Source organism: Lacerta agilis, chromosome 8 (assembly GCF_009819535.1).
Source record: "Lacerta agilis isolate rLacAgi1 chromosome 8, rLacAgi1.pri, whole genome shotgun sequence".
NCBI lineage: Eukaryota > Metazoa > Chordata > Lepidosauria > Squamata > Lacertidae > Lacerta > Lacerta agilis.
This window is the reverse complement of record NC_046319.1, coordinates 60,889,766-61,177,258: the sequence shown is the minus strand read 5'-3', so window position 1 is coordinate 61,177,258 and position 287,493 is coordinate 60,889,766. Positions and strand designations below refer to the sequence as shown.

At 45.0% G+C, this 287,493-nt stretch overlaps 8 protein-coding genes and 1 long non-coding RNA gene across 12 annotated transcripts in view; 4 read left to right on the top strand and 5 right to left on the bottom strand.

The window, feature by feature from the left end:
* The window catches only part of ZNF683 (zinc finger protein 683), a 12,923-nt gene extending 8,425 nt beyond the window's left edge, over window positions 1-4,498 (bottom strand). Inside the window, exons 1-2 of the mRNA XM_033157840.1 lie at window positions 3,869-4,498; window positions 840-1,038 (exon numbers count right to left, since the gene is read on the bottom strand). Coding sequence (XP_033013731.1) covers window positions 840-998 — 159 coding nt within the window. The 5' untranslated portion in view covers window positions 999-1,038; window positions 3,869-4,498. The remainder of the gene's footprint in view (window positions 1-839; window positions 1,039-3,868) is intronic.
* Window positions 4,499-56,615: 52,117 nt separating this feature from the next.
* On the top strand, window positions 56,616-104,528 carry LIN28A (lin-28 homolog A). The gene is made up of 4 exons (XM_033157839.1): window positions 56,616-56,891; window positions 58,158-58,348; window positions 100,618-100,802; window positions 103,977-104,528. Exons 1-4 carry the CDS (start codon window positions 56,861-56,863, stop codon window positions 104,191-104,193), a joined length of 624 nt encoding a protein of 207 aa, XP_033013730.1. The 5' UTR covers window positions 56,616-56,860; the 3' UTR covers window positions 104,194-104,528.
* Window positions 104,529-114,867: 10,339 nt separating this feature from the next.
* Window positions 114,868-175,850, top strand: CRYBG2 (crystallin beta-gamma domain containing 2). Its single transcript, XM_033158692.1, has 21 exons — window positions 114,868-114,913; window positions 124,711-125,843; window positions 150,200-154,337; window positions 156,626-156,673; window positions 156,816-156,934; window positions 157,872-158,028; window positions 159,001-159,140; window positions 162,387-162,513; window positions 162,882-162,917; window positions 164,093-164,229; window positions 165,059-165,185; window positions 166,816-166,958; window positions 167,899-168,025; window positions 169,376-169,408; window positions 169,788-169,900; window positions 170,443-170,572; window positions 171,713-171,852; window positions 172,543-172,666; window positions 173,655-173,813; window positions 174,370-174,529; window positions 175,162-175,850. The coding sequence occupies exons 1-21, from the start codon at window positions 114,869-114,871 to the stop codon at window positions 175,248-175,250; spliced, it is 7,425 nt and encodes a 2,474-aa protein (XP_033014583.1). The 5' UTR covers window position 114,868; the 3' UTR covers window positions 175,251-175,850.
* A 4,616-nt stretch (window positions 175,851-180,466) lies between these two features.
* LOC117051446 lies at window positions 180,467-186,600 on the bottom strand. Its single transcript, XR_004427182.1, has 2 exons — window positions 186,354-186,600; window positions 180,467-181,499 (listed from the first exon to the last, which is right to left on the bottom strand). It is a non-coding gene; the product is annotated as an uncharacterized LOC117051446 (long non-coding RNA).
* Window positions 186,601-191,679: 5,079 nt separating this feature from the next.
* UBXN11 (UBX domain protein 11) lies at window positions 191,680-216,166 on the top strand. The gene is made up of 15 exons (XM_033157837.1): window positions 191,680-191,801; window positions 193,660-193,753; window positions 194,153-194,190; window positions 195,613-195,717; window positions 198,542-198,642; window positions 200,420-200,474; window positions 200,877-200,956; window positions 201,420-201,534; window positions 202,391-202,602; window positions 208,204-208,281; window positions 211,539-211,662; window positions 213,272-213,375; window positions 214,055-214,122; window positions 214,757-214,903; window positions 215,966-216,166. The coding sequence occupies exons 2-15, from the start codon at window positions 193,689-193,691 to the stop codon at window positions 216,117-216,119; spliced, it is 1,446 nt and encodes a 481-aa protein (XP_033013728.1). The 5' UTR covers window positions 191,680-191,801; window positions 193,660-193,688; the 3' UTR covers window positions 216,120-216,166.
* Window positions 216,167-218,735: 2,569 nt separating this feature from the next.
* SH3BGRL3 (SH3 domain binding glutamate rich protein like 3) lies at window positions 218,736-224,365 on the bottom strand. Its single transcript, XM_033157836.1, has 3 exons — window positions 224,211-224,365; window positions 223,183-223,350; window positions 218,736-219,649 (listed from the first exon to the last, which is right to left on the bottom strand). Exons 1-3 carry the CDS (start codon window positions 224,256-224,258, stop codon window positions 219,584-219,586), a joined length of 282 nt encoding a protein of 93 aa, XP_033013727.1. The 5' UTR covers window positions 224,259-224,365; the 3' UTR covers window positions 218,736-219,583.
* Window positions 224,366-226,706: 2,341 nt separating this feature from the next.
* On the bottom strand, window positions 226,707-244,011 carry CEP85 (centrosomal protein 85). 3 transcript variants are annotated; one of them, XM_033157833.1, is made up of 13 exons: window positions 243,865-244,011; window positions 241,782-241,868; window positions 238,214-238,893; window positions 236,847-236,980; window positions 236,275-236,392; window positions 235,798-235,983; window positions 234,610-234,762; window positions 234,201-234,355; window positions 233,400-233,517; window positions 230,065-230,115; window positions 229,870-229,977; window positions 229,123-229,348; window positions 226,707-227,846 (listed from the first exon to the last, which is right to left on the bottom strand). In XM_033157833.1, exons 2-13 carry the CDS (start codon window positions 241,834-241,836, stop codon window positions 227,683-227,685), a joined length of 2,148 nt encoding a protein of 715 aa, XP_033013724.1. In that variant the 5' UTR covers window positions 241,837-241,868; window positions 243,865-244,011; the 3' UTR covers window positions 226,707-227,682. The 3 variants fall into 3 exon arrangements, with proteins under 3 accessions (XP_033013724.1, XP_033013726.1, XP_033013725.1); XM_033157835.1 differs by lacking the exons at window positions 241,782-241,868; window positions 243,865-244,011 and adding an exon at window positions 240,427-240,547; XM_033157834.1 differs by lacking the exons at window positions 241,782-241,868; window positions 243,865-244,011 and adding an exon at window positions 239,220-239,521.
* A 472-nt stretch (window positions 244,012-244,483) lies between these two features.
* LOC117051441 (ras-related GTP-binding protein A-like) lies at window positions 244,484-245,583 on the top strand. Its single transcript, XM_033157832.1, has one exon. It carries the CDS (start codon window positions 244,536-244,538, stop codon window positions 245,475-245,477), a length of 942 nt encoding a protein of 313 aa, XP_033013723.1. The 5' UTR covers window positions 244,484-244,535; the 3' UTR covers window positions 245,478-245,583.
* Window positions 245,584-251,406: 5,823 nt separating this feature from the next.
* On the bottom strand, window positions 251,407-286,517 carry CNKSR1 (connector enhancer of kinase suppressor of Ras 1). Of its 2 annotated transcripts, XM_033157830.1 has the most exons (21): window positions 286,205-286,514; window positions 283,958-284,115; window positions 282,997-283,199; window positions 281,889-281,973; window positions 276,182-276,223; window positions 274,749-274,868; window positions 273,265-273,324; window positions 272,312-272,383; window positions 270,560-270,694; window positions 267,751-267,836; window positions 264,218-264,339; window positions 261,753-261,943; window positions 260,857-260,887; window positions 259,238-259,410; window positions 257,883-257,956; window positions 255,912-255,983; window positions 255,350-255,423; window positions 254,219-254,283; window positions 253,321-253,459; window positions 252,957-253,138; window positions 251,407-252,314 (listed from the first exon to the last, which is right to left on the bottom strand). In XM_033157830.1, exons 1-21 carry the CDS (start codon window positions 286,254-286,256, stop codon window positions 252,099-252,101), a joined length of 2,352 nt encoding a protein of 783 aa, XP_033013721.1. In that variant the 5' UTR covers window positions 286,257-286,514; the 3' UTR covers window positions 251,407-252,098. The 2 variants fall into 2 exon arrangements, with proteins under 2 accessions (XP_033013721.1, XP_033013722.1); XM_033157831.1 differs by lacking the exon at window positions 272,312-272,383 and having other exon boundaries at window positions 286,205-286,517.
* Window positions 286,518-287,493: the final 976 nt, after the last annotated feature.

The window sequence follows — 287,493 nt, the reverse complement described above, 5'->3', positions numbered from 1 at the left end:
ATCGGAAACCTAGGCGAAGGGATTTTCAGAAACGGTTCTTCTGCCAGTCCTGTGAAGACCTGCCACAGTCTGTACTGTACCCATTCAGGGCTGGGGCTGGGGAAATGGTAGAGGCTGGCAGTGGTGCAGACTAGGTCATAGAGGATGGTCAGACCAAAGCTGGCCAGGTGGCCAGGAGGGAGGCTGGGATGTAGCTGGAAGAGAATGAGGAGGGATTGCTTTGTCTCTTGCAAGGATGGGTGAATATGTCAGTTATGATTTCTCTCAGTTGCTCATGTGTGTAAGTTCAGTTCTCCAAATTTCCACATCAGTTTGTGATGTGTAAATATATATATATATATATTTTAAAGTTATTGTGAAAATTCATCAGCATTTTTTGTGTGAGTTCCCCCTATTATATGCATTTTATATGCAATTTTGCACAATACACAAATTTTTGCAAAACAAGCTCCCTTAATATGCGGCAATTGTAGGGGTGCTGTGATAGCTGCGTGCTGTATGATTTCTCACTGTATTTTTACAAAGATGCCGTGGAACTACCTGAATGAAGCAGTGGTCCATGGAACACAGTTTGGGAACCGCTACTTTGGTATTTGCATTTTTGCATACATTATTTGGCAGGAGAACTGCCCTTGCACAGTTTGAAAAAGTGTGCATTGCAAAGGATGGCAGCATTTCAATTTGCAGATAGTTTTGGAATTAGGTAGATTTGCGAACTGAATCGAATTCCTTCCCCATCCCGTGTCGCTTGGGGTGTGCGGACAGAGGAAGAGGTGCAAATCAGTCCAGGAGACCATACAATGAAAGGTCCACCCTGCTGGGCTGGCCACTGGCATTACCTCATTGTTGCTGTTGCGTTGGAAGGCCAGGTTCCGGGGCAAAGAGGCTTGCACTCGCGGAAGGTTGGTGTGTGGTTCGTACAGCTGGTCGTTCACAATGTAGGTACATTGATCCTCCAAACCCTCCCCTCTCCATGGAATGCTGGTCTCTTCCTTCATCCTTCTCCTCTCAATCCAACCACGGGATGGGGAACAGAACCTGGCACAAGAGTGAAGAGTTCTATTTGTTTGTTTGTGTAACAGGTATACATAGCTAAGTCTAGGTACCAGGGGGATCTGTGACAATTCCTGGAATCACATATTCCCAGAGGCATGCCTAGGGTCCCTTGCACCCTTGGCAAGTAGCTGTACTGGAGAAACTCCTGCCCCCCCAAAATAATCAGAGAAGCAGGCGAGGTTGTCTGGAAAGGAGGAACGTGCCTCCTTGAGGCTAGATGGGGCCACCCATGCTGCTCTCTGCCTGGAAGATGCTCCAAAGACCCCTTTCCAGCAGTAGCAGTAGCAGCAGCAGCTGGAAATCCTGGCAGATTCCTTATTCAGGCAAAGCAGGTGCTGGCCAGGTTGCTGCAAGTGTCGGGAGGACTCCAATGCCTGATAGGTGATTTTTGTGGCTCCCCCTGGGCTTGTGCCGGGGGGGGGGCAGTTTCTCCAATCCCTAAGTACACTTCTGCACATTCTGCCCACCAGTGCTTTTTCGGGGGGCATCTAAGTTTGGCCTCATTGAGGGGTAGTATTTCAATATGAGTAGGAAAATGAGAGTACCCCTAAAGATTTTTTTAATAGAAAAAAGCACTGTATATAATGACTGGAAACTGAAATGTGGATAAATGGATAAATTGACAGATCTATTTAATTTGCATCCAGGTCTGCCCGCTAATATCTCACCCCCTTCTCAAATTATTTGTTATTTAAAGTGGTGTTTTTTTAAGTAAAAATATAAAAGCCCATAAGAAATGAAAATAACATCAATGCATATTTTTATACCTAATTTGGAATTTCAGAGGTAGAAATAAAGGGAACAAGAGAAGGGGGAAACAGTTTGTTCATATTTATCGTCTGTGGGCACTTCCAGGCCGTCACTGTTTTCTGGTGGGATTCAGTCACACACCAGCAAATTCAGGTAGTGCAATTAAAGTTGGTTTGGTGCTCTTGTGCGATAAACCTGCTCTCCCCACCCACCCCCAACTTCCAAATGGAGCTTTTCGTGACCAGAAAAGTGATGAGTAAATGCACTGGGAAGTGTGGGGTAACATTTGCTTGATGTCACATCGTGAACAAGTCGGAACAAATGCTAAATAAGTGGCCAGCATTGTCTATTCTCCCTGCAACCTCTGTGCAAGCAAAATCAGGATGAATGCTCAATCAGCAGTTCGGCTTCACAAATGGATATCTGTTGCTTGCTCTCCCTTTTCCAGGTTCTGAAGGTATATCTGTCCAAATGGTGCTGAGCTACTGATCCCCCGTGTTTACATAGGAAGAGCATATGAATAGGTAAGTTGCATCCATCCTAACTGCAGGTGCACTTCTGTACTGTTGTGATAAATGCAACCCAAGAACTCGGGAACAGTGCTGCTTTATCTAATTAAATGTTGCTCTCATTCATGATTTTGGACCAGTTGCATGAGCAGTATTGGAAACTAGGGCTGGCCCGGCCCTATCATTTAGGCAGAGCAAGGCAGCTGCCTCAGGTGGCAGATGCTGGTGTATGTGGACTCTGGCAATGAGGTGCTGGAGGGGACAGAGTTTTGGGTGCTCCTCAGCCTGCTCAGCAACCCCTAGGCTAGCCTGCTAATTTCAGGTGCAGTGGAGGACATTGCGCCATTTTGGGGTCCACCTCAGGTGCCAAAATGTCTGGGGCTGGCTTTGTTTAAAGGTACAGCGTGTATAATACCCAGTTCCCACTCCTACTACACATGTGGGGAGCTCCTGCTGCTGGTGTAATTTGGGGCAGGGTGGCTGAGTGACAAACCACTGGACGGCTTCCAGTGCTGCGGCCCAGCCCCACTGATGGTCCCTGGTCCGCAGTTTGATAAACACTGTTTCAATCCATAAACCAGTAACAAACAAAAAAAATAGGTAGGAATCTTATCCTATCCTAGAGACAGCCTACAATTATACCCCTTCTGCAAGAATGTTTTTTTGTTTACCTCTAATAACTTTTTTTAAACCAACTCCTGTTCTTATGCCTTTAACAAATTGGTCTGCTGCTATTAGCAGGTAGTTATATTTATCACCATGCCCTGAAAAGTTTATCCTGCTGATTTTTCCTCCTCAGGGTTACTTTTAAAGGAACAGGAGCAGTCCATGCCATTTGTTTATTTTTTTGGTCACTTGGCAATCTTAACCTTACATCTAGTTTACATCTAGCATGTGCTTAGAGGCATGCTTGCAGTTCCCTAGTGATAAATGTAGCAGTTTTCCCCACAGTACAACAACAAAAATTTGTTAACCAGTTCATTTATTACAAAACTGGATTTTGTTTACAGTTCATTCCTTACACAAGTTACAGGTGGGTAGCTGTGTTGGTCTGCCATAGTCAAAACAAAATAGAAAATTCTTTTCAGTAGCACCTTAGAGACCAACTGTGTTTGTTCTTGGTATGAGCTTTCGTGTGCATGCACACGAAAGCTCATACCAAGAACAAACACAGTTGGTCTCTAAGGTGCTACTGAAAAGAATTTTCTATTTTGTTCCTTACACAAGGACTTCCATTTCTATAGCCCTACTATTACTAGGAAGCAGAGTGTAGCTGCATCTCATCCATTCCGACAAAAGCTCTGTGAGAGGGGCAGGCCATCTAACAATTCCCATTTCACAGATTGGAGGACTGAGGCGGAGAGACTGCGGTTTGCCCCAGGACAGTATGAGTTACACGCTAAACTGGCATATCAGCTCTGCTGTTCTACGAAGGAGGAGCCAAAATGTTGTCCACTGGGCTGCTTTGGTCCTCATTTACAATGGGAGTGCGCAGATTGCTAAACATGCACACCTCCTGCCTCCCAAGACAGAGATGAAAAATGTGCACTTACTTTGAATTGCCTTTTTCTGGTGTGGCTGCAGGGAGTCCATGGTGGCCCCGCCTGGGTTCCCGCTCTCACCATTCCATTCCCATCACTTCCCAGGACAACCATCAGCAGATGATTCTGACAGTATGTTTTTGCAAACGCACTTTGCAAGGGTATCACGTGGCAGGGGATTACAGGGGATTAGCTGGAGATGGTTCCTGTTTCGCCCAGCAGAAAAAGCGGGTCCAGATGGGGGATTTGGTAGCCCCTCTACTTAGAAGGCTAAGATAATGTTAATGGCAGGAGCCTCAGCAGGAGGGATGCCCTGACCCCGGCATGAACCAGGAGGTGGCCTGTTGAGGTTTTGTCTGACCCACTTGGTGGAAATTAGCATTGCCCATCCGCCAACTCATCCAAGAATGAAGCGTTTTCAGTTGGAATGAAATGAAACAAAATCAAGATGAAATTAAAGCTTCCTGACTGACAGAAGCTTGCTCGGAGCTACTGGTCATGGCTTTATTTTCTAACAGTAGTAAATATGCTTAGCATTTTTAGAGATCCGCAGGAAGAGGAACTGATTGTTAAATCACTGAGAATTGTAGCTCTGTGATGAGAATAGAGGCCTCCTAACAATTCTCAGCACCTTTAACAAACTAGACTTCCCAGGATTATATAGCGGAAGCAGTGACCGTTCAAAGTGGCATGATACTGCTTTAAATGCACTGTTTTCCATTTCCTCTGTCAGTGGTAGGTTCTTTTCAAAACTCAGATTACTGTATCCAACTTTTACCCAGATCCCTTGGGAGAGTGAAGGTTTTATGCAGGTCTGTTCTCTCTTTCTGTCTTTCTGTTTGGGGTGGAGTGGGAAAATGATCGGGGGTGGGGGGAAATGCCCACTCAAAATTCCAAATGTGCCCACAGGCCAACATTATTTATTTATTTATTTATTTATTTATTTATTTATTTATTTATTTATTATTATTATTAAGATTTGTATACATTTGCTGGCACTTGGGGTTGAGAGATAGGTTTCAAACATTTTCAAGCAGACATTGTCCCCCAGAGAACCTTGGGAACTGCTGTTTGTTAAGGGTGCTGGGAATTGTAGCTCTGTGAGGGCTAAACTACAGTCCCCAGGATTGTTTTGGAGGAAGTTGTGTGCTTTTAAATTTGATTTAAATGTATGCTGAGGGTGTGGCAAGAGTGACTGGCCCAAGATCCACCTGGTAGGCTCTGTGGTTAGGTAGGGATCCGCACCCAGGTCTCCCTTGTCCTAGCCTGACGCTATAACCAATATGTTTAATTCCTGGTGCAGAAGTGTGGTGTAGTGGTTTAGAGTGGCAGACTCGTAATCTGGGGAACCGGGTTCGCGTCTCCGCTCCTCCACATGCAGCTGCTGGGTGACCTTGGGCTAGTCACACTTCTTTGAAGTCTCTCAGCCCCACTCACCTCACAGAGTGTTTGTTGTGGGGGAGGAAGGAAAAGGAGAATGTTAGCCGCTTTGAGACTCCTTCGGGTAGTGATAAAGCGGGATATCAAATCCAATCTCCTCCTCCTCCTCCTCCGCCACCTCCTCCTCCTCCTCCTCCTCCTCCTCCTCCTCTTCTTCTTCTTCTTCTCTCTGTGGGTGCTGAGAAAGAGACAGAACAGTATAACCACCCTCAAAGGAATTGCTCTTTTGATGTGGGAATTGCTAGAGAACCCCACAGCAAAGAACATCTACAAACTCTGAGGCCATCAAGTGTTTCCATGCCTAAAATGTTATACAACAACAAAAAAAGAGTCCTCATCATTTCCCTCTCCCCATCTGTGGTGTCAGCTAAGAGGTCTGAGGTAGTTTCTTTTTTACTACTCAGGAGTCAGCCAATCCTCCAGCGCTTTCGTTGAAAATAGCTAAGCAGCAGTAGCAAGATTTGCATTCAACAGAAAGCATGATGAGGACTAAATAAATATGTAACATTTCCAGTAAAAGATTGGGGCGGAGGGGTGGGGGTAGAAAGCGGAGGGAAGTGTGACAGTAGCTTGCAGGTTTCTGGGCAGTGTTGAGGAAAAACTTAACAGAGAAAATAAAATAAAAAATTCCTTCCAATAGCACCTTAGAGACCAACTAAGTTTGTTCTTGGTATGAGCTTTCGTGTGCACGCACACTTCTTCAGATACCAGCAGAGAAAGTAACAGAGAAAAGCATTCCCCAGGCAACACCGTCTGGGAATGACCATCCAAGTAGGACTGGAACCACCACAAAGTGATGCCATCCACCCCTAGTTTGGACAGTCGCTCCAGAAGGAAACCATGGTTGTTGGTATCAAAAGCTGCTGAGAGGTTGAGGAGAATTAACAGCCAAGAGGGGCAAGGGTCTAGAGCGCAAGTGGTTGCCCTGACCTATCTGAGCACCTTGTTCACATCCTTGAGCCTTACCAACTGAAACTCACCCAACACCACAGGACTAGATTCATCTGCTATAACAGCAAAGTCAAGGTCTTGGTGGATGCAAGCGATTTTATCCTCAAAATGCTTCGCAAACAAGTCACAGTGAGCTACCATTGGTTCTACCGCTTCCTTTGGGCCAGCCTATAAAAGGCCCAATACAAGCCGGAAAAGCTCTACTCCATACCAATTCAAATGTCTTGGGGTGGCAAGATGACCCCAAACGAAACAACGTGCATTGTGCCATGTCAGGTAAAAGGACATTTGCCTGCTTCCCTGGGTTGCTATTTATTTGAAAAACCACATGGGGCATTTTTCCACCTAAAGAGGCTAAAACTGGCTGGGACAAGAAAACACTCCAAATGCAAAAAAATAAAATAAAAATCAATAGGTTTGGTATCCCCTCCCCACTGTACTGTATTTTTCATTTACCGAATGAAAAATTTAAGTGGTAAGTGGCTGCAGTTTGGGGATGTTGAGGAAAATGGTACAGGTAACAATAAATTAAGAGAACTATGTTGTAGGTCTACTTCTGTGTAAATTCTACAATGTGAACATTGACTCCTGAGTGAATTCCAACCCCGTTTTCTTGGAAGGTGGTTTAAGAATGATTGTAACAGGGAGCAGAGGCGAGGGAGAGATTTTTCCTATCTATTATGTTTATGGTATAGCAAATGAATTATTTTATATCAGTAGTTGAGGTAGATTTTCTTCCTAGATTCAGAAATATCATTACTCGTGTGATCATTATCGATTCCTAGAACCTCCATAATATTTACAGAACAAGATAGCCCCCACATCAGATGTCCTTCCTATTGTGCATTCATGACAATTTGTGCTTATGATGGTATCTGCTTTCAACCCTGTTTGTCCCTGCAAATGCTTTGGGGTGGGCTTACTGCTTCATGCCCCTCCTGATCATTCCTCTCTGGGGATTTTTCCACTAAAACTGCAGAAAAAACTACAAGATACTACATTTGTCAAAAAGTCTAACAATATATTGTAAAGTTAAGAGGGAACTTACACTCTTTTATATCTCTTATCATGTCAGTTGATAAATTCCATAAAGCATTCCCACCAACAACTAAAGCATTAAGAAAACTATATTCTCTGCATTATATATTTGTGTTTATTTCGCTCTATTTCTCTGGCTACCTGTGTTCTCCGCACACCAGGAACTAATAGCAACTAATAGAGGGTGAAAGAACAATTTCCGTTAGGGAAATGGGGGGGGGGAGAGAGTAGGCTACTAGGAATGCTTTTAGGTCAGGGGTGGGTGACTTGCACCCTTCCAAATGTTGCTGGACAACAGTTCCTATCAGCCCCAGTTGGCATGGCCAGTGGTCAGGGATGATGAGAGTTGTAGTCCAACAACAGTGACTAGCCACCTCTGTTTTAGGCAAAGAAAAAGATGTCAGGAGATCCATCATCACATCTCATTTTGCCCTAGTACTACTTAAAAAGTACCTAACAGAAGTGTCCATTGATGTTAGAAGCTAAACTGTGGTTAACACAAGATGCAAGCCACTAAGCACCACTAAGGTCCATGGGGCAATTGCCGGCAAATTCCATTTTTAAGGGGGGAAATCCAGTGACATTCTGTAATAATCCTTTGTATTTCATTCCCCCATGTTTCTTTTCTTTTCCCCCAGTGGATCTACCATTTGTGTTGATAAAAAGATTCCCTACATACAGCAGCAAATCTTTCCCCCACAGTTACAGTTTTGCTGTTAAGAGGCATGCTTTGCTCTCAGGCAGCGCTTTTTTTCCTGGGGGGGACACAGGGGTACGCATACCCCTAAACATTTTGTGAATCTAAGTTTGGCCTCATTGAGGGACAGTATTTCAATGTGAGTAGGAAAATGAGGGTACCCCTAAACATTTTTTTTAAATAGAAAAAAGCACTGCTCTCAGGTATGATGACATTGACTCATTGGCAAAGGAGAAGCGATGGAGGCCACCATTTGCCCTGCCAAGTTTTGTTGGACTCTAGTTCCCATCAATACCAGCCAGCACAGCCAATTATCAAGAGGAATGATGGGAACTGTAGTCCACGGACTTCAGGACTACCCCAGCTTCAGCAGATTCCCCTCATTTGTATGGCTGTGTAGATGTTCTGAGATTTTCTGCTTCAGGAGACGCAATTCTTTTATCCCACAACTGATAGTATCTTCAGAAAACTTTAGGGCTCCCAAGAGAGAATGCTTAAAAAAAAAAAAAAAACATAAATTCTGGCCAGTCTACTTGCTGGGCTTTGTCTGGAGGACCAGAACAATAAAAAAAAAAATACAGCTTGGGCAGACATACATGATTCAATGGTTATCATTGGAATAAATAAACCCACCGAAATTAATGGACATGACTAACTTCGGTCCAATAATTTTAAAAGGTCTACTCTGAGTAGAAATTGGTTGCCTACAGCCCATTATTTTTAAAATAATGTCTGCAGATCAAGCTGTTAATAAAGCCACAGGGAAACAGTTGGCAATCTATTTCTGAGCAATTAAAACAAACGATCCCAACCATTTTATTTCCACTGTCCAGTTTCCTTTACCTTCCCTCCCACCTTGCTCCTGGCTTGCAATTCCACTTTTTCTATTGTTACATGCAGTCCCCCCCCCCCTTTTAAAATTGTTTCTATTTCCTTTCTTTTCACAGTTTTGCGATCAGGGTGTTTGAACAATTTCAGTTACCCATGGCACTACTTGTTTGGAGAAGACACCTATGTATTTGGGGACAATAAAAAGTCTCAGCAACTCTCGAGGCGGACACACCATAACATCTGAGGTGCTTCCACACGGCAGTTTATTGTAGACTGGATACTGGTCATAGGATACTGGTGGACAAATATATCAGTTCTGATTCTCTGAGTTTCTCATTTTTCTGATCTTAAATGCAGTTCTCCACATTTCCCTGACAATTTGCATTAAAAAAAAAAAACCTTCATGAAGTTTCACCAGGATTTTTGCACAAGTTTCTCCTAATAAACTTATTTCCATATGCAATTTTGACTAATATACACATTTTCACATGGCTTCCCCCCTAATACCATGCATTTTATAATTTTATTTTTGCTAGTGTTTACATTTCTGTACACATTACCGGTACTTGGCTGGAGAACTGCATTGCAAAATTTGCAGAAGTGCGGATTTTGAAGCACTGCTATGTTACGGGCTGCATACTGTTTCTGAAAGCACAAATTAGGCAGGTTCACTTTTAAATGCAAAATGATGCGACCTACTCCCTCATCCCTAATTATTTGTGCATGCAAGGTTTTTGTGGCAACGTTTTCGGATTTTCCATGGAAATTGTCAACCGGGGTCAAATGGGAAAATAATGCAGGGCAGAATTTTGAAGAGCATATCATTGTGTGATCACTGCACACAACATGCATGTGTGCACAGCACCAGGTCTGTAATAAACTGCCACCTACAAGGCCCCCACGACTCTTCAAATTCCGCCCAAATAAATGGCAAAGTGTGCCTATGGTACCTTTGCCAAACGGTACCTTGCCAAAGTACCCTTGTACCACAGCTGTTGCAGTCCCGGGGCTTGTGAAGAGGTCATTCGGAAATCCAAACTTCCTATTGCTAAGAATATAAAATATGGCTATTTCTAATGGGATACCTGGATATAAAGGCAGAGCAAAGGAATGTTGCAAAATGACCCACCGAAAGAGTGAGTTAGGCACCAGAATGGAAGAGCCCCTTGCTTCCAGGGAGCTGGCAGGAGGACCAAAGATTGCCTACCTGGGTTTGGATTGCTGCTTCTTTATCTCTCAAGCCAAGAACCAGTTGTGAGAATGAAAGGGAATCCACTCTGATCTCCTTTTGGGCACGTTATGAATGATTCAGCTGAAGCAACAGGAAGTGTCCTTAATTCTTCGGTTCTTGCTATATGCTGAGAGGAAAGTCAAAGCCACTACACCACAAGGAGGAGGAAGAAGAAGAGAATATTCTCTGCAGTGCTTAGTTTCTAAGAAGAGAAGTGCCAGGGTTCAAGATAGGTTGGAAGCTACCCTGTATGACACAGACACTCAGATGAGATACAGCTGCCCCGATGATTCACTGGTCCAAAGACATTCTTGCATACTCGGGGGCACTCTTTTCTTCCTCTTCACATTTGCATCCTATGCTTCAGTTCAGCACTTGGGCAGAAAACAGCTTCCAGGGGCTGGTTTGGACCCTGCCCTGATAATAAAATGCAAAAGACCAGCTCTGCTCCCCTTAAAACAAATACAAAAAGCTGCCCACCGTCCTTGGGCATCTCACTTGCACCAAGCACCGTGCTGCTCCACATCTTTACACTTCCAATGTGCGTAATTGTATCACAAGTCAACCTGTTAAAGCATCTAATGTACTCTCGGTCACTTACAGAGCTTTGGTTAAACTTTGCCAGGGGCAAACTAAGTCTTAGGTTAATCCTCAGTTTGGGTTTGATGGGCATGGGATTGCTGCTTGTAGACATAAAATGTGATAGCCACATTTTGGTGGCAGGTAGAATTTACCCTGAGACACAGAGCAGGCTCCAGGGATGGTCTCTAGATATTTGTTGGAGATCCAAGACTTCCAAAGGGCTGTCGTCCCAGCCATGCTGTTATGTTCACTTTGAATGGAGCAGCCAAGATAATCAGGAGCAGCGTGGGAGAAATTTTAATTCATCTGTCTACTCCTGTGTGGATTTGCCTGACTCTTCAGGTCAGCACTGGAGGCCATCTGCTCTATTTCTGTGTGGTTAGGTGAGTAAGAGAGACAGGTCCTGCTTGGTGGTGGTGCCTAAATATGGAATGCCCTCTCAGTGGAGATGTGCCAGGCTCCCTCTTTGGACTCCTCCAGACAACTTGTTTATTAAGAATTCATCCTGATTTGCTTGCATAAAACTTGCATCAAGGTTATAGGATCAGGGAGCTGTTGTGGAAAGAGGGAGATGGGATGGGGAGAAAGTACCGGTAATCTAAAAGTGGGAGAGAGGTGGGTGGGGGAGATCCGAATGCCAGGCAATCCCACTTTCATACCTTCAACTTCTTATTCCATGGCTGGAAATAAAGTCTTGGGTTATTGCAGTTCCAAAAAGAGACATGCACAGCCCCATTACAGGGCATGCAAGCTTCCTTTCTCCCCCTTGAATCTCCTCTAGTTTTGTGAAATGTGATATGGGGAAGAAATGGTACACACACTTAACTCAGAGTAATTCCCACTGAACTCTGTTGCACCGTTAGGTCGCTTCCAGACAACCTGTTCAATGAACATTCAGCCTGGTTTGTTCATGGAGAGATTAGACAACATCTTGCCCAACAACTGTTACACCTTCCAGTGCCTTTTCCTATTGCTTTCTGTTACCTGAAAGTGTATTTGATTCAGAAGAGCTCCAAATCTACTTTAATGGCACAACCAGGATGTGGTGGGGGAAGTGATTGAATCCCACACAAAAATTTTTTGATAGGCTGGAAGATACCTTTAGCATGCAAAACCTTAGTGGCAGAGCCTTGCTGGTTATCTTTGGAGGAAAGCTTTTTGTCTGAGGCTCACAGGAAACCCACAAGTGAGCAAGACATCATCTAAGGATCTCTTGAGTTGAGGAACACCACAAAGAAAGTGTGGCACTGCTGAGGGGAGGGCGAGGGAGAGAAGGTATTGCGACAAGTGATCAGCTTGAACTGGGGTATCTTTTTAAGGGAAGAGAGAATTCATGGGAATGGCATCAGTAAAAGAGTCCCCAACCCCGTCCCCAAGGGAAGTCAAACCATTTACTAGTTGACTGAAAGTTAAGGGCTGATGTATAGAATCCTGGAGCTGGTTTCAAATTCCTGGAAGTCACAGATGGCACTGGGCACCTAGTGAGTTTTTCAGCCTTGATTCCAGTGCTTGCCAATAACATCTTGCTTACAGTGTGAAGCATGCACCATCATAATAATGAGTAATATTTTTTTAGTAATATTTTTTATACCCCACCCATCTGGCTGGGTTTCCCCAGCCACTCTGGGACAGTACATATAAAAACATAGGAATACAGTCTTGCTGCGTCATTCTGATGCCAATTCCTGCCTTCACCTGTCTCTTCTTTCCACCCACTTTCATGGTGCCCTCTGCAACAGGTCTTTTTGTTGTGTGTCATGGCTTGCCCCACTTGTAAAATGCTCCTCTCCTGTAAAATGGGAGGAAATGCTCATTTCTCCAGCCAGGTAGAGGTTTGTTTTCTGAGCAACCAGCAAAGTGCTGGTTTTGACCTTTATGAACCTCTCTAGACCCTTAAGTCTTCCTCTGAGGACTTCTCCATGTTCCTTTTCTGAAGGAGGGCTCAGAGGGTTGTGACAAGCGAGAGGGCCTTTTCAGTTGTGGCTCCCCACCTGTCAAAGGCTCTCCCTGGTAAGGTTTGCTTGGCACAGTCATGAACTGGCAGGACAACGGGGGGGGGGGGAGAGGATCCCAGCAAGTGGTGTAGCCAGGACTGAGATACATTGGTGCAAGCAGTGGGTGGGGAAGGAGAGGGGAAGGTTGGTGAGACAGGCAAGGGCCCACAACCCAGCTCCCTAGGTGGCCAGGTAGAGCAGGGGTAGGCAACCTAAGGCCCGGGGGCCGGATGCGGCCCAATCACCTTCTAAATCCGGCCCGCGGATGGTCCGGGAATCAGCATGTTTTTACATGAGAAGAATGTGTCCTTTTATTTAAAATGCATCTCCGGGGCATAGGAATTCGTTCACCACCACCCCCCAAATATAGTCCGGCCCACCACATGGTCTGAGGGACAGTGGACCGGCCCACGGCTTGCAACCTCTGGGAGCTTGCAACCTCTGGGAGGAGGGGTGTGATTCCTCAGATGGAGCTGGCTTAGAACAGGTGTGGGTCACCTGCTTCATCAAGCCCAGATGCTGCAATCAGTAGGCAAAGTACAAAAGGGAAGCAGAGCTGCGGTGCTATGTCTGCTCAACTGCCTACCTTGACTTAGATGTTCCTGGACCTCCACGGGACTGTGCTTCAGGGTTGACTCTGGACTGTATCCTGACTGCTGGACTTTGGACTTGACTACTTGAATTGACCTTGAACCTCATTTTCTGACCTTTGGACTTTGCTTGTGTGGATTGACCCTTAGACTTGGCCTACTGATTTGCTGCCAGGTAGGCCAGTGCTCCAGGGCAGGCACCCTCATTGACACTGCCACCTAAAGACTTACTGTGTTACGAAGGCTTTTGATAGGCTGAAATGATGTTTTCTTGTTAGCGTGCTTCCAATCTTGCTATGGTTGTTATGGGAGTTTTGTTCTGTTTTTACAATACAATGTTTTATATTGTTGCTGTGTTGTAAATCACTGGGAAACTGTCAGGTAACAAATGAATAGCAAGCCTAAATTAGGGTTACCAGATGTCCCCGTTTCCCAGGGACAGTCCCTGGATTTGCAAATAAGTCTCCAGACAAATTCCATCCCCGGAATGTCCCCAGATTTCATCTAATGTCCCCGGGAAATGCAGCAGTGGCAGTCTCAGCAGCCCGGAGCAGTTGGCTCTGGCTGGGAACAGGAGCTGCTCGGAATATGGTTGTGGTGCAGGGGCTCTAAGATGCAGCTTCCGGACTGCTTCCACCTTCCCTGACCGTAGCTGTCAACCTTTCCCTTTTTTACGGGAAATTCCCTTATTCCAGCCATAGCTGGAATAGGGGGAAGGTTGACAGCCTCCCCAGAAGGGAAGGCAAAAAAAAGGGGAGGGTTGACAGCTATGTCCCTGACCCCAGCAACTAAGCTGTGAAGGGAGGCTTCATGCTCCCTATCGGAGCAGCCTCCCAACTCCTACTTGCGTGCAAGCAGGAGGGGACAAGGGATCTCTGAGTTAGGCACCGGGAAGCATCCCTTCCCAGATGAGGGATCCCCGCCCCCTCCTGCTTGCACGCAAGTAAGAATGGGATTGGGGCTGCTCCGATGAGAAGGGAGGCATCGCACTGCCTGAGCCTCACCGCTGCTGCTCTCGGTCTTCCTTCTCTGCTTTCCATGCCTGACCGACCGCCCACCGCTTCCCCACCACCACCAAAGAACCAACAACCCAGGGGCCGCCCAGGCTCATGGAGAAAGGAGATAGAAACCTCGGAGGAAGGGGAAATGTGGCAGTTGAGGTCAAGGCAGCGGCCGCCCCTCTGCCACCGCCATTGCTGCAGCATCAATGTCCCGAACGTGTGGTGTGGTGTGGTATGTATGTGTGTGTGTGTGTGTGTGTGTTTGTTTGTTTTAAAGTGTCCCCGGATTCATTTTAAAAAAAATCTGGTAACCTCTAATTAATAATAATGGTAATAGCACTTGCGATGGTACTGGTATACCTGAAAACTACAATGCATGTATGAGTTGTGCCAATCCCAAGATTCATTTCTGCATTTAGGGGCAAAGGAGCATAGCTTGAGCTACCTCATATATTTGCCACTTCCTTGCAAGAGGCTGAAATTTTGTCTGGTTCTGCATATAATTTTACCATCTGTCAATTGCCTTTTAATCCTTCAAAATCCATAAACCAAGCCTCCCTTCTCCTCTTGAAATCCCTTTCCTTTTATGTCATTAAGCAATAACAGTACTCCTCTTACTCTCAGGTGTTGGGATCCCTCCCTTCACATCCTAGGGTTGCCATACGTCCGGAATTTCCTGGACACGTCTGGAATACTGCAGTCGGCAGCAGTTTGAAATATGGCATCTCTATCACACCCGTGCCTTTTCCTGTTCCCCTTCTGTAGAGCAAAGCATGACGCTATTCTCAGGTGACGTTCTTCGTGGGAGGTGGGTATACAAATTCATTTGATATCATGCATTTATTCCAGATGTAGGGAAGGGAGTAAAAAAACAAAGGCAGTTCACATTTAAAGCTTAACCTATCAAAGCCACACCTTCTGAAACCATATGAGAACCGAAACTCAACCACCCTCCAAAATTCACACTTCTCTGAATTTTGTGATGCAGCTCCCCAACCAGGGGAAAGTGTACATAAGGATGAATATATTAGCGAAAATAAACAAAAAATGCATCTTATTAGGAGAAATTGCTTGCAAAAATGGGTACATGAGTCAAACTCCATACCAAAAAAAAATGTGTTTATTAGGAAAAATTAGCACTAAAATGCTGGAGAATTTTCATGGGGATTTTTTTTTGTTTTTTTATTTTATTTTAAATCAGATTCCTCAAGAAATAAGGACAACCAAATTTAAGATTGGAAAAGCACAAAACAGAGATCCGATAGTGACAGATCCTAACCAGGAGTAAGCAACTTCCAGACCATTTGGCTCATAAGGCTGTTTTAGCCAAGCCACACACACCTGCCCTACCCCTGATGTCAGCTGTGGGGCAGGAAAGGACATGGTTGGACTGACGGAGGGTTTACAGGCACCACTGGTCAGCTGGTACAAATTTCATACCATGTCCTTCAATACGTTCCATTTTCAGGGTGGCTTGCTTGATTTCAATAGAACAGAAAAGTTCCAACAACAACCTAAATGAGAAACCTCAAAACCTCAATGGTGGAAACATCAAGGAGCGGAACAATTTAGGCAGCGTAAATTATAAGATGGATTAAAAAGCCTGAGAATTTCTTTTTTTAAAAGCATTGGTGCGGAAACTACCTGGGTAAGCATTCAGTAAACTATTCTATGAATTTCCGTAGAGCAAGCTTTTGGGCAGGCTGAATGTAGGTGTTCCTTTGTTTGTTTAATTGAACTGTTAAATACTGCTTAATCACTGGAATTTCTAAGCGAACTGCAGAAAAATGTCAGAAACCACCAGGGTCTCAGGTATCAGTCCTTTGAATTAGGCTCAGCTACTCGCTTGAGAATGAAGGTAATCGCAAATTGCTGCTGGTCAAGCAACTGTTGGATGAAAAGTTGGCAACCTCGTTACTATTGATTGCATTGTTTCCCTTTTTTAAATGTAACCTCTCGGTCTAAAAAAAAAAAAAAGAGTACTGGGTCCCTTTTGAATGAACTACTCTGCTCCAGGCCTAATTTGACCAAATGGGATGGTTTCTGACCAACATAGAAAGCCGGCTGGATCAAACGAAAAGCATTTCTGCGTGAGCATTTTCTTTCACACAGTGTCCAACCAGATGCCTCTGCCAAGCCCATAAGTAGGCAAGGAGGGTAATAAGCCCTGGCCCACTGGTGTGCCCTGGTGACTCAGGCATATACTGCCTGTGAGCCTGGAGGTACAGCCATAATAACTATAGAAGCTATTGCACCCTCTGTCCTCCATTAATTTGACAGCCACATCTTTTGGCAACCTATTCCATATACATTATACATTTAAAGCACCCTCTCCCTGCCCCAGCCCCCCCCCCCAAATCATGGGAACTGTAATTTGCTGCTCACCCTTTGCAAACTAGCACTCCCAGGATTCTTTGGGGTGGGGTGTGCATACATTGTAGCTCTGCAATGTGAGTAAGTGTATCCTTTTGTGTGTCCTGAATCTGTCATCATTCAGCTTCATTGGATTACTCCCCAGTTCAAGTTATTATGAAAGCAGAAGGGGAAACGGCTCTTTCTTCATTTTCTACACAACCATGTAGCATTTTATAAGCTCTTAGACCTGCAAGCGATTGCTAGAAGATGCTTACTTCATGCCAGATCATAAGAGTCAGGAGCAGACTTTTCACAGCTTTAAACCCTCTGAGTTCAAAACAACAGCTGCTGATTTCATGGGTGAGTGGGCTTCTGGGTTATCTGCCCCATCTAGACCTTCCTTGGTAGGATCCCAGTTTCATTACAGTAATAAATTAAAGAGTCGAGCTCCTTACATTGTGATTAGATCAATCATAGGACTGTGGAATTGGGTAGGGAGACCATTCCGCGACCCTTGTTTTGATTTTTTTTGGGGGGTGGGGAGAGTCTGTCACTGTAGTCCAGAAACAATGAAATCCAACAGTAGAGCAACTGAATTATGGTCCTGGCCACTTTGGGTCTCTTTTGAGCTGAAGTCTGGTGATTATGTGTGAGGCACAACCTGACACAGCAAGAGAATGTCTATAGGCTGTACTAGGCCTCATGCTGGCAAACGTCGGGACCTCTGGTTGGACAGCATACCTTCCAAATACCCTGGGGAAAATGGGACATCCCATTTTTTTCCATGCAAGATTTTGGTGGCCATGTTTTCGGGGCAAGAGTGTCACACGGGGAAGGTCACGTGAGTTGCCCAGGAATGCTTCCCAGCAGATGTGCATCCTGGTTTTAGGTTGGAGAAAGTTGGACAGTATGGGACAGAGGACTGGTGATGACCCTGAAATGCACCAGCTTTCGGGTCTGTCAGCCCTTGACGGACTCTAACAGGCTCAGTAGCAGGTGCTTTGTCAAAAGTGTAACGTTCCCAGGCAGCAATCATGGCAAGGGACAACACATTTAGTATCCCCACATTGTTGTTCAGACTTTGAAGCAATTTGTGAAGTTAGGGCTTTATAAGACCTGAGGGGAAGAGATAGGACCTTGAAAATCAGCTGACTGAGCCTATGTACACATCACTATTTACACCAGCTCGATTCCTGGTTGAGAGTTCACCAGTACTTTTCATCCTGAAATAAGCTCTGTGTGCTTAGCAGCTGCATAACAGGCAGAAATTCAACAGGGCAAGTTTCTTCAGTACCTGACATCTATACCAGGAAAGCTTGCACCAACTTTTGCTAAGGGCCGCCACTTCTTGTCAGCTGTGTGAGAGAGGGAGTGCTTCTGATAAACTGCATAGTCGATCTTTACAAGTAATAGATTTGTTTCCGTCACCCCTTGCTGCCTCTTCCCCCACAGCCCAAGTGCATTGCAGGAAAGGGAGAAGCGATAAGCTCCCAGTGGCAAGGGAAGCCATAGTGAGAAACCACAATAATTCGGAGCATTATGGGGTTGTAGTGAAAGCTCAAGCTGCAAGTAACACCTTGAGAGCAGGTGTTGGCTGTGACAGCCTGCTGTCCTCTGTCCCTTGCAAGCACAAATGCAAGGGGAGATGAGAAAGCAATTTCATACGTGCTGCTTTTCACATGTGCCTCTCCCCTAGAATATCATTGGCTATGAAAGAAGGTGCGTTCACAATTGCATTGTCAACTTTCCTTGTTGGGTCACCTTAGAATAGATGTGTTCTGTCTGAAGGTGCAAACATTTGGGCAGGGCTTCTCACACATTTTAAGCTCTCCACCCTGCACTGAAGGGTTTCTTCACATTTTAACATATATTCCGTGTACTTAGGGTGTTGTCAGCAATAAGCAGAGTCCTGGTGGTATGATGATGGATGCATCCATCCATCCATCCATCTCTCTCTCTCTCTCTCTCTCTCTCTCTCTCGCAGAGGGAATACAGAGTAAAAGAAATGAGCTTTTAGGGCTGGGGCAGCAGTGGCAGTGCCTCCTTGTGGCTGACAGAGGGATGCCCATGCATACCCTCCCCTGGGCCGGCTAAGAGGGGAGGAGTCTGTCGCAGCTGCCCACCAAGGAGGGAGGGTGGAAGAGGGAGACGGGAAAGCACTGCAGGAGCCACATGCGTTGCCCAGAGTGCCTTGCTGCAAGGACAGGAGGGCGAGGCGACACAGCAGTGTTCCTGGCTCCATGTTTCTCTGCCTTATCTCTGCTCCCAGGTTGGGGCTGATTTTCGATGAGAGACCCCCTTGATTAGACGCTGGCTGACAAAGGGATTGACCACTGCAGGGTCCACACTTGCCCTGCCCTGGGAGCCAGCAACCCACGCTACGCCCTTGGTGCTCAGGTCCTGACTGCAGGCTTCCCATGAGCATCTGGTTGGCCACTGTGAGAACAGGATGCCTGGCGAGATGCACCACTTGACTGATCCAGCAGAGCTATTCTTATGTTCTTATCAGTTCTGGCAGGGACAAAAGGAGCGAGAGTCGCACCCCATTTCCTCCCTCTCACCACTGTGGTTTCTATCTCCTCTGCCTCGGGCCCCCTTTTGTGGTGTAGGTGATATTTTTAAAGAAGCCCTGACAGCAGAGGTGAAGCTGACAAGAATCTAGAGAAGCCCCTACTCTGTTCACATGAAATTGACTAGCAACTACTCTGACAAGAAATGCAGAGCGGAGAGGAACGGAAAGGAATTGTTTGCTTAAACATTTATGATCTATGCTCTTGTAAAGTACATCAAGGCAGCTTCCAATGTGTGTGTGTGTGTGTGTGTGTGTGTGCGTGTGCGTGTGCGTGCGTGTGCGCGCACACACAAACACACACACACAATATAATCAGCCCCTAAATGTCCATAAAACAATAATTAAAAGCATCAATAGAACACCAGTGAATATTGGCTGGTCCAAAAAGAAATCCATATTGTGAAGGCCTGTCTAAGCAGTGGTTTTTCAGAAGACATCTCGGGGAAGGCAAAGATGGCTCCTGCCAAAGCTCTACTGGCAGGGAGTTCCACAGGGCAGGGCCTGCCACATTAAATGCTTGGTCCCTAGTGAAGGTCAACTGAATCGCAGGGGAATCTCCAGAAGTGCCCAGTCAGAGGACCTTAGTGCTCAAGGGGCAGTCTAAGGTATCGGACAGTCCTCATGGTACTTTGGACCCAAGTTGCTTGAAGATTTGTGAATTAACGCAAGTACCTTGACCTGCGCCAATAGCGAACTGACAAGTGCAATTCTGTCAGCAGCAGAGTAACAAGTTGCCAGTAAGCTGCCCTTGTTAGCAGTCTGGCTGTGGCATTCTGCACCAGATGCAACATCCAGGCCAGATACAACATACTCTGCGACATTCCTCAGATGAAAATAGGAACATTTCTCACCAACTGACCCTCCTCAACCCCCCATTTTTGGTTGCCCCCGGTACTGGTGGAGGAAGAGGAGTGGGGGGGAGCGCACCGCCCCCAGCAGCATGATTCCAGTAGGGTGCCATCGCGGGTGCCCCCCCGCCCACGCTGGGCACCACGTCCCTGCAGGCGGCGTGCCATGCCTCCAGGACATGTGCCATGCCCCTGCGGGCAGCATGTCATGTCCCTGGGACATGCACCAGCCCTGCCCCCTCCAGCTCTCCTTCCCCTGGTGCCGGAGCATGAAGCTCTGCCACTGGCCTCCGGCCCCCAGAGCATTTCTACCACCATTGCACTAATGGGACACAGCATACATACCAGGGACGGATTTAGGTTTGCTGATGCCCTAAGCTACTGAAGGTAATGGGGCCCTTTATATGTCCAGCTGTCCTTTGTCAGCAACAAATTGTTGCTGTTTTTTGTGTTGAATATATGCTATATGGTAATTTATGGACCTAATAGGTATCTAAAGCAAATTTGCACATAACAAAATATGTATTTTATCAAAGTAATTGTTGAACTGAAATGCAACCAGTCCATGCAGAATGTAGGCACCCTATATATAGAAATGAGCAAACTAGTGATATTTTAGGGAGCAGGCTAGCAGGTGGGGCCCATTACTTACATCATAGGAGCCTACACAGCACAAAACACTGTTGCTGTATGTAGGTTTTATTTTATTTGTTTTTTATCTTATATTTTGGAAATGTACATCCAGTTTAAACCCTCCGCTCTGGGAAAACCCCTTAAACCCAATTTTGTTTTTTATTTTATTTTATTCTTTGGTAGATTTACAAAAAGGAAAAACACACATCAATAAACAAATTTTAGAAAGGGGCAATGGGTTGTAGCTAATGCAGTGCTAATTTAAATATATTGAGTGGAGTACTTGTGCTGGCGGAACGTTGTCACACAAGGGAAAGCAGTAATAAAGAGACCCCTGCCCTTCCTTTGCAGATTCTGCCCCTCAGATCTGCTGCTGAGCGAGTGCAGCTACTGGTACCTTTGGGCGCTTTGCTCTTTCCTCTTTATTAAAGGTGTGAAGTTTCAGAATGAATGTTGTTCTTGCCTCTCACATTTTATTTTCTTATTTCCCGCCTGATTTTGCCTTTTCTGTTGACACCTCGGAGCCCAGTCTGGTCAAGAAGAGAAGATGTGGGCTCCATCTGAAAGATGAATCAGAGATCAGACCTGATGGCAGCAGAACAGAGACTGATTGTGGGGGCTGAAGAGAGGGAATATAATGCCTTGTAGCTCTACTGTAGTGAACTTTCAGCAACTCAAGTTCAGAGCTCTGTCTTCTTTGCCGCTGGTTTGCTGGGGCTGTGCACTTAGATTAGCTTGTGGCCAACAAAAAAGGTCCGTGTTCAAATCTTGCCTCAGCCACAGACAGATTAGGTGAACTGATTACAGTGGTACCTTGGTTCTCAAACTTAATCTGTTCCGAAAGTCTGTTCCAAAACCAAGGCGCGCTTTCCCATAGAAAGTAATGCAAAATGTGGTGGACATGTGACAAAATTAAACCCTATTGGGAAGCAATTTATAATGAACTAAAGAAAATCTTTAAATATACATTCCCGAAAAAACCAGAAGCCTTCTTGATTGGTTTAGTTGGAGAGGAAATTGAAAAGAAAGATCAAAGATTCTTCTTATATGCCACCACAGCAGCAAGGATATTAATAGCGCAAAATTGGAAATTAAAAGAGGTACCAACGGTAAATGAGTGGAAAAGGAAATTAATGGAATATTCTGAATTGGCGAAACTGACAGGGAAAATAAGAGAGCAAAGAGATCAAAGGTTTCAATTGGAATGGGGTAAATTTTCGGATTATATAAGAGACTGTAAAGATATGTAAGCACTTACAGGCTTGACAGATTTCTTGTAACAGGACAGAAATGTATAGTAAAAACTGATAACAATAAGATAACAAAACATGTGAGAAAGAAGAGAAAGCGAGGGAATAGTTGGAATATTAGAAAACCAGAGAAGGGAAGGAGGGAAGTCAGAAAAACTCGGCGGAGTTTGTGTAATATTGTGAAACTTTATTTGATGAACGTATTTGTATTTTGTTTGTTGATGGAAAATAAAAACATATTTGCAAAAAAAAAAAAAAAGTAATGCAAAATGGATTAATCTGTTCCAGATTTTTTTAAAAAAACAACCCCTAAAACAGCAATTTAACATGAATTCTGTTATCTAATGAGGCCATTGATGCATAAAATGAAAGCAATAAACGATGTACTGCAGTCACACAATCAATCAATCGATCAGTAGCTGAACTGGGTTCCACACACTCATAAAAACAAAACAAAAAAGCTGCGAAAACAAAAATGCAAAGTAAATAGTAGAACTCAGCATAACACTCAAAATGGAAGTGTGACACTCCAAACGGAAGTGTGGCACTCAAATCGGAAGCATAACACTCAAAACAGAGCACGTTCGGCTTCCGAAAAAAGTTTGCAAACAGGAAGACTTACTTCCGGGTTTGCAGTGTTTGGACTCCAAGGCGTTTGAGAACCAAGGTACCATTGTAGTGGACACTGTCTCAGCTTCAGCCTTCCTTCACCCATCTGTAAGATTGGGAGTCATAATATTGGCCTACCTTATAGGGCTATTGTAAGGATATCCGAGTTAATGTAAGTGAGGTGCTTTGAACGTTCTAAAATGCACTGTAAATGTAAAGCATTATGTCGTCACCTGCAAGCAGTGTAAGAATTGCCCCCTAGCAAACTCTGCCTAACAGAGTCTCTCGATGCAAGTGTGTGGCATGTACTTTGTGAGTGGTGTAGATTGGCTTCAGCAGCTGGCGCCCAGTCAGGCTGGCAGGATGAAAGGCGGGGAAGTCCGCAGTAGGCAAAGCCAATGGCAGGCCTAGTTGACTGGCTCTAGCTTTGTCCCCACCTTCCTCCTTGCGGCGTTCTGCAAGGGCAACAACTGAGGCAAGGGAAGAGGAAGTTGGCAGCCAGGGCCACCTCATTGGTGTGGTTGTAAGTAAGAAGGCAGGCAGACTGAGCTTGGTGGAGCAGCTCTGCTTTCTCCCAAATGAACCAGCCTTCATGGATTGGCTTGTTCAGGGGGTAAAGGGCCCAATCCGACATGAATTTGCATGTTTCCTGACTTTTTTATTTAATGAAAAGAAGGCTTGGAGGCTTCCACTGAGAGAAGAAGAGCAGGATAGCAGAGGGAAGGCAAGCTGCTTCAACATCTTCTAGCTGTTGCAGCACATAGTTAAAATATGCAGTGGTGTAGTGTGAGGGGTCCACAGGGGCAGTTGCCCCGGGCGCAAAATTGTTAGGGGGTGCAACATTTCACCCCCTGCCTCAATACGGCTGCACGCTTCTGTTGCTGAGCTCGGTTCAAAAGAGCTACTCCATACCTGCCACCGGGTTCTGTCTTGGGCCCAGTCTTATTCAACATCTTTATCAATGACTTGGATGATGGGCTTGAGGGCATCCTGATCAAGTTTGCAGATGACACCAAATTGGGAGGGGTGGCTAATACCCCAGAGGACAGGATCACACTTCAAAATGGGCCAAAGCAAACAAGATGAATTTTAACAGGGAGAAATGTAAAGTACTACACTTGGGCAAAAAAAGAAAAGAAAAGAAAAGAAAAGAAAGGCACAAATACAGGATGGGTGACACCTGGCTTGAGAGGAGTACATGTGAAAAGGATCTAGGAGTCTTGGTAGACCATAAACTTGACATGAGTCAACAGTGTGATGCAGCAGCTAAAAAAGCCAATGCAATTCTGGGCTGCATCAATAGGAGTATAGCATCTGGATCAAGGGAAGTAATAGTACCACTGTATTCCGCTCTGGTCAGACCTCACCTGGAATACTGTGTCCAGTTCTGGGCACCACAGTTCAAGAAGGATACTGTGATGGCCTGGGAGTCAGACTCTGATGCTGAACCTGAGGGATCCCAGCCTGCACAGGATTCCCCGCCTCCAGAACCAGCTGAGCCGGGGCCAGGGCTTGACCCTGAAGGATCCCCACCTGTGCTGGATCCCCAGGTGCAGGCATCAGCAGAGTCTGCTCTGGCTCCTGATGGGAGTGAGGACCCATTGCCTGCAGGTGCTCCACTCCCAGCCTCTTCAGAGGAAGCTGAGGCATCCCCTGGGTCCAGTAACCCACCAGCCTCTCCTGAGCTACAGAGGCTCAGGGCAGAGAGGCGAAGGGAGTTAAGTGTCTGCAGGAGGAGTGCTCGCCTCCAGGCCCGGAGGAGAGGCGGGTCTCCAGAGGATCGGGGCGGCCCTAAGCATAGGGCCAGATAAAAGCCAGCCAGACACAGCCCAAGTTGCGTGAGCAACTTAGTTGCAAGCGTGTGCTCAACCTGCAACCTTGTGCCTGAACCTGCCTTGGACCTTGACCTGCTCCCTGCCTCGCTCCCTGCCGGACTGACCTCCTTTGGACCCCTAGACCCAGGACTGGACCTGGACCTCGCTTCATGGACAAACCCTTGGGGCCAGCACAGTTTGCTCACGCCACACCCGCACTCCCCCTTCGCTGGGGTGCGTTCGGGAGGAACTAGTAGCCATGGCTGACCAGGCGGCTGCGCTGGTGGCATTGGCCCAGGAGAACCAGGCCTTGACCCACACCGTGCAGCAGCTAAGCAATGCGGTTACGGCGCTTCAGCAGCGTTTGGAGGCCTTACCGGCCCCTGGGGCCGCTGCCCCAGCTCCTGGCAAGTACCCAGTGGCCCTGCCAGAGAAATTTGATGGGTCCCCAGCCAGCTTTCCCATGTTTCTCGCCCAGGCCAAGCTGTATATTCAGGGGCGAGCTCGGGATTTCCCCGACGACCGCACCAAGGTGCACTTCCTGATCAGCTTGCTGAAGGACCAGGCGGCCAAGTGGGCGTTGCCGCTGCTCCGGCAAGACTCCCCCTTGCTGACAGACTATACGGGGTTTTGTAATCATCTGGAAACCGCATTCGCCAACCCTCAGAAGGGGAGTCAAGCCAATCGGGCAATTCGGCGGTTGAAACAGGGCAAGTCCACAGTGGCCACCTACGCCACGGAATTTCGGCTGCTGGCGCAGGACTTGACCTGGAACGACTCTGCACTGCGGGACCAGTATCTCGAGGGACTTTCAGACGAGATACTGGATCAGCTGGCCACGTTGGATCGCCCTGCCACACTGGATGCCCTCATCCAACGGAGTCTGCAGATAGATGATCGGTTGGAGGACCGTCGCCAGGCCCGGGGCCGCCGGCACTCCGGGCTCCCAGCGCCGGTGCTTCCCTGCAGTTCCGTGGCCAGAGCTGAGTCATTGGAGGAGCCGATGCAGCTCGGGGCAGCGCGGCCTCGCCTCTCCCCCTCGGAAAAGACTCGGCGTCGGGAGGGGAACCTGTGTCTCTACTGCGGTGGGAGTGGACACTACGCCCGAACCTGCCCTGAGAAACGCCAGCCGCAGGTGACACAACCAACCCCAGTAGCCGATGGCCCAGGCTACCTGGGGCCCCAAGCATCGCATTATGGGCCCTCACCAGTGGAATTGCAACACCTCATGATACCGGTGCGTCTATACCCCCCCGGTGGGCCCTGGATTCTCACCCACGCTCTGGTGGATTCGGGGGCAACCCGCTCCTATATGGACTCTGCCTTCGCCACTCAGCATCAGGTGCCGCTTCAGAACAAGCCGGAACCAGTACAGGTGGAGGCAATTGACGGACGGCTCCTACGCTCGGGCGCGGTTACTCAGGAGACCCAGCCCTTGGTCCTGTGCTACCAGCAGCACCGGGAGGTACGAACCCTGGACATTGCCACCATGCCCCGGTTTCCCCTGGTGCTTGGGATGGACTGGCTGGAGTCGCACAATGTTCAGATCGACTGGGTCAATCGGACTGTACGCTTCCCAGACCCGGGTTCCCATGCTCAGTCCGAGTTAGTAGCAGCTGCCCCCATGGGGCAGGCTGTGTCAACGCTCCCTGCCGTGTACCAGGACTATTTAGACGTGTTCGAGGAACAGGGAGCAGACCAGCTGCCGCCTCATCGGTCCTTCGACTGCGGCATAGACCTCCAGCCTGGGGCGCCCCTGCCTGTGAGCCGCCTATATTCTCTTTCAGAGCCAGAGCGTGAAGCCTTGCAGGACTTCCTTCGCAAGAACCTGGAACGCGGGTTCATTAAGCCCTCTACCTCACCCACTGCCGCTCCTGTACTCTTCGTTAAGAAGAAGTGTGGGGAGCTTCGCCTCTGCCATGACTACCGGGCCCTGAATAAGATCACCATCCCAGACCGGTACCCCTTGCCCCTTATTGGAGAATTGCTGGAGCGGGTGCAGGGGGCGCAGATGTTCACCAAACTGGACCTCCGAGGGGCCTACAACTTGATTCGGATCCGTGCCGGGGACGAGTGGAAGACGGTATTCGGGACCCGGTATGGGCAGTTTGAATACCTGGTTATGCCGTTCGGATTATGCAACGCGCCCGCCGTGTTTCAACGGTACATCAACCACGTGTTCCAGGACTTGCTGGACAAATACGTGGTGGTGTACCTAGATGATATTCTGATTTATTCCCGTGACCCAGCCCGTCACGAGAGTCATGTTCGGTCCGTGTTGCAGCGCTTGCGGGAGCACCGCCTGTATGCCAAGCTCAGCAAGTGCGAGTTCCACCAGCGGTCAGTGGACTTCCTTGGACACCGACTCTCCCCTGACGGGGTGCAGATGGACCCTGGGAAGGTGGCTGCGGTTCGAGAGTGGGCAGCGCCCCGGAACCGCAAGGACTTACAGCGGTTCCTAGGGTTCGCCAACTATTACCGGACCTTCATTGCAGATTATGCTCATCGCACCACCCCATTAACCCGACTGCTGCGCCCCAAGACGCCCTTCTCCTGGGATGAGGAGGCTGAAGTGGCATTTCAGGGGTTGAAAGCCTGTTTCCAGAGGGCGCCGATTTTACAGCATCCTGATCCCTCTCGTCCCTTCGTGGTGGAGACTGATGCCTCCAGTACGGCTCTCGGTGCCATCCTGTCTCAGCAACACGGACCCGATGCGCCGCTGTTACCCTGCGCCTACTACTCCCGGCAGCTCCTTCCGGCGGAGCGTAACTATACCGTGTGGGAGCGGGAACTACTGGCCATCAAGGTGGCCTTTGAGGTCTGGCGGCATCATCTTGAGGGGGCACGACACCCGGTGGAAGTGAGAACGGACCACCGGAATCTGGAGTACCTCCAGACCACCCGCAAGTTGAACCAAAGGCAGATCCGGTGGGCGCTGTTTTTCTCCCGGTTCCAGTTCCGGATCCGCTACATCCCTAGCTCCCAAAACCGGAAAGCGGATGCCCTGTCCCGGAAACCCGAGGACGTCGCAGACACTGTACAGCAGGCAGTACCGACGACTATCTTACCACCAGCCACATTCCTGGCCACTCAGGAGGCCAAGCCACTGCAGGCTCGGGTGCGAGAACAGCAACGGGTTGACGCTTGGGCTCAGGAACGGCTCCGGGAACTGTCTGACGGGTCATGCCCTCGATATCCGGGGCTAGCCCTGCACCAGGGCCTACTGCTGCACCAGGGTCGTCTATACATCCCACCAGGACCATTGCGGGCTGAGGTTCTCCAGATGTCCCACGATGCCCCAGCAGCAGGGCACTTTGGGCGGTACCGGACCACTCATCTGGTAAGCCGGGAGTTCTGGTGGCCCCGCCTGAAGGCTGATGTGGCACGCTATGTTGCTGGTTGCGATGTCTGCCGGCGGGCCAAGGGTCCTACTGGGCGACCCCCCGGTCTGCTCCAGCCATTACCAGTCCCACCACGTCCCTGGCACACGGTCTCGCTGGACTTTGTGGTAGACTTGCCCCCATCTCGTCACTGTACCTGCCTCCTGGTTTTCACGGACCATTTCACTAAGATGGTGCACTGTGCCCCCTGCCCGTCCATACCCACAGCTAAGGAGACGGCTCAACTGTACTTGCAGCACATCTTCCGCCTGCATGGCCTTCCCGAGCGTGTGGTTTCTGACCGCGGCGTCCAGTTCACATCCCACTTCTGGCGAGCCCTGCACCAGACCCTTGGGACGGAGGTCTGTCTATCTTCGGCCCACCACCCGCAGACCGATGGCCAGACGGAACGGGCAAATGCGGTGCTGGAGCAGTACCTCCGGTGTTACTGCAGCTTCCAGCAGGATGACTGGGTCGATCACTTGCCATTGGCGGAGTTCGCCTACAACAATGCAGTGAACGCCTCCACCCAGCAGACCCCGTTCCAGGCCTCCTACGGCTACCATCCACGTTTGTTCCCGGACGTGCTGCCAGCTTCCGCGGTCCCCGCAGTGACAGACTGGCTTCAGGAGCTTCAGTCCCAGCAACAATTATTGATGGAGCAACTGCGCCAGGCCAAGGACGCATACAAGGCCCAGGCTGACCGACATCGTCAGGAGGGGCCAGAACTCCATGTTGGTGATCGGGTGTGGCTCTCTACCCGTCACCTGCATCCTTCTCGGCCCTCACGAAAGCTGGATGCACGGTTTGCCGGCCCATTCACCATCACTGCGCAGGTGTCACCGGTGGCGTTTCGCCTCCAGTTACCTCCATCACTCAAGGTTCACCCAGTATTCCACCGGTCCCTACTTAGTCCAGTCGCCCCGCCCGACGAGTTCCACCCAGACAATCCACGACCGCAGCCAGTTTTGGTTGAGGGGGAGCCTGAGTACGAGGTGGAGCGCATTCTCGACTCACGATACCGCAGGGGGAAGCTCCAATACCTCATCGACTGGAAGGGGTATGGGCCTGAGGATCGTTCATGGGAACCGGCGGAAAACGTCCACGCACCTGCCTGCCTCCGTGATTTCCATGCAGCTTACCCCAGCAAGCCTGGTCCGGCCCCTCGGTTGAGGGGGAGGCCTGGGAGGGGGGATGGTGTGATGGCCTGGGAGTCAGACTCTGATGCTGAACCTGAGGGATCCCAGCCTGCACAGGATTCCCCGCCTCCAGAACCAGCTGAGCCGGGGCCAGGGCTTGACCCTGAAGGATCCCCACCTGTGCTGGATCCCCAGGTGCAGGCATCAGCAGAGTCTGCTCTGGCTCCTGATGGGAGGGAGGACCCATTGCCTGCAGGTGCTCCACTCCCAGCCTCTTCAGAGGAAGCTGAGGCATCCCCTGGGTCCAGTAACCCACCAGCCTCTCCTGAGCTACAGAGGCTCAGGGCAGAGAGGCGAAGGGAGTTAAGTGTCTGCAGGAGGAGTGCTCGCCTCCAGGCCCGGAGGAGAGGCGAGTCTCCAGAGGATCGGGGCGGCCCTAAGCATAGGGCCAGATAAAAGCCAGCCAGACACAGCCCAAGTTGCGTGAGCAACTTAGTTGCAAGCGTGTGCTCAACCTGCAACCTTGTGCCTGAACCTGCCTTGGACCTTGACCTGCTCCCTGCCTCGCTCCCTGCCGGACTGACCTCCTTTGGACCCCTAGACCCAGGACTGGACCTGGACCTCGCTTCATGGACAAACCCTTGGGGCCAGCACAGATACTGACAAGCTGGAACGTGTCCAGAGGAGGGCAACCAAAATGGTCAAAGGCCTGGAAACGATGCCTTATGAGGAACGGCTTAGGGAGCTGGGTATGTTTAGCCTGGAGAAGAGAAGGTTAAGGGGTGATATGATAGCCATGTTCAAATATATAAAAGGATGTCATATAGAGGAGGGAGAAAGGTTGTTTTCTGCTGCTCCAGAGAAGCAGACACGGGGCAATGGATTCAAACTACAGGAAAGAAGATTCCACCTAAACATTAGGAAGCACTTCCTGACAGTAAGAGGGGTTCGACAGTGGAATTTGCTGCCAAGGAGTGTGGTGGAGTCTCCTTCTTTGGAGGTCTTTAAGCGGAGGCTTGACAGCCATCTGTCAGGAATGCTTTGATGGTGTTTCCTGCTTGGCAGGGGGTTGGACTGGATGGCCCTTGTGGTCTCTTCCAACTCTATGATTCTATAATTCTATGATTCATACAAACCAGGAAGTGACTTCTCCAGACAATGGAATAACTTCTTTTATTATCTTTGTGGCTGCAGTCCCCTGGTTGACACACAGTGCTTTCCCGCAAGGGGGGGGGTACACAACCTCAGGGTGCTGGCAACCCACGTTACGCCACTGATACTATAGAACTCACTCCCACAGGAGGCAGTGATGGCCACCAACATGGATGGCTTTAAAGGGGCATTAGACCAATTCATGGAGGATTCGTACGTAATAATAAATGTTCCATCAAATCCATTGGGCACAGCACATTGTGTTTGCCTTGGTGGGTTGCTAGTTTTCCAGGCCTGCGGGCAATTATTTATCTTCTTAAGGCAGGGATGGGGAGACTTATGTATCTCTGCATTGTCCTCATAACTCTCACCAGGCAACATCTCTTCCTGTTGGGAATAAAGCAACAGCGCTTGCAAGAAGTTACCTGAACCGGGTGGGGGGTGGGTGGGGACCGATAGACAGAAAGGTAACCAATTCTTCCCTCACTGATTCCTTCAAGAGTAACTACCTGTAGATTTTGTTTTTGTTTTGTTTTGCTCAGGCTTTACTTCCTTCCTGCTTCTTCAGTGTTCATGTTGGGCCTTCCTTTCATTAGCATCGTAACTCCATGATGGCTGCATGGAAGCTTGTATTCAGAATGACTTTGCTTGCCAGGTGTAATAGACCTTAGCTTTCTTTGTTCTTTCAACCAACAGTCTTGCCAGGCTACATGTTTCTGCACTCTGCTGCAACATGTATATCAGATTCATTTTTATTTTTATTTTTTGCCTGGCTGAAATGTGCCCTGAAATTCTGTCTCTTGGATGCTTCAATGCAGTATACAGAGTGGTGTGTGTCGAGGTAAACTTTACATTTGTTGCTCTGCCCTGTTTTGCCTTTGGCCCCACCCACTACTGTTATGTGGCCCTTGGAAGACAAATGTGGCCCTCAGGCTGAAAAAGATCCTCCACTTCTGTCTTAAGACTTCACATCGCTGTTCACTTGCTTGGAAAAGGACGGCAATTAAACCACCACCGTCTTGCCCTAGGCAGTTACTTCAGCTGGAGAACTATCTTATAGTTAAGCTATTTCTTGCCTCCCTTCTGACTTAAATGTTAGTGTTAAATGGCTTTAATTTAAATAAGCAGCTTCTTGCCATTGTAAGCATGACTGTATTGTAATATCTGGTGCCATCTATTGGCTACAAGGGGCAGCAGTTTATGGTTAGATTTCCATGTTATTTTAATTAGGCATTCACTAGATTTACTTTCTTTTGCTGCCTGCCAGCGCAGGGACTCTGCCCAAAAACAAACCTTGCAGATCAATGACAGTGTCCCTTATCCCTGCACTGTTGGGCCCGCCAGCTGCAGGGAGCTGCAGGCAGATCAAATAGACATTTCCCCCTCAGACCAGAATTTCCCTGGTCCAGGAAACTGAGTGACACAAGCAAAGGTGTAGTTGTTTGGGGTTACAGGGAGTCAGAGACGTATTAACGCAGAGTGCTCTCAACTTACCTGGTGGTTATGTTCTGGGGATGATGCATAAAGCCAAAATCACGTATAGTTAAAACACATTCTCCGTGCACCTCCAAGCACTCTCAAGCTGAGTACAATGGAATTGCTAAATGTTTTTTCCCCCCAGGGATGCCCACACCCTTTTTAGTTTTTTGTTTTTTTTAATTACAGTATTTGTTTGCCAAACATGTAAAGCTGAACCTTCACAAGTTAAATAAGCAACAAGTTACAAGTTTTGCAGCAGGGTCCCTGTCTCCAGCATCTTACAGCCAGCCAATCAACACGGAAGGGGAGCTTTTTAGATGATGAAAAGAAGTATTCTCACACTTTGTGTTGATTGGAGTCAATCAGAGTGAACAGAGGAGGATGGCATTCCCTTCTGGGTAATCTTCGGGGGGGGGGGGCTGAATGCCAGTCCTTGGTAGGGTAAGAAGCAAAAGTGAGCAGAGCAACAAATGCACATTTTACCTGTACGTCACTAGGCTAGTACACCCCCACCCCTTTCTGTCTTCCATCCAGGCAACTGAGAGGCATTTATGAGAGTTCAAGGACTCATTCCAGGTAGGCAAAAACATGGAAGGCAGGTGCATAGCAGGGCTGGTGTGGGTTGTAGCTGAGGGGGTATGTGGTCTGGGGAAAGTCTTGAGGTCCAGCTAGAGAGGTCCCTTCCTCTCCAGCTTTTATCTGTGGGGTGGGGCAGCTAAAATTCCTATTGTTTAAAAATTGGATGTATGAAAAGAAAAACACTGTCCCCAAGTTGGTCCCCAAAGCCTGAGGTTCCTTGTGCCTGCCTTGTGTCACTTACCAGAGTGAACCACTTGTGACCCTAATTCATTGTGGGAAAGAGAGAGATAAGGAAGGAAATGAAGTGGGGGGGGGGGAGGGATGGATGGATGAGGCTGATAAATACAGGGTGGATGTTTGTGTGTGTGTGTGTGTGTGTGTGTGAAAGCAATGGCTGAATGAGGAGGGAGAATGAATGCAGAGGGGAGAATAGGGCTGGGGGAGAGAAGTGGTGCCCCACCCACCTTGTGCCTTCATGCTGCCCACCCTTACTTGTCCAAGGCCTCCAACCACTTACCCCCAAAGGAATGCTGCCATCAACCACAAATAGTTTGTCCTTCCTTGTTTGAGCCTGGTTTCTCAAAGGCAAACTATTAGCCATGAAGCCATGAATGGAACTTCCATATTCAGAGGCAGTATATCTCTGCGTACCACCCGCATCCTCTTCTGATGGCTTTTAGAAGCAGGTTACAAAATGCTGTTGCTTATATGGGACTTGGGCAGGGTTTAATATCCCCTGAGAATACCTTTTTTGCTGGTGGTTTTCAACGCCATCTGTAACCCTATACCCACTGACTTGGGAGTAATTTAACAAGACTTTCTTCTGAGAAGACACTTATGGGCTCATGTTGTCAAGTCTGCTTTTGTTGCTGCTGCTGCCGTTGTTCCTTCCTTGTTTGGATTTTTTTAAAATTGGATCATATGTGTGCTGTTGTGAGCCACCCTGAGAAAAGATTTGAAAGGCAAGGGAAAAATATTTTAAATGAGTATGTACGGGAGGGTCTGCTGTCTTCATGCCCTGGTTGTGGGTTCCTAGAGTCATCCAACTGGCTGTGCTGGATTTCCACTCTTGGACTAGATGGTTCGTTCAAACTGGATTATTCTCATAATCTTGTACAGCAGCCCTGGCCCTTAGGTCAGGGACTGGGACCCCTGGGGGATGTCAGTTGGGGGGCTGCATCCTATGGTGGGTGGCGTTTGCAGTGCTGCATAGCAAGTTCTGTCTCTCTCTATTCCACCTTCTCTTTCTCTCCCCTCTGCACCCTTCTTTTTCTCTCTGTGCCCCATCTCTCTTGCTGCACCCCTCTCTCTGCGTCCAGATTTCTTTCTGCAATTTTTCTTTCTCTCTCCTCTCCCCCTGCCTCTGTTAACACTAGCCTGAATTAACAGCAGGGTGCGTGAAATTAGGCCAAGGGCTGTAGTTTCTCCACCCCCCAGCCATATTGGTGCCCCCAAAGTCAGAACATCTTGGTGAATCCCCCCCCCCCAAAAAAACCAATAACTGAGAAGCCCTGAATGGTTTGCAGGTGATGATCAAAGTCACCTACAAAAACATCGCCAGGCTTGATGTTAAGAATAGATCCCACATGGTTAGCACTAGGTGAAAAGCACTCCTTCGTAAATGAATGTGTTTGGTTGCAATAAGCTGCTGTCCGAGTGCCATATTCAGGAGACTCATGGCAGCACACCTGTGACTCTTTTGGATCAATACATCCACTCCAAACCATTTCCCCGGTGATGGGAACAGACAGCTGCCTGACAGCTCTTCAATCACTTTTGAGATTCATTATAGATACTGACCGATGCACTGGTCACTCGGGGACCTCAGGAGCTGGGGAGTGGTGGACCCTGGCCTCAAATATTGATTTTTGCTTGTAGCCAAAGGTCACTGACATGCAAACAAAGATCAGGGCAGGCAGGGAGCATGGAGGAACTGGGCTCGAGGAGTGAGTGTCCCAGAGTTTAAACTTTCTACATTGTAAAATGGAAGATAGGTTTTTAGAGCGAAGGCGGTGAAAGTGGTGGTGTTCAGTGGCACCTAAAGAGGGCATTTGCCTGAAAGGTAGTATGCAAATATCAGGATCAGATGAATACATTGAACTAATTCAGACCTGGTTTTGAGCAGGCTTCTATAGGATTGTGCAGTTACCCTTCTCCGTGTCTTGTTTTGTTTCTAAAGAACTTTTTAAAGCCATCAAAACCAGTGGCTGTCATTGCATGTCATGGTCCTGAATTCCATAAAGCAGGACTCTGCAATGTCCTGCCCTCCAAAGGTTGCTCAGGACCGCAGGACATCAAGGACCACCTCTCCTCACATGAACCAACCTGGTCCCTGCGATCATTTCCTGAGGCCTTTCTTTGGAAGGTGCAGAGGGTTGTAACGGAAGATTAGGCCTTTTCAGTGGTGGGCCCCTGCTTGTGGAATTCTCTCCCCAGGGAGGCACGCCTGGCACAATTTCTATCTATTTTTTCCTGTACTTTTCTTTTAAACCAGGCTTTTGACCCTAAATTTGAATGGTGGCATTGTGACCTCTTGTAGTGGCATGGGATCTTTAAGTCCCGCCTTTTAGCTGTATAGCTGTATAGCTGCATTTTTAGATTTTTATTGGATGTTCTTAACTGGTTTTTATGTACGTCACTTTGGGTCACTCTGAGAAAAGTTACTAGCAAATATAACAAACAAGCAAAGATCTGAAGGACACCACATTAACTACCACTGCCTGGTGCTGGACAAGTCTATCAATTTGTGTTTCTAATTTTTCCATGTTTGTTGTCAACAGTTTGCAATCTTCCTTTAAAAAAATAATAATTTGTCATAGTGTGCATTTCCCTTAATTTGCACATATATAACTCCTATTTATACATTACTGCAAGCATTTTTCTCTAATAAAATGCTTTTTGTATGCTTTGCTTTTTGCTAATTCATGCATTTTAATGCTCATTCCTCCCTTAATATATGCATTTTCATACATACTTTTGGGGGAGCTGGGGAGCTGCATTGCAAAATTCAGAGAAGCATGAATTTCAAAGGCTTGCTGTGTGTTTGGTTCAAGCAATGTTTTTGGAACTGCAAAGTGCCATTAATAGTCTAACATAGTCTAAGACTGATCGCCGAAGAATTGATGCTTTTGAATTATGGTGCTGGAGGAGACTCTTGAGAGTCCCATGGACTGCAAAAAGATCAAACTTATCCACCCTTAAAGAAATCAGCCCTGAGTGCTCACTGGAAGGACAGATCCTGAAGTTGAGGCCACAGTACTTTGGCCACCTCATGAGAAGAGAAGACTCCTTAGAAAAGACCCTGATGTTGGGAAAGATGGAGGGGACAAAGAGAAGGGGACGGCAGAGGATGAGATGGTTGGACAGTGTTCTCGAGGCGACTGGCATGAGTTTGGCCAAACTGCGGGAGGCAGTGAAAGATAGGCGTGCCTGGCGTGCTCTGGTCCATGGGGTCACGAAGAGTCGGACACGACTGAACAACTGAACAACAACAATATGTGAACTGCACTGGATTTCTCCCCCTGCCGTAAAGTAACTTTGTGTTGTGTGAAGAAGGACCTTCTTTTTTGTGTGTCCTGAATCCCACTGCCCATTTACATTGACTGATCCTTGAGTTCTGGTATTCTAAGAGAGCGGGTGAGGGAAATGTATTCCTGTCCATTTTCTTTGCACCATTAAGGGGGAATGAACAGGAGACAGATCTGACCTATAGGCCACTATCCATCAGAACACTCTCTTTGGCGGGCGAGCAAGCAAGCAGGATCTGTACAATAAAGCCACAGAGACATACCCTTTAGTGCTAAGCTGATGCTGGAAACTGCAGTGCCCTAAGGTAGCACAGCACAGCTTTCTTCTGTGGTTATAGACTGGATGTCTGCGTGGCACTGAGCCTTGGTTGCATTGCAGCGGTTACCTGGGAGTGGGGAGTCCCGAGGCAGAAGATTTACAGGCTGTCAGCAGGAGGGCGAAAGGTCACCGAGGGTCAGGAAGTCCATTTCAAAGAGGTCACCAGCCACTTCTTTCAATCTAATGAAGCCATTATTTGAGAAAGTGACCAGTGGGGTTGGCCAACCCCTTGAAGCAAGGCAGCCCCGAGTGACCACCACCGCTGAAAGAACAGGAAGGAGCCTCCTTCCTTTTACATCGCTCGGACAAGACGGAGAAGCATCCCACCGCCCTTGGTGCCAAACTCTCTCACCCCCACATGTGGGTCCGCACTTGCGCACGGAGGAAGGTTGCGCTGGAGGAGGCGCTGGCGTTGCTATTCGTGGTAGAGCTTGGCTTGCTTGATTTGCAAAACCAGGGCGGCTTCTATGGGCAAAAAACTATAGGGCAAAGAATAAGAAGACAATAAAACAGCAAATCTCAAATCCATGAAATAGAGCCAGGGAAATGAAGGACTGTGCATAGCGCAAGGACAGCCAATGTGGTGCCCTTCAGACATAGTTGGACTACAACTCCCATCATCCTGGCTGCCCTGCTGGTTGGGACTGTTGGGGGTTGTAGTCCAACAACTTTTAGAGGGCACCAAATCAGCTACCCCCCTCACTACTTCTTCCTCTTCCTCCTCCTCCTTTTATTGTTCTTATTGTATTTAAAATTTTACTCTGCTGCTTCAGAGCCACCACTTGTCAGGAGCCTCCTGAAGACTTCTTGGCAGGCTGGAGGGGAAGGAGGAATGGGACAAGAGTCTTGAGGAGAGGCCCAGCAGTTTGGGAAGTACTGATCTGGATGTTGGGGAGGAGTCAAGTGAGTTGTTTGGAGAAAGCGCCATCTCAGTGACAACAGATGTGACAAGCGCTGAGGCAGAGGTGTCCAAATCGGCCCCTGTCCCATCTCCTGCTAGTAAAGCACTCTTCTCCCCAAGAGAGGTGCATGAGCCTAGGTTGGACAGTGTGCTGGCACCATCAAATCCCCCTCCAAGGATGCAGTGCCAATTGAGGTGGCATGAGCCTGCACACAGGAATGCCTCCTTGCTCTCTTGGTCCCAGGGTTCAGGACAAGACCCATGCAAATCTCTGTGCCCACCCTAATCATCAAAAGGAGAGTGCAGAGGGCATGTCAAGTGTTGGGACAACATCTTAGCTCATGCCATCTACCTTAAAGAACTACGTTACCCTTCCGAGTGCCCACCTTGTAACCTGTTCTATGTTTAGGCACTATAGTGAATTTCAGAACAAAGCCTTGGGTAACAATCAAGCCAAGCATCCCGAGTACTGCATCCACCAGTGGGAGTCAAGGCAGCACCCAAGTGCCTGGCTTAGTAGTACATGAGGCTGCTCAGAAGGAGGGACAGACACACAACATCACCTGCCCAGCTCAGAACCTGGAGAAAAGCCAATAAGGGGTGGAGCCTCCAGTTCTTGGAGAACTTCCCAGTCTTCCATATATACCGTACACATATACATGTTGTTGTTGTTTAGTCGTCTTAGTCGTGTTCGACTCTTTGTGAGCCCATGAACCAGAGCACACGCACACACACACACCACACACACACGGAGAGTTTTCCAATATATCCTCAATAATAGCCAAATTATAACAATAACAATTAATTCCCAAATTATACAATTATCAAAATGCCAATCAACTTGCAATTAATACACAGCTCCCCGCATGGTGGTTTGGATGCATTTCCAATCTTATATCACAGCGTTTAAACGGAGGTGATGGGAATTATTCTTTCTTTTCAACATAGTCATACTTGAGCTTCCCTTCCCCCTCCTTTATTCATTTCAGATCACACAGTTTCCATTTTTTTCTTGTTAATATCAATATTACTCCAATGTCCTGTCCCTCACTTGTAAATATATTTGTATCTTGTATTCCAGAGAGGGTTGACAAATCATAAATATGTAATTAAAAAAAAACTTAGAATAAACAAACTCTGGGCTTTCCTCTCCCCAGCCAACTCTCTCAACTTTCACATTAATGTTGCTGTCATCTGTATTCTCATTTCTGTATATATTGAATGCTGTACCTTTAAATTTCATGTTATCCCATTCACCTGCTGGTGGTCTTTATAATGCAACCATGTTTTAGCTAACAGTTTCTGCCAATTACACTGAGCAAAGGTGTATCTAAGTTCCCACCCCCACCCCATTCTCCAATGTTCTAACAAATGTTATTCTGCAACTGGAATTCCTGACTGTTGACGCAGCTAGAAATAAGTCCAACACAGGCCAGGATCTTACAAGGGGTAAGATAATCCTGATACTGATGCTATAGTTATATCTCTTCCCACTAACCCCAATTATTGGATCTCATAGCTGATGTGTTTGAATTACTCTTAAATCAGCAATGCAACATAACATCCTGCATGCACAGGCTCTTGCAGATGGGCCCCATATTGCAGCTTATGGGCTGCATCCAGTGTCCTCTGTCCTCTAGTGCAATGGCTCTTGCGCTAGCAGACAGGTGTGTTTTAATGTTGTGAAACAGAAGAATCTAATGCAACAGTCACAAAAGCAGAAATTTGTTGCGCAACAAATTGTAAAATATGCTGCACAACAGTGTTACCAGCAACCTGCTTGTGCGTTCTCTTGCGCAACCATGTTACACTTGTGCAAAACATTTAGCCAGTGGAACAAATACCCCACTTAGTGTCTCCAATTTAGCGCTACATTTGATACAACTCAATAATTCTAGGTGGCTCTAAGCAATTTGGTGATTTTTAGAAAGATTATTAATATGTTTAGTAAGTTGCTTTGAAAACTGTGTGTGCGTGTGCATTGTAAAGTGAATACTAAATTTACTGAATCTTATTCACTAATAGCATTCTTTGAGTGTGAGGCCTTAAGTAGTCAAAACTCTATTTGTTCCTCTGAAATGTCGAGGATACACAGACATCGTCCCAATAGGGTACACACAGGGGGAAGGAAGCATTTCACACTGATGCAACTTCTCTCTTATCATTCCCTCTGTATATGGTGTTCAGGCTGTGAGTGCCATTGCTTGTTTTGCCAAAACGACACCACCCATGCACAAGAGGGAGGTATCAGCAGGCTTGGAGGAATACTCTAAATGAGTGTGCAAGGATCCAAATGGCTCCAGACCGCAATACCTCAAGGACCACCTCTTCCCATATGAACCTACCCAGACCCCGAGATCATCTTCTGAGGCCCTCCTTCGTGTGCCTCCTCCTCGAGAGGTCTGGAAGGTGGCAACACAAGAACGGGCCTTCTCTGCAGTGGCTCCCCGTCTGTGGAATGCTCTCCCCAGGGAAGTTCTCCTGGCGCCTTCACCATACACCTTTAGGCGCCAGGCAAAAATGTTCCTTTTCAACCAGGCCTTTGCCTGACTTCATCTACATCCTATACCCTTTTTTAAATTGCTGGCTTTTTTGGGTTTTTTTTATTGGGTTGTTGGTTTTGTTTTGATTTTATATATTTGATATTTTATGTGAACCACCCTGAGACCTTCAGGTATAGGGTGGTATAGAAATTAAATAAATAAATAAATAATAAGCAAGCAGCAAATGAGAACTGCGGTTTGCAGGAGTATAATGAAAATAAAAACTCTAAGCAGGGTGGGGGTACAGGACTACAAAACAGCTGAGTGAGGAGTGAACATACTTGGCTGTTGTGAGTGGGTGTGGGCAGGGGAGAATGGGAATGGAATGGTGGGCCCTGAGAGAGGGCATGGCTGGTTGGCTAGGACTTCAAACAGGAGCAGGAGTCCATACTGCAACATTTTGCTGCAGGTTGCACTTGTAAACAAATCCTGCAATCTTAAATGAAGCAGTCATCAAAGGGCTTAATGAGGAAAAAAGGGAGGGAAGCATTCCCCCTTGTGTTCTGCTTGTCCATAGCTTCAGTCCCAGAACTCATTTAAAGTGAAGTAAGCCTCCATGAGGGACGTAGGTGGTGCTGTGGTCTAAACCACGGAGCTTAGGGCTTGCCGATCAGAAGGTCGATGGTTCGAATCCCCGCAACGGGGTGAGTTCCCGTTGCTCGGTCCCAGCTCCTGCCAACCTAGCAGTTCGAAAGCACGTCAAAGTGCAAGTAGATAAATAGGTACCGCTCCAGCAGGAAGGTAAACAGCGTTTCCGTGCGCTGCCCTGGTTCACCAGAAGTGGCTTTGTCATGCTGGCCACATGACCCGGAAGCTGTACGCCCGCTCCCTTGGCCAGTAAAGTGAGATGAGCGCCGCAATCCCAGAGTCATCCGCGACTGGACCTAATGGTCAGGGGTCCCTTTACCTTTAAGCCTCCATGAAATCAGTAGGAACTTCCTTTGAGCAAGCATGCATAGAACTAGGCTGTAAGATGCCAGGGTTGGAAACAAATCCTTAAGAGACTTGTAGCGTCATTGTATACATGCCACTGAGTCGCAGGAAAGTTCATAATAGAATTGCAACTGTATACTTGCAAAAGAATGAGAATGGAAAAAGGTTTTTTTTCTTCCATATGACCACAAGAGGGTGCTGTATCCAACACATTTCTCATTTTGGAATCATCCCACTGTAATGCTTAAGAACCTAGAAATTGTAATCTAGTGGATCTCTGCAGTTCATGACAAAACATCAGTTTTGTGTTTTTAAAAAGGGAAAGACCAGCTGTTGTAAAGTAGAAACAACTGACAAATAGTTGACTTCCTACACAGTTGCTACCTTGAATCCTTTAAATGCTTTACCAAAGCAAGCCCCACCCCCCCCCAAAAATCCTGTGAGTCAAATGTGGCCCTCGGCTCTCTGTTTGGCCCACTGAACTCTCCCTACTACACCATCGTTCAGTGCTTTCGCTTGGCTGGAATTGATTCTTGAAGTATGGTAATGTGGCATAATGGTAAGAGTGCTGAGAGACCAGGGTTCAAATCTCCATTTGGCCATGAAGCTCTCTGGGTGACCTTGGGCCAGTCACTGCCTCTCACCCTAACCTACCTCACTGGGTTGTTGTGGGGATTCAATGTGGAGGAGGAGAACCATTATGCCACCTCGAAAAAAAGGTGTGATATAACTTCATTTATAAATATTCCTTGCCAAGATAGAGAAGGAAAAGTGTGTGTGTGTTTTACAGGTAGGTAGCCGTGTTGGTCTGCCATAGTCAAAACAAAATAAAAAAATAAAAAAAATTCCTTCCAGCAGCACCTTAGAAACCAACTAAGTTTGTTATTGGTATGAGCTTTCGTGTGTGTGCGTGTGTGTGTGTGTGTAAAATATCTGATTTCTATGCAGCTGGAATGTGGCCTACTCCACCCATTTTTGCTTCTGGCTCTGTCAACCAATGGTATGTGGCCCTTGGAATGTTTCCCATGATGCAATGTGGCCCTCGGGCTAAAAAAAAAAAAGGCTTCCCAGCCCTATCCTAGAGCAGATTACAGAGCTTCTCATTCTGTGGTTCTGTTGTCAACACCTTCCTCCGCATATCAGCTGGGTAATACCCCTGGAGGCCTGCTAAGAAGTGGAGGCTGACACCAGGACCAAGGCATGACTAGGCACAAGAAGCTAAGAGGAAGGGCTGCAGCTCAGGCCTTGCATGCAGAAAGTCCAAGGTTTAATTCCCGGCATCTCCCAGTAGGGCTGGGAATGTCCCCTGCCATGAACATGGGAAGATGCCTTATATTGAGGAAGACCCATTGGTCCATCTAGCTCACTGTCGTCTACGTTGACTAGCAGTGGCTCTCCAGGTTTCAGATCAGGGACTCTCAGGTAGGGGACATCTCCAGCCCTACCTGGAGATGCACAGAGACCTGTTCTCTTGTACTGTCCAACATGCTGTGCTCACTTGGGAAATGGCGTGATAATACCAGCAACAACAGGAACTTGATATTGTTATCCACCTGTTGGAGATGGAAAGGAGCAAGTGGTTTTCAGACAAATTGAAGGTGTTGAAGAAGAAGAAGAGTTTGGATTTGATATCCCGCTTTTCACTACCCAAAGGAGTCTCAAAGCGGCTCACATCCTCCTTTCCCTTCCTCCCCCACAACAAATACTCAGTAAGGTGAGTGGGGCTGAGAGACTTCAGAGAAGTGTGACCAGCCCAAGGTCACCCAGCAGCTACATGTGGAGGAGCGGAGACGCGAACCCAGTTCACCAGATTACGAGTCTACCGCCAAGCACTAAATGACCTGCATCCAGAACACATAAAGGACCTTCTTATACCGCATGGCTCTACTTGTCATTTAAGTTCTTCCTCAGGTGCCCTGCTTGGGGTTTTTATTTTACTCAAATGATTGCACCTGTTGCTATTTATTAAAAGCATTTTTATCCTGATTTTCTGCCCAAAAAGGCTCCTGTAGCAAATAGCCAAATGACAGTCCCTGCCCTCGGGCTTACCACTGAAAAGACATGACACAAAAGGAAAAGGGATTGGTCAGAAAGAGGGAAAAAAGAACACACAAGCACTGTTTCTTAGTTTTAGACTTTTTGTAATGAACAGCTGGTGCATTCTATCTTAACTGAACTATTGCTGACAAAGGATGAGAGCCCATGCATTATGTGGAGAGAGAGAGAAACTAGGATTGTGTGACTCAGCTGCAAGGCACACATGGCCATTTGGCATCCGCTGCCACAGCTGAGCCAGCACCTCCCCAATGATGCTCAAGCGGTAGCCCTTGTCAAGCCACACTGACCTAAGGGTTATGCTTGTGGTCTCATTAAAGCAGTATTGAGCTGAGAGGAAAGAGGTGGTGACAGGATGCCTCCACAGGCGTTTCTGATGAATTGCACCAAACACATAATAAGCTGCAGTGAGGAGGACCACATGGGTCATGCAGTAAACCTGGGGCTGGCAACTTACAGAGAAACTGACAGCTCCCCTTAGCATGGAATGTGTGTATTTAACAGGCAGTTTTGCTGACAAGTTATTGGAATGTGATGGGAGCTGGGCAGTGGAGTGTCACCATTACAGGTGGAGGATCAGATGTCTCAGACATTCCCCTGTATTATGACAATAACAAGACTCCATGCAAATAGAAAACCATCACAGAAAGTAAAGGGCTGGCCTGGAATCTCTCTCTCTCTCTCTCTCTCTCTCTCTCTCTCTCTCTCTCTCTCTCTCTCTCTCTCTCTCTATCTCTCTCTCTCTCTCTCTGATGTGTTAATTCTCTATTTTCAGAGAGTGTTTTTGTTCTGTTTTTCTGTAGAAGAGCATTCAGAGGTATAATTTGTCACCTGTTGTCTGAAGTGTGCAGCCCATTCTACCACCTCAGCCTGTTTCCTCGGGAGACTCAGCCAGTATTGTCCAAAGACACCTCAAACACAACACTTTTCCATGGGTGTCTGTTCATATGTTCTTCAGGGACTCATCAAGTAATCAAGCAACGCCACACCTGCACAAACTGACTTCTGCTAGTGCTGAAATTATTTTGTTCTTGGGAAGCTTTCTTATAGAATCCAGATCTGCTTTAGTTCTTGCCTGCTAATCTCTGCTTTCCAAGTTGATTTACTGAAGAATCAATTGAACTGGTTCATTGTAATCACCTCATTATTATGTACTGTAAAATAATACATTTTCTATTTACCCCCTAGTGACCCATTTTTTTTGTTAGCCTTGTCATGTTTTATTATTTATGTTTGTAGAAATAATAATAATTATTATTTTGTGAATTCTTTGTTGCTGATTTTGTAACAGAAATTTAATTTAAAAATCCAGATCTGCTATTTTTAGTTTACACCAGTTGCTTCCTGACCTATCCTTAGTAGGTAAGACAACCAATAGTTCTTTCTTGCTTTTCATTTTCCCCCCATGCCCACCTTCTTCCCTTGCATCAAAAATATACCCTTTACCATGCAACATTCTGTTAAACTGCTTTTTATTTATTTTTAATTGTTTTTAACTTTTTTTGTTTTGGGGGAGGGTTATTTGACTGTTTCTGTTTATATTTTGATTGTGTATTTTGTGTTTAATGTTGCAATTTTATTGTGAACCACCCTGAGACCTGCAGGTATAGGGTGGTATATTAATCAGTCACTCCAATCAATCAATCAATCAATCAAAAATAATAACAACCCTCAGAGGGTTAGCTATGGGTTACTTGGCCCCCAAAAGTTTAGCTACCCCTGCTCCAGCTAAATGATGAATTTTGAGTTATTATTTCCCTCTTCACCTTCCAACCTTTTAAGCACATCTCTGTTCATGTTTGCCTCTGAAATCATGAGACCTAGAAACTTGTTTGCTATATAGGAATTAAGATTGTAGAGAGCACACAGGCACCTATCATTTAATGCTCACTGCAGCATTACTCTAAGGTGTAGTTGCCTTGATGATCCCACAGAGTGAAAAGAACAGGAGAAGATTATTCACTAAAGCAGGGGAGGGGAGGCCTTTTAAGTCTCAGGGCCATATTCCCTTCTTGGAAACTTTATGAGGAGATGCATGCCAGTGGTAGGCAGGTTCAGGCCAGAGGAACAAACACAAATTTTACCTTCTGCATTTCTGCACACACTTAACACTCCCTCTCTGTTCTCCGCCCCAACAAGCAATTGACATTATCAGAGTCCAAGGACACATTACAGCCAGGCAAAAAGGCTCGGGTGTGAGGCAGGGCCAGTGAGGGGTGTAGTCTGGGGAGAATTCTAAGGGCCAGGCAGAGAGGCCTAGGGGCCACATTCAGACCTTCAGCTCCCCAACCCTGCAATAAAAGCTAGTGACTTACTTGGTAACCCTTTACACCTTGTGAAGTTCTCATACAAGCTCTATTCATTAACCCGTTATTGTATTTTTTTAACACTGCTTTTCAATAATTTTTTTAAAGCAGTATTAGACACCAATAGCAAATATTAAAGGAAGATGACTTGCACATTCAAGCCTGGTGGCCACTCTGAGAGGGGGGGAGCACTTTAAAATAGACAGTAGTTCTAAACCTTTAATTAATCAGATCAGATTTATTTATCAATCTATTCTGCATAGGCCTGCAACAAGGCTGTAACCATCTATAAGCCTGTGGGGTCTGCTCCCCTTGGGACTTGGGAGTATTTTCAGGCCCCCTCTTAGAGCAGTGAGCTCTGATTGTTAAAAAGGACATCTCTAGTCCTTTTACTTGTATGAAAAAAGCACGTGTGCAGCATTCCCCCCCCCCAATAGTTCACCAAGACTGAGAATGCAACACTAATATCCATTGAATTCAGTGGGGCACATATCTGAGTAGAGATATATTGTATTTCAAACTCTACCCACAGTTGGCTACCTGTGGCTTTGCTGCAAGGATTATGTGCTCCTTTAGCCCATCACTGCCATAGGCAATTTCTGACTTGTAGCCTCACAATTTCAGCAATTAAAGGATATGGGGCATAAAAGAGACCAACTGATTTTTTTATAGACATAAAAAGGAAACAATGGAAAAGGTTCTGTTGAGTGAAATTGGCTGGACAGGCAGCACAGCCCAGTCCTAGGCAGAGTGGCAGTGGTGTCCATGCAGCTCTGCCCAGAATGTAGGCAGATCTTCATCGGCATGTCCTAAGTCGGGGGTCTGCAACCCGCGGCTCCGGAGCCGCATGCGGCTCTTTTGCATCTTTGCTGCGGCTCCGGGCAGGGCCGGTGCATTTAGCGCCGAAATGTAGGGGCCGCTGCGCCGCGCTGCTGGCCCGCCTGCGCCCACCCACTTCTCTACCTTGCCGGCGGCTGTGCTGCTCATGCGTGCCTCGTTTCGTGCCAGCGCAGGGGCAGCAGCAGACCGCAGCAGCTTCCCTCCTTGGCGCCTGTCCCGGCGCTTGTGTTTGGCTGCTGCTGGTGGAGCTGCTGGCTGCTGCGATTCGACGAGGCGCGACGACTCGACGAGATAAGGAGGCAGCTGCGGGCTGGGCGGAGGGCGGCGGGCGAGGGGGAAGCCCTCTTTTAAAAAAGTGGAAGGGCCTGGCTCCAGGACACGTGGCAGTCTGGGAAGGAAAAGGAAGCCCGGCTGTTCAGCTAAGCGTGGCGCAATGGGATGAGATGGGCGCAGGAAAAAGCTCAGGGGACGACCGGTCCCGGGCTCTGTTTCGGGGGCGCACAGGAGACTTCCCTTAAGCAGCGTGGCGAAAGGGGCCCGAGCATGGGCGTACCGACGGGGGGCAGGAGGGGCAGCGCCCCCCCGAAGCCCCCTGCCCCCTAGAAGCGGGAGTCCCATGGACTGAAAAAAGGGTTTTATCCATTCTGAAGGAATGTTTTCCCGTGCCTGCAGGGGGGACTTCAGCCCCTCTCAGCTGCCCTGCCCAGCCCCTCTGCTGGCCAATAGTGATTGGGGCAGTGTGCATGCTGTGTGCTTTTACATAAGTTTGCTAAACTTTTAGGGTTGTATTTGTGCTGTTCATGGGGCGGAAGTATTCTGGGGAGTTGGATTTCCCCTTCTAGATTTGCCCCTGCAGCGTCAGGCGTTCGGACGGTTCCTTTAATACAGTGCTTGTTGTTTGGCTGGGGGGGGGGGAGCGTTTCGTGATATTTTGCCTTCATTACCTGCTTTTCATTACCTGTCTAAATTGTGCTATGAGCTTCTGGGTGTTTATAGTGCTTGGAGCCTGTACTTGCATCCGTGTTGGGCAGTGGTTTGGGGACATATTGGAGGTCACCATTTTTGGTGGGTAAAAAACTTCGTGTTTTAAAAGTCACCCTGCTGCATTTTAGAATTGCCCTTTGACTCCCCCCCCCCCAGGCACTGTAGCTTAATCGCTGGCCTCTTTGTTATTCAGTTGCCTTGGAATTAGCTACATTGTTCTTTAATAGCTGGGCTATTACCTCACCGCAACTGGATTCCCAAATTGTTTTTTTTTTTTAAAGAATTTCTTTGTTTACAAAGTGTGTGCAATGAGAGAAGGGGGAAAGAGGTTTTTGTGCTGTTCATGGGGCGGAAGTATTCTGGGGGGTTGGATTTCCCCTTCTAGATTTGTCCCTGCAGCGTCAGGCGTTCGGACGGTTCCTTTAATACAGTGCTTGTTGTTTGGCTGGAGGGGAGCGTTTCATGATATTTTGCCATTTTGCCTTCATTACCTGCTCTTCATTACCAGTCTAAATTGTGCTATGAGCTTCTGGGTGTTTATATTTTTGTGGGCCGCAATGGTTTTGCGGCTCCCAGTTTTTTTTTCCTCTTCGAAAACGGGTCCAAGTGGCTCTTTTTGTCTTAAAGGTTGCAGACCCCTGTCCTAAGTCCTCCTCCTCTTTTAATGGCTGCAATGACAGAAAGAAACCAACAGGTGAAGATAGGCAATGCTGGGCTGTGCAGTGGCAAGAACAGCTTAGCCTGTTGATTTTGGCATGCCGTGGATCTACTTAAAGTTCCAGAACCTTTCTCCATCCAACAGGTGACAGCACTGTCAAGAATAAAGGGCATTACCGGTTACAACCCACATCATTTGGACCTGCAACAAAATGTTGCAGTATGGAATGTTGCTGTTCTGGTCTCCAGCATTCCCACAACAGTCAGCCTTGTGTGACTTAACATGCTCAGTCCCCATTGGTTGTTCTGGGGTTCCCTTGTATTACATTTTTCTCCACCTGCAGATTTGTTGTACTACTGCAGGTTCCTCTCTATCTGGCTGATGTCTCTTTCTCTTGAGCATGGGTGATGCGGTTTTGGCTACTTCAGCACTCGTTGCCTGAACACTGGCAACAGGGGGAATGATACTCTGAAAAGTCTGGACCATATTAGTTTCCCACTGGAGTAGGGGGTTGGGATGAGTCAACAGAGAGAGAGAGAAGCCCTTTAGACTCTGATCTGTGTGGAGCAATCCTGGCAGGTTTCCCCTCCAATGTAGTAAGGCAAAGGACAGGATGGAGTCTGCCCAGTGAGCTCTTCAAGCTTCATCCTACTCTGGTTTAGATGTTAGGTAGCTGGATCCCTTCTCCCTCTTCCTTCTTGCACAGAGTGACTAACCCTACCACATCCTTACGATGTTTCCAAAATAGGATCTAAGCTGGTTCGATCTTGCCAAATAATTGATTGCATTTTTCAGACATTGAGAGGTGTTAATAGCAGCCTACCTTGCAGGGCTCTTGTGACCGTTACTGGGACAACGAATATGAAGTCTGTTGGACATTCATAAAGTGGGATATGTCAATGATGAATGTGATGAGCATGCTTAGTGCCCCCCAGTCTTTGTGGGTCACATGACAGGAGTGTTCACCCCCTTATGATCCACTCACTGACCTGATCAGCAGATGGTAATAGGCAGGGCTCTGCCCCCCCCCCAGCTAGAACTCACCAGAACTCAGTTCTGGCACCTATCAAGTGGGGGCCATTGCCATCCTAAGAGAACAAGGAAGGTGATCATGGTGAGTTTGGGCACCTCTTTTTCTAGAAAAATAGCACTGGTAATAGGGTTCCTGTGGGGCTACCTTTAAGTTTGATCTGGCAGTTACAGCTACGTTGCTCTGTGGGGCAACTGTCTACATCTGACACCTTGTTTAAAAAAAAACTGCACAGGCTGTTTCTATACCAATGGGCCAAGTTTAAGGTATTTTAGTTTATAAAGCCCTAAACAACTCACAACCTTTAAACCAGGGTTGGAGAACCCTTTTCAGCCTGAGGGCTTCATTCCATTCTGGACAACCTTCCAAGGGTCACATGCCAACTATTTGCAAAACTGGGTGGAGCAGCAAATGTAAATTTGACCTTTAGTACAGTAGGTTATTTTCTATACACTCTACCCTACATCTAGGCAAGTAAGAGGCATTATCAGAGTTCAATGATACATTCCAGCCAGGGTGCAAAGCTGGGGCAGTTAGGGATGTGGGTGGCCTGAAAAGAGTTCTGAGGGCCATTTTTGAAGTTCAGGAGGGCCACTTGGCTCTTGGCCCTGAGGCCCTCCACCCCTGGTTTACTGAGACAATGTGAAGTTTGGAAGACTGCCCAAAGGCCTGTATAAGTGCTAAGCATTATTATACAAATCACAGTGGTTCCACCAAATGAGCTAGTAAAAGTAATATTGGTGTGCTGTCTTTCCATTCTGTCTTCCCTCCACCCCTGCTTGATATTACTTTTTGCCAAAGGACTCCCTGCCTCACCCTCCAGGAACTGATTTATTCCTCGATGGGGGTGTAGAATTCATTAGGAAAAGTGAGTGTCAGTCGACTGCTAATGAGAGATGGAGTGTTTCACCTCTAGGTCGCTGGTTCACACTGAGCCTAGGTCAGAAGTCGCAAGCAACCTGCTGGCCTTGGCATAACGAGTCCCGGAGCTCGCCAAGGTTCTTGATGAGCAGGGCTTCGTGTCACATGCAGAAAGCCATCATTGCAATTGTTGTTAATTGGCATCCTTGCTGGTGGCTGCAACAGTAAGGCCAATGAGTGAAATTGTTTGGAGGCAAACCTTCTCTTCCCTTCACCCACACTGTTGCATATGGTGCCTTTGTTCTTGGTCAGGATTCATCTTTCCAAATGGCATGAAAGGGGTGGGTCCTTGTAGACTGTCATGGATTAGTTGGGTGAAGAGGAGTGGTGGGAGGCACCAGCTTGTGGAACCTCCAAGGGATGAAGGCGCAGAGCCAGGGGACTGGTGGTGGGATGACAGTGAGTGGTCAGAGGGGAAAGACTGAAGAGGTAACATGGTTTAGTGAGTGGAGGTAGTTAGTGGCAGCAGTCCCAGAAATAGAGGCTGGAGAGGAGGGACACCAAGAGGCAGAGAGAGGTAGGCTCCTGAAGAAGCCAGGGGGTCTCCTCCTGCTGCTGTGACCGGCTCCCCTCCCCACTGGCCTCTCAGAACCTGCAGAGGTATGAAGAGGGCAGAGCAGAGACAAACAAGGTGACAGAATCTCAGATTGCTTGGAAGGACCCAGGAGAGGAGGAGATTTAGAAAGCTGTGGGAAAGTGGGCACCTTCAGACCTTGCAACTAATTGGGGCAAAATCTACTGGGAAGAGTTGCTGTGCTCAGTAGGCTTGAGCTGTTTTGTTTCTTTGAATAATGAGTTAATTTCACTGACACGGTGTGAGTTATTGCTGACCTGCTCCTGACATCTGTCCTGACTTTCTTTTTAAAAATCCCCAAGTCTTTTAATCTAAACTGCTTCATCTGCATTAGCCTATTACACAGCTCTTTCTTGATTTCAGATCCTGCGGCATTTAGTCTGTAGTGTTTGTGTGCTCTTAAAATACTTATTATTATTCCTTTGATTTTCTATTCTAAGCTGCCCTGGGAATTTATTGGAAGGGCAGGGCATATATGCTGATCAATTGATCAATCAATCAATAGCTCTCAAAAGGCAGCTATTGTTTTGATGGAGGATGGTGTGGTTTTAGGGAAGCAGCGGTTGTGATGGATCCTTCTCCTTTCTCCTCTCCCCAAACAGAAATGAGGCAACAGTCCTAATTCTGTGCATACATTAACTATTTGCATAGAGTAGTGGGATTTGGATTGCCCTGGTTGCTCCCACTCCATTTTAGCACCATATATAGTGTCTGCATAGCAGCTGGGTGTGTGGCCTCCAGTAATAATCATTATCATAGCAATGGCAATCTCAGTTCTCTAAGGCCACAGCCATACCATACATTTAAAGCACTATTATGCCACTGTTAGTCATGACTCCCCATAAATAGTTGTTTGTTAAGGGTGCTGAGAATTGTTAGGCAACCCCCATTCCCTTCACAAAGCTATTATTTCCAGAGTGGTTTAGTGATCAATCACTCTTCCCAGGGACCTCTGAGAATTGTAGCTCTGTGACACAAATAGGGGTCTCAGCACCCTTAACAAACAACAGTTCCCAATATATATATATTTGGGGGGGGGGGTCATGACTAATGAAAAAGAAAAAAAGTGCCCTGAAGTAAGTAAGAGAGCTTTATTCAGGCTAACATTAGTACAGACAAAGCAGTACACATAGAAGACATGATTCAGGAGTTCAGGAACAAGGCAAGAAGTTCAGAACAAAGATATCTCAACTCAACAAGTTTCCACACCCTGCCTGCCAAGCTTTTAAAGATGAGATATACCACATTCACTGACAAGACTTGCTTGCCTTATGGGAATGTTGGGATTGCAAATGTGTGATCGTATGGGGTGGGTGGCTCTGTTCTGATCTGCAAAAGCAGTGCCTATACTCTCATGTTCAGGTTCCTGTTCAGTCACTGCTGCCTCCTGCCTTGGTTGCCCTGAGCCCCTCCCCAGCTTCCATTGGGATTCTCTGCTCTGCAGGAAGGTTGGGGGGGGGAGAACTGGCACCTGCCCTCCCCTTCCAAAGTGGCTGAAGCTGGGGCAGAAGGGGGAGACCCCTGTTCAACCCAGATTCACACCATTCAGGTCCTCATCTGTTTCTTCCTCTTCTCGTGTGATGGGGCTTGCCAATCAAAACCCAATCACTACAGCACTTTGGGGCACATGACGCATTCCATTTTGAGCCCCAACTGTGTTATCTCCTGCCCTAAGATCCAATGTTCAAGGACAGACATAACATTCAACATTTGATATTCTCCTTTATGCAGCATATGAGTCGGGTACTTAGAATTTTTTTTTTTGCTGGAAGTTCATTGCATCAAAGTGTACCAGAACACTTTCAGATAATTGCTGGGAAGGCCAGGAGAGCTCCCTGAGATTGTTAATATCAGACGATTCTGGAAACGTATTTAGTTAAAGGGAGGAACAAGTCCTGCCAAATATGGTTTTACTTTAATTTATGTTTATTCTCCGCTCAGAATCCTGGACGGTGTGTAACCATGGTGTCTTTCAGCACCCTGGAGAGTTACAGAGCGGCATTGAGCGGTGCAGATCAGCACCTTGGACAGAGCGTGCAGCTCCGCGCTGTTCTTTAATATAACCTTTCTCTTCCTTCAGCGTTACTCAGAATTTGACACTGTTTACTGATACACACGCAGAAGGAGACATACACCCCACCCGATCTAGGGAAAAGGAGTATAGAGCCAGGGATGTGTCATACAAAGAGGCTGGACATTCTGGAGACAAGTGCGATTTAAATCACTTTCCAATATTAATTGACTTACTTGATTACACTCCAGTTATGTTAAATACGGCTCAGGGAGAAAATTTATTCTGTCTTTACTTTTTAAACGAATTAATAAATTCCCCCACACTTTGTCAGACTGTCTACTCTCTGGGAAATGTCGAGAAATGGATAACAAGTAATCCCGCGAAGATAACGTGGCTGCAGCCCTGAGCCACGGGCCTCTTTCAGTTTTCTCTCGCAGTGCAGCCCCATTCGTGTCTAGTCAGAAGAAAGCTCCCTTAAGTTCCATGGGACTCATGGTCGTAGCCAGGATTTTGTTGGGGGGGGGGGCAGGATTTTGGGGGGGGGGCAGAACCTCAGATCTGTATTGATTTGTATTGATGATGGGATTTACCCCAAAGTAAGTGGGTCCAGGCGCTTGCAGGAAGACAGACTATTCCTGCTGGATACTGAACTGACAAAAGACTCCACTTTGTAAGGACGGATAGGTTTCGTCTGGAGAAAACGATGGGATGGTGCTAATTTGAGTGAATACGTTATGCTGAAAACGAACCTTCCTAATTAGGGAACCTAATATCCTTCTTTTTAATCTGCCTCTGGCCGCCCCTATCCCGTGCGGTTCCTCCTGGGCTTAATCCCAAGGAAACCAGCAGAGAATTGCACCGTCGGTCTGCCTTTTACCCAGGGCTGAAAGGCAGCCAGCTCGTGCACATTTCACCAAGATGTCCACTAACACAGACAACTACTGTATAGGGAAAGCACAATAGTCCTATTTTTATATTTGATGGAAAAGCGGTGAGAATGTTGCTGCCGTTCAGCTGTACATCCCCTAAACTGCCTCGGACAGGAGGAAAACTTTGAAGTTTTGCTCCCGCATATCCACTCCTTCCACTCCTTCCCCTCCATATTAATTGCACGAGGGAGATTTTGTTCAGTTTTTTTAAAGCACCCTTTAAAAGCTCTTCAAATCACCTCTTTAAACTATGCCAATACTAAACAGTTTGATTTCCAGGTATAGCCATTCGGGATTTAATTTTTTTTTTTTATTTTTTTAAAGCCCCCCCCCGTCCCGCCACACAGAATTCTGAAAGAGTATTTGTGGGGGGACTGGGTTTGGTTTTTTTTTGTTTTTAAACAGATAACAAGAAGACGATCCGTATATTCAGGATTCCCCTGCTCCGAAGGGGAAATAGATGGGTCTTGCGTGATTGTCAGTTCCTAAATTTACCCCTTGATTTCATTTGCAGCATTTAAAGAGAGTAGGATAAGGCCAGAGACAATCAGGCTTGTCCAAAATCCGTTGCGGGGACCTAATCAGGCCCGCTGGTCGGTTTAATCCGGCCTCTGTGGCAGTTTATTTTCTGGGGTAAACCCCCCCCAAAAAAAACCTAAAATCCTAAAAAAAAGTTCAACAACTTTGGTCGGCCTTCACGTCCCTTCACTTCATCAAATCTGGCCCTCTTTGAGAAAAAAAGTTTGGACACCACTCAGCAGAACTGACAGCTGTCTCCTGGTAGACGTCGTCCCGTCCTCCGTCCCCCCAGAGATGCTCATACAGAAAAGGTTAAGATCTGTTTGCCGTTGCCAGCCCTACATTTTTTAGAGGCCTGCATCTCTTTATTATAGCGTTTGTACGGTTGCATGGTGTGTCTCTCCAATTGGGGATTGGATGACGGACACCGACCTCCACACTGGCCGCTCCTTGTGGCATCCGTCCTTGTGGCATCCGTATCAACCCCTTAATCCTTCCCCCACCTTCAGCGCCATTTCAGCCTCTCAGCATCCAGTCCTAACTCCCTTTGCCACGCACGCGTTTGCACCGACGGCTACGGGGGCGCCCTGAAACAAACACCCGAGAGGCCTGTGCTCTGAAACGTAATGTGTGAAGGGACCCATCCACTTTGGCAAACACGGATCTTACTTCTTCGTCCTGGAGGGGCCCTTGTGGCCTCGGGATTAAATCTATTCCGGAGCCCAGTGATGCGGCAAAGAGAAGGCTTGCGCGTGTGGAGAAGAGAGGAGGCAAAAGGGCTAGTGGAAGGTGCTAGTGGTCGTGTGCACGCGTGTGCTCCTTCTGGAGCTTCCACAGCCGCTGCCCCTTTAACAGGGCTCCGCTTTGCTCCAGGGGAATAGCTGGCTGGTATTGTCCAGTTTGAACTGAGCACCGGAAATGGAGGGGCTATTTGCCTCCCGAGATCGCACTGGTCATTCGGCCATTGTCCTCGGCCAGCCGTGAAATCTCTCCCCCAAAAAGGGAGGGGGAGGGGTGGCGTTGGAGAAACGGAGCGCTCGCCCTTCCTGCTCCTGCTGCCCCCCCCCCCCGATGATCAGATGCAGCATCCTGGGATCAGGCGTGACCTCCCCGCCCCACCGCCAAGCTCGTTTGCCCCGCGTAGCCGTCAAGATGGGGATGGGGAATCCTCAGCCGCCGGCACCCCCTGCCCTCCAGAGGAGCCAAATAGGCCATTTCCGCTGAAAATATGGAATTGACAAATATCAGCGAGCCGCAGGGTGGGGAAAAGGAGAGCACGAAGGCCGCGGGGGTGGGGGAGCAGAGAGCCGAGGCGGGCCAAGGCGAGGGTCCCCTTCCTCAATTAGGGATGGGAGGGAGAGAGGCAGTGCAGGGGAGGGGCTCACTAGCTCAATATAGATAAGAGGAGAGGTGGGTTTCCGCCCCCATCCGGTTTTTTCCCTGTGAACCCCCCCGCCCATTTCCAGCTCCCCCCCCATCACTATCCATCAGCACTTTGTGCGCATCGATCGCCTCTCATTTTCTCTGATTGTCTTTTAAGCAGCCTTCGGGCCCCGCCCCCGCCCCAATCAATCAACCCTTCTGTTCCCGGGGGGTAATATAGACATCATCGGGGTACATACAGAAACGGGTGTTTGTAGAGGTGTGTGTGTGTGAGGTACATTTTGTATGAAGGATGAGGAAATCTCCAGGTCGTCATAACTCTCCCCACCAGCACAACTATTGTATTAAAACCAGTTTGTGCCTTTTAAAAAAAACGTATTATTTTTGAGGTGAAGCTATTTTGTTAGCTGCATAGTATCTCATTTTTAATTTTTGGTGCGTGTAAAAGCGACCCTGAATATTTAATTTTATTTCATTTCGTTGCTGCTTTTATGAAAGTGTTCTAATGAACTGTAATGTGGAGGTAGGGGTATTCCCACTCCGTATTATTCTCTGCCTGATTTTCTTTCTTTAAAAAAGCCATCACCTTGGAATGTTGGCGATATTGCTACTTAATATCTATATATATTATTTTGTTTCCTTTATGGGGGGAAATTTCAGGAAAAAGACGAAGTTGTGTTTCACATCCCCATATCTTGCTGGATTTATTTGAGCCCCTCTCCCTCAAAATAGCCGACCTTCCCATTCCCGATGACAGAGGCTTTATTAACGCCATGTAAACAAGAATTTCTAGCTTAAAAATAAATAAATAATTGCACCTTCTGTGGTGGAATTCGATTTTGCAACCAGGGGGGGAAATCAACTTAGGGCAATTATTTTTCTTTCATTAAAGATAAGCTGGGAATCGAACTTCTCACGATAATGCTCATTTTAAAAGCAAACAAAGGCTCCGCACACTAAAAAACAAACAAACACGTTTTGTTTTGCTTGGGATTCACCCTTTCCGGCATGTTTCTTTAAAGAAACAAACAAACAAAAAAATTGGAGGAAAAATGCATTAAGTTCAATTAATTGAAAATGTATTTGTACCCCAAATAATCTGCTTTTTCTTCTGCCCCTGCCCGCTCCAAAGGCAAACGTTTATATTTTTAGAATTGCACCGGGATAAATTGGTAACCTTCTGAGCTCACCAAACTGGGGAAGATAAAGATAAAGGACTCATAAATTCCAATTTGAGATCCGATCTTTCTCTTTCTCTCTCCCTCCCACCCCCGAGTCATTGACTAGAGATGGCGGGGAAGGTAAGGAACCAACCAAACCGCCCTCTTCACCCCCCCTCGCATTCCCAAAGCTAGCCAAGGGAGATCCCAGGAGTAGCTGCGGATGGGAGCGGAAAGGGATAGTTTAGGGAAGAGGCTTAACATGCCAAAATGGAATGAGCGGGGAGAGGGAGGGAGGCATGGAGGGATGGAGGGGGCAGCTCTCCTTTTAAACAGGTCACTTCGAGTCAAGCGGGTCTTGTCGCAGGCCAACTTGCTAGGCAGGCGAACATGGGGTGGGGAGGGTCAATAATATAAACTAATTTTGTGTGTGTGTGTGCGCGCGCGCGCTGCCAGAGAGAAGTCAAGATAGGGAGATCTTGTTTCTTTCCTCTTGACAGGTAATCTTCCCATCAATGAAGTTTTACATACGCACAATCTGCTGCCTCCAGTTGGGGGGGGGGAATCTCGCTTGGAATGTACAATTACTAGTGTGGTGTTTGTGTGATTGTGTGTCACGTAGGAAAGCTGTGTGTGTGAATATGAATGAATGAATGGAGCCATGTGTGAAAACTGCATATGGCGAAAGGGATCCCAGGGACGAGATCCCTCCGGTTTCTTGAGATCTTTCCAACCAAAGAGATTTTAAAAAGCGTGGAAGGAGAAAACAGAGTTTCATAAAAGAAAGAAAAAGCATGGACACGAAACAGGATCCACTCCATAGCTTGCAGGATGGCAGGAGGTTACATTTTTTGTCTCTTAGGAAGGGAGAAGAGCTCTTATATTGCGGCGAGGTGGGCGGGGGGGAGGAGGCGGGGGGAGGGAGGGAAGGCCCGAGGGGGGAGGGGGAAAGCGCGCAAGGTTTGGTGTTAGGGGAATTCTATTGTCTCTTAGAAATTTGGGAAGCTTTAGCAGGCCCTGGGCCCTCCCACTGCTATTGTTGCAGTGAAGATGTAGCAAACCTTTCTCTCGCCTTCCCTCCGCTTGTTTTGAATCTTCCACCACCCCCTCCTCCCTTTCTCTCCCCCCCCTCTTTATTTTTGGGAGTTGCTGAGCTGCTCTGACACCCTCTCCAAAGACGGGCTGGCAGAGAGGAGGGGAGGCTGCTCCAGCCAGAGTCCACCATTTCCACCGGGGGTGCAGAATGGGGTCTGTTTCTAACCAGCAGTTTGCAGGTTAAGTGAAAATTTCATACCCAATTCTTCCCTTCCCTTCTCTCTTCCCCCCCCCACCCCCCCCCGCTCAAGGAAGACTGTTTCCTTCTTTTCCCTCTTTTTCCTCTCGTATCTCTGCCCTCCATCCCTGCTTTGAAAATCAGCGGTGTGCTCTGAAGAGCTTTCCCCTCACCTCTTCTCATTTTAGGAATAGTTTTACAGCTGTTTTCAATCAATCCTCTTCATTTTTAAAAGGAAAGATTTGTGTTGACTCTTTCAAAAATGTTACTTTTTGAGCGAGCGGTCGGTTTAGTCACTTTCTTGCTTCACCATGTGCTTTTTCTTTATAAGAATTGGGGAAGGGGAGAATTTTGGAAACTTTGGGTGTATCTAGGCAGCTACAAACTTAGGCAACGTTTTCCTGGGAGCAGCTCCCATTAAACGAGGCGAGGTTTCTTCAGAGTAGACATGCGTTGAATTGCACTAGTAGTGATTTTGTGCTTTGCTTTTAAAGAGGAACTACAGTATACAGATTAGTATATACGCTTAAAGAAGCGTACTGTATATATTTCCAAATGGTTTCGACAGACCAACACTTCGCTTCCTAAATTATTCCCCCCCCCCAGTGTATAAATATTTTGTATTTCCATATAATCAATGTCCATACATACACCTCGAATGCCTTAGAATAGTTTGAAAATGGACTAGTGGTGTCACGCTGTCCCATCCACTAGTTTACTTTTACTCCCTCCCCACATCCTGTGAAAATAGTGTGGGATCCACCCTGCAACCCGGGTTGGCATAGATTTGGAATACACTGATTTCTTCGATGTTTTGGAGCTGCGTTTTATTTTTTGGGCACCCTACGGAATTTGGAAGAGGGAGCGAGTTCTTGGTATCCCCCCCCCCCCAACTAACATGTTTTGGCTCATGGCTGGGAATCCTGCCCCTCCTAATTTTCCATGGATGAAGACTTGCGATTTAGTCCTCTTTCTCTCCCCCCCAAATAACCCCAGAGCCGAGGCTGCTTTGCATGGCTTCCTGCCTAGCCTTCTGCGCGCTCAGCAGGGCTGGAGCTCTTCGAGGACGACGATGGCGTTTCCCGCGGGGGGCTGGGGGGGCCAGCCGGGAGGTGAAGCCCCTCTCGGGCGTCCCAATCCTGGGTGGCCCCCGGAGGTCCCGCGCTCCCTCTGTTCCGCACCCGCTGGCCCTAGGGAGGAGCGGGGAGGGGGACCCCCCTCCTTTGGCTGGGCTCCGGCTGATGATCCTCGTCGCGTATGTTTCCAGGTGGCTGCGCCAAGGCGGGCGAGGAAGAGCCCACGGGGGACTCGCCACGGCCGGACGAGGAGAGCCAGCCGCTTCTGCATGGCGCCGGGATCTGTAAGTGGTTCAACGTGCGGATGGGGTTCGGCTTCCTCTCCATGACCACCAAGGAAGGCATCGCCCTCGAAAGCCCCGTGGATGTTTTCGTGCATCAGGTAAGGGGTTGGGGGGGGGGAAAGCGGGGGCTGCCTTGGTCCTGAGCGGCTCGGGGGGGGGCGAGGAGGCTTCCCCCGAGAACTGAGCCCGGGCGACCCCGGCCTGGGGCCTAGGGCGCCGCCTTGGCGTGGGCCTTAGAGGCTGGACGCAGCCGGGGTGGAGTTTGCACGCGCGCGAAGTTTGGGAATTGCGGCAGGCCTCGTGGGCTGAGCTAGTCCGGAGCAAACCGGGGTGTGTGGACGGGGAGACCTGTCCCCCCTATCTAAAAAAGAGGGGGCAGCTAGTTTATCACGTTCTCTCTACTCTTTACTGAGGAGGAAATCGCCCCCTACTCGGTTTGGTGCCTGGCTGTATACCGGATTTAAATGCAGGCCGCCTGCATGGTCCCCACTCCACCCCCGATCTTCTTTGCTTGCTGCTTCTACCTACCCAAGGCACTAGGCCTCTCTCTCTCTCTCTCTTGAGGCCAGGAGGGTCAGTTCCTGGGTTCCTTTTCTTCCCGTGATCTCAGGGTTCAAGAGTTAGGTTGCTGTAAGGTGATATCAGATTGATTTCATTCCGCCGCCCCCTCCTTTTCAAAATAGGTCGCTTGGGAATTTGCCTTGAGAAGGGTGGAAAGGGGCGAGGGAGCGCGCGCCGGGATTATTGCTGTGTTAACCAGGCGTGAGGTGGTGTTAATGTAGCTTTAAAAGAAAAAGAAAAGAAAAGGGGGGAGAGAAAAACCCAACGCCGGTAAAACACGGATCAAAATGACGGCAGGAAATTGGCAGTTGTAGAAGATGCTGAGATACAGTGTTCCACATGTTTAAAACTTTCCCTCTCCCAGCTGGAAGTGGGGGAGGCCTTTTGCTTTGATTTCCATGACTGTAATGTTGAGAAGATCATGCAGGGACACGGGGGTACAGTGTTGCAGCACAAAATCCAGATGGGACCAAACTTGAAAGTATGTTAGCCGGACATCTTAATATAAACAGCTACACAAATGATCACTTGATGCCTGAATGCATGTTGTTATAATGCAAAGGATGACCTCTTTTACATTGGGATATCATAGCTCTATAAGGTTTTGTAATGTTGATTGCAAAATGCTTTGCTTAAAAAAAAAAAAAGCCTCCCACTTTGGTGCCACACTCTTCCTGACACCTGTGCTGCCAATATTTCCCTTTAGCAAACCATCTTGTTGCTCACCTGAGTCACTTTATTGGGAATAGTTAGCTGCAGTTTCAGAAGGCCCTTTAAGGATTTGTTTTGTCCATGCCACCACTGGGATGAGGTGGTGGTACTTTTGTGGGTGTAGATGGCAAGGGTATTCAAAGGGCGGGCTTTGGGGGTTAACCTTTGATGCAATATGGCAGGCATCCCCAAACTGCGGCCCTCCAGATATTTCGGCCTACAACTCCCATGATCCCTAGCTAACAGGACCAGTGGTCAGGGATGATGGGAATTGTAGTCCAAAACATCTGGAGGTCCGAAGGTTGGGGATGCCTGCAATATGGTTTCAGTGGTTTAGAGCAGCTGACCTGAGCTGAAGTTCATCAACTTCGGAAAGGGCCACACGTTCCCCCAACTTGGTTTAAGATATAAAAAATGGTTATGTGTAATGATGATAGAGGTTTATAATATTATGAATGGGCAGAGAAAGGGGAGGGAAAGAAATTGATGGGTTTCTCCACATATTGAACTTATATAATTTGCTATTCCAATATGTGATGATGGCACTAGAGTAGGTGGCTTTTAAGGAACAGAGAAACTCATGGTGGAAAAGACTGATTAATGGCTATCAGGTATTGTAGCTAAATGGATCTTCCATGTTCTGAGAGAGCCTGCCTCTGAATTACTTGGTGGGACAAACAACAGTGATCTTCATGCCCTGCTTGCAGGCTTCATATATTTTCAGATTAGGTGGACCCTCCTATGACCCAGAAGCCAAAGCTTATGATAATGCTTAAAAAAAATTTTTTAGTTGCCTATATAAGATGCAACCACACATTTAGTAGCTTGTTTTACAGCTATATTTTGCCCTGGTATACAGGACCACTTTTAACATATGTACTGAGGATTACTTTTTGTTACTGAAGATGTCACCTGAAATGAATGTCAATTTGCTAATATGAAAACTGCTGTGATTCTCTTTTTTATGTTCTCTTTCTCGCAAGAGTCCTGTGCATTTCATTTAGGGCTGGATATAAGTAACTAGTGGATGTTGATCCTTTCAAACATGGGGATCAGCTATCATTTGTTCCTTTGGCCCACCAGGTCTCAATGCAACTTGAGATCTGCATAAGCATCTAGTAGAACCTGTTTTTATATAGGCTGGGATCCTTTATGCACTTACCTGGGAGAAAGCCCGATTGAACACAGTGAAATTTACTTCTGAGTAAGCATGCAGAGGATTACACCAAGCCTGCTATTTCACCTTACACTTCATTGTAAAACAGTGTGCTTTTATATGGGATGCGGGTGGCACTGTGGGTTAAACCACAGAGCCTAGGGCTTGCTGATCAGAAGGTCGGTGGTATGAACCCCCGCGACGGGGTGAGCTCCCTTTGCTCGGTCCCAGCTCCTGCCCACCTAGCAGTTCAAAAGCACGTCAAAGTGCAAGTAGATAACTAGGTACCGCTCCAGCGGAAAGGTAAACGGCGTTTCCGTGCGCTGCTCTGGTTCGCCAGAAGCAGCTTTGTCATGCTGGCCACATGACCCGGAAGCTGCACGCCGGCTCCCTTGGCCAGTAATGCAAGATGAGTGCCGCAACCCTAGAGTCAGACACAACTGGACCTAATGGTCAGGGGTCCCTTTACCTTACTCAGAAGTAATCCCAATTGAGTTCACTGGGATTTACTCCCAAGGTTAGTGCATCCTCAATGCAGACTTCTGTCTTGCTTTCTCTCCTCTAACTCCACTTTTGTTTAATAAGCAGCCTGATAAATAGTTCTGGAGAACTTGAAAACTTGCTCATTATTTTGTAGTGCTTTGGTTAGACCTAGTCAAGGTAGCATCAGATTGTGGGTTTTTGAATTTTTTTCAAATAGGTCAGCATAGTTTCCTGTTCTTTTTGAAGCTACCTATTAGCATTAAAGCTATGGTTTTCCCAGTAGTAATGTACGGAAGTGAGAGCTGGACCATAAAGAAGGCTGATCGCCGAAGAATTGATGCTTTTGAATTGTGCTGGAGGAGACTCTTGAGAGTCCCATGGACTGCAAGAAGATAAAACCTATCCATTCTTAAGGAAAACAGCCCTGAGTGCTCACTGGAAGGACAGATCCTGAAGCTGAGGCTCCAATACTTTGGCCACCTCATGGGAAGAGAAGACTCCCTGGAAAAGACCCTGATGTTGGGAAAGATGGATGGCACAAGGAGAAGGGGACGACAGAGGATGAGATGGTTGGACAGTGTTCTCGAAGCTACCAACATGAGTCTGACCAAACTGCGGGAGGCAGTGGAAGACAGGAGTGCCTGGCGTGCTCTGGTCCATGGGGTCACGAAGAGTCGGACACAACTAAATGACTAAACAACAACAACAACATTAGCATCCATAATGGAGTCAACAGTTGCAAAGACATTGCACAAGGTTATGCAGATAGCTAACAAAATTAGTTTTTGCTCCATAAGACACACTTTTCCTCCTAAAAAGTAAGGGGAAATATCATGGAGCGAATGGTGGTCCCTGGAGCCGAATAGCCCAGGGGCCAAAAGAGAATCATGCTTTTTATTTTACAAAGAGAAAATGGGGTGTTGAAAGGACCCCGCTCAGCAGCTGATCAGCAAGAGATCAGGAGAGAGATAAGAGTCCCTGGCTCCCTTTCAGCCTCGTCCTCTTGCCCAGGCCTCCATTGTTGAATGTGCTGTAGAGGGAGGTTGTTTGTTTCCCCAGCAACATGTGACTGGCTGATTAGATTATCTGTCTGGAAACTGTAGAAAAGGCTCCCTTTCCTTTAGAAGCTGCAGAAATGTGAGTTGAACCCCATAAAACGGGGCTTTTCCTCTTTGCTTTTCCCCCTTTGCAAAAGGAGCTTTGCTTTTCCCCCTTTGCAAAAAAGCTGCAAAACCTTTAGCTTATCCTCAAAAAAATAGGGTTTTTCCCTTTGCAAAAAAAGCTACAAAACTTTTAGCTGATCCTCAAAAAAACAGGGTTTTTCCCTTTGCAAAAAAAAGCTACAAAACTTTTAGATGATCCTCAAAAAACCCAGGGCTTTTCCCTTTGCAAAAAAGCTACAAAACTTTTAGTTGATCCTCAAAAAAACAGGGCTTTTCCCTTTGCAAAAAAAGCTGCAAAACTTTTAGCTGATCCTCAAAAAAACCCCAGGGCTCTTAGAGGAGGAAAACCAGAATTTTTTTTTCTTGTTTCCTCCTCTAAAAACGAGGTGTGCCCTATGGTCCGGAGCGAAAAATATGGTAAATAAAATTTTGTTGAGCCTCTTCTAGATCAGCCTAATTTTCTTTTGGACTCCATGGCAAATATTTTCATTTGTGTCTTTGTGGAGCCTCTTTGCAAAACTTGTAATCCGGGTTGGGGGGGGGCAAGATAAATTGTGAGTAGAGGATTTGTTTTTCCTTTTTGTGTGTAAATCTTTTTTCTTATTTCTCTGTCCCCTTTTCTAATGGCCAAGGAACTAATGGCAGAAACCATGTTGATGTTGTAGTAGAGGCTTGTGATTGGTGAGCAGATACTCCCAAAATAAAGGAAATCAAGTACACGCACAAACACGCTTCCATTTCAGATGGAAGGCTAGATGCTAAACATCTGAGCATGTGTAATCCTACTGAAATGAGGAGCACCTGTTCAGAAGAAAACCTACTCACTTTGTCAATACTGATAGTCTGGAAGAAGCTTCAAGCACATGTTTTTTTTGTGTGTGAGTTCCACTCAGTTCGGTGGCACAGATTCCCCATACAGCCCAATCCTGTGCATATTTACTCAGAAATAACTTCCACTGAGATTAGTGGTGCTTACTCTCAGGTACATTTGCAAAGAATTTCAGCCTTGCAATGCTTGTTTACTCAGAAGTAAGCTACTGTGTTAACCTGGGGTTAACCACACAAATAAGTGCATTTTGGATTGCACCCTTAATGAAAGTTTGTTGCAACAGAAGTGGACACATAAAGTTCAGAAGGTGCTTTATATAAACTCAACAGGGAATTTAGCTTGGCAGGGAGGACGGCAGGGCAAATGAACTTGTGTTGCATGTGTGTAAAAGTTTAAAGTGAATCACTGTTGATTATGGGGTGGGAATTTGGATTTTTATAAGGTCTGTTCATGAAATCCTAAAATCATTTGCTTTGTTGCCATTGCAGTGGCATTACTCTAGAGCAAGTGGGTTGAAGTGGGTGGTTTTATAGATAAAAACAGTAAATGACTTATTTTGAGAACTCTTGATTCCAACTACTCAGTTCTTCCCTAGGGTTTTGCTTTCCTACCCACCAGGCAGATGGCAAATCTGTAAAAAAGAAAAGAGAGAATGGATGTGACCCCTGATTTCTGCATTTTACTCCCCCCTCTGCCCCCCAGAGAACGGTTTCCCCAGGTCAGGGCCTGGATATATTGATGGAAAAGCCCAGAGGGAATAAACATGGAATGCTGATTTCCTTGTTCCAGAGGGATGCAGATTGCAGCATGAGGATATAAGTGAAGAGGACCAATGCTTTGTTTTAACTACACTGCCGGTCACTTTGGTATGTGGCTGAATTTTTTAGTGTTGGCTGAATTTGGGAGAATGAAGCCCAATGCAGGTCTGGGTTTTTTGGAACTGGTTCTGCATCTATGTAGAAATGTGAAATGCCTGACTCCTGTTCTAAGGAAAGTGGCCTTCCCTTTTGTGATAGAGTGTGGGTTTGTGAAATGCAGAGGCAACTTCAGGTACTGGAGGCGGGGTGGGAGTCCTCTGCTCTCCCCAGCATTTATTGCCACAGACAGTCTAGTTTTCTGATTGCAGGCACTAATAGTCTTGCACCCTCACAGAAAATTAAATGGTTGGAGCGTCTCTGGTGTCCTAACAGCTTTGCTTTGCCTCGCACCCCTCCCCCCCCATTCAAGAAAAATAACCCAAAATTCCAACTTCCTCGATTCATCCTTCATTGCAGTGCAAGTGGTGTGGGAGTCCTGAGGATGCACTTAGTACTACTACTACTACTACTACTACTACTACTACTACTACTATTACAAATCAGGTTGCCCATATTTTTAAGGGAAAAAATGTAAAGGTTAAAGATGAAACCAGGAGCAGGGAACCTAAGACTCACAACATGTTATTGGATTGCAGTTCCCATCATCCCTGACCAATGGCCGTGGTGTCTGGGGCAGAAGTGAGTTAGGGGTCTTAACGGCACCTGGTTCCCCTCCCTTGGACTAGAGAGAAGGGCAGGTCTTTCTATGCTTAAAGAGAATCTCCATGGCCAAAGGCAATATAACAATGGAAAACAAGTCAGGGGTGGGTCCAAGTATGAGCCACCCACCAACAAAATGCCATTGGTGGTCTCCTTTTGTCATCAATTTCTCATGCACCCATAAATCTATAAGCCGACTAGACAGTGTCCCCAGACCTCTGATAGCATCACACTGAATTTCCCCTGCAGTTTTTGAACAGATAAAGAGCAGCAGGAGTCCCATCTAAACAGCAGGCAGGACTCCTGCTGCTTTTTAACCTTCTCTGCACCCATGGAAATGAGTGAAGACCCTGCCTCTCTCCCAAACCATCTGGGCGTGCCAGAGGGCATGGGGACTGGATTGGTGGTGACCAGAAATGACGACTGACTCATAAGCTGAGTGTGTGTGTGTGTGTGTGTGTGTGTACCACTACAATGACCCCTCTGGTGGGCTTCCAGGAGGTGGGTATCAGCCCTGCAATCTGTGATGGGTTGCTGGGTGCCATCCACCATTTTAATTGCAATGCACCCCCACAGCACTGCTCTGGGACATGATGAGCAGCTTAAAATGGTGGCTTCGCAGCCACCCATTGCTCTTATCCTGTTGATTTGGCCCTGGAGTCGTAGCAGTTGGTAGGGCCTAAAGGAAGTATAGTTGTACCTTGGTTTTTGAACAGCTTAGTTCTCGAACGCTTTGGCTCCCGAACACTGCAAACCCGGAAGTGACTGTTCCGGTTTGCGAACTGTTTTTGGAAGCCGAACATCCAATGGGGCTTCTGCAGCTTCCGATTGGCTGCAGGAGCTTCCTGAAGCCAACCAGAAGCCATGCTTTGGTTTCCAAATGTTTTGGAGGTTGAACTGTTTAGCACAGCATGCGGGGACTTGCCAAATGGGTGGCTCAGTTCGGGGGCAGCTTGGGGGCCAGTTAAACAACCCCCGTGGGCCATTTGTGGCCCATGGGCCTTAGGTTGCCTACCCCTGGTCTAGGGCCACCATGAGACACAACAGGGGAGGCCATCACCTTCACTGTTTTGGAAACAGTGCAAAACTAGATCTTGATCCAGTATGCGGTTGTTTACACATGTGTTAGAATCAGGTAGCATATTTCCAAATGTGATAAACTGGACTGTGCTGGTTCAGGCTGCAGGTGGGGGGGTCATAGTTTTGAATGTTTCTCTATGGAACCCCTCCCTCCAAACTCCCTGCAAGTGGAACACTAAAGAAAGAGGAGATGGGATAGAAAGCTTCTTCCTGGTGTGCTACCTCTCCCCCCCACCCCTTGTAGGATGTCTTTAATTTTTCTGAATAAAATGAGGCACTCCCTTCCTCTGCAATCTGAAGCTCTGCAGACTATACCACCATTTTGTGCAACATGCAGAGCAGGACTAAATAGTGTTGGCTATGGTTGTTCTTACCATGTGGCACTTTCTAGCTGTGCAGTAGAGTGGGCTGACAGTCTGTATTCTGGGGAAACCTGGGGTTCATTGTGAGCTGATCAGTGTTTCCCCAAGAGTATCACTGGTGAAAGACAAGCATTGTCTCTATATCTACCCCTACTGGTATGTATCTTCCCCAGCAGTGTACAAATGCAGGGCAGTGCTGGCTGTGTTTTTAAGGTGTGTTCTTCTTGCTTTACATGGGGCAAATGAGAGGCCATTCTGAGCTGTGTATGCAAACTATAACAGGCCCCTCCAAACCCTCTGCAGTTTGGGGGCTCATCAGCTGATGTCCACAGCTTGAAAACCACAGGAGCAGGAGATTGTTATCAGTAAAAGGAGTTGAACAGAGGGCCACGACTCACCTTGCAATTGATGGTGAAATCAGTACAGTTCAATTTCCTGAATACTGTATTGAACTTGTCTTGTGAATATAGCGACTTGTGTATCCACATCAAGACTCCCTCTTCCTCCCCTCTCCCTTCCTCTCTCCCTCCATTCTGGTGCTAGAAAGGTGGCCATATCTGGGTTCTCTTGAGCTCTTCATCTTAGTCTTTCACACCTGCCTTGCAAACCCTATAGCCACACCTTTTCCCTCCTCTGCTGGACTGTCATGTTACAATGAATGCCCAAAACTTTGGCAAATGTCAGCATTCAAATACCAGCCAATGTCTGCATTCCAGAGCAAGATTCCGTGGCTACAACTCTGAACACTGACAGTCATAGGGATTGTCAGCATTCAGTTCTAAAGGCTGGAAAAAGCAGGAGGGAAATGGATCTCTTTGGGGCACCTGTAAAATGTATCAGGGATTATTAAGCGATTGCATTCACATGTCCTTAAGGCAGGATCTGAAGGCATATGATGTAACAGCCCTAGCAGAGGCCGGTCAGTGCCTGGATGGGGCCCTACTTTTGTGCCTTAATGAGCCCCCTTGAATTTCCCCTACTGGAAAAGTTTGCTGACCCCTAGGTTAGGCTAAGAGATAGTGACTAGACCAACCTTATCCAGTAGGTTTCATCTCCTCAGTCTTGGTCCAACACACTTCCAGCAGAAGGCAACTTGCAGTCTGATTTTATGCAGGTGGCAAAGAAGTGGGAAAGGTAACAACATCACCACCCTATATTTTCCTCTGTTTTTTAAGACCACCAGCACCCCATATTCTCCCTCCCTCCCTCCCTCCCTCAGCACCACCCCACATTTCTCTCTCCCTCAGATCATCACCTCTCTATATTATCTCTCCAAAGGAGATTACTGCCCCATATGCTCTCACCCATGTAGGGCTGGCACTCCTTCCCTCCCATCTTGACACATTCCTTTTTTTTGGGGGGGGTGCAGCCCTTGACAGGGAAAATATGCCCCTTCCTGCTCTAATCATATGTGGTGACTCTCAACAAAGTCAGTTTGCATTTAAGGGGGGCCCAAGATTCTTTGTCTTCTTTCCTGCTTGCTAGAAAACCTTTGGAAACAAATTAAAAATGTTCCAAGCTGTGAAGGGTCCCTATTTGGACACCCAAAGCCACAGTGACATGAGAGAGTGGCTGGTAGTTGGGTTAGCTGGTCCTAATGCCCAGGGCTGCCTTTTCTGGCACTCTCATCTTGGCACTTTTAATGCTAAATCGGGGATGCAGGAAGAAGTGCCCAAAATTGCCAGGAAGGATGGGATTTTTAAAAATCTATTCTAAACTAACAAATCAGCAGGGCCTCATTAAGAATTGAGGAGAGGTGTCCTTTAGCTTGCCTGATCACCATTCATTCAGGTTGAAGATTAGTTAGCACACATACACACGCAAGGCACCCTGAGAAAAAGTGACTTCCCTCATGCCTCCTGTCCTGGGCCATAGAATCTGAATAGTTTCCTAAGATCAGATCTGCCCCTGAGGCTTATTGGTTCCAGCTTTGATTATGTGTTAAGTGGTTCACTTGGTTTGAGAGTGCTGAAGAGTGAATGGGGAGCCATGCTTAGCTTCTCATGCCATAGTTGATCTAAGGTTGAACAGCTTGAAAGGTTACAGGATGATGGCAGCAAAGCCATTGATACTAAGTAGGGAGCTGCCTTCAATGGAGTCCAGGCCATTGTTCCATCTACCTCACTTTTGGCTACACAGAGCGACTGCAGCTCTCCAGAGCCAGACTGGAGGCATTCCTAGAGATGCTGGGGATTGATTCTAGGACCTTCTGTGTGCAATGCAGATGCTCTGCAGGTAGGGAATGGTCTCCCTTCAAGTAGGAAGTTAGAACATCAGGGGGAAAGTCTGAAATTCAGTGTTTGCCCTGCTGTCTTTAGGGTTTTTTTTTCCTACTTGGTTTTTAATTGTGATTTCCCACCTCCTGCAGTCTGAACTGGTACAGCCCATTCAACCTTTCCATTCTCTCTTCCCTTAACTACCTGTCCGTATCTGTAGACTGGAAAAAAGTGTTGTATGCTCCTCCAAGGAAGTTATCCCTGCCTCTTGCTGTAGAATTGCATGAGAACATCCTTTCACAAAAGGGTTGTCTCCAACTGTAGCCCTTGAGCTTCATTCTGGTGTTCCAAACTGTGCCTTTGCATTTGTGGTTGAAGATGGGAGATAGCACCCTCACCACATTAAATATATTGATTTTTTAAAATTGTATTCTGATTGCCTCTCTTATTTCCTACATAAAATACTGGAAATAAAAAGAAGCAATCAAAATACAGTTAAAAACCATGCAGCATTACAACTGCTACAACAGGCAAAATAATAAACAAACAAACAAACAATGTGATTTTCAAGTGGTCCATGGGCAGAAGAAAAAGAGGCCAAGAGTGTGAGCTGAGAAATCTCAGTTTCAAATTTGCTCATTAGTCATGAACTCACAAGGCTCAGCTGCCCTCCCGTGCAAAAAGGAGAAAACAGGTTATCAAGAACTTCTAGATATAATGTACGTGGTGACTTTTGATCACTCTAAATTGCTGTGTAAATGCTAAACTTATAGTGTACTAGGACCTCCACTTTGGCACTCCTGGCCTGTTTATATCTGGCAGGCACCTTCACTGTATGTATCAGGCATAGGCAAACTCTGGCCCTCCAGATGTTTTGGAACTACAATTCCCATCATTCCCTAGCTAACAGGACCAGTGGTCAGGGATGATGGGAATTGTAGTCTCAAAACATCTGGAGGGCCAGAGTTTGCCTATGCCTGGCATATATGCTGTCAGCGCCTGCTTAAAACTTTCTTAGGCAAGCATTTCCAGACAAGTTGGTGTGTATTTTAATATGTTAGATTACTGTTGATTTTGAAATGTTTTTCTTTGCTTTGGATTGATAATCTTAAATGTTTTATTTTACTTCCCCTCCCCCCAACCACTTAGAGGGTTGCTTTTTTCATTCAAGTGATATATAAATTTTGATAAATAAAATGACTTAAATACTACTACTACTACTACTACTGCTGCAGCTTTTGATATCATCGTCGTCATTATGATTTGATAATTTTCCAAATGGGTTGACCATTTCTCAGCCAGCAAGTCATTGGTCGACCAGAAATGAGTAGACAAAACTGGGAGAGCATCACAGAAAAAGCGTGTGTTCTTTGTCCATGGACAATGTCCTCGAACCAGACAAGGTCTGCTTTAAGTGCAGCAGAGCCCATTGATAACCCTCTCCTGGTCATTTACACATGTGAATGATAACCCACAGGAAGTAACTGTGGGAGAAAGAAGGGAACTGGCCTCTTCAGATCTATTAAATCACTTTATTACAGGAACCAGCCCTGAATAGCCCTTCCTGGCAGGGGGTTAGTCTCCCTCTCCCTCCCCTCCAACCATCTCACCCCTCCCTCCTCCTCAACTGATAACAAAGCAATCAAAATTTTGGCAACCTGGGAGGCCAAGTGGGTTACCTTCCCTCTGGCAAGTTGTGATCTGGGTAGATAATATTTGGAGCCAGTGCTCTTAGGTGTTGAGAAATGGAACATCCCTTTGTGGGCCATGAAAATTGTGGAAAGAATGGCGCATGTAGGGATAGGTTTTTTGGCTTGAAATAGGATGCAAATAATTTTGCATTGGGGAAAGCCAGACTCTGGTTTGGTGCCCCCATTAAACTAATGGGCCAAATCCATTGATCCTTCAAGCATCAACGGAGCTCCAGTGATTGCCACCCCATTAAATTACAGATATTCCACACCTGCTTAACCATGTCCCACTGAATGCCAGCCCCAAAGAGGAAAAGCCTTAAGCTCTTCTGGAACTCATTTAAGTTTGATGGACCTCTAATGGAAGGGAGTTCCACAACTGCCAAGAAATAGCCTCTGCCAATAACCTCCCCACCCCCTAAAAAGGTGTCCTGTTCAAACCCTATGCTGTGCATTTATGAAGGCATTATCTATTGGTTTTAACCATTGCGATTCCGTTACTATTAAGGTGCTCCTTGTTTGGGGAATGTGTAAATGGTGCCTTGGCCAAATTGGATTTTGCCCCTATAGAACTTTTGTGCTGAGTCCTACTTAGAGCTTTTCATGCAAGACAGGCGGAGCCAACTCTCACTAGCCCCAGTCAGCATGGCCAATGGTCAGGGATGATGGGAGTTGTAGTCCAATAACATGGGTGGGTGGTGAGTCAGTGAGTCTTCAGGTGTTGGACTCCAGAACCTGCTTAGTTTTAGCAAGGCTACTCCCTTAAACCAGGGGGCAAACTACTATCATCTTAATCCCATGTTGTTCCCATCATGCCTGACTATTTGCTGTGCTGGCCAGGACTGATGGGAATTATAGTCCAAAACATATAGAGGGTTCCTGACTGGGGAAGGCTGGTCTTTGGGAGTGTGACTGCATTCTTGTCTTGCTGTCCTGCCTTCGTCACCTTAGCTGAGTCCCTGCTATGAGCACAAGAGATTCCAGGCATCATTTTCTCACATCTGAATGATTTGAGAACACTTTGCGGTAGTAGTAGCCACAATAGCACTTTACAGTATATGAAAGTGGTGTCCCTTAGCATATCCTTTTCAAAGTTTCTGCTCTTCTGCCACTTAATTTCAGCAGCTTGCTTTCTGAGAGTTGGGGCAAGCATGCACATTCATGGTTTTTTAGTTGGATTGCCTGCCTCAGCAGTTTTGATTGACAGTGGTTTTGCAAGGGCATTGGGATTGAACCGGCATTCAGTCACTATTTTGATTCACTGATAAAATATTACCTAAGTCAGTGGTTCTCAAAGGGTGTGGTGCATGCCACAATGGTGTGGCAGGAGAGGATGGCAAGTCTGGAAGAGTCAAAAACAATCCAAGAAACATTTAAACATTTCAGTATAGAATAGTTAGGTCAAATGAAACCTAAATGAGATTCCCCGGCAGAAGAAAGCTCACACCTCTAACTCATTTTTTATACATACCTAAGGTGGGGACGCGGGTGGCAATGTGGTCTAAACCACAGAGCCTAGGGCTTGCTGATCAGAAGGTCGGCGGTTCGAATCCCCGCGATGGGGTGAGCTCCCGTTGCTCAGTCCCAGCTCCTGCCCACCTAGCAGTTCGAAAGCACGTCAAAAGTGCAAGTAGATAAATAGGTACCGCTCCGGTGGGAAGGTAAACGGCGTTTCCATGCGCTGCTCTGGTTCGCTAGAAGCGCTTAGTCATGCTGGCCACATGACCCGGAAGCTGTACGCCGGCTCCCTTGGCCAATAAAGCGAGATGAGCGCTGCAACCCCAGAGTCGGACACGACTGGACCTAATGGTCAGGGGTCCCTTTACCTTTACCTTTAAGGTGCATTTAAGAGGCTTGTTTATAATTATATTTTGGGAATGATTCATGGTCTCATGTAGCTGCATTGTTTTATTCTTTCTGAATGTCCCACGATCATATTATAAAATAGTTGTGTTCTATGTTATAAAGGAGGCCGGGAATCATGTGTGCTGCTCTTGGCTCCTTGCACGATGGGTGGCTAAGAATGTAAACCCTTCTCTAAGTGACATTTTGCTCTCCCCATATTTATTTACCTACTTTAATTTACAGTTTATAGCTGCCCCATCGCAGTATATACTGTAATGGTTAGAGTGTTGGAGATCAGGGTTCAAATTCCAGCTCAAGTCATGAAGCTCACTGGGTGACCTTGGGCCAGTCACAGCCTCTTAACCTATCTCAGGTTTGTTGTAGGGATCAGCTGAGGAAGCAGGGTGTGTGTCTGTGTGTGTGTGTGGCTGTACCATGTACTCCTTGGAGAAAAAGGAGAAAAGCAAGAAGCAAGCTCTTCTGCTTACTTGCTTTAGAAAGTTGGAGAGACTGGCCAGATAGAGATGACAGTTGCCAACGTGGCGTCCAGAGGTCTCCACATGGTCGCAATTTGACCCGCACCAGTAGTAAAAGGTACCTTGGACCTGGCGGGTTTCAATCACCGCCTTCCCTTCAAATATTGGGTTAATTGGCGTACCAATTCTAGGTTGCTTGTGTTATCACCAGCGCTACTTTGTACCACCCCTGCCATTGTTTTGTTTGTTTACTTTTTTAATTTCACAAATTTATAAACTGCTTCACAGCCTGAAGCTATCAAAATGGTGTGCCAGAAAACCAGAACAAGATACAAATTCAAGGAACAACTAAACCTATGCTTACGGGCTCTAAAAGCAATAAAACAGTTCCTAAAAATTCTAAAAACAATTTCTACAGTTGCGCAATTAATATTAACCATAAATAACTGTTGAAGAAGGTGGGTAGCCGTGTTGGTCTGCCATAGTCAAAACAAAATCGAAAATTATCTGAAGAAGTGTGCATGCACACGAAAGCTCATACCAGGAACAAACTCAGTTGGTCTCTAAGGTGCTACTAGAAAGAATTTTCGATTTTGTTTTGTTGAAGAAGGGAAAGACTTCTTAAACAAAAACATCTTCAGATATATATTATAATATAATATAATATAATATATCATATCATATCATATCATATCATATCATATCATATCATATCATATCATCTCTTCCATCTGACTGTGTTACACCAGCCACTCTGGGTGGCTTCCAATAAATTAAAACACAGTAAGACATCAAACATTAAAAACTTCCCTAGTATAGGTGCCTAAACAGTACCTGATTCTTACCCAGCCTGATATATATTTCATTTCCCTCTATCCTCACTGTTTACAATCTAACCACACAAACCTCAGTTATACTGTACTACCATTTATTTATACTTTCCAACTTAATACTTCATGCATCTAATAAGGTCAGTGCAAGTTTATGCCACAATAAACTTGTTATTTATTTAAGGTGCTGCAAGACTCATTGTATTTTTTCCTAAGGGAAGCTTTTGCCAATGGTAGAAAGAAAGTATTACAATATATTTCAATAGCTGTTGCTGAAAGAAAAACGGGGCGCTGACAACAAATTTAATTTAATTTATATTAAAAGGAAAAGGCAGGAAATTATATTATATGGAGAAAATAAGGAAGAAGGAAGGTTGTCATTGCCACATGTAACAATTCTCAAGCTGTTTGAGTCGGTTCATTTTATGGTATTTTGATCAGAAAATAAGTACTTCTGTGCAGTGTTAGAAACTATATATATATAATATATATAATATATATATAATATATAATATAATATATAATATATATAATAAAAGCTAGGCACCAAATGTCTTCTTAAACCAAGGTTACAGTTGCTGCAGCAGAATACCATATTTTTCCGTGTATAAGACTAGGGTTTTTTTTTAATTTAAAAAGCATGTTGAAAATTTGGGCTCGTCTTATACACGGGTAGTGCTGAGGGTGATGTGCGATTAGTTGAATCCCCCAAAATAGGGGGCGTCTTATACATGGGGGCATGTTATACATGGAAAATACGGTATCTAGTTGCCATTTTCAGGCAAGATGGCTCTAAAGCAGGGGTCAGCAACCTTTTTCAGCCATGGGCCAGTCCACCGTCCCTCAGACCATGTGGTGGGCCGGACTATATATATATTTTTTTCCAAATAATATTTATTGTATTTTCAAAAAAAGAAAAAGAAAAATAAACATCTGCAAATACACACTAACAACAACAAACAACTAAACACAATAGAAAAAAGAAAAACATCAAAAAATAAACACAAAAAGAAAAAAAATACATCATCATACTAAAAATAACTCCATTTTCTTATCATCTTTTACGGACTTCCTCCTGTTTCCCCTTATTTGCTTCCCTTGAGAATATTACACGTAACTTCCAATTTTAATTTCTCCCACATTTGTAAATGCTAACAATCTTAAAATTCAAAACTATTTAAATTTATAACTATTAACTGTTAACTATTAGCTATTAACCACTAACATATATTCAAAATCTATTTGTAAAACTTATAATTTCCTAGAATTCTTATTATTTACTTCAACCTATACATTGACAGCCTATCCTTCTTTTACCAATAAAAATAAACTTTTAAATATTACAATGCTTTTTTAAATACAATTTAAATTTTCCCCATTCTTTCTCCACCACGTCGTCTCTCTGGTTACGGATTCTCCCGGTCATTTCCGCCGGCTCCATATATTCCAGCATCTTCATCTGCCATTGTTCAATAGTAGGTAGCTCTTCCAATTTCCAGTTCTTTGCTATTACAACTCTTGCTGCTGTTGTGGCATATAATACTAAGTTTCTATCACATTTCAAAATGTCTTTACCTAGAATACCTAATAAAAAGGCTTCCGGTTTTTTCTTAATGGTGTATCTAAGAATTTTTTTCAACTCATTATAAACTTTTTCCCAAAAGTCCTTCACCTTCGGGCACCCCCACCACATGTGGATAAAAGTTCCATCAGATTGTTTACATCTCCAGCACTTATTACTTAAACCATGATGCATTTTAGCCAGCTTAACAGGGGTCAAATACCACCTGTAAATCATCTTCATAAAATTTTCTCTTAGTAGACTGCATGCTGTGAATTTGATGTTTTGATTCCACAATCTCTCCCAGTCCTCCATCATGATGTTGTGCCCTAGGTCTTTTGCCCATTCAATCATTGCCGATTTCACCACCTCTTCTTGTGTATGCCACCCCAGTATCAAATTGTACATTCTGGAAAGATTTTTAATTTTTGGTTCTAATAGTTCTGTCTCCAACTTGGATTTTCCTGTCTGAAAACCAACTTTCTTATCTGCTTTAAATGTTTCATTAATCTGATGATATTGTAGCCAATTTGAAACTTGGTCTTTCAATTGTTCATAGTTTTTTAAATTAAAACTCTGTCCTTCTTGTATCAAAATATCTTTGTATTTCGGCCATTGTCGATCCAAGTTTTTACTTTTATGTGCTTTAGCTTCCAAAGGTGATAACCATCTGGGTGTTTTATTTTCTATAAAAACCTTATCTTTCATCCAAATTTTAAACAGAGAATTTCTAATTATATGTTTCTTGAAACCACTATGCACTTTGCATTTGTCATACCATAAATAAGCATGCCAACCAAAAACATTGTCGTGACCTTCTAAATCTAATACATCAGCATTATCTAACAAAAACCAATCTTTCAACCAGCAGAAAGCTGCTGCCTCATAATAAGTTCTTAAATCTGGCAGGGAGAATCCCCCTCTATTTTTTTACATCTATTAAAATCTTATATTTAATCCTGGGTTTCTTTCCCTGCCAGATAAATTTCGTTATATCTTTCTGCCTTTTTTTAAAACATTCCATTTTATCTATAATTGGCAATGACTGAAACAAAAATAGCATTTTTGGCAAAACATTCATTTTTATCACAGAAATTCTACCTAACAATGACAATTTCAATCTGGTCCATATTTCTAAATCTCTCTTAATCTCGTTCCACACCTTCTCATAATTGTCTCTATATAAGTTTAAATTATTTGCAGTCATATTAACACCCAGGTATTTTACTTTCTTCACAAAGCTAAGCCCTAACGGACTATATTTTTTGGGGGGGGGGGAATGAATGAATTCCTTTGCCCCACAAATAACCCAGAGATGCATATTAAATAAAAGGACACATTTTACTCATGTAAAAACACGCTGATTCCCGGACCGTCCGCGGGCCGGATTGAGAAGGCGATTGGGCCTCATCCGGCCCCCGGGCCTTAGGTTGCCTACCCCTGCTCTAAAGTCTTATTTTTCAAATCATGGACTGACTGATTCTCAGTTAAACATCTGGCTAGTTCAGATGACAGCCTTAAGCTTGGTTAAGAGCTTTGAGAAGTTAAAAGAAGAAAAGTCGTTTTATCCAGGGTCAGCCCACATATATATTGGCCTTTTCCTACCTCATTTTCTTAGTGGTGACACGGACCATTCATAGCGTAACAATATTCTTCACAACTGTGAGCAGGGCAATGGGATGAGTGAACACAAGCTACAACAGTTACCGGTAACTGTATCATTGTTCCCTGCTCCCGCTGCACAGAAAGTGCATTTTGTTTCCTGAAATTCATTCTGATTGTGCATATAAAATATAATCGATAGATTTCAACAGGATGCGTACTAGTGTGCAAAAAGTCAAGATCCAATAACCCCCAGGCGTGCACCTCCAAGTGGTAGAGATGTCAGGGACCATCCTGGTGCCCAGGCACTAGGTGCAAAATGTACCCGGTGCTTTGCTAATTTCAAACACTGAAAAGTAGTTTACAAAGGGGAAGCTTTTAACCACCTTGCTGCTATCTGCATGGACTGGCATTGGTTTTCCAGGCTTTTCAGAGACCTAGGTGTGTTTGGTTTTCCCAGCCCTGCCTGGAGGTTCAACCTGGGACATTAGCACACAAAGCATGTGCTCTCTCACTAAGCTAAGACCCTTTGCTTTCTTGTTGCTGATATTCCACACACACACCCCGCCAAAAAAAATAACCTGCTGATACACTGGTTTTAGTTGTGTACTCATTTGTGTGTGTTTATTTCATGGGTCTCCTTGAGTGTTGAGCAGAAGATGGACTGGGATCTACTGGGAGATCTCCGATTTACAGTAGCTCAGAAAAGATTGCTTCCTTCCTTCCAGCTGTTTAAAAACAGCAACAACAACAACACTGACCTTTTATTAAGTTGAACCAAAGAAGCCCAAGCAGGAATGGTCTCTATGGGCAAAAGGACTGCAAGCTCCATTCAGTTTTGGTACTGAAAGCAAATCCCTAGGCTCAGAATGTGTTTAGGGGCATTGTGGTCTTTAATTCTAATGCTATGGCTCAGTTCACACATCACAGTAAGCCATAGTTCATGGTTTACTATGAAGGTGGCTTTTAGTCTGTTTTGTTTTTCCTGGCTGCTGCTAGGAGGAAACAAGCATCTTTCTTGGTGGTATGTCTGATTGTGATGCGTTTCATGTCTAACAACCCATTGTTTCATAGAATAATAGTGTTGGAAGTAAACCCAAAGCTGCAATGCAGGAATCGCAGCTAAAGAATCGCCGAATCCAACCTCTGTTTAAAAATCTCCAATGAAGGAGAGTCTATTTGTAGCCAAGGTTGTGTTCTTGGCTTACTGATCACTGTCTGATGGAGCAAAACAAACCACATTCTCTGGTTTGGATGTAATGCAAAGCCAGGAATCATGGTTTGTCTTCTTTGCATGCAAGCAAGAGAAGGGCCCTCTTGGGCAGGGGTCAGCAAACTTTTTCAGCAGGGGCCGGTCCACCGTCCCTCAGACCTTGTGGGGGGGCCGGACTATATTTTGAAGAAGAAAAAAATAACAAATTCCTGTGCCCCACAAATAACCCAGAGATGCATTTTAAATAAAAGGAGACATTCTACTCATGTAAAAACACACTGATTCCCGACCGTCCCCAGGCCGGATTGAGAAGGCGATTGGGCCGGATCTGGCCCCCAGGCCTTCGTTTGCATACCCATGCTCTTGGGTGTAATCAGTGTAAACCATTAACTGCTACCATGACAGTGAGAATGAGCTCTATCTTTTGTAACAAGCCCTGGTTGGTATCTTGGAGTCCTAGTGAAAAAGAAGAAGGGGGAAAGCCCAATACAAATTAGTTCCAAAATGCTTCCAAAAAGTTCGAGGATCTCTTGAGTTTCAAGTGCAGGCTGGGGTGTTGGATCGTATTTTTCATTTGATTGCTTACTCTGCCTATCACAGGGAGACTGAAGAATTCTGGTCTTCTCTATGCTTTGCTGCAGAGATGCATGTCCCCCTGGGCAATGGGAAAACAAATCCTTTCCAGGAATGTTGCATTCCCATCTCTAAAGGTTCATATGCTAATTCCAGCAATTAACAGGAGTAGCTTCCTCACCCCCCCCCACTTGCTCGTGATTGAAAAAGGCCTGCTGCCTCTTTGTGGTGTATGCATGCGGGGGGGGGGGGGGGTTAGAAGACTGATCTCTTCCTAGACTTGTAAATTTAATCAAGCAGTTCCTTTTGTGTTCTTTATCTTTTTTGGAGAGATGTAATCATCAGAATCTTAAGGTTTTTTATAAATCTTTTTTGTCTTTTTGAAAGCAAAGGCACATCTTGGCTGTGAAATCTATAAAGGCTCAGAATCCTTGAAGGCAAACTTTCTGTATGTGGGTGGGGAGCTGTGACTCAGTTTCCAGATTTGTGATTTTTATTTTAAAGGAAGTGCTTCCTTGCCTGAAATCGCAAAGCACCCATTGCCTCATAACTTCCTTTGAATTGATCAGAAATTGTGCATGGAGATATGGGAGGGATTGAAGTCCAGAGCCGAAAGAAATGTATCTGGAGTCTAGCTAAATTGTCTGGATAAGTTTAATGTTTCTTTAGTTTAAAGAACTGTCTCATGTTTAAGAATGCTGTAGCCTCATACAACATTGGTCCTCAGCTGGTGAGTAGCAACCAACCACTAGGTTCTAACCTTACCTGAAGTAGGTTGCATTCATGCCACTATGATAATCTTTTGGAAAGAAAAGAAGAAAGATGGGGGGGAAGAAGAGAGCGAATCATTCAGAACATTACACCAAACCATAGTTTCTGCTAATTATGGTTTTAAACCCAAACCCTGGTCTCACCTTCCCAATATGCAGACAAACTGTGGTTTAAACGAGAGAACCTTTGTCCCTTTCTGGATGTTGTTCTACTCCCAACTTCCATCAGCCCCCGCTAGCATGACCAATGGTCATGGATGATGGAGATTGTAGTTAAGCAACATCCTAAGAAAGATGTGATTTATCTGCTCTAGGCCACCTTTCAATAAAATTATTCTTGTGCTGTTGGGTTTTGATTTCTGAACTATGTTACAACCCATAGTGTCTCCAGTGTGTCTTAATATGTCTTGTTGTGTGCACTGCCTTGTGAAGGCAAGGCCATAAAAAGCAGTCTATAAATACTTTAAATAAAAAAAACAAATAGCTATGGCAAGCGTGCTCAAATACAGTGGACATTTGGGTTGCGAATGTGATCCGTGCGGGAGGCATGTTCGCAACCCGCAGCGTTCACAACCCACAGCGCCGCATCTGCGCACGCGCGGGTCTCGATTCAATGCTTCTGCAGTTGGGCAGGTCTGCCCTATGAGTCACCTGATGCAGTCATGATGTCAGATGGACAGGTGGGTGGACATGCCCAGATGACAAAGGTGGCTCACAGAGGTGAAAGGAGATAAAGATCTGACCCACCAGGTCCAAAAGCTTTCCTCACTCCTGGGTGGAATCTACACACACATACGAAAACAGTTCTGAAAATGCTTTTTTAAAACTGCATTTTTAAAAATACATTGAGTTTTCCATAAGGCTCACTATCGCCATCCAATGTCACATTGTATATTGCACTTAAAACACACTTAAAACATTTGCAGCTGTATAGCTTAGTCCCTGGTTTAATAAACTCCCCACACAGGATAGGAGTTGTAATTAGCTTTCCCGGGGATATATATATATATATTATATATATATATAATGCTCTGTTGATCTGGTAAATGTTTATCTGTTAAATATTATTGCCATTTTAGCTTTGATTGTTTCATTATAGCTGCATCTCTCCTATAGCCTTCTTTGAACTGGTGTAGAGCTAATTCAGTTCAGCTGAGAGGTTAAGTTAAAGATAAACTTGTCATATTGCACCTGGAGTTTGCTCGCCATGTTCCACATTTGGAATGGTTCAAAAAGGAGAGTGTATGCATTTGAATGCTGAGAACTAAGAAAGCAGAGAGATGATCTATTACTGCTTCCAAGAGGCTTCTGGCTGGCCAGTGCCATAAACAGAAAGTTAGAAAAGTTGGACCTTTGGTTTGCTTCAGTAAGGCTTGTTCCCAGTGAAAACTAGACGGATTCTTTCTGATGTTCATGCATTGCGTTTGCTCAGTAATGCATGGCGTGCTTATTTTGTTAATGTTTTGTAGCGGGAGTGAATGCTTCATAATCATTCCTCTTAACAGCGAACTCGGCTGGTGAGCGCCACCAGGATTATAGCCCAAACAGCTATAGTGAGAAACAGTGGTGGAGCTTCATGCTCCTGCACCGGGGGGGGGCGCGGGGGGCACTGGCGCGCACCTGGGGGGTGTGGCGCGCCATCTGCGGGGGCGTGGTGCCCAGTGCGGGGGGGCGGGCAGGTGCGATGGCACCCCACCGGGATTGTGCTGCTGGGGGCATTGCACTCCCCCCGCACACCTCTTCCTCCACCAGTGGTGAGAAACAACAGGGAGGTATCAGCCAGGTTTTGCAGGAGTTAGATTTAATTTTTAAAAAACACCATTTAAGGGAGAAAAGAAATGCCAATGAGGGTTGAGCAAACTCAGTATTCACAGAATATAGAATGACAGAAGGAAATGACAAGTTGAAAGAGGAAAGAATGTCCCTGTGGGGTAGGTTATGCTGAGAGGTTGTGGCTCAGGAAATGTCACGGCAGAGTGGGCGATCTGAACACAGATATCTCTGTCCCACCCAGCCTCCCCCCAACCCCGTGCCCTCCAGATGTTGTTGGAGTCCCATCAGTTCCAGCCTGGTCACGAATGATGGGAAGAACATTGTAGTCTACTAACAACTGGAAGGCACCAGGTTGGGAAGGCCTGTTTAACCACTATGCCACACTGCCCCTTCCGTTAGAGCATATGAGGACTTGCAGGAGAGTAAACCGAGGCACAAGTAGGTAAAAAAATCTGGACACCAGAGGTGCTGGGATGCAAGATGTTGGAGTTGGAGAGAGAGGAGGGGGGCCCTTTTTGGTCTCAGGCATTCCACTCCAGAGACAGCACTCTTGTCTCCTAAGGGCAAACGGAGCCATCTATGCATGAGGCGGCACCTTTTCTTGAAAGGGCAGCTCTGGGAGAAAATGCTTAGATAATCGAGCCATTGTTTGTTGGGCTGCCTCTCCCTGAGACTGCTAGTTGTTGTCTAAATTCCTGGGAAAGGCTGCCAGGAGAGAAGGCCACCCTCTTACTGGGGAAGAGTTCATCTGAGGATGGATTTGCTCAGAGCCTCTAGAACAGGGGTCCCCAAACTAAGGCCCAGGGCCCGGATGCAGCCCAATCGCCTTCTAAATGTGGCCCACGGACAGTCCGGGAATCAGCATGTTTTTACATGAGTAGAATGTGTCATTTTATTAAAAATGCATCTCTGGGTTATTTGTGGGGCATAGGAATTTGTTCATATTTTTTTTTCAAAATATAGTCCGCCCCCCCCCACAAGGTCTGAGGGACAGTGGACCGGCCCCCTGCTGAAAAAGTTTGCTGACTCTTGCTCTATACCCCAGGCTTTTAGGATCTACTTTGTCCACCAACGAACCTGGTGTGGGAGACGTACGCCCGGGGGGGGGGGGCTACACCTCTGAACCCAGAAACTAGTTTTTGAGTTGCAAGCCTAAGCATAGCTCACCCCACCGAAATCAAATGCTGCCTTCCACGTGCTTCCTTAATTTCAGCAGCATAATTTAGGGTGGTGTCGTCTTGTTGTTGCTATTATTAAAAAAAACTGGTGGGTGGCAAATCTGCTACAAATCATCCAGAGATGTTACTGGTAGGTTTAAATGTACCTTTGCTCAGGACCAAGGGTAAGGAACCTTTGGCCCTCCAGATTATTTGAGAATATTTATTTCACATATATCCCATCTTCCTTCCAAGGGACTCGAGATGGCATACATAGTTCTCCTCCAAAACAACCCTGTGGTGTAGGTTAGGCTGAGAGCTGGTAACTGACCCGAGGTCACCCAGTGGGCTTCTTATGGCCGAGTGAAAATTTGAACCCTGGTCTCCCAAGTCTTGAGTTCCACCTGCTTAACCATTGCACCGCACTGTCCACTTTACACACGGTGGCCAGCAGTGGTGGATGCTGTAGTTCACCGGCATCTTGAGAGGTGGGGGATTCCCACCACTACTCTAGACTGCTGTTGTAGATCTGGAATTGGCCAGGAGAGCGAATATTTGTCCATACCTATACAGATGGATGAAAATAGAACCAGGCTGATCCACTTTCATGTTAGGAGGGATCAGTGCAGGCTGGTCCACTGGGCAGGTGGGGCACTGTCCCACCAACCTGCCTGCTAGTTGGAGTAGGCTAGATGGACTAATAACAGGGGCCACTGATAGTTTGGCTCAGTATGTGTTCCAAAAAGCGGAATCATAGAATTGTAGCATTGGAAGGGACGCCCAGAGGTCATCCAGTCCAGCCCCCTGCAATGCAGGGATCTTTTTGCCCAATGTTGGAACCCATCACCTTGAAATTGAGAGTCTCATGCTCTACACTGTGTGTACAGCAACTGACTGAGCCATCTTAAAAGATAATGCATCTTCATGCTAGTCAAGCTGCCTTTTCTCCTTGTCCGGCATACCTTCCTAATCAAGGAAGATTGTTCATTATGCTTGCAGAATCAAAGAATCATAGAATTGTCAAGTTGGAAGGGACCCCAATGGTCATCTAGTCCAGCCCCCCGCAACAAGCTTAATAGTGGGATTACAAAACACAGCTAGTTTAGGCTGGTTTAAGCCTTCCTCAGCTACCTGCCTTCTAGGTATTTTTCAGACTACAACTCCCATCATCCCTGATCTACGGCCATGCTGGCTGCAGCTGTTGGGAGTTGTAGTCCAAAACCTCTGGAGTACACCTGATTGAGGAAGACTGTACCAGACTTAAGTTCTGACCGTGGTTGGGTGCTGTATAAGTGCTCTTTCTCCTCAGTAGGACTCACAATAATGTAAAATATATAAAGAATAACTTCTGGAAGCAAGGACCAAACTGAACATGACCACTGTGGGCAGAATTTGGCCAGTGTCTATAAGGCAATAGGGTTGGTTGAGAAATGTATGGCTATAGTGGGGTAGCCCAAGCTGCTTCTCCACACAAGGCATTTTCTCTTAGTGGGTATCCATGACCTGATTTAACCCCTTTCTAGCAAACTATGGTTTGTCACTTTGCAATGTAAACAAATATTTGAATCCGGCCTGCAATCCTTATTTTCCTAAGCAAACACAAAACATAGATTACCAGTTTGGCAACATATGGTTTGCTAGAAATTGGGAAGGGGAGGAAGGAATGACAGTATAGTGGAGGGAAATGAGCAGCCCAAGGCTTCTTATGGGCTCAAACTTTGCAGTGCCAAACTAGGGTTTAGTGTTGCATCCATTTGACTTGCAGCATAGCCAAAAGAAGGGAGTGCAGTCCTCAACAGTGGACAAAAAAAAGAGGAACTTGCAACCTCAAATGGTGGCAAGAAGTAAATTTCTGAAAATAAATGCACTCTCCTGTATTGAAATATGTTTGCAAAGATACAGTGATACAGTGTGTATGGAGCCTATTTTCTCTACACAGGCTAATCTCTGGAACACAGCAGCTGGGACAGCTCAGTCAGTAGAGCATGAAATTCTTAATTTCAGGGTTGTGGCTTCGAGCCCCACCTTGTGCGAAAAATACCTGCATTTCAGGGGGTTGGACTAGATGACCCACAGGGTCCCATTCAACTGTACAATTCTATGATTCTACAAAATGCCTCTGGGAATGTACAAAGTGCTTTTCTCTGATCACTGAGTGAGAATTTCCACTTCACCCTTCTTTCATCTGGGTTTTGGGCTCAGGGCTTCAAGCTGATTGTCAGGAAACCTTGATCCCCAGATGCTCTCCTTTTAAAAATGAACTTCTTGTTTTTATATTCTGTATATGGTACAAAGCGACGCGGGTGACGCTGTGGTCTAAACCATGGAGCCTAGGGCTTGCTGATCAGGTTGGAGGTTCGAATCCCCGTGATGGGGTGAGCTCCTGTTGTTCAGTCCCTGCTCCTGCCAACCTAGCAGTTCGAAAGCATGTCAAAGTGCAAGTAGATAAATAGGTACCACTCCAGTGGGAAGGCAAATGGCATTTCAGTGCGCTGCTCTGGTTCGCCAGAAGCGGCTTAGTCATGCTTACCACATGACCTGGAAGCTGCACGCTAGCTCCCTCGGCCAGTAAAGCTAGATGAACGCCACAACCCCAGAGTCGTCCCCGACTGGACCTAATAGTCAGGGGTCCCTTTACCTTTATATATGGTACAAAGCACTGCTGGTGTTTGAAAGCAAAAGTGATAGATTTGGCTCTGCCATGTTGCACACTCTGTTGGCTGCAGAAAGCTTTTGGGTGTGCATTCCCAACACATACCCCTTCCTTTGGGAATACGTGATAGTAAAGTGGTTTTGGAGACAACTGCCAAAGGATATACAGCATGCCACTTCTGGGGAGCAGCCCATCAGGCTTGTAAAACAAGCAAGGAGCCTGAGCTTAATCAGGAAAGTCTTCTGTGATGGTAAAACCCATGTCATTTCCTTCCCTAAATGGTCTGATCAAAGGTATGCAGCCATTAGTCACACCTGGTGTGGGGCGGGGGGGGGGCAGTGATTATAGATTGTTCTGGGACAAAGTCTATCTTGCTCATTTGGTATTAGCTGAGCATTCAAAGGCAGCAGCTCCTTTTCAGATCCCAGAGGCACCTATAATTCCAAGCTGCTATATTATGGTCCATTTTTAACCAATTTCTTACCACCTCTCTTGAGAGTGAGTAGATGGGCATCAGAAAATGACTTCTTACATAGGAGATGTGATTTTTGCAGATACAGCTTGCCAGGCAAGGGTTAAAAAGTTGCACCGTAAAAAAAAGGGGGGGGAGGGCAGTGGTGCCACCAGGGCAGGACTTTGGTGCAGAGTTCAGGCCCCACAACTGGAGCAGGGCTGGCTTACCATTTAAATAAGCGATGTAACACACAGAGAGACTGCCATCTAAAGCGACTCCTGCTCTGACACAATGAAGCCCACAGCATGACTTCACGCCATACATTTTAAAGATCCCCCAAGGAATCTTAGAAACTGTACTTTGTTAGGGGTGCTGAGAATTGCATCTCTGAGAGGGGTAATGTACAGTTTCCAGAATTCTCTGGGCGGGAGAGGGATGTGCTTTTAAGCACATGGTGTGGATGTGACCTAAAATTACTCTGTATCGTTCCAATTTTAGTATATGTGCTGCCGTGTGTTTTTATAATTTTATAAATAGGGGGTGATGTTTTATGTTGTAAATTTACTGCTTAGTCTGTTACTTTAAAGTCCTTTCGAAGTTCTAAGTAGAAAGGCTAAGTATACATATGTTGTTTGAAAAATCGTGCGTGATGGTCCAATGGCCGTAATAATAAATATCTTTCAGACCTAAAATTGCCCACCTGTACTACTTTTTTTAAGTACAATAGAGATGGTGGAGCAATCATGTGATACCATAATGACAATGTGTGATTGACAGGTGGTTGCCCTGCCCACTAACAATATGTTGCAGAGGCTGTTGGTGTTCCGTGAGAACCCTTTGTATTCTGTTCTAGTAAACAGAGGCAATATATTGTAATTTTGGTGGAGCATCTGCTTTGAATGCAGAAGGCGCCGGGTTCAATCCCTGGCATCTCCAGGCAGCGCTGGGAAAGGACCATAGGTCTGAAATCCTGGAGAGCCAATATGTGTAGGCTTTACTTAGCTAGATGGGCCCAATGGTATGACTCATGAGCAGGCAGCTTCTTATGCTCTGAAGCATCCTCGAACCTTTGCTCCTTTTCTCTCTGACTGCTGCCTTTAGGCTATTGGGAACTCTGCATCCCACCTGATCTTCAGCTTGTCCACGCATGCTAGGTGCTGCAAGAGATATGGCAGGAAAACTGTAATTTGCACTAGGAATCAGTTACAGGTAGGTAGCCGTGTTGGTCTGCCATAGTCAAAACAAAATCAAAAATCAAAAAATCCTTCCAGTAGCACCTTAGAGACCAACTAAGTTTGTTTTTGGTATGAGCTTTTGTGAAGTGTGCATGCACACGAAAGCTCATACCAAGAACAAATTTAGTTGGTCTCTAAGGTGCTACTGGAAGGATTTTTTAATTTTTAATTTTGTTTTGCACTAGGAATGTTTGGGAGTTTCCCGAGGAGAACAGTGGAGCCCTGATGGCAGCATCCAGCACCACTGCAGTCTCTCCTGGCGTTGGAAGCTGTGCTGTGGCCCTGGGTGCCACAAGGAGGTCTGTCCTCTTGACAGATCTCCTCTCATCAAGCTTGGACAACAGCAGGGCTGTGGCTGATTCCCATGCTTGAGAAGTCTTTGAGATGGTAGGCTGTGTACAGTCATGAAGGACTTTAGCTCCGTAGTAGATAACTGTGTAGTCGATACTGAGCTTGATGCACCAATGAGCCCGTTCAGTTTAAGGCTGCTTCCTACGTTTTCAAGGTGAGGGTGTAAACCCCCGTCGTCTTCTGCTGTCATGCCATGGGCCTCCTTGAGGAGACCTCTGTCTGGAGAACAATGACAGCTCTTCTTTTGTATTGGTTTTGTCATTGGTTCGGATTGCCCCACATATCTAAGAAAAGAGGTTCTATTATTTCTCTCCCGATCCATGGATGGGGGCAGGAGGAGGCGGACTATCCTTTGCCTTTAGGAAGGATGATAGATGTATTTGTGTTTTAGGTTTTGTGTTATTTTAAATGAGTTGGGATTTGGTTGTCTCCAATTTTGGGGACCCAAGATTGAAAAACACCTGCTTTGTGTTCTGGAACTGTTTTAAATCCACGTTAATAAATGAAGCCCGCTGGGTAGTCTCTCAGCCTAACCTACCTCCCAAGGTTGTTGAGAGGATTCTGGTGCAGGAGAGATGAGGAGGAGAACAAGGAATCATGTTTTTTGAGCTCCTTTGAGGGAAAAATAGGATCTCAATGTAATAATCATTCTGTTGATTGGTGGAATTCAAAACCTTTCACTTGGAAACTGATAGTTTTAAGAAAGCCGCTCCTGTTTTGTGCGCGCGCTTCTATTGCTATCTCTTGTTGATTTTAAGGCAGTAGAGCAATCAAAATATTATCTCCCACCTGCTTTCTGAAGCAGTGTGGCTCATTGTAGCACCTCATCCTTTCTTGCTCAATGTCCGGGTTAAGTAGGGGTGTTTAGTTACAGAGATTGTCAGTCAAGAATTTGAAAAGCAGATCATATGTTCTGATGGAGCACTGCCATTGTGGAGGAAGTTTTTCCATTCAAAGTTTTAGTCCGTGCCGATCAGGTGTCCCCGCTATGTCTGACATAACAAGGAAGCCTGTAAGAGTCACTAACCTGCAAAACATTTTTACTAGCCTGCTAGAGACTATCAGGAGAGGGAATGAGAGAAAAAGAGCCCTGTGCCTCCTGGAGCAGCATGCCACTGCATTTCTATGCTGGGTGCAGAGGAGGGATGGAATCCTCTGCTTAGTCCTGCCTCCACTATCCTGCTCATTCATAGAATCATAGAGTTGGAAGGGACCCCAAGGGTCATCAAGTCCAACCCCCAGCAATGCAGGAGTCCCAACTCGTATTTCAATATGATCGCCCCCACATTCATCTTCAGTGTCCTATTTCTTACCTATAGCTACCACACTAGTGCTCAAATAGAAAGCTGATCTAAAGTAGGTTTGGATATCATTACCTGCACTGAGTAAGACTCTCCTTCAGCATTCACCCAGGGACTTTTTGGGGTGTGGGGGGGTTCTATTTCGCATGGCTAACGCTAAGTATATATGCACAGGTGGGTTAATCCATTTTAAAGTTGTTTTTTTCATAGACTAGTAGCTTCTGTAGACATATTTGCAAGATTGCTCTTGCCTACTGTAGAATTGGTCTTGTATCCTTAGTCCTTTGGAGAGATCCAGTGCAGAGACACCTGGATTCAAGTTTCACCTGCGCCTTGGGTAGACTTGAAGAATCCAGCTTACTGTATATACTTGAGTATAAGCCTATTTTTTCAGCACATTTTTTGTGCTGAAAAAGCTGCCCTCGGCTTATACTCGAGTGAGGTGGGCGGTTGGGGCGGCAAGAAAGAAGCCCTTTCTCTCCACTCGTGCCGCCGCTGCCCGCTCACCCCAGTCAACCATTCCTTAAGAAGTGTACAAGAACAGCGGTTCTTTACTCTCCCCAGGCAGCTTGTTCCATTCCTGAACTGCTCGCATAAATGCAAACTTGGCAAAGGAGGAAGAGGAAGGAGCAGCCCAAAGGGCTGCTTTCGGGCTGCTCGTTCCTCCTCCTCCTCCACAGCGGCAAAGGTGAATCGGCTTATACTTGAGTCAATAAGCTTTCCCAGGTTTTTGTAGGAAAATTAGGTGCCTCGGTTTATATTCGGGTCGGCTTATACTCGGGTATATACGGGTATCTAAGGAAAGCAGAATTCTGTTACCTGTGTGGATGACGCAAATTAAGCACCAGATCCAATGTGGTGTTTGGGTTAGAATGTTGGACTATGACTATAGATGGAAACCCCCAATCAGACATGAAGCCTTAGGCTGAAAGATAGTGATTGGCCCAACCTATCTCACAGGGTTGATGGGAGGAGGATAAAGTGGTTGTGAAAGAGGCTCATGTGTTTACACAGAACTAAATCCCACCATGTTCAGGGGGGCTAACTCAGAAATAAGTGTGCAATAGGAATATAGTATTGAGCATAATTTATTCTGGTTCTTCTTGTTGTTGTTCAGTCGTTCAGTCGCGTCCGACTCTTCATGACCCCATGGACCAGAGCACGCCAGGCACGCCTATCTTTCACTGCCTCTTCAGGTACCTGAAGAAGTGTGCATGCACATGAAAGCTCATACCAAGAACAAATTTAGTTGGTCTCTAAGGTGCTACTGGAAGGAATTTTTTATCCTCTCACTAGTAATCCTGTTTGGTTTCACCATTTCGAGCCTGCCATTGCAGCCTTAAGGACTAGAAACTTGGGTGTTATCTGAAGAAGAAGAAGAAGAAGAAGAAGAAGAAGAAGAAGAAGAAGAAGAAGAAGAAGAAGAAGAAGAAGAAATAATAATAATAATGAAATACTGTATGAGCTTTCAGGGTTCACTGCACTGTGCCCAGATTCAAATCATGCATTTATTTAACTGTATTTATGGATCTCTTCCTAGAAAACTTTTCAATTTAACAATAAACACATCTGAAAACATGGATGCAACAATTTTCACATATGAAAATGTTTGCAAATCCAATAGAGATGCAGATTGGGATTAAAAATAAATAAATCTCAATTTGAAAGACTTGTTGAAAAAGGAAAGTTCCCCAACAGTCTCTGCCCTCTGATATGTAAGAGGGAGGAATTCCAAAGAGTACGGTAGGTGCTGATACATTAAAGGCCTGGATTCCTACACTGTATGGAATGGGCCTCCTGATGAGATGGCAACTGCAGGAGGTACTTGTTGAAAACACACAGCTTGGGGCTATAAAGCAGTGCCAGTTCTTGGTCTCCTTTCAGCACTATACATATTTTGATCTGGAAACAAATGGGTTCTTAAACATCCGGTCAGCTTTACCCAACCTGGTGCCCTCCGAATGTTTTGGACTGCAATTCCCTTCCACTGGGGCTGAAGGGGAACTGTAGTCCGAAACATTTCAGAGGTCATGTTAATGAAGGCCACCATAGGATATTTCTGTTGATACTGGTGATAGGTTTAGCTGAAGGGGTGTTATTTTTCTATCGGCCTGTCAAATGGGCAGAGTCTGAAACCGACCAGAACAAACAAAGAGACTGACATCCTGCTCCATTAGGTAGAAACAAGGTCCAGGGTTTAATGCTGCTGGAAACTCAAAAAGAAATGCATAGCTCCTATGTACAAATGCAGGGATATCCATCAAATATGGCACTCTGCCTTCCTTCCTTCCTTCCTTCCTTCCTTCCCTTCCCTTCCTTCCTTCCACCCTTGATCTCCCCAAAAGAGGCTGTGCTGGAACTCAGGAAGAAATGCATCCTTAAACGAGATGAAGAAAATACCTCTCATTTCAACAGAGTCCAGTTAAGGACAGAAGTTGTAGTCCAATAACACCTGGGGGCTCACGGTTGAAGAACTTGTGCTTTTTGAATATGACTGGATGGGAGATCATTTGTATTCAAATCCTCTCCCAGCCATGACTATGGGTCTGTCGCTTGTTCACTCAGCCCTGCCTACTCTACAAGATTGTTGGGAGGACCAAGACGCTCAGAGTCACACACTCAGCTTAGAGCTGCAAATTTAAGCAAACATGAAACTGCCTATAATGCAGAAAGATCGAAAATCTAAGTGTAATATAAGCAGTTGTATAAACTTTTGTTACTTTTTATTCAATGCTATTGTTTTTATCAGATGTTATTTTCTGTGATTGTGTTTTTTATCGTTGTAGGTTTTTTAAACTGTTTTTAATGTTGTATTTCAAATTGTTGTAACCCACCCTGAGACCTTAGGGTAAAGGGGCGGACAATAAATAAAAACAACAAAGCAGAGGAGACAGTAAGTTGCCTGTGGCTTTTTGGAGGAAGGGAAAGAGAAAAGGCAATAAATGGAATGCAGGGCAGGGCAGCCAGTGTTGTGTAGTGGTTAGAGTGTTAGACTGAGACTTTGGAAATCCAGGTTCTAGTCCCTGCTTGGCCATGAAGCTCTCTTTTGTGCTTAGCCTACCTTCCAGGGTTGTTGTGAGGATAAAATGTGAAGATAAAATGGAGAGGAGGAGGATCATGTAAGCCAACTTGTGTTTCTTGGAGGGGAAAAAGGTGGGATAGAAATATAATACTGAAAACCTGTTTTACAGGTGGTATATAACTCTCAGCAAGCTACCTAAAATGTATAAAATGAGATCTAATACGTGCTGGAGGTGTAAACAGGCAGAAGGGACACTGTTTCATATGTGGTGGGGTTGCAAATAAGAATTTTTGGGATATGATATATGAGGAGTTGGGGAAAAAAAGTTTAAGCAAACCTTCATAAAGAAACCAGAAGCCTTCCTCTTAGGCAGGGCTCCCCAAACTAAGGCCCGGGGGCCAGATGTGGCACAATCGCCTTCTCAATCCGGCCCACAGACGGTCCGGGAATCAGCGTGTTTTTAAGAATATAATGTATCCTTTTATTTAAAATGCATCTCTGGGTTATTTGTGGGTCATAGGAATTTATTCATATTTTTTTTCAAAATATAGTCCAGCCCCCCACAAGGTCTGAGGGACAGTGGACCGGCCCGCTGCTGAAAAAGTTTGCTGACCCCTGCTCTTAGAGGCATTTTAGATTCAGATATTCCAAAGGGAAAAAAGAGAATATTCTTATATGCTACAACAGCAGCAAGAATATTAATTGCCAGAAATTGGAAAGGTGAATTAGAGGAATGGCAGGATAAATTATTTGAATATCTGAACAGGCAAAAATGATGGAGACAATTAGGAGACAGCCAAACCAAAAAGGAGCAGGAAATTTATAAAGAATATTTTAAAAAAACAGTGCCCTCAAGTTAAAACCTGGGCATGCTTTGATTACCGGTAATTTTCGCAAACCACAATATGGATTATAAGTATAGTATTCGGATAACAGAAGAAATAGCGAAATGATTAAAGAAGCAGTTTATTAAATGGATAAGACAGACCCGCTTTGAGAAGGGGGGAAGTCTATTGAGGAAGATAAGGAATTGGGAATTAAGAATATTGTGGCATAAGTTCTTTTGTAAGAACGTATGGATTTATGGTTTCATTTGGAGTGGCTGCTCCAGTCTTGTGTAAAAAATCCTGGACAGATCAGTGACTGACATGGACAGGCTGTTTGAAGTACAGAATGTCCAATCAAAGTACAGAGAGCTGGATGGTCAGCAAGACGACCAACTTGCCCAGCACAATGTCAGAAGAAAAGGAATTGAATGGTGTTGGTTGAGGGGTAAACTTTGGGAGGAACAAAGGGTTTCCAGCAGAAAAAGGAAGAAACGGGAGACCTGCAGTTCCTTTTCCCTGCACTGGAACACATGCTGTCAGGCGGGAGGAGCAATCAGAATAACCTCCTATTTATGGATTGCTGATATTTTAGAATTATTAGGGGTTGCTTAGCCATACCAAGCAATAAGTGGTATTTATTTTGGCAGCCATGGCCAAACTTGGACCTCCAGATGTTTTGGGACTACAATTCCCATCATCCCTGACCACTGGTCCTGTTAGCTAGGGATGGTGGGAGTTGTAGTCCAAAAACAGCTGGAGGGCCAAGTTTGGCCATGCCTGGTGTAGGCGGGGTGGGGGGTGGGGGTGGGGAGTGAGTCAATGGGGAACATGATAGAAATGTATAAGATTTTCTCCTTGTGTGGAGAAAGAAATAACTTTTCTCCCCCTCTTGTCATGCTGGAACCCCGGGGCCATACAATGAAGTTGAATGTTGGAGGATTATTCACACAGCATATAGAATCACAAGTGGAAAGAGGTGCTCTTGCCACTCAGGACCAGCTTCTGAGCAGTGTTAGAAACTCAGCTATATAAGCTAGGTGCCAAATGGCACCTTGAACCATGGTTGCCACAACGGAATAAGGTCCATTTGTCAGGGGTTTGGACTAGATGGCTCTTGGAGGGTCCTTTCCAACACTACAATTCTATGATCTCAACTACGGTACGTTGCTTGACGGTAGCTTGCTCTTAGAACAATTCACTTGTCCCAGTATGCAAGAAGGAGAAACACACACAGTGGGGAATGGACTAAGGCAGAGGTTTTTAAACTGTGGCCGCCAACCTGCCACCTAGAGATCTCCACGTAGTCACAGCTGGACCCATGCCAATAGCAAAACATGCTTAGCGCCTGGCTAGTTTTCAGCACTGCCTCTGAGCTTCCCATAGGCACCTGGTTGGCTACTGTGAGAAAATGATTCTGGACTCGATGGGCCTTTGGCCTGATCTAGCAGGGCACTTCTTATATTCTTAGAAGCTGTTGTGGTCACAATGCATCCTTATCTATGTTTGTGTGTATGTGTTGAAATCAGAATGGTGTGCCCATATTACATTCGTTCTTGCCTCTTTAAAAAATTGTGTTTCGGAAAAAGTGGCATATAGAGGTCTCAAAATGCAAAAGATAAGAGCAGGTTGCATTGCAGAAATATAAAGCAGAGTGTTAACTGGTTCCTTTTTCTCAGCAAACAGAAAATGCCACTGTTAGGTTAGGAAGAGAAGTGATCATTAGGTACGGGGGGGGGGGGTATTTTTCTAACTCAGGCCTTGATCCAGTATTTTACTTGTGTGTGATATCCAGGGGCCCTGGATGGAGAATCCACCCCTGTCTGTGTCAGATGATACCTTCAGCCTGTCGGATGCAGCCTAGAAATATATAGGGACATAGGAAGCTGCCTTATACTGAATCATTTTCTTGGTCCACCTGGCTCAGTGTTATCTACACTGACTGGCAGTGGCTCTCCAGGATTTCAGAAAGGAGTCTTTTTTTTTGCATCCCTACCTGAAGGTGTCCGGGATTGAACCCGGGACTGTTTGCATGCAAACAGATGCTGCACCACTGAGCATCAGCATGTACACATAGCACATCCACATTTGACCATCATCCAGCTGTTGGCGGAAGCCTGCTTCCGTCTCCACACCTCCATTTAAGAATCAAAACCAGGCTTTAAAAATGACCATAGGCAGCCACAGTTAATACCATGGTAGCTGCAGAAACCCAATTATATACACATTTTGCACCACCATGGCAAAAATAGGCAGTCGTTCATTCGCCAGCTTTAAAAGATGGTAATGGAGACACACCCAGGTTTCCACACAGCCGAGTTTCCCCTCCTCCAAAGACACTGGAACTTGTGGAATTTGGCCATCCCTATGGACCAGGGCAGCTTTTTGTTCCCTTTGCCCAGTTCTGGTTAAAAGCCGAATGGCTTCTTTTTGCCACCTTTGCGACCAGAATCTCTCCTTCTCCTACTTGTGCTCTTCTCTCTGTCTCTCTCCCTCTAACAGCTCCTGTTTCTTTTTCTTTTTTTCTTAAGTCCTTTTTTGGGGGAAGAAGGGGGGGAGGGGTGGTGGAAGAGTTTTTGGAGAAGGCCTGGGAATGTTCCTGCTTTGTGTGTGGTGTGTGGAGATGGGGCTTTGGGCCTCTTCCTTTCAGATGCAAGGGGGCTATTTGACTAATTCAATGGGCTTCAGTTTGATTACCTATCTGATAACAGAGGAATTTGAACAATGTGTGTGTTTTGTGAAGGAGGGGGGGAGGGCTTGGGGTGCTCTGAAGACCACCAGCTTCTTTTGCAGGTCACTTCAAAAGACCCAGGGCCAAAGGGAGGGAGGGGGAGGGACAGCCTTCCTTGCAATTTTCTCCCTCCTGTTCCCCAGGGGAAGAGAAGATTGCTTTTTTTGTTGTTGTTGGTGTTGGTTGGCCAATCTCTCAAGCACTCCTCAAAATAAACAGCGGTATTTCACATTTCACTCAGCGCTCGAGAGGCATCTGCTTCTAGCACAAGAGGGTCGACTGCCCATATTTGCAAGGAGACCCTGATCTAACTTGTCCCCTGGTGCAAATTGGTGCATCTCTTTGACCACTGGGGAGATGGACTTTTTAAAATGTGGCTCATGCATGCATTCATTCACTCACCCACCCACCCACACGAGTCCTTGAGGTTTCAGTATCCTCAGGATCTCTGTAAACATCAGATCACTGAGATCTCTGTAAACATCAGATCAAAAGGTGTGTATATGTGGATGTACCGTAACTTCGGTTTATTGCTATAGTTTTCTGAACTGTGTTCCGGGGAGCCCTTGGAAGGGCATCATGGGTTCCTCGAGAAAGTCAGCAATGGCAGACAAGAAGCTTGCCCTCCTCTAGTCTTATCCCCTTACTATGTGCAGCTCTAAGAGTGTTGCTCACCTCAGCCAGGGCAACAGGTGAGGCTCCACAGCCTTGGCTAGTGTAGCGCATTACAGGAACTGAGGGTGCCACCCTGGAAGGTGGGCAAGATTGTTATTTTCAGATCGTTTTGCTTTTGGGAACATAAGAAACTGCCTTACTTTGCACCTCTCTGAATTAACTTACCCAATGTGGCTCTTTGCCTTTCTGAGAAAAGAATGAGACCACGCCACAGGGAATGCAGGAAGCTTCCCTGTACTGCTTTGTATATGGCTTGCAGTGGCTGTTCAGGGCTTCAGATGGGCCTCTTTCCAACCATAAGTGGAAACGCCAGGAATTTAAGCAAGGGTTTTCTGTGCGAAAAGCAAATGCTTTACCGCTGAGCTATAGTGCTCGCTTGCTGTTGGCAGCCCTGGAAATCCTTGTATTGAGGGGCATGATGTAACTATTTAAGAAGAAGATGAAGGTGGCTGGCTCCAGAATGTGGCAAAGTTGGGCATTTGTCAGGACCCCAATGCAGCAAAACGCCCACTGCTGTACTGCCCAACACAGAATGTCCAACAAGACAAAATACAGCCTAATTCTTAGTTTCCATGTCCTGCCTCTCCCAGGTTGGAGCCCTGCACCAAAGTTGCCCTCCAAATCCCAGGGCCAGCGCCCGTTTCTGCTACTCCTGGGACCAGGAGATCTTAAGGGTCGCCTTCTTTCAAATGAGCCTGCCCACTTGCATAGGTCACAGTCTGTTTCCCTATTCCCTTGCCTTCTGATGAAGCAGGTGGGTACTCTGGACAGTGTCCTAATGGCCGCAGCCCCCCAGGCTTTGGGAGCTCCCCTGACTGGGGGTTCCTTTGTCCTCTTCACTCTTGGCCTTCTGGTGCCATATGAAAATGTTTGTTTGTTCCTGAAGGATGATGATGATGATTTATGGAAAATTATGGAAAATTTGTGCAGTTGGAAAATCAGCTTTAAAACCTTGCACAAGAGCAGCCCTGTTTTCTTTATAATGTTGCAATTGATGGGCAGCATCTCAATAAGGGGAGGGGGGAGGCAGCATTTCTGGAAATGCGGATGTGAATTCTTTTATCACTCCCGCTGTTTCTGATGTTCCCGCTGTTTCATGGCAGAGGTATCCGTGGGCTTGGGGAAAATCCCAAGAGGGCACATAATTGGCCACATAATTCTGACTAATGTTGGGAACAATATGAGGGGGGGATGGAGTGGCTGGAATCCAGAATGGAACAGAGGATTAGCCTTCTATATCAGGCCAATGGTCCATCTAGCCCAGCATCCTGTTCTCATAGTGGCCAGCTAGATGCCTATAGGAAACCCACAAGCAAGATCCTCTCTCCTGCGGTTTCCAGCAATCTGTATTCAGCTTCTAATCCTGGAGGCAGAACCTAGCCATCAGGGTTAGTAGACATTGATGAAGAAGAGGAGTTTGGACTTGATATCGCGCCTTTCACTCCCTTTAAGGATTCTCAAAGCAGCTAACAATCTCCTTTCTCTTCCTCCCCCACAACAAGCACTCTGTGAGGTGAGTGGGGCTGAGAGACTTCAAAGAAGTGTGACTAGCCCAAGGTCACCCAGCAGCTGCATGTGGAGGAACAAGGACGCGAACCCGGTTCACCAGATTACGAGTCTGCTGCTCTTAACCACTACACCACGCTGGCTCCCACTGATGGCCTTCTCCTCCATGAATTTGTCTAATCCTATTTTAAAGTTTGTGGCTATCACTGACCTTACAAGCACTAAAGTGGCTGCCAGGGGTACAGTCCACGCTGTAACATTTTGTTGCAGGTCCCAGTCATTTAGGCATTCCCAGAGTACCAGATAAGGCTAAATAGGCTTGTTGGTGGGGAGCTGTATTTATTCGAAGTACCTGTTTGAAAGCTTACAATTTAGTAGACCCATCTGTTCTCAAAACGGGCACATCTGGCATCTGGGATTAATCTGTCCTTCAGGATATGGCTATGATTCACATTTCCAGGTGGGAGACGCTTCTCTTGTGGTTCGACCCCATATGGCTCCATGCTTATGTGTGAATGGTGAAACTCTATTGAGCTGGGGGAGAGTCTTCAGCATCCTCCCTCCCAGCTGCATGAGAAGACACCACTGTGAAGCATCTGTGGCCAGGAGTGAAATTGGATTTGAAAATCATTTGATAGAACCTCATACACTGACATCAAAGGAAGGCTTGTAGAAGCCCCAGCACTTTCAATCCATGCCAACAATAGATTGATAGGCCAATCTGCAGCGAGGATTATATGCTTGCGGTGCCTCAAAATGTCAAAGGCACGCCCCATTTGTGATTAGAATTGAACGCTGATAAGGGGTAAAGGTTTTGTTCTATCAATCTAAATAGACTGATTACTGAGAGTGCTAAGGCAAGCTATCCGATGAAAGACCAACAAAAAAAAAATGTGTGACTGGGTTGGCCCTGTTTTTGCAAGGACAGAGCAGATAATAATGCAAAGGGTGTAAGGGGCCAGGCTAGAGGGCTCAGCAGCAGATATGGGACTCTGGCTGCTGTCAAACAGCTGCAAAGGAGAGAGGTGAAAGGATGGGTTGGGGAAGGGAGTGCTGCCAACTTGAAGCCACAACCCTCTCCCAGGTGTGTGCTTGCTGTGTCAAGGGGGAAATGGCTGGGGAAGGGGTTGTAGAGGGAAAGTGCTGAATGGGGAAAAGCTGCATGCTTCTTCCTTCCCAGGTCTGGTTGAAAAATACCGGGAGTCTGACCTGTTTGCTCAGTCAACAGAGAAGCACATTCTGCTTTTTGATGTTTAGCCTGCTGACTTTTGGAAAGCCTAAGTTGAAAACGGTGTTTAAGGCTGTTTATGCACCATACATTTAAAGCACCCTAAAAGAATCCTGGGAGCTGTCCTTTACCCCCACACAGTGCTACAGTTCCCAGCACTCTTCAAAAGCTACAGTTCCCGGAATTCTTGCAGGGTGGTGTGTGCTTTAAATGTATGGTGTGTACACAGCCCAAGTCCCCTGAGCTCCACTCTGGTAGGGGCAAGTGGCATAACCAAACCTAAGGGTGTCCACAGGAATTGTCTTTGGGGGTGGGGAAGGGGAAGGCAAGGTAGAACACTGAAAGTGGAGGAGAAGGCTAGTTCCTAAGGAAAAAAATATATATGGAAAGAATAGTGCCTATATATTTTGCATCCTATCTCAGGTTCAACAAATGCTAGAACTTTACTCTGTAAAAAAAAAAAAACAATGAAAGCAGGCAATTGTGGGTTATGGTTTGCCTGGGGTGATGGGTGCTTGCCCCCTTGCCCCTACCTCTGGACACCCATGATGAGGCCATGCCAAAGGTGAGAGTTGAATGCACCTCTTTGAACTATCACAAGGTGCCCACAGTTTTCATTCCATTTGGATGGTTTGCCCAGTTGTTTCTGTGGGTGCAATGATTGTAAATCAGGGAAGGGGAATCTTTTTCAGTCTGGGGGCCGCATTCCCTTCTGGGGGCCACATTCCAGGGGTGGGTGGAGCCAGAGACAAAAGAGGGAAGAGCAATGGATTTAAACTTTACCTATGTATCGAAGGTGTGTTTCTGCACTCCCTCTCTCCCCTCCATCCAGCGAAGCAGGAAGCATTACCGTATTAGAGTTCAAGCACACCTTCCACTCAGACAAAAGCAATGAGGGTTAAGGGGCAGGACTGATGGGAGTTATAGTGCAAAACATCTGGAAGGCACCAGGTTAGCAAAAAAAAAAAAAAACCATGTTAAAACAACTGCACATCCTATGTATGTTCAGTGCAAAGTAAGCCCCACTGTGTCCAGTGTTTAGGATTGCAAATTAAATGTGACTTCTTTATCACAGCTTCATTCTTGGAATAATTTCATCAGCCTGCGTCTTACTTTGTTTTAATACTCTTGCATTTTATTTAATTAGCAAACAAACAAAGTTTATGTGCATTTAGAATGGCCATGGGGCCAGTGCTTGTTGGTAGCAGAGGATATGGAAGAAGATAATTAAATACTCTGCTTGTGGGGGGGGGGGAGAGGCGACACTGACTGTGAGATGGCCAATCAACACAATGACTCTGCACCATTTTTAAATATGGGTTTTCTCTGCAACTGGGCCAGAGGGAAGTTAAGTGCAGTCACATGATCTAGGTTACTGAGCAACTCATGAATGGTGGGCATGCTCCATTCATTATTATTATTATTATTATTATTATTATTATTTTAAAAAACCACCCTTCTGTTCTAAGGAACTGTTGAGTACAGCAGATGGCCTGTCTGACTAAGGAATGATAGTGGGAACTACTTCAGCAAGTCTTGGACGTGGTTAACACAGGATAGGTGGAAATATATTATTTTAACTTTTTCCAAAACAGATTGAAAGTAACCATAGGGCTCCTTTTAATCCTGAGATGGCACTTTACACCATAATTTGCTACACACTGTATTTTAGCTCTGTTGCTGTTGTTGATTATGATAGCAATAGGGAGTTTGAACTAATAAGTCCCCAGTGCTAATCTAATTTTAACCACAACCTCACTTGATATATCTCACCCTCATTCTTTCCATCTTTTGTATGGGGAGCATATTAGGAGACCCCTATTTCCCGTCAAAGAGCTACAGTTCTCAGAGTGGTTAACAGTCCCTCTTCCCAGGGAACCATGGGAATTGTAGAAGACAGTTCCCAGGATGCTTTGGGGGGGGACACTAATGGTTCCATATGAATTTGCTAAAAAAAATAAACAACCCTCAACAACTTTGGCAAAGAAAAAAGAAAACAACTTTTCTACCCGGATTTTCACTGTTTGAAATATGGCAACCTTAGACTATGAGTGTTAAAAGTGGCATGATGTTGCTTTAAAAAGTATAGTGCAGATGGCACCCAGATTACACTACTTCACTTTGAGGGTTGTTGTTTTTTTACTAGCAGAGTCTTATTTTGGCAACAGTGGAAAAGTCTTCTCCTTGTGAAAAAATGGTTGTGGAACTCAGGATTTAAACAACAAATGTTTCTCTATCAAAGGTAAAAAGGAGGAGGTGTAATGTCACAATGGTAAACTGAACACTCCAGGGACACACACATACACGACCATCGATCCATTTTTATTGCTGAGAAATGAATCGGAGCAAGCGTTAGAGAATGACCCTTAGAGACCTGATCGGGGCACTCTGCAGATGTTACAAGCACAGTGGTTCAATGGAGACTTTCAGTGTTGCTGATTGAGTTTTAATTAGTTGAAATCTCTGTGCGTGCGTGTGTTCTCCGGCACATGCTTTCTATTTCTTATTGTCCTGGGTTCTTCTGCAAATGTGCTATAAAGCAGAAGCTTGAGTTAGAAGAGTAACCATGTTAATATGTTGCAAGCAAAACCAGAATGTCTCGCAGCAATTCTATATCCAATTTCCTGACACAAAGCCAATAATAATAATAAATAAAATTGTATATGCAGGAAAATGGTGATCAGCTATTGTTAAAGAATGGTATGATAAAATATGGGGTTATGCATTGATGGAAACATTAAACTTAATTTATGAGATCCAGGGAACAAAATCAAAGATGGGATAATTTTCTGTCTCTTCCCCCCGCCCCGGCCTCCAGAGCAAGCTCCACATGGAAGGCTTTCGCAGCCTGAAGGAAGGAGAGGCAGTCGAATTCACCTTCAAGAAGTCCTGCAAGGGTTTGGAGTCCATCCGAGTCACCGGCCCAGGGGGAGTGTTCTGCATCGGCAGCGAGAGGAGACCAAAGGGGAAAAACCTCCAGAAGCGCAGGCCGAAAGGAGATAGGTAAGGCTTGGTGCAAGCAAGGAAACCAACAGCTGCTGTGCTTATGAGACCTTGGGTGTTCTGCATGCCAGAGGTCTGGTTGCCTGTGTCAGTCATAGATTGGTCCCCTGGATCTTTTGGCAAGGGAAGAGGTTATTCCCAGAGATAAACCGATTCCCTGAGTTGGTTTAACAGTCAATCCCTTTCCCCAGGGAACTCTGTGGGGAAGCATTCTCCTAATAACTCTCAGCACCTTTAACCAACTAGTTCCCAGGATGCTTTGGGAGAAAACACAGTGGTATAACAGTGCTTTAAATGTTAGGTACCAATGTGACCACAGTAAAAAACAAATCCGGTACAGTACAGTGGTACCTATCCGTTCTGGAAGTCCGTTCTTAAACCAAGGCGTGCTTTCCCATAGCAGTGGGGGGAATCAATTTGCAAATGGAACACACTCAACAGGAAATGGAAAATGTTCTGCTTCCAAGGCAAAGTTCACAAACCAAAACACCTACTTCCGGGTTTGCAGCATTCTTAATCCAAGTTGTTCATAAACTAAGGTACCACTGTATTACTAACGATTCCAAAAGTCCCAATATTCAATTCATCTTTCCAAATCAGCAGTCAATTGTTTCTTGCATCAGAGGAACTCTCCATCCATGCATTCTCCAGAGAGAAACAATTCCCTTCCATTCTTCAAGCAGTGGCACAAAGGGAAGCGGGCGTGAGAAGAGAAAGCGAAATCCCTAGCCAGGCTGTTTAGGGTTTCTCCCCAGCAAGGCCTAATCTTCCCAGTCCTACAGAGGCCTGGTTTCCATATCAGCCACTACTGTGAGGCAACAAAGACATCTATTTTGCTTCCTCCCCCAAACACACTTTGGGGAGGGTGGGTCTCGGGATTGTCCTTGGTCAAACCTGAGACCCCCTTCCCAAAGCAGGTTGAGACCCCAGGACAGACTTTGTGAGCCTCTCGGCAGGCTGGGTTTTTCACTCCCCCCCCCCAAAAAAATTCAGTGTCCTGGGCTATAGATCTATGAAATCTATTTAATAGATCTATAGGCTGTGGCATTGCATTTGGGGCAAATTTAGTTGGTGGTTCTCCACTGCAGGTGGGAGCCAAGCTTTGCTCCCATTCAAAAGTGGCAGTGCTGACTAACCACTGCTAAAAATCAGTGCCCAAAGGCCCAATAGGGAGAGTGGCAAGAGGCAGTGTGGCTTCCAGGACCTTCAGCTGCTGTCCAACCTGGCTGCCTGCCTGCCTTAGCTACAATTAAAGGGCCATTCCCCACAGTTACAGTAGCAGGCATCAAGAATGCTACCTTGCTAGAGTTTGTTGCTTTAAGGCCAGAGCCCAAGCAACTGAGAAGAGCTTGAGTGGCTTTCGCCTCCTCTGGACAGGGATTGGGCAGCAGCCTTTACATTGTGCTAGGGGGCTTCCCTCACCATTTTAAATGAATGGCAGATGCAAATTTCCCAGGAAAGGGCAAAAAACTCAAAAGTGAAAGGTCAGAGGTCAGAAGCACCGGGGGGGGGGAGGGGGCGCTGAATAGCACGGGCTGGTGCTCCTGTTCTGCGAACGTGTGTTTGCAGGATGGAGCTGTGATTGGTCTCTTTTCCTCTAAGACCCCCCTCCCCTTTGCGCAGCGAGATCAGAAACAGAAAAGAGACACCACAACATGGGCCTATGGTTCAAACTACAACTCCCATCATCCCTGACCATGGGCTATGCCAGGCATCCCCAAACTTGGCCCTCCAGATGTTTTGGGACTACAATTCATCCCATCATCCACGACCACTGGTCCTGTTAGCTAGGGATGATGGGAGTTGTAGTCCCAAAACATCTGGAGGGCCCGAGTTTGGGGATGCCTGGGCTATGCTGACTGGGGCTGATTGGAGTCGTTATCCAGAACACCCGAAGGAGCAGCAGGTTGGAGAAGGCAGCTTAAGATCTTGCAACCAGGGATTCTTTTAAATGCATATGGCAGGGAAATATGCTTGGGTGGATGCGTATATGAAAAGCATGTTCTTTGTCAGTGAATTGTATGCCTCCTCATGAGGAGTGTGCCTCCTGTGTTTGGAGATGAAGGTGAACATTATTGACATCCATGTTTCTCAAGAGACAATGGAGTGTGCCTCCGGGGGTGAAGTCAAAGGGCTGCATTAGCAGCACCCAAGTGACCTCCCTGGGCACAAGCCTGAGCAGTGTGGGTGTATGGAGGTCCCGGGCTGCCCAGACAACGAGACACACACACACCCTTGGCCTTGCTGAAGTGGTCCAAAGGAAAACAGAGCAATACGTTTGGCACCAGCTTGGCTGCAGGAGTTGCCAGAAGGAACCGGACGAGGCACCGTCCAACCATCTTAGGGACTCCACTCTGGATTCATCACTGTATCAATCTTGGCTTCCGCAACAGATGTTAAGTAGCTGTCAACAGTGTGATAGCAGAGCAGGGTTGCCCCCTTGTGGCATTCATGTGTACTTCCCACTCATGATACACATGGTGTGTGTGTCCTTAATTCTTATATGCTTAAATTGGAGAGAACTGTACCGGATAGCTCAGGTGGTTAGAGCATGGTGCTGATAATGCCAAGGTTGCAGGTTCTGTCCTGTATGGGACAGCTTTGGGCTAGATGGTCCTTAGGGTCCCTTCTAACTCTGCAATTACAGTGGTATCTTGGTTCTTGAGCTTAATCCGTTCTGGGAATCCGTTCGACTCCCGAAACTGTTTGAAAACCAAGGTGTGGCTTCCGATTGGCTGCAGGAGCTTCCTGCACTCAAGCAGAAGCCATGTTGGATGTTTGGCTTCCAAAAAATGTTTGCAAACCGAACACTTACTTCTGGGTTTGCGGCATTTGGGAGCCAATTTGTTCGACAACTAAGCCATTCGGGGACCAAGGGAACACTGTATATGATTCTTGTGCAGTTGCACCTGATGGCATATTCTGCTTCCAGGTTTGGTTTATTAAAGGATTTGAAATTATTAATTATTTTACATTGTGGTTGTTTTACTCTTGAGTATCCTGGACCCAGAGCACTTAGAACTTGTAAGTAAATTAATGTTGGTTTTGTGGTTTAAAGGTGATGTCTTTCTTTTTTATAAGAGAAGGCCGAAGGCTTCTTGTGATCTTTAACAAATTGCACTTAGGAGGAACCTCTCCCGCGTCTCATCTCCCCGTCTCTTTTCTCTTTCCCAGATGCTACAACTGTGGCGGCCTGGATCACCATGCCAAAGAATGCAAGCTCCCGCCACAACCAAAGAAATGCCACTTTTGCCAAAGCATTGCTCACATGGTGGCCAACTGCCCCGTCAAAACGCAGCAGTCGCCCAGTTCTCAGGGAAAGCCCGCCTACCTCCGGGAGGAGGAGGAGGACATGCACAGCTCACCCCTTGTTCCTGAAACCAGGGAATGATGTTGGGAAATCAGAAGGGAATATACTAGATCAACAGGCTTCAGGGCATCGAGTCGGCAAAAAAAAAGAGTGGGTGGGTGGGGGAACAGTGAATAGCCTCTGCCCCCAGGCTTAGGGAAGGCAGGCACCTAGCAAGAGAACAGCAGCTCTGAAAACGTGTAAGACTTCAGCACAGTGAAAGCCCAGGGAGCCTGAATGTTGTTTCAGCATGGGGAGGAGTTCTGCAAATCCTGCCCCCAATTGTTCACTTCTGGGAAATGGGGAAGCAGCTGCTCCTTTCTCACTTTTGCTTTCTCCAGCAATCCAAATAATATTTTGAGGGTTTTAAAAGAAAAAGAAAAAAGCTGAGAAATCTGGTTCAGGGGTGGGCTGATTTTTGCACAGGTTAAAGTTGTCAGGAAGTTCTCGTGTGGTTGCATGCTGTGGGGAGTGGGCCAGGCAGAGAAAGCGGTTGTTACATTCTACTTAAGTCAGAACTTTAGGGCACAGGTAGGGATCCTGTGACCCTTGCGATGTAAATGGACCACAGCTCCCATCATTCCTGACCGCTGGCCATGCTAGCTGGGGTTGATGGGAGCTGGGTTCTAGTAACACCTGAAGGGTTGCAGGTTCCCCACTATTGAATTAAGGGTTTATTCAGGACCCTGTTCTAAATAATGCATCTAAATTTCCTACCTTTGGGGACTACAGACAGATACAATATTGTGGCCTCTGTTTTCTGCCCAGGTGCAGGTCACCCTCAAAGTTTCTTACTGCCCATATGTATGTGGGGACTCATCTTGGCCAAGTGGAAAGATTTAGGCCTCAGGTTTTCGAGGAAATGTAGGCCCGCTTGCAGATATGTAAAAGGAGCATTTTAAACAATGCATGTACTTTGGCGGGCAGAAATTATTTCCACAAGCCAAAGGCCTACCCTAACTGTCAAACCAGGTCTGAGACCTACACTTGGCTATATGGCTTGTTTTTCTTTGTTGTCTATGTGTTGCTTTGCATCAGGTGTGGGAAAGCTGCTATTGAACTACAACTCCCATCAGCCCCAGCAAACATGGCCAATAGCCAAGAATGATGGGGGTTGTAGTTCAGCAACACCTGACAGGCCTGCGGGTCCACATACCTGCTTTATATTACTTGGCTAGAATGTAACAGATAAAAGCACAAACACAGGACACTGGATTCGTATTGTTTGTAGTATTTTTAAATTTTACACTTTCTGATTCCAAAAAGCCTGACAGGGAATTTAGTGCAGGATTTACCGTGCTAATTTCAAGCACAAAGGTTTTGAGTTCGAGTGTTTCCCATTTTGTTTTTGAACTTTCACTCATCAGGTTAAGCTGCTGTTCCCTTGCCTCTTGCCTGCTTTCCCTACTGATGCCTTTAACTTATTTCGTTCCCAGGACAGCTTAACTTGCCGTGTGAGACACATGGGGGAGGGCGGGTGGGTGTCTCTTTGCTCTGAAGCCGTGATGTGAAACCTGCACTACGACGTGCGTGTATGACGTATCTTTGGGTTTGCTTTCTTTTTGCTTTCTTTGTTTTCTTGGTTTTGGGGGGGATGGGGGTTCAGCGTTCATTGCTTTTGTGGTTTTTTTTTTAAAGAAAAGTATAAATATTCTGTTTTGTATTTTTGTATATTTTAATCTTTAAGAGGAAAAAAAGGAAGAAAAAGAAGAGGGAAAAAAAGAGGACATGATTACTGCAATGTATTTCTCAGGTATTCTCAGGTACATCTCAGGGATGGAAGAACCTCAGCAGCCTTCTGGGGATGAACAGATTGGAACCTTGTGGCTTAAAAACTTTGGGGCGGGGGCATTGTTACATTTAACAGCACAAAGAACAAAAGAGTCTCTGTTTTTCAACTGTAGCTTGCTGCATGTGGGTGGACTGATGTTTTTAGACACTGTATTCGGATAGATTGTCCGCCCCCCGGCTGTATTCACAAATGGATTTCATGTACAATCCGGTGGGAAGTTTCTCCTGTGCATTGACACTCCTGCTCTGTTCCTATTCATTCCCAAGGAGTTTAGGTAGGAGAACTTTCCTCTGGGTTGTACATTTGGGCCATTTAGGGACAGCACAGCCAGATGCATAAAGCTTGGGAAACAAAAGCATTTTACGTATCAAGCCCATTTCACCTCTCTGGGGGTGGATATCTCTGCTCCCAGATGCCCAACCATTCCTTAAGATTCTTAACACTGTCTGTCATCACCTGGTTGCCATATCTGCATCTTGCTGCTACCGCACTCACGCATAATTATTTCTCTTTTGAATGATTTGGCCCATGGTGGCTTTCTTCAAGGCCCTGATGTGAGGCAAGGGAATGTTGGGTGCTGCTGAATCAGGGTGGCAGAGTAGAAGACAGAGAGATCTTGACTCACAAGTTCTCCTGCCTGAGCCTGGTTGGCTCCCTGTAATAAAAGGATGCTGGACTCGATGGGCCATTGGCCTTGTGCAGCAAGCTCTTCCTATGCGCATACGTTCAGGCAGCAAAATCCTTATGGCTTGTCATGGATTTCCATACCATCCTGGCTTTCTCTCCTTTTCCTGTGCCCATTTTAGTCTTGTGAGTTCTTCTTGTAGTCCAACCACATTAAGAGCACCCCAAGAGGAATTCTGGCATTCTACTCTTTTAGCAAAGTGCTGCTTGTTCAAGGTTGGAAGTTTTTAAGCCTCTTAAGCCTCTACACTAGAGTAGGGGGATCAGCCTGGCCAGCTCTCCTGAGATGTGAATTTACAGGTCGATATTTGGGGGGAACTTAAAAAAACATGCAAGGTTGTTGGTTAATCTCCAGATCATCAGCCATTTCCCACAGAGTTTCCTATCCAGTATATCTGAATAACTTATCCCTAGTGGGCCCGTCCATTTTTAAATTACCTGCATTGCCAAACATTTTTTCTTAAATATCAAAACTCACATAGCAGCTCTTCATGCTTTCCCTTACTGGACAGGCTGCAAACATTTTGCTAGTGGAAGGAAGAGCTGGTTGTGGGCTTATTATCAAGATCCAGCATTACCAGCTGCTACAGAGCCATGCAGTGGAATTTGAAAACTAAAAACAAAAAGCTGTTATTAGATAACACTCACTTGCCTATACAGTAGCTGAGAGTGCTCTCTGTCTCTTCCCGCCTCCCTCTCCCTCCCTTTCCTGCAATGATTGCAATGAGGAGGTGTGAAATATACAGGATGTTAGTTTTGAAATTGCTGTGAGGATCTTTACCTTATCTACCTCAGGTTAACGTGTCTTGTGTCAATGGGGCCAAATGCATATAGCTCGCTCTGAGTTGCCAGAAGAAAAGGGATGCTTCCCTAGAGTGTGTCCAAAAATTAAAATGCTGCCCCTTCTAGTTTTGTATCCGTCTTAAAAATAAAAGAAAATACAGTAGCATTGTCCCCCCCCCCCCCCCATTCCCTTCTTAGATATTTAGTATGTGTAAATATCTTATGTAAATCTTTCTGGCTTATTTCCAGTTTTTCTTTTTGATGATTGTTTACAAACATGAGGGGGTGGGAAATAGCCAAAGCATGTGGTGGGCATTTGCACCAGGTGGGCATAGAGGGGGGGCACCCTCTTTGTACCTTGCCACTTTGCAACTTTTGCCATGTGAGAGCTGGTTAAGGGGTGGGGGGAATTTCCCATATCTTCCTACAACCAATGAGAGAATTGGACTTCTGAAATAACAATGATTTATCTGCAAGCCAAGAGGAACAACATTCTTTTTGGGGGGGGGGGAGGGGGGTTGGGTTGATTCCAGCTTCTTCCACCCACTAGTTTGCAGAATTGTTTTGGAAATTCTTTAGGTCAGTCTCCCAGGCCTTTTTTTTTTTTTTAATGACAAGATGGTTTCTAAAACTCTTCAGCTTGGTCTTGCAAATAAATCGCTGCTTGGAATAGGCAATATCATTACCATTTTAGACAGTGATGGACACTATGCATTAGGGGCAAGCAGTGTGCATTGCAGTCAGGCTGGTGCCAAGTCTGCACTCAGGGTCACTGTGGAATAGGGAGCACTGAATGTATTGGGGGTGGGAAGGGTGGGGGGGGGGGATGATGGCGACTTCTTGCGTGGCTACATGATTGTGTACTAGGAGACAAAACGAATGTAACTCCCATGTTTACTGCTAGCGACCAAAGCTTGTTTTGTGTCAAACTCTTTTGACTTTTTATGAAGCGGGTGGGTGGATGGGTGGGAGAGGGTGGGGATGAGAGGGTGACTGTGTGGGGTTCTTTTTGGAGGGGGGAGGGTCATGTCTGAGCTGCAGGACTCTTCAAGCAAGCAGCTATCCTGCTGATTATGTCTGGTGGCGACGTCAAAAACCCCCCACGACTGCATTCCCCTCCCCTTCCCTATTTTCATTTTTGTACCAGTTTTGGAAAATGATGGAAACAAATAAAGAATATGGATCATGACTTTCTGTGCATCAATTCCTTTCAGCTAAGCATACCTTGAGGTGAAGGCAAATTATTTTGGAGAGCTAGATTTGGGAATCTAATGGTTGCTCAACCTTGGATTTGCTGGAGAAACTTCTGCAAGACCAATTTGTGAAAACAATGTCTGCTTGCTAGCAGAGGTGGCCCTACCCCGAGATGAGGTGAGGCAGTGACCTCAGGTGGCAGATTTGGGGTATGAACACACCTCGGGATAGGAGATTGGCTTAAGATTGGCCCTACTATTAAGCAAAGTGAGGCAAGGATGGGAGAGGCTCTTGTGGTATCCTGGCATCTCACCTCCTTTGGAAAGGGCTCAGCAGTTATGAGTAGGTTCAGTTTTTTTTATTAATGAATCTAGACTAAGCAACACACCATGGTTCTGTACAGGACTTGCAATTACGCACAGGTCCTGCTTATTAAACACAATGCATTCCGTGGAAATCAATCTTTAGACGAGCGTTCGCATAACAAGCCTACAATTTCCATTATTTCTCTGGAAATATTTCTAAACTGGGATTTGTCAAATCTCTCTTCTCCCCCCCCCCCCAATGGTTTCTCTCTGAATTGGCTGCAGCCAATCAGGAAGAGAATCTGATCTCTCCTCCCTGGTTTGTTTGATCTTTCCTGCTCTCCAATGCATCCAATCTCCCCCCCCCTTCCACCCTGGTTTCTGCATGAAAATGGCTGTCGCAAACCAGCAAAGCAGAAACAAGCAGGGAAATAAGGGCAAACTCTTGATGTTTGGATATCTGAATCTGCAGGGGGGTTTTTTAAGCAAAGCTTTGCCATAATTCATTACATTTAATTTTAGCACATTGAGTGGGCCAATAGTGGGACTTGCGTACATTGAACACAATTCACAATAACGGACTGTGTTAAGCATGTTTTGGGAAGTGGTGTTGCCTATTTAGCCATTTATCAACCCTGACTCTGGGCAAATTCATACAACTAGCCATTGAGCATTAGAAGTCTCTCACAGCGATGGCCACTTTAAGAATATCCGACAAGGTCCAGTTTGTAGTGGCCCCAGGGATAATGGATTGTTAGGTGATTAAGAGAGGATCTGAAGAACTTAATGGGTTTCTGAAGCCATTATCTCTGATCTCCAGTTTCTTTGCCATTCCTGAAATTTTGGTACGTACAAAAGCTACTAACGGCACCATGTAAAGTGTGTGTCTCTTCAGAAGTAAGTCCCGTGGAGTTCACCAGGACTTCTTCTCAGTTAAGAATGCATAGAATTGCACTGTGAGAGATTCCAAGAAAAACCTGAGAACTGACCCATTTATAATCACTTCTTCAAAATGTAACACACTAAAGCCCTATTCATTCGAAAGACTGCATTTGGGAAGAGACTGGAAGTCTGCCCCATACATTTGGAGTACTGATAGGCCACATTTATTGTCATAGTTTCCCCCAAAGAATCCTGGGAGCTGTAGTTTCTTAAGGGTGCTGAGAGCTGTTAGGAGATCCACATTCTCACAGAGCTACAAATAGCAAGAGTTCCCTGCTGTGAGGAATTGACAGTTAAAGTACTCTAGGAATCGTAGCTATAGGAGTAGGGGTCTATTAACAACTATCTTCACCCATAACAAACTACAGCTCCCAGGTTTCTTTGGGGGAAGCCATGACTTTAAAGTAGTATTGGGGTTCTTTTAATTTTATGGCATGAATGTGGCCAAAGTGCGCAGAGGTGGCCATGCTAGCCCCACACCTGGGGCCTTGTCTGTTCCACCCCCACCCTCAAACTTCATCCAGTTGAGCAGAAAATTCTGAAGGGGAATTCTTAGCATAGTTGTGCAGAATTCCTGGTTGCACCAAGAAGTCTAAACATGTTCAGCCAAACACATGAAGAATCTCTCCCCAGACTTTGAACCTCACTGCCTGAAAGTCTAGAGTGGAGCTAACAACTACCCAAAACAAAGAGAACATGCTCCAGTGGTTCCTAGTGCAAATCTATTGTTTAACTGAGAAATCTGAGGGCTCCCTTGGACAAAAAACAAGGACACCAGCCAGGAATACCAGTGCAAAACAGCACTGGTATTCCTGGCTGGTGTCACGACAGGTCTCCCACCTGCTCCGAGATGAAACAAGATGGAAGCCCCGTACAAAAGAGAACCCCATACAAAAGAGAACTTTTATTAGCTGCTGATCCCCATGTTACACCCCCAAACTACATCACTAATACTGTACATCATGGTTACATCATGAAAGGCTAGGTCTGGTGGCAGTAATCTGAGCATCCTGGAACCTGCCCCATGCCTCCTCTTGCCCTCCACCAAACACCCATCAAGTGAAACAAAAGAGATATTTACACTTCTCTGTTTCCCAGCCAAATTAATCACACCCTTTTGTCTTCATCTGGGTTTGTTATTTCTGGAATGGCTCTCTGTCTGGCACTCAGGTATCAGGATGCCAGGAACGGGCGTAGCGAGGGGGGGCGGGGGCGGACCGCCCTGGGCAGCCCCCTGGGGTGGGGGGCACCGCCCCCCGCGATCGGCGGCACAGAAAGCATCGCTCGGCACACAGTGGCTGGTTTGCTTGCTGGCTTAGCCAGCCGCCGGCGCCTGCTTTCCTTTTTTAAAAAAAATTTCAAGGGCTTTTCTCCCCGCTGCCGGGGCAGCCAGCGAGGAGGAGGGGTGTCACGCTTGTCACAAGGGTGACACCCCCTCATCCTCGCTGGCCCCCCTTGCCCCTGCGGGCGTCTTCAGCAGCGGGGAGAAAAGCCCTTTTAAAAAAAAGAAAAGCCAAGGCAAGCAGGCTGCTTGTCTTGGCTTTGCTTTTTTATAAAAGGGCTTTTTCCCCGCTGCTGGGGCGGAGCCGCAGTGACGTTGCATCGTGAGTTACAACATGACGCCACGATGCCCCACCCCCAGGGGTGCGTCCGGTCGCTGCCCCGGGTACCGAGGAGGCTTCCTCCGCCCCTGGCCAGGAATTATCACTCAGGCAGAGGGGCTGCTGAGTAGCTGAGCTACCATAAATTTCTGAAGTTTTCCCAGTGAGCCAGTACATTTATCAGTGAATTGTTACATTTGGTATTGTGCAGCAAAGGCCCTTTGAATAGACAGGAAGAAACTGTGATGGAAGTGTTTTGTGGGGACAAGTCACAAAAGTGATTGTGCTGATTTTGGTAGTGGGCTGCATGTGCATAATATCTGCTGGAGGGGCAACCCCCCCTTCCTATACATAAATTCCTGCAACACTATTAATGTGCATTTTGTAGTAAAAAAAAAACACCCTTCTTTGGGAGTTTGGAATTCAAAAACACTTCATTCTTAAAATCTGACCAGAACTAGCTTGAAAAAGCAGTAGGACCAAAACAAAAGAAGTGTGTGTGTGTGTGTGTGTGTGTGTGTGTGTGTCCTGAATGAGTACCAGAGCCCATTCTTTCTGTTTTGTATTGGACCATCAGGCTAGGGCTGTTGGGAGTTGTAGTTCAAAACCTCCAGACAGCACCAGGTTGGCAAAGGCTACAATAAGGGCTTTAAAGGTTAATACCAGCACCTTCCTCTTGAGCCCATAAATTAACCGGTAGCTTTTCCTCAATAAGTTACCAGCGGCTGCTTTGTTTACCCTCGGCTGCCGTTGCTGGAACCTTATTATGACCTAATCCCTCAGCCGCCACCTCTGAAATTCCTCAGGCACCTTTGCTCCAAAGTCCTTCCTCACCTTTCCTTTGGGGCTCTGAACGGCACATTTGTCTCTAGGCTGCTCCTGACAAGGCGAACACTGCCCCCCTCCACCACCACCCCCCCAAGTTGGAGAAATATCAGCCGGGAACTTAAAACCGCTCCCCTCTCCAGCGTAGGCCTCGGAGGCTGCCGTTGGCTTTGCTCCCAAAGTGGCACGCCTGGATCTGTCAGCAGGTGTCACGCCTTTCACACCCGGATCCTCCCCAACAGGTGGGCCGCCTCCTCAGGCTGAGGGAGCGTGAAGGTGGAAAAGCAAAGCGCTTCTGGCTACAGAAAGAGCCACCGGCCCGGCCTTCGCTTGCAGGCAGGGTGTAGTGGCAGCCTCAGCCCGTCCTCTAGCAGTTCATTTCCCTCAGGCCTGGAGGTCAGGACTCGGGAGCCGTCTCTCCCCAGACGGTTTGCCACCATGGCAAAGAAAGAGGGTCTGAAGAGGCAGCTTTCTCGCTTCTTCTCAAGGAGTGAGTTGAGCTTGAAGGAGCTGCAACAGAGGCGGGAAAATGAAGATGCGGGTCCCAGGTTGGCAGGAGCGAGAGATGAAGGCGGCAGAGGGAAACGGAGGATGAGGCCTCGGAAGAAGAGAACCTCGGAAGGGTGAGTGTACTAGGTCCCTGGGTCAGGAGTAAGGATGGGGGGGGGGGCTGGTTGTGTCAACGTGCATTATCTTAATTTAATTTCTCTCCCCCCAGTCTTAAATTCAGTTTTCCACATTTCCACATGAATCAGAGGTTATTTTTTTTAGCATCCCTTGTGAAAATTCATATTTTAGTGCAATGTTCTTTGTATGAAGTTTTGGCTAATTACACATTTTTGCAAGGAGTTTCCCCTAATGTATTGCAATTTTATATGTAATTTTCACAAATGTTCTGTGAACCACCCCGAGATCTTATGATGAAGGGTGGTATGTAAATCTAAAAATTAAATAAATCATGCATTTTTATGCATACTTTCCCCCCATATAATTTTGTAAACATTGGTTGGAGAGCTGCATTATGAAATTCAGTTAAATGCAATTTTCAAAGCAGAGCTGTGTTGTAGTTTACAAGTGCAGATGTGAAGATTCACCTTTACGCCTTTGTCAGGACATAGGCCATGTACTTATTTATATACAGTAGGGTAAGGGTTTTTTGTTGTTGTTGTTTCATTTTACAAATGTGTACAATGAAGTGGTCAGGTGTGTTTTTGAAGTTATCTGCACATTCCTGTGTTGGGTGAGCATGCATAAGTTTATAACTGAGGAGAGGCTGTGGCTCAGCGGAAGAGCCAGAAGTGGCTCTACTATTAGGCAAAGTGAGGAAACGGCCTCACGCAGCAAATATTGGGGACCAGTGGCGGTAGACCCCTGACTGTGACTTCTCCGGGCAATTCTGCTCTTTTGAAGAACTGAGGTATGTATGCAATATGGGGTGTCCTGGCTCCATTAAACTAGCTTGCTTCTGTATATGGAATGTGTTTGTCCTCTGCAAAATGTATTGGGACAGTCCTGTGCAGAACACTTCTTTTGCATGCAAAAGGTCCCAGGTTCAGTCCCCAGCATCTCTAGGAAGGGTAGGGGAAAATTCCTGCCCCAAACCATGGAGAGTCATTGCTAGTCATTGCAAACAATAACTGTGCTAGATGAACCAATAGTCTGACATGGCATAAGTCAGCTTCCTGTACAGAGGTTTTGCAGGGAACAGCTGCAGATCAGTGATAGAATCATAGAGTTGTAAGGGACCACGAGGGTCATCTAGTCCAACCCCCTGCAACGCAGGAATCTTTTGCCTGACGTGGGGCTCGAATTCATGACCCTGAAATTAAGAAGTCTCATGCTCTACTGAGTGAGCTATCCAGTAAAGCACATATGACAGATGCACCTGAATGCCAGCAATATATGGGAAATCCAGCCAGATGGGTGGGGTACAAATTATTATTATTATTATTATTATTATTATTATTATTATTATTATTATTAATAGACAATTGGAGATTTGTCCAGGAGCCCTCGGCAATCCTTCCTTTCCACTCTGCAGCTTGCTGATATGCTCCTGTCCTCTGCTCTGTTTGCATTTCAACAGGAGCTGTTTCAGGAAACAGGCCACAGCTGAGTCATCCCAGGGAGCTCAGTAGGGATCACCTTTCAATGAACAATTAGCGTCAGATTCTAGTTTTGCCCTCACTTCCTCTTTCTCAGCTCAGAGCAACCACTACCTGAGCCCTCATCTGTTGACAATATTTTGAAGGACCAAATACCAAATATAAGAAAACATTACCGTTCTTGATGGTGGCAGCAAGGACAGGCGATAGTTAAGAACAGCAAGGCATGAGTGAGGGGGTCACAATTCAGGAAACACCCCCCCAAAGAGGGCATGCAGCCCTTGGGCTGTAAAAGGATCTCCACCCCTCGTATAGGGAGTGACTGGGATGGGCAAGTGCTCAATGAAAAAGGGAAGCAGAAGCAATTATTTGGCCGAGAGACAGTTGGTCTTTGTGGCCTCTTGTGTACCTTCCCTTCTGGCTCCAATCCTTCTTTCTTGATTTCATTCCAGGGCAAGTGAGGAGGATGTAAGCTCAGTGCAAGTTATGGAGCCCCCTAATTGCAGTAGGTCACAGAAGCCGGCATCGAAGGTGAGCCCCACTGCTGTCAAAGAACCTGTGGAAGGGCCTTCTTTGGGGGCAGGAGAGGTTGTGAGGAGTGCGAACCCAGTGGGACTTACTTCTGAGCAGACATGTTGCAGTGGTTCTCAACCTGGAAGACTTAGATAAATTCATGGAGGGTATCCATAGCTAGTAGCCGTGATGAGTACCGGTATGTTCTGCCTCTACTTCGGAGGCGGTATGCCTCTGTATTCCAGTTGCTGGGAATTACAAGTGGGAAAAGTGCTGTATTCTGGTTTGTTTGTTTGTTTGTTTGTTTAGAAAATGTTATAAACCACTTGATCATAAAAATCTCCAAGCAGTGCAGAAATAGAATTATAGGTAAAACATGGCTGAAATCCACCAACCAATTAAAAACAGGGGTTTGTCAGGGAAACAGGATCCAGTGAATCCAAAGCTTCCCTCAGTCTCCGCACCTTAGTTGAGTAATCATTTATATCGATTAAAAATCCTTTGATTTTTTTAAAAAATGTTCCTCTAAGTATCAGATTTTCTAAATAATGGTTAATTATTCTTAAGGCAAATAAGAAAGGCATTATTTATTCATTTATTTTTAAAATGTCTATCCTGCTTTCTGTCCCCAAGGAAGCTTTCAAGTTAAAAAATAAAACATCCAATTTAAAAAAAACAACTGCAATCAATACAAAGCAAAGTCAGAAGTGTAAAATCCACTCAGCATCAAGAAAAGGTTCCTCTGAGGTAATGCTTGCTGTGGCACATGTGTGAAACAGGGAAATATATTTTCCACCAGAACAACTGCTTCATTCCTAATCCATGCAGATTTGATTGATTAAATCAGTTAAACTCATATGATCAGTAAGTCAAAATTTAGTTAATCAATTGATAGGTAGCTCTCTTTAACTTGTATTTATTTATTTAGTTTTGCTTTTAATAATATGATACACAATCACCTGAGAGTCCCACTGAATTTGATCAGGCTTACTTCTGAGCATACATATGTATATAGGTGTTGGATTGCTCTGAATATATGTATATAGGACAGCTATTTATTTGTTGAAAATGCTTCTAGGCCACCTATCAAAACAGAAAATACCTTTCCAAAGCAGTGTGAAAAATATACTGAAAGTGTTTCAAAACAAGCATCAGTATTCACAATCAGCACAGAAAAAGCAGTAATAGAGCAACATACAGCAGCAACCCAAACATTAAGCTACTCCCTTAATGGTGGTTCATTTGTGGGTGGGAGAAATCACCCTCCAATTCTGGATGGTGGGGAATAATTTTTAGTCTAACCCAGCAAGGTGATTCGTAATGGGATGGACAAGATGTGCTTTCTATATCTTCCATCTTTGTACTATTGATCGAAGCATGTCACATGACTCAGTTGCCTTCCCGTGACACACAGCTGACACACATATATGTGTGCTGGTTTGTGCTTGTGGTGGCCCAGCAGTTAGTTTCCTCTGTTATCACCTACCAATCTCATCTGGTGATAACAGATGAGATTGGTAGGCATTATGGTGCTGGAGGAGACTCTTGAGAGTCCCATGGACTGCAAGAAGATCAAACCTATCCATTCTCAAAGAAATCAGCCCTGAGTGCTCACTAGAAGGACAGATCCTGAAGCTGAGGCTCCAGTACTTTGGCCACCTCATGAGAAGAGAAGACTCCCTAGAAAAGACCCTGATGCTGGGAAAGATGGAGGGCACAAGGAGAAGGGGACGACAGAGGATGAGATGGTTGGACAGTGTTCTCGAAGCGACTGGCATGAGTTTGGCCAAACTGCGGGAGGCAGTGGAGGATAAGCGTGCCTGGCGTGCTCTGGTCCATGGGGTCACGAAGAGTCGGACACGACTGAACGACTGAACAACAACAACAACAATCTCATCTCTATACAGTAGTTCACTGTCCCTCCAGGGCACTAAAGGCAGCATGCACCAGGCTAGCCCACTTGATGCTCACAACTTATAAGTACTGTAGTAGAAATATATAAAAAAATAAAAAAAATTTGTCTGGTAGCACCTTAGAGACCAACTTAAGTTTGTTCTTGGTATGAGCTTTCATGTGCATGCACACTTAAGCTCATACCAAGGACAAACTTACTTGGTCTCTGGTGCTACTGGACATTTTTTATATATATTTCTACTGCTACCAACATGGCTACCTACCTGAATCTAGAACTGAATCTAGAGCCAGTGTGGTGTAGTGGTTAAGAGCGGTGGACTCGTAATCTGGTGAACCGGGTTCGCATCCCCGCTCCTCCACATGCAGCTGCTGGGTGGCCTTGGGCTAGTCACACTTCTCTGAAGTCTCTCAGCCCCACTCACCTCACAGAGTGTTTGTTGTGGGGGAGGAAGGGAAAGGAGAATGTTAGCCGCTGTGAGACTCCTTCGGGTAGTGAAAAGCGGTATATCAAATCCAAACTCCTCCTCCTCTTCTTCTTCTTCTTCTTCTTCTTCTTCTTCTTCTTCTTCTTCTTCTTCGAAGTAGGGAAGAGGGAGAGGCTGGTCCATGATCACCCAGTGAAATTCATGGATTTAAACCTGGCCTCTCCAGTCTAAGCCCAGCACTCTGCCTTCTATGTGGAAGGGCTATAGCTAGTGGCCTGTGCTCCTGCCTTGCATGCAGAAGGTCCCAGGTTCAATTGCCAGGATGGGCTGGAGTAAATCCCAGTCTGGAATGCTGGAGAACTGCTACTGGTCATTGTAGATAATACTGAGCCAGGTGGACCAATGGTCTGACTCAGTATAAGGCAGCTTCTTATATTCCTATAGTCTACACCACACTAAATCTGGAAATGACCCAGCCAGCTGTGTCATTTGTGTGGGCACACAAGGGAACAGTTTGTTTTTAATATCTCAAGAAAAGGGGGGGAAACTCGGTCCCACAGTGCAATCTATTTTGAGTGTTTTGGCCTGGCTGGACTGTGATCTTGAACAGAACAGAATGCATCCCTCAGCCGAAAAAAGGCTCTTTCCACCTATTCACTAAGTGAATACACACTTTGTTTAATGTACTTTGACAGCTCTTCTCTCCCTCCTTTATTTCAAAATGATGTTGAGGCAAGTTAACAATAATAAATATGCCATTCAGCAATATAAAGACATACATGTCAACCATGCATTGAAAAACAACCGTGGAAGAGCAGCATTAATTTAGCAAGCCAATAACATGAATAGTCAACAAGATATCTCACTTTGTAGAGCCGTGAGACTTAAATCTTAGGGCCATGGGTTTGAGCCCTACGTTGGGCAAAATTGTTCCTGCATTGTAGGCAGTTGGACTAGATGACCCTTGTGGTCCTTTCCAACTCTACAATTCTATAATTCTATGACTGTCCCTCATTTTTTTTTTAAAAAAAAATGTTTTCAGTTATTATGTCAAGGTACATACAGCTTCTTTTTTCCCCAAAGATAAGGATGCCCTCTGCTGGAAGCAAAGCAAAACTGCATGGGCCTGTGCCTTTTGCAATAAAGTTCCTTTCAGGACATGTGGGCACTTCCAGGTGTCCCATTTATTGAGCTTTCATCCCAATTGGTTTGCATGGAGATTAGACAACATTGGCTCTTCAACAAGCATTCATTGTGATTATTTTTTGGGGGGGGGGGACATTGTGCCAAAGCAAGTGTTAACTCCCTACCCTTTCCAATTCATTTCCCCATCACTTTCAGAAAGCCCAATTTTGCGAGAGAAGTGGGTTTGATGTGCAAGAGCTCCAAAATCAGATCAATCATGCAACCTGGATTTGCCAGCATGGGATTGAGTCTCACCTGAAAACAGCAACAGTCTGGAAACACCTTGTGCCATGTTACTTAGCACACTTCAACTGTTTTTTTGTACAGTGGTACCTCAACTTAACGAATTTAATCCATTCCAAATGCACATTCGATTTCCCCATAGGAATGCATTGGAAACGAAAAATTCGTAAGTTGAGTAAACCGCATCTAAAATTCGTAAGTCGAGTAAACCCCATCTAAAACTGCCAACGGATGTCCATTCGTAAGTCGAAAAATTCGTATGTCGAGTATTTCGTAAGTCGAGGTACCACTGTACTCAGAATCAGAGTAATTAAAGGGTGTGTTAAAATGAAGTATCCCGCCTCTTTCACCATTTGCTTCATTCATTCATTCATTCATTCAGAGCATTATACAATGCCTGTCCATCCAAGCAGATTGCAAACATAATTTAAAGCATGAATTAAGACCAGCGAATCGACATTGGAGTGGAACCCTGATTCTCAAATCATGCCTCAAATCATGTTCACGCAAACAGTCACTTCAGTAAAAACATTTAAGATCATTCCCTCTGTCTCCAATGTTCAGGCAGTGAATGCTGTTGCAAATGTAGCCAAAAGAGCACCACACCAGCAAGCTTGGGGTTAGGTGAAGTACAAAAAAAAAAACTGTTAGGAAAAATACGAAAGGGTGTGGGGAGGCAGTCCAGTGAGGATTGAACATGCTCAATGGACACATAATACTGACTGTTGTTGGGTGGGTGGGTGGGTGGGTGGAAAAACAGAAAACCAGGGAATGGAGACTGGAAACTAGAAGAAGCAGAATCATACACTGCAACATTTTGTTGCAGATCCCACTAGTAATTTATTTTGCCATTTTAAGACTTTGATTACATGTTTTAATCTCCAGCACCCTGAAGCAGAAGAAGACTTGCAAAGCTTGTCTTGCTTAACCTATATGTAGCCTGTGTTCATGCAGTGTTTTCTGATCTAGCATCCTTCTTGGACTTGTTTGATGTAGCAGCTCAGCTCTTGCAAAGCACATCTTGCTTGCCTTTGAGTGGAGTATTATTTATAGATCTGGCTTTTGCAGAGTTCATTTTGCTTACCTCAATTGCCAACATCTTTGAGTAGGTGCCTTTGGTTAAGAAATAGTCATTCTGAGATACCTTCAAAACAGAGATATGTCAGACACCACTCATTTTAATTGCGAACTTACCATAAGTGGGTGAGTGCCAACAGCCCAATAGGATTATAGCCAACTCTGATAAGCAAGAGAAAGGCACCAGCAAGCTTAGAAAAGCTTTTGGATTTGTAGAAGTATAGAAATATATTTAAGGGGGAAATCCTAATAACTAAGGAAAGTTAGCTGTCAGAGAGGAGAAAACCAAAACAAAATAGAAATCTGGGGCATGTGTGTAGATTGTACAAACTGAGCCACAAGAACCAAAGTGTTTCACAAGCAGTTGTAAGGAAGGGAGCACTTTGGGGGAGCAACAAAAAAGAAGTTACTAAGTATAATCTACAAGTGCAGCTGCTTTATATATTGGTAAGAGTCCTGCAGTTCTGGTAAAGTCCCTTTGTTGCACACACTCCATTCTGCATGATACTATATATAAAATGTTATTCCATTGAGAGAAGGGGGGGGGAATGATGTTATCCGGGGTAAGAGGAACAAGGATTCCCCCCTCCCCGGGATTTATTAAATTAGGGGTGGGGAACCTTCAGGGCCTTTTTTTCTGGCCACACCCTCCCCAACCAAACCTCCTCTTCCCAGGCTGCACCTCTCACCAGCCTTGCTTCTTCAAACCCTCCTGGCGTTCTTGCCTGGATGGAGTGGGCCCTTGAACTCTGGCTTGCCTAGAGCAGGATGTACAAACATGTGTATTAACACAAAGGTGAATTCCCAATGCCTAGTTGTCCTAGGGTTCTTGATGGGTATAAACAGGCCTGGAAGGTAGGATATTTTGCCCTATTAATTTAATGTGACACTCAAATTACTCAGAAGAAAAGTTTCTCCTTGGCATGTTTGTGGCACTGTCACTGTCAACCAGTACAGGAACCTGTTGGGGTGGAGAGCTACCTTGAAGCTTCTGAGTTCTCAGGAAATGATGGCATGCTCCACTGGGAGTGAGCAGAAGGGCGAGCCACAAACTAATTCACCCAGGGGCAGAACAAAGCAACTCACCTGAAGCTCTGAGCACATCTAGCGAGCAAATACACCTGTGGTGTTTCCTCCCCCCTTCCATTACCTACACAGTTTAGAAAAGGAAATGTGTAAGCTGCAAAAAATCCCAAGTACTTCCCTTATGGTCCCTGAAGCCAGAGAAGTCCACCCAGAAGAGATTCATCTGAGCTAAATGAGATCTTGCTTACTAGTAGAACACATGCTTAGCATGCAGAAAGTTCCTGGTTTAAGCCCTGGCATCTCCATGTTGGACTGGGAACAGCTCCATTCTGGAACCCTACCAGTCAGTGTAGACGATACTGAGCTACGAAGACCTATGGTCTGATTTGGAGGACAGGTTCTTGTGGGTTAAATCCAGCTAAGTTCTGCTCAGTGTAGACCCAATGAACTTAGCGGACTCAAGTTAGTCACATGCATTGATTTTAAAGGGCCTGCTCTAGACCCATGAATTTATGATGCTTCCCCAGCACAAAAATACATCTTGAACTACTAGGAGGAACAAAATAAAATAAAAAATTCCTTCCAGTAGCACCTTAGAAACCAACTAAGTTTGTTTTTGGTATGAGCTTTCGGTTGTTCTTTTGGCCAAGCCTCCTAGTGCTATCAATCAAACTCTCTCTCTCCTCCTCCTCCTCTCTCTCTCCCTCTCCCTCTCCTAGATGTGGGTCTAGCAAGAAGGAGATGGTGTCTTCTCCAGTGCTTCCTTTGAAGATCTAGGGTGAATCACCCCTGTTTTCAATCACAGCCATCTCTAGAGGCCAGCTTGCTTTACCTACAGTACATGGAGGTGGAGACATGTTTGGGTGGCAGCTGTAATCTCCAAAGGTGTGTGTGGAATGTGCACATTTGGCCACTTATTATCTAGTGATTTCCTGCTACATCAGCAGCTCCTCTGGGTGGAGCACCCTTGGGCTGTTTTGTAGTAGCTGGAGCTTTGCTGCGAGGGAGGGCAGGGCCCAATTCCCAGCAGGGTTCAGGTGATACAAGTGGAACCACCCACTAGCTGGTATGTCAAGGGGGATAGTGAGGATTACATTAAGGACACAAACCGCACTGCTGCTATGTGCCTAATCAGTATCACTACAAATAGTCAACAGTTGGCTACAGGATTTAGGACCTGCCTCAAGAAAATCTGGTTTGGGGAGACAAAGATACTCCAGTATAATTAGGCTTGTTGAATACAAAGAATTTGGATTCTTGAGAATCTCAATGCTAAATTGAAATTCCGAAAGCTATGTGACTAGTCCTCATGGCTGTGAACCGAAGACTTGAAAATAAGTGAGCAGTGTATTGGTAAAGGCTGCAAGAGGTGGGACTTCTGTGCCTGGCATGGTGGCTTGTCTCGCCCTCCTTTTCGCTTTCCCATGCAGCCCTCATGCCACGTTTTTCTGTTCTTCCAACCAAATCTCCCTTAAAAAGTAATTGAAGCTTCTGAATATAGGTCATACTTACAAAAACATGGGGTTTTTTGTAATTATTTTTATTTCTAAATGAAAAAGCAATTAACAAACAGAAAGAAAAAAGACTGAAGCAAGATAGGAAAAGGAATGGAAGGAAGGATATGATAAGAGAGGAGGGAATGGTAGTAATTCAGAAAACAACATTATAATTCCAGACAATTGTCTTCATTTTCAGGTAGCGTAGGATTTGGGTATATTTTTTAACTTTTAACAAGTTGTTGTTGGGTTGTTGTTTTTAGCAGCATACATTTTATTGATTTCATTTCAGTACTATACTGTACAGAATTCTGAGGTTTCTTGGAACAAAAAGGGGACTTCCTATATTAGGATTCCTACAGGCCAATGTCCAAATGTTGCCCCTCTTTTGACTGCAGACTACTTAGTCCTGGAAATCCCCCCCCCCCTCACACAGCTAGGAATGTGAGGAGGCAGGGCTTTCCATTGCATCTTGCGTTCTTCACAGTCAGTGCTGTTTCTATTCCACCAAAACCTATCTTGTCCATCTAGCTAACTGCTATTCTGCTATGACCAAAACAAATGTAATTTGTTGTTTACATAATATTTGCAGGCTAAAAATAAAAAGAAAAGAAAGAATGCCACACACACTCCATCCTGACCCTGGACAAACACGCAAATTGTGGCAATTTCTGCTCCTATTTCCGATGGAATTCTCTGACATCCCTAAATACAGCTGACTGTATAAAACTGCCCTAAAGGTCTACTCTGCAATTTAAAATCCTCTCCCAGGGGCCAGCAAAGGTTTGCTTCCCATTAGGAAGAGTGAAGCAGCTGCCAGGAGACTGAGAGAGTGCCAAGATTTTGGAGACAGAGTTGTGAGTGTCGCGCGGCCTTCTCCATGCCTCCTGTACCTGCCTTCCTCAGGCCCAATGGAAGATGCTGTCCCGTCATCAGTACTGTAGTAAGATTTGACTTTCAGCCTGCTTGCCTTTTGTATATAGAAAGAGGAGTGCCGTATTGTCCTTCTCCTCAGGCAGGAAAATATCTCGGCCATTGGTGTTCAGGGCATTTCCAGAACAGCAAAGCTAGAATTAGAGTTAATGGCTATTTGTTAGGTTAGGTTTATTGAACCAATGAGTAATTTCCCACAACAAAAAGGTCCTGAAGCAATTTACAAGAAGACTAAAATATAGCAATAAAAATACATAAGCATAATTAAAAACAGAATAAGAACACTCAGTCTTTGGTGCTGGGAATACAAAAGCATGTTTCCCTGGCGCCAAAATGGCCACAGGCCTTCCTAGGGAGAACATTCCACAGACAACAGAAACTACTACAGCAGAGGTGAGTGAACCTCTTCGGCCTGGTGGGCCAAATCTTTTAACTTCCCCCACCCCACAGGCCAAAGTTGGCAGGATCACAGGACCAGCACCTGTCAATATCTGACTTCATATCAATGTCAGGTGATTAATAGGCGGATAATCCCACCCGCCTGTCAAAATTGGCCAATGAATGTGGGGGGATACAGTGACCAAGCAGGACTGAGCTGCCCATGCATCAGCTGATGGATCCAGTCAGAGGATCCAACCATGTCTAAGACGATCACCAGAGGCCCAGCTCTGAGTCCTCCACCCCACTCTAAGGTGAGCTAGGTAGTAACCAGAGACAGGGCTTTCCTGGTGGTGGCACCCCAGGTTTGGAACTTTCTTCCATTATCTTTTTACCTTGTGCCAAAGTTTACGTTTTTGATTGACTTTTAATGGCTTTTAGTAGTTTGAAAGGCTCATGTTGTTGTTCATAAACTTGTTATAATGTGCGGCTTTGAGAATTTGCGCTAAAGGGCAGGGTAGAAATATTTTAATTAATAGCAAAAAAATAATTTGCAGATAACTAGTTTCCATTTTTTTGTTTGATTGATGGATAAGGTCAGTCTAGGCAAGTATAAGGCAAAATATTATAGTTGGAAATATTGATTCACTGATTTTGGCTCAGTGTTTATTCATATTGATCCTACATCTGGGATTTATGGAAGGGGCAGTTAATGCTGGTATCTATTCTTGCATTCTGTGTTTACGTATGTATCCGTTGTTTTGATAAAGACTGCAAAACTCATACTTTTTAAACAAACATTTCCATTCAGCAAATAACATGCCACCAAGCTTGTAAAAATACATCAGTCTAGTCACCTATGGTTCATAAAAATTGCCTCCAGGTAATCATGCTGGAAAGCTGTAGAACTGCTGGGCTTTCTCCCCTTTTAAGCCAAAAGTTAATAACACTGACAAATTCAGGGATGAAGGCTAGTAAAACATTATACAAGCTACTTACTGTTGTGGGTGTATTTGCAAAGCTGCAGGCAACCCAAACGTATATAATCTTGTCCAACTGTTGCATATACAGGATTTCTGTGTCCCGCCCCCCCTTTCATAGTCTCTGTCTTCTCACAGTTTCTTTTTCCATTCTGCAGGCCCAGGCTCTCAGTTATTCGGAGCCTGATCTGTGGAGGAATGGCCTCCTGCGCAAGTTTGGGAACCTCACTTGGCACAAGCGACGGAGTAGCCATCTTGAACTCTCTCAGCACCCTGGGTACCTGGCAAGTGCTCCTTGGTCGATGGGGCGGCTTCAGAGACCAGCTGTTGGCAGTGACATGGATATGAGGAGCAGGGCTGATTTTTATCCTGCTGAAAATCAACCTGAAAAGCAGGAGAGACCTGAGCCTTCATCTAGGCTAAGTGAAACACACTCTCTAGGGACCAGCCCAGAACCCTCCACATCCTTGGACTCTTTGCCATGTTGGGGAGATGGAAGCTCTTGGGAAGGGTCTTTCTCCATCAGTAATTCTTCTCTGTGCTGCCCAGCGGCTCCCGAAATGAAAGGAGAAACCCTCAAGCTCCCATCAGTCCAGGAAGAAACCAGAAAGGCCCCCAAGCCTGCCTCAGAATGGGCTGAAAGTGTATTTGAAGGGTATTTGACCACGGGGACGTCCCACCCTGTTGTTACAGAACAGATGGAGAACCTGAGCTTCAGCAGTTGCCTTGGAGAGTCTGTCTCTGAGCACGTCGGTGGTGCAGAGGATGCTAAGACGGTGACAGCAAACCTACCTGTTGATCAGCCTCTGGAGGTAGCAGATTCTGCCTCGGCCATTAAAACCAGCCTGGGCAAGAATGCCCCAAAGATCCGCTATGAGATAATGATTACAATGACCAAGGAGGTGGAGAGGGCTGAAGCAGAACCCACATTCAGTTGTGGTGAAAGAAGCCTGTCGTGTCACCCGTCTGGGGAGGAAACACTTTCTCTGGGGGTTGCTGAGTTAGAGGAAAGAAAGGAGCTACGTCACCAGGAACCAGCTAGACCAGCTACCCAGCTGTCAGTGAGTGAGGAATTCCAAAACTGCAGAGAGCTGCATGGGGTGGGAACCTGTAAGGTGTGCGGGCCAATACTGACTCTTGCCACTGGGAGCCCAGCAACGCTGCAGTGGGGATCGGAGACCAGCCCAGGAGTGGGTGAGGCAGACCAGAGTGAAACTGATCAACTGCACTCAGAGGATGGTGTGCTGGCGAAAGAGACAAACATCGTAGCAGTAGGATCCCCGGCCAACAGGTACGTGGGGGAACAGGTTTGGGAAGCCTCGCACCACAGCAGGTGTGCCAGCCAGCCCTGAGCTGCTGAGAATAGCTTGAGAGACATGTCTTGGCAGAGAGAAAGGGAGCCAGAGTGTCTGTTCTTTGCTCTGCAGCAGTGCAAGTGGGAAGTTTTGCATTTGAGAGAGAGAGAGTGGAGTCTTTGGCGCACACTGCATGGGGACAGGAACTTGGGGGGGGGGTCAGAGAAAGGCGCTGTTAACAGCTTCTCTTGTTTGGTGGTCCAGACAGCAAAGTTCAGGGTCATGGAGAGGAATGAGCAGGATTCAAGGCTTGGATCCTCCCTGACCTCCGTGCTTGGGCTTCCACCCTCATCTGACTTGAGTAATGCCGTCATCCAGGGGATTTCTGTACCACACAACTGAAGGGGGGAAAGAAAAAGAACTGTGTTTAAAATGGTGTGGAAGGCTTCCTCTTTCGAAGGTTTTCATCAGCAGGGAAGTCCAATGCAGCTGTGTGGCACAGTCCCACACACATTTACTCAGAAGTAAGTCCCACTGAGTTCATTGAGGCTTGCTCTCTAGTAACTGTTTAGGATTATAGTCACTGGGGGAAATTTGAAGCAACAGGTCTGTAAATTAAAGGTATGCTACTTCTTGTGAGGCTGTTTCGTTTCTGGAAATTATTGTTACTATTAAATTTTATATTCCGTCCTTCCTCTCAAAGGAGCCCAATTACCTTAAATTGGGAATGTAAATGAAAAAGACAGGCTTTCTGTGTATTAAGTTATCATTTAAGGAATAAAAATTTATTATTTCACACTTCCTGAAGTAACTTGGAAGGCACCCACAATGACAAGTTGGCTTCACAATATGTGAATTTATTTAACTTTAGGTTGCAGTCCTATCCACCTGCTACCCTGGAAGGAAGCCCTGTTGAAATGTATGGGACTTCTTTTGAGGTGACATGTTCTGTATAGGATTGCACTGTTTTCACTTAAATCATAAATACTTAAATCAGTTCAGTGTGTGTCCTGACTGCACAGATTCACAAAAGCAATTATTTTGTTATAGTCTTTCACCATCTTTATTACTCCCTCTGCCTACAAAGTAACTGGAAAGTAAAGCATGGTGTAAAACGAAGATACATTCTCCTTTTTCAGGAGAACATGGCCCTGCTCTTTAAAAGAGTTTTACCCATTAGCAAGCATTTGTCATACACACGGCAGGCGATGTGAACAGCACGCATGGGGAAACATGTATTTCTGAATAACCTTTACAGGAGCACTAAAGACAATCAGGTAATTTACAACAATATAAAATACAGTACAATATTAAAATCAGTTAAAACTGAATATTTTCTTAGGTGCACTCCAGCTCAAACATTCCAAAACAAAACAAAATATAAAATCAAAAAATCTTTCCAGTAGCACCTTAGAGACCAACTAAGTTTGTTCTTGGTATGAGCTTTCGTGTGCATGCACACTTCTTCAGATTCCAAAACAAGAGTCAAGGCTTTGCGTTGGGTCTTTGCTTTTAGAGAAAGATGGGCAAGAAATGTAATTTGAAATAAGGACCCCCTTCTCACATGACAAACATCTAATAAAGTTAGGGTTACCTGACTACAGACTCTAAGATGTAGAGATGAAGAGAGAGGGGGGGGAGGTGTAGGTCATTTCCACAGCTTACTCCACCAGAAGTCAGTTAAGGAGGAGACCCTGGACAAGGTGTCTTCTGGTGCCTTCTCCCAGTGCCACCCTACTGACCACCTGATAGGGGCATAGGAAACTGCCTATCCCACCTGCACAAGAGCAACATTCAGGAGCTGACCCTAAAGGCTACCATTGCAGCTCCTTAGGATCACTGCCTTTGCTTGGAATCTGGAGTGCCTTGACTACATGCATAGATGTCCACCAGGAAGCATGCCCTAGATTTTGCAAGCATGGTTAACATTGCTGTGGGATGATGTTTGTTCGCCCATTCCAGGTCACTGTGTTTGTTTACAGTGGCTAGGCCACTTCAAGTGAGCTACATTATATATTAATTTTAAAACGTGTCACACATGTTATAATTTAAGTAACACTTCAAAGTTCATTCTTTACTAGATTTGCATCCTCCAAAAAGCTCAAGCTTCATGGTTTCCCCCCCTCCTGTTTTATTGTATCAGGAACCCTTTGAAGCAGATTAGGCTGAGAGTGACTGGCCAGAAGGGTTGGAAGGAATTGCCAATTTCAGTTCTCTCAGTTTTGCAGTTTCCCATTCTTAAATTCAGTTCTCCATATTTCTGCAGCAATTTCTGATTGATTTGTCTTTAAATGGTGAACTGAATCAAATTTCTCCCCCATCCCTCCTGCAGGTGAGCTTCATAGTCCACGCTGGCCTTTAAAACACTAGGGCAAAAAATAAAAAGGGACCAGAGATATAGAGTTTTAAAACACGGACTTATGCCTAGAAATGTGGCACAAAAGGAAGTCTTAATGAGCCCTCAGTGGTGATTTCAACCTTGGTCTCCTCTGTTTTAGTCTGACCCACTACATCCACAGAACAAAATGGAACGCTTTGTTCCATTATTATTTTTTGTCATTATGTAATGTGTGTGTGCATGCGTGCGTGCGTGCATCATGGAGGTGCCAATAATATCAAAATATCTGACTACTCCCCACCCCCACCATCATTACACTCAGCAAGGGGAACAGCACTGTGAAATACTACTTATATGCTAACACACGTATGTTGCCTTGTGAGTATACAATATAATGCTGCCTTCCATTCTCTCTGTACTTACGGTGCCTTCTGGTCAGTTCCTTTATTTTGCTTGCATTAGATCACAAACTGCTTTTTGGCCCAAAATGCTCCAATGCGGTGTGAATGAGAGTATAATGACAGTCGACTGACAATCTAAGTTCCTAGATCGTGGAAGGACTGCATGCGGATGGTCCCTGGTTCGGGTAGTGCTAGATAAATCTCCTGCCTGGTACCTAAGGGAGCCACTGCCAGTCAGTGTTGTCAGAACTGAGCTCTATGAGTGAATGGGATACCATGGTGTAAGGGAGCTTTCTATTATTGAATGGGTTTAGCTTTGCAAAAAAGGGGGGTAGTCTAAATGGCTACCCCTGATTGCAATGGATGCCCTTCCTTTTCAGCAGGTCCTTGGCATTCTATTCACTGTTCACACCCAACCCCACTAAATATTAATGCCTTTGCTTTCTCACACACTAGTTATTTGTATATGTAAAAGTAGATTAACATGGGTTTCATTGCATGGCGGAGTAGGGCGTTGTAACATTGCTTGCAAACAGGGACAGAAATAGGTACCAGAGACCGCGGAAATGGGATGCAGAAATTCATAGGCCACATTTTCTGCTAGCATTCCCCAAGGCCATGGAAGTATTTGCTAAAACAGTGGTTTTCAAACTGTGTCCTGTGGAGCTTAGGGACTCCTCTGAAGCTTACTAGGAGCTTCACAGCAGAGAAGCTTCCTAGGAAGATGCCTTGACTACTACTGCTAACCTTCCCTTACCTCATCCATCCACAGAACACTGTTGGCTGGGGGTGTTTCAGCTTAACTCACTCAGTTCATGCAAAGCAATGGCGAGGCTCGAAAGGTCAGGACAATGGCCTTCCATGAGCTGAGGCCTCATCTGTATCATACCACACCACACTGAAAAGTCATAGCTTCTCCCAAATAAACCTGGGAACTATAGTTTGTTAAGGGTGCTATGTCTTGTTAGGAGACCCCCTACTCTGCTCAGAGAGCCACAATTCCCAGAGTTTCTTGGGAAGAGGGATCAGAGTTACAGCACTCTGAGAATTGTAAGGGGAATAGGGGTCTCCTAACAAGGCTCACCTCCCATAACAAACTACAGCTCCTGGGATTCCTTGGGGGAAGCCATGACTGTTTAAAGTAGTATGATTACTGCCCTAAATGTCTAGTGCTGATGGGGTCTGCATGTACGGTAAGCACGATAACATTTCTCCAGCATCCCCTGCAATGTTCTGAATGTCATGGAAGGCGTTGAGGACATAACAGTCAGGAAGCTAGACAAGAACTTAAGTGCCTCTGTCCAATGAGAGCAGATCAGACACAGGAAATGCCTGACTCCACCCGGATGTAACTACCGGTAATAAGTCCAGTGCCTTATTTATTACAACTGACCTGTATTACAACATTATCCATACACTTGGATAGTTTGTGAATAGCACCATTATAGTGTGTTCCTATTCAGAGGTTCCTCAGCTTCAGCTAATGAATTCAGGGGTAACTGAAGGTAATAAAAAAATAAAGCCACAGTGCTGGAGATGGATGATATTATTTCTCCCTACTGTTTCCATATCACCTATTGATTTTTCCACTTCACTAGCACTTCGGTATCCGCAAATCGGCAATCAGCCTGATTTTGAAATGTGGTTGGGCAACTTGTCTGATGCCAAAGGCCATATTAAATAGGAGACAGCAACCGGAAGTCTGTTGGCTCTATGGCATATTTTGCTTGTGCGTAATTGGCATTGACTTCATTTGGCAGGTGCCAAACTCTCAATGGCCATTGTTTTTCCCCTTCTCACCACCTCCCAGTCAGCTCACAGGGCCAAGAGCTTCCATATTTCTAGCCCCAAGTCTTCAGAATCATAGTATATCCTTTTTGTAAGAAAAGATTAGGGCATAAATAAGGTACAGAACTAAGCAAGTGGGGGACATTCGTCCTCCAGACACTAACTATTCATAACATAGCACCCTTGGGTGTTAAACCTTAAGGACTAGGAACCTACTTCATTTTTTAAAAAAACAATAGCTTAGTATATATTAGTGCTTTAATTGTTCCAGTTCTTATGTCCCTCATTCCATATTTTAGACTATTGATACAAATGGGATCTGCAAAAAAAATGTTGCAGTGTGGACTGCTCCTGTTCAGCATTCCAGCCAGACAGTTATGCCCTTTTCCAGGATATGGCATCCATTCACGCCCTCCCCAATTATCCACACAAAGCATCACCATAGTCAGTCAGTATTCTGTGTCCACTGAGCATGTTCAGTTCTCACTGGGCCTTTCTGATAGAATCCTCCCTCCTGTGTTGTTTAAATGGTTGTGATTTTCTGGTACTTCTGCAAATCTCAGGGCTCCCCTGAACCTCCAGATGACCCCCTGCTGTGTGTATGTGGGGGTGTGTGGGGGTATGTGTGTGTGTGTGGTGGGGTGGGGTGCCATTTTGGCTACATATGCAACGGCACTGACACCTAAATATCAGAAATGGAAGGTATGATGTAACAGAGACAAAGCAAACGTCCAAAAGGATAGCATTGATATTGTTCGACCAAGCAAGTCAGTCAAATTTTCTCCTGCAAGTCACAGATATCACAATGCTGGGAATTACCTCTTCCTGAGACCCTGGAGAGCTGGACAGATGGACCAATGGACCGACTTAGCTTAAATTGTTCACACATTCCTATGGGCTGTGTTACACACTCAACAGAATGAAGTAGCAGACTTTGAGATGGTAGTATTCTGGAGGATTAGATCGAGGTCACATGTCCCCCACATAAACTGCTCACCTCATGTAATAAGCTAGCATTTCAGGGGGAAAGCTGACAGTCCCTGCATCTCATTCCTTAATGCATGCAATTCCTCCACTGTTGGAGGCAGTATGCCTCTGAATACCAGTTTCTGGAAACTGCAGGAGAAGAAAGCACTATTGCACCCGGGTCCTGCTTTCAGGCTCCCATTATCTGTTTAGCTATTGTGAGAACAGCATGCTGGACTAGATGAGCCACTGGCCTGACACAGTAAGATCTTTCTTTTTTTGTTTGTTTGTTTGTTCTTACATTCTTAATTAAACGGTGAATGATTTTAAACCAATGCTGGCTGAGCCTCCCATAGTCAGGTGCTCATTAAAAAGCTGGTTTTGTCCCGTGGTTTTACCTGTGGAAATGCTTTTCCATGGCAGCATTATCTTTCTGTTATTACCATGTGGTTGGGCATAAGCTTTCGGTGTTGTGGGTAACTGCTGAGCCACGTTACACACCAATGAAGAATGAGACATGGCAGTGGGACACCACAAGTGTTGAACCTACTTTCTTTTTGTTATTCGGAGCCACTCCAGTTTTAAGGGGACAAAATGTCCTCAGGTACAGGAGCATAGGAAGCTGCCTTATGAGTCAGGCTATTGGCCCATCTAGTTCAGTTCTGTCTACACAGGCTGGCAGTGACTCTCCAGAGGTTCAGAGAGAGGTCTTTTCCCAGCCCTACCGGAGATGCTGGGGATTGAGACTTCTGTATGCAAAGCAGGTGATCTACTGCTGAGCTACAGCCCTTTTGCTGCCTGTGGCAAAGGACAAGATGGCAGCCATGTGTAGGAGCCAGCTGGACGGGCAGTTGAATCTTTCTTCAGCACTGGCCATGTCCTCCACTACTCAGCTAGTGATCTTAGGGAATGAATGAAAGGCTTGTGGCGCACTCTGATATCTTTGGAATTCCCTTCCTTGTGAGGTTAGACTGGCTCCCTCTGTGCCATTCTGCCAGCAGGTGAAGATTGTTTTATTCCGGCAGGCCTTTGGGAACTGGCTGCCTTTAAGGAAAAGGGCTTTTAAATAGTGCTGTGCTCTTTTTATTATCTGTTTTAACATATATACATTGCTTTAATTCCATTGTCGTTCAATTACTGTTTAACTTTTACCTTAGCATTTTTATTTTATCCATGTTTGTTTTAATTTTTGTAAGCTGCCTTGAGTCCTGGTTCTGGGGAAAAGGTGGAATATAATAAAATAAAATAAAATAATAATAATAATCTCCAATAGAGGAGAATGGCCAAAGGGCTCAGGATGAATGGCTTGGGGGCTGTCACTGCTGTCCATTAAGTTCATGCCTATTAAGTTCTGAAGGCAGACCTGCATGGGGAAGTTTTTAATGTTGAATTTTATTTATTTATTTTTTTGCATATGAGGGAAGCCATCCAGAGTGGCTGGGGCAACCCATTCAGATGAGTGGAGCTCAAATAAAAAAAATTATTAATTATTATGGTGGTTAGCGCAGCAGAGTGGTGGGCTTCCTCACCCCCATTTCCTTTTAAAGTGTAAAGAGAAGCAAAACTCTTGAGAGGCTCTTTTGTTTTTTCCAGAACGAATGTGGTAAATTATGGGGGGAACAAAATGGCGGTCATCAACTAAATTGCTGCTACCCAATGTTCAGTCCTTGGGGGCAGGGGAGTAAATGCAGGCAGGTGTTGACACAGTGAGTCTGAAGAAGTCCAATACTGATGCTAGGAAAAAGGAAAGAGCAAATAACTCCAGGTGCTTAAAGTAAGTTTTATTACAGGCCCAATGTATTTTGGAACAAACCCGAGTCTCAATAGCATTCCACATGCTTGATGAAAATTGCTGATAAAAAGATGCCACGAGGAAGGATTTGTCCCGAACACATCTGGAATAAATTGGACCTGGAATAAATCCTATTTCAAGCTCCTGGATATTTTTCCTCCCCCCGTGCCTGCCAGTGGTGCTGTCCCAGTTTTGTGGTTGGTTAACATGTCGATGCTGGTCTCATGTTTATACTTTTTTTTTTTAAAGAGTTTATTGGGTTTTAATAATAAACATACACAAAATACAAACACTACAAAAAAGAAACTACAAAACATAATACACACAAACAAAAACACGTATTTAACCATCCTTATCTTCTTTATAATCCTTATTTTGGGACTTCCTCACGTCCTCTCTTCTGCGTTCATTTCTAATCTTCTTTAGTAACTTTGTATCATTGTAAAATCTTATTTCACACAATTAATCTTAGTCTTACATCCATATACTTCAAATCTCAAATCTTATTCTGTCAAACTAAACATCACATTACCTAACTCCACCTCTTATATCCTCTCTTAACCTCTAATACTGTAGCCTATATATCTGCTGATTCCAATTTTAGCTATTAATAAATCATATCTTAACAAAAAACCTAAATATTTCTTCCATTTCTCATACACCGTTTTCTCTCTGGTTTCGGAGATCCGTGGTCGGCCTTTTTTTATACAGTCCTTTAACAAATACAACCTTTACCCCACACCCCTCCTGTCCATCTCAACCTTTGCCTTTCCCCACCGGTTCCCCCCCCCAAATCCCCCCTTTCCAGCTCCTTCTTGAAATTCTGTTGTTTCCACCGTGCCCATCTTAAAACTTAGTATTCTTCGTTGTAGCTTCTTCTTCTCCAAATTGTAACTTTCTTCTTGATAAATGGTTACACTAACAGCATCCTCTTCATTGACAGTAACATGTTGCATTTTCCGGAGTTGTTTATCTTGAGCACTAGGGCTCATACCCCTAGCACTCTCTATTCTGTCCACACTGTAGGCTCCCAGCCTCTCACGCCTAGGGAGCTTTCCTTGTTTTCCAGTTTGCAAATCATCTTCTTCAAAGGTTTTCTCTGAATCTTCATTTTTCCCAGCTTTACCATCCGGTAAATTCAAGAAGCTGTTAGCTAAAATAGTTCCAATCTGAGAAACCTTGTCCAAAACTTTCTGCTGATGTATTTGGAACACTTGGAGTTGTGATAATAGTCTTTGCTGGAGTAATGTTGAGTCTTCCATTCTTTGAGTTCCAAGGACACCGTGGGGTTTAAGTAAACAGGAAGGAATGGGGTCTTAGTACTTTTCCAACTGCGCAATCCATTCCTTCTCAGTATCCGCCATTTCTAGCCTGACCCAGCCTCCTTTGCCAGAGAGTTAACAAAATTGTAAATCCACAGGAAGGCAATAAAAGTCTCAATCTTTCCCCCAGCCAGGGTTTCGACAGTTTCTAAAATCAGCGCTAAACTTTAAAGCAAGTCTTAAACAGCTTCAGCTCCTTCGATGTTACTTTGATCTTGCCGCTGTCAGAGAGAGACGGACTTCCTCATTTTAATCTCTCTCTGTAAGCCAAATTTAAAGCTTTTAGGGTTCGAATTATACTCCGTACTTACAGAGTCCTTGTTTAAGTCCAAATGTGAGGAAAAGTGGAGCGCTCAAAATCCGGCAGTTGGTCCGCTGCTCAGTGCCTCAGTTAGCGATGGCTCTTCAGCACCACGCCGGAGCCTGTCTCGCTCGAGCCTCCCTTTTACAAGGGTTGCTCGAGAGCCAGGTCGACGCAACTGGTACCCGCAAGAAACCTGCCCTCGGGACGCCCCTCCCGAGGATTCACGGAGCCCGCAGCGCAGTTGTGGTCACTCCAAATCCCCGAGGACACCGGAGCCGATCTGGCTCTCGACTGCGCGGAATGGCGCCCACACCGGAAGTGATGTTTATACTATTTCTATTGTTAATTATTGGAATGGAAATGGAAATTACATTTCTGCTAGAGGAGGAGCAGCTGGAGGAGGGCAGAGCTGGCCTGTGTGGCTTCTGATTGTTATATGTACTCTGTTTGTTATATGTATAAACAGAGGCCCTCAGCAAAACCCCTTTGGCTGAGCAGGTCAATCCAGTCAAAGGTTGATGGATCTAGGCTAGGGCAGGGCCTCCAGGCACCCAGATGCAGCATCCTGGTCTGACCACTGCTTCAGGGTATCTTTCCCTGCCTTGCCCAGCTGGAGTAGCATGAAGGCCCTGGAGCGGAAGGAGGGCACATGTAACATTGGGTTGCTCCAGGCAGCTTGTTCATTGACCATTCATCCTGATTTGCTTGCACAATGCTTACATGGAGGTTAGACAATGCCTGGCCTGTACTGAGCATACATCCACAGTGCTGTTGCGACGTGAGTGCTGTTGCCATGGTTCAAGGTGAGAGGATGCTTTCCTGCCTGCTTCTTTTTCACTGCAATATACCATCACACATTTATTACACTTGCAGAGAGAATTCCAAGGTAAACACACATCTACTGTAGAATCTCACACAGGGCAAATTACTAGCTGTTGCACTGGTCAGTAAAGATCACAGCATGTTTCCAGTGTACGACCATATACTTTTGGAGAAGGAAGATTCATTCTTTTCTCTTTATAATAGGGCTGAGGAACACACCGTGGATTTCAAATGGCCATCCAGATTATTACAGAGAGGCTGCAAGCACCAGCTTTTATGGCCCAGGGATTCTGGATAAAATCGTGGGAATTGTAGCTTTAATTAAAAGAGCAAAGCCATCTTTTCACCCTCAGGGGTACATGCAAGCATAACTGGAGTGTGTACCTTAAAAACTAAGAACATAAACGAAAAGAACAAAGTGTTGTTGTTTTTTAATCATACATTTGTAATCTAATCAGATTATTTGTGGTATCTGATTTTTGAACATTTGGGTTGTACTGGCAACAGGCAACAGGTGTATGGAGAAGAATAGTTGGTTTTCAGTGACTGTGGAGTTAGTCACAAAGAATTATTTATAAATTACACGTCTGTAGCCTACCTTTCTTCCAAAGAGCTCAGGGAAATGTATGTGGTTCTTCCCTAGCATCACATCCTCACAACAGTCCTATTAGGTAGGTTAGACTGAGAGAAGGTTCCTAGAATCATAGAATTGTGCAGTTGGAAGGGACCATGAGGGTCATCTAGTCCAACCCTCTGCAATGCAGGCATATTTTGCCCAACATAAGGCTTGAACCCACAACCTTGAGATTAAGAGTCTCATGCTATACCACTGAGCTGTCCTCTTCATGAAGGTGTAGTCAAATCTGAGAACGTTTGTCATAGTTACTTCTTTAAAAAGGTAAAGGGACCCCTGACCATTAGGTCCAGTCGTGTCCGACTCTGGTGGTTGCGGCGCTCATCTCGCGTTACTGGCAGAGGGAGCCAGCGTACAGCTTCTGGGTCATGTGGCGAGCATGACAAAGCAGCTTCTGGCGAACTAGAGCAGCGCACAGAAACGCTGTTTACCTTCCTGCTGGAGCGGTACCTATTTATCTACTTGCACTTTGACGTGCTTTCAAACTGCTAGGTGGACAGGAACTGGGACCGAGCAACGGGAGCTCACCCCGTTGTGGGGATTCGAACCGCCGACCTTCTGATCAGCAAGCCCTAGGCTCTGTGGTTTAACCCACAGCACCACCCGCATCCCTAGTTACTTCTTTACCTCCTTATAATAACTACTTCAATGTTACCATCAATTATATTTTGTTTTTGTAGCTGAAGCAAAAATGTTTTATGTTGTGGGCATGCATACTAAGTGGATAGTGACATTATATAGTTTAGTCACTAGATGGCACTGGACTCGGCTGCTAGCTTTGTGGAGTCAGGTGTTTCCCATTTGTTCATGTTGCAGAGGAACAATAAAGTTCTTGTTTGGGTTCCCGATAGGTCTGTCCTCAAGGTCTTCCATGACACATACAATGTACTAACAGTCCCTCTTTGTATAGAACCAGTGAGCCCATAATAACAGATCCTGTGGAAAAATCACATGTGGTCTGAAACACTAGTGGTCATTGTGGGGGAATGATGTCTCCCACCCTTCCTAAGTGGCATCTCTGGCAGTGAACCATGTAGCTGCCTCAATATGTCTGTTCCTTCTGAACAGACATGTTCCGAAAGCAGGGAAGGTACCCCACAGTGCACCTGTATCCACAAGTGCCCTCTCTCAATGTGTTTTAATGCAGAATGTAGAGGATCACACAGAGATGTTCCCTCACCAGGCTAATAACATCTGCAGGGGTAAATAGTCCTAGGCTGCAATATTTATCCCATGCAAACCCTAGGATCCTTTGATATGGAAAGACAGCTTATAAATTAAAAACAAATAAGTTGTAATAAACTCTTGGTTCTTGCTGTGACCTAGTGCCTGTTGAGTGAAACTCATTAGTGATTTCTTGTTATATATACATTTATGCAGCTTCGTCCATGTATATATATATATATATATATATATATAAGCTTTGAAGAATTTCGTAAGCAGAAATGAATGACAGATTTCTGCCTTGAATGAGCTTCCCATCTACATGTTGCCAGTGAGAAGATGGCAGAGGAAGGAAAAGGGAAAGGGGGTGTATGTTCATCTTGCATTTTAAGTTGAAGTTTGGGCTTAAACATGTTCCCATAAAGAAACAAAAAGCAGGGAAAAAAATCTTTTGAAATCAGCCTGCAGGTGCTGTTCAGTCAAGTAGTCGCCCAAACTCTTTGGAAGTGTTAACTTTGCAATTGGAAAGCGGCAAAGATGTTGTGGCACCTTAAATGCTAATAAATCCATGCTGGCACAAGCCTTTGTGAACAAGTGCTGTCCTCAGCTGGCAGGCAATTTGTCATTTGTAACTCAGGCGAGGCACTTTATGCCTCCTTGCTTTCTGCCAAAGCACTTGGGGAATAATCAAGTATACTTATTAAGACACTCATTACTCCGTTGCAAGTTGAATTTCGACATGCTATGCAGTGCACACTCGGTTGATGATCAGGTACTAGACACTCTGGTTGGCTGTGTTAGGTGTGTGCACAATTCTTGCAGCTGTCAAGAAATGATATTCTTGGACCTGTTCAAGGTATTAGTTTATCTACCTCAGGGGTCAGCAACCTTTTTCAGCCGTGGGCCGGTCCACTGTCCCTCAGACCATGTGGTGGGCTGGACTATTTTTTTTTTAATCATATATAGGCTAAAATAAGAGATCTAATCTTTGTCAAGCTTTTCTTCCGGGTTACCTCGGATCCTCATATATTGTTGGACTTACAACACCCACAATCCCTGGCTATTTTCAAGGATAAGGAAACACTCGATTTATTGGGAAGAAAGTTTGGAGCAGCAGTTGTTTCCTGTGAACGTTTTATGCAGAAGGGAGAATTAAAGGATGCACAAGGGGCAAATGCTCCACATTAAGCTGAGGGGTGGTTCAATCCAAAGTCATCTGGTTTAGAAACTCTGGGCCAAGTTAGCATTTCACAGATTAGCTTTTAAAAATATGATTACCGGTAGCTTTTGAAGAGTGAGAAGACCTTCATATTTACCCTGCATTCACCATGCTTGTTGAGTGATCAAAAAGGTGCTAAACACCCACACACCAGGATTATGGAAATAAGTGGGGCAAGCCCATTATCACATCATTCCCAAATTGCACAGGCACCCATAGATCAAGGCAGGAATTACTCAGCAACTCCCACATAGATAGTAACTTTCCCAAAGTTACTGCAGAGTGCTGACACAGGGTTTCTAGGGTGCTCAGCCTGGGCACAGCTGGAGAGGAAGGTTAAAATGCACAGGGTTAAAATGTGCTGCACTGCCCCCCAGCCTGGGTGTGCAGCACTAGGACCTCTAGATGTCCTTTTTATTGTGCATCCAAGATTATTCATGCTCATGAATAAGAGCAGTTATCAGGGCAGTTATACACAATGCAGCTTTCAGTACTGTTTGCCTGCAAAAGGTCTAGGTCGGGGGTCAGGAACCTGCGGCTCTGGAGCCGCATGCGGCTCTTTCGCGGCCCTGCCGCGGCTCCGGGGCGGCTGCCTGGGGCGCGGAGGTGGCGCGGAGTGGTGGGGGCACTGCGCCTGAGAACTCCTCGGCCGGAGGGAAGACGCGCCAGCCCTGCCCGCGATGGAGGGGCGGTTTGCAGGGGGCAGAGAGAGAGGGAGGGAGGGGGCAGCCGGGGGGAGGCGCGGGGGGCGGGGCCTGGTGCGACGGCGGCAGCGCAGTTGGCGGAGCGGAGCGGGGCCGTCCCCGCCGTGGCCCGCCACTGTGAGCGCGCAACAGGCGCTCCTCCTTCGGCTCCGGGGCGGCTGCCTGGGGCGCGGAGGTGGCGCGGAGTGGTGGGGGCACTGCGCTGCGCTCCTGGCCCGCCTGGGCTGCGCCCGCCGCGCCGTCCTCCTGACCCGCCGCGCCTGCCCGCTTCCCTCCTTGGAGTGTCGGGCCCGGCGGGCGGCTGGGGTGTCCTTGTGGGGCTTGGCTCCGTTGCGCCTTCCCCGCCCCCGGAGAGGCGGGCGGGCGGGGGACCTTCCCGGCGTCAGTCGCCGGATGGTGCTGCTGCCGCCTCCGCCTGGCTTTGCTGCTCCGCCTCGCCGTCCGGCGCCTCTTTGGCAGCGGGATCCGGGGGGTGCCCGGGGGCCCGGCCGGGACTCGGAGCCTTCCTGCGCCGCCGTGCAACAGGAAGGCCGGGCGGCGGCGGTGAAAACGTCCGGGCTGCTTCTGAAACCTCCGCCAACCGGTGCTTCGCCAGCGCTCGCTGCGGGCAGTGTACATGCTCAACGATGGCCCCAAGGGCGGCTCGGGGGCCCGGAGCCCCGAGGCCGGCGCGCTGCAGAGCCTGGCGCGATTCCCCCCCAAAAAAACCTGTTTTTTGCTTTTTGGCTTTTTGCCTTGCTCTCCCACCCCCCTCTCTTTTTTTCCTCCCCTCCTTTTTTAATCCAAGGGGAGAAATCCCATTTTTAAAACAAACAAACAAACGAAAAATAAACAAACACCCCCCACAGCTGCTGCAGCCACTCTATTTGAATTTTTATTATTACCCTTTTCTCCCTCTATCCCCCCTTTTTCTTTTCTCTTCCCCTTTTGTTTTTGTTTTCAAAAAAAGGAAAAAGAAGAAAAAGATTTTCCCCCTTTATTTTTATTTTTTAAACTACTACATATTTTTAATAGATATTCTCCCCACCCCACCCCACCCCCAATTTATATTTTTCCACCCCACTTTTCCATTCCCACCCCCCTTTTTCTTTCTTTCTTAGTTCGCTTGCCAACCTATCTTAGAGGGGGAAGCCCTCTCTCCCACCCACCACACCCCCCCAAAACAACTTTGAGCTGAACCCCAAAAAACGGGGGTAGATCACTGCTGAAAGTAGATCATAGTTTCTTGGGAGTTGGCCACCCCTGGTATAAGACATGTAACTAGAATAAAAAAATTCAAAAACCAAGCAAATAATTGTAATAACTACTGTAATAAAGCACTGCTATAATTATATATAATTTCCCTAAAATTTTGGTATCATTCGCCTTTCCGTGCTGAAATGTCACAACCTGAAGGACCATGGCTTGCCCCCCCCCCCAGTTTTGATCCTGGGTACGCCCCTGAGTCAATGCAAAAAAGTAAGAACTTATTCTTGTTGTTTTTACTAATTATACTTTGCATTGGCTCCTATACGTTATTTATTATTATTGCATTAAGGTAAGAAACAATATATGCAGCGTTATATTTGTTTTAAATGTCGCAATGGTTTTGCGGCTCCCAGGTTTTTTTTTTTTCCTTTGGAAACGGGTCCAAGTGGCTCTTTGTGTCTTAAAGGTTGCAGACCCCTGGTCTAGGTCTAGGACAGTCATACTTCTTCGTTTCTGGTCAGTGCATGCCCCATAGCTTCCTCCTGAAATCCTGTAACCTCCTTTACCACAAATACTCCTTCCAAATTATTTTTTTGTCCTGCTTTCGTTGCACTATAGTGCACCAGATGTTGATAATGCAACTACACTGAGGAAGCATCGCAGTGCAACTAATCAAGCACAACACTGTAATATGTGTTCATGGTCCAGTATGAGTCCACCACTAAGGCAGCATTATTACATCAATGACATGTTGCAGAAAACCTGATCGTTGAGAGTATGCTCTAAATCAGAGATGGGGAGACTTGTCAGACCCATTTTGCTTTGTACTAGACCTTGAATATCTACTATCCAGAGACAGGTGCAAAGGCATTCAGTTGGAATTAAAGGACAGGGTGCCTCTGAGCACAATCTGAGCCAAGGAATTTGTTTTCAGTACCAGAACTGTCCACAGGCCTTTCACACAAAAGTCCACCCCTGCTTAGCTTCCGTCATTTCATCAGCCTCATTTAGGCAGGGAAAAGTTATATTGTTGTTGCTTGTGTTAAAAAATCGGGAGTAGTTAGAAACCCTTGCTGATCCTCTAGAGATCTACCGGCAGCTCTTGATCTTCTCCTGCCTATCTCATGCTCTACGATGCTGAAGCATGGAGGATTCCAATCTTTCTGGCGACCTGAGATCTGGGGCGGCGAGGAGTGTTCCCTCTTTTGACAGACTCATTCAGAACTTGGGAAGGTGCTCTTATTGTGCTTCAGCCTACTAATTTGGCAAGACTGAATGCTTTTCATTTTCTGTCTCGTAACAAGAAACCTTGAGAATCAGCAACTGGCATTCATTCGATTCAAAGTCAGATGCCAAACCTGCACAAAAAACCCTCATGATTGTTGCTTCCCCACCCTGTTGCTAATGAAATGCTCAAAATATAACAGAATATTATAAACTGTAAATCAGGGGGTGGGGAACCTTAGGCCCTTGAGACTTTCTCTAGGTCACAACTCCTTTCGAATCACACCCCTACTGGTTTCGCTACATGCCTTCCTTGTATGTTTTTGCCAGGTTGTACTGTGCCCTGTGGGTTAAACCACAGAGTCTAGGGCTTGCTGATCAGAAGGCCGGCGGTTCAAATCCCTGTGACGGGGTGAGCTCCCATTGCTCGGTCCCAGCTCCTGCCCACCTAGCAGTTCGAAAGCACGTCAAAGTGCAAGTAGATAAATAGTGACCGCTCCAGCGGGAAGGTAAACAGCGTTTCTGTGCGCTGCTCTGGTTTGCCAGAAGTGGCTTTGTCATGCTGGCCACATGACCCGGAAACTGTCTGCGGTCAAACGCCGGCTCCCTCGGCCTATAGAGCGAGATGAGCGCCGCAACCCCAGAGTCGGACACGACTGGACCTAATGGTCAGGGGTCCCTTTATCTTTACCTTCACTGTGCCCCTGAACTTTGAGTGGATGCTTGCCTGGATGGAGAAAAGAGTGTGTGTGTGTGTAGAAACGAACCTATCATAGAAAGGTCAATTTACATCCATTGCCCCACCCACCTTTGCCTCTGGTGCTGCCCCCTACTGGCACGTGGCCCTCAGAAGATTGCCCATAAGCTAATGCAGCCCTTGTTCTGAAAAAGGTTCCCCATTTCTGTTGTAAGTAGTCATAGGAAAGAGAGAGGATAAGGTCTGATTCTTCTTTTATGTACTTTCTTGGGGTATTTCATTTACTACTGTAGCTACTCAGGCAGTGACTGAATATTGGGCTTTGTCAGTAGTGGCAGCCCAGCTTTGGAATGTCCTTCCCAGCTACAAATGCTGAGAACATGTTCTCAAAATTATTTTGCCTTTAAAATCACAATATAGTTGTTTTTAGCTTTAGAGTTTTATTGAGAACTCTTCTTCTGTTCCAGGCCCCAGCTGTGCTACACCTTTCAAGCTGTATCATAACATATTTAAAAGACATTGCTTCCCACCAAAGAATCCTGGGAACTGTAGTTTGTTAAAAGTTGCTGAGAGTTGTTAGGAGACCCCAATTCCCCTCACAGAACTATAATTCCCAGAGTTCCCTGGGAAAAGAGATTGGTTGTTAAATCACCCTAGGAATTGTAATTGTAAAGCCATGACTTTAAAGTGGACTGATACTGCTTCAAATGTGTAGTGTAAATGGGGCCATTGCATTTCTTGTTTTGTTTTATTGTTATTGGGGTATTGTTATTACTGGTACTGTATTATTTATTAAGTTTCTTTGTCCGAGGATCATAGGGAAGGTCACAATATAAAAACACAAATGGAATACCATATTAACAAACAAAAACAATACAAGCCACAATTTAAAAGGCCACAAATTGTTTAATTAGCCAAAGACTGGGATAGATACTGGGGTGTATGTATGGGGGGCAGCAGTAGCAGCCCTGCTGGCCATTCCTATCGGTTGGAGTTGTACATGCCATCGGTCACAGCCAACATGGGCAATATTCAGGGATGATGGGAATTGACAAGGAAGCCTGACTTCAGGCCATCTAATCTACTGGGTCACAAACAACCTTCAGGATGAGTGTTAGGCATGAAGCTTTAGTTGGACTTAGGGGTCTGTGGCATGTTAGGGGAGGGGAAGTACCTCCTTCTGGGGTAGACTAACCACCTTTGGTCCCCACCCTGCACTCTGCTCTCACCTGTGGCTCCTAGAAGCCGTCAGCGTGTAGCAGTGGCCACATCCCAGCAGACTGACTGGATGAGACCAATGGTGGGTCCAACGGGCCAAAAAGGCAGCTTATGCATGTGCTGTAGACGGAAGTGAGGGGCAGATGAGGCTCGCCAACCTGGAAAGGTTGGGGTCCCTCCTGCTCATTCTAGGAGAAGGAAAACTGATCCTAAAAATCTGCTGCCTTGCAGGAAATCTTCAAGAGAATAAAAGGCTAAGGAGTTAACCCTACACAAATCCAGAGTGGAGTCCCTAAGACAGTTAGATGGCACCAGCTGGTGCCAAACGGCTTGCTTTCCTTTCCTTTGGACCATATCAGTGAGGCTGAGAGGAGGGTCTTGTCATCTGGGCACCTCCATACACACTGCCCAGGCTTGCGCACCATGGAAAGTGTCTTCGGTGCTGCTAACACAGCGGTTTGAGTTAACTCCCGGAGGCGCACTCCATTGTCTCTTGAGGCAGACGGATGCCAACAACAGTTGGTCTTAATAAAGGTATTACCCAACTCTTCCTTATGCATGCATGTCTGTGTCTTTGGGTGTGTGTCTACCACGTTACGTTACTCCTTGCATTTTGCAGTGGTGCACTTGGGTAATTTAGACCAGCCTTCTCCAACCTGGTGCCCTCCAGATGCTTTTGGACTACAACTCCCATCAGGCTCAAGCAACAAGGACTAATGGGAGTTGTGGCCCAAAACACCTGGAGTGCACCAGGTTGGAGTCTTTTTTAGATTCTGACTTTAATGCCCCTACTCTCTCCCCCACTCCTGCTGCCCTTTAGATGTGTTTGGGGTCCCTCCCGCTCATTCTGCCCCAGATTCCTGCTCTGATGGCACCACTGCACCTTTGAGCTTGTGGAGAAGAGCCGGCTAAGATGGGTGAATGCTTTAAAAAATATATGACAAATTACCTATGTGTTGGCCTCATATAATATCTTGCTTTTTTATTTCAACCAGTCCGTATCTCAGAACAGGAGAGGAAGTTTCCTTCCTGTTTCCATGGAATTATGTCTGGAACGCTGTTGGTGGCTTGGCAGGGTGAAAGCACAAACCTGACTCACCCTGGAGATTAATGCCTTGTCAGACCAAACAGGTCAGGACACATTGAATTTCTCAACCCCTGTCTGCTTCTCTGCTGTAGAAATAAAGGCTGACTTGACTTGGCTCAGATGGCATTTACAAGCACTGGTCAGCAATTCAGGTTAAGAATAGAGCAACAGGTTTGTCACTTAGGTGTGCCTCCTTTTTTTCTGGGCAGGGATCCCAGGCCTTCAGCAGCTGCATGATAGGTAGGAATAAAACAGGTGTATTACCTGCTAGGGCAAAAAGGCGACTATCCTATCATTACATAATTTTAAAAAGAGAGGGGAGGAAGGAAAAGGGAGGGGGACAGGTGGTTCATCCCTGCCCTTCTAAATGTGCACAGTTTTTATTAAAACTTCACAGGGGACCTGAAGAAGAAGAAGAAGAGTTTGGATTTGATATCCCGCTTTTCACTACCCGAAGGAGTCTCAAAGCGGCTAACATTCTCCTTTCCCTTCCTCCCCCACAACAAACACTCTGTGAGGTGAGTGGGGCTGAGAGACTTCAGAGAAGTGTGACTAGCCCAAGGTCACCCAGCAGCTGCATGTGGAGGAGTGGAGACACGAACCCGGTTCCCCAGATAACGAGTCTGCCGCTCTTAACCACTACACCACACTGTAGGTGTAGTGCATTGCCTGCATACTACCACCCTACTCTGGCCAAAAGAGGGAACTACATGCAAAAACAACAATGAGTCTCATGGCAATATAGAAAGCTTAATATAAAATACTATATATATAAAAGGTGGAAAAGAAAGGAAAAAGGAAAAAGTTACTTCTGATTCTTCATCTGTCAGCTACATACAGTGTATAGAAAATTATTCAAAACATCCAAGGTAACTTTTTTTTCCTTTTTAAATATTTAAAATATTTTTTTAAAAAAACATCCAAGGTAACACCCAACAATTCCACTTTCTACAAACCAATATTTTCTTTAATCCTCAAACCTAGATATCTTAAATTCAATTGCTTTTTCACGCAAAAGGTCTATAAGGGGTTTCCAGTCTTTAGTAAATATTGACAATGATTTTTCTCTGATTAAACACAATTATTTTGCCATCGCAGCTAAGTTCAGTTATTTTAACAACCATTCCTCCATGGTAGGTAATGATGAATCTTTCCATCTTTGTGCATATTAAAGTCTTGCCACTGTGATCATGTATTGAAATAATGATCCATAGGTCCCCCCCCTCTAATTATATATCTATTACTCCTAGCAGGAAAAGTTCTGGCTTCAATTGAATGTAAAACCTTAAAATCTTATGCATCAATGTATGTATTTTTAGCCAATAAAATGTCCCTTCACATTTTCCACACTTCCAGCAAACATTTGGGACACCTTTATACATTTTAAATAATTTTGCTGCAGTTAGATACCAGTAAGAAATCATTTTTTTAAAAAATCTTTTAAATAAACACAGTGCCCTGAGTCTTATGGCACCTTAAAAGACAAATTAATTTATCACTAGATAAGCTTTTGTGGACTACAGTTACTTCAATAGAAGCATGACGGGTTATCCTGACTTGCTGGTATATACATGGTTGGGGAGTAGAGAGAATATAAAAGGAATAGTGGGATTCCTTTTTTTAAAAGTTATATTTGTTAATTGGCTTACCAATGTCAGGATGTCTATGTTATCAACAACTTTTTTGGGGTCACTGTTAATAATGGAATTATCATAATCTGTACTTTTCTGCATTTCATTTTCTTCTGACCTGACTGTTTACAATCCTCTAACCTTCAACCTGCAACTCAGTATAACACTTCATGCATCTAATGAAGTGCCGCCAGATTTTCTGGGGCCAATATATAGTATATACCAGTAGATCAGGCCCTCTGCTGTACTTGCAGAAGAATACATAATTTTGCATAAAAGTTGTATACCCTTTGTAATATGCAAATTTATGCCTTCTCTAGGGGTAGAGGACCCAAAAGTAAATCACATCACAAACAAGCAGACAGACGGACAGACAGACAGACAGACAGACAGACAGACTGTGAATAGCTGAAGCTTTCCCCATCACTGGATTTCCACACTAGAAAAACTTAGTACCTGTTTTCTGCCTGCCACACAGCACTGCTCTCCCCCAATGCCAACCCTAAAACCATGCAAAGAACTCAAATTAAGAGCGAAAGCAAAAAAACAAAAAACTGGGCACCTTAATTTTTTTTAATGAATACCTGTGACTAAGGCAATGAGACACTAGAATTTTTTTTTTTTTAAAAAAAAAACCCCACAAAGGAAAGCAAGCACCTCCCCACCCTTCATGCTTGAGTTATTGCTGCATTCCACTCCTGCCACTTTAAAGCAAAAGACAAACACAAACCAGTTTGCCAACCTTGGTAAACAGCAGCTAAACTACTCGGAAGTGTGTGCAGTTTCGCATTTTAAAACCACTTTTCTCATCATTGGTCCCTTTTCAAAATTGTTTGGTCAGGTGAGATTTATGCTGCAGCACTGGCTCTATATGAGGTCAGAATTCCCCAAATGCCAGGCTGCTATACATTTATGTGGGATATAATGAAGGTGTCCCTGTTCCAGTTGATATTAGGAATAACACAACCAAAATGATTTAACAAAGCAGGGGGGTGCTGTATTCTAGGTGAAGCATTTGAACTGATACCACTCCTTAAAATATTTGACCCATAGTTGTCCTAGTTGGATTTCATGCTTTGAGACTAACTAGGTTAGCAGCAGCTGCTCCCACCACTAGGTATGGAAGAAATTGCCAAGTTTTGGTTGCACCTTGCAAGTCATTCCATCTTTATTTGTGTAAGTTCTTATAATGACCAGCTTGAAGGAACGGGTGAGGTGGGTGGGCAAGTGGCGGCTGGTTTCTCAGTCAGGCCAGTATAGTAGTAAGTCCTGCTACTGCAGGGGTGGCGAACCTTCTTGAGTCTGAGGGCCGCATTTCCTTCTGCACACTCTTCTGGGGGCTGCATGCCAGTAGTAGGTGGGGCCCTGAGTAAGCAGGGCGACAAATGCAACACATTTCCATACTTTCCAACTTTTGGAGACCCAAAACCAGGATGTGCGTCTTCCGGGACGCACGCCCGGGTGAGTCACATTACCTGTGCCGTGCTTTCTTTGGGGCAAGAATGCAGTGCAACAGCGTGCAAGAGTGCGACACCCAAAATGGCCGCTGCGATACTCAAATTCTTCAGTCAAGAGCTTTTTTATTGCTTGACTGGTTGCACAAGTGTTTCTGTTACTATTACGGTGGTACCTTGGGTTAAGAACTTAATTCGTTCTGGAGGTCCGTTCTTAACCTGAAACTATTCTAACCTGAGGTACTACTTTAGCTAATGGGGCCTCCCGCTGCCACTGCGCTGTCGCCGCGCGATTTCTGTTCTCATCCTGAAGCAAAGTTCTTAACCTGAGGTACTATTTCTGGGTTAGCGGAGTCTGTGACCTGAAGCGTCTGTAACCTGAAGCGTCTGTAACCCAAGGTACCACTGTATATACAAGCTATTTACAGACCTTCTTTATCTCTCCAGCACGGTATAATCTCAGTGTGTGTGTGTGCGCGCGCGCGCGCGCTTTCCTCCTGCGGAAATTGCAGCCTGCAACTTCCTCCCATTATTTGCACCTCCAGCTGACACCAATCAAGCCTAGAGTGCCACTCCTACACACGAAAGAAAATTGTGGAACCCTCTTTAAAGCTTCCAGGAACTTTTATCTGTTTCTTAAGGAATGTTTTCCTAATACAGTAGTATGCATCAAAGCCAATGAGGGGCATGGCCTGGGGAGAGTTCCCGGGGCCAGACAGAGAAGCCTGGAGGACCCTATCTGCCCATCTCTGCTGCTCCATTTCTCCCTCTGGTGCAGCCGGGTGGAATGGCTGATACTAGATGGCAGTTGAGAGAAGGAAAGAGACAAAAGGCAGCAAAAGGTGTGACTCCCATTGTCCCATCTCTCCTTTTTAACTGGTCCTACATTGATTCTGGTTGTGCAGCTACTGCTTCTTTTCGGCAGTGGTTTATGTTTCCAGCATTTCAATTGTTTAGTTTTTTTAATGGCACGCACCTCTTTTTATGGCTTACGTTGCTCCTGATACTTCGTTAGAAAAGTGACTCAAAAATAGTTTACATAAAGTAAGAGTGCATATGTAACCCACCCCACCACCCCCGGTGATGGCAAGATGGGTAGGGTGTGTGTGCGCGCACACAGGTTGACTTGCAGGATCCTCTCCCGTGGCCTGTGGTGGAGAGGAGGGCTGCTGTTGGGAGGGCACGCAGCCACAGCAAAATCTTCAGCAGCAGGAGGTAAGCTTCTGTTGGCAACACTGCCACTGGCAGTAGGCAGTAGCTCTGAAATGGGGGCTCTTTGAAGTGGAATGCAGGATGCTGGTGGTTTGGCATCACTCTACTGGATCCAAAGCCCTACAGATCCCTTGAGAGGCCTGATCATCAGGCCCCTCAGCTGTGTGAGGTTAGAGCTGGTGCAACAAAAGAGAGGTTGGGGGTGGCGGGGGGGGGGGGAGAAACTGCCTGCCCACCTCCTTCCACTCTCACCAGGATGAATACCAAGGTATGGTGTGTGACAATCAATCTGCTGCTTTGTTGCTCTGTGATTTGAGAAATTGTGCCATGCCATTATGGTTCAGATCTGTTCCAAAACCCATATCGTCGCCTGTACAATCGTATTTCAATCAAATGCTAGCACGTGCTACTGTGCTTGCATATAATTAATAGGCCCTGGCTGTGGTTCAGTCAGTGCCTTTGATCATAAACTACTAGTTGTCATTCAAGCCATTCAGAAGATTCCCATAGCCCCTGGATTGGTTCCAACCCACCGTTTTGCAATCACTGGGCTGGATGACCTTTTAAACAGACCATCCCTGACCAAGTATGTGATGATTCTGTGTTCTCTGGAGAATGAGTGTAGATAATTGGGGCCCATGTAAAGGAACACAGGTTTGTCGAAATAGTTATTTAAAAAGTAGGAAGTTTTCAAGGCGGAGGAGTATAATAGAATAGAAGCACGAAGGGATTTTTACGTTGGCTCAGAGTGGGGAAACTTTGCCAACCCAAGGGCCACATTCCTTTCATGCCAGTGTGGAGTGGGGACAGGGCCGAAAGTGGGTGAGACAACAAATGTAAATTTTATCTTTGTACAATAGGCTGGTCTCTACACACACACACACACACATGCACCCCTCTTTATCACCCATCCAGTCATGCAAGTGGCATTATCAGAATTCAAGGACACATTCCAGCTGGGCAAAAATACTCAGGAAGGGTGCAAAGCAGGATTGTGGAGACTTGTGGCCTGGGTAGAAGGTGGATGGCTTCAGGAGATCCCCAAGGAGTAAAGAGAGAGGTGGGGCGGGGGTTGAATTTGGCTACTGGGTCTGTGTTTCCCCACCCCTGCTGCAAAAAGTTTAATGAGTCTCTTGTCTCCTCTTGGCCTGACCATTTCTTTTGTCCTTTCTGTGCCCTGTCTCTAGCTTTTCTGAGTCAAGAGGACTCTCCGTGGCACCTGACAGCAAAAAACCTCAGCCTACAGGAACGTTTGACATTGGAAGAGGCCTCCTTTGCACTCAGTACAGAATGGAGGAGGTCGCTGGTGGGTCTCACTCTTCTAAGAGCAGGTCAGGGGGATCCACTGCCACTGCCTTGCTCAGAAGGAAGACAGCACCTTCTGATCTACTGAAGGAAGAGACCAAACCTTCCTTTGGCAAAGTCTCGGCTGTGACACAGATGTTGGAGAGAGGAAGTACCAGGACCAGAGGCAACAGCCCCTCCAGAGTGTCTTTGTTGCTCGAGGCCTGGGAGAAAGGGCTTGTAGGCACGGGCACCATTGGCTCAACTTCCTCAACAGGCATCAGGGACTCCCGTTCCCCCGTGCCCACCAGGCGCGGCTTTTCATCCAGAGATGCTCCCCACCCACTTCTCTCAGAAAATACCAGGAGTTCTCTTTCGCCAACCAATGCCAGGCAGCCCATTTCTCCAGCAGGTAGCAGGCAACCCCTTTTCCCACCTGATACCAGGCGGCCCCTTTCCCCAGCAGATAGCCAGCGGCCCCTTTTTCTAGCAGAGACCAGGAGGTCCCGATCTCCAGCACATACCAGGCTGTCTTCCTCACCAGCAGAGACCAGGAACTCCTTCTCTTCAGCAGAGACCAGGCGGTCCCGATCTCCAGCACATACAAGGAGGTCTTCTTCACCAGCAGAGACCAGGAACTCCTTCTCCTCACCAGAGACCAGGCGGTCCCAATCTCCAGCAGATGAAAAGGAGTCACCATCTCTGGCAGACACCAGGAACTCCTTCTCTTCAGCAGAGACCAGGCGGTCCCGATCTCCAGCACATACCAGGAGGTCCTCTTCACCAGCAGAGACCAAGAACTCCTTCTCCTCCCATTCTCCAGCAGATATAAAGCAATCTCCAACAGATACCAGGAACTCCTTCTCCTCACCAGAGACCAGGCGGTCCCATTCTCCAGCACATACCAGGCAGTCTCCTTCCCCGGCAGAGACTAGACGGTCCCATTCTCCAGTAGATAAAAGGCGGACTCCATCTCCTGCAGATACCAGACACTCCTTCTTCCCATCAGAGACCAGGCGGTCCCGTTCTCCAGCACATACCAGGCGGTCTCCTTCACCAGCAGATGCCTTGTTATCCTTCTCAGAGAACAGGCGGTCCCATTCTCCAGCAGATTTAAGGCGGTCTCCTTCTCTAGCAGACACCAGGCTTTCTTTCTCCCCATCACAGACCAGGCGGTCCCATTCTCCAGCAGATATAAGGTTTTCTTCACCAGCAGAGACCAGGCGTTCCCTTTCGCCTGCAAATAGCAGGACATCTTGCCTCATGACAGATACCCAGGGCTCAGCAAGTTCCCAGCCTTTGCCTCCTCCAGTAGAGAGCCGCTACTCATCTGCTGCAGCAGATGACCATTGCTCCTCTTCCCCAGCAGATATACAGTGTTCATCTTCTTTACCTGTTGACAAATACTCATATTCTGTGGCAGATATTAGACGCTTATATTCCTCGGCCAACACCAAGTGTCCATCTTCCCCAGCAAACACCAGGCACCCAGTTTCTTCAGCAGAAACCAATCACCCAACTTCTCTGGCAGATGCCAGACAACCATCTTCCTCAGCAGACACCAAGCAGACATTGTGTTCAGCAGAAAACAAGCTCCCAACCTCCCCAGTAAACGGCAAACACACATCTTCCCCGTCAGACGCCAAGTGCCTATCTTCCTCAGCAGAACCCAAGCACCCATTTTCTTCTGCAGAAAGCAAGCGCTCCTCTTCCCCAGCAGGTTCTAGAAGTTTCTCTCCCACATCAGATAGGAAGCTCTCCTCTTCTCCCAGCCCACGGAGAGATTTTACAGCTCACGGTCCTGTGTTTGCTCAGGTATACACCCCAGCTCCAAAGCCAAAGAGTCTGTCAGGAACAGAGACACAAGATGCTAATAGCAACATAGTAGCTGGATCCCAGGCAGGAAACCACTGCGGTAGTGCTACTAACACCCCTCTGGCAACTACATTTCAGAGAGGGGACCTCATCTCAAGCACAGATAGCTCTCAGGAAGAACTTCTCCCTGTTATTCCTATCAGCACTGCGGCAATAGAATCCCAGAGGGAAAGCCATGTGCCAAATGGTGCTAGCTCCAGTATAATCACCAGATCCCTGACAGAAAGTGCCCAGCCCAGTGCCATAATACTTAGATCCCAAACAGAAAACTACCAGTCGCAAGTTGCCAACACTACTTCATTGGGTGGATCCCCGGGGGAAAGTTACATGCCCAGCACCACAAGCACTAAACCTCCCAGTGGGCCCTGTGTGCTAAGTCCCTTGCCTCGTGTTGTAAGCTCCAGCACTGTAGCCAAATCTCAAACCCAGTGGTATGGCCCCAACGGCAACAGCATGGTCGTCTTTAGGTCTGAACGACAAGTCATCATACCCCAAGCTGGAACCACCACTGTCTACAGAGCAGGGCAAGAAATTATCATGTCCAGCCCTGGGACAGGGAGTGCAAGCATAGCCCAGCAAGGAAAGTCCCTTGTGCCAAGCTCTATCAGCTCCCTGCCGCCAAAAGAAAACTTGCAGTCCCAGAGTGACCTCCCTGATGACAAGTCCCCACAGGGGAGCCCTGCATCCCTTCCAGATGATGTTTACAACTGCTCCATAGCAGGATCCGAGCAAGAAAGCTGCATGACTCAATCCAGAAGTGCCGGTGTGAGTGACGCCCAAAGGCAAAGGTGTATGTTTCTGCCAAACCCTGCATTCACATCAAATAGAGATGCTACCACACTCAGGGAGGGAGTTGCTCCTTTGAGCACGTCCGAGAGAGACTGCAGCCCGCACACCAAACCTGCATTCCAGAGGCACAGCAACTTGTTTACATCAAGCAGGTCTGAAAGGGAACAAAGCATGCCTGATCCAGGTGGCCCTGTAACAAATGGGTCAGAACAGGAGAACAACCTCTCAAGAGCAAAGAAGGCCAACACATCTGCATCCCAAGGACTTTGTTGCTCTTCAGATGCTGCAGAAGAAACCAGCATGCTTAGAACCTCTGCTGAATCCCAGGAATCTGTGGCAAGGGAACAAAAACCCACCGTCTGGAATGAGCTAAGGGAAGAACAAGGCTACCCCAGAAAAGACTCCCCTGCATTTGCACTGGAACCAGCCATTCCCCCTACCGAAACGAACTCCACCCATGAACCTCCAAGCCAGGAAGCAGGACACAGCAGCAGGACAGCAGAAGAGGAACCTGAAGAAGCTGTGGACATGGAGCTTTTTGTAGACACCCTCCGTAATATGGAGCCCCCTGAACTCCACAAGCCCCTGAAGCTCCTCCCTAGGCCCCCACGTCCTTCCACTTTTGCAAAGCACACGTCCCTTCCACCTATCGACGAGGACCACATTGCTCCCAAGTCAAAGCTTCCTCTCCCAGCAGCAATAGGTGAGCTGTTCGCTCTTACCGAGGAGAAGAACTCAGAGGCAGAAAAAGAAACGGAGGAGGAGGAGGAGGAAGATGAGATGGAGGAAATAGAGAACCCATATCTTACCAAGGATGAAAAGTCATGGGAGAACAGCCAGGCCAGAGAGTCGTACCCTTGGGAAAACAAGACATTCAAGACCGAGGAAGATATTGGCTCTTTCCTGGGGAAGTTGCAGGAAGGGGCTGCAGACGCCAAGGCCAAAGCCATCGCTCCTAAAGCGATAGCCAACCAGAGCAACTTAATCAGAGCAAACATTCTCAAGGGGCTTACTCTTTTGTCTGGCTTCTCAGACAAGAAACCTGTGGAAGATAAGCCTTATTCTCGCTTGGACAACAGTCTCCTCTACAGCAGGTTCATCTCCCCAGAGAAATCTCAACAAAAAGTCCTGGAAAAAAGGAAAGAAGGGAGAGATTTGCCCACACTCCTGGCTCCGGCTGCCCAAAAAGTCAACAGGGAATGCCAGACATCTCCAAATGAGCTTCTGCTGAAGGCACCTGAAAATCCGAGTTCTGAGTCACCGCCATCTGCGCTACAAGCTGAGCCTGCCTTTGGGGTGCTAGGTGGAGACAATAGCTCCCAGCAGGTTACTCTTCTGTCTATAGAAACAGACTCTCTTCCCCAGTCGAAAGCTCAGGTAAGTCAGTCTATGCTGTGCAGTGAAGGGTTCCTTCCATCCTTCTTTCGCTAGCAACAGCTGCAATAATGTCACAAAGAGATTTTGTTGTTTTAGGGTGTTCAGGAAATGTGGTCTGTTTGGAGCCCGCGTGGGTGGGTGACAAAAGTCGGGTGCTGTAGCACAATTCATCCCAGTGGGTTCTGTTCCTAGAATCTCCACCTTCGACCTGAAGCGAAACTGGTGGTACAGCATCCAGCTGATGCTGAGAAGGTTGACAAAACCTGCATCCATAAGGGAAATGATTACAGGGCCAAAACCACCAAGGTCTTGACTCAACTGTACAGTTTTTAGTCAAGCCACTGGGTGTTTGCACCTGAATGAAGGGCACAAGAGCTTAAGCTTCATTATGATGTTGTTGTTGTTGATCTTCCCTAATGGCTGCTACAGAGTCGGCGATGCTCATTAAAGAAATTGAAGGGAAGCAGAGGGGTCCATTTAGGACAGGGATGAAGGCTGCGTAGCTGACAGATCACAATGTTCAAGCTTTTAGAGACCTGGGACCCACCTTTAATTACAACTTGCCATGTGGAGCCCATTATCATATAGGTCCAAACTTTCCCCACCTCTCCCTCTGTCTTTCTCTTTTCCTTCTTTTTATAATTAATGCATTAAAATGCTTATTTTAGAAATAATTTTTAAAATGTTGGTTTAAACAATAAATAAAACAAAATATACTTATTTTACGACAAAGGGAAAAGGACTGCTGATAATCACATTATTATTCCAAAATAGTATAAACCATTCCTAGTCGTGCTCAAACTTTGGTTGCTTCCATATAGGGATAGGTAAATCTGTCGATTTCAGTTTCTCATTTTTCCTAACTTCAGTTCTGTGCATTTCCACATTGGTTTGCCAATTTAAACAAAAGGTCTCATGAAAATTCATAAGCATTTTAGTGCAAATTTCTCCTAATGCACAGGTTTGTAAAAAAATTTGCACAATACAGTCGTACCTCGTGTTGTGTTCACTGCAGGTTGCGAACAGCACAGGTTACGAACGCGCCGAACCCGGAAGTAACGGAACGGATTACTTCCGGATTCGGCAGGTCACGCATTCGCAGACGCGTCAAATGACGTCATGCGCATGCGCAGACGCGCCGAATTGTGACCCGCACATGCGCAGAAGCGGGGTTGTGGACTGCTCTGGCTGTGAATGGGGCTCCAGAACAGTTCCCGTTCGCATCTAGAAGGTACCACTATATGTACATTTTTCAAAGCAATGTCCCCTAATATAATGCATTTTTATATGTTTCTTTCACTAATATAATGCATTTTCTATGCTATTGTCACTCAATATATGCATTTTTATGCACACTTTCACCCAGCATATGCATTTTTGTACACATTACTTGGCTGTAGAATTGCATTGGAAAATTAGGAAAAGCATAAATTTCAAAGGACTGTGTTTCGATCTGTAGATTCATGACTGTAGATTTGCATTTAAATGTGGACCGAATCAGATTTCCCCCATGTCCCTTACTTCCCAATGATCCATTTGTTAAGCCTCCATTATTATTTGTTCGCACAACTTTTGTGGAAAGGTTGGACATCATAAACAATTTACTGAGTGTCCATTATGATTTGCTAGTGGGAAGGTTGGGCAATGTTCTCTCAAGCAATTGTTATCCCACACTTTCCGCAGCATTTAACCATCGCTTTCCTTATCACAAAAGTCCAGTTTTTGCAGGATTTGAAAAATCGCTGGATGATGTGGAAATGGGGAGAACTGAATTTAAGATTGGAAAAATGAGGAACTGAAATTGCCACATTCACCTATCCCTAGTCTGACCCAAATCAACAAATCCCACTAGTGCATTGGGAGGGGGGCTTTCTTCCCCCATGCCCCCCCCTCCAAATCAGCTCTGCAGGGTCCGGCAAACTCCCTGAATGGCATACAGGGGGAAGAGAAGGAAGGTCACTCTGTTTGGCAAACATAAATGCTTATGTTGACAAATGATCACCTTAATATGATGCTGAATTCCCCCCAGAGGGGCTATTTTGTGTATACATGTGTGTGTTTTCCACAAACAAGGAATATATTAATTAATTAATTAATTAATTTCATATGAGATAGGCAAGGATTATTATCTCCATGTTGCCGATGGAGAGGGTGGGAAGCTTTCTTTCCCTTCCAATGCAAATAGTGGTTTCAGAGCAGGAGAGGAATCAGGGCAACTAGACGTTTCTGAAATGTAACCTTTTTGCCCCATTTCCTAATGTAATTTTCCATTCATGTTTAAATTGCAGCAAGAGGAAAAGAAGCTGCCGACGAAGATTAATGTGCGACCTGGAAAGGTATGGAGGGCGAAAAGGAGGGGTGGGGGCTGTTGTTGCCAAATGCCTGGGCAAGGGGCTGATATGCTTGCAGGGAGAAAGTTAAGGGCTGGGTATTATTGCATTGGTGGTAATCTCAATTTCTGCCTTTCTCTCTCGCTAGATCATTCTGTACTCTGAGGCAGGCTTTGGGGGTCAGAAGAGAGAAATATGGGGTGATATCACTGATGCCACATCTTGGGAGCTCTGCCACACCATCTCCATCCGAGTGATCCGTGGAGGGTAAGTAAGCCTCTGGGTGATTTGCTTTGGGTTGTGTTGCAGGGAAGGGCCGTGTGTGCTGTGCATATAGAGAAGGGATGGGGAACCTGTCGTTGGACTCCCAACTCCCATCACCCCCAGGTTTTAGGGCCAACGGTCAAGGGGGTGATGGGATTTGTAGTCCAACAATGTCTGGAGGACCCCAGGTCCCCATCCCTACTGTACAGGCAGAAAACACAGTGAAACAGCATAGAAGTGAAATCAGAAGCAGATTAAGACGTTTCTCCTAATGCTTAGTCAAAATATGCTCTCCATCCATTGGTCCTATTCTTGCCCTCTGACATCTTAAATGGTCAAGGGACATAATTTCCAGGCAGTGTTCATTTATTATTTTATTTTATATATTAAATACTTAACTAGCCCTTCCTCCCAAAGGTGCCCCGGGCGGCCATCAACAAGAAATAAAACAATAAAGAATATTAAGCACATATTTAAAACACCTTAAAAACAATTCTAGTGCAGATATGGACTGTGAAGGTTCACAACTTAAAATGCTTCACGAGAACCAAAACACAGCCAGCTCTCAAAATTTGCACATATCCAAATTTTGTGAAGTAGTACTTCAACCAGCTTTCGCAAAACATACATATGTTAGGTAAAAGTGCACATAAAAGTTACCACGTTAGTGAAAACAGCATACAAAAATGCATTTAAGAGACATTGCTTGCAAAAAATGTGTGCATTAGTCAAAACTGCAAACAAAAATATTTATATTCAGAGAAATTTGCACTTAAATGCTCATGAGGATTGTAAAAATAAATAAATTGCAAACTGCGGTGGAAATGTGAAGAACTGAAATTAAGATTGGAAAAATGAGAGACTGAGAGAACTGAAATAGACAGAACCATCCCTACTCACAACTCTACTTGGAACTAACCCAATGTCGTGTCCTCTCAAGCTGGGTAATGTACGAGAAGCCACGGTTCCATGGGCGGAAGTGTGTGCTGGCAGAAGGGGATGTGGAGATCACCAACCCTTGGAGAATATTCCACAAAGAAGGGGCAGCAGCTGCGAATGCTCCATTCCATATCGGCTCACTCAAGAGGGTTGTGCGGGTAAGCAGGACTATTTTCCATTTGTGAGTAACGTCTTTCTACTTCTTGCGGAAGCCAGTTGTTTGGAAATGCAGATCTCATACCAGCCTTCCTCAACCTTGAGTTCCCAGATTTTGTTGGACTGCAACTCCCATCATACTTGGCCATTGTTCATGTTGTGTGGGAATATCATGTGGGGAAGGCTGCTCTATACATTGTGATGGATGGATGAATGGATGGATGGATGGATGGAAGGGAGGGAGGAAAACACAAGAATGGGGCAGGGAGCAAGACTGCATTATGCCTATGAACTGCGGGCAGAGGCAGATTTTGGGGAGCACTACAAGGTCAGTGGCACTGGGGACCTTCTTCTCGACAATTTTGGTGGTTTGTTTCCTAAATAAAGCTCAACAACTTTGTGGGTGTCAGGAATTTTACTTTTTGAAATATGGCAACCCTGTTTCATTGAATGTATGCAAAGGGCTTATTTGAGTTGTTAGTGACCACATTTGGATGTAACACTAAACCATGAGTTAGCATTACATGATTGGGCTGCTCTCCCCAGAGCTAGCACATTCTCCTCTCCCTCCCACATTACCGAAAGGAGAAGCCTAGAAGCTTTTTCTTCCAGTTTTAGCAATTATGACCAGTTAGGGTGGTTGAGAAGGCAGTGGCATTCTCCCAGCAGTGGCATCAGGATAGGAATGGGGCAAGGTGAAACCAGTGAGGTCGAGGGGCTGCTGCATCGAATGGCATTGATTGCATTGGTCCTTACTTGTGTGCTCTTGGGCGTTGGACTTCAGCCATTATGTTTGCAGCCCTAATGTCAACACAGGCCTTTGGAACTCTTCCCAGTAAGGTATCTCTGTCCCCTGGCAGTGTAGTAATTGGACTTTGCGGTACATTTCTGGATGCTGGAAATCAGTTTGGCGAGAAAACGAAGAGTTCTGTAGTTGTTTCCCCCCTTTCACAGGCCAATCCTCTCTCTTTCAGGATTACAGGATTCCTGAGATCAGTTTGTTTTCTGAGGAGAATGGAGAAGGCAGAAAACAGAAGTTCACAGATTCCGCAGAGGACACACGAATTCACAACCAGCCATTGCAAGCAGCTTCTATAATAGTGCACTCTGGCCTGTAAGTGACAGCTTTTAAATGCTTTGAGCATTCATGATGTGAGAAGTGATCTAGAACTAGGGATGGGGGAGAAAATCAGTTTGGTTTGGATTTTAATGTAAACTTACCTAATTTGCAACCAAATGCAGAAATGGGTAGGTTAGTGGAAAGTGTGCACAAGAATGTGTATATTAGCGAAAATTACATAGAAAATGCATTATATTATGGGAAAGAGTTGTGTGTGCCTATGCATGTGTTTCCTCATTTTTCAACATAGGACAGGTATTTGATGGTCCGGGGAGGTAGATAGAGCAATAATCTGATTTTTAACACAGGATCACAGCCTGGAGGATTATTGTGCAAAGGCTAAATTGTGATTAGGACACACTTTGGCCTGGCTTGTAAGTAATGAAAACTATGGTTGGTTGGTTGGTTGGTTTGTTTGTTTGTTTGTTTGTTTGTATAAACATACTCCAGTCAGCCAACTATGGTTTGTTTGTGGCCATCAAACCAGAAACTATGGTTTGAGATTGGCTTATACATTTCAGTTTGTGTTATTCTTGGTTTCTCATCACATTGAACCCACAAGTCTAGTTTAATCCTAGTTTGTTTCAGCAGCTCACATCAGATACTCATCTGGCAACAGAGGTGCAAGTCAACAGCACTTAGAAAATCTAAACCAATATTAGATTAAGCAAGCCATAGTTACTTTGCTCATCTGCAAACCACAGCTAAAGCAAACCATTACTGGTACTTTGTGATACATGTGAACATCGCTATAATGTATATTTATTGAGAAGTGGAACTATGGCAAAGCAGTACGTTTCTTTCATATTACTATCGTCTTCCTAAACTTGATGGGGGGTTTTGCCCATGTTTGGGGTACAAGTTGGCTGTATGCAGCAATGATTAGCTAGGGCTTGTGGCAATGCATCTCTGAATAACAGTCCCTGGGAAACGACAGCAGATGAGTGTTGTAGCACAGGCTTCCCATAAACATCTGGCTGGGCACTGAGAACAGAATGTTGGACTAGATGAACATTTGGTCTGAACCAACAGGGCTCATCTTATGATCTTATCATGAACCTGCCTCCCTAGGATCAGTTTTTCACCTCTTTAAAAATAGATGTTATGTATTTTTAAATTTTTATTTTTTTTAAAAAAAGGCCCTGAAACAGACGTTAAATTGGATACATTTTCAAGTGCCATTTGGGGGTGGAAGTGCAAGAGAGATGCTGTTTGCTGATCAGCTGCATTTGTCGAAAGCTTTGAAAAGCTGTGGGGGGAGCTAAACTTGTTCAGCAGGAGAAAAAGCAGCACTTAGTCCTCTTTTTAAAGTACATCTGTACACACCCTGAGTTAATTTCAGCTCAGCCCAACCTGAAAAGCATCTCTGGCATAGGTCCATTTAACTATTTTTTTTTGTATAAATGTATTTGGTATGTGCAAATGCTCTCATGACTCAGTGGTAGTTAAAGGTTCATGGCTTCATTTGCATAGCTTTCCAGCTAGCAAGTATGTGTTCAGCCTTTCTTTTGCATGCATATTTGTAGCAATTTGTAAATCCACACTTGACCTAATGGGAGGAAAGTGCAATAGCTTGCAACACTGAGCTTGGGGTTAGATTTGATAGATGCATTTTAGTCCAGTGACAAGTGAGACCTGCCATCCTAGTGCTAGAAGTCTGAGTTTGGGGGCAGGCTCTCAGCTTGGAACCTGAACATTTTATTTATTAAATTCAAATTATTCAACACGATTCATATACCGCTTAAGCATCAAAGCCTCCAAGCAGTTTGCATAAAATACGCATTAAAATTACAGATAAAATATAAATTAAAATCAGATGCTAGAAAGAAGTTAGGCTAAAAAAATAATCCAAATAAAAATCAGCATTATGAAGCATTTATATTATCTCTTTATGTCATAAAATGCGTATACCACAAAGCGGTTTACAAAAAAATACAGCAATAAAATTATCACTAAGAAAAATGAACAGCAATGATTTAAGACTTTCAAAAAATTAAAATAACAATAGGCTAAAACAGATTAAAATACGCGTCAACTTTCTAAACATCTGAGTAGGCTTGTCTAAACAAGAATGTTTTTTAGCATTATGAAATAAATCTACAGTTTGCATAATATATATATTAAAATTAGGGATAAAACCAGATATTTAAAACAAGTTGGACTTTAAAAAGCAAAATAAAACCAACAGTTTTAAAATATACATTATAAAATAAAATTATGTGTTAAAATACAATTCAAATTTACATGGCTCCCTCAAACAAAAAGTTTTTAGCTGCTGCTGAAAACAATACGGTGAATTCACCTGCCTAATATTGCTGCGAAGGAAGTTCCCAATTATTGGTGCTGACACACTGAAGTGTCAGTTCATAACAAACATTATGTGGTTTTGCTGGTATTGCTATTTAACTGGGTGGGACTTGAGAAGAGGGAAGTGGGAAGTGTGTCCTTCCTTTCCACTCTGCTGGAGCTTCCCTGTATACAGGGAGGGGAGCTTTTTAAACCCCCACCCCCACCCCTAATCCCCACCCCCACGATATGTACTGTTAACTGTTAAGGGCTTGAGAAAGTCAGTTCCCTCCTGTTCTCCACCTCATCCCGGAATATGGCAAATGTCTCAGAAGCACAGAAGTCCCTGCCTTCAGCTGCTGGAGACAGAGCTAGGGGCTTAATATTGGTCTGAGTATTGAGTGGACTAGACTCTTCAGACTAGGATGATACACAAGACCCAAGACCAAACTCCTGCTGTTTACATCTCACCTGGCCAACTCAGAAGCCTCACTCCGGCTGCATCATGGTAAACTATAAACTATGGTTTACCATGCACAAGCAAAATTGCACCTGTTTCGCTCCTTCGAGCTCCCTCCTCCTGGCGCTGGGAGGAGATGAATCATGTTCCCTGACTTAGCATTATGTCGAAACCTGGGATTGTGGTCTGCTCCCTCGCAGCAAACTAAATTCTGTAGCCAAGGCTTATTCTTCGCTCGTTGAATAGGGCTTGTTGGAGCAAAACCATGATCCCTGGTTGGGATTTGATGCTAAGCTAGGGATTCTGGTGTGTTTCCTCCCAGCATATGCTTTATGGTTTACCATGATGTATGAACATGACTGCTGTCTTCCAGCCACAAGTTATGCATTCCTCTCCCCTTTCAGGGCTGCCGCTAGGATGTTCTTTTCAGTTCATTGGGCACATGACACTACAAAGTTTTAGCAGTCGTTCATGGTTCTCTCTATGTTCCACAGGTGGCTTGTTTACTCAAAACCCTTCTTTGACGACGATCCTTATGTCTTAGAACCCGGTGGGTATCCCAGTTTGCGAGCCTGGGGAGCCAAGGACCCCTCAATCTGCTCCATGCATCCAATTAAGATGGTAAGTGTTGTTTGGCAGCATCTTCCTCCTGTTTTCAACCTTAGCTGGGGCATAAACTGGGATCATTATAAGTGATGGGCAGCTTATAAATCTAAATCATAAATATATGTTGGGGCATGAGTGTCCAAGCTATGCATTTGCTTGTGGTTTCCTGTTTACACTTTAGAAGGCAGGCTTGAACTGCATGGAGACAGCAAATATTTTTTTGAAAGAATGACATTTTATATTTGAAAAGCCCCGCTACGTCAGATCTAACACACATCTAGTCCACCATCCTGTCCTCACGATGGCAGAGTGGTCCATGAAAAGGAAGACGGAGTGGACAGATCCACTCACAGAATTCTCACTCTGGCTTATTCTTGTTTTAGGGCTGTCCTGTCGTGGAAAGGCCTGGCGAGCCCAAGGTAAGAGGGGGAAATGATTGCTGCTGAATTTGATCCTCGGGCAAAAATACTTCCCAGCAGAAAAGGGGGCTAGAGGACTTAAGCTAGCTCTAGAATTGCACATTTCAGCAAGAGGCTTCAGCAAATCTTTGTTTGGAATAAGCTAAAGTATTTATTAATTTATATCCACTGTACTGAGTGGAAAAAGTCATTAGACAGTTAATGTACCTAGGGAAAGAAAGCTTAAGGGGTCTTCCTGAGTTGTGAGTTCAGTTTCTCTTTTCTTGTTTCACCTTTCCTCCTTCCTTCTGCCATTACCTGTAATGCCTGATGAAACTGAGTAAAATATGCACGTGTCTGTCGTCCTTGACAAAAACACACTCTACAACAGGCATTTCATATTTTGGAGCTCAGAAAACTGAAATGTTGCACGTAGAATAAAATGCAGAAAATATGCCAATGTGTAGTTTTTGCAGAAACATGTCCAACAGGCATCCTTTACAGTGGTACCTCGACTTATGAAGATAATCCGTTCCGAAGGCGCCCTCGTAAGTCGAAATCTTCGTAAGTCGAAGGCGCCATCTTGGAACGGAAAAAAACTTCGCAAGTCGAAAAAACCGCGTTGAAAACCTCGTAAGTCGAGGTATCGTGCCGCCGTTTCCCCTTCGTAACTCGAAAATTTCGGAAGCGGCGGCCATTTTTTCACTTCCGGAACTGATTCGGAAGTCGGAAACGTCGGAAGTCGAGTCGCTCGTAAGTCGACGTACCACTGTACTTTGGGCTGTTGGGGGTGGTGCTGATAGATTTTAAAGGAATAAATAGCAAGTGGCTACAGCCTACTGTAAAATGTAGATGAACAGAGTGGCATGCAAAAGAAACGGGGAGAGAAAGCAGTGATTATGGACTTAGGAACTCTTCCATACTGGAGCTTTTTCCAAACATGAGCTGAACATCATTGAGCATACCACAGCAGCCACAAGAACTATTATAAAAAGAAATCCCAGATATTTAAGGAGTCCAGATTGTAAGCTTTCCTCAAAAGTGAGTTGCTCCAGGCCCTCATTATTTTGGGTGCTCTTTTCTTTAATAGCAAGAAAGGTTCAAAAGTTTGTGAAAAACACCAGAAGGAGGTATCCGCCATTTTACTCTCATTGTTCTCCATGTTTCATTCTCTCTTTCTCCCTCTTCCTCTTCAGGCTCTCATCTATGAGAGGCCACATTTTCTGGGTCATAGCTGGGAAGTAAGCAGAGACATTTACAACCTGAAGAAGCCAGAAAACAACCAGGACTCCAAGATGTCTACTGCAGGCTCTCTGAAAATCCTGGGAGGCTGGTGAGCATTTGGAAGAATGAATAAGTGTTGTAGCGCAAAGGAGCCATCTAGGCAGCAGTAATTGTCAGCTGACTCCTATACACCAATCCCTGATCACCCAGGTCTGGGAAGCCCTTGACGCAGAACTGGCCCATCAGTCTGAGCATGAGCAACATTCACTGTCTGCTCTGAAAAGTGACCCTCAACCCAACCACTGCTCCCTTGGATCCTGTTCCATCCTCAACCTTACCTGTTTAGCCCACCTGCTTTCCTCAACTCCTGGCATCCAAGAGCATTCTGGGCACTGTAGTTCGTTAAGGGTTGCTGGGAATTGTAACGCTCTGAGGGGTAAACTACAGTGCCCAGAATTCTTTGAGGGAATGGATGTGCTTCAAATGTGCTTTAAAGGCAGAGTGTGTACACAGCCATGGCTCTAACAGCTGATCCCACACCTTCTGCCCACCCCAATATAAACAGTACTGCTTGTTGTTGTCATTTCCCTAGTGGGGGTTATGACAATTAAAATACAATGTATGTCTTTAACGTTTGCACCTGGCACATTCACGACACATCTTTCGGCGAATGTTGAAGACACAGCTCATTACACTGGCTTTTGACATCTGAGATGGAGAGGAGCTCCACGACATAGGGGCTGCCACCACAGAGAATTCCCTCTCCTGGGCCACCGTTGCCCCCAAGCCTCTGAGGGCAACGGGACAACCAAAAGTGCCCATGAATTATTGGGGATGGGGGAGAAGAGAGATGGTTGTACATCTGGAAGGAAAGGGAGAGTAATGTCTTTTGTGCTATCTGCACGCTCTCTTATTGTCGGATTGTTTTACCTTGCTAGCTGGATCGGTTATGAGAAGGAAGGTTTCCGTGGGCACCAGTACCTGCTGGAAGAAGGAGAGTACAATGACTGGACACAGTGGGGAGGCTACAATGAAGAACTAGTGTCACTTCGGCTGATTCGGACGGTGAGAAAACCTGTCTGCTTAACAGGGCAATGGATGGGAGATTTATTGCCACGAGGGAAGAAAAATTTCCTGGCTTAAGACCTGTGCCGAGTTCCTAAAATGAGAAGTGTCAAAAGTTCAGCCATATCAAGGAGAAACAGGACTAGTTCAGAAGTATTATTTGTTTTATTTATTTTAACATTCCCTCGACTTCCAGTGTTCCGGCTGATGCTTATGTAGCCAAACCAGCACTACCCACACACGAGGCAGGTATTAACAGACTTGGGGGCACCTTCAAAGTTTGCCGAAGGACAAAAAATAATATTTAGGGAAAGAGCTTGAGGGGAGGTACAGCCTCCGAAACAGCTGGCTAAGAACTGAGTGTGCTTTGTGGCCATGGAATAGTGACTGTATCAGGGACAGGCAATGGAAACTACTGAAAATGCAATTATAGGTCTTGTTTGTCCAGTGTGTAAGCAGGATGCAGGCTGTAGTTTCCCAATTATTTATTACGAAAGTGAGGACAACGCCCCCTTGAAATCGAAAGAGATCATCCTAGTGTACATGATTATTTCACGTGTGTCTGCACTGAGGAAAGGAGCACTGGGGGTGTCCCATGTATTATTATATTTTATTATTATTAACTGCTGCTATTATAGTAATTTTCCTTACTGTTCATTTGTAGTTTCATTGCTTTTATTTTTTTAATTGTCAACCACTTGAGTATGGTTTCTGTAGAAAGACAGAACAAATTTGTTGTTGATGATGATGATTTTGCCACCCTTCTCCTGCAGGTTCCAACAATTTAAAATTCAGAATCAAAAGCAATTAAAACAGTAGCAGTAAGCATGTTACATGTTTTTAAATTAGTTATTTTTTTTCTCCATGCCACAGTATTTCCAAATGCATTTTCAATTAGCAATTTCCTGTCAACAGGCTGTTTACAAACTCATTCCCTTTTCACAGCCTGAGCAATTGATTTTTTGGTTGTTGTCGTTGTTGTTATTAAACAGTTAACAAAAAAACAAAATAATAGCTACACAACATCCACAATCATCCCTAAACCTTCTGCTATCACTTACGGTGTGTTCACATTACTAACTTAGAGTGCTGTAAAGTTGTTTCCTCCCTGGTGTGTTTCACAGCTCTTCCCCTCCCCCACACTGTAGCCTTTCACATCAGCATAGTTTCATTAGTGTCAGATTCATTTCTGTTTGTGTACACACCAAGGGTCATTGACAGGAGGATGGGGATGTTTGCACCATACATAAAGATGCTCACAACCTGGCTAGAGACAAATTGGGAATGGCTTAAAGACGCCATTTGGTGTGAAGCTGATTCCAGAAACAATGCATCAAACAGTAGCATTTTCTGCGTATACATTTTGGATAACATCGTGTGAATATGGATTAAAAACCTCTGTACTAGAAACGTAGTAAACAAGAATGCAAAGACAACCATGCTCCTCCCCTCAATCCATCCCCACTGCCTTTCCTCCTTTTCTTTAACTCCTTTTCTTTAACTTTCCTCCTTTTCTTTAACTCAGATCTATAGGATGTGAACGAGGCTCCTTTTTCTTGGAAATCCATCTGCAGGGAGATGGGTTGCTGCTGGCTGTGCTTGACACATTTTATTTCTCTTCACTCGGTAGGACTTCTTAGACCCGGCCCTTGTGCTGTTTGAGGCCATGGACTTTGAAGACGGGCCCAGCGTTGAGCTCAGTGAAGCGTTGCCAGATGTTGAGCTGGCCAGCTACGGGACTACAACACAATCCATCCATGTCCTCAGTGGAGTGTGAGTATCGTTATGTTCTCTGGTTTCTCAACCCCATATGTGGGGAGGCCACATCAGGGCTTCACTGAAAGTGGGGTGAAGCATGAGGCACATGATCCCTGCGACAAGATAAATCTTCACAAGCTTCTGCACTGCGCTTTGATTCTTTATAGGGAAGTTTTTTTTTAATTGTTTAATGTTTTATTGTGCTTTTATATATGTTGTAAGCTGCCCAGAGTGGCTGGGGTGACCCAGTCAGATGGGTGGGGTACAAATAATAAAATTGTTGTTGTTGTTGTTATACAAGCTTGTAAATGAAATACTGTAACTTGGTGTGGTTATATTTGTTGTTTGCACTGTTTAATGAAAATAATAAAAATTACAATGGAGAGGGGGAAAGGAACAGTAGCATAAGACCTCCTTTGTTTGATGCAAACAAGCTTTTTGAGATGATCAAAACTATTCATCAGTCTGGACACTAAAAAAGCAAGCGAAGGCATAGGTGTCAGGGAAAGCCCAAATCTGTGTACACAACTCTACCTTCAAAGCACATTCTTTCCCTCAAAGAATTCTGGGCACTGTAGTTTTCTAAGGGTTGTAAGGAATTGTAACTCTGTGAGGGGTAAACTACAGAACCCAGAATTCTTTGAGGGGTAGAATATGTTTCACATGCAGGCAGAGTACGTACATATCCAAAATCTGCTGTTTGTAACCATTTGATAGGGAATGGAGGAGGTAGTATCCAGACTTAACGAGGATGAGTGGTGATTATTGCAACATGGTTGCACCAAAGGCTAGAGGGAGAACGAAGCAAAGCAGTGTTTATGCTCATTAAGAACTGTAAGTAGAAATTTCACATGATAGATGTGTCAGCAAAACACACACATTGAGCTGCGAGTGCTCTGGGTGACAGATCTTGAATAAGGAGGTTTAGATAATCCATTTCCATTTTTGCGGCCAGGTGGGTGGCCTATGAAGATAAGAATTTCTCAGGGGAGCAGTATATCCTGGAGAAAGGAGTGTACCGCAACTGTGAAGACTGGGGTGCAAGCAGCTGCCAGATCTCCTCGGTGCAACCTATCCTACAGGTGAGAATAAAGAGCTCTGCGTTCATGTGTCCCCAGTTCAGAAACCATGTTCCCAATCCCACCTGTCTCCAAGAAAGAGCTTTGCGTATCCTTCCGTTTTGTGTTTCCAAATAGGTTTTTGTGCAAAGCCAGATTAAGAAGTTTGGGGGCAATTCTCAAAACAGGGCCCGCTTCCCCTCAAAAGCAACACATGAAATTTACCACCACAAAATACGTCTTGTGTTCAGGCACGGAGGAAGCCTCTTGGCCGCCCGGGGCAGCAGCACGAAGGCACCCCCGGGGGCGGGGCGTCCTGACATGACGATGTGTGCGTCATGACGTCACAACGCACATCGGATGCACTGCGCATGCCCAGAATTTCTGGGCATGCGCAGTGCATCCGGCCCAGCGCTGCTGCTCCCGTGGTGACCGGGCGAGCCGCCGACTGAGCGGCGACTCGTGAGGCTGCCCCATCCGTCCATAAAGCAACATGGACGGGGGGCTGGGCAGCAGGGCTTGGTTTGGGGAGGGGCCGCCAAGTGTCACCCCCTTTCCCTGGAACCCAGGGCGCCCCGCCCCCTACGTCCCACCCTTCCTACGCCACTGCTTGCGTTATCTTAATGACTAACAAATTTATTATAGCATAAGCTTTTAATAATAATCCTCTAAGCCTTGGGAGTTTCACATCTCTCACCAAAATACAAGCTTTTTGCCAACCCTTATAAACAAAAAGAAAATATTCAGAATATGGGCTCTTAAAACCCATTATTGGTTTTGCTCACTGCCTGCCTTGGGCCAGGCACCAGCTCCCAACCTCACCCACTTCAACATGGCTGTTGTGAAGATATACTGTAGAAGGAAGTTGGGATGGCTGCAAAGGGGTACTTAGTGCTTATATCAGAAGATTGTGGACTTCATTGGAGGTTTTTAAACAGAGGTTGGATGGCCATTTGCCAGGGATTCTTAAACTGTGGTTCCTTTGTTGCAGGGGGTTGGACTAGATCAGGCATAGGCAAACTCGGCCCTCCAGATGTTTTGGGACTACAACTCCCATCATCCCTAGCTAACAGGACCAGTGGTCAGGGATGATGGGAGTTGTAGTCCCAAAATATCTGGAGGGCCGAGTTTGCCTATGCCTGGACTAGATGACCCTTGGTGTACCTTCCAACTCTACAATTTTTGATTCTCTGATCATAGACATCAAAATTTGGTTTGTTTAACCAGAGGGATGCATTTTTCTGGATCTTCCCCTCTTGGATTGAATAAATGATCTCAAAGACCATCCAGTCAAGCACATAATTCTTATCTTTCTAGGCTTGCCTAAAGATTACATTGTGTACTATTTCTTTTTCTTCTCTCTCTCTCTTCTAGGTTGGGGAACACAGTCTACACTTCATTTCTCAGGTGAGCAGGTGGACTTCAGAAGCAAAGCATGAGGGTGGTTCTTATTCCCATCACACTGCTGTTACATGGGTGCTACCAGACGGGCTGTTGATTCACACAAAAATTTGTTATCCCATACTTCCTTTTTTTATCAGTCTGTTGTGACTTCCTACAAAGAAGTTTGTAGTTTGGTGACAGCACATTTTCCAGTTAAAGTATTTTTCTATCCCCCCCTTCCAGAACTACAGCTCCCAGTGTTTCTTTGGGGGAGAAGAAATGACTGTCAGAAAACACAATTACATTGGCAGGATATAGATATTTCCGTCTGCCCCAGGTCTGATTCCTCCATGTTCATTATTTCCCAAGTTTGTTCATATCTGACATTTTCTTGACTCCTCAGATCCAACTCTTCTCAGATCCAGACTTCTTGGGGAATTATGTCTCTTTCAAGGAAGACCAAGCCTCACTTCCAGAGAATTTCATCCCACGCTCCTGCAGGGTCAATGGAGGCAGGTAAAGTGATGCTTCCTCAGTACAGCAGCTGAATGTAAATGGCATGATGTGGAGAACTCATCATGTTGGCTCTAAAGATTTAGGGCAGGGACTGCCAGCATGATACCCTCTCTAGATGTTGCTGGACCAGTAGGAGTGGGGACCCTTTGGCTCGCCAGATGTTGCTGAACTACAGCTCCCATCAGCCCCAGCATGCCTAGCCAATAGCTGGGGGTTATGGGAGTTGTAGTTCAGCAACACCTGGAGGGCCAGACATCCCCCACACCTGGTCTACAGCTCCCTTCTTCCTTGACCATTGGCCATGCTGGCTGGAGCTATTGGGAGTTGAAGTCTGGAAGGTTTAATGTTGGCTACTGAGGCTATCCTTGATTCTTTGTTCACCTGAACAAATAATGCTTGGCATGAAAGGTCATCCTGGAGCAACTGTCTTTACTTTTGGATTTTGAAACACCTGAGTGGAGAAAGATTTCGATCTACAGCCCTGAGCATGAAATTGCTGCCACTTGAGTGATGGAATCAATCACGTCTCTGTCTTGTTTCAGCTGGATTCTCTATGACTGCCCCCAGTTTGATGGAGAGCAACACATTCTCTCTGAAGGCGAGTACCCAACACTGACCTCCATGGGCTGCCTCTTCACCACATCCATCCGCTCGCTGAAGAAAGTCCCCATTGTAAGTTGGGAACATCTTCTTGGTTCTGATACTGATTGGCAGTAGGTAAATGACAGTCAAAAGAAAGTGCTTCTTTCACATAACGCATAGTTAACTTATGGAACAATCTACCGCAAGATATGGAAATTGTACCCTAAATTAAATGGTGGTTAGAAAGGATTAGACGTACAAGAATTTAGATAGGACAATGAATTTCTGCAATAGGGCCCAAGGCATTGCCAAAGATGTTTGGGTGCAGCAGCAACAAGATTCCGATGTCTCTGGGTTGTTATGGTACCAATTTAGCCATCAAACAAAAAAGGATATTAGAACACGCAACAAGAAACCTGACCTCATTTGAAACTGATGCAAAATCTGAAGGAAAAAGTTAGGTTTCACAAATTTACTATATACTGTACAGTGGTGCTGTGGGTTAAACCACAGAGCCTAGGGCTTGCTGATCAGAAGGTCGGCGGTTCGAATCCCCACGACGGGGTGAGCTCCCGTTGCTCGGTCCCAGCTCCTGCCCACCTAGCAGTTCGAAAGCACATCAAAGTGCAAGTAGATAAATAGGTACCGCTCCGGCGGGAAGGTAAACGGTGTTTCCATGCGCTGCTCTGGTTCGCCAGAAGCGGCTTTGTCATGCTTGCCACATGATCCAGAAGCTGTACGCCAGCTCCCTCAGCCATTAACGTGAGATGAGCGCCGCAACCCCAGAGTCAGACACGACTGGACCTAATGATCAGGGGTCCTTTTACCTTTTTACTGCTAGATATGGTATCCTTCTGGAGTGGCTGTCCAAGTTAGGACCTTGGATGGTTGTTTCCAGAGGGTGATACTTGGGGAGTGCTCTTTGGCACCATGGAGCCTTCAGGATTCAATTTTATGTTGTTTAATATCTACATGAAACCACTGTGGGGTGGTCATCTAGAGTTTTGCAGTACGTTATCAGCAATATGCTGGTGATTAGTCATTATTTGAGGTATCTTTCATTTGGCCAACCAAAGTGAGTTCCTTGTCAAAACTTGGGAGTTTCACACGGCCTGAATGCTCAGAGACCTGCCACCCCAACATTAAGGTTTCCATGTGTTTTGCCTTCTGCCTGTTCCTCGAGCCCAGTTGCATCCCTGCCCTTCAACTATGTTTTCCTTTGTTTCACAGTTCTTCTCAGAGCCCTCCATCTTCCTACATGGACTGGAGTGTTTCGAAGGGAAGGAGATCGAGCTGAACAGTGAAGTGCGCAGCCTTCAGGCTGAGGGATTCAACAACCATGTCCTCTCTGTGCGGGTAAAGGGTGGAATGTAAGTAAAGGATGAGCTGCTATTGCAAGGCTATCACACCTAAGGACCTGGGCCGTCGTTAGGGCTAGGTAGGGATGGACAAACCCATTCTACATGGGGCAGAACTGAGTCTGCACCTTTCTGTTTCTCTGCTGATTTTAAAGCTGCAGTTCCCCAAAGTCCTCCTGCCAGCCACAGCCTGGAGGACTGGGGACTTCTTGCCACCACACACTAGGAATAGAGTAGAGGAGCCATTCCCCCTGGGAGTTACGGGACTTGATGTTCCATCACTCTCAGAGGGAATTGTATGGCAAAAACATCGCTGCCCCTGGGGAATTAAATGATTTGTGGTGGGGTGCAAATTAAATTAAGAATTTTATCTGCGCTGATTTGGATGAGAAAGCAGATGGCTTGCCTTCTGACACATTTTAATTCTAAAGTTACACCTATTCAAATGAATTAGCCTGTGCAAATTTTACATCTATGGGCTTGCGTCCCAAAGTCTTTGAAATGTCTAGCAGCCACTGGAGGTGTCTAGGAGACAGTATGTGGCCATCATGAACACTGGCCAGGTCTGTAGTGTCAACAGCAAGCAGGTCCCATGCTCCCTTTTTAAAATTACCATTTCCCAATTGATGAAGGGCCAAGGTGATCTGTGCTGCTAATGCTTTTTCTCCCATTGTTTGTTGCTCTGCCAATTCCCACATACAGTTGGGTGCTGTGTGAACACAGCGACTTCCGAGGCCGCCAGTGGCTCCTGGACTGTATGGAGATCACCAACTGGCTGACATACAGTGGACTTCAGCACATCAGTTCCCTTTACCCCATCCGGCAGGTGAGTGCCCAGTGCTCTGGTCTACTGGGGAGGGGTTATAGGAAAAAGGATTACTGGTTAAGGAGCAGTTTAAAAGCAGTTAACCAGATGTATGTGGCACATTCGCCCTATCTCCCTCTCCCTTCCCAAGCTGCTTAAATGTTCAAGTGGGCCATTATAAATCTGGAGAGCAGGTAGATGTCAGAATGCTGGCGATTCCACCATACCTGCTTCCCACTGAGGCATGCATGCAGGGTGGATATGATTAAAATCAAATCAATTTAAATCACGATTTAAATCACTAGTCAGTAAGACTTGATTTAAATCATTATTTTTTTACAGAAAAGTCCAACCTTGCTGGCATCCTCTTAATATTTACAACCAGATTATTTGGAATAATAAATTTTCACAGTAATTTTTACAGTTATATCAAAAATTACTGGTTTGGTTATACTATCAGAAATACATAGACAGATAATAATGAAATTATTGTTTATATTTGGACAACTTTTCTGCTGTACTTTATTGGGAAGGAGAAAAATAACCATTTCCTTAATAACAATTTAAATAATTTATTTAACTAAAACAATAACGTTATAGCATATGCATCCATGTTTGTTAACCAATGTGGTTAAACAATTTTTTTTATTTAAAAAAAAAAAACTTAGACTGAGTTTTAGCACACATGAAAAACTTTAAACAAATCCTTATTTCCTGATGGATAGCCTTTGGACTATAATGTAACTTAAATAGAAAACTAACTTTAGAAAGATTTTTCCTCCAAAAGCATTTTATTTTAAAAATCTGATTTAATTTTTTTAAAAAAAACAACCGATTTAAATTTTTTTTTTTTTAATCATTGATTTTTATCCACCCTGCATACATGCATGATTCTGAGAATGGACATTTTGGTCAGATTGCTCCACAGCATGGAACTTGCTGAGCAGCTCAGATGAATGCACAGTGATTGTCCTTTCTTTCTGTCTGACTCTCCCCTCCCTCTCCCCAGCGACGCATCTACTTCCAAATAAAAAACGAAGAGTTGAAGTCCTTCCTGTCTGTCCCGGATGACGTTGAAGACATGAAAGCTGGGCGAGTTCTGGTCTCAGAGCTCAATGGCAAGAGCAGCTCCATCTGGTACTATGAAGAGGGGCTTGTGAAGAACCAGGTGAGGGCTTCTTTCTCCTTCCTCTTGTGTGGCTTACAGGGACAGAAGCAACTGGAGTGCACGGATAATCCAGGCCTGCTTCAAGAAGACCCCATACAATACCCTCAAGTTTAAATCGTTCCGCTCCCTCTATTGTCCACATAGCATTTGGGTAAGCCAGGCAAAACTAATATCCAAATCCGTTTATCATTAATATAATAAATAGTTAAACAGATGGATGAGAAGGCTGCTTCACATATAAAATGTCACCCACAAGGGTATATGCTGGGCTGATATAGAAGAAAAGTCTGTATTTAGGTGCCATGGCTCAGTGATGGCGCTCATGTCTTGTATACAGAAAGTCCCAGGTTCAATCCCAGGTATCTCCAGATAACAGGATATTGGGTATCAGGTAATGAGAAAGATCTCAAAAGGCCACTGCCAGTCAGAGTAGGTAGTACAGGGCAGGATAGACCAATGGCTTGACTCAGTAAAAGTCAACTTCAGCTTTAGATGTTCACTGTCTGTAAGCAACGCACTTTCATACAACACTGAATTGGCCTCTCTCGACTTTCAGGTTGCGCCCAACATGAGCCTGCAGGTGATTGGTCCAGCTGCAAAGGGATCCAAGGTGGTGTTGTGGTCTGAGAGCCGACTGCCCCGGCAGACTTGGCAAATCGATTCCTTTGGGAGAATCTGCAGCCAGATGTTTGAAAACAAGGTCCTGGATGTGAAAGGTAAGGCATTGGCAGCTGCTGCTGCTGCTGCTGTTATTCAGATTTAGGCACATGAGGGAGTTCTTGAGGCCAGGAAGCAAGTAATGTGGCTGTAGAAGGGATGAAATATAGCTAGAAATGCTTCAATCTCCGTTTCCTTTCACCTTTTCCCCATGTCACCCACCATTCCTAGAAATTCCTGTTCAATCTTTCCGCACCACTATTTAATCTTAACATGTGTATAGCACTCTCAAACATCAAAAGCACTTCTCATGCATTATCTTTTCTAGATGTAATGCTTACAATCCAGTTCCTTCAACCTAACCTAATGGAACTTGCTTTCTGTTCTCTGAGCTTATATCAAGGTAATAAAAGTCACTTGGAATGTTTATGCACAGCATACCCTGGCCTAGTCCAGCAACAGTGAAGGGGACATCTATATATCATCTGTCTGTCTGTCTGTCTGTCTGTCTTTCTATCTATCTATCTATCTATCTATCTATCTATCTATCTATCTGTCATCTATCATAACTATTCATATCCTGCTTTTCAGGATACAAATCCTTCTTAGGGCAGCATACAAACAACATTGATTGGGTGAAATGCCTTTCTGAGGAGTTGTGCCCATTTTCTTCTTCCTTTTCTCCATGTAGGAGGCCGAACCTATGACCGGGACCATGCCATCCTCTGGGATTCTTCGGAGGAAAGGCCTACACAGATCTGGGACGTCCGGGTGCTTTGAAGAAAGCAGGAATTGGAGAGCCGTGTCACGTGCAGAACTAGAATCCAGCCTGCAAGTCACAGACGTTTGTCCTTTTGTGACCAAGCTGCATCTTTGGGGATTAGCTGCTGAAATGGATAAGTGACTGGGTGCTGCATTTGGTTAGTAGGTGCAATCCTTTCTCCACAGATTGCAGCCCAGAAAGAGGAGAATGTTTCTGTGAAGCACAGAGATTCTGTCCCCTCAAGGGACTCTGTAGAGGGAAGGAGACAAAAGCTGGTTCTTTTCCAACAAATTGGAGCTGAGCCCAGCAAGATGGAGATTACTGGCGAGTTCTGATACGTGGATCATTCATGAATGGACAAGTTCAAGCAGCTCACCTGTGCGAGCACAGGAAAGCAAGCTGCCAAAGCCTCACAGGTGTCCCCAGCCCTGCTGGTTTAGGCTTATATATGAATATCTAAAATGAACACACACATACAGAATGAATGAGCCTTTTGTCCTTGCATGCAGCCCATTCCCTTTCCCCTGTGCTCTTCTTCCTAAGGGGATGGGCTACCTTGTAAACTCTATTTATGTACCTGTGTATGATACGATGCCTTTTATAAATCCATCTCTCTGGCTGGTGTGCTGACTCTGTTATTGGCCACTAGGACATGTTCATGGGGACACTGGCTACAACCACGGGCATAACATGTAGGGATCTTGCCCACAAGTGTTTTGGGTGGTGGAGAGAAATGCCTGTAACAACAACAATTGGCCAGCTGGGATCATAAACAATAGAAAAGCAGGAATAGAATCACACAAATGTGGGTTCAAACCCCATATTATAAGGCACTGGTGAACATTAGGTTCTTGCAATTCTACAAAGCTGTGCTGTTTTCACTATCTGCGTTTTAATAGAGTTGTTTTTGTATTATAGTTTAATTACTTTTAAACTTTTTGGCCAAAGTTGTTGAGCTTTTTAGGCAAAATCTCTTTTAAAAATAAGCTTTTTAAAAGCAATTTCTGCCTGGACACTGCTCCTAATTTTATCTGTGTTGTTTTAATTTTTGTAAGCTGCCTTGAGTCCCAGACTGTGAAAAAGGCAGGATATTAATTATGCTGCTGCTGCTGCTGCTGCTGCTGCTGCTGCTGCTGGCACAGTGCAGGAATGGCTGGCCTGTGGCCTTCCATATGTTGTAGTATTACAGATCCCACCACCCCTCACAACTGATCATGTTCACTGGGGCTGATGGGAGTTAGAAGCAACAGCATTTGGAGAGCCACAGAGTAACCACCCCTGCTATAGTTTGTCAAATATCAACCTCAACCCATGCTATTCTCAAGCTTCTCTGCAGTGCTGGTGGATTATTATTATTTATTAATCTTCTGTGCCACCCACCAGAGGTTTACATGGTGATTTACCAATATAAAAACACAAAATACACAACATAGTAACAAACAAAAACATTAACCCTCACACAATTTAAAAGGCCATAGATTGTTTAATTAGTCAAAGGCCTGGGAGAAGAGGGATGTTTTTGCCTGGCACGTAAAGATATGTAATGAAGGCACCAGGTGAGCCTCCCTGGGGAGAGCACCCCATAAGTGGGGAGCCGCTGCAGAAAAGGCCTGTTGTTTTGTTGCCGCCCTCTGAACCCCTCGCACAGGATGATGAAGAGCCTCAGATGTGGATCACAAGGTCCAAGTCAGTTCATATGGGGAAAAGCAGTTCTTGATGTGTGAGCTTCTGCACTGCGTAAATTCTGCTCCTATAGGGATCCATGCTTGAGTCCTTTGGGATCTGCTTCCGTACCCAGAGCTACATGAATCAGCAGTCTGACTCACTATTAGGCAAACCCCCATATTTATTCACCACTGAGACATGTTGCATTGATGGTTGTTAAACCAGGACCAGCTTCTTACATGTGCTGGTTCTCAGAACCCTCGCCTCACTTTTCATAGACCCAGCTTTTGGGGCTATGGGAAAGACACCGATTTGCAGTGAGAAATTGTTGCTGCTATTTCCCATTTCTACCACTAGAGGGTTCTGTTTGCTTCAACAGCGCATAGCACATGAGTTCTTCCTCAGTCTTTTTGTGTGAAGGAGCAGGGTTTCGCCAGGAAGCCATTTTGCATGTAGATATCAAATAAAGGTGCTTACGTTTTTCACTATATGTACATCTCACAAAACTCTGCAGAGTCAGAGCTAGCAGTGGTTCCTTGCATGGATGTACACATTCTGAAAATAAATGCATGCATCTTCATCCCCTTTTGTGGCACATACTCAATCTTTTAACAGGCAGTTGCTAAAAGTATGATGCAGTCGTGCATTAGGAGTTTAACAAGATCAATTATTTAACCAATGTGCAGCTGGAGGGCATAGTGGAAATAGCAGGGGCTTAGCATAACAAAGTTTTGTTGGAAGTTTTGTTTTTATGTGTGAAGCCCGCCCATTTTCTTGGATGCAGGCAGGGCCATTTACTTCTCTAGCTTTCTTTGGAATATTTTCATGTGGTTATTTCTGGGTGTGGCTTCTCCACGGGTTTCAACCGTTGCTTCAGTTCCCAATCAAGAAAGGAAGGCAAAGGAGCAAGTCCCTTCCCACCACTCAGGGGAAGAAAGCCCAGCATGTAGGGGGTGTGGCCTCTTTGGCAGGCAGTCAGGACTGAACTTGAGCCACATCTAAGTGTGACTGGGCCCCAGAGCCTGTTATGCCCAACAGGGGTCAAGTGCAGAACATATAAAATATTGATGTGCTTCCAGTGCCTTGGGAAGGTCAAATCTCCTATATCATTAGGAACAGTTTGGGATGTGGAATAGAACCTTTCTCCCTCCTGGACTGTGTTGTCCCACCCAGGAAGGAAACTCAGCCAATAAAGAGCATGCTTCCTGATGAGTGGCATAGCCCAGAAGTTAGTTTGCTCAAGAGAATGTGAAAGAGGGTCTTGTGTCACCTTGACTACTAATAGGGAAACTGGTTTCCCCACAGCATAGCTTTGCCTGGAAGTGTCACAGGTATCTTTGGACAAGATATTTGATTTGGTCCGCATTCAAGGCTGAATCTTACCAGATTTGCACTTTCTGGAACAAAGATGCGAACCTGTTAAGAAAGATGTTGACTTACCTCGGTTACAACAGGAAACCCACACTTATCTGCATGTGATCTAAGACTGCAGACTGTGGCTTTCACATGTTTAGAAGGGAAATGAAACGTTGGTGTCTATATATATGTGTGTGTGTAAGCAAGGTGGGTGGGATATATGAGTATCCTGTTTTAAGCAGAAAAATAAAAGATTTTGTTCAGGTGTAACAAAGCAATTGTTAGCTGTACTTTTTTTTGGGGGGGGGGAATTGCCCTTTTACAGTTTTCCAGCTAAATGCAAAATTACTGTTGTAGCATTTTGCTCAAAGGGGCAGAAACATTAATTTGAGACAGCAGGTGCTAAAAGGGAACCCTAATGCCCAGGCCTCATTGCCCTAATACACTACATCGGCCCGTGCTAGCATGATGCTCTACCAATGTTTTGGACTACAACAAGACCTGGCCTGCTTTTTGTGACTAGGGATGTGAACTTTTGAACCAATCTCTTGAAACAGCAGTTTAATCTGCACCATCTAGCAGGTTATCATATTTAACTCCGTTTGCCAATGACATTTTTAAAAAGCTTCCTTTTTTAGCATTTGTATATTAGGTAAAGGTAATTTGTATATTAAGCCTCTGTTGAACAGGAGCCAGCTACTCTGAGCCCCACCCCAAAGTAAAACCCCTCAGCCACTGCCATTTGGGAACCTATTTGTTCTGCTTCAACCTGATCTGCAGAAATCAGTTCTGTTTTTGTTTTTCATGGCATGGAGTTGATTGCCTACCGATACCTTGTAAGCCAAGCTACTGCTGAAGGTTAGAAAAAAACAATCCCTCTCACATATGAGAATGTAAGAAGAGCCAGCTGAATGAGGCCAATGGCCCATGCAGTCCAGAATCCTGTTCTCAGTGGCTAGCCAGATGCCTATGGGAAACCTGCAAGCAGGATCTGAGTACAATAGCGCCCTCTCCTGTTGCTTCCTGCAACTGGCATTCAGAAACATCATTGCTTCCAGTGAGAAGCCATCACGGCTAGTGATAGTCTTGTCCTGAGGAAAATAGTGTTTGTGTGCAGGGGCGTTCTTAGCCCCTTGGCTCCCGGGGGCGGGAAGCCAAGAGGCACCCCTGGGGGCAGGGCTGCACGAAGGGGTGCTGGTCGGCGGATTTGGGAGTCTTTGCGGTCTGCAAAGACTCCCAAATCCGCCGCCCGGGCTCCCTTGGCGGAGCGCAAGTCAGGGCAGGGAGAGGGACGGGCCAGCAAGGAGGGGTGTCCCTCCTCGCTGCGCCCCTCTCTATGCCCCGGCTCCGCAAGCCAGCCAGCAGCGGAGCTCAGCAAAGAGGCAAGGGGCGGGCCAGCGAGGAGGGGATGGCACCCCACCTCGCTGGCCCGCCCCTTGCCTCCATGCCAAGCTCCACCGCTGGAAGTGGGGGGCTATTTTCAGCGCTGCCAGGGCGGAGCCGCAGGGGTGGCCAGCGAGGGGGGGTGACACCTCTCCTCGTTGGCCGCCCCTGCGGCTCCACCCCGGCAGCGACGAAAATAGCCTAAAAAGAAAGAAAGATTAAAAAAAAAAAAAAGTAAAAAAAAGCCCAGAGGGCAGGGCCGCCCCCGATATGTCACCCCCAGCAGGGGCGCTGCCTGGGCCCCCCCCCGCCCCTCCCTTGCTACGCCCCTGTTTGTGTGCATGCACACACACAACTGCTATTTGCATTGGGAAACCTCCTTTGGCATCAAAAAGGTACTTTAAAATATAGCTTTCAACAGGGATTAGACAAACGTATGCCGGAGAAGTCATTCCTATATAATATAGTCCACTATTAATGGTTTCTTAGAATTCCTGAGCAATGCCAGGTACAAGGCTGCTAATGTATAATAACAGTGACCTCATTTTCAATAGTAGATCCCAAGTTTCCCACTACAATAAGAAGAAGTCAGCAAACATACTTGGGCAGAGAGCAGAAGCAATGTTTTTATAAGCACAAAAAGGGGGGAGGACTAAAAGTGTGGGGTGGAGAGCAGACCTTGAAACACCTCAGTGAGCAAGAAATGCTGGCTCGCCGCTTTTTTGGTGATAGGAATGGGGAGGAAAATCAGAATGGGATATTCTGAAATGGGGCATGGCTGGCTAGTTACAGCCCTGCACAGGAACACTCTAGACTACAACAAAGGAAGGCTTTCCAGCCAAGAAGCTTTTATTTCATTCATTGACCCACCCTGCTTGGGGGATTACAGAAAACAAAGGCAGAACATTTGCAAACACTGCTTTTTATCTTGCATGGTTTTATCTTCCTGGACCATCTTCAGCCGACTTCTTGAGGTTTGCCACTTCAAAGGGTTGACATTCCACACCTGAATTTGCTGCCAATCAAGAGGCGACCTAATGAAGACCTGGATGCGACCTCAAATGACTCCTGAAGTTGGGTGGGTGGGTGGGATGCTTCACACAGGATAGCATGGCATTAACTGAAAGGCTTACATAAACAAGAGGTGGATGGTCATCTTCTGGGACCTTGGTTGACAGATTTAGGATGTCCATTGAGGGTGGCAGTCTAGGAGGCAGATCTGAGCCACGATGCCTCAGGACGGTTTCCTGACAGAAATAAACAGGAGCCTTGCAGTGCTTATGCACAACTCCTGTTTCTTCCTGGAGGGCCTGCCACAGCAAAATCCCAGTGGATTTGTGCCTCTTGTTAATTAGTGCACATGAGTAGGTGACACTTGGGTAGCCTATCTCAGGGATCTGATATGTCTTTGTGAAGATGCATTCTAGACCTGCATGCATCGCCTGCTGCGAGGACCATCTGAGCATGAGCCCACACATCTGGATTAAGTTCAAGAAGTCCTTCTGGTTTGCCTCTCATTCTGCAAATAAAGCAGCCATTGTGGTGAAGATGAAGCCAAAAGCCTTTGGACCATGAATATTGGTGCATGGCCCAAAATTGTGGGTTGGTTGTAGCTAGAGCATAGGCGCTGGCTGGATCATCGGCGGAGGGAAGGTTTCCCTAAAGGCAGATAAGAGATGAATTTGCCCTCCAAGGAATACCCTCATAGGAGTGACTCTCCAGGCTCAGTATACTCGGAGGAGATGGATCACAACCATCAGGAGTGGTAGCAGAAAGCAAGCTGGGCCATTGAGGGACATGGCTCTGTTAGTTTTTGGAGCAACAGTAGTTGTGGTTTGGGGAGCGTCTGCTGCTTCCTGACCCTAAAAGAGCAAATGAGAAGAGTATATGATACGGGGTCAGAGAAGTTCTCAACAAAACTGAAGGTCTACAGGGCACTTGGTTATGTTAGTTGACACAGTTGATACCTTACCAACATAGGAAGACTCATTATACCAAGTCAGACCCAATGATCCCTCTTGCTCAGTATGGTCTCCACAGGCTAGCAGCAGCTCTCCAGGGTTTCAGGCAGGGGACATTTCCAGCCCTACCTGAAGATACCAGGGATTGAACTTGCGATCTTCTGCATGCAAAGCAGCTGCTCTACCACTGAGCTACACCCCTTTCCTTCAAACAAAGCTCTCTTCCGCCTTGCATGAGAAAACTGCTCTCCCTGCATTCACATGCATCTTGACATGCTTTTGTTCCTTTCTGGAGCAAATAGAGGAAGTGCTGTTTACTCGCATTGAAGGTATCACAAACTTTTGAACTTTGCTTTTGCAACAGCCCTTACACTGGCAGTCAGAGAGCGCTGAATCTGGGCCAATGGGTTGTTTCCAATGCTAACCCATTTAAATTAATGAACATGACTAAGTTAGGGTACATTACTTTTAATGGGAAAACTCTGCACAAAACTTACTTGGACACAGCCTAATGGTCTTCCCAGATTGGATCTCTTTAGATCGAAGATGGGGAACCTGATGCCCTTCAGATATTGTTAGACTCTTACACCCATCACCAGGCTCCCCACTTGTAGAATGCTCTCCCCAGGGAGGCTCGCCGAGCGCCATCATTACATAGCTTTAGACGCCAAGCCAAGGCATGTCTGTTTCACCAGGCCTTTGGCTCTTAACTATCTGTGGCCTCCTTGAATGGGTAAAATGTGCAATCCTGCCTTTTAAAAACAGGATTGCCTTTGGGCGTTTTCCTTGTTTCTATTCTGTGCTGGTTTTAATGTATGTGTTTGTTTATAGATTACAAGTCCCTTTGCATTACCTTGGTCAAAAAGGGGACCAACAGATTTAATGAAGAAGAAGAAGAAGAAGAAGAAGAAGAAGAAGAAGAAGAACACCAACAACAACAACAACAACTGGAGAGTCTCAGATGTGACATCAGTGTTATGTCAAGTACAGTTATACTGTACCTTGGTTTTCGAACAGCTTAGTTCTCGAACGTTTTGGCTCCCGAACTCCGCAAACCGATAAGTGACTGTTCCGGTTTGCGAACTGTTTTTGGAAGCCAAACATCCAACGGGGCTTCCGCAGCTTCCGATGGGCTGCAGGAGATTCCTCCAGCTAATCAGAAGGCACACTTTGGTTTCCGAATGTTTTGGAAGTTGAACGGACTTCCGGAACGGATTCCATTCAACTTCCAGGGTACGACTATACTTCAAAATGTGGACTGCCACCCCAAAACAGACCCGGAGACAAAGGCTGATGAAGCAACAGATGTGCACCTATGTGCAGTAGCTTGTGGCTACACCCCCCACCCCCTCTGTCCTTCATCCAGAGAAGAAAGAGACATTTTTCAGAGTTCAAGAACACATTCAGGCAGCGGGGAAGCAGGGCCTGTATGAGGCCTCGGTAGACTCCATAGGGAAGCCCAAGGGCCTCATTTTGTTCTCAGTCCTGAGGTACCTTACTTCTGTGAGAAAGATACCACAGTAGCATGGTGCCACAGAAGTTTGCTGCATATGTAATGTGCCCGCCCTCATAAAAGGTTATTTTTCACTGCTATCTAATCGGCACCTATTTCCCGGGAGGTTTTACAACTGGCTGGTTGCCTCCCCCCAGCCGGCCCCCAGCAGCTGATGTTCTGGGCCTTGAGGTTGGCAGGCAAACAATAAAGAATGACAGGCCCTGCTCAAGGCAATGCCAGCACCTATTTCCTGTTATTCTAGCAGAGAAGGAAACCCAGGCAGAGAGTGATGCAACATTCAGAGAACTGCAGCGGTGGCAAGGGGACCGCGCCTCAAATACTAGGGAAATCAGATCCAGCCAGTACACCAGCCTTCTGCAACCTGGTGCCCTCCAGATGAACTATAATTCCCATCAGTTCCAGCCTGCACAGGTTATACCCTGGGAATAAAGTCCACTGGACTCAGTGGGGCTGCACTATATATTTAAAGCAGCAGCATGCAACTTAAAAAAAAGTCATGGCTTCCCCCTAATAATCCAAGGAACTGTGGTTTGTTAAAGGTGCTGAGGGTTGTTCCCTTCACAAAGCTACAATTCCCAGAGTTCCATGGGAAGAGGGAATTGTTAAACCACTCAGGGAACTGTAGTTCTGTGAGGGGAATAGGCGTCTCCTACCAACTCTTAGTACACTCCACAAACTACAATATTTTTTAAAAAGACTGAAAAAAGTAGTAAGGGTGTGGAACAAAGACGGCAGTGTATGAAAAGCTTGCTGAAATAGTGTCCATGTCTGTCTGAAAGCAAGCCAAGGAGCACATAGGCCTCCCATGGGGACAATGGCCACATTCGCCCCATATTTTTAAAGTGCTGTTATACCACTTTAAACAGTTATAGCTGTTAGAGTTGAACAGGCAGATATCCTAGAGATATCTGTTGCTATTTCCATGCATGCATGTTTTTTTGCACTGTGATTGTCCTTAAAAACGTCGCTCACCACGTACTTAACCCATTTTTATTATTTCCACTGGGGGGGGGACCTATGAACAAACATTTGTTGCCAGTGACCCATTTATGATCTCTTAAGGAGCTTCCTAGGCAGGAAATTAGAGAAAGTTAGTTATGTGGGTTAAGAGAAGGAAAGTGTTGTGTGTGATAAATTGCATCTATCAGAATGGCTGTGGCTCTAAAGCAGCAATCTGGTACTCACCCATGTTTACAGGCGGTAATTCTCAGTTGGCGATATATAATTTTCAGTTGGTCATCACCCATAAACCACAAGAGGTGAGTTTGAAGGTTTTGACAAGCATTGACTTTTCCAGTTTAGATTTTAAAAATGTCAGATAAACAGCAGCTTGCTTTATCAGCCCTCCCAAGGGGCAGTAGTGGAAAACTGCTGTTTAATCCTGTGAATATACCTTGTGGTCAGAAGCAGTGTCCGGGCAGAAAGCGGCAAAATGTCCAGGACATTTTAAACTGGCCAGTGTGCTTGTGCCATTAAGAACAGCTTGATAATGCTTTGTCTTATAGATGGTGAGCCCATGGTTCACCAGATGCTGATAGACTCAAGTTCCCATCAGCCCCAACCAGCATATCCAACGGCCAGGGGTGATGGGTGTTGTAATCTAGAAAATCTCTGAAGGACTACAAAGTCCCCCACCTGTTTTATCTCCCAAATGATGGAAACATTTTGCAGGCATATTTTTACACATGAGCTTTTTGTTAAAGGTATAAAAGTAGGCTACGTGGGATGGGGTGGACAGTTTCCCCTTTACACATATTTTTGTAAGGATCAAAGAAACATATCTCCCTTTGAATTCACCAGGGGTTATTTGTAAGGAGACCTGCACAGTATGTGCCGTGTTAAAAGTCCAATCCAACCAAATACACAGGGCTCATGTTAAAAAAAAAGAAAAAGAAAAAGAAAGTGTACATTGGACTAAAAATTTCTGACATTTTGAACCACTTAATTTCTCCCCGATCCCTATCAGTTCACATTTGGAGTCAGACCTATCTAGCTTTCACTTTCCATAACAATACACGAACAAAAACACAACCACCCCTTGAAATTCACACTTCTCTGTATTTTGCAATGCAGTTCTCCAGTCAAGTAGTGTATACAAATATGCATATGCTGTAACAACATTTGCACAAAAACGTGTATACTGTTGAAAATAACTCACCAAAATGCATTATATTAGGGGAAATTGCTTTGCAAAAATGTGTATGTTAGGCAAAATATATTAGGAGAAATGTACACTAAAATGCTAACGAACTTGCATTAACTTTTTAAATTGTAAACATGGAGAACTGAATTCCAGTTACAGGTAGGTAGCCGTGTTGGTCTGCCATAGTCAAAATAAAATAAAATAAAAAATTCCTTCCAGTAGCACCTTAGAGACCAACTAAGTTTGTTCTTGGTATGAGCTTTCGTGTGCATGCACACGAACTGAAGTTAAGCTTGGAAAAATGAACAACTGAAAGAAACCAAAATTGACAGAGTCCAATCTACAGAAACCAGCAGAGTCTAAGGGCACTTAACACTGGCTGGAGCATGCCTTTGCAAAATAAAAATTCCAAGCTTTATATCCATGGTCCTACTCTAGAATTGCCTCCTACATATAATGTACGACTCAGTCTACATTCCCCGTGTAAACTCACTTGGGACGGGAGTAAGCACTTCTGAACTCCGTGCAGGACATACAGGTGAAACTCGAAAAATTAGAATATTGTGGAAAAGTCCATTTATGTAAGCAATTGTTTTCATTATCTACTGGAGTTTAATATATGAGATAGACTAATGACATGCAAAGCGAGGTATGTCAATCCTTTGTTGGTTATAATTGTGATGATTATGGTGTACAGCTGATAAAAACCCCAAAGTTGAAATTTGGGGTTCTCATCAGCTGTACGCCATAATCATCACAATTATAACAAAGGCTTGACATATCTCACTTTGCATGTCATAATTCTATCTCATATATTAGTTTCACCTTTTAAGTTGACTTACTGAAAGAAATGAACCTTTCCACGATATTCTAATTTTTCGAGTTTCACCTATACATCCAAGGAAATATGCACAGGATTGGGCTTTGCATTTCAGAAACAGGTGGTATTAAATATGTTCAGTTCCTATGTATGAATGCCGCCTCTACTCCCCCAAACTGTAGCCACTACATAAACACAGCCTTCTTTCAGTACCCAAAATTGAAGCAACTGAAAATTCTCATTTCAGTTGTCACATCCAATAAGACCAGTCCTTACCTCACTGGCAACAGCCAGAGTCAGATTCATCAGTAGCACAATACCAATGATCAGGATGGCCTTCATGGTGAAGCTGTCTCAGAGCTCTGATGGATGGAACTTTTTGCAAGGGGAGCTGCCTTCTCTGAGAGAAGACGCTCAAGAGGTTTCACACTGTAGATAGAAAAGAGGCAGGAGGAGTCCACCAATCACAAACTCCTCTGATTGCTGCTTCCTACATGGCTCTCTAACATTAGCTGGTGATGTGTGTGCGTGTTTGCATGTGTTCTTCAGAATAGATTTATGGGGGGCCTCCAAAACTTCCTGTAAGACACTGGAATTCTGCTAACCTAAATGGAATATAATAGCAGCAACTCGGTGCTCTGAATTCCAGCAAATGGATAAAAAAAAGTCTCTGATGCACAAGAGGGCTACTCCTTTGATAGTAGATTTTAGTTTTATTTGTAGCATGTCCTAGTGGGAGGGCTCCAGCCGTTCAACAATGTGGGTCCCTTTCTCCATAGAGCTGTATGTACTGCTGCTAATTGTGGGTTTTTTTTAATGGAGTTTGTCTCTCTTATCTATAGCACTTAATTCTGAGCTTTGCCCTCATGCTCCTTGTTTTGTACAATTGTACTTCACCATCAGCCAACATATATACTGGTAACTACATCGTGCTTTACTTAGCAAGGTTGTTGTGTAGGTGTTTGAATGCTCCCCTTTCTATTGGGTTCATTGTGGTATCAGGCTGGTTATACACACTTCTGCTTTCAATTCTTGTTCTGCTTGCAAAAATTTCTGGGTGGCCATACTGCTTCTTTTACAGTCACACATGTCCCAAAACTCCATGCTGCAATCCTGTAACAGTTTACACCACAAATGTACCAGTTTAGCTTTTTGACCCACGTTTGTTGTGGCAATAATGCAAGGAGTGATAATAAGTGGGGTCTACAACAACATACAGCAGTGTGGAGTGCTCCCCTTCAGGCAGCAGCGGATGGCATGGTGGGGCTGAGATATCTTACCTTACCTCCTGATGGGTCAGTCGCTGCTGCTCACTGGGGGTTGGGGAGCAAGGGAGTGGAGAAGTCAGTGCAGTGCAAACACACCAGCAGAGCCATTTAGGTGGTCCTCCCAGTGAACTCACACTACCTTCCCAACTGCTTCACTTCTCTTCTTCCCTGTAAACAACAGTAATGCACCTGTAGGGAAGTCAGGTTAGCGTCACCATGCCATTCGCTACTATGTTCAGTGTTCCAGCCAGTTGTATCCTCTTCCAGGAGATTCCATTCCACCCCCTCGCCAAGTGTTCTGTTCTGCTCTCCCTCTGCCCCTTCCACTCAATAGTAAGTTGGCATTCCCTGGCCACTCACTGAGCATGCTCATTCCTATTTTTAGTTGCCTATCATTAGGGCAGAGCTTTCCAAACTGTGTCATGACACGTTAGCGTGTTGGTTGCAGTGTGTGGGTGTGCTACACAAACGCTCCCCATGCTCTGCGTTAGGGTTTCCCCCACCAAGACTGCTGCACGTCTGCAAAAGCTTGGGGGTTCCCCAAGCTTGCTGATACCTCTCTTGTGGGTGGTGGCATTTTAGGTGGAATTCATTGTGCTAAGTCCATTGGTCCATCAACACAAGCATTTCTGCTTGCTAGATGGAACAATCTTCCCTCTCCTTGCCCTGCATGCTGTTCTGGAAGTTCTCCCAATCTTCTAAAGCAGCTTTCTCAACCTTGGATCCCCAGATGTTTTTGGCCTACAACTCCCATCATCCCTAGGTAGCAGGAACAGTGGTCAGGGATGATGGGAGTTGTAGGCCAAAAACATATGGGGACCCAAGGTTGAGAAACTCTGTTCTAGAGTGTATCTGGGGCAACTGGAGGAGCACAGGGGGAAAGGGAGGTAGGAAAGGCCTGTTGTGCTAGCAGGAGTCATTGGCTGACTCCTGTTAGTGCAACAAGTTAACTGAATCCAACCCTTTGGCCAGGGCCATTTTTAGATGAAGAGAAGCCCTAGGCTACTCGTGAGGCCCCTCCCAATCCCCCACCCTCAAGACTAGAAGAAAATGGAAGAGTGTTATAAACAAAATTGAGTGAAGCCAAGGATGATGATGGGTATTTAAAATTCTGCAATTCACAATTTCTCCTCTGAAGGACATGAGAAAACTTCATCAAAATTTGTTTCAGTGTGTCACTTTCAATGTACAGAATGCTCAGTGTGGACAACCTCTTGAGACATTGTGGCACTTAATTCATTTTTAATTCTTTTGAGTCTTGAAAAACTTCTCTCTCCCGAGCAGTTAGTGACCATAAAGCTAAGAAATAGCCACAAAATTGCTTCCACATTAGGAAAGGTCATCTGAATTTTTTCCTTGTACAGTATATAATTTGATAAAGGTCTGTATGAGTGCTCTGCTGTAAGCCTATGGCTTTGTCTCACGTACAGGTGAAAGTGCAAAAGTTCATCAATAAGTTTCAGGTCAATATCTTCTGGGTATGTTTCCATCAACAGTTCAACACCCTGCTGAATTTCTTGCTTAGATGCTATCAGAATAGCAAGAACAGAAAAACAATTGTGCAACATCACTGTACACAGTACTTTTAAAATTGGCTTCAAGTGCATCTAATATAGAAATAAAGGATTTATCCTAAATTTTTCTATTGAAGAAAGTGCATCTAAGGCATCAGGTGCACTTCTGTAATTTCTTTGCCATTCCCTCACTCTTTGTCTCCTTGTTTTGTCGTTAACATTTGGCAAGGTGGCTTTTGCTTGTTTCTCAAGCTCATCAAAATATTCTCTAATTTTCCTTTAAAAAATCCAGAAGTGAACTGTACAAACTTGCACAAGAACTCAATCACAGGTCTGATTTCTGAAGAGCTTTGCTGACCTTGTGAAAATGACCTAGCACATGGATAAGATTCTGCAGACTTTGGTTGTGAATTAGGGCCCCACAAAAATATTTCAAGTTGGGCCCCAGAGTTTCAAATTGGGCCCCACTGGCTGGCTCTGAGTCTCATAGTTGCTGGGCCCGAGTTGCCTTGCCCTCGCATGAAATATTGGGCTTGCAATTTTGGGAGAGGGGAGTCCCCATAGATTTGGGAGAGGGGAGTCCCCATAGATTTAGAGGCCCTAGGCTTCAGCCTACTTAGCCTATACATAAATCTGACACTGCCTTTGGCTACATATGGAACAACACTCAAGATTATTGAGTTTGCTGTTAGTACACATGGTGCAGGGGTATTAGGAAGGAGAAGCACCTTAATGTCATTCGTTTTGGACAGGAGTAGATATGGTGCTCAGAGTTGCATTATTTATTTCAGTGATGAGGAAGTAGTAGCACTCAAATGTTCCTCATTCCTCATTCCTGGCACTCAAAAGACAACAGAGTCAGTGCTAGGCAACCCTGCATAGGGATGACACTATAAATGGATCTTTGCTGCTGACAGACAAATATATTGAAGCAGCTCAGTTCTGATGAAGATGCAATTTGGCACGAGGTAGTGGCAGATGAGTTTATTTTTAATGTTTTTAGTACAATTTAAATTTGCAAATATCCACTCCGTTAAAGTTCTTAATATAGGTTAATAGCTGCTTGGGAATTGTAAGAAACCAAAAAAAAAAAAATGTGCAGGTTTGAAAATGGTGGTTAAAATCTGCAGTTTTGAAAGATTGAGTATGCCATCTCAGTATGTCACCTTGATTCAAAATGGTGTCCATCTGTATCCAGATATAAATGAAAACATGCTCTTTGATCTCTGGAACCATTGTGCAAAATTTGGTTATGATATCTTCAGAGGTGTCCAAATGCATAGGGGGAAATTCCCCCCACCCCACCCCAAGATTATTGCTTCTCAGTATGCTACAATTTTACAATATTCTCTAGTAGGCCTTTGATATCTTACCAGTTTCATTAGACTATTCATTTTTATAGCAATTTCCACCCTGGTCTGGCAGAATTTTTCCATGTACTTGCAAAGGTAACCCAGCAGTTGTTATTATATATAACACACAACCTTGCATAGAACTAATTATCTTAACATGCGGGCAAGCTAGTCTGGGATGAGACACTCCTTAAAGTATTTTTATGACACATTCTTACACAAGATAAATGTCTACATAACAAACATCAAACTGACCCTATGTCTAAAAAATGCTGGAGGGACTGTGTGCATAGAAGTCCCTATATTTTCAACATTCAAGCTGTGAGTGCCATTGCGAATGTAGTCAAAATGACACCATCCACATGCAAAAGAGGGAAGTATCAGCAAGCTTTGGGGAACCCCAAAGTTTGCAGAAGTAAAATAAATAAGGAGGGAAGCCCTTTAGAAGTGGGTGTGCATGTGGGAAGCAAATTGGGGAAATGTAGTGGTAGAAATGGAACGTCCTGAAACAGGGTATGGCTTCTGGCATCATAAGAAAAGCCAGTTGGGTCACACCAATGGCCCATCTAGTCCAGCATCCTGTTCTCACTGTGGCCAACCAGATGCCAGTGTGAATCCCACAAGCAGGGCATGAGCACAAGGACATGCTCCCCTCCTGCTGTTTCCAGCCATTGGTATTCAGAAGCATACAGCCTCCAAACTGTAGAACATAGTCATTGTATCTAGTAGCCATTGATAGCTCTTACCTCCATGAATTTGTCTAAGCCACCTTTGAAGTTATCCAAGTTGTGGGCCATCATTGCCTCCTGTGGAAGTAGGGTTGCCATACATCTGGAATTTCCCAGACATATCCGGAATACTGCAGTTGCAAGCAGTGTCTGGGAGGGAATTGGTTAAAGAATTGCCTGGGGAAATCCGGATGTATGACAGCCCATGTCGGCAGTGTCATTTTTGTCGATTTCCCTCAGAAAAAGCTCAAAAATGTCCAAAAATTCAGCAACTTTGCAAAATAAAAAATAAGTAAAAACCTCAACAACTTTTCTGTCCGGATTTTCATTTTTTGAAATATGGGAATGCCATGGTTTATCAATGTGCTGTGAGAATATGTACTTTCTTTCACCTGTCCACAATCTTCTAACATTCCCCTTCTTTGGCCACGAGTTATGGTGTTATGAGAGAGGGAGAACAACTCTTACTCGCCCTTTCTCTAAACCAAAAAGCCCCCAACGCCACAAGCTTCCCTCACAGGGGAATTTCCTGAAGACTTGCACATGTTGCTCTCTGTCCTATTTTTATGCAGCCTGAAATCCTATGCTCACTTGCCCGGAAGTAAACCCCACTGAACACAAGAGGGGCCTTATTTCTGAGTAAACATGCATATAGCATTGCGCCGCCAATCTGAAGGGCAAAGAAAGAAAGAAAGAAAGAAAGAAAGAAAGAAAGAAAGAAAGAAAGAACTGATCCAAGAGCGCTGAATCCTGGGAATTGTAGTCTCCTGACTCTCCCTCCAGGCTCTGGCTTGGAGTCGTTACCTAGGCAACCGAATGTAAACAAGATGGCGGCGCCAGCCTGAAGCCTCAAGATGGGCGGGTGAGTCCCTTAATATGTGAAGATCAGGCAAGCTGTTAATACGGGACGAGACGCTGCTTTTCATTCTCACAGGCGCGGCTCCTACCTAATTCACCCAGGAACCCGCCTTAAGTCTCTTGCAGCAAAAACAATGCAGACCTTCGTGGCACTTTAAAGACAAATTATGCCAGCCCACGCATTTTACTCAAAAGTAAGCCCCAAGGGATTCAATAGGATTTTATTCTCTGGTAAGTGTGAAATCCTTTGGCTGCCACCCCAATCCTCTTTACTAGGGAGTAAGACTGAGGCTTACTGCTGAGTAAACATATACTGTATATAGGTTTGTGCTGTTAAACTGTAACCCCATGTGCATGAAGTGGGGAGCTTGTGGTGTTCCCGATGTCCTTGGGCTTCACCTGGCCCCAGCCTTAGGATCCAAATCCCATTGAAATTAGTAGGATATACTGCTGAATGAACAGGGTTTTGCTGTAGAAGATTCATATGTCAGAAGCTTTCATGGGCTTCCTTCAGCCTTCTTCATCAAATGCAATCTTTCTCAGTGGGTAGATATGAATGGGGCACTGTTCTTGTATATTTTTGCACTCCGCAGGCCCACAGATAGACATAAGAAGGGCTCCTCTGGGTGAGACTAACAGCCCAGTTTCCCAGAAACTGGGATTTAGAGGCACATCACCTCTTAATACTGTAGGTGCTATATAGCCATCATGATTAGTAGCCACTGATAGTCTCATCCTCCATGAGTTTGTCTGATACCCTTTTAAAGTCATCCAAGTTGGCAGCCAACTGTGGGAATGAATTCCACAGTTACAACTTTAATTATGTGCTATGTGAAGAAGTACTTCCTTTTTGTCTTCTAGAATTTAACTCCATTGAGAGACCCCTGATTCTAGTATTACGAGAGAGGGAGAAAACCTCTATCCACGTTCTTCACACCATGCATAATTTTATATATTTCTATCATATCACCCTTTTTCTTAACTAAAAAGCACCAAACATTGTAACCTTCCCTCATAGGGGAGTTTCTCCAGTCCCTTGATCATTTTAGCTGTCCTTTTGTACACCTTTTTCAACTCTGCAATGCCCTTACAGTTTTCTTTGTGATTCCTTTTCTAATGATCCACCACTTACATTTCAGGTCTGGCTTTACTGTACAATACCTCCTCCTCTTCACTGCCCTGTATCTGTATGTATGGTATGATATGCCACCTGTGGATAACACTTCATGCACCTAACAAAATGACTCCAAGTCCACAAAATGTTACGCTCGGTGTTCCTTTGCATCTGGCCACATAATATTTTGTGCTTTCTCCCCAGATATTTTTCCAGTGCTGCTCCTCCATTGTTATTTTGGCACATTGGTGCGCGACCCTTTCCTCAAGGAGCTCAGGCTGGAGTACATCTAAAAAATTTCTCATTTTGTGCTCACAAAAATGTGAGATAGAAACAGATGCAGCCATATTTGTGTAGCTGACTTGAATGCTCTGTGGGCTATCAGGCAGATTTAGATGGTAGCTATCTAGATAGTATCTCAGTTTGGTACTAAATCTTACAGTCAGGAGTGCGAAAAGTTTCTCTGGCAAAAGGTGGTAACTTTGTAGTTTAGACAGTCCTTGAGCTGGTCTTGCAATTGTCAAGTCAGTCATGTGGATGGATAGAGTGTTGGCCTAGGTTGACCCCTCACTCCATCCAATGTGTCTGGACTGTGAGTTCAGAGATGCTGTAGGAGTGTATCACATCTTCAAAAATTAGCAATGTGCAGAGATGTGTGCAACATATAGATAAACCACATAGGCAATTCTGCGTTGCATATGTATGCCACAAATTGTAATGCATTTCTATCTCTTTCGCCCCCACTTAGAATTTAAAACTGTAAATTCATGGTAAACGATGACGTCTCCTCTTTCCTCTCTGGGGAAGATTCGCAGGATGCCACTCCAGTTGCAGACACCAGGGTAAGTGAGGGCTCATTCACACAACCACCTGGACATGCAGGAGCCACAGAGAAAACCAGCGCCTGTTTGTTTTCTAACAGAGAATCCGGCTTTCAGGTTCATTCCAGGATTGTACGTACCTCACACCAGAAGTTGAAACTAGGAACGGTTCTATATGTTTACTGTTAAGTTATCTAGGGGCTTTGTGGCCTCTACTGACATCACACTCTTGAAATCACTCTTTTCATTATGTGTGCTCATATCAGAAAACCAAAGGGCTGTGGCATGGCTTCCCAACTGTAGTGTAAAATTGCAAGCATGTTCTTCATCAGTTATGTTTGAAGTATACATTTACATGGATAATCATTGATTTCTTGCCTGTTTTATGAGTGGCAACTCCTGATTTCTTCTGGATTTCAGAAAAAGGACAGCACCTTTCAAAGAGAGCATTCAGAATGGTGAGTGGTGAGAACCTTGTCATTGCTTTGTTTACCCTGTTCCAAATAATTATGTATATAGCAGTGTATGATCTTTCTAATTTCTCATCAGTTCCTACATAAACCTGTAGATTACTCTTCCCCTTTTACAGGCAAAGAATTAGGATGAGAGTGTATGACACCTAAGGCTACCCAAGACTCAGTGGCAGAGTTGGAAATTCAACTGTGCTGCAGTCAACTGGCTGTTTGTGAAATGGGGGTGCCTGTTGTCTTTACAATCCTTTCCTCATTTGGCTGTGGTAACTAATGAGGCTCAGGGCCTCCCCCTCACCCCCAGCAGTTACTAAAAAAAAATTGTCTATGTTTTAAATATATCATTAGTGATATATGAGCATTTTTACTAATCATGAAAAATATCTAGTAAGCTGCAGTTTCTGAGTGCTATTAATTAAAGTGGAATAACTAGAGTGGCGCAGGTGGCGCTGTGGTGTAAACAACTGAGCCTTGGGCTTGCCATTTGGAAGGTCGGCAGTTTATGTTGCTCAGTTCCAGCTCCTGCCAACCTGGCAGTTCAAAAGCACGTCAGAGTGCAAGTAAATAAATACGTACCATTCCGGCGGGAAGGCAAACGGTGTTTCCGTGCGCTGCTCTGGTTTTGCCAGAAGCGGCCACATGACCCGGAAAAACTGTCTGTGGACAAACACTGGCTCCCTCGGCCAGTAAAGCGAGATGAGCGCCACAACCCCAGAGTCGTTCATGACTGGACTTAATTGTCAGGGGTCCTTTACCTTTTTAACTCTAGAGACCTCTGGATAGGTTCCTCAGGGGAAGTAGAAGATGTAGTTAGTCTTGACATGATCTTGATGCTGGATCTTACATTGAAGTCCACCAGCTTATGTTGATCTAGAGATTGGCTCACTTTTTTTACAGCTTACTTTACTTCTTGTCAATTAGCCTTCTCAATGGAAATTGGTACAGTTGGCAAGTCTTCAAGGGGAGAGAACCGGTTTTTTGTTGGAACTGCAAAAGCAGATTTGTTATAAAAATTATATTGCCGAGGTAGCTATTAACTGTAAAGGAGATGAATTCATCTGACCCCATCCATACCAAGATGCATCTTTCTCACTAAACGTTGTACATAATTATTAATTATATTATTTATTTTAATATATCAGTGGCCACGTGTTGATTTTAGTTTATAAATTTTATTGTTTAATGTTTTAATTAGTATATTAAAGTGTTTCCATAGCTTCGTGCTGATTAGGTCATGTTCTGATAATGTAAATGTTCTAAGTTTTGTACCAAATTTGTATATATTTTACCGAATGACATTGCACACACTGCAGCAGCCTTTGGCTATAAGCAATAAACTTGATACCATTGATACAGCAGAGGACGTCCTTTTTGTGCTCCTCATAATGATTTGATCACTTTTGTTCACAGAGGATGAAGCTGCAATGATGGATGAAATCCTGGGGCCCAGAGCTCAGATTCCAATCAGCAGGCCTTCATGCTCAGATGGAACTGCAGAAAAACCAATGGCGCTGGGTATGAGTGGAAGGGCTGGAGATGAGATTGGTTTGGGGTAATTCCAAGGGCTAACATCAGCCATAAAAATTCAAGGTCTGGGATGGTAAAGGCCACAGCACTTTCCACTATTTCCTGTTTTTCTCTTTCCGTAGCTAACTCAGACATTGCGTGCTCTATGTTCCCGTTACAAGAGCTGTTTGTCTTTTGTGGTTCTTCATGTATAGATCACATTGGGTTACTGGGACAGAATTTGAACTCATGACAACCTCAGCTTTGAGTCTCTCTAGCACTAAGGATAGTGGAAATACATTTGAAAATGTCCAAACTCAGAGAACTCTGGTTAGTAAACATGCTGGGATAATAAACCATTCTTTAAACCTGGCTTCTCCAAACTAACCATAATTTAAACTAGGGATGGATAACCTGTGACCCTCCAGATGTTTCTGCACTATAGGTCTCATCATCTTTTGCCATGGTGGCTGGGACTGATGGGAGTTGGAATCCAGCAAGATCTGGAAAGCCACAGGTTCCCCATCCCAAACTAATAATAGTTTTCCACTTTGTACATAAAGGGGAACTCTGGTAAGTTTGAAATTAAAAGCAGAAGCTTTGATCTCACCCTACAGTGTTTAGCATTAAATCTGACAAGATCCAGTGTTTTTCTTTTCAAGGTTGAAAGCCTTGTTGTTCGTTGTGTGAACTCACACAGGTTAGTATATTTTTTTAAAACCTGCAGAACTTGCTTTTGACCAGAGGCAACAGTGGGGCAAAACAAAGATAAGTACATGTTGTGGGAAGCAAAACCTCCCTCATACCCATTTTCAGTTCTCTTAAAACCCATTGTCTGCCTGTAGCCTAAGTTTAGAAAGAATCATGCATACCTGTACTGAGAAAGTGTATGCAAAATCTCAACACAAATGACTTTGATTTGTGTGATGAAGTTTGATTGTAGCAGGTGGGTTCCCTTTATTTAGAACAGAGATGGGGAACCTTTCTCAGCTTGAAGGCCACGTTCCTGTCTTAGCAGCATTCCAGGGGCCACATGTCAGTGGTGGCTGGGATCAGAGAGAGAAAGGGCAAAGCAGTGAACACAAAGTTTCCCTTTGTACAGCATGCTAGTTTCTACACACACATCCCTCTATAGCCTCCATTCAGGCGTCATCAGAGTTGAAGGGCACATTCTAGCCAGACAAAAACAATCAAGGAGAGTAGGGCTGCTGAGGGGTGTGGTTCAGAGAGAGTCTCAAAGGCCATTTAACCCTTGGGCCTCAGATTCTCTACCCTTGATTTAAAATATGGAATTGATTGGCATAGAGTATGGACAGCATTGCTGATGAAGATGTTTTTGCTCCCAAGCTAGGCCAAGTGACCCACACTAATGTTGTCTCTGAGATTAAAGGATTTAGGTCCTTTAAGCGGAACCGAATTCTGGGACCTCACACATGTCTGTCCAATAAGCAACACTCTTCTTTGCCAGCATCAACACACTTTGCCACATGCCAATGAAGCCACATGTACAGACTTTTCCAAGTTCACCCTCTTGTTTTTTCCTGCCTTTGACAAATTTTGCGCACAATTTCTGCTTCTTTTCTTAGCCAGGCCCTGAAAAAACATTTCCTTTTATTTTTAGTTAATCGGGTGACTAATGAACAGATAGAAACCCAAATGTTCATGCAGCACATTTAAAAATTAAAAACTGCACAGCTCACCAGAAGGATGGGGGGGGACGACGGGGACGGATGCCTGAGCAAGCAGTGGAACAGCTAGCCTGCACACCTCTTACTTGAGTTGAAAAGCCAGGAGTCAACAAGATTTACTCTGTAGATGGGTGTGTGCGCAAAATAAATAAATAAATAAATAAATAAATAGGGGTACTCGAAAGAATTAAGATGGTACAGCTGGGCAATCCAGGTTCTATGTCAACACAAATGAAATACTGTACCCTGTATAAGCTATGGAAACAGAACTTTTGCATAACTTATTTTATTTTGCATTTTTCCCTGCACTTTTAAAAACAATGTTGCATGTTTTTATTCTGGTTTTGCTTGTCACAGGGATTGGCAAGGAGCTTTTCAGGGCACTAGGTCTCCATCTCCAGCCACCAGAATTATTATCCCACTACCTCTCACTTCAACATGCCTTGCTCACCTATACACTTTCAACCATATCTTTGCAGCCATAAAATCTAGAAACTTTAAAAAAAAACAACCCAAAAACCAAAAGCTGAGACTCACAGGAAACTGATTTCTAGGTCAAATGCCTGTGCATTCTGTGCTTTCCCTTCATTCCTTAAGAATGAAGGCATATGTGTGAGTCGCATCTAGCTCCAGTTGTATCCATTCCTTCTTCTCTTTCCTTCTTCGCTCTTTTGGGTAACTAGAAGGAGGGAGGGAGGAGCGACAGACTAAGTCCATGCCATGGTGAGGAACATTGTTCCCTGGCCTCCTGTATGTTTTGATCCTTCTGAGTACAACATAAAAAATCTGGGGTGATCGGCAATAGCCATATTTCCATCCTAGGGAGAGAGTTCATCTACAGATGTGTGTGTTTGTGCAGAGAATCTGTGAAAAATAGAGTTTACCACCTACCACTGAAATGTCAGCCTATGTCTGGGATCCAGCATAGCTGCACCTCCGCAGTCTTCCCCCATTGGTGACCCAGATACTAGTCCTCTGTTGTTTCCGCCAAGGATTTGGGCAGAGAGCCGACACAGACGACATACCAAGCATTCTGGCCCTGTGCTCCATTTCCAAGGAGCACAACATGCCATTGTGGGGTCGGCATCTCGAAAGAACATTTGACACCAAATTGTTCTCATGATCTGTTGACTTTGTGCCTTTAGGGTCTGCTCCCAACGATATGGAGCTGATGACCTCCATGATGCAGAAGATTGCTTCCTTGGAACAGAGCATCAAGAGCCAAGCACGGGCAATATACCACAAGGTGAAAATGCCAGGCTTCAAAGGAACTGCGTTAGCGTGGCAACAGTTCAAACTGGTCATAGTTGATCTCAGAATCATGCTAAGATTTTTTTTTATTCAAGTGTTTATTATTTAATTATTATTTTTCTAAATTGCATAAATCAATCCATGGTATGAAAAAAAACCAACATGATAAAATTACAATCTGATAAAATTACAATCATTTACACTATGTATAGGCTGCCTTATAATAGAGTGCTCTGTGAGTGGCTAAAACAGCAAATTTGGATTTGGATTTGATATCCCGCTTTATCACTACCCAAAGGAGTCTCAAAGCTGCTAACATTCTCCTTTCCCTTCCTCCCCCACAACAAACACTCTGTGAGGTGAGTGGGGCTGAGAGACTTCAAAGAAGTGTGACTAGCCCAAGGTCACCCAGCAGCTGCATGTGGAGGAGCGGAGACGCGAACCCGGTTCACCAGATTACGAGCCTACCACTCTTAACCATTCGTAATCTGTAATTTTAAAAAAGCCATATGGGAATAAGAATGCAATGCCTCAAGTAAAAACACACCAGATAAGGACAAAACTATACATTAAAAAAGATCAAAAGAATAGAGAAAAACAATATTGAAAGAAACACAGCATAATTTTAAAAGCCTTGGAAAATGAAATGTCTTTGCCTGTTGTAAAAAAAGAAAAGGAAATTAGCAGAGCAATCCAAACCCTCAATCTTCTGCTTTTGTCCCTGCTGCACTGCTGAAAAAGCAGGCAGGCACTTGCTGCTGCAGGCAGTATCCTTGCTGGCGGTCAAGAATCTTTGGATCCTAAATTGATCCAGCTACCAGCAATGTTCCCAATTTAGACCTCTCTGGTACACCATCCTGGAGCTGTTGCAGCAGAAAAAGGGACTGGGGAGGAGGATGAAGCTGCCCTCCATCTCCCACCCAGGACAGCATGAGTAGAGGGGCTTCAGATATGGCAGTGGCTCCAACCATTCTGCTTACAGACAAGAATTAAATTTCTCCAAAGAGTACAGCTTACCTGAGGAGGACATTCCACAGCCGGAGAGCCGCGATGGAGAAGGCTCATTCACTCCTAGCCACTAACAGCAAACTCACAGTGGGAGGAAGGATGGACGGATCAGTCTGTTTCTGATCATGTGTGTTGATTCATAGCACTATTTTTTATTTATTTTATTTATTTATACCCTGCCTTTCCCCCTAATGGGACTTTAAAGAGTCTTGGCTCTCCCCCCCCCCCGAGAATCCTAGAAAGTATAATTTGTTAAGGGCACTGAGAGTTGTTAGGAGACCCCTATTCCCTTCACAGAGCTACAATTTCAGAGTTCCTGGGAAGAGGGATCAATGGTTAAACTACTAGGGGGATCATTCTGCAACACAGAAGGGGGCCCCCTGCAGATACTGTCATATCTGAAGGCCTGCTTCATAACATGAAGGAATCTTGCCTTTATTGTGGCAGCACCTACCCTTTGGAAGCCCATGCTCCTGCATATCAGACACGGGTTGTCTCTAATGTATTTTTTGTGTCTGTTGAAGACTTTCCTCTTTGAGCAAGCTTTCAGAGTGGAATCTTTGATCCCAGTCAACATCTGTATTGGTTTTGAATTTGGTTTCCTATATATGCAATTGTTCTGCTTGTATTGATGCAATTGCTTTGTATATGTTTTTGTTCTGTTGTGAAATTGCTTTGAGATGCGTCATAGGAAGCAGTTTATATATGACATGGAATTAATAGTGACTGGTAATAAATTTTGCCTTTTATATTTGGATCTGCAGGATAAGAAGATCGAGGAGCTTGAGGCGCAGATAAAAATCCTTAAGAAAGGAAAAGGTAACATTGTGGCACATGTCTCAACGCTTCTTCTTTCTCTCTTCAACAAGAGGCAGATGCCAGGTTTTGCTAGACTTGAGGGATGTGTAGCTGAAGGTCAGCCTCCAGGCCACAGCAGGGTGTGTATGAGCATGTGGAGAGAGCAGCTTTTGAGGCCTCACCATAATGCAGGTCATGTTTTAAGCTCTAAGGCACCAGTAAGTCCAGAACTGGCCAGGTCACCATATGGAATTGCCCATTGGAAGGATGTGTGTTCGAAGGTAAAACGCTAACCTTTTCCATTCTGAGTCAGAACATTAATTTATAACAGAGACTTGGACTATTGCTGCTCTTTGTGCAGTTTAATATTAATCAAAATGAGGAACCCCTACATATCTTTGGGTGTGTTTTTTTCTCTGCAAGATGAATCTTCTTGGGTGAGCAGAGCAGAGGAACTGGAAGTGATATGCCTTAAGTTGCAGCATCAGGTCTGGGAAATGGAGGTAAGATTAATGGGAGAGAGAGATTATTATTATTTATCTACTAATCTGAGCTTAATTTCTATTCACTCTATGGGTGGCTACTGGGTTGGACGTGAACAAGAGCCTTTGAACAAACTAACCTCTTAGAGTCCATGGTACCAGACAGAAATGGGAGGGAGGGGAATCTCTCTTTTGCCCTTCTTTTTACTCCTTGTGTTAAGACAATGAGAAGCGGGGGAAGCGAGATCTCTAAGTTCAGGTTGGCCTCAGTTCTTCCAAATCCCCTGGGTTTGAATACAAGTTGGGCTCTGAGGAACTTTCACATCATCCTTATTTAAAATTGATTTAATTGGATTGCAGCCTTAAATAAAAGTTCATTTTGGGTAAGTAGCAATTTTATTTTTCCTTCACCATTTTTCTATTCTCACCATTGGTGAGGCTGTCCTCCTTCCTGTCTAAATTGTCCCCATTTCTCCCTATGCAGCTGTTTCTGAATGACTATGGATTAATCTGGGTTGGAGAAGGGACAGACTCTTTGGGAGAAGTGCAGGCACAAAGTGATGAAAGGAGTGAACTGTCAAAGCGTTACTGGAAACCAGGTTTGCCGGGACAAATGATTGCCCTGTTTTAGATACCTTAAGACAACTTTACTTCCATTTAGACTGTAAGCTCCTTGGCGTAGGGACCAGTCTTTTTGTTTACAGAACTCAATAATCTGCTATGTACATTGATGACATTGTATGCATTGTAAATTATTCCCATTGTCATTCATTTAATAACCTTACAAATCAGCATTTCCAAGATTCTCATAGCAAATAATGCAAACTTGTCAGGCACAAGTGGCTTTGGGGGGAAAGTTTTCAATTTATTAATTTTAATTAAACTGATTTAGTCATACCATAAGCCAGTTTCTGAAAGATTTTGCCTTGAAAAGCAGGGTATAAATGGAGAAAAACTCCTAATAACTATCCTGAACCTTGAGGTATCATGTACCCTGCTTTGCAACAACTCCACATCTAGAGCACAAAACCCATATTTGTCCCTATGGGTTGTACACAGTGTATGACTAGGTGGCTTGTTACTTTAGCACAAGGATTTATTCTTGTGCAACAGAACTCCTCCCTCACCTTTCTGTTTGTATTCCCCAAATTTGTTCTTGGGGGTTTCCCCAAGCCTCCAGAGCAGATTTGGGGAGGGCACAGGGCATGTCCAGGAGGAAGAGAGGGTGGAAAGTTCAGTAAAATAAGCCTAAGTCCTTGCACTAACAGAGCAAGGGCATTGGATACCACCCTATGTAATCCAACACAAATTGTAGAAATATTGTCCTATTGACAATATTCCTCCATTACTTTGTCACGGAAACTGCTTTTCTTGATGCTGGAAAGGTTTTTGCAGTTAAAATGCAGTGTCGAGAGCTTCCCTTCCCCTTAGTCATTTCTCCTTCTTTTGTCATAGGTGAATCCATCGTTTCGGAAACCAATTTTGATTTAATTTTTGCAAATCTGAAAGACTTAAATGCTTTGGCTGGGGAAGGCATGTCCCAAATCGAGCACACGGCAGGGGGTGCTAGGCTGAAGCAGCTGGACTCAATCCCCATTACCTTCTATCAAAATGGGATTGTCATGTTCAAAGGGCCTTTCCGGTCATATGAAGAACCTTCCACACAGGTATGAATCAATACTTAAAGAAATTTAATCACCGACTCTCTGGCTGGCAGGTGTACCCATAGTAATGGCTACATGATGACAAAGCAGATATTCTTTTGTGCATTTCCTGATAGCACAAAATCCCCACTTTCTGCCCAGAAATAAGTTATAGCATTTATGATTCCTTCCATTTTCTTGTAAGAAGCCTGATAAGATGACGAGATTGTATACAGTTATGCATAATTAGAGCGGTCAAGGTTCAGTGGAATTTCACTCATTCACTTTGGATGGGTGCAATCTTCTCTGAAGGCTAGTGCTCAGAGCTTTGACTGGTTCTGCTAGTTTCTAGCAAAAGCTGGCTGTGCATAGTGCTAATTAGCTGGCATCATGAAAGCACATCTCCCACTCTCTGCAGCAGTTTTTCTTGTCTAAAAACGATTGACTTGTAATAATAGTAATAATTTGGCACAAGCATAAACCAAATTGATGCATTTGCGTGGTGCCTGACCTTTTTAAAAAACGAAAGCCTGCCTGAGGAAGGGGTGTGGGGGAAACGAGAATAACCATAACTGGATTCAGATGCAATACCTATGTAATGTGACGGACTTTGGGATTTAACATTTCAGTGACACCCTGTGCAGTGCAAAATTTGGCACCTCCTGCCTCTTGCCATCCATTATTTATCATTGTTGCAGCACCCCCTCTCGACTTGATGCCCAGTGTGGGCGAACTGGTTGTGCTCCCCTAAATTTGCCTCTGATGTCAGGTGGGGATGATGACAGCCAAGCCCTTCTTGCAGTAGAAAAATATATATGTTGCCTTATGCTTGCACATACATTTGTATGTACCACAATTTTCAGGAGCTCGGGTGGCTGGTGCAGTGGTAGGATACTAAAGTTTGCTTTTTCTCAGACTCCAGCTTATTGTCTAAATGGAGGACCTGATCACCTAAATCCTAACAAACCAGAATCAGTGACTTCTACAAAACCATAATCTGAGTAAACATGGGATAGGCAATCTCAGGCCCAAGGGCCAAATGCTGTCTTCCAGGCTTCCCTATCTGGCTGTCAGAACTCTCCCAGACCACATACTCTGTCACTAGGCCACACTGCTTACTGGCCCTTCCTCACCCCCCATGTGCTTTTGCTGAGCTGGAATGTGTCCATGAACTCCAATGCCTGGATGGAGAATAGAGAGGGCTTTGGGAGTGTGTGTAGAAACTGGTCTCTTGTAGAAATGATGAAATTTACATTTCATTCCCTGCCCACTTTTGCCTCTGGCCCCACCCAGCACTGACATGTGGCCCTCAGAAGATTGCCCAGAAGGGAATGTGGCTGTCAAGCTGAAAAGATTCTCCACCCCTGGAACTGACCAGTAAATCATGAAGAATTAGGGGCAGGGGCAGGAAGGGTATAGCAGAGAAGAGATGAAAGAGAATGAAGGTATTGAACCTTGCAGTGTAGGGACATGGTGAAGGAAGCAAATAAAGATTCAGAGCTGCAGCATAACCCAATTCCCTTTCCACTGCAGAGGGCAGAGGAAATGACTGCCAGGACGAGTATTTCATAGTGATCTTGAAATAAGAGAATCTATTTAGCATCTGTCCATGAAGAGACAAGAGATGAGAATTCAGTCCCTCCCAAGGGAATTGTGCTATTAGGCTGGAGTGGGCAGGAAGTATACTGTGGCCCGTTGGCCCACTTCCAGTGGGTCACTTAGTACCAGCTGGATGCTGAGATACTTGCAAATAATGTTGGGCTAGATGGACTTTGGCTGGATCTTGAACAGTATCTTATGTTCTTAAGTGGGAGTGCATAGTCAGGGTCACTGAACACAGATCTGGAGCATGCACTCTTCCTTTATAAATTTAAAATGTGCCATTGAACCATGAAGCATCTCATTTTTTAAAAAGAAAAAGGTAGACTACACAATAATAATAATAATAATAATAATAATAATAATTTATTATTTGTACCCCGCCCATCTGGCTGGGTCTCCCCAGCCACTCTGGGCGGCTTCCATCAAACATTAAAATACATTTAAAATATCACAGTTTTAAAACTTCCCTAAACAGGGCTGCCTTTAGGAATTTTCTGAATGTCAGGTAGTTGTTTATTCCCTTGACTTCTGATGGGAGGGCGTTCCACAGGGCGGGCGCCACTACCGAGAAGGCCCTCTGCCTGGTTCCCTGTAGTTTTGCTTCTCGCAGTGAGGGAACCGACAGAAGGCCCTCGGCGCTGGATCTCAGTGTCCGGGCTGAATGATGGGGGTGGAGACGCTCCTTCAGGTATACAGGACCGAGGCCGTTTAGGGCTTTAAAGGTCAGCACCAACACTTTGAATTGTGCTCGGACAATCTGCGAGTCATCCTGCCCTGATCTAAGGCGCTCCTTCAGAAACACAATATGTGCCTCCTTGAAAGAAAGCTACCAAGGCTCTTCAGGCCCATGTTAGCAGCATTTCTATGTGCTGTTTGAATACATTCACAAATCACAGAGAAAGATGGGTTGGGTGAGCAAATGAGAGGGGTGAGTGCAGTACCCTCTCCTGCCTGCGGTCTGCCCTTGCCACAACCCCTTTCTCTGGGGTTTTTACTTGAAATTTGTATCCTCCATCCCTCTCTGTGTATGTGATTGGCACAGTTTCAACCTGAAGGAAGTGCCCCCATCATGCTTACTGTGGCCATCATTCTAGAAATGAGTTGCAAGTTAAGGAGGAAGTAACAGAAAGCAAGAATGAGCACAGGGCTGTTCTGCTTCTGACTTTGAAACCATTCCAGCTTCCGTCCTCAAGCCCCACCTGCTACCTCTGCAACTGTTTGAAAGTTGTCGTATATAACTCACACATGGGACCTTTCTGTTTGCGGCCATTGCAGCTCCCTACACATAATGAGCAAGCTGCTGGACTCTTCACCACATGCAAGTCCTTGAATTTTGAACGTCCTTCTTCAGCCCCCACAGAGATGGTTTGCAGCAACAAGCAGGATGCCAGGCTTTCCTCCCAGTGAATGAGTCAACTATTGACTGAACATTTTAAAAAAGCAGTACTGTGTATTTTTGAACACTCAGTTTTGTAACTGCCCAGTCTCTACAATTTTTTACCAGGAGAAACCTGTGATGAAAAGGGTGCAGGTTCTTTCCTAGTAGATGCCTGAACAAAGCTTGATTTTCCTTTTAAAAAAAGTTGATAGTTCTTATGGATGAAGAGAAAGTTTAAGCTTAAGTCTCAGTCCCTGTGAAGGGAAGACATGGAGTCTAGTGACTAAAGTCTCACACCCTCTTTGGGGGAAATGTACTTATTTTTAAGAGACTTCAGGCTGTACTCCAATTTACACAACTTTCAGACTTGCACTGTGTGGGACTGCGTCAGAGATCCACATGTAGGGTACCCAAACAGTGTCTCATCTGCAACCTGACCAGGCCAGACTACTTAGCTTCCACAAGGTAACTGGGTCATGTGCCTTCAGATCATACCCTAGTACCTAGCTTGGTCTATCTGCAAGTGTTTTCACTTTACAAAGATCTGAATGATATAGGTGAGCTATGTGGAAGCCAGGGAGGTCTGTAAGCAGAGTGCTGGATGTGGGCCTGGGTTCAAATCTCACTTTTCATAATAGGCTCATTATATGATCTTGGGGATAACAACAATTAACCTTTGTGGTGGTGATGATAAATGAAATAAGGAAGGTGAGCTGAGTGAACCTAAAACTAATTTGCTCTCCAAAATGATCTTTAAAATTATTTTCTGAGCATTGTGGTGTAAAATGTTCCCTGGCTGTTCTCCAAACATTGGATATCAATATTCAGTGATATTAGATATCTGACAAGGACGTGCAATGAGATTTAGATTTTGTGTTTGACACCTGCTAGAAAGGAAAGCTGTCTGGAGATACCTCCAAATCTAAGGATGGGTCCACACAATATGAAATAGAAAGCTACCCACCTCCCCAAATGGCAGCCCTGTATTGAGTTCCCCCGACCACCATCCCATAACCTTTGCTGTATCCTGGTATCATTATTCTCAGCATTAACCAACCCCAGTTGATGATGTGAGGATGGGGAAATATGCTCAGCCTTGTGGCGCCAGGAAGGTGGTTGTACCCCAAGGAGGAGGAAGTGAAACCCGACAGTGTTATGACCCAGACTGCCAGCAGCACCCTGAACGCTAACTTGGGGAGAGTAGACAGCTGAACCAGGAAGCATTGATTGGGGCCCTGACGTAATCCGAGTTCTGCCATCAAGGCTGTTCTAAGCCAGGCATGCCCAAATCTGAAATGTTTGAGCTACTGACCCCCGGTGGCTGCAGCTCCAAAGCCAGACACCAGCAACCTAGTCTCAAATGTGCCTTTAAACCTACTCACCACAACAGGCAGAAGTAATCAAGTGTCAAGCTCCAGGCAGAGGACTGCCTCTTTAAAGCCTATCACCCTCTTGACCAAATGGGTCATCTTGAGGTGGAGAATGAAATCAAGGAGGGATCCAGAGCAAAGGGATGGTGGGACCTGGTTTGTGCCTACACTCAGGCCTAGGGACTATAGCTTATTTAGAACCAGCAGTCATTGGTGCAAGTGGTCTACCCCCAAGACCTCTCCAAGGTTCTGAAGGCTGTGGTTCTTTTTTATTATTATTAAATAAACTTTATTTAAATTCCAGATTTACATTTTCAAAAAAAAAACACACATAAAAATTACATAAGCGAACATAACTTAGATAAGCGAAACATAAATCCTATATCACAATTACATTCCCTGCCCTTACCCCACCCTCCCTGATTTCCCTCCCCCCTCCCCCTTGTTACTTCTCAACCTTCCCATTACTGCATTAGTATCCATCTTTAGTCTATCTACATGCTCTTTTGTTCCTTGTATCTGTCATATTCCTTTACGTCAATTATTTGGGTCTTTAACATTCTGCCAAGAGGTCGGCCTTCTCAACATACAATTTCATATATTCTTTAAATGATTTCCAATTCTCCTCTCTCTCTACCTCACTTATCCCTTTTAACTCCTCATACTTAGATGCCAAATTTGTAATATTTTGCAGTCAGAATTGGATTGGTGAAATGGAGGTTGCTGGCACATTTCCATTTTTTATGTGCATTTTTTGTTTCACCTCCAACTCTGAGCATTGGTAAGAGAGTATTCTGTAAATTGAAATAAATAAGAGGTATTCATTTATCTGGACTGCTTATTGTGGTTGTTCAGTCACCAGAGGGCCCTGGGGGGGTCTCTGCTGTGGTTCCTGCGGGTGCTATTGCACTCTTAACCTTGCACTCCTCCTCCCTTAGCACCTGCCAAAGCCTCTGTTCCTTCCAGTGTTTATTTTTACTTCAAAATTTTAATTTTTTTTACTTTATCTCAAGCTTTTTTGGCATGTTCTTTTCTGGCTGTTTGGTTGGTTCCTTTTCCATTTTTATCATTATTCGTTTGAATTCTGAGGGGGCTGTAGGTGTTTTAGTTGTTTCAGTGTTCCAAGCATCACCAATTGTTCATCTGTGAAATTTGTATTTTGTGGTTCTCGTGACAGTGTCTTAAACTGGTCCCCAGGCCCAAAAAAAGTTTAGGGGCACTACCACCCTCAGTATAGAGAAAAATCTGACATGTGGGACCTGCTTGTGGTTTCAGCAACTCCTGCGAGATATCATGGACGGTTTCTTCCCTTCTGAGCTGCAGAGACGTTACCCAGATGGTATCCCATTTCAGGTATGCCACCCCCTGCTCTCCTGCAGCTTCCTGTTTAGTGAGTTCTTCATTTGCAGAAGTTTCATTTGCTTATCAAAAATGTGGTCTGAAGTTGGAGCAGCTCCATTGTTTAAGCAGAACTGAGAACCTCTCTTTACTCTAAGCAGTTTTAATGTTTTTTCCTCTTTCAGGAACTGATTGTTCTGTATATGAGGAACTAAGAGTGCTTTTTGCTTAAAAAATTGGAACACTTCTCAGTTTTCAGATTCCCTCCTTAAAAAAGCAAACACTTATCTTTTCTGCAATCAGTATTTGATTATCACTACGGTAATTAATATTGGGACGGTTGTTCTGTGTGCAGTAATAGATTCTCACTGACTGTGTGGATAAACATTCTCTGGAGAAAATGAGTTTATGTTTCATTTTGAGACCCAAGGAAGGAAGAGGGGTGGGAGAAGAGAGCTCTCAGGCAAATGGGAAGAATAATAGGACATGATCTCTGAGAAAGGGGCAGACCAAAAAGCCAGAAACTGTTAGACAAGAGGTGGGGAACCTGTGGATCCCCAGATGTTATTGGACTCCACTTTCTATCAGCCCCAGCAAGCATGATCAATGGTCAGGGATGATGAAAAACATACAGGTGCACGTTACCACAAATTAAGAAATATGTTATCTTCTGCAAAATGACAGTGCCTGAAAATGTGGCTATCATATTTGGTAGGCTTGTCCCCAAGTTGTGTTTGCTTTCTGGAAAGTTGAAACTATGATTAAAAAATGATCCCCTGTTGTGCACAAATTCTTCTTTTAGATTATGCCCAATATTACAGCCAAGTTTGAAAAAGCATGTGACTGGAACGCTGCTCCTCCATCTATTGAGAATTAATTAGAAGAGGATTAAATATATCACTTGTGGTAAAACCTAACTGATTAGGGGGCCATACTAAGCTCCCTGAAGGGTCATTGGATGTTGTTGACCTCCCGCTCTGACTACAGAGAGGGAGGCCTGTGAGTAGAGAAGGTCTGCCATTGAAGACCTTCTTGGGGGAGCCAGGGAAAGGTCCCACACTAGGTAAAAGGTAAAGGATCCCTGGACGATTAAGTCCAGTCAAAGGCGACTATGGGGTTGCAGCGCTCATCTCGCTTTCAGGCTGAGGGAGCCGGTGTTTGTCCACAGCATGACTAAACTGCCTCTGGCATAACGGGACACCAGGATGAAAACCAGAGTGCACAGAAACGCTGTTTACTTTCCTGCCGCAGGGGTACCTATTTATCTACTTGCACTGGCGTGCTTTCGAACTCCTAGGTTGGCAGGAGCTGGGACAGCAATGGGAGCTCACCCCCATCTGCGGGGATTCAAACCGCCAACGTTCTGATTGGCAAGCCCAAGAGGCTCAGTGGTTTAGACCACAGCGCCACCCGCGTTCCATTCTATTAATGCTCTGATGCAACTGAAGAAAGGGGGTGTGTTGGAGGCAGATTGTGGGAGGCCCTAGATTCACAGGATACCAGGCCTTTTGTTCCCTGAACATGCCCTTGGCTAGGAAGTAATACTACACTCTTGAAGGTGATGTAGTTCTTTCCTTTTCCATTGAAACCAGTTGCAGCAGGGATGGGGTCAGGGTGGGGGGATAGAGAAAAAGAAAAGCAGAGAGAGAGGGACTGCCACCCATCCTTTGACCAGGCCAGTGCTAGCCCAGGGGTGCTCCCTAATAAAGTAGTGCCATAGTCTCTTCTTCCACCTTCCATGGGATTGCTGTGCCCTTCTGTTTTAGAGAAGGAAGGGAAATGAGGAAGTCATTTATTGATAAACTATTTTTAACTTTCTAGAGTAGTGTTTTCGGCTGGAGCTACTGATACAGCATTGGTCTGATCCTTGTCAGCAGAAGTGACTTATTAAAATGGTGTGTTTGCTTTGTTTGGAGGCAACTGGAGCAGTTTCTTCCAAACAGGTGGGAGGAAAGTGTATTGCTTTCTTGCCCATTATTCGCAAGTAGGCGGAGGAAACTGTGTTTCTTTGTTCTCATTATTCATAGATGAGTGGAAAATGTTTTACATAAAAAAGAACAAGAACAAGGAAATGTGGTCTGGGGTTTCTGAAACCAGGCCCTGTGAGGCAGCTGAGGGGGAAGCACCTGCTCCCTTTCCTTTTGCAGGGGAAGTGTGGGGAGTGCCAGAACTGAACAGTCAGTTAGACTCAAGCAGGGAAGAGTGCACAAGCCGCAGGGCCTAAAAGTTAGCTGGGGCAGAGGATCGTCTCCAGAGGATCATACAGTTAGAGATCCAGAGCACACGACAGCTGGGCCTCTTTGGCTTCATATTCCTTTCTGGTTTCCCATTTGCTCTCACCTTCTAGTTTCTGAGAGATAGTTATAGAATCAAGTAGTGATGTATTTTTGTAGGGTACTATGATGGGTTGCCAGAGAGAATGTCCGCATGTCACGGGAGAAAATTCACAGCACAAAGGAAAGTAATGCATTATGTAGAAGGATAACCAGAAGCCTTTCTCCCACCATGCTTATTTTCTGAGCACATGCAGAGTGTTTTTTCTATATGTGTGTGTTTTCTTTTTCTAGGATAATGTTTCAAATATGCAACCCGCTTCTTCCCATAGCCCAGACTGGGGCATTCTGGAAATGATCTGCAACTTGATTTTGTGGATTGCATAAACTGGCCCTGAGTTTGCTTCTGGATGTTAAGTGGTGGATCTTGGATTAGATTCATATAGCTTTTCTGATAGAAGGAAAGAAAAGGGGCAGGGCCCTCTTTTCTTTTATACAGCAGCTCGTCTGGTCATTGAGACTCCTCACACAAACACATTGGTTTATGATGGCTGCAGAAAAGCCTTGCTTGTGGTGGCTCCCAGCCGAGGGTTGTATCCAACCTAAGTTTTACTCGGAGTAGTGCCTTGAAATTACTGGACATTACTTAGCCGTCCCAGTCTACTTGTGAGTAGGACTAGATTTGAATACAACCCTGAATGTTTTGCTTTGAGTGAACCTTTTTTGACCCACCTCTCTCCAAGTGTGGTTTATTGAGTTATCAAGCATTGCCAGCTTGATAGGCAGTGCCTCTGTGGCAACTGTCCTGCTGATCAGGTTGAGGCATCCCTGCTGACTGATCATTTGTTTTGCAGTTTCTGCACAAGGAAATGATGATTTCTCTTCCATCCTCCATTTGTCACTGCTGCCAACTTTTACTAACACTTACTTGCCTAACACTGAACTCTGGAGTTTGGGGTTAGGTAGGGCATTGAATAGCAATATGGATCTCTTCCACAGGTCACCGACAAGAGAGACACCTTCTTTCAGGAGAGGAAGCTGCAGCATAAAAATTTTCCGGGCCAGGGCCATGTCATTGGCCTTGCCAGACCAAGCGGACTAAAGGAGACAAATGAGATACCAGGTGAGATGGTGGTTAATGATGAGTGTAGGAAGGACCATAATTCAGCAGCAGTATTTGCCTGGCATGCAGAAGGCCTCAGGTTCAATCCCCAGCATCTCTGGGTAGAGCTGGGAAAGGTCCCCTCTCTGCTGCATAGCTGCTGCCAATCAGAATAGACAGTACTGATGGACCAATCATCTGACTCACTATAAGCCAGCCTCCTATGTTCTTGTTCTTATTTGTTTGGTTTCCTTTAATCTTTCTCTCTCTCTCTCTCTCTCTCTCTCTCTCTCTCTCTCTCTGTGTGTCTGTGTGTGTGTGTGTGTCGTTCAGTGTTTTAAAATTCTGGTCCTCATCTCATCTTATTTTCTTACACCCACTCAGTTAATCATGGCTCCATTTCTTGTATGACAAAACTTTTGACATTGCATTGTGTTTAATGACATTTTGTGTTATATGCTGCTTGTGATGGAAAGGACCTTTTGTTTTCCCCCCACCACTCAAACATATTGACAAGAAGAGCTTCAGAAGGCTTTTTGGAAAGGAGTCAATTACTAAAAACGAAAGAATGAAAAAACAATGTATATACTACAACTAACAACAACAACAATAGTATAATATGCTGCATTGGGGGGTGAGGGGCAGGACAAAGAGTGGTTTCCAAAGTGGCTCACATCAGTAAAAGGTACAATTCAAAGCTGATGGCAGGCACTGTAACTAAATCAAAACAAGACGCAGGCCCAACCCTCAGGCTCCCAAATGAAAATGACAAAGAAAGGAGAGTGGAACAGAGGACAAAGACAGAGGAAGAAGATCCTGTCTGCCAATGCCAGAAAGGAGGGATGAGCTGTGAAACAGGCATCTATATTGACTGTAAACCAGACTGATCTCCCCTTGCTGGCTTTCTTACCTGATTAGAAGTAGCACTTTGGCTGGTGGCAGATTCCAGGGGTCAGCAAGGTTTATCTTGCCTGGGCCAGATCAGTCCTGCAGAGATCCCTCTGTGGGCCAGATCGTGTGCGCGCCCGCGATTTTCAGCATCTGCGCGAGTGCAGATGTGATTTCATTCTGGCGCCGCGGAAGTGAGTCCCCACACTGTGCTGTGCTGGTGGCTCGGTTGGGGGACGCCTCGGGGGGGCGGTCAAATGACCCAATGGGCCGCTTCCGGCCCATGGGCCTTAGGTTGCTGACCCCTGGATTAGGCTGTGCTTTGGTCAGTTGTCGGTCAGTCTCAGGGCAAATGGCTTGGAGCTCTTTCTTTTAGTGGCTGGCAACCAGAGAGTAATTGTCTCTCACTTCCGCAGCCATTGGATGACAAGATCTTAGTGCAAAGTCCCAGTGTTAAGCCTAGGGCTCTTTCTTTGCCTATCTACTAAAGCAGGCATGTCCAAAGTCCATTTTGGGGCCCTAATCCGCCACCCTGACTGGTTCAATCCGGCCCCCGTGGCAGTTTCTTTCTTGGGGTAAAATCCTTAAAAAAAGCTCAACAACCTGAACACTAAAAAACCCCACACTCAACACTTTGGTTGGCCCTCATGCAGGTCCACTTCATCAAATCTGGCCCTCTTTGAAAAAAGTTTGGGCACCCCTGTACTAAAGCATTTACTCCCACAATCCTCTGTTATGGCAGGTCCTAAGCTCACCATGGAGCAGTTTTTGAATAAGCTTCCAAAGTCACGGATTCAAGATGGGCAAGTGATCGATATCCGAGGAGAAATTAAAAAAACCCTCCAGGTAGGATGGAACTCCTTCTCCAGCCTGCATGAAATGGGGTTTGATTCTGGGGCTCCTTCTGCTGGCCAGCACTTCTGCTAATAGCCAATACTTTGCAGCAGCGTGGGCTTAGGTACCATATCCCTACCTAGAATCCTTCTCCCTACCAGAATTTAATTTCGTGACCAGGATGTGCCAAAAGAATATAGGATGCACATGCGGAATACCTGCCCTTTTAGGGTCTCCTTCCTTGTCCACCTAATGATACACAATGATAATCTTTCCCCTTCTGCCTTCATTTTGAGAATCAATGCTGACATGATAGCCAAGGTTAGGGGGGAAAGCACATCTCTAATCCGAAGTATCAGAAGGACAGGAAATTGGGGTTCATATGGTCATCTCACTTCCCCAAAGGCTATATATTATTGGCATTCAAATACTGTAGTGGTGTGGTGTAGTGGTTAGAGTAAGGGTTGCCAGCCCATGGGCAGCTTCCCCAGATTCTGAGCTTGGAGTCTGAGCTGAGTTTGGAAGTTTTAATTAATACCTAGGACCAAACCCTTTAGTTCTAAACAGTACAACAAAAGACAACCTTGCTTCATCACTATGTTTGGATGTGCTGAGATGAGCAGGGCAGCTGATTCTGTTTACATATCTCAGGCTGTCAGATTTTGACGCAGATTTCCTTCTTTGGTTCCAGGGCTCAGGTGGGAAAAGCCACGAAGTGATTGTGGTGGAGACCCCCAGCATTGCAGCAATGAAGAAGAGGTAAAAAAGAAAAGGCAATTTCCCCTCTTCACATGAATGGCTGTAGCATCATGCAGTCTCCTCAAGCTGTAGTGCAGGAGGGGGAACCTGCAGCGCTTCAGATGTCGCTAGACTACAACTCCCATCCTCCCTGACAACTGGCCACGCTAGTTGGGGCTGATGTGAGTTGGAGTCCAGCAGCATCCGGAGGATCACTGTAGCACTTTCTTTCACATTGATGCCCTTTATTCAGAGCTGCATTGAGAAGTATGTGATTTGGGTTCTCATAATTCACCTTTTGACAGGGGACAGACAAGTCCCTTACTCACCTGATTCATTGAGGGTTTAAGACCCATCAGCTACCTTCACCTGGTTTAGCTGGCCAGTTGAAGCCATTTCCTGGGGTGTGGCCACTGTCAGCTTCTAGGAGCCACAGGTGAGAACTGAGTGCACCAAAGGTGGTCAAACTACTTCACAAACTGTCCCCCACCAGAGATACTGCTCCTTCCTTAATACCCCATACGGGTCCAACAAGTTTCTGCATGTGCTGATGAGGGAAATGAGGGGTAGATGGGGCTCGTCAACCTGGGAAGGTTTCCCCACCCTCTTCAAAGAAAGCATTGTCCCTTCTCTAACCAGCTTTTCTGATCTTCAGGTTGGAAGGGAATGAAAAGAAGAAGGCCTCCAACCCCAATGTCACAACTCTTCGGATAAAGTCAGAGAATGGGGAGAAGACCTATATCATCAAGATGCCATTCACCGAGACCATCGGAGACCTGCGCCAGCATCTTGCCCGGAGCAGGTAGTAACAGGGATCATTCTAGCAGATAATCTTTTGTAGAAGTTTCTGTACCTTAAACTCCTGGTTCTGCAACTAACATCAGCAACTAAGGTCTGTGCTCACTATAAACAAAAAGGGGGAAAGTGTGTGTTTTTGCTTAATGTTGCCAATTTATGCAGATTTATCTCCCACCTGGAATCTGGGAGGACCAGGCCTCTGCAATGCAATATGGGGAGTAAATGTTTGGGGGAGAAGGGCAAATATGACTGACTTTCAGGTTATTGGGGAGGGACAAGGAAGGAAAGATCCCATGGCTTTGGGGGAGTTGATCTATCACATCATACAGGCATCTAGGTTCCTGACTCACCTTCCAGTTAATTTTTCACCATTGTGTATCCTATTCCTCACTATCTGCCCTTATTTCCTTCTGGTTTTGACCTCTGCTTAGTTCTCCAGTTTCTGCCACAACTCCATAGTGGAGTTTGTACAGAGAATCAATAAAAGTGCCTGTGATATCACATACCATGTCAGCCTCTTTGACTTTGGCATTGCTCTCGTATTTTTGGTTGGGGTCGTGATACCATCAAAGCAGGTAGCGCTACTGCCAAGGGATAGTAGTAGTGAGGATCCTGGGAAATCTTGCCAAAGGCACTGTTCATTCCATGCCCAGTATGTGTGGCTGAACCCAGAGATAGTTATGACCACAGGAAATGGTACATCCCTGAAAAGTAAGCTGCATAACTCAGATGTAGATACTAGGGGTCATGCAAAGAATATTCATTCTTGAATATAAGGAGCCTCTCTAGAGAATAAATTGAAGTGTGTGTTCTGCTGTCTTTTCCATAGAGAATCTTGCAATAACATTATTGTATAGGTCCTGCAATGATATAGAATAGTTTCTGAAATGCGGACTCTTGGCTTGATGCCTCCCAAAGCCAAAGCAACGAAGATGCCGATAAATTTAAAACAATTATTCAATATGTGTATTCAAATTTTAAATTTTTGCATTAAACAAATTATTTGCATTTGAATGTCAAATTCCAAATCAGCTCACTTACAAACACTATTCTGCTCATTTCCTAGGGGAGAAGAAATGGAACCTTATGAGATCATCAGCACTTTTCCTTATCGAGTGTATAACAACAACTTCATGACGCTGGAGGAGTGTGGGCTGGTCCCCAATGCCTCACTTCGGCTGCAGAAAAGGGCCCCGTCAACCAAATCAGAAGGGCAATAAGTGTAATGGTTTACAGTGGATGATTCATCAGGCTTGGCTGCCACTCAGCTAGGGAGTAGTGTGCCTTCTTCTCCTTCAGGAGAGCCTGTGCAAAAATGACATCCTCTAGTCAGAGTGAGAAACAGGGAAGGACTGACCTTTCCACTTACCCAAGCTCCAACCTTTGCGGCTATTCTCAGCACTCCAGTCAAAGGAGAAAGCCGGGGTTGGGGTGTAGTTGGAATACTGGGCATAGACCCTCCCTTTGTTACCCAGCTTGAGTGGGGCTTAGCCCTAGGTCTAGGTTATCATTATCCTCAAATGGATGAAGAGACTCTGGCCCTTGTAAAACTCTCATCAGAAACACTAGACCCTCGCTCCAAGAAAGAGCACACAGCTGGGCTACTGGTGCTAGCATGAAGTTATCCCTTTTCTAAGCTGCTGCATCACCAAATGAGCGCCGAGTCCCAGACCATGCCCTCGTGCACACCATGTGCTTGATAGCACCCACCCTGTTCCTGTATCCTACAGGGGCCTAAAAATGGGGTTTACCAACTAGTTGGTGGGGTTAGGGGCACCTGTGATGCCTGTTAATTCATCTAATGCAGGTTTGGGGAAACTTCAGCCCTCCAGATGTTACTGACTATAATTCCCATCATCCTTGGCCATGAGTTACGCTTGCCGAGGTTGATAGGAGTTATGGTTCAACAACATCAGAAAGGCCCCCTGGTTCTCCACTAATTCTAATGGGAAAGGGAGATGAACATTTTTTGCCTTTCCTGAAGCTGAAAAGGAACTGCGCACCCAACCATTGAACTTTGTGTGGCCACAAAGGCAACTCAGCCACATATAAGCTCCTCTTCCCCTGTGCAAGAGGCTAAACAGGGAGTCCCAGCTTCAGCCAGCCCATCCACTGTGTGTAATACCCCAAAGCTTAGTGAAAAGTGCCTCTCTTCCCCCCACATAGCATGGATGCAATGTCAGAGCAGCCCATCCCTTGTCTCTGGCAGGAGTGGGGAGTCTTTGTCCCTCTGGATATTGCTGAACTACAACTCCCACCAGCCCCAGTAAGTCTAGCCAGTGGTCAGGGATTATGGGAGTTGTAGTTCAGCAAATGCTGGAGGGACTAGGTTCCCCACACATACTCTCTAGCTACGGCCAAACATGGATGTCCTGCAGTTAAAAACCAGGCAGTGTGTGGGAGAAATTACCTTTAGCAGGTCTCTTTTGAGGCCACAACAAAACACAGTCAATTTCTCTTCCTCTGGCGAGTTATATGCAAACCTGACCGAATCTCTTAACAGCAACCCACCTTGTTCAATACAATGCCCCTTGTTATTGTTTCCCTGTTTGCCCAACACTTGCAATATTAGGTAGCGAGTTCTCCCACCCCCTGACTGATCTTTGTAGTTGTTCAGTAAAGAGGGCCTTGACAGCCATCTTTCAGTGTCATTCCCTACTCCTTCTGGGATGGAATTTGCATGTTTCAATGATCAGTCCATGTCAAAAAAAAAAAAACCCTCCAGAAAATTAGCTGGCCAGAGAGAAGGGTTTTAAAATAATTAGTAAGCCACAATTCTGCTAAAAAGTGGTGTACTGAATGGACTCAGCCTTTTTTTTGACAAGGAATAGGACTCCAGCATATCCATTTCCTCCTCTTCCCCACCTTAATTGTGCCAAAGTTATGACTGTTATACTGTTCTGTGAAGACTACACCAGATGCTTTTTCTGACCTTTTAAATTGGTTCTTAGTGCTTACTAATCCATGACTGCCTTATCTACTTAATTGTTACTGGTTGCATGCCACAAGGAGAGATGTCCAAAGTTTGGGTGATCTGCACCTTTTCAACAGGAACGTCAATGCATCTGGCCTTCCCTATGCATAACATAGCACCTCTAACCCCTAAAATCACCAATGTCCAGGAGATCCACAAATCTCAGCCATTTGTGCTCATTGTAAAACTCTGCCTCTTCTGATTTGAAGCTTTGTCCTGAGTCTCCACAGCCTAGCATCAATATAGAAACAAGACCCCACTCTCCCCTCCTTGGTGCCGAACTGGGGAATGGGGACTACATTCCTGCCAGACGTAGGCCCTTCTGCACTATATATTTAAAGCTGTATCCTGCCACTTTATACAGCCATGGCTTCCCCTAAAGAATCCCACGGCAAAACAATCCTGGGTTCAGTGCACAAGTCTTTACAATTTACGCTTTTACGATACATCCACTTCAGTTATTGAGGAAGGGTGCAAGGATACTATTTTAGAAATTTATGGGTATTTGATGCAACTGTGCCCAAACCGTCCCAATATAGCAGGCTTCCTCAGTCTTGGCCCTCTAGATGTTTTGAGACTACAATTCCCATCATCCCTGACCACTGTTCCTGCTAGCTAGGGATCATGGGAGTTGTAGGCCAAAAACATCTGGAGGGCAGAGTTTGAGGAAGCCTGCAATATAGCCAACAGGGCTCTGCCACCTGTCCAAGGCTTGGGCCAGGAACGAATCGTTTTGTGCTGAGGTATAGTAAATGTGATCAACCCAGCTATTAGGAGAGCTGGAAAATGGATTTCTGAATCAATAATCAGGATGGTACTCAACTTTTATCTTCCAGTTTTAAAGATACACACAAAGCCACAGTTGAGGTTTTTAGCAACATTTAATAGCATCTCAAATGAGATGGCCATTTTTACAAATTTTGCTTTTAGCAAGGAAAAAAACCTGAAAATGCACTTGGTCCATGTTTGCAAAAAGCCAGTTTAAAAAAAGAAAAAGAAAAAAGAAAAAGTGTGAAACAGCTGATGCAAGAACAGACCTAGCATTCTATATACTTCCCATATGAGTTGGGGTGGGAACACACTAATGGAATACAAGATCTGCTCTCACCATCCTCTTGGAAACCGCTTTTCCTAGGAGAGTCTGAGCTGCACTGAAGTAATTTTTAAGACACACGTACAACCCTACCCCATCTCTCTGTCAGAAAATGAAATTTCAGCGCATCATTTTGTGCAGTACTTTTGCATTGGTATATAACAAAGTAATATTAATTATAGCAGACGGCTGCTGCTGCTCTCATTTCCTGGGTAGGAATGAAAGAGGAAGTGTGGAAGCCAGCATTTGCAACTGGTTATAAGACAAGAGGCAACACCTCTCCTTGTTCTTTTCTCAAGGGCAGGCTCGGCACAAGGGGTGGGGGGAGGAGGTTTGGGGAAAGCTCTGCTTTCCGATGTCCTTGACCGGTAGATTTCTCATCCACAGAGGCACGAGGAGCAAGGCCCAGCAGCATTCAAAGGAATGTGCAAAGTGTTTTTCTTTTTGACCATGCTGAGAGGGAAGCAGGCAATCAAAGGGAGCTGGAGAGGAGTCTGGTCACACAGGGCCAGGCTAGGGCTGACAAGGACATAGGAGGTTGGGAAGTGATCCATTTGGAATGCAAAGTCCAGGTTTGGGGTAGGGCAGAGGGGCAAGGGGCAAGGAACAAAGCATGCTCAGGCTAGCTTGAGGAACTCCTGCAGGGTCTTCTGTTCCACTGCTTCCACAAACAGTTCGTAGTCCTGCCAGATGGGAGAAGCAAGAAACAAAACTCAAATACAGAGTCAATAATAAGGCAATATGTAATAGAAAGCTAGGAGCCTCTTTCTCTCCGAGGCCCCACCTGCACTATAAAGAAGTCGCATGCCACTTTGAATAGTCATGGCTTCCCCCAAAGAATCCTGGGAGCTGTAGTTGGTTAAGGATGCTGAGAATTGTTAGACCACCTATTTCCCCAGAGCTACAATTCTCAGAGTTCCCTGGGAGGAGGGGACTGATGCTTAAACCACTCTGGGAATTGTGGGCATCACAGGGGAATGGGGGTCTCCTAACAACACTGCACCCTTAACAAATTTCAGTTCCCAAGATTCTCTGGGGGAAGCCTAAAGTGGTATGATACTGGTTTAAATGTATAGTGCAGTTGTTGAGCTTCTTGCTACTAGGGCAGGAAGCTCAACAAAACTCTTTTCTCATCAAGGCACAAGAACATGACACAGGAAGCCTTTGAACTGCGTACTCAAACAAAAGTCAAGAGTGTTATATGAGGAATCCTGCACCAACCACCGAAGAAGCCTCTGCACTCCCAAATTTAGCTTGCTCCATTCTGCGACCTGCTCACACACTCAAGAGGCTCATCAGAAGCAGAAAGAGCAGGGACCACAGTTAACCAGAGGCTCATTATTAAAATTTCGTTTCTGGAAAAGTGGTTGCCATAAACAATGGTCATTACCTCCTGTTTGTAAAGAAAGGCAGAGTTTAGAACAGACCCAGAGGCTAAGCGAGCACTGGGGTGTGGTCACGAACAATGGTTGCGGAGGGAGGATAACCACAGAATCAAGCACCTTGGGCTTCAGAGTTTTCAAAAAACCATCCAACAGAAAGCAACCCTCTTTCAAATCTCTCTCACCCACCAGTCCTAAAGCATAAAAGTCATTCAGAACTTGGCTCAAGTACCACACTGGAAATCTGTCCCCAGACAGAGAGGGTGAAGCTTATTTAACAATGTATATGACACAATCCTTATGGGTGGCTCATGGCTGAAAAGCCCCTTTTCACCAAACAAGGCTTCCTATTAGCTGGGTGTTACAAAGGAAGCTTTCACAAGTGACACAGGAAATGACTTCTGATCTGGAATCTGCCACTTCTGGGTGTTGTTATCATGGCAGGGAATTATAGCCTTGGGATGGAACAACACAGGCTGCAGCCACAGCATCCCTGATAGATGGTCCTCTGGCACCTCCAGTGAAGGAGAGCTAAGCACTGTGCGCAGCAGTCTTGTTTCCACTTATAGAGGCTCCCCATACCTTGAGGATGGAGAACCTGTGGCCAGGATAGGGCTGATAAGGACAGGAGGTTGGGAAGTGATCCAATTGGAATGCAAATACAATTATCCTCATCCCTGACCACTGAATAGGCTGGCTGGAGCTGATGGGAACTTGGGTTCAGTAACCTCTGGAGGGCCACAGCTTCCCTGTCATATCAGGGAATCCTCGAGGTGGGGAGTAGAGAAAGAGGATCCTTATGATCCCAATATCTATTCCAGACAGCGAGGGCACAGTTAATAGCCCACTGACATATCTACCTAGAAGAGGCTCAAGAACAAAGTTTCATTTTAATATTAAAAAGCACAGTTCAGCCCAGCTCTGACTCAAGAGGGGCCCTGCTGGTCAACTAGATCAGTGTTTTTCAACCACTGTTCCGCGGCACACTAGTGTGCCGCGAGATGTTGCCTGGTGTGCCGTGGGAAAATTACTTTATATATAGTCAATATAGGCACAGAGTTAATTTTTTTAACATTTTCTAATGGTGGTGTGCCTCGTGATTTTTTTCATGAAACAAGTGTGCCTTTGCCCAAAAAAGGTTGAAAAACACTGAACTAGATGGCTATGGGATGGCTACAAACAGATCCAAGTGCAACAGCAACTCTTTCCGTTTGCAATTCCCAGCAGCTGGTCTTCAGAGGCACATTGCCTCTGATTCACCCGCTGCTCGCCACACATTCCGAAGAACTTTGCAACAAGCAGCTGATGACAAAAGGAGAAGTGAACCCAGAAGTGACAAAAGGAGGGCATGAACCTTTGCTTGCTCCCTAGATGTCAGATGGCAACGGCATGTCACCTCAAAAGAGCAGCACCCCAGGGATGCCATAATAATAGCAAATGCCATTTTAAGTACTGTACACAAATGTCCACAAATAGCCAGGGTAGGCTTTTCACCCAAGGGACATTCAAAAAAGCCCGTTTGGGGGAAGGAGCCCAAAAGCTCAAATGTTGGTCAACTTGCAAATCTCTCAAATAATACGACGTCACTGCGCATATACTACATTTGTAATTTTTGCAGTGTGCATTTACTACAATGAATTGAAAAAAAGCATGAGACTCATACAACCCAACTAACACCTGAGCATTATACATGCATTACCCACAAGTCCAATTAGGTCCATTCAGGCATATGGGGCACAACCCCCATCAGCCCCAGCCTGCACTCAGCCAGCCCTACCTGCCTGCCTGCCGCATTCTTACTATACTTATAACCAGACATGGGGTGGGGGCTCTCCCTGTCACTGGTCTCTAGCCCCACCTAGTGTTAGTCTCCCTGCCTTCCATCCTACCAGCCACCACAGCCTGCTAGGGCATAACCATGGACAGACTACAATAGGGCTAGAATGACAAAGCAGGCCTTGCCTTTAAAAGCTGTAAATGCAACTCATGCATAGGGCCATAAAGAACCTTGTACATAAACCAGGTAGGCATCCCTTAAGCCACGTTTTGTCTGTGTGAGTGTGTGTGTGTACGTGTTATCTTTTCAGATTGAGGGCCAGAAGAAAAAATGGGCAGGGCAACAGATACAAATTTTACCTTTCTACAGTACGCCTAGTTTACACATATAGAAGAAGAAGAAGAAGAAGAAGAAGAGTTTGGATTTGATATCCCGCTTTTCACTACCTGAAGGAGTCTCAAAGCTAAAATTCTCCTTTCCCTTCCTCCCCCGCAACAAACACTCTGCGGGGTGAGTGGGGCTGAGAGACTTCAAAGAAGTGTGACTAGCCCAAGGTCACCCAGCAGCTGCATGTGGAGGAGTGGAGACACGAACCCGGTTCCCCAGATTACGAGTCTACCGCTCTTAACCACTACACCACACTGGCTCTCATATAGCTCAGTGTCAGAGCATTGGCTTTACATGCAGAAGGTTCCAGGTCCAATCCCAAGTAAAGTGGGGAAAGTCCCAAGGACCGGGGGGGGGGGGGGGCTGGAGGGCTGCATTTGGCCCCCGACTTAAGCAACAGGCCTACTCTTTTAAGGCACATAGGCCTACTCAGACATGTATTTGCATACATTGGTCTGGTCTGCATTCAAGGCTTCATGTTCACAAACTAAAGGCCTCTTGAAGGCCATTAAATATATGAATGGTCTTGCAGGTTTCAGATCTATAGTTATATATTAGAATTTGTCCTGGGGGGCCACACCAGTCACACCTATTGTGAACAGTCAACTAATCTCTTCACTACCAGCCTTGATCAGGGAGCAAAATAATTTTTTCTGCACCAACCACTCACCCCACAGTAATGGTCCCCATTGAAAATCTGGGGAGGGATGGCTTTTGGGTTGCCCGATTTGGCCCTCATTTCATCCCGCAGGGCGTTATCCTGGGAGATATCCACCAGGTTGTATTTGATGTTCTTTCCATCCAAGATCCTGGTCACTTCACTCTGCTGAGATTTGATCTGCAGAACACACAAAGGGGGAGGGGGGTGAGTGGGAGATTAATCACCCTGTTCTGGGATTTGATACATAGGGAAGGTCACACATGAGAACATGGCCTGCTCATATTGCTCAATGCAAAACAAAGAGCCAGAGGCAGGGATTGCGAGACCAGCCATAGGGAGGATCCATTTCTCTCCAAATACAGACCAAGCCCAGTATGTACAAATGCCAGCGCCGGCAGGATTATAGGCACCGAGGAGAGGGCAGGGCCACTTCAGAAATGCGCGGGGGGGGGGCGGAGCTGCTGCTTCAGGCTGCACCTGGAAGGGAGGATCCACCTCTAGAAAAAACTGACCCCTCCAGATGTTCTGGACTACAACTCCCATCAGCCTGGCGTTGTTGCTGGCTGGTGTCGTTCAAGGAAGACACCGGGCTGCAGGAGGTTGCGTGAAGAAATCCTCTTTCAAATGGGAAGGGAGATCTGGACCTCTCATTCTGGTTCGTTCCGCCATCAGAGAACTGGAGGGGCTCCCAGTTCGGATTCCCCTCCGGTTTCTCATAGATCATCCCCAGGGTTTGGGAGAGAAAACAAGAGTACTGTAGCATCTGGATAGAGAAGAATCCCCTATGGAAGAGAAGCCCGTCTAGGGAGCTAGAAGGGAATTTCATAGAAGGGGGCTCAATTCAAGCGGGAGGACGTGAGGGTTGAAAAGGCAGCCAGCTGCATGGGGGCGGGGAAGGGAGAGCGAGCAAGAAAGGGGAGCGCACGCACGCACGCTGCAGAGGGATGGCGGAAAAGCTCCGCCTCGGAGTGCCAGGAGGGCGGGGGAGAAGCGAGCCGCCCCGCGAGGCAGCTCACCTTCCCTGGCGCGCCACTCACCTCTCTGGAGCCTGTCACCGAGGTGCTGTAGACCGTGAGGCTGGCCATGATGCTGAGCTTTGTCGCCGCTCCCTCTCTTCTTTGGCTGCTGGGTGGGTGCCTGGAAGGAAGCGGAGGAAAGGGGTGGGGAGGGAATCTGCTTCCTTCCCAGCCCCGCCCAGCATGTGATCGCGGAGACCAATGGGGGCTACAGCCGCGGGCATGCGGGGCGGATAGTTTGCGATCCGGCCGCCAGGCGATGCTTTGGAGGCGGGTTGCTCGTTGTCCCCATGCATTAGGTTGGGACTCGGTTTCCTTCAGGAGGCGCGGAGCCTCTGCCCAGAGGCTTTCAGTAGTGTGTCTCTCTGTAGATCTTTCACGATCCACTTGCAGCTGGTCCTGGAAGTCTTAACTTGGAAGGAAGCCCCTTCGTGTGCAGACTTGCTCTCGAGGAAAGAACGCACAGCCTGAGGTTTACCACAATCGACCGTGCATTGTCGGACAGCAGCTCATGGATGAAGTTGAAAATACCGGATCAGGACTTTGCACTAAAGTATAGTTTATGGTTCATGAACTACATTGTATCGGTTCTTTATTAGCAAGGAAGAAACGTTTAATTGGTTTAAAAAGCTCGACTTAAAAAGCTTCCCCAGTTAATCAAGGAAGAATGAACTCTACAAGCAGCAATAAAAGTGCTCATAAAAATTCCAGCTGGCAAACACCATGGTGGAAAGAGACACTCCCTGCTTTGAGAAAGAGAACACCTTTTATGATGCATAAAATATGGCAACAAGTTTGCCTCAGAATTCATACACATATTAGTATTTAATTACTCAGCTAATAATTTGTTTTCTGTGTAATACTACCCCTGCATACATAACAACTCTAGCACTGCCAACATGTACATTTCTGCACAACCACACCCAATATGTGGGTTTCCTTGAGCAACAAAATAACACCTGAAGTTATTGCATTGTGTTAGCATTACCTAGACCAGCAAGCGTGGCCACCAGGCAGGGATGATGGAAGGTGTAATTTCAGTAACACCTGGAGGGCCAAAGGTTCCTCACAGAAAAAAATGGTATTAATACAATAAATTAGTGCCAAATTGGATTAGTCTATTACTAATGAAATGGGAGGGTAGCAAGGCAGGGTGAAGGCCAAGTGTGGCAGAGGTTATACTCAAAGCAGTCCAGGATAAAAGCACTTTTTTAAAAAGCAGAAACTCCACTTTATTTTGTAACCAAAATACTAAGTACCAAGTAGCCTGGCAAAGTAAGCTTTCTTTAGGTACAAAAACAAAATGTGTGACTCAGATATTTTTAAATTATAACCCTGAGATTTTTCTTTCCGGTAAACCTGTGGTATATTATTATTATTATTATTTTATTTCCTTTGGCATGTTGCGAGTTTGCCATGACAACAAAGCAACTATCCCTTCATTGGCTGGAGTCACACAGCTCCCACTTCATTAGGAAATAGCTTTGGCAGGGGTAGCAGTTGCCAGTGGGCAGAATGTCATGTAAATGCCACATTTCCATTAACTGTCAGAAATTCAGCACTTTCATTATTTTATTGCGGCTATAACTTATTTCTAGGAGGAATCATTTTAAGCCTCTTTGGTGTAGCAGCCTAGCATCAGTAAAACTGTATTCTTGTCCCAATACACAACTTTGGATGTTCCAGCCTTTCATGCTGATGACAGATTCCAAACCCAGTACTTGATCATGCAGTAACCTAAAGCTATATTTTAAATCCATTTTTCCAGCAGGCTTAAAATGATTCCTCCTGGAAATAAGTTATAGCCGCAATAAACTATGAACAAAATATTCAATTTCTACATTCTCTCTTCTCAAAAACAAACAGATCTAGTCCTTTGAGATGGGTTGTGTGTGCCCATCTTTCTGCAGGTTCAATACACAGACATCTACCCTTTTCCACACTGAAGCCTAGATAGGAGATGGTTTCCAAGTTCCTCACTTTCTACTTTACAATGCTCTCTCCCCCTCTCTTATATACATCTTTATTACTAGTTTACTCAGTTATTTATGAATGATTTAATGCACCTCAGATGGATTCAGAGATATGTAAACCACCACTTTCAATGAGATAGGAACTTTAAAAGTACATACATAGCAAGGGACTGCTGGCGGGATGTTAGTCAGCCAATTGCATGTTGAGGCAGATTTTTTAAAAGTTGGCAACTCCATGTGTTTCATACACCTTAGAACAAGTACATGTATTGCCGCAAGAGCTGCAATGACTGAACATTCTTCCATATTATAAAGTTAAAAGAGGCATAGGTTTCTTGCCAAGATCTTAAATGTTATATTCAGAGGTTTGATGTTTTATTTTGAAACATGAGGGACATTCAAAAACACTTCCCCTACCTACCTTCCATAACTTGCACGGATCAGCTTAGTCATAATAACTAACCAGTAAAGGATCTCAATATTTTTGCCCAAGTCCGATCCACATGATAGATGGAAAGATTCCAAATGCTGCAATATAGGCACACACCTGTTAGAATGCAGCTGATCTCAGATAGTTTATTTCTAGGAATTAAGGCACACGAGTATGAAAATCCACACTTTGGAATATATAATTAGTACTTGCGTAAAGAACAGAGACATACAAAAACAGTTTAAAAGGTGCATTTGAAATGGAACATATTAAAACAGGCACTGTGAAAGGCCATTTTACTGATGTAGGTTATAGCCTCCCTGCCCCAGTTAGACATGTGGAGAACTAATAAAGGTTTTTAAGACCAGACTCCTTGGAAGCAGCTGTACTTATAAGGCTTTTGAGGGTAAATGCATCAAGGCTTTTTAGAACTCCCAACATTGTACTCCTGCTTCTTTGGGGGTCCTTTCTAAATCAGAACAGTTCAGAATTTCAGAACATCTTTATCCAGACCAATTTAAATGTTTCTATACATACACTGACATAGTCACTCCTCAGCCTTGTGCATGTCCACAATTACACTAATATTTTCTTGCATAAGCTGAAGTACACAGGTATAGCCACATTGATTCCTATGACTGTGGTATATAGAAAAAGTGCTGCTGCAAAAATCACAGAAATGATTGTCAGCTGTAACCATGTACTACTCCATTCACATACTTCCTCATGAAATTGCAGGCTACAAGCTGAAGAGAGGGTGCATTTACTGGCATGTGATTGCAAGCATGAACTAGCCCTGGAACTACAATTTATGTCACTGCTGAGAACTCACAGTTGGAAGGACCAGCTATTTGGTAGCCTGCCCAAAATCTAAACCAATCGCAAATAAAAGGGAGGTGTGTGCCAAACACAGACATTTTCTTCAAAGAACGTTCCTGGCAAGAGAAACACTTCGATTTCTTGGTGCGGGAAACATGCTCTACTTGGCATCAAATCGGAAGTAATATATTGAAGGAGCTTTGGAAAATCCCACCCTATAGCAGCTTTCATTGATGTGGAATCTTAGTCTTTGGGTCCCATCATTTTGCATTCATTGTGTGATACAGTTATCCCCCATATCCTGTGCATATCTGTCAGAAATAGCAGTCCGTAAATCTTCAATCTCTTTGCGCAATTGTTTTACATCCTCCAGCTTCTTTGCTATCATGCCCGGTTTCTGTAAGTCATCCTTTTCTTTAACCGAACAGTGCACAGCTGTGAAATCAGAGAACAAAGTTATAGATGAGTGATGGGATCACTTTACGGTAAAAAGGTAATATTCAGGGATTGCAGGTATCCCACTTAAGGCTAGAAACAGCCCCCCCCTTTAAAGCACATTCTAGCTCTCACTATTATGAATACACATTTGGGTATGTCTCCAAATGGTTAAGAAAGTATACTGAGAATGGTTGCGTGTCAATGGTCTAGTGATTCTGAAATGGTATTGCAAGTGAAGCAAACATAACTGATTAATTTTGATGAGGAGCAAAACAATTTACAAGATATCCTCAGCACAAAACCCCTAGCTGTCAAAATGGTGTCTGTGGGCACCATGACACTCTTTACAGACTTTTCCTAGTGCCTTTGAAGCTTCTTGCCACCCAATACTCTCCATAACCTTTGTCATTAGGAGGCAAGGGGGGAGGAAGTGAGCTACCCTTTCTTGTATTTCTTTTTTTCCAGTTCCATAGACTTTTCAAGGCTTCAAGCAGCGCCCAAGCAGCTGAAGAGAAAGAAAAGTGTTCCAAGAGGATGTGAGGGAAAGAGTAACAATCTGGGGGACTGGGGGCAGAAATTAGGGTGCTGGAGTCAGGAGGGAGAGAGGAGTGCCAGGGAGAGCATGTGGGTGCACACACTACATGTAAAATGGAACCTCTTGAAATTGCATAACCTTTTTTCAGTTCCTCACAGATCATATGTCCATTGACTGAGGCATAAGATTCATGGATACAGTGTTTTCCAGCACTGCCATGGTGCAAACACATGAATCTAGGCTTATGGGTCATCATTTTTTTCCCAAGAGATCCCCTTAAAGTCACCATCATGTGTAATTATTAAAATCTGTTATTTGTATCCATATTTTAGCAGTGTTGGCAAGCAGCTGGTATGTAATTTTTACTGCACAGGCTACCAATGTAAGCTTTACTTTCAATATGCTTTTTTGAGAGCTGTGTAAAATCAGGCAAATTCATGAGGCTGTTTCAGTTCTACTGGATCTCAGTTTTACATAGTTCCCTCGATCAAGCAAGGAATTTGTGTGTGCACCTCTGTCCATTGTGGGAGCAGAATGACCCAGGGGAGTGAGGAGACATGACTATGCCCACAGAACTATCTCAAAACGCCAAATATGCCCACAGACCTAGAAAAGGTTGACAACCCTTGTGCTATCAACAGGCAACCAATAAAACAGGAGAAGCATTACATATTCAGAGCCCCATAGAAAGAATATTCATCTATTACTAGCTGCTGGAAAAACTCAAGTTTTACTTACTGCAAATCCCCAACAATAAAGACAAGTTGGGATCCTTTCCTTGAGCCCTTTGAGTTACAACGCTATAGACAGACTGCAAGTCCTGCAAGCAGCTGGCTAGCTCTCTATGCAGCTCTTGAATAAGGTGGGCTGTTTCATCAGACAGTAGCTGACCCGGCTCAATCTGCCGGAGGTGCTCCTGAAGAGTCAGATTTTTTTCCATCAGTTCCTGGTTCTGTACAGAAAGCTAAAAAGGAATGGGGAAGAGAAGCTGGAGCATTAGAGAAGATCTCTATCACCCCCTAGTGTGAGACTGCAATTCCACAGTATGTCTTCTGTTTTGGAAACCTTCAGATTGGCAGCAGCACCCACTTTCTAATGTCCTTATAAAATATCAGAGGTCACTGTGTGAGCTCAATTCTAACCATAATTACTGGGGAGGTGGGAATAAGAAATACTAGATCCTGAGCTACTTGATACTATGCTTTTGTAACCAAAAGCCGCCGCAAGCTACAAATTGCTGTACAGCCCTAGGAGTACCAAAAACACTAAACACTATTTCTATATGGGTATAACAAACCAAAGGGAAGGAGGATTCAAATAAGGCTACAAATCTGAGAAGTAAAACACAGACTTATTAGGCAATCAAGGTGCTCTAAAGCAAAAAAGGGAGGGAGGGAGGGAGGGACTAGGAATGGAGATCCTACTACATAGTTGTTTGGCTGGTTAATCTGTTTAACAGATGCCAATATTTAAAAGGGAGTCTACCTCTTTCACAGCTATGCGCAGTTGTTGCATTACATTCTCCTGCCTCAGTGCTTCCACTTTGAGAGCCTGACCTGTGTCTTCCTCCTGACCAATCCGATTCTCTAGATCCTGGAATACAAGAACAAACAAGTTCTGATTATCCTGTTGATGATTGGATACATGAACCATATATCCAATCCTTCAATTTGAACTCACCTTTACTTCTGAAGATAACTGATTCATCTTCTTCTTCTGATTATCCACAATCTGAAAAAGATGAAAACCTTCCCATGTATTTATTAGCACCCTTAGATGTACTCTTAGCAAAAAAATAAAAAATTGAATGTTTATTGCTTTAACAAATGCATTTATGAGCACTGCACTACTGTGTATGACCCCATATTTGCAGTTAGAGAGATTACATTCTGATCTTACTCTCAACCCCAAATTGTTTGTGGACTCTTCAGAAGAGATTGTTTGTCCTGAAATATAACTGTTCACAGCAATACACCACTAATTCAGGACCACACTTGCAGGAAGTACTAGATTGAGTTGAGCTTAAGATCTTATGATTTAAACTCTTCCCTCTTCAGATACTTATCTGTAACTGTGGTTCCTCACGTGGTCATCTGTGCAGACACATACGAGTTCTGTGCTAGGGTCAGGCAATATATCAATACATTGTCTTATATCGATACAAAGAGCAAATTGTGATAACCATTTTTTTAAAAAAAAATATCTGGCAATATATCGTGAATCGTGTGTGTGCCTGTGTACAATAGTCAAAAAGCATGACATTGCAAAAACCGGAAAGCCGATGCTTCTTCCTGTCCTGTGTAGACATTGCTATTGCTAACTCTGCCTCAGATGCTCTTCTGTGCCTCCTGTAGCGGCATCAGCAGGCTGATGCAAAAATCGCTTTTAAAGAAATTGTGTGTGAACTGCAGGGTAACTCTCTGCCTTAGCTCTCCGTCTCCCCTGCCTGCCTCCTCAGCAGCAGGCAAAAATCATCCTTGGAGATATCGTGTGTGTGAGTGAGCTTGCAGCCTAACGTCACCTGACTGCTCTGTCACCTGAGTAGGCGGAGCTCAACAGCCTGCAAGCGGGAACTTCCTTAGAGACACCAGTCTCTTGCTGAAAGGCAGGCACTAGGCTGGTAGGTGGCTTAGGTAGAAGCATGGCTTCTGGAATCAGGAGCCCCTTTCCGCCTCCTGTTCTCACATAAAAATGTAAACTGGGGTAATAGGAAAAAGAAAAACATGCTGCTCTAGCTTCCCTTTCCCCTGCTGTGCTCGATTGTGGGTGTGCGATTGTCTGTGTTTCCCTTCCACCCCCCTCCCGTGTTTGTATGTGTGCACATTGTTTTTGTGAAGACGCAGAACAGTTTTTTGTTTTTGTTTTGAATTAACCCAGCCTCTCTCTGCTGGCAGGCGGCAGCTCCTCTTCTTAACTTTAAAGTAGCTCTCCCCCTCTGCCACCTCCCTTGTCCCAAGGAAGCTGCAGACAAACATGCTCCGTAGTTGCTTCAGAATAAAAGAAAGAAAAACACACTGCTCTGGCCACTTCCCTCTTTTCCCCATCTGCATGTGCTTCTTGTTGGTTTGTGTGTATGCTTGCTCAATTGTCTCTGTGTCTCCCTCATTATGCTCCTCATTTTCTCCTCCAGACCCTCTCCCTACCTTAGAACTCTTCTCAATTCTCCCCTTGCCCCTTTGGTTTCTCACAAATTTGTTGTTACTAATAACAAATTAACATATTAGCATTAATATATTCTCCAGAAATTAGTAATGTTAAAGTTGAAGCACGCTATCACTGAGTAAATCTTCATATAATTAAATGCATCAAATTTTCCTTGCAAAAATATATATGTTTGTTTAATAATTTTTTATTTTGTAAAATTTTGTCCATTCTTTCTGGTTTGGCCTGGTTTATAAAATAAATACAAATTCCCCTGGCATTAAAAATATAAAGTAGGAATACTTAAAGGGGATATTATAAAGGCTGACCACGGAACTCCAAAACCAGAGGGAAAACGGTGTATGAGATTGGAAGAAACATTTAGGTAAATGGTAAGATGTGATTTTTTAATATTTGATAATATTTTAATATTTGATAATATTTTAATATGTAATATTTGAAATTGGAATCAGAAGAAATATAGGCTACAGTATAACAAAGTTTAGTTAAGAGAGGATAAAAGAAGTTGAGATGTGGAATTCGATGTTTTGTTTGATAAGAATAAGATTTAAGATATGTTGATTATAATTGTAAGATTAAGTTTAGGTGTAAGAAAGTAGATTCTACAATGTTACAAAGTTACTAAAGAAGATTAGAAATGAACGCAGAAGAGAGGACGTGAGGAAGTCCCAAATTTAGGATTATAAAGAGGATAAGGATGGATAAATAAGTGTTTTACTTGTGTTTGTTTTGTTTTGTAGTTTTTGTAGTGTTTGTATTTGTATTTGTGTATGTTTATTATTAAAATCCAATAAATTCTTATTAATATATATATATATATATATATATAAATTTTGTTTAGCAATTTTTTGTTCTGTTAAAATTTATCCATTCCATTGTTTCTATTTTGGCCTGGTTTAGAAAGGAAAATTAACAAACAATCGAACAACTGTGTTGTGAGATGCACACATTCAACTAAGACTCAATAGTGAAATATATTTGAATATCTAAAAGTGTGACTGTGATTGTGAATTGGCTTTTTCTTGTTTAGTAATGTAATAAATTTTCTAGGAAACATTATCTCACTGTACCTTTGATATATATGCTACTGAATTACTTCTACAACTTTAATTTTAGAGAAAATGTGCTAATTAAACATTATCTGCACAGTAGTACTATAACATAACAGTTTTAACAGCAAGTTAAAGGTAAGTAAAATTTTATCAATTTTAGAGTTAGACCCGCACGTAGTAGCAGTTGCCAGGGCATTACCCACATTCACTTCTACGTAGTTCCAGCCTTATTTCAAACATTGTGATATATCAAAATATTGCGATGTTTTGCTGGTGATATTGTGATAATGAAAATCAGATATCGCCCAGCCCTATTCTGTGCCTGCATAAAACTATTTTTTGAACTTTCTAGAACTAGACAATAACCATTTTGATGGGAAGCCTGCTCCCAACCCTCACAGTGCATATCCTGGAGACATGGCTCCTGCCTTCCTGCTCAGTTCCTAACACACTGTTGCAGGGACTATACAAGACGTACTCAAGTGACAGCAGGTCCTAATGGTATCTGCAGTGAGGAAGAAGGGTGCAAGCACACAATGACCCCTCAGTGAATGACAATCCAAACTGTTTTGTTATTCTTTGTTATCTCTGTGCAGTTTCACAAATAGGAGAATAGCAAGGTTGCTTACCTAGAGGTAGGGGTGTGATGTTAACCACTGAGCTTGGCACAACCTATCTAAAAGAGATGTCTATCTTAGCAGATACAGAACCCATATGTGGCACTGCACAAAGACTATGATCCAACTGCCAGAGAATATGAGATCCACAATAACAAACAATCCCTCACTGGGAGTAGGTTACCTTCCTAAGGAGATCACATTCTTTTTGCAGAGAATCTTTTTCTTGTTTCTCTTTCTCCAACTCCTGGGCAGTATCTTCTGTTGCTGAATTCTTCCCACGCTGCATTTTATCTTGTAAACTAAGAAACAAGATGCCAATGCTAAATGGAATGACCTCAACAAGTTCACCCCTTGAAGATGGATTTCATAATACTCAAATCTGAACTCAGCCACCACTTGATCCCATATTGATCCTACTCTATTCCAAAAGCATACATTTTAAGTAACAAAAAACACATTTTAAATACATTCTTAAGTCACAGTCACATTTGTGTTAACGAGACAAGGCCACATTTTTCTGTGAAAGAACAAAAAAGCCAAACATTGTCCTGTAGCTCTTCCCTACCCCTACTCAGCTCCTGTGGTGTCTGCTTCTCCACTGTCCATATCTCTCTCTCAAGTACCATGCTAACTCCAGGGTCCACTCTTTGCCCCCAAGCTCCCTTACTCAGTTTTATAGTTTTAAAAACTGAATGTTGTGCATCTACACAGATGGCCTTCAAAGCAGCTGAACACGACCTCTTTCCCACTCCACAGCCACTCAAAAGTTTACTCTTCTACAGCTATTCTCACCTCTTTCCCCCACCCTCATTCCCAAGACTTGTACTATTATATTGTCTCTCCATGCATCCCTGATACTGTATAAATGCATTATAGGGAAGTTCCACCACAAGCACTATACAATATAAGGCTTTGAGACCAAACCAAATAACATTCTCTTATTTCATTCTGCTTCTTCACTCACAGTTCCCAAAAGCATTACCTGCGCACGGTAGAAAGCAGTTCCATTTCTTTGTATTTCTGCATTTCTAGATGCAGCTCCTTCTCTCTACAATTGGCACGAACATCTGCAAGCTCTTTCTCAAGCGTGGTCACTGATTCCTGCAAAGTTGTAGTTGCCTGCTGAGATTCTTTTAACTAGAAAGGAGAGAGAGAGAGAGAGAGAGAGAGAGAGAGAGAGTACACTTCAAAACCAACAGAATTCTTTCCTAGCAATTTTTATTTCACGCAAAGCATATGTCTCCTACATCTTCTTACAGTTCCAAGCAATTTGAATAGATCAGAATATTTCACTTCCTGAAAACAGATTGCCATTCCAGCCAGCCATGCACACTCAGTTAGATGCAAAGACCTGGCACAAGTGCAGCTGTATCCAGGAGATACCAATATACCTGATGGTGGAGTTTCTTATGATCTTCCAACATTGGAAGGTCAGCAACATAACGCTCCAGAGTCTCAATTCTCTGCTGTTTCTCACGGTTCTGCTCAAATTCTTTTTGGCACTTCTTTTTCAGGTGCTCAATGTGTTTATCTCTTGCCTTTACCTGCACAAACAAAGAACAAAAGTAGGGGCTTTCTTAGAGGACTGTTTTTCACTGAGTGAGTGCATGTATCAGCTGTGATGCCTGAAGCTGAGGGGCAAACACTATTTTAACCTTACAAGCAACGAATAAAATATACATTAGAGACTTCATACAAGCAGAGTACTTCAAGACAGAATGGGCTACCACACAGAGCAAGCTAATCTCACTCCAGGTTACACAAAAGCAGCAACATGATGTCAGGGGATAAGTTGTATCAGCTAAGTAAAAAAAAATTCTCCTTAAGACATGCTGCTGAAGAATGCAACACATTTTACATGCAGAGCACAGCTAAAGCTTGATATTGAAAAACTGTAGGATTTGGATGCTCAGAGAAACCCAGTCCAGTACTGGTGCTACCGTTTTGGAAAAATCTTGATGTGCTCAGCTTTCTGCCCATTGCACTTCACTATTTAGAATCTTTAACACTGATGTGGGATTTTAGTGAAGAGGAATTCTGATGCCCCAGAGAGCAAAATTGTTTACCATGTTTATTTTATTTATATTTAGTAAATAAACTTTGAATTTGCTAAGCTTGCCTAATTTACTGTATTGCAATTAGCAGCCATTCATTGTTACTAATGAAACAGAACTATTTCTAACTCACATTACTGATCTTCAACACAGAAACCAATTTCCAAAAGCAATGCTACATGATGCAAGAACAGCAAGTAAGAACTGTATCAAGACTCCAGGTTTAGATGCCAGAAAAGCCAAGTACTAGGTTTTCTTTGTTCCAGAGTCAATCCTTCAATATAAACTCATGTGCAACAAGCTATTGTACTCTTGCCTTAACCCCAAAATGCATGAGGGGGAGGATTCTTTTATACAAACATTCCTTGCATATTTTGTGATAGTTTATTCTTACTACCTGCAATGTCCATAATCAGAAGCAAAACACACTGCATATACTATGTGCCCGTGTACTGTTTTTCTTTTGTAACCAAGTATCTTAGTGGAAACAAGGAGATACCTATTGTATTAATAGAGACAGCCCACCCTTTCATCTTGTTTCTTCAGCTCCACTGTATGCTTCTGTGTAGTCTCCTTATGGGCCTCCTGGATCTGTTTTACACTTGCTTCTAAAGCAGCCAGTTTCCTCTCCAATTCAATCTTTTCCTTAGTAAGAGATTCTGTTTTTTCAGTAAATTGAGCTCGTAAGAATATGTTCTCCCGCTGCATTTCCTACAAAAGAGTTAATGAGGATCATACCAGCTTCCAAGCATTCTCAAAATCCACACCAAATATTGCACCCCCAGAAAAGCAGCAATTGCATAAAGAAAGAAAAAAGACCAATGGTATGGTGGATACTGTCAGATCCAGAGCTTCAGAAGATCCTGAAATTGCAGGTGACTAGTATGGCATTTCCCTAATCCAACCTTCTTCACCCAAGCATTATTTCTGTAGCTCTTACTTCAGAAAAATAAAGGAAATTGAATCTTCAAGCCACACCAACCATGAATTGATGGTGCTTACCTGCAGTCTGAGCAGATACAAGTCCCCATAAGCAGCAGGATGGCTCAGGAGGGCATTGTGGACTTGCAGCTCACTTTCTCGTACTTTCTGCTCCAGCTGTGAGATGTGTTGCCTTTGCCTTCAAAAAAGGAATATTTACATTTGCAAAGTCAGATATTCAAAAAACAAGAAGTTTTCTTTAGTCGGATGGACTTTATACAAGATTTTAAATGGTATTTACCAATCCTGCTTATAATCTAAAGACAGGAAGCAAAGGTGGGGGAGGGAGAGTAATGGAAAGGGAAAAGGTAACTGGGGGATGAGCTACCTTCCATTGTCACCCCTCAATTTAAACAATAAATATGTGTTGTCTGAAAGTGAGACAAAACATGAGCCCAGGTTTGAATATAACACTAAACCAAGTCACAGTTTAGTCCTGGGGTGGTGTGACAACTTCAATGCCAGAATCCCCATGTTTGCTTATTCATGCTAAACCATAGTATGGCTTGGTGTTACATGTTAATTACATGCTAATTGAGCGACAGTCTCAGACTTGTTAGTTGGAAATCTAAAAGATTATTTCCATTTCCTACCTGTCAATGAGGATTTCTTTCTCCCTGAGCAGGTTCTCATTTGAATTTACAATACCAACCCACTGGGCTGGATCAATAGTGTGCAGTGAAGTACTGCTCCCCAAGGGATGGTAGCAAGGAGCTTTGTTTTGCAGCTGGAATCATGAGGGTCAGAAAGAAATAAGGCATTAGGTTCAGCTCAGACACACCTTTTAACAAGCTATTCGCTTCCATGCACCAATACAGTGGAACCCCGGGTTACGCACGGGATCCGTTCCGGGTTGCAGTGCGTAACGTGGGCGTGTGTATCCTGAATGCACAAAAAACATGAAAAAAACGAAAGTAGCGCGATTTGAGTGCTTCTGCGCATGCGCGAAGTGTGCAGAATGCTTCTGCGCATCCAGAGGGCGGGTTGCGCATGCTCCGGAAACACTTCCGGGTTGCGGGCATTCACAACTGGAACGTGCACAACCCGGGGGGTGCGCAACCCGGGGTTCCACTGTACATAGAAGACTCATCGCATACCCACCTATTCCATACCCACATCAAAACACTATGAAAAAAATAGCTCCATAAAGAACTGCACTCAATAATTTTATATCTCTCTGTGTGTTATAGATAAATGATACACTGGACCAACCATGAAAGTTCCTTTTCTGCAGGGAATGGAGGGGATTTGCTCTAAGTCAATAAACAAAGATGGTTTCATCTCACTAGAAGAGTGTGGATTTTATGACAAAGTTTTCAAACAAAAAGGCAAAAATGAGTAACAGTCATTTTGCTAACTGTTACTTGTCTGCAATTTTTTTCCATACAGTCAAAAGGAACTCATGATATATAGCAGCGACATTTGGAAAAACAAGGCTGGAACATGCACTTTTAAGAATCCCTGAACCCCTTAGAAACTAGGTACAACAAATACAGGACTTCTTACTATGCATACCCATGGGTTGCCCATTTTTTCAGGAACTTCTCCTTGAAAAATGGCACAGTGCCAACTCTCCCTGTAAACTAAAGCACCACATAGACAATACTAATGATTATCAATTCCATCCTCATTTATCGTTAGACAAGGTAGCATATTACATTGTACTCTTTCACCAGACAAATCCATACAACAGCATTAGTCACTGACAACTGTATATTTTATTTCTATTAAACCACTATTGTAGAGATTAAAGCAGAAAATAATTTAGAGGGGAAAGATTCACACTTAAATAGAAAGTGAAAGCATATATATTTAAGAAAAACAAACATGCAATGGAATAACCCTGTTTATATGCAACTGTGAATAAGGGCTAAAAGTTCTATTCAACTTTAAACTCTTGTTGTGTCCACACACATACTCTCTTAAACTAAACCAGATTTTTTTCAAAAAGACCTTCTACCTGAATCTGCTCCAATTGCAGCCGAACACGGTCCAAGTGCTGATTCCAGGCACTAAGCGCACAATTCTCATGCTGATGTAGTGTGCAAGTTTCCTGCTTCCACAGCTGAGACTGAGCAGCTGTTGGGCTGGGGTACATAGTAGCAGGATTAAGCCCCAAGGGTACCTGCTTTTCACAGACTCTGTTGGCTTCTGTTGCTGGTTTAACATCTAGCAGCACTTTGCATGGGTCTTTTTCTAGGCCAGTAACAGCAGTATCTGAATTACACATTTGAAGCTGTGACCAAGGACCAGCAGACTGCTTATCCAGAAGAGATTGGTTAAATGTGAGTTCAGCAGCCAATCTAATAGGTTTCTGAGCACATTCCACACTTGTTTGGTCAGCAGTAAGGAAAGAGGATTGATTACAGCCATTTTCCACTGAAGTTTGATAAAGATGAACAGGATTCCTGTGAAACACCTGGGAGTGCCTCAGAGTATCAGGGTCATGGTTGGACATCAGCCCTCCTGTGCTACTTGAAGAGACTGGCAGAGAGGAAGTCAGGGTGGTCCGAAGCACGCTTGATTCACCCACTGTACAAGAAGACCTATCTAGCATGGAAGGCATGACATGAGCTGTAGGGATGGCCACTTGGGTTTTGATGGGCTGAAATGAAGAACCGTCACTGGAACTGCAGAATGCTGGGAAAAGAAAAACAACTGGTAGATTAGGCTCAAAACATTACACAGTAGAGAAGTGTAGCTTATCTGTACACTACGCAGCTAGGCACCTCACACACTGCAGTAGAGCTACTACAGTATATGATAAAAAGGAAAAGCCATTTTCCTATAAACAATAGCTATATTTCCCAGCTTATTTACATTAGCCTCTGGTCACAATTCAAATGTGAATATGCAACCAGACTAACTTTCATTTGATCAAATGAGATCCTAGAAGAAAAGTGGAACTTTCTAGCTGCTCATAAAAAACATATTGAAGTGTGACTTTATAAAATGCTAACACTTACTCAGGACCGAGGAGCTGAGCTCTTGATTACATTCCCAACCCACAGCACTGCAATTCTCATTTGCTGCCGGACACGTCAAGTGAAGCTGGCGGCTACCCTAAAGCAGCAGTAGACTGGAACACCTCCTAGAAAAGTGAAGCGAATGCTGCCCTGTTTGGCATTAGCTTCCCCCCAAAATAAGCTTTGATTCTCCCCAACAGCTGTACAAAATAAGGCTGTACGAATGCTGAAAATACTGACGCAGAAGTACCAGATCTGACTAGATGGAAGTGTGAAGCTATTCTTAGCAACTCTCAGGTTTCAATACAGGAAAAACAACAGCAGTTCAGCCAAACATATTGCCTAACAATATTTATTCCTCCCCATATTCTTGGGTACTTTTGCATGAATTTAAGTCAGCAAAAATACAATTTAAAAGTTTGTCTCCCTGGGATACAGCTTCTTTCCTGTTTCAGAATGATCTCATATTGCCACATGTTTGCAATACCCAAATGCTGATATGAAGGGGAATGCAGGACCCTATTTTGATTATCACAGGATTTATGCTATGCATGGCATGGTTAAGCATCTACTGACAAGATGCCAATATGAAATATGTCAGAAGAATTGGTCAGCTGATAACTCCTCCAAGAACTGAAATTTGATTATGCAAGAGCTAGAAACATTTCAAAAACAGGAGGGCAACAGTGTTGTTTAGGGTATTTATTAAGCCAATCATATGAAGATGTGAAGGCTATCTACTAATCAGAATACTGGCACTAGGAAACAAGTTCTATTAAGAGTAGAACAGAGCATGACTGCATGTATGAGATCCCACATTAGATTTCTAGCATTTCTTATTTGCAGAATGCAGAAGTGCTGGGAAAAGTTATTTAAGACACTCTGGAAAATTAAAATCACACATGCTGGACGTGCTCAGAGAATATTTGCATAGGAAAATTCACATCTCAGCTAAGCCTCTCACCTTGGTGGCCTACTTCACACATGACATTTACCTATCAAGAGTGTAGAATGGTATTGGAAGGCAATGCACATATGCAGGCTATGCAACATCTCCGTAAGAACCCCTTATGAGAGACGAAAAGAGGGAAGTAGACTAGGGTCACAGCTACAGATGTGGATGACAGGGAAGGAGAAGGCACCCACAGTATCCAGGAAGAGATGGAACAAGTCATACCCTTTCTCCCACCTGAACTGCCCTCCTTACCAGGACACTGGTTAACAAGTCTTTAGTTCAGTGCCAGCAATTTGGATCTTGAAGTAATGAGGCAAGTGCTTGCTTCCTTACCAAGGGAGTCTGAGTGCCTGAAGGTTTTAGGATGCAGTTACAGCTGGACACTCTGAAATGTATTTGGGGTGTAGTCTACCTTCTAAACCAAGGAGACAACTTCATACAGTGCAAAAAAGAAATGTACATTGCATATGTGACAGGGTACCAACTACTGTAATTACTTTTCAATTGATGTGTATATAAACAGCAAAACAGATATTTCATGAACATGACACACAGCATGCATTAGGCAAATGCCTTCCCCCACACCCCATAACAATGTATATCTGTGTAGGAAAAGTTCTATATGCAAAGTTGTCCACTGCTAAGATAAGCTAAAGGGCATATCAAGTTTCCTTATACAGGTACTGCACAGTGTCACATCATGGATAATTTTTCTACAGTCAGAAGTCCCCAAAGCCATTAGCTCTGTAATCAGCTATCACCTTTGAAATTCCCTAAAATGGAAACAAATTTCAATTCAAAGGAACTTAAAAAACCATGTGCAACAAGAAGCTGATCTGTTTCCTGGTTGACATAAAGCCTCAGAAAAGGGAGATAAAAGACAACCAGACTGTAGATGCCTATTTATTTATTTTCAAAATTTGTATCCATTTTTCAGCTAATATACTCAGAGCAGCAAAAAACAACCTATTAAAGCAGAATGAAGTAATATATTGATAAAATAGGGAGTGGGGGTAAAATCAGCCATTAATATCAGCCAATTTATAGCCTGGAAGTCCTGGACAATAGAGAACACATATCACCGGGGGGGGGGGAACAAATTTGGTGCCAGGATAATTTTCTAGGAAAGGTTCTTCAAATGCAGGTTATCACCAGCTGCCTAGCCTCTCATGGTAGGAGCAGTACTCAGAGAAATTAACATTAAATATCAGACAGCCATGTGTAGGAGAAAGCAATCCTTCAAGGAGTCAGATCACACATATTTAGGGTTTTAAAGGCAACAGCCAGCACTTTGAATTATGTTCAGAAAACAGGCTACTAAAAAGTGGAGTAGTTTTTAAAAAGGCAACATCTGATCTTTGCAGCCAATCCAAGGCAGTTTCTGAACAGTCTTCAAGTGAGTCCAACATACAACACACTGCAATAGTCCAATAGTCAGAACTGCACTTCAGTTTATTGGTCCTCATTCAGTTCATTACCAATCCTAAAAACAGATTCAATACTGCCATTGTCTCATCTGAAAAAGTGTGAAATAATATGAGAAGGAACAGTAACCTGGAATGTAAAGGCTTTGTATTGGATTAAGGAATTTAAAAATGGAAACTTACCATCAGTACTGTTTGAGGAGGAGGTCTCAGTTAGAGTGTCCCCATAGGCAGCCATGCTTGGTACTACTGTATGACCAAAGTATCTATCTGGAATTTTAGATAAATACCAAATTTACAAGACTGTATCTAGCCAATCATTCTTCTAATCTTACATAAAGCTTTATATCTATAAGAATTCCCAAACCAAGTATAAGGAACACATCCTATTTCACAACCATAGACAGACCACAGGAGCCTATTCTCATTCTCTTGTGTATGGTATAAAGATACCACTACAGTATGTGTACAAGATATACAGACAAATAGGTAGGCTCTGAAAAGAAATCAATGGTAATATGAGAAAGGGTGTAAGTCCAGGCTTAATTATTATATGATGAGTTAGTCATACTCCCTCTCCCACTTCACCCCTCTAAGGTATTATGTACTGTATATCTTTTTTTGCTGTAAGTCACTTGCAGACCTCCCTAATTGCTTTCACATTCATTCCCAACAACATTCAATAGTGGTAAGAGTTCAAGAGTTCTCTGTGGGGCATATTCATGCAAAAATCTGTAACAATGCCTTTGAGCCTCTCTCATACAACTTGTGTCATGTGTGATATATAGATCATCCATATTCTTCCCAAAACATGTTTTATTTTCACATTTTAAAAGCACATGTATAATACTTTTATCCTGTTCTGACCTGTGAAGATAAAAAACAACCCTTTGCATTACCAATCCTGTGTATGTTTATTTGAAAGTCCTGTTAAATTTCATAGGACCTAATACCAAATGTGTGTATAGGATTACAGCCTTTGTGCATATTAAGAAGGTAGGAGTCATGTAGCACACTTAAATTGCCTGTCACCTAATGCATCTGCCAAAATTAACTTCTGGGTTTGCCAAAATAAAGACTGCCACATTTCTTTTTATCTCTGCTCTTTACCTGAGCAGGAACCTGTGGTTTCATTTGAAGTATGTGGGAAAGAACAGCTTTACAGACTGGGCTTTTTTCCCCAAAGAAATGGGGGCAGCAACCATTTTTTCCTTATCCACCCCAAAACCCCAAGTGTGTAAGCCAGTGTCCCAGCATCTGTGAGGGACTCAGCTTGTAATCTCCATTTTAGTTAGACATTACCTACAAGCTGATCTTATAGTGAACTTCCAGGGTAGTTTTTCTGTTTTTTTGCTTATTATTTTTCCTTGGCTAACCACCCCCTATTTTGTGTAACATCCTGCCCAATCAAGATTTCTATAGAACTCAAAGGCTTTCCATTCTTGTGACATTTTGGTTGGATGCAATAAAGGCAGCCTCTAAATATATATTGCTTCTAATGTACATTGCAGCTGCAATTCTACATGTCTGGAACGTACCTGGAAATAAGTCCCATTGCACTCAGCTGGACGCACATCTTCAGTGCATACACCAAGAAATGCACCTTAAGGCACAGGTTCCCTGTACTGTGGTCTGTGGCCCACCAGTGGCCTACAAGCTTCGTTCATGTAGTCCATGGCATATCCACATTAAATATTCGTTTCGATTTTCAATTGTATTTTTATTGCTTCTATTCCTTGCATTATATTACAATTTAAGTTCTATGGAATGCAAATTGCAACACAATGAAATATAATATAAAACAGAAGAATGAATAAAAATACAACTAAAAAGCATTCAGCATCTAGCAGAGCACATTGCAATTACTACAATGGGCAGAAGAATCCTTAAGTGGTCTATCCATTTTGATGGAGTTCACTTTCAAGTAAGCCTGGTTTTAAGTTTCTAGCCCATGACTTATTTAGAATCCTCTCAATCCGCATCATGTGTATATGAAGAGCATCTTTCCTTCAAAGAGCCAGGAAGGGGGGGGGGGGAATCCAGCAATGGTATTTTAGGGGCGAGTTATGAGTGTATTTTAAGGCTAAATGGTGTCTGAGGGCAAAGAAGGACATCCATCTCCTCACTACCTCTCCCTCCACCCCGGTTTGAGGTAAAGCCGTGGTTGTTTATACCAAAGAATATATTTCAGGGCTTCTGAGCGGCGAATTAAATGGGGTCAGGGCTAAACCCACGAAGAGGAAAGTTATTATTATTATTATTTTACCTCTAGAATACAAATGACGGGTCCGCGAACAAACGTCCCTCTGTTTGAGCGAGTGCTGAGGTAAAATACATCCGTTCACAGCTCGGATAACAGCAGAGACGACAAAATCTCCCCAGACAACTCCGGGAACGCGAAGCCTCAGACCTCCCGCCGTTCACTGCGCAAGCGCAAAGACCGTTGCACGCGGGTGGAAAAAAAAAAAGGCGGACGACGCTCCGCCTTCTCCATTGTTGCCGCGCCCCCTCCCTCCCGCGGTGCCGTTGAAGGCTCGCGCCCTCGATCCGCGGGGCGACGCCACGCCCCATTTCTCTGCCAGTTGGCAAGGGAGGAGTTTCCCTTTCCCTTCCCATTGGTTCACAGCCTCCTAATGCAATTGGCCGGCGAACACCCAATGAATGTTCTTTTCGGACTCAAGTTCCCTCTCTTCGAATATAGTATTCAATTTGTCGTAAGAAAAAAATTGTCCCTTCTCGAGAACCGTAGAGAGAGCAGAGGTAGTGGAGGAGAGGGCGGAAATACAGCAGAGGTAGTGGAGGAGAGGGCGGAAATACCTGAAGCCTCATTCCATCAAAACGGGGTTGTAGGGGGAGAGGTTGCTCGCGCCGCAGCGTCGTCGTCCCCCCTCCCCCGCCGATTCTCCCCGGGAGCGGCCGTCTGTCGCCGGGCGCGTGATGCCAGACGCAGCCATGAAGAAGAAGGTTCTCCTGATGGGCAAGAGTGGCTCCGGCAAAACCAGCATGAGGTCCATCATCTTCGCCAACTACATCGCCCGCGACACCCGCCGACTGGGCGCCACAATCGATGTGGAGCACTCACACGTCCGCTTCCTGGGCAATCTGGTACTCAACCTCTGGGACTGCGGCGGCCAGGACACCTTCATGGAGAACTACTTCACCAGCCAGAGGGACAACATCTTCCGCAACGTCGAGGTCCTGATTTACGTCTTCGACGTCGAGAGTCGGGAGCTCGAGAAGGACATGCACTACTACCAGTCGTGCCTGGAGGCCATCTTGCAGAACTCGCCCGATGCCAAAGTCTTCTGCCTGGTCCACAAGATGGACTTGGTCCAGGAGGATCAGCGTGAGCTGATTTTCAAGGAGAGGGAGGACGACTTGAAACGGCTCTCGCGCCCGCTGGAGTGCGCCTGCTTCCGGACTTCCATCTGGGATGAAACTCTCTACAAGGCGTGGTCCAGCATAGTCTACCAGCTGATCCCCAACGTTCAGCAACTGGAGACCAACCTGAGGAATTTTGCGCAGATCATTGAAGCTGACGAGGTCCTTCTTTTCGAGCGGGCGACTTTCCTGGTGATTTCCCACTATCAGTGCAAAGAGCAGCGCGACATCCATCGATTCGAGAAAATCAGCAATATCATCAAACAATTCAAACTGAGCTGCAGCAAACTGGCCGCCTCCTTCCAGAGCATGGAAGTGCGCAATTCAAATTTCGCCGCCTTCATCGACATCTTCACCTCCAACACCTACGTGATGGTCATCATGTCCGACCCTTCCATACCTTCCGCCGCCACCCTGATCAACATCCGCAATGCTCGCAAGCACTTTGAGAAGCTGGAGAGGGTGGATGGGCCCAAGCACAGCCTCCTCATGCGCTGAGTGCCACCGCGCCAAGCAACCTCTGGGTCTATAACTCTGGAAATGGCAATTAAATTTGGAACATTATGAGATAATAAATGCACATCCTGTACGTCTAATAAATGCACCACTGTCTATAAACAAAACAAAAACAAAAAACCAGGGTTGTAGAGCCTTTCCATCACCCGTTGTACTGTACAACCAGCAACTTTTAATTCTCCATTACAGTTATTCATGGCAGGTCTCTGTAACCTGACAGCAGAAGTCTAACCATGTCTATTCAGAAGTAAGCCCTACTGAATTCAATGGAACTTACTCCCAGGTAAATAGGAGCCACCATTAATAATAAAATAGTGTTCATCTATAGTTGCTATATGTGTCATTAATAAATTAAAGCACTGCATTTTTGAGAAGTACCTCCACTTTTCCATTTCTCATGTAGAGCAAAGGCCATAACAAAAAACACTCAAATCTACAGTTGAGCAATAGTTTTAGTTTGTGAAATTTTCATTTGTCCTAATAAAGGATTGCCTGACTGTGGATTTTGGATTTCTCTTAAATGTTTTATTTACTGCATAAATCTGCTCTGCACATTTATCTTAGAATGTCTGTCTCAAAAACTAAGATAATTGCATATACATAATTACTTGCATATATATAAACCTTGATTTACTTAGGTTTTGGTTAGGGTTGGACTAGATGACCCTTGGGTCTCTTCCGATTCTGCAATGCTGTGATTCTTTATAATGCTTTCTGTGTATTGCTGCTGTACTTTTGAAAAGAAAAGAAATCCCATTCTTTATGTTGCTAATAACGTTAATATCATCCAGCTCATGGATGTTACCTGCTTTAAATCTAGGGGACAGGTTAGGTCAGAGTCAGCCCAGGCAGCATAGCCAGTGGTCAGGACTGGGAGTCGCTGACGGAGGAAGAGGGGTGCAGGGGAGCGCACTGCCCCCGGCAGCGCGATCCCAGTGGGGTGTCATCGCAGCTCCCCCCCTGCCAGTGCTGGGCTCCACACCCCTGGGACGTGCACCAGCCACGCCCCTGCCTGCTCTCCGTCCCCCTGGTGCTGGAGCATGAAGCTCCGCCACTGCTGGGAGTTGCATTCCAGCACCATGTGGAGGATACCACATTGGCTAAATCCTAGGTGATGTTATAATTTTTTTAAAAAAATTTTTTTATTAAAGTTTGAAAAGAAAAACAAAGAAGCAGTATACATATGTTAACATCAAACGCCAAGCATTTTAGTTTTTAACATAAAAACTAAAGAAGGGAAAAAATGGAAAAGAAAAGACTTGTGGGTCTCTATCAGATTTATATACTTATGCAAAACCCTTGTTCCGTAATAGCATTCCAACTCTTCTCCTTTCCATAAGCCAACCTTTTTCAGTCTTCAAACTAAAGCTCATTTTCCTTTTTGTGCAAAAAGACCACAAGGGGTTTCTAATTATTAATCAACAATGATTTTTCTCCAATTAAACACATCAACTTGGCCATCTCAGCCAAAGCCATTAATTCCAATAACCATTCTTCCATAGTAGGTATAAGATCTTCCATCTTTATGCATATAAAAATCTCGCCACAGTGAGCATATATTGAAATAATCTTCCATATTCTTTTTCTGGTTATATATCCATTAGTCCCAGCAGGAAGAGTTCTTGTTTCAGCTGAATATTAACTTTCAAAACCCTCTGTATCAATTTGTGTATTTGTATCAAGTATTTTTTAGCTTTTTGAACATACACCAAGCCTGATAAAGTGTCCCTTTGTGTTCTTGACATTTTCAACAAATATTTGGAACATTTTTATATATTCTAAATAATTTCTCAGGAGTTAAATACCAATGGTACATCATTTTCTAAAAATTCTACTTTAGATCATAGCACAGTATGTATTTTAACCCTTTTGCCTATACGTATATGTTCCCACTGTTCCGTCTGTATAACCAACACTTTTTGCTCATTTAATCCTGCATTATTTAACTAGTTCTTGTTACATTTCAAATTTCAACAAACATTTAAACATTTTTTATATAACATGTTCATCATCCTTACACAATTGCTTCTCATAATCTGTCTTGCTTTGTTCTCATACCTCAAGTCTTTTTTCCAACTGAAGTCTCTGCTGATTGTAAATGAGAAAAACTACTGAAAGTTTTAACCTTCCACTGTTAATTGTTGCCTTGTTTTAATTTTACAATCTCCTTGATTCCACTCTGGGTTAGGTTATAAATGTGAGCATAACCATTCAAGATTAATTGTCATGCATGCTGCTGGTGTGTTGCTTATTAATGATTAAAGGTCTTCATTATGACTGGCCATGAATAGGGTCCAGAAATAGAAGGATCATTAATATGTAACTCAATGGAGTTGGTTTGTCTCATTTGTGCTATGACGCTTGCCCTCTAGGAAGTGAGCTCCTTTCCCAGTTGTTTGTAATTGTGCTTTGAAAGTGATGAAGCTGATGTGGCTACCAAAATTATAAAAAGCAACAGTTTCGATTCTGATGCTAGACCAAAATTAGGGAGAGAAGCAAGTCTGGTTTAAGCTCTCGTATAGGAAGGACGGACATTTTAAGTGGATTATGGCAACCGGTGCCATGGTGCTAGGACTGGTGGTTGCACCCATGGGATGGGTTCTGATGCTGGCAGCTACAGTAACACCAGAATGGCGGGAGTTCCCCAAAAGACCTGGTTTCCCTCAAGATGTCTTCTTCAGTGACGGCCTTTGGGAGAGCTGCATGGAGATGACCAGCATACAAGACAAGGTATGCCAACCGGTTCCAGAGGAGATGGCTATCTCCTGGCCTGTTCAGATGGTGAGGGCCCTGACTATCATCTCTCTGCTTGGTGGCTTCCTGAGTTATGTTCTTACCCATGTGGGGACACGCTGGTGGTCTGAACATCCAAACTACTGCCTTACAGGAGGCTCTGGGCTCCTGCTCCTGCTCTCTGGAGTCTTATACCTCTATGCAACATCCTATATGGCATACAGAGTCCTATCTAACATTGCAAACACAGAGACCCCAGATATGGACAAATTCCATCTTGGAACATGTGTCTATCTAGGTTGGAGTGGAGGAGCAGCCAAGACCTTTGCTGGGATGTGCCTGGCTACAAGTTTCCAAAGGAAGCATGACAACAGCTTAAGGAATCTACCTATGCCCTACTACGTGGATTATTAAGGAACCGAATTTGGTCTTTCAGGATAATTGGTAGAACAAAATGGGTTGGTAGGTCTTTTAATCCAGCCTTTGTATGTGGCAGCATGCACTCTTTAAAAATATTTGTAGGATGTGGCTCAGTGATGACTTGCAAATTGAAGATACGAAAGCTTATCAGGAAATGTGTGTTGTTTCATGACAGGAAGACTGGGAGACGAACCTGTCTAGGCTGCAGTGGGCAGGTCAACAGGTAGGGTGTAATGGATATAAGATGTATCTGCACATTTCAACCATAATTAGAAGGGGGGATTATACTGAGATAGGACTGGAACATGAGGATTAAGACAGCAATCCCATTTACCAGGGAGTAAATCCAATTGAATTCAAATCTAATCTAGACTAGACATTAGATTATACTGAAATGTTGATGCTGCAAGGATTCGTTGATGAACTGTACAGTACTCATCATATCCATCCTGGATGGGGTAGCATTCTCCTGGAAGGAGCAGCACTGTCACTGAAAGCTCAGGTAGCCACCATGACTAGGAGTGCCTATTTCCAGCACAGCTGGTTTGCTAGCTACCATCCCTCTTAAATTTCTTTTCCATCAAAAAGAAAAAAAAAAGAATGAGAAATACAAAATATCCAACATGGAATATAAGAACTAAAACAAAAAACATCTTTTCGGAGGTTCTCTTTAACCTCCTGAATTCCCTCCATTTCCTTTCCCTCCATTGAATATATATATTTTCTGCATAATTATACTTAAACCTCTTTTTTCTTATCCTTCTTACTTTATCTTAATTACATATCATCAGTTTTTATTGTTTCATTTCAAATTTCCTTCCATAAACTTTATCTTATTTTAATTTGGTGGGGGTTTTCGGGACTTGCAGAAGAGATCTTGCGCTCAGCTGGACCTCTCGATGACCCTCCCAACCCTGGTGGATCTTTTTTGGGGGGAGGGCGCCTCGCCTTGGTGCTTTCCCCTAGATCGGGTCTGTCAGACAGACATACCCGCGCTCCCTGTAGCCATTAGCAAAAACCAGAAGCCGGAAAGCTTATAGCTTCAGACATTCTACTGCAACAGCAACATAGAAAGCTGCCTTATAATGAGTGAGGTCATTAATACATCTAGCTCAGTACTGTCTACACTGACTGGCAGTGCCTTGCAGGGCTTCGGGCAAAAGGCTAGCTAGAGATGCTGGGGATTGAACCCAGGATTTTATTCATGCAAAGCAGGTGCTCTACTGCTGAGTTGCAACCCTTCCCTATTTTGATTTTCCTGAGGATTTAGATTTATTTTGACAAAGTCTTACTGCTAAAAGGAAGCATTAATAGACTGTGGGATTCTTTTTGAGATTCTGTGTTTATTTTGGAAATAAAGTGGTTTTAAGCTTTACTATGGTCAGTAATTTAACTCTGCCACTCCCTCTCTTCCGGCCTCCACCCATCAATGAATAACTAGGAAGGAATGTTTGTGATAGAATCCTGCACTGCAATGCCAAGAGTTCCCTTTTCAGGATACTTGTTTCTCCAACGCTGTATTGGTGCCTCAGTTTAGATAATAGTGAATGTATGCAGAACTTTGGAGCAAACAAAACAAAACCCATCCACTTCTTGGAAAGAATTGCAGGAAATGAGAAGTCGGAAACAAATATTTATCATTCAGCACTTACAGGGGTTTGTTTTTTTAAGTATTTTGCAAGTTGTTTGATCTTGCAACAAATCCCTATGAAGTATTTTATTATTTTTGAAGCTGAAGTTACTTTTTTGTTTAAAAATATGCAGTGACTTACAAAAAGATCAACAAAGGACTTTAAACAACCAACACACAAAGGGTATATTAAATTATACAAGCTCTGGTTAAACCACGGCAAAAAATATACCGTACATAATTCCAGCAGCAACATAAATAATTAGGAGGAAACTCCTTGAACAGATAGGTAGCCACTGTTCCTGGTCTTATCTATGGTAAACCAGCTTGCCCAAAGTTTTGAAAGGGGCAGGTGGGGTTTGAACCCAGATACCCTGGAACAGCACTGGGGAACTATGATTCTGTGAATCTCCAGCCCAACAAGTAAGTCATATGTGACCAAGTATAGGGCCAGGGGTGTAGCCAGCCACTCCAGCACCCGGAGCGGCGGGGGCAGGGCGAGTGGCCCACGAGGGTGGGGCAAGCCACCCACGGGGGCGCCACACGGGGGTACCGCGGCGATCCACATATGGGGGCACTGTTTCAGGCAGCGCGGGGCCCCAAGCCACCGCGTCACTCCCAGGAGAGATGCGTGGATCAGGTGCGCTGCAGGTCAGGCCCCATGGTAAGTGTGCCATTTTGTCACCCCCCCTCAAGGATGACACCTGAGGCATGCCGCACCTCCCTACGCCCCTGTATAGGGCAGCTAAAGCTGTGGCTATAAAAGAAAAAGCAGGGGCCTTAAAATGTGCTCCTGCTTGGATAGTGGGGTTTGCTGTCAGCACCAATCAGCTGATTTCCCACAATGCCTACAGTGACAGTGCAACAGGGACATTGCAGGGTATTAAAAGGGCATTTTCCTGCCAGACACTATCTATGCATCATTACAGCCCCTTAAAATGTGACACCCACTTCTGCCAAATAAGCCTGCATGGGCCCACTGGAAATGGAAGTCTATTTGGATGGCTATAATTAACACAAATATGCATGAAGCTGATATAAATACAAGATAAAAAGGGTGTCTTTGAATTGCAGGGGTATGATACTTCTCCGAAAGTGTTCTTTTTAAAAAGGATATGGATTGTCCTAAAAAAAAATCCTTGATTTATTATAGCTCAACGTACACTTCATTGTTTTGGGACTGGACAATTTGAAAGCCATCATTTTGAAGATATATGCAAAGTAACATGTTTGACAGGCTTGAATCTATATATTGTCAGAGCATTTTTTGCAGTTTAATAGTACACGTAGCCAATATTATTTATTCTAGCATATGCTTATCCCACTTCTTAACCCAAGGTGGTTCCTGATGCAAACCACCGGTCATTTAAAACTGAAAACCACACATTGCTAGGATGCCTTTGTAGTTATTAAAATTACACGTAAGTGTTTCAACTTGAAATGTGTCAGTGAAATCGCTGCTTTCTGAATAACATTCTCAAGGGAAACAAAGCTATGGGAAGCAACTTTAAAATCTTGCTGTTTCAGCTTTTGTCAAGATGTTGGTCCACAGACAGCAGTTAGTGTCCTGCTCCCTTGGTCAGGCTTCTCTTTTGCACTGTCAGAATCATGTGTCAGTCTTCTTTTAAAAAATAAACCCAGATGAAATCAAAATGCCCACCATGACAACAAACAAGCTTCCTAATCTCTCAGTTCAGCAAGAAGTTCTTCTTTGTCATTCATATTCTTTCTCTCTAGGATGAGAGGACCACCTGAGTTTATTTATCCGAATAGGGAAAGTGGTAATATCCACAGAGCACATATCCTGCTGACAAAATAGTTCATGGAGCAGCAGCAGCAGCAGCAGTGTCCTCTGGGTTGAAGTCCGACACATAGTCTGTTCTTGCGCCATCCTCTTGGCTCAGCCTCTTGGCCCACCAGGCCTGGATTTCCTGGTACAACTCCTGATGTTGTTCTTTCCATGCTCTGAATTTCTCAGAGGTCAGTTCAGAGTCATCCAGAAGAATATCGAGTAGCTGAAGTTCAGCTGTTTTTGCCTGAGGGAGGAAGGAAGGTCCCATCTTTAATGCTGATGCACGGTTCTTTTTAAATTTATTTTTAAGTCTATGAAGCCCAGAATTGCAAGGATCTTAAAGCTTAGGAAACTGCCTTGTCCCCCCTCTTGCCAGCCTGTTGTGGAATCTATAGCACATGTGGGGAACCTTTGGCCCTCTACATCCTGCTGAACTATAACTCCCACCAGCCCCAGCAAGCATGACCAATGGCCAGGGGTGATGGGAGTTGTAGTTCTGCAACATCTTGAGAGCTATAGGTTCCCCACACCTGACTTCTAGTCCACCCCTCACTTTCCATGCTCCACCTCCTCTCCCCAGGTCATCCCCCCTCTCTGACCTTGCTCGGCACGTTCCTTGAGCGTTTCTGCCTATGCAGAACATGTTCTTGAACTCTGATCATGCTTCCTGCCTGTCTGGAGGGATGAAGGATCAATAGTGTGTGCAACTGTTGATAGAAACTAGCTGACTGTACAAAGGTAAAATTCACATTTATGTCTCTGGCCACTTCTGCCTCTGGTCTTGACCACCACTAGCATGTTACCCTTGGAAAGTTGCCCAGAAGGGAATGCGGCCCTCAGGCTGAAAGATGTTCCCCTCCCCAGTGTAAAGTGATGCTCCACCTACCTTGAGTGTGCTTTGGAGGGTCCGAACAAGATGAACCTTCTCGTTGATCTCCGGGTTCTTGTTGCGCTTGACAAAGGACTTCCGGTAATATTCGCGGGTGAACACCTGCTGTTTCCCAATGAGAGACACTCCGCCTTGCTTCAGACACTTGATCAAAGACTCCAGTTCTTCTCCTGAAGGATCTTCATGAGACAGAAGGTTGAAAACCATAAGCAAAAGCGTTCTAGAACTCTGCTGCCCTAGAGGGCAGGGCTAGTACAAGAGGAACAGCCTTTCACAGAGAAGAATAATGAACTGTGTTGCTCAGGCTGCATTTTCTTCTTCTTACATAAACTTGGAAGGGGGGAGGCAACGTGAAACTCACCTGTGGGAGAGGGCGATGCTGGGCTGTCGTCTGCATTTTGTCTTGGGAGGGGACTACCCAGAGGACTCCTGCTTGGGGATTCATTATTCCCTATGGCTCCTGTTAGCAGCTGATCTTTTTCCAGTTCCCTCCGCTTTGGCTGAAAGAAAGTAAGATTTTATTATAGCATGCAAGAAATGGAGTCAGGAGGAACTAAATTCATTATCTCTGGGCTCGTCTACCCTTTTGCTTATCCCATGTCTAGAAAGCATGAGTCTGAGCAGTTTTCTACTTCAACGTCACCTTCTACTCGCGTGTCTGAGTGGTTTTGCCCTGCTCCTATCCCAGGGAAAACCCACTCTAAATCAGAGCCACCATCAATCCGGAGAAAACCCAAATTGCTGTTTGCTCCAATTGAGTGCTAAAGAGCAGTTTTCCCCAGGGGGGAAGCAGTGGGACAAGAAGAAAGGTGGATAAGCCCATTTTGGCATTCTTACGCCACGCTTCAGCCCCAAAGGCTCCCCTGAGCAGCTTACAAAAATCAGCAAGAAGACAGCCCCTTCCCTAAGGTTCACAATTTAAGAGACATGAAACTGGAGGGGGGAAAGGATCGGGAGGGAAGATGGGGAAATCAACATCAGCACTAATTTTTAGTTGAAGACATCTTGTATTGAACAAGAGGAATGAAAAAATGTGGAGAATCCCCAACTGAGTGTGATGTGAAAAGGGGATTCCCCCACAGCAACATTTCAACTGCACCATCATCACAACTTTCTGGCAGGCACTGAGTGTGGGAGTCCACTCCCACTTACCTCCATAGCTCAGGTAAATAGGGATGGGCTCACAATTTCAAACAGGGGACCTCTTGGGTCATACATATTTACTATGGGGTGCAGGGATCAATCAATAAGACACTTACCAGATCAAAGCTATGCCTAGGAGAGTCATCCTCAGGGTCCTCTGCTTCTGTTTCACTATAGCAATCTGTTCAAAGGGGAAGTTTTTCAGAGAAAATTCTCAATGGCCAATCACATTCGATTACATGAAATTCACCATGAAATTCAGTCACAGCAAGAGACATATTTTCTCTACCTTTCTGTAAGGGGCAACTAAAGAGAACGTGGTACTGTTCTTTCTCACTGTCAAGACACATAAGTTTGCATCTCTGAAAATCCCAAGACAGAAATGGAGGAAGCTGCCTTACTCAGAGGACCAGTTTGCACATAACACAAAGCCAAACTATGGCTTCGTGTGAACGCACGAGTTCCTGCTGCACTCCTCCCCTCAGTCTAGCTGCTGCTGCGCTCCTATGAATTGTGTCATGGTTTAGCTTAGTGTGGCGTCCCAAACCAATCTTGTGGGTTGCCTCCTCCAGGAAAACCATGAGCTGTAAACCCAAGAACAAACCTTGGTTGCAGCTTGTGGTTTGCTTGGAGCAAAACAAATCGTATGCCTGCTGAATTATGGCTTAAGCTCACAGGAGCAGGATCTAAGGAGGAGCAAAGTGGCCGTGATCTCTCTGAGAACCATGATTTGGCTTAGCGTGACACAGAAATGAACCAAGTGTTGGACCTTTGGTGAAGTAGCTCAGTGCTGCCTACAACACTGACTCTTGTCTGCCAAAACCAAATGGAACATCTCCGGACCTGGATTTAGGAATCAAGATGGATTTAGGAATCACAGGCAATAGAGTCCCTTCAGTTTACAGAGAGAGAATATGCTGAATAGGTTTTGTTTGTGAAGTGGAAGCCCTTTTGCAGATAACCTTTCTATCAGAAGTGGATAGCAACTGTGGAAAGGGCACTCTCCTGCCTCTGGAATTCTCACATCCCGGGATGCTTGCCGGGCACCTAATTTAATGCATTTTAGGCACTCTTAGTAGAATAATAGAATCATAGGAGTTGGAAGGTACCCCAAGGGTCATCTAGTCCAACCCCCTGCAATGCAGGAATAGATCTGATACCGCTGTTTCAAGGATATATATTTTAGTGATTTTTGTAAATTACAAAGTTGAGACATAAACATTTTGAATCGAGTATTGAGAGCCCACCTTCTTGCCTATGTGGAACAGATTTATGGACTGGAGTGTATTTCATCATAGAAGTTATCAAACGGCTGACCCACCTGGGAAAAGAAACAGTCTGTTTTGAGATTTACCCAGATGCTCAAGACAATTTTACTCACTGCGGTATATGAAACCACTAAAAACAAATATCTACTTGAATATGATCTTTTTATTAGCAGTATTAACGCTGCTTTGCCTCTCAACTTTCTTTTATGACTTCATTCCCAAAGTGTATTTGGGTATTTGCTGGAGAGCCACAGACTCAGGAATTTGTCAGCTTGAAGCAGCTGATAACAGATACTCCCTAGATTTCTTCACAGTTTTTGTTTTTCTGTACAAACCCTGGCTGGAATTTGACTAGGGTCATCTTTCTCAGTTTATGGCCCTCCACAATAAGGTTGCAGTGAGGCCTTTAGGGAAATCAGGCAACATCTGTCAAGGATTGCAACACTACTCGAGATGACTTTGCATGGGATGCATCAGTCCCCAAAGTTGTTTCTAGGGTGGAACCTGAGATTGCTCAGGCCACTCCCATTTGGCTACTTACATGCTCAGGTCAGCCAGGGTCTCTGCTGCAAAGATAAAGGGCTTGTATTTCTCATGGGTAAGCTGGAAGACACTGCAGAAAAAGAGAAAAGGTGGCTGTGGTGGAATTCCCCTTGGTTCTTTGCAATTACAAGGCACAGCCATAAAGGTAAAGGTAAAGGGACCCCTGACCATTAGGTCCCGTCGTGTCCGACTATGGGGTTGCGGCGCTCATCTCGCGTTACTGGCCGAGGGAGCCGGCATACAGCTTCCGGGTCATGTGGGCAGCATGACAAAGCCGCTTCTGGCGAACCAGAGCAGCGCACGGAAACACCGTTTACCTTCCCGCCGGAGTGGTACCTATTTATCTACTCACACTTTTGACGTGCTTTCGAACTGCTAGGTGGGCAGGAGCTGGGACCGAGCAACGGGAGCTCACCCCGTTGCGGGGATTCGAACTGCCGACCCTCTGATCAGCAAGCCCTAGGCTCTCTGGTTTAACCCACAGTGCCACCCACCCATACCCAACTACAAATCTGCATGGTTACAGTTGTGTGTCAAGGCTTGAAAATGGTTGCAGTAGGCAACTTCACTCTCCCCACCTCTTTGCTCAGGATATGCAGAGATAGATAATTCTACTCTAGGCACATGATATGAATGATAGAATTAAGGTCCAAGAACTTGAATAAAATGACTGCTCAACCGGACAATATGATGGACTAGTGGGACCTGCACCAGAGTGTTGCAGCATGGAATGCTCACATTCAGGGTGCCATTCAGCCAAGCTCTCTTCCAGGATATTCCTTTCCCTCTTCCTTCCCTCATGACGACCATCACATGCATCAGTCAGTCAGCATTCCATGCCCACTGAGCATGCTTGGTCCTCACTTTACATATTCCTCCCCTTTATCCTGGCTCTCCTCTCCTTAGACCTGGAACTGGACTCTTCACTATGTCCGTTTTGAAAGCTTCATTGTGCAAACCAATACAGCGTTCCAACACAGCTCTTCAGGCTACAAACAGGTGAAGCGCAGTGGAGTAGAACAAGCCATGGCTAGGGGTACGTAAGACATTGATCCAACACTTGACATGTGCCTGTCATCCTCCTTTTGAAGGGTGGGGTGGGCCCTTCAATTCATGCAGTTTGCACCTAGAGCCTCAGGATTGGGCAAACAAATGTTATTCTTCCACATAGGCTGGATCTGTGAGGTTTGTTTGCTCCGGTGCTGACACTGCCACATCCTTGGGAGTCAGGAGTGGAGTTGGAGCCAGATTGATGTCAGACTTTTCCCCAAACACCACCCTGGGAGGGGAGGCCTCCCTGCTGACAGGTGGAGGTGCTGGAAGTGGCTCCTTATGGGACAATGTCAGGCTTGGGGAACTCTGTGTTATGGGAGAGCTGAACTCTCCTCTGACAGCCCTCCTTGGGATCCAAACCTCCTCCTCCTCCCAACCAGATCAGACACCTGAGGTCCCTGTTTCACATTCCACAATATACCACTGGTGTTTTTATTATTAAATTGTTCTTCAAGGATGTTTTACAGGAAGCAATTAGTAGGCAAAGTAAACAAAAGCAGCAAGCATCTTACACTGTTGCTAGTTGAAACCCCACGCTGAGGTGATTCTCAGAGGGTAATTGGTCCTAGCCATTCTTTCTCCCTACTTAATGGATGCATTTCCCTTTCATTAATAGGCAGGGCTGTAGCTCAGCGATAAGAGCATCTGCCTTGCATGCAGAAGGTCCCAGGTTCAATCCCCAGCATCTCCAAGAAGGGCAGGAAAAGATTTCCCGCCTGAAACCCCGGAGGGCTGCTGCCAGTCAGTGAATTATTGGATTTATGATGTGCAGGTCCCTCTACGGAGCCCAGGGTGGTATAGACAATACTGCGTTAGATGGATCAGCAGCCTGACCCTGTAGAAGTCAGCTTCCCCTGTTTGTTCAATGTTCAAGATCTCTCCAGAGCCACCCATCAGGCTCATTGCGCATACTCACTATTTCTTCTTCTGTTCCTTTTTGCTTTCCAGCCTGTACGCCGACACATTGATGAAACCCACAGCCTTCTCATCCTGGGGTAAGAGAAGGGAAAGCACCAATTAAAAAAGAGCAGCACTTCACACCCTGATTGGCTCCACTTGCTGCTACTCATATACAGGTATAAAGCAGCAGCCCTGGAATGCTGAACAGGTTTCTACTACAGTTACCAACAGAAAGCAAGGGAAAGCTGTAGGAACTGCAGGCTGCTCCTAACCTTCCATGGGCAAGCTATAAACCAAATAAGGGGAGCTTGCAGACCTCCAGATGTTGCGGGACCACAGCTCCCATCATCCATGATCACAGAGATGCAGCCAGCTCCCATGGGCATGGTCTTCAACTTGCACTGAAACTGACCAGTTGCAACCTGCATGCAACTAGCATTAGCAGAGAACGAATCATTTTGTGTTTGTTATAATGTAATTTTATGTTGTGAACTGCCCTGGAGATAATTTGATAAGTTGGGATGTGGGGGGGGGGGAGGAGAGAGGTGCGTCAAACTGCTCCACTCAGGATTGCAGACAATTTGTTTTGGTGCTTGGTAGATCAGTTGTCACTTCCTGCTACTCTCCTTTGCATTCCCCCCCCCCCTAATATCCCATAGCATAGTTGCCCATCTCTGTAGAATCAGAGTGTCGTAATACATTGTATCTTGAATGTTGTATATAGGACACTCTCTGCTCTGTAAGAAAGAGAGGGAGGCAGGCAAAGACAACATTGGGACCAGCTCCAGAGTCAGACTGCTCCCTCCCCTGACCAATTTTATGTTTTACAGTGTTCATTTGCTTTAAGTATTTTAACACTGTAAGCCATTTTGGGTGCCTTGGCAGAAAGGCAGTATTAAAAAGTGTTAAATAAATAAGAAGGAAATTTTGTATTTTTTCTTTGGAGCCCTCAGATTTGCACAAAACCAAAAAACCACAGAGGTGTGTGTTGGGAATTTACAGTTGCTCGACTGTGTGCTTTTGCGCACTTCCTAGTCGGTCGGGGGGGGGGAGTGTACGTGCCACATGAACACTTAATTGGAATAAAGGAGTCAACAAATTAGAAGGCAGGGGGGGAAAACACAAAAGCAAACATCTACTGATATGAACAAAAAAGACAGAAGTTGTTCCTCATATACAAGTTCAAATACGTGTGGACTATTCCATTCTAATTCATATGGGGGGTAGATTAACAGCTAAATAATGCTTGAATGTGGACAGGTGCTCTGTTGCAACAACAACAACAACAACAACAACAACAACAACAACCAGGGGCTACCCTTTAGTGATCCATGACTCTCTGAAATACGTTGCAACCTAGGATGCACTCACGTTGGGGTTGCTGTACCAGTAGAGGGCTTGACCCTTCAGCACGAACCAGAACCGCTTCCATTTCTGGGCCATGAAGCCCCCGTGGTCTTTCTTCTTAAGGAGCCAGCCATCGCAGTCCACCTGCCCCAGATCCTGGCAGGAGATTCGGCGGCGACTCAGTCGGGTTGCCATTCCTCAACACAAGCAAAGTGGGGAGGGGGGTTATTATGACAAAAAGGAAGCACAGGATGCACAACGCAATTCACTAAAAAAAATCAGGCTTATAGTATACAGTTTGCGATTTTTCCACCACAAGCATTTTTTTTTTTTACTTTCACTGATTTAGGGAGGCATTTATAGAAGGGCCAAAAGCAACCCATCCTTCTAGGGATGCAGCTTTGGTCACCATAGGTTTAAAGCACATTAATACCACTTGAATATCCAAGGCTTCCCCTAAACGACCCTGGAAACTGTAGTTCAACTCCCACAGAACTACAGTTTCCAGCATGATTCTCTGGAGAAAGTCGTGTGCAGGGCCGTCTTTACCCGGGGGTGCAAGGGGTGCGGGGGCACCCGGGCACCGAATTTGGGGGGCACTAGACCCCCGCCGCTGAAGCCGCCTAAGCCAGGGATCAGCAAACTTTTTCAGCAAGGGGCTGGTCCACTGTCCCTCAGACCTTGTGGAGGGCCGGACTATATTTTGAAAAAAAATATATGAATGAATTCCTATGCCCCACAAATAACCCAGAGATGCATTTTAAATAAAAGCACACATTCTACTCATGTAAAAACACCAGGCAGGCCCCACAAATAACCCAGAAATGCATTTTAAATAAAAGGACACATTCTACTCATGTAAAAACACCAGGCAGGCCCCAAAAATAACCCAGAAATGCATTTTAAATAAAAGGACACATTCTACTCATGTAAAAACACCAGGCAGGCCCCACAAATAACCCAGAGATGCATTTTAAATAAAAGCACACATTCTACTCATGTAAAAACACCAGGCAGGCCCCACAAATAACCCAGAAATGCATTTTAAATAAAAGCACACATTCTACTCATGTAAAAACACCAGGCAGGCCCCACTAATAACCCAGTAATGCATTTTAAATAAAAGGACACATTCTACTCATGTAAAAACATGCTGATTCTCGGACCGTCTGCGGGCCACATTTAGAAAGTGATTGGGCCGCATCCGGCCCCTGGGCCTTAGTTTGGGGATCCCTGGCCTAAGCTTTTAACTATCTACCTGTTATGAAATAATAAATAATTTTGATCAAGCTAGAAAAACAAAATACATATATACCTAGGTATTACTGAAATGTATACAGTGGTACCTCTAGTTGTGTTCCGCTCTTGTTATGGACTTTCAGCAATCAACTCTGGCAATCAGCTGATCAACCACGTGGGTCACCGGGTATCATGCCAAGAGACTGACCCCCCCACCTGTCAAACTTGGCCCGTGGGGGACATAAAAGTTCCCCCCTCCCTTGTCTGGTAAATAGTGGCATACAAAAAAGAACTGTTCTCCTTCTCCTTCTAACCAGGATATATTTATGGACATGTTACACAGCTTTAGCATAGGCTAAAATGCTTGTAATATTGAAGGATGAATTGATGTTACCGGTACTCACCTTTTTGCTTTCGTCGATATTCAACGCTGCCCTGAAAGGATTAGAGAGGGAGAAAAGCCATTTATCAGGATCTGCAAGAATGGCTGAGTGTTCCTGTTGATGGTGCCAGCCACCCCACATCACAATAAAAAGTGAGTGTGGGGAAATCACACTACAATTCAGTAGAAACACAAACTCAGAGTTTTACAATTTGTTTAAGACTGATTCGAAGGGGGAGGCGCGACTCACCAAATAGCACCATTTGTTAAGAAATCACAGGATTGGATTGTGGCTAACATGTCTATGTAGCTTTAAAAACTAGCAGTGGGAATGCACTGGATGCGGTAAACTGAACATGCCCTTAGACTTCCCAACGACCAACCATCTATCCCACACTTTTTATGTAGTTCCCTGTCACTTTTCTAGCCACAAAAACCTGTTTCGCTTGTAAAGTGAATTTGTTGCACCAGAGCAATAGGGTGCCTTAATCCACTTTAATTGCGGAAACCCAAATTTACAGTATGTGACTGAATCGCTCCTGCAAAATGCTGACAGTCTGGAGACAATGCTGGGATTGCTCCTTCTGAATTAAGTTTACATTTTTTTTCCTATTGCATCAGCCATTCAGGGAGGCCTTTTGAGACCTGAAGCCAAAGGGTCTAAATCAGTGTTTTTCAACCACTGTTCCGCAGCACACTAGTGTGCCGCGAGATGTTGCCTGGTGTGCCGTGGGAAAAATTGAAAAATTACTTTATATATAGTCAATATAGGCACAGAGTTAATTTTTTTAACATTTTCTAATGGTGGTGTGCCTCGTGATTTTTTTCATGAAACAAGTGTGCCTTTGCCCAAAAAAGGTTGAAAAACACTGGTCTAAATAAAACCTAGAAATAAGCAAAACACAATGCAGCTCTCACCTCTTTGGAAGAATCTGCAGATCCCAGCCCTCTGATTCCTCTGACAAACCCATTCTCAGGGGTTGTGGAGTCTTCCGATTCAAGTTCCAAGGTACTGGGTCTGGCAGGGGAAGCAGCATCAGGGGATCTGGATCCTTCAGGATCGACCCTGACAATGCTCTCACCTTCCAGCACAGGTTCAGCAAATGCACCTGGAAGAACAAGTCAAAAACCCAAACCAAAACTCATCAATTAATCAGTCTGGAAAAAGATTTTACACCAGAATGATTTATTTGTTCATTAGATATTTAAAAACCCACCTTTCTGCTCACTTGTCCTCAACAAGTCAGTTTGCAACAGTTTTAAATACATCAGTACCATAACAGCATAGCAGCAAACAATATTCTGAAGTTCTAAACTATGAAAACAACCCCGATCTATGTGGGGCTGCACTTGAGCCTGGTGTTAGTATAGAATGCTGCAGCATGACTACTGACTGAGAGGAGTGAGATCCTGTCTGCATGTGTAACATGTTAATTCAGACACTTGACTGGCAATTTGTTACCGGGACAAGTTGTTACTATTAGTATATGAAGTCCTTAACAGCTTGGAACCAGCTTACTTGGAAGATCACCTTACCCTATGTGTGGCCACATGAACACTTTGACCCATGGAACTTGTACAATTGCCACATGATGTTCATTCCGCACTTGAAAAACACCAAATCTTTCAGTGTAGTAGTTACTACACACTGGAATTCCCTACCCATTTACATTAAGCAGGCATTTTGTTCCTTTCAGTGCCTGCTAAAAACATTTGTTCAGTCAAGTTTACCCTGACATGTAAAGGTGACCTGTATTTTAATCTATAATTTTAGTTCATAATGTTTATTTTTAACCACTGATCTTACTCATATTTTGATCTCCCCCCCCCCCTGGAAAAAACCATTGTCTTTAACTTTTATTTTTATTGACAATTCAATGTATATCTTGTGTTCTTTGTAAACTGCTTATTTGAAATTAATCACTATATAGTATAAATAATATATACAGCCTCAGATGCTGATCTCAAAGTTTGGGCAGGTTAGTGTACAGCTGTAAGCCAACCTCCAGAGCCTCAAATCAGCCTTCGTCAAGCTGGCACTCCCCGAGTGCTGGCTGGGGTGGATTTGAGTTAATAAATAATAACAATAATAATAACAATAACAGCAACAACAATAATTTATTATTTATACCCCACCCACTCTTTAGAGTGAAGATTGCTCTAAATGGTTTGGAATCAGGTTAACACCAGAGCCTTAAATTAGGCCTGGAAACAAATAGGCAATTTAAACGGGAACAGAATTGGTGTAATGTGGTCTGAATGCCTAACTCCAACAAGCATTCTAGCTGCCACATTCTGCACCAGTTGTCATTTCCAGACCATCTTCATTGTGAGCAGTGTGCACGACAGTAATCTAGCCTGGATGTAAGCAAAGCACGCCTAACTGAGGCCTCTATTCTCTAGAGAAGGCCACAGGTGATGAGTCAGCACAAGGTGATAAAAAGCTTTGTTAAAAATGATGAAATGGTGAGAGGACTGCAGCCCAGTGGCAGAACAGCTGCTCTGCATGCAGGAAGTTCCTTGTTGAGTACCTAGATCAGCGTTTCCCAAGCTTGGGTCTCCAGCTGTTTTTGGACTACAACTCCCATCATCCCTAGCTAGCAAGACCAATAGTCAGGCATGACGGGAATTGTAGTCCAAAAACAGCTGGAGACCAGAGTATGGGAAACACTGACCTAGATTATCCAGTAGGACAGCAAACGTCCCCTGTCTGAAGTCCCAGAGAGTCACAGCCAGTCAGTGAGACAATGCTATGCTCTTGTTCCATGTAAGGCATCTTCTTACCTTCCATCATCCCTGACCGCTGGGCTAGGCTGGCTGTGACTGATGGGAGATGGAGTCCAGCATCAGTTGCTATGCCACAGTCTCCCCATGCCAGAGGCTCTTCACACCCCAGCGGAAAGGTGTGACCAGCTGGGGAAATGGCCTCTGCTCTTCCTGCACATGTGAGGCAGAGGGAATGGCATCATTTCAACCTACATTCTCTTTTACCCTAAGCTCCCTCACAGGATTGTTGTGGGAATAACAGGGGAGTTGTGGGGAAATAATAAAAAGGACACAGCTCTGAGCTCCATGGAGGAAAGGTGGGTTTAAACTAAAATGTAACAAACACACAAAATACAGTGTATGCTCGGGTTGCGAACGCGATCCGTGCGGGAGGCGCGTTCGCAACCCGCAGCGCTGTGTCTGCGCATGCGTGAGTGCCAAAACCCAGAAGTAACCCTTTCCGGAACTTCTGGGTTCGGCGCAGAGAGCAACCCGAAGACACACAACCCGCAGCATTCGCAACATGAGGTATGACTGTAATTAAATTTAAAGGAGTCCAAGAAGCCACGGCAACGTGCAGCTCTCCACCACCGGCAAGCCAACGTCCAAATCCCTACCTGTCCCAGAAGGTTCTTCTAGAGAGCCGTCCGGATGCCATGAATTGGTTGCTTCCTGCTCCTCTTCATCAGCAGGAAGACCTAGAAGAAAATCCGGTCTCCCATCCACCTCAGCAGTCATGCTTTTAAAGGAGGAAAGAAAAGAAAAGAAAAAAACTTGGAGCTCTATCTTTCATAGCAGCTCTGCACTGTTTACCAGATCCTCAGATCCCAGTTGTCTGGCACTTCAGCCACAAGAAGGAGTCCAACAAATGCTGATTAGGCAGCAAAACATGCTGGGACCCAGACAGCTATAGAGGTGGATGTTTGCCCCTGCCTTCCCCCTTGCCCTTCTTCCATTAACACCACACCTTGAGAGATCTTGGCTCTCCATCACAAACACACACAGCTATTCTCCCTAACCACCAGAAATCTAGGACAGGCAGAATCACTAGATTCCAAGGCAATTTGCAGTAGATCAGTAACTGTTTTGTTTTGTTTTGTTTTGTTTTACAACCATTTGCTTAAAACAGCAACTACAGCAAAAGCCTTTTTCTTCCAAATTAGGTTACTGAAAGGAAGAACATTTGAGGGTGGGGGAACCAGGAGTAGATTCATGGGTGAAAACTAAGATTAGTTCTGGTCCTGAAAAGAAATTCTTGAGCAGTGTGTGTGCTCGCTCTGAAGCATTACAATCCTTAATTCACTCAAGGTTCTAGTAAAATTCAAACCAGAATGGTTATACCCAGTGCTTTTTTCTGGGGAGGGGGGACACAGGGGTACGCATACCCTTAAACATTTTGTGAGTCTTTGTCCTTTTGTCCTTTTACTGCATTTATTTTCCCCTATTTAAACTATAAACTGGTGATTTTATTGAGTCAAAATGAGAGTGCCCCTAATATTTTTTTAAAAAAAGCACTGGTTATGCCTGAGATAGAATCATAGAACTATGAAGGGACCCCCAAGGGTCATCTAGCCCAACCTCGTGCAATGCAAAATCTCAGCTAAAGCATCCATGAGAGATGGCCATCCAACCTCTGCTTAAAAACCTGCAAGGAAGGAGAGTCCACCACCTTCTGAGGGAGTCTGTTCCACTGTCAAACAGCTCTTACTGTCAGAAAGCTCTTTATGTCGTTTAGTCAGAATCTCCTTTCTTGTAACTTGAAGCCATTGGTTCGAGTCCTACCCTCTAGGGCAGGAGAAAACAAGCTTGCTCCATCTTCCATGCAACAGCTCTTAAGATAGCTCTCCCAGCAGCATGAGATCACAAAGGGATTTTCTAAGTACCTCTGCCCCTAGTTTCTACTAAGCGAGAGGCCAAGAGGATGGAAAATATTTTATTCTTGGGAAGTTTAAACTTGGTCAGACCTTGGTTTGCACAACAGGAAGGGGGAAAGGTCACTAATTTATTCAAGAGATACTCCATCTGCGCGTTGAACCAGAGAATGCCCCCTCTCTGGGCAAGTTCCAGCATGACCCTTTGCAGTTTCGTTCCCACTGAAAGTATGAGCACAGTGTGATATCATCAGAACTCACTGAGTTGCAGATTTTCTTACAGCTTCTAAGTCAAGTCCACACAACCTTGGGGGGGGGTAATCCAGTGAAGCTGAAGAAGTTGGGAGATTCAGGACAGAGAAAATGAAGGGCATCCTCACACAATGTATATTTATACAGAATTTGTTCCCACGGGATGCAGTGATGACCTACCAACTTAGGGCACTTCTGGAGTGTTGCTATTTTGGGGCGGCATTTGATCACATACTGTACTAGCAAATTCGAAATGAGCATTTAAAGATTATTCGTACAGCAAACATGCTGCCTCCCCCCCCCAAAAAATATATCACTTTCTGTGATAGGGAAAGCAATCCTTGACGGACCAGTCCCACAGTCCACATGTCAACATTTATTTTTAATTTTTTTTCCAAAGGTGGCCTTTGGATTACAATCTATCTTCTTTTCATACCCTGGAAAGCTGTCTTACACTGAGACCACTGACCTGTCTGGCTCAGCACTCCCAGCTCCAGTAGTCAAGGGCAAGATGCTTTCAGAGAGCCTGAGCTGGGACCACGGCTGACATCATCTCCTCCTCTGCTATCATAAGACCAAATGCACACCTCATCTATTTGAAGCCCACAGGAAGAACATGAAGGCGATAGCACTCTTCCACTGTGGATCCCCAGCAGCTGGTACTCAAGAGCAGGGATGGAGGAGGAGAAATTTGATTCGGTATGCATGAGCCTCTTGATCTCAGGGCCATGGGTTCGAGCCCCATGTTGGGCGAAGATATTCCTGCGTTGCAGGGGGCTGGACTAGATGACCCTTGTCCTCCCTTGATTCTATGTCTGGAGGGAAATTTTAAATGGCAGCTCCAAGCTATCTAGTGCTTGGAAACTGTGAAAAAGGGACACTCAAGACAGGTGTCAGTGCAGTGGTGGACCCTGCCAAAATGATCATCCCCAGGCAGGTGTCCCAGGATGCCAACGTCAGCCTTGTCACTCAACACAGATTAGGGTCACTTCATGAATACCTTAGTTTGTTTTTGAAACCCTGCTTATGTGCTTTTTCTTTGTCAACTTCTCTCTCTCTCTCTCTCTCTCTCTCTCACACACACACACACACACACACACAGAGAGAGAGAGAGAGAGAGAAATATGGGTCACAGTTTCAAGTAAAAAACCAGAAAGAATAAGTAAAGGTAAAGGGACCCCTGACCATTAGGTCCAGTCGCGGGCGACTCTGGGGTTGTGACGCTCATCTCGCTTTATTGGCCGAGGGAGCCGGCGTACAGCTTCTGGGTCATGTGACCAGCATGACTAAGCCACTTCTGGCGAACCAGAGCAGCGCACAGAAACGCTGTTTACCTTCCCACCGGAGTTGTACCTATTTATCTACTTGCACTTTGACATGCTGGGAGCTGGTACCAAGCAACGGGAGCTCATCCCGTCGCAGGGATTTGAACCGCCGAACCGCTGTCCTCTGAAAGAGCAAGTAGACCATACCAAACTGAAGCTAGCCCACTCCTCTTATAAACTGTATGATAAACGTCCTGTATTTTTTTTAGTATTTGGAAGCTTGAGTGCACCCAGCACTGACAAAAGGTTACTGGATTGAGCTTAGAAATTCTCAAACTCAAGTATTTTGTAGGCACACAGAAGTTTGCGTAACACAGGAAGCTGCCCCATACAGAGTCAAACCAGAAGCCAATCTAGCTCAGTTTTGACTGGAAGTAGCTCTCCAAACTTTCAGGCCGATGTCCCTCCCAGCCCTACCTGGAGATGCCAAGGATTGAACCTGGAGTCTTTTGAACTCAAAGCAGATTCTCTCTCAGAGCTATGGGCTTCTTAAACCTGATGCTGGAAGTCATTTTCATTCTAGGAGGATAGTCTTGCCCAAATCAACCCCAAATCCATGGCAATACATCTCTTCCTAGCTGTCCCCACTTCGAAACATTCCTCCCAGCATGACTGCCATACTGAGAGTGAGTATGCAAATATCTACATAGCACAGTAGTGGGTCCAAAAGCATAAAATCCCCAGAAACGCTGGATTCCTAACCTGGAAGTCGAAGAAGCGAAACTGGTCGCAGACTCATCACTCTGCAAGCTCAGGGTTTCCACAACATCGAACAAACCTCCCAGCACCTATGGAGCGAACAGACAAGAGTCACCTATCTGTTACAGTCAAGGGGACAGTCTACACTGTGCCTTCTGTATATTGTTGAGATGATGCTTTCACCTTTCCATTGGCTCGGAAATGACACTCCAGGGGACAAGGAAGGATGAGCAAATATTAGTCACAGATTTATTTGGAAATGTGAGATTACTAAGAGACTCTGAAGCACCTGAATGTCCTTTTTGCTCACTTCAGAGTAAGCAACCCATAGCTGCAAAGATACGGTCTAAGGAGGACCACCCCAGCTCCGCTTCATCCAATGCCGAAGACACACCTCTTTACCTGGCTTACCTGGCCTTTGACACCTGAGGTGCATATTTTTAGGACCCACCTTCTTTCTGTGATTTTAAGTTGTTTTGAACCGTTTCTAATATTGTTACCCGCCCTGGGACCTTATAATAATAATAATAATTTTATTTATACCCCGCCCTTCCCAGCCAGAGAACCGGGCTCAGGGCGGCTAACATCAATTAAAATCACAACAAAAAACATAAAAACGATCAATTTAAAATAACAGATTAAAATACAAATTTAAAATTCAATTAAAACTGCAGGTCTCAATTTCAAAATAACCCACCAATAAAAGATGAAGCATAAATATTAAACAGAAACCAACCCAAAGGCCAGGTGGAACAGCTCCGTCTTGCAGGCCCTGCGGAAAGATGCCAAATCCCGCAGGGCCCTGGTCTCCCGTGATAGGCTGTTCCACCAAGTCGGGGCCAATATTGAGAAGGCCCTGGCCCTAGTTGAGGCCAACCTAACGTCTTTGTTGCTCGGGACCTCCAAAAGATTATCACTTGAGGACCTTAAGGTCCTACATGGGACATACCAGGAGAGGCGGTCCCTTAAATACGAGGGTCCCAAACCGCATAGGGCTTTAAAGGTCAAAACCAGCACCTTAAACCTGATCCTGTACTCCACCGGGAGCCAGTGCAGCTGGTAAAGCACTGGATGAATGTGGTCCCGCGGCAAAGACCCGGTAAGGAGCCTCGCCGCGGCATTCTGCACCCGCTGGAGTTTCTGGGTCAGCTTTAGGGGCAGCCCCGCGTAGAGCGAGTTACAATAGTCAAGTCTGGAGGTGACCGTCGCATGGATCACTGTGGCCAGATCAGGGCGAGAGAGGTAGGGGGCCAACTGCTTAATACGGCGGAGATGGAAAAATGCCACCTTTGCTGTGATTGCAACCTGTGCCTCCATAGAAAGAGAGGCATCAAAGGTTACGCCCAAACTCTTGACGGAAGGCGCTGGCACTAGTTGGGCCCCCGCAAGAGATGGGAGTTGGCCTCCCAACCCCATGTCGTCCCGACCCAGCCAGAGGACCTCTGTCTTCGAAGGGTTTAACTTCAACCGGCTCCCACGCATCCATGCAGCCACAGCCTCCAAGCACCTGGCCAGTGTGTCTGGGACCGAGTCAGGGCGGCCGTCCATCAACAGAAAAAGCTGGGTGTCATCAGCATATTGATGACAGCCCAGCCCGAAACTCCGGACAATCTGGGCAAGAGGGCGCATAAAGATATTAAAAAGCATCGGGGAAAGGATTGTGCCCTGCGGAACTCCACACACCAAGGAGTGTCGCGGCGACAATTCCCTCCCTAGCACCACTCTCTGTCCCCGACCTGAGATAAAGGAGCGCAGCCATTGTCGGACTGTGCCCTGAATCCCCACGTCGGCAAGGCGGTGGTCTAAAAGATCGTGGTCGACCATATCGAAGGCTGCTGACAAATCTAAAAGAATCAGCAAGCCCGAACCGCCTCGATCCAGCTGTCTACGAAGATCATCTGTTAGCGCCACCAAAGCTGTCTCGGTCCCATAACCAGGGCGGAAGCCGGACTGAAACGGATCCAGAGCCAATGTTTCATCCAGAAATCCGCTAAGCTGTTCAGCAACCGCTCTCTCAATTACCTTACCCAGGTACGGAAGATTCGAAACTGGGCGGTAATTGGATAGATCTAAAGGATCTAAGGATGTTTTCTTTAAGAGCGGACGCACCACTGCCTCCTTCAATTCCTGTGGGAAAGTCCCTTAGGTTTAAGACCTTAGGTTTAAGGGAGCGAAATAAATAACAACAATTATGATAATGATGATAAGCAGCAGCAGGTCTTGCTCTAGAAGCTCTCATCAGGACTTATACAGGGAGTAATCAGATAAACACCCCTTACATAGAATCACAGAATGGTAGAGTTGGAAGGGACCCTGAGGGTCATCTAGTCCAACCCCTTGCAATGCAGGTAACTCAACTAAATCATATATGACAAGTGCCCCCCCCATCTTCTGCTTAAAAACTCAATGGAAGGAGAGAGTACATAACCTCCTTTCCAGGAGGCTCCTATGCCAAACATGGAGGTGGAGTCAGTCCAGGACCTGAGAAGCTGCTAGCTGACGTTCGGTGGTTTACTACATGGGGCAGCTTCACAGAGATCTCAGGAGGTCCCCATGTGCTTGTTCTAGGCTGGAATATATCTCTGAATAAGGATAATGCCTCCTGCATGCCTGGGTGCAAGATGGAGGTATATGGGGGTGCAAAAACCTTTGACTTTCCTGTAGATTGAATGCTGCCTACTGTACAATGTAAGAGTCCCGTCCTTTGCTTCGCCCATGTTTGCCTCTGGCCTCACCCACCACTGGGAACCAGCTCCCCAGAGCAGTACCCACAGGGAAATGTGGCCTTTGGGCTGTTCTAGGCCTTGTTTACCTTCTGCTGTAGAGGAGAAGACTCAGGGGAACTGGGAGTCCCTGGGGAAACGAGTGGTATTTTCTTCAGCACCAAAGTCACCTGACTTGACGTCTCAAGGAGCTTTTTCACCAGATTCATCCGCGTCCAGCCCACCTACATGGTTGACAGATTGTCTTGCCTTTAATGATATTTTTTAGCTTCAACGTGCTTTTCGTTAAATTCCACATTTTTCGACATTATTTTATTTGAAATATTTTTGTATTTATCTATCTATCTACACTATTATTTGGTGAGCTGATGTAGAAAGGCAGTTTACAAATACTGTAAATAGAAACAACAATCGTCAAATAAGTTAAGCTAAATGAGGGCTGCAAAATTCAAGGCTTGGGCACATTTTATTTTAACACTGGTGACGGAACAGCAGCAGGCTAGCTTAGTCATATGCCTCATCTGCACTAGACATTTAAAGCGATATCATACCACTTTAAACAGTCATGACTTCCCTCAAAGAATCCTCACTAAGGGTGCTGAGTTGTTAGCAGGCCTCTGCTCCCTCCACAAAGCTACAATTCCCAGAGTTCCCTGGGGAGAGGGCTTGATTGTTAAACCACACACTGTTAAACTTCAGCAGCAAAACATCATGGGCCAATCCTACTCCAACAACATCAGCATCACTCCCCACCCCATATCCATTGCCTCAGGTGGCTGCCTCACAATGTCTAATGATAAGGCTGGCCCTATGCAAAAAGCCCTGGGATAAAAGCACTGACAGAACTGGCAATATTCATAAATCAGTAAAAAAAATTAAATAAAATCAGTTGTGCCAGCATACTCTGTCAGTGATCTTAATGGAATTCCATTCTCCAGCAGGAAATGGAAGAATTGCAATTCCTGAAGTTTGATCTACTCATTTGGGTCTCAATAGAGATAATAGTTTCCTTTCCCATTCAAGCGTTAGTTAACTCAGCATTGCCAAGTTGATTGTTTTATCACCTCTCGGGGCTGTAGTAGAGGAGCACCCTGCTTATCTTGCACACATTCTAGATCAAACCGAAATTCCACTATCTGTACTGCATGCATTTCAGGTCCTTCTCTCCTCTGCTCACTCCATGTGCAACACTACCCACTCTGCATCCATGCATCTGCAACTGAGGGTTACACTTCATATGCATGATGAAGGGAACTCTAGCCCCTTAAAGCTTGTGCCACATTAAAATGGATTAGTCTTAAGATGCCAGAAGATTATTGGTTGATTTTGGCAAGCACTAGGCACTTAAGGTTTATTTTAAAAATTGTTACTGACGTGTCACACAAGTAAATAATTTTCTATGTACCCTTAGGCTCCCTCACCAACACAATATTTCTGGCTACAGGCCTGAGCTGCTGCACTCACCAGTTGCTAGCTGCAAATTTACCTATTGCCGTTTTTAAGGAGGAGGCGAAGCACAGATAGCCTATCTTGCCCTCCACAAATGGCTGGATGGCTTTGAAAGAGGATTAGAGAAATTCATGGGGGATAAAGGCATCAACAGCTACTAGCCACTACGGCTATGCTCTGCCTCCACGACTTTCTATCACTACTACCAAACCCACATCAAAACAAGACAAAGCAGTCAAGCAGCAGCATCGCAGGAGGAAATTCTGAGCCTGCCATTAATGAAGACCCATCGAATTTGGCTGCAGCCCACCGCAGTAGCCAACTTAGCATCCTAGTTAGTCCTGCCCAAGTGGTCAGCCACGGAGCCAAATGAGGAACAGGCCCACACTTACCACCACCTGGTTGTTGACTTGCACTATCTCGTCCCCTGGAAGGATGCCGCTGCTGCAGTGCTCAGCCGGGGACTGGAAGGGAGCAACACGTGCAACAAACAAACAAACAAGGTCAAGATCTCCTTTGCTGGAAGGGAGAAGGAGGCAACTTGGACACTCTCACTCTTCGACAAATCCAAGTAAGCAGCTTTCTTGGACAGTGAAAGTTGAGATTGGGGGAGGGCTGGGGAGTTGCTGCAGAGGGGATTAAGTATTAACTTCAAGCTCTGACCTTTGGGGTAATTCCTGCTCAGCAAGGAGGCAAAGGAATGAAGAAACTAGCTGGGCTGAACAGCGTGTGCGCACATACACACACGCGCTAAGGTTTTGGCCAAGCTTCGGATGACACAGTTGGGGTGGGGGTGGGGGGAGAAAGCAAAGCAGGTGGGCTAAGCCACGTTCTGCCTGGCACGATCTGAGGAAGAAATATGAGCTCCCCCACCTCTAGATGAGTTGCTAGTTTTCCCACACAGGCTCATTTCAGAGACCTGAAGTCACTGTGGTGGGGCAGGGCAGGGCACTATTTTAGGACCTAAGTCAATGCTCCCTTCCTCCCTACGGGAAAACCCAGAGTGCGTTTCCAAGAGACCTGCTTAAGCATTCATCCAGATTTGTTGCGGGGAGATGAGGTGATGCTGGCTATATAATGAGCATTTATGCCACTTGACTCACAGGGAGGACAGATGACGTTGCACCAAAGCAAGTGTTTATCCCAGACTTTCCAGTGCATTTTCCTTAGCGTGAAAAGTCTGAGGTTTCAGGGAAGCAAGTTTGTTGCGCAAGACCTCCCACAGTCAACTATAATTGTGCATCTTCAATTTGCCAGCACGAAACCCAATCCCTCTCAAATATAGTGACAGTCTGGGAATGCCCCTAAGACACACATAACCCCCTGTATCTTCTTTCTGACTCACCTCTGGGGCAGTTCCCGATATGAAATGGAGACAGGTGGGCGAGGACTTAATCTCAATGCCCTGAAGAGGAAAAGGTGTAGTAGACATGGTTACTGAAACAAGGTCTTGGTCTGAGACGATGGCAGAAGAGATCTTAGCTCAGTAAAAGAGCACTAACTATGCACACAAAAGTTCCCAGCAATGCTAGGCTGGGCTGGGAAAGACCTGTATAGTATCTGAGTCTTTGGAGACCCATAAATATTCACATATTAATCCGATATCCCACCTTTCCTCCATAGAGTTTGAGGTGGCATACATGGTTTTCCCTCTCCCCATTTTCATCCATACAGCAACCCCTGAAGTACGCTAGGTTAAAAGACAGTAACTGGCCCAAGGTCACCCAATGAGCTTCATGGCTGAGTAGCGATTTGAACCCTGATTTCCCAGCTTCTGGACAGGACCGTAGCAGCCTGACTCAGTATAAGGCATCTTGCTATATCAGCAGAATAAGAGTTGTAATTCAGCAGCAGAGCACCTGCTTTTGCATGCAGAAGTTTGCAGGTGAAATCTCCAGTATCTCTGGTTAACAGGATCAGTTTGCAGAATAGACAATGGTGGGCTTAACTGACTAGAAGCCTGTCTTGGGGGGGGGAGGGCATGAACCCTGGGGGTTTTGCGATGGAACCCAGATCTCCTGTCCTTTCCTCTCTATAATCTTGGTTTTGTTTTGTTTAAAAACACCCGTTGTTTACAGGGTGGCTAGGTGTGCTTAGAGCACAGTAACAGTGAAACTCCAGCTGTCTTAATTTGCCCAGAAGCAATTTTATGTCATGGGCTCACTGCTTTTAAGTACCCAACAACATCCCTGCCTGACTCTGTTTAAGACAACTTAAAGGGAGGAGGGAGAAGAGTTCATTCATCCTGCCTGTGATGAAGGTCAACATTCTTTCAATAAAGTACAATTATTCTGGGGGCTTCCAGGTTGCAGGAGCGGGAACTGACATTTTACTTTGCCAACCCAGCTTTGACAGACGTACATAAACAGGGAAGGCCATGCAGCTGAGGGCCAGAGCACCTGCCTTGCATGCAAAAGGTTCTGAGTTCAATTCCTGGCATCTCCAGGTAGGGCTGGAAAAGATTCCCTGCCTGACACCCTCAAGAGGCGCTGCCAGTCAGTATGGATAAAGCTGAGCAGCGCAAAATGCTGTTTAGCTGCATCATGTTGCTTTGTGGGACTTTCCTACCTCCTCCAGTAGGTACGTAAGTGCTAGTTATTGTGATTGTTATTTATTATTGATTTCCTGCTCCTGTTTCTTATTTCACGTTGGAGCAGTCAAATATCACAACCACCTTTATAAGTGCTGGATATGCACTTTATAACTGGGGGGGGGGCCTTTGCACTCAGCTCTTTTGCCTGCGACGGCCTTGGAAAAGAAAAGAAAAGAAAAGAAAAGAAAAGAAAAGAAAAGAAAAGAAAAGAAAAGAAAAGGGCCTGCCAGGCTCACCAGACTGTCCTCTGGACCAGCTGCCACAAGTTCCACTGTCTCCAAGATGGCAGTTCGATGCAGGAGTTCAGCTGGACTGTAATTCAAGATGTGCTCACAGATTCCTGAGATGTGTCTGCCCTGCAGGGCGCAAAGAGGGGGAAACTCATTCTTTTAGAAGAAGCTCTCTTCCTTACCTCTCTGACAGAAGTAAGAACAAATGCAATTGGAGGCACAAGATCCTCCTAGATCTTCCCCTACCCTCTGATTTTTTAAAAATGCATTTGCTAATTGGGAGGTTACATGCACACCATAAATTTATAGCACATTTACAGCACTTTCATGGTCATGGCTTCCCCCAAGGAATCCTGGGAACTCACTGAGCTACAATTCCAGGAAACTTAACAAACTGCATTTCCCAGGGTTCTTAGTGAGAATCAACATGCTTTAAATGTATGGTGTGGATGTGACCTGGGCCAGGAAGCATAATGCGGACCGGTCTCCTGCTATTTCCCAAATGGGATAAATATGGTTTTGATGCAGCTTACTCCATCGTAAGACTATGCTATTTACCTAGATTACGCCAACTGTTCAATTTTGAAAGAAAAATAATTGCTCCCAGTTCACTCTCTCCATACTATTCATAGTTTTTAATAAATCAATAGGTTGTTTCAGGCTTCCACAATGTGATGCGCTCTAGTTGTTGCTGGACTCCAACTTCCATCAGCTAGCATGGCTGATGGTCATGGATGATGGGAGTTGTAGTCCAACAACATCTAGAAGGCATCATATCAACTACTGTACTCCAGTTCTACAGAACGATCTAGTTTAGCTGTTTTATCTGTATTTAGTAAACAAAAGCAAAACTTTGAAACTGTCAAGCTTGCCTAATGTTATATTTATTTGGAGTTGGCATGCTTTCATCATCCCTAATGAACTTAAAAAATGGGAAATATGCTGTTTTGGAACATTTTCTGCTGTACTTCCCTGGTGTGCACAAGTCCAGGACAGAGGCGGCGGACACATTTCTCATGCCAGTAAAACATACTTGGCCATCTGAGGGGGCTTGTGTATTTGACAATGTCCAATTAAAGGGACCTGACCCCCCTCCCCAAAAAAGCTGTCAGCCGAAGCAGTGGTGGAGCTTCATGCTCCGGCGCCAGCAGTGGGGTGGTGTGGGGTGGTGGAGAGCAGGCAGGGACGGGGCTGGTGCGCATCCTGGGGACATGGCACCCAGTGTGGGTGGGGGGGCAGCCGCGATGGCACCCCACTAGGATCGCAGTACCGGTGTGGGTGGGTGGGGGGGCAGCAGTGATGGCACCCCACTGGGATCACGCTACCATCGGCGGTGCGCTCCCCCCACACTCCTCTTCCTCTGCCAGTGAGCCCAAGAATTTAAAGCAATATTCCACATCAGGCCTCATCTCATAGTGCATTCCACCCACAGTACTTACAATCAGTAAAATCCGGTCCTCCCTCTCAGACACAGTGTAGTCCTGCAAGTACAAATGCAAAGAAAACCAAGCTAGACTCTTCAAACTATCCCAGAAACAGGTAAGAACTAGGGTCCTTCCAGATCACCTGTTCACCTGAGCATTCATCCTGATTTGTTTGCAGGGAGATTAGATGAGGTTGTTTATTCAATGAGAATCCATTCTGATTTGATTATGGGGAGGGAGGTTAAATGCTGCTGCATCAAAGCAAGTGTGATCCCACACTTTCCTCTGCATTTACTCATCACTTTGCTTATCATGAAAAGCCTGATCTTTTTGGAGAAGCAGGTTTGTTGCACAAGACCTCTCAATCAACAATAACTGCATAGCTTGAATTCCCCAGTATGCGACTGAAACCCACCCAAAGATAGCAACAGCCTGGAACCAATTGTTCATTCAAAAACAGCAAGGAGTCTCTCTGAGTGTGCCAGTGACCAGGGAAACAAGCTCACCTGCGCAGGTGTAGTACAGATTGCATGTTAATTCCCTCCAATGCCTACCCCTACCAGTTGCTTCATCCACACTCCTAACTCTGGGTGCCTCCAGGCGGTCTTTATCTTGCAGGCCTATACCAGAAACTTAGGTTTGCACAATTAAAGTGCTTGGCCCCAAAGGACTTTCTGCAGTTAGGAAAGTGATGGGGAAATGCACCAAAATGTGTGGGATGAACAAATGATCAACAGGAAGATATGTAGACAACCCTGCAAGCAAATCAGGATGAATGTTCATTGTCAGATAACTGCCCTGTAAACAAATCAGAACGCTCAATAAAGGCTGGGCATATTCCAACTACCATGCAAGTTTTGTGCAAGCAAATCAAGCTGAATGCTAAGCAGAGTATCTGGAGGAGCCATGAGAATGGTGGGTAATGGCTGCTAGATCCTAGGTTTGGCTCAGCTTCCTTCTCAGGGTCAACAAGGGATGGATATATTTTCCACATGGCATACCACTGACCATATTCCCTGCAGCATTAAAAACACACACACAGAAAAATAAGAACACCATGGATGCATTTCGGGGGGGGGGGGGGTTGGTGTGAGAGAGACTAAAACAGCCTTCCAAAATCTGGTGGCCTCCAGATGTTTTGGTATATAACATCCATCAGCCCAATCCAGCACAACTGTAGTTCAAAATACAATCTAGAGGGCACCAGGTTGAGGAAAGCTGTACTACAGACGACAGCTCTGTCTTTTCATCTGCTATCCAAAACTCAAGGCAAGTCTCATCAAGCTGTGCACGCATGGCACCTTAAATGTGCACAAGCGTGCATCTGCATGTGTGTACATTAGAGGAAAGTTGCCCTGAGGGATCTGGCTTTTAGCTATGACAGCCAGAAAGATTGTGCAGTCATCAATCATGTGCGTTCCACTCGATGGTATGCCAGGATCAAGAAAGATCACACTGACTAGGGCATCTTATCTTCAAACACTGACCTTCCCCCAGTTACGTAGGGCATTAGGTTCCAAGTAATGCCATGCACACTTCTCAGAGGGAGGTACACATTCCAGAAAATGATGTGTTTTTGGATGCAATTATACTGGAGATAAAATGACTATTTACTGTTCTGCTCACCACATGCTGATCCAATGGATTTTTAAAATATCCCCTTAGATCCCCTCTTAAAGAGAGAGAGAGAGTGTGTGTGTGTGTGCACTGGTTAGAGTGCTGGACTAGGACCTGGGATACCGGAGTTAAAAACCCCAAACAACCTCCTCCAAGGAGCTCAAAGTGGCACAAACTGTTCTCCCTCTCCTCATCTCATCCTCACAACAACCCTGTAAGCTAGGCCAGACTGAAAGAAAAATGACTGGCCCAAGATAACCCAGTGAGCTTCACTGCTGAGTGAGCTTCACTCCCAGGTCATAGTGCAACTCCACTCTAACCACTACTACACCATACTGGCTCTCATACATGCATCCAGCAAAAGGACAAAATGGAGACAATGCATTATCAGGGGCAGGCGCCAGAATTCAGAGACTGTTCCAGTTAAAGAGAGACCATTTGAAGATATAACAGTCCTGCACTGGAGCACAATTAGAAGGAGTCTTGAGATCTCTTTAAAATACAAACACTATGTTTTAAAGTCTCTGCCCCCTCCTCCAACACGCACCACCCTCAGGCTCCAGGCTCAAGCCCCAAGTCTCAGGACCAGAGACTCAGATTTCCCAGCAAACACTAATGACAGGAACCCAACTGCACAAACAAAACAAATAATTGTGGGAAGAGGGGAAGGGAAAAAATGGAAGAGAGTGAAAAGCAAAGTACTAAGAGACACTATGAAAGAATATGAAAATTTCAGAATACGCACATCTAAGCCCTACCCTAAAGGCTGGAGGTTTGCAGATCACAGCTGAATGAAGACCTTCTCCCACCACATTCCCAGCTTCCCTTCCCATCTGTCAAAATGAGTTGGAACATTCTTCTTTCCTGGCCATTTGTATTTTTTTTTTATCTTAAAAGCACTACAGAACGAACAATACAGGCTGCGTGCCCACCATATATTTAAAGCACACCCACTCCATGGATCTGAACTGTAATTTACCCTTCACACGGCTACAATTCCCTTACCAAATTACAGTCCCCAGGATTTGTGGTGTGTGTGTGTGCGCACACTTTAAATGTGCTTCAAACGTACAGTGTGTACACAGCCCTAAACAGAAACCGACACACAACAACAACAACAACAACCTTTGCTTCAAAATGACATAAAATATCATTCACCTGGTAGGGCACCCCTAAAGATCAAATGGTTTTAGTAGAGGTAAAACGTTTCCACTTATAATACTACAATGGGAGGTGGGGGGAAACTCACCTCAAGTTTCTAGCTACGGTACTTCTACTTAGATAAAGAAGCCTAATTCTTTAGTTTCTTCTGCAACATGGCACACCTTGTCACACCCCTCCCCTCCCCTCCCCTCCCAGCTCTTTTAAGAAATCTATAGCATGGAGCTTTTGACAATTTCTTGCTATTACGACCTTCACACTTTCCTTCTTTTCCTTTCCCATGCTCTCGTCTAGAGCTGGCGGGATTTTCCAGTAGGACCATTTGTCATCAAGTCCCTCCAGCTCATTCCACAGATTCCATTGCAGAAGGTCACACAGAGAAGGAACATTTTACAAAGAAGCTACCTACTGCTGTGCCTACCTGTAAAAGCTTGCCTCAAGAGACTTTCTCTCTCTCTCTGTCTCCCCTCAGCGCATATGCTTCCTTTCCCTGGGCTACATCCAACTGAAAACGGAGATTCCCCAAACTCAGCTATCCAGCCCTGACCCCGATCCCAAAGCGTGACTCACTGGATTATTTCTACAAAAAACAAGTCGCTCCCTCACCCCCGTCCAGTTTTGTTTACCTCGCTCTTCTCGGTCTCACTCCTCCCACCCATTTCTGGTCAGCTGCCATTTCCCTCAGTTCATTCAAGTTCAGAATAGGGTGTCTCATCCTCTGTCAGCCAACAATGAACCACAGAGCTTGGCACCCTACAACCCACAGATGGATGGCCTCTCTGATCCAAACTTGGGGGCGGCCATCTTTCTGGAGCAGCGTACCTTTAAAGTACACTCAAAACATGTTCTTCCTCTCAAAGAATTCTGGGCCCTGTAGTTTACCCCTCACAGAGTTGCAATTCCCAGAAACCCTTAAACTACAGGGCCCAGAATTCTTTTTGGGAGGGGTTTACTTCGAATGTGCTTTAAAGGTGTAGTACATACACAGCCTTTATTTCATTTCTGAACAGTTTCCTAGGAAACACGCTAAACTAAGGAATTAACAATAGAAACGTCAACCCAATTTCAAATCCAACACAAACACAGACCGGGAGAAGAATCTCCACTGAAAAGGCTTGTTGAAAAAGGAAGGTTTTTGAAAAACATTGAAATGACAATGGAGACAGCACTTGTCTCATGTGTTGTGGAAGGGAGTTCCGAAGGATAGGCCCAGTTCTTACATCATAAAACAAACCTCCTGATGTAATGGTATCTGCAAGAGGCTCATTAAACTTCAGGCCAATTTGCAGAGAGTTGCTTAACACTACTCAGCTATGTACATACAATATATTTAAAGCACCTCCTTCCAAAAATAATGGGAACTGTTGTTTAGCACCATAGAGCTATAGTTTCCACCACCCTTAAACTACAGTTCTCAAAATTCTTGGGGGCAGGTTTTAAATGTACTGTATGGTGTTTACACAACCTCGGTTTTGAAATCACACCAAACCGCATTTAATGAAGCTTCCCTGTGGATTATTATTGTTGTTATTCAAACTTACAGCCCACTCTTCCTCATAAGCATAAACTCCAAATGAGTTACATTTTAACACACAAAGAAAAACACTTCACACAAAGTTCAAAAAACACCATAGTAATTTCTTCCAATTACTATAACAGCAAACAAAAGCAGATCACAGGAGCACTTAAAAGATAGCTAGACAAAAAGAAAAGAAAATTCATAGCCATGCATGTTCTGTTTAAAGCACCAAAAAGAATAAAGAACCACAGCCTCCTTAGGGAAGGTACAGTATTTCACAATTAGGTTCTTCAACTGGGCAAGACACTCTTTGAACCACATTTGGCACTCAGAATAAGGCCTCAGGCACTGAATGGAGAATACACACAGGGACACCTAAATGAAGGAAGTGCTATAGTGTGGATGCCTGAAATGATAAACCATAGTTCGGTCTGCTACTCCTCCCCTGAAACAGGAATGCCAAACATACCGAAAATGAAATCATAGTTAGATCACCTGTACACTGAGAGGCTCAAATCAGGATATGTGTTCTAACCTATGGTGCACTGTCCAAATGGAGTGAAGGAAATCAATATTAAATTGCCTTTCTGTGTGTTGGTGGGGAAGAATTTGGGACATATGGAGGAAGTCTTACGAACACTCTCGACAATGTAAGTGGATCACAACTCACCATGTCCCAGGGTGAGGCTTCAGTTAAGTATGTGACCATGGTGTGAGAGCATGAGACCAGCTCAAGAGGCACAAAAATAAAACCAGCATCAAACCACATGATAGTCTGGGTGTGTCCTGCATATGGGGAAAGCCTGTGATAAAGTGCATCCCCATCTGTGGGGAGCCGTCAGCAAATCGTCATAGGGTACAGCACGCATTTGGGGAAAACATTTGTCCAACAACTCCTAAAGCATGTTGAATTATGAATTCTTCACGTAGTGTTAGAAAGTCCACAACCTCCTGTGGACCAAACTCATTTCAAGTCAAGCATTCAGCTCATGGGAAGCCCGCAAACAGGATCTGAGCACACCAAATCAGCAGGGCTTTCCCTCCTTGTGATTCCCAGCAACTGCCATTCAGCAGCATAGAGCAGGTGTCAGTTCCTGGAGTCACAGCACAGCCTGCATCTATAAAGTCTGTGGTCCCTGAAACATGTACACCCAGCTTGCTAGGAGTGAGAAAGGACTAGAGAAGACCCAACAGAGCCAGCACACCCAAATCATCTTGCCTTCCCATTGCAGGGCAGCTAATCACCTCTGGATAGTAGTACATAGATTTATGGCAGTCAAAGACCCATGGAAGAGGCCACTGGACATTCTGGCTTTCAGAATACTTTCAGATGGTGGCACGAATAGGCACTTATTCTCCCAGAGAGGGCCAAAGCTAAGCTTCCCTGAAAATGCACATTATAGGCATTGCCTTTGAACAACTTACCGCTTTCATAATCTCTGCTAGATCTCCACACAGCCAGATGATGTCTTTGCTGGCTGAATAATCATTAAGGTGGGAGAAGAGATACCTGCAAGAAAAGATCAATAAGCCTGCTTGCTACATACCAATACCCCCTTACTTGATACTCGGAGGCCCCACTCTCCACCTGACTTTGGTATTACAGGTAAGTAATACGGCACTGAAAAGAGAAACACTGCAAAAGCAAACAAAACCGTGCTAAACAAACCATCAGTCTGATGTGGTATGTGGCAGCTTCCTATGTTCTCATAGAGTCTGAAAAACTGCTAACATCTGGCTCCAATTTGGCTCTCGGAAAAATGGCCTCCTACTTGATAATGCTGAGCTCTGGCATTGGCCCAGCGGCAGTGGGTGTCTGAAGCTGAACACAGGACCTCCAATTTCCCTTGGTACCTTTTCTCTCAGACCAAAGGGATGAAGACACAAGCTCAAGGTTCACTCCTTATCTCCCCTTGGGTACAGAACTCTCCAAGTGAATCATCATTTAAACACTCCCAAACCCTTTCCATTCCACACACCCATCTCCCTTAAATCTGCATGAAACCTTTCCCCTCTCCAGCCCTTTTACACTATTTTCCTCTAGGCCATTAAGTTAATTCAGTGCACAGATTACCTCCCCTCCACTGCCCCAAAGTGGATAACAAGAAGCAGTATCTGTGTGTGGGAAACATTTGGCCTTCTGGATGTTCCCATCAGTCACAGCAAGCATACCCAATAGCCAAGAATGATAGAAACTATAGTTCAGCAACATCTGGGGGGCCAAAAGTTCCCAGACCTGGTCTACACCAATGGGGTCTGTGACAAAAGGCTGCAGCGTGGAACTCTACTGTTCAGGATCCCAGCCACTCCACTCCATCTCCCAACTTGTTTTCCGTTCTCCCCTAAGAGCCAGTCAGTGTTCCAGGACCACAGAGCATTACTCAGTCCTCATTTGACTGTTTGGGAGGTTCATTTACAAACACACAACTTTGCTCTTTTGGATGGGAGGTGCCATTTCCATGACATAAACAGCACTCACAGCCTGAACATTAGAAATAAAGGGAATGGAGAAGATGATCAAGACAATATTTACCTGTTGAGCCATAAGAAGAGACCCTTTGCAGCGCCAATCAGCTCCACCACACAGGCCAGGAGGTCCGAGGAGGGTCTCTCCATAGTGTATCCGTCGTAGGTGCTAACTTTCCTATGGCTCAGGATGAAGGTTTGAATCGTCCTTACAATGCCTTGCAGCTTCTCAGTCAGCACCTGCAGGTTGGTCGTTGCCAGGTCATAGTTCTAGGGAGAGGGAAACAAGCCCAGCTACCCTCACTAATGGAAACAAAGGCTTCTATGCAGCTAAGTTTCCCTCAAAGTAGGGGGGTGGAATTTGGTTCAGTTCGCATTTAAAGGAGAAATTAAACCAAATTCGCACTTTTCAAAATGAGTACTCAAACACAGCCATGCTTTGAAACTGACACTTCTCTTAACTTTGCAGTGCAGTTTCCCAGCCAAACAATGCTTACAAAAAAATAAATAAATACATATATCAAGGGAAAGCATGCAGAAAAATGAAGGTATCGGTGAAAATAACATACAAAAATGCATTATATTAGGAGAAACTGCTCGCAAAAATAGGTGGTCACAACTGCATAACTGCACAACTGTGTTAAGTGTTGCATGAAAATGCTGGAGTTTTTTTTTTTATGAAGATACATATACAGAGAAGATTGATAGAAGAGATCTGTATGAGAGACAGACTGGAGCGACTGATTAAAAAAGAGAAAATCCATAGTACAAAGGCTAGTCTAAATGATAAAGTTTTCAAAAGAAAGAAGGGAGGGAAGGTTCCCCCCTGAATCTCCATAGGGCAGGGCCTGCTGCGCTAAAGGTTTGCTCCCTAGTGAAGTTCAACTGAATCTCATGGGCGGAACCACCTTAAGGACCCCGTCATAAGATGCCGATAGTTGAGGTGGAATATAAGGAATCAGATGGTCCTTAAGGTACTTCAGAGGCCCAAGTTGTTGAGGGATTTGTGTTCACAGCCATGCGCTCACCAATACACAGAGCTGCTCCACAGCTTCCAGAAGCAGCTCCTGATGGCCGACACGCCTCATGCCCAGATCCTCCAGGTCCCGATAGGACAGATGAAGCAGCCCCTTCCCAGCCAGGCCCCACGTCTCAAAGGGATAGTCTTGTAACACCGGATCCAATCCTAAACGCAGGAGGGGAAAGCATTTGATCCTCTTTCTTTCATGAAACGGGCCCATAAGTTTTGGAAAGAGCCATAGAACAATGGCAGGGCACTTGCTTGGCATGCAGAAAGCCCCAGGTTCAACATTTATTTTAAAAAAAAAAAGAACTGTGAAATAAATGTCATTTTTACCTTTGCATAGTAGGTTAGTTTCTAAACACACTCACACAGCCCCCCCCCCCCCGTCTTCCATCCAGGCATGCAAGAAGCATTATCAGAGCTCAAGGACTCTGTTTTCTACAGCTGATAACAAATTTGGCAAGGCTTACAGAATCTCATATTTTAACTTTGAAATCACATGTTTGGGGGAGTCTTGGGAGGGAGCAGAAGAGAGAAAGACGTTGTCAAGCATCATGTGGCCACAAATATTTTTTATGACTTTGGTTTGTTTCCCAAAATCAGAGATTGGGAAGCTGTGCCCCTCAAGATCTAGTGTGACTACAACTCCCATCATCCTTGACTGTTGGCTATGCTTTGGGAGGTGGGGGTGGCCAATAGGAGTTGGAGTCAAACAACAGATGAATTAGCAGCTGTGATTTTTCATTGCAATTACTTTTTTTTGGCCTTTGCTGGTCGTTGCATTTTAAATTGTAATGACCCGCCCTGAAATCAGTAGCGAGGAAGAATAGGACATTAATTCTTTATACTAACACTTCTACAAGACCAAGATTCCATGTTCCTGCCCTAAATCTAATTACAAATTACGGCTGTTTTATTTTAAATGGTTGTGACCTGTCCTCAGATTATTATTATTATTATTAACCACCTTTCATCGTAAGATCTCAGGGCAGGATAAGTGAGAAGTGGGATAGAATGCTGAACTTCATTTGTGGCAACCCGCCCTGCAACCTGCTGGTGATGGCTGAGTAATAAATTGATTAACAGTAACAACATAAATTCTGTAAACAAACACATCTGGAAGACAAGGCTTCTCTTCCCTGTCCTAAATCTAATTAGTTTTTTTTTTTTTTTTTTTTTTTTTTTGCAAACAAATGAGGACTTGGCTGATCTTCCTCTTCCCAGCCACCTCATAGTTTTCCAGTTCCGTTTCCTTCAGGGCCAGATTTAGATTTGATGAGGCCTTAAGCTACTGAAGGTAATGGGGCCCATTATATGTCCAGCTGTCCTTTGTCAACAACAAATTGTTGCTGTTTTTTTGTGTTGAATATATGCTATATCAGGCATCCTCAAAACTTGGCCCGCCAGATGTTTTGGGACTACAATTCCCATCATCCCTGACCACTGGTCCTGTTAGCTAGGGATGATGGGAGTTGTAGTCCCAAAACATCTGGAGGGCCAAGTTTGGGGATGTTTGTGCTATATGGTAATTTATAGACCTAATAGGTATCTAAAGCCATTTGCACATAACAAATAGGAGCCTACACAACTCAAAACACTGTTGCTGTATGTAGGTTTTATTTTGTTTTTTATCTTATATTTTGGAAATGTACATCCAGGGTTGTTTTTTTCCTTTAATTTTTTTTTGGGGGGGGGCCCAAGAGAGTGGGAGCCTAAGCTATAGCTTGTTTAGCTTATACTTAAATCCGGCACTGGTTTCCTTGCTCTCCCAGGTCTGCAAATTTGGAAAGAGGGCTGCCCTATGTTAAGAAGCCAAAAGTGGGCAAAGGAGGAGGAGAAAATCATGTCCGACAGCTACCTCCAGATCCTTTCCTTACCTCTCCACAGTCAACACATGGAAAAAAAATCAGGTATGTTATGGCAATCACAACACTGTTTGGGGGAGTGGCTTCTCCTCCCACTCCATTGGACAGGTAGTAACCCCTTGGCCAGGTAAGAAGGGCCTGCCCAGAGCAGGAATGTGCTTCATTCCTGTGGGCAAAGAGGTCGGCTCTTATTCACTCATATCATCTCTGTCATAGTTGCAGTTTTAGCTCAGATTTGCACCTCCTGGTTTCGACCAGTTCCTCGAGTATGGGCCAGCCTCGAGTCCCATGGAGGCGCAATAGCCGGATACAGAACCCTCCCAGCAACACACACCTGTCTGATTTAGGGGTAAAAGATTCCCCAAAAGTTCAGCTCTCCCTCTCACCTCTCATCCAGGCCACCACCATCTTAGTATTCCAGGTGGAGATGGGATCCATGTTCCAAGTCCTGGGTTAGTCCCTTCTCGACACTCCTATTCGAGGAATATGTTTCCGTTCCAGGGAAATCACGGATGAAACTCAAGACGCACCTGCAGGTTCCAGCAGGTAACTCCCAGCTGGGTTTCTGGTTGGTCCGCCCACTTGTCACTCGGCAGTAAAGCTCGCCTTCTCTAAAACGCTGGGTTGTCTAAGGCAGTTAGTAAATGTTGTTCAGCTGCCCCCCTTTGGGGAATTGGGAAAGGTAGAGGGGGCAGTTCACCCCCGTTCACAGAGGCTCTCATTCTCCAAGCCTTGGGTGCTGATAACCTTTTGGCTGCTAAGGAGGCACACAATCCCGCCCCATTTTCGAGCGTCTGATTCAACAGGATGCCACACAAACCAGTTTCACCGCCTTGTCTAACTTCCTTAAAGGTACAGTGCATTTATCACTCTGAAGTTTGCCTTCAAAGGTAAACTTGCAGTCTTATACACGCTTATGGGAGGGCAAGTCCACCTAAAATATGCAGGAATATAACTTCTCAGTAAACACACAGTGATGAAAAGGGCTGTGTAGGGGGGGTCCTTCTGCACAAAGAGGTGTGCCATTTATCATTTGCACAATTGGCCCAGTAGGCCCTGGCGAGTGATTGATGGTGTTGAAAATATTCCTGAACTGCCCTTCATCAGAAGATTCCAGGGCTGGGTGCAAAACTGAAACAATGCACACAACATAAAAAAGCAGAAAATGAAAAACTAAAATCTAAACACCTAAAATGAAGGGAGAACATATTTATTTATTGTTTACATTTATATCCTGCATTTCCTGCAAGGAGTTCAAGGTATGGTTCTCTTCTCCATTTTTATTCTCAAAACAACCCTGTGAAGTAGGCTAGGCTAAGAGACTGAGACTAGTCCAAAGTCACCCAGTGAGTTTCATGGCTGAGTTGGGATTTGAAGCTTAGCCTCACAAGTCCTAACCACTACACCACATTGGGTCTCAAAAAAGGTGAAGAAGCAGTTCTGCCTAAAATTCTATCTAAAATTTCTGGTCAAATAGCAAAGATTGTAATGTTGGTGTCAGAAAATATTTTTTTTAAAAATCATTTATTTTCCACAGCAGCAGCACCATCAACATTCATATTGTACCCCATTGGCATTTATTTCAACGATTTCTCACATGGAAAAAGGTAAAGGAATGGTGTCTGGCACATCAGTGAACTGGAGACAAAACCTGTGGCTGGTGACCATTAACCAT

Bases quoted from the DNA above. Each gene is read 5' to 3' on its own strand.
- LIN28A (XM_033157839.1), top strand. From the start codon at position 56,861: ATGGGGTCTGTTTCTAACCAGCAGTTTGCAG. The intron at 58,349-100,617 runs GTAAGGGGTTGG...CCCGGCCTCCAG, and splicing joins TGGATGTTTTCGTGCATCAG to AGCAAGCTCCACATGGAAGG. The intron at 100,803-103,976 runs GTAAGGCTTGGT...TCTCTTTCCCAG, and splicing joins CGCAGGCCGAAAGGAGATAG to ATGCTACAACTGTGGCGGCC.
- CRYBG2 (XM_033158692.1), top strand. From the start codon at position 114,869: ATGGAGCCCCCTAATTGCAGTAGGTCACAGAAGCCGGCATCGAAG. The intron at 173,814-174,369 runs GTGAGGGCTTCT...CTCGACTTTCAG, and splicing joins AGGGGCTTGTGAAGAACCAG to GTTGCGCCCAACATGAGCCT. The intron at 174,530-175,161 runs GTAAGGCATTGG...TTCTCCATGTAG, and splicing joins CAAGGTCCTGGATGTGAAAG to GAGGCCGAACCTATGACCGG.
- UBXN11 (XM_033157837.1), top strand. From the start codon at position 193,689: ATGACGTCTCCTCTTTCCTCTCTGGGGAAGATTCGCAGGATGCCACTC. The intron at 208,282-211,538 runs GTATGCCACCCC...TCTCTTCCACAG, and splicing joins CAGATGGTATCCCATTTCAG to GTCACCGACAAGAGAGACAC. The intron at 213,376-214,054 runs GTAGGATGGAAC...CTTTGGTTCCAG, and splicing joins AAATTAAAAAAACCCTCCAG to GGCTCAGGTGGGAAAAGCCA.
- SH3BGRL3 (XM_033157836.1), bottom strand. From the start codon at position 224,258: ATGGCCAGCCTCACGGTCTACAGCACCTCGGTGACAGGCTCCAGAGAG. The intron at 223,351-224,210 runs GTGAGTGGCGCG...TGTGTTCTGCAG, and splicing joins CGGTGACAGGCTCCAGAGAG to ATCAAATCTCAGCAGAGTGA. The intron at 219,650-223,182 runs GTGAGTGGTTGG...CCCATCTGGCAG, and splicing joins ATGGGGACCATTACTGTGGG to GACTACGAACTGTTTGTGGA.
- CEP85 (XM_033157833.1), bottom strand. From the start codon at position 241,836: ATGGCTGCCTATGGGGACACTCTAACTGAGACCTCCTCCTCAAACAGT. The intron at 233,518-234,200 runs GTAATGCTTTTG...CTTGTTTCTTAG, and splicing joins CTGCTTTCTACCGTGCGCAG to TTTACAAGATAAAATGCAGC. The intron at 230,116-233,399 runs GTAACCTACTCC...CATCTTTTTCAG, and splicing joins AATGTGATCTCCTTAGGAAG to ATTGTGGATAATCAGAAGAA.
- LOC117051441 (XM_033157832.1), top strand. From the start codon at position 244,536: ATGCCAGACGCAGCCATGAAGAAGAAGGTTCTCCTGATGGGCAAGAGT.
- CNKSR1 (XM_033157830.1), bottom strand. From the start codon at position 286,256: ATGGATCCCATCTCCACCTGGAATACTAAGATGGTGGTGGCCTGGATG. The intron at 267,837-270,559 runs GTAAACAAGGCC...TTCGCTCCATAG, and splicing joins CTTCTCCTCTACAGCAGAAG to GTGCTGGGAGGTTTGTTCGA. The intron at 257,957-259,237 runs GTGAGTGCATCC...CTCTTACCCCAG, and splicing joins ACTGGTACAGCAACCCCAAC to GATGAGAAGGCTGTGGGTTT.